At 41.1% G+C, this 257,642-nt stretch overlaps 6 protein-coding genes and 1 long non-coding RNA gene across 7 annotated transcripts; 2 read left to right on the forward strand and 5 right to left on the reverse strand.

Moving 5' to 3' along the window:
* Window positions 1-714: 714 nt before the first annotated feature.
* On the reverse strand, window positions 715-10,682 carry serac1 (serine active site containing 1). The gene is made up of 17 exons (XM_034699222.1): window positions 10,555-10,682; window positions 8,211-8,311; window positions 8,039-8,075; window positions 7,554-7,696; window positions 7,005-7,094; window positions 6,247-6,378; window positions 6,024-6,145; window positions 5,164-5,292; window positions 4,910-5,023; window positions 4,655-4,817; window positions 4,271-4,421; window positions 4,014-4,161; window positions 3,734-3,834; window positions 3,312-3,409; window positions 1,908-2,090; window positions 1,670-1,813; window positions 715-1,523 (listed from the first exon to the last, which is right to left on the reverse strand). The coding sequence occupies exons 2-17, from the start codon at window positions 8,302-8,304 to the stop codon at window positions 1,387-1,389; spliced, it is 1,986 nt and encodes a 661-aa protein (XP_034555113.1). The 5' UTR covers window positions 8,305-8,311; window positions 10,555-10,682; the 3' UTR covers window positions 715-1,386.
* syne1a (spectrin repeat containing, nuclear envelope 1a) lies at window positions 10,677-213,425 on the forward strand. The gene is made up of 147 exons (XM_034699221.1): window positions 10,677-10,747; window positions 24,305-24,871; window positions 40,750-40,811; window positions 49,673-49,768; window positions 50,458-50,541; window positions 53,400-53,492; window positions 56,887-57,068; window positions 57,244-57,440; window positions 57,887-58,002; window positions 59,766-59,873; window positions 60,300-60,437; window positions 61,169-61,333; window positions 61,466-61,578; window positions 61,708-61,876; window positions 62,116-62,212; window positions 64,912-65,117; window positions 65,591-65,755; window positions 66,787-66,939; window positions 68,594-68,737; window positions 68,899-69,072; window positions 72,111-72,269; window positions 72,511-72,675; window positions 73,941-74,075; window positions 74,385-74,546; window positions 74,659-74,867; window positions 74,969-75,077; window positions 75,161-75,325; window positions 75,413-75,580; window positions 77,157-77,321; window positions 78,545-78,685; window positions 78,778-78,938; window positions 79,259-79,415; window positions 79,967-80,194; window positions 80,281-80,379; window positions 81,530-81,717; window positions 82,891-83,014; window positions 83,896-84,062; window positions 84,190-84,343; window positions 84,481-85,136; window positions 85,683-85,862; window positions 86,093-86,246; window positions 87,264-87,422; window positions 88,060-88,242; window positions 88,335-88,436; window positions 90,060-90,263; window positions 90,344-90,551; window positions 92,574-92,686; window positions 92,811-93,016; window positions 93,122-93,283; window positions 93,367-93,646; window positions 93,837-94,009; window positions 95,980-96,289; window positions 96,854-97,018; window positions 98,190-98,549; window positions 101,637-101,773; window positions 105,196-105,373; window positions 107,561-107,743; window positions 109,187-109,330; window positions 110,677-110,832; window positions 111,785-111,949; window positions 113,324-113,496; window positions 113,686-113,839; window positions 114,007-114,150; window positions 114,379-114,543; window positions 114,648-114,965; window positions 115,540-115,695; window positions 119,262-119,432; window positions 123,889-124,215; window positions 124,544-124,696; window positions 124,832-124,999; window positions 126,091-126,267; window positions 127,452-127,598; window positions 128,551-128,676; window positions 128,803-128,979; window positions 129,080-129,345; window positions 129,546-129,702; window positions 129,810-130,208; window positions 130,368-131,972; window positions 133,566-133,903; window positions 134,753-134,897; window positions 135,188-135,406; window positions 143,354-143,637; window positions 143,866-144,031; window positions 144,133-144,288; window positions 144,644-144,796; window positions 145,322-145,504; window positions 145,663-145,800; window positions 146,090-146,275; window positions 146,961-147,083; window positions 147,284-147,466; window positions 149,225-149,368; window positions 152,394-152,624; window positions 155,516-155,656; window positions 165,771-165,884; window positions 166,566-166,727; window positions 167,233-167,427; window positions 167,515-167,688; window positions 173,334-173,525; window positions 175,568-175,699; window positions 175,857-175,954; window positions 176,187-176,337; window positions 176,961-177,089; window positions 177,211-177,372; window positions 177,477-177,692; window positions 177,798-177,899; window positions 178,615-178,734; window positions 178,819-179,019; window positions 179,113-179,286; window positions 179,365-179,496; window positions 179,589-179,785; window positions 180,021-180,153; window positions 181,225-181,407; window positions 181,519-181,668; window positions 182,468-182,644; window positions 182,734-182,889; window positions 182,980-183,135; window positions 183,228-183,398; window positions 183,579-183,712; window positions 183,802-184,006; window positions 184,764-184,946; window positions 188,181-188,327; window positions 188,439-188,593; window positions 188,744-188,891; window positions 188,980-189,074; window positions 189,169-189,403; window positions 190,860-191,054; window positions 192,159-192,284; window positions 194,000-194,155; window positions 194,443-194,601; window positions 195,713-195,879; window positions 199,627-199,789; window positions 200,332-200,519; window positions 200,604-200,754; window positions 201,431-201,613; window positions 201,757-201,894; window positions 203,172-203,363; window positions 203,842-204,163; window positions 205,486-205,554; window positions 205,940-206,073; window positions 206,214-206,340; window positions 206,445-206,656; window positions 207,007-207,213; window positions 207,840-207,968; window positions 209,454-209,732; window positions 209,828-209,917; window positions 210,506-210,564; window positions 212,121-213,425. The coding sequence occupies exons 2-147, from the start codon at window positions 24,805-24,807 to the stop codon at window positions 212,389-212,391; spliced, it is 26,532 nt and encodes an 8,843-aa protein (XP_034555112.1). The 5' UTR covers window positions 10,677-10,747; window positions 24,305-24,804; the 3' UTR covers window positions 212,392-213,425.
* Window positions 13,973-16,613, reverse strand: myct1a (myc target 1a). The gene is made up of 2 exons (XM_034699225.1): window positions 16,252-16,613; window positions 13,973-15,286 (listed from the first exon to the last, which is right to left on the reverse strand). The coding sequence occupies exons 1-2, from the start codon at window positions 16,304-16,306 to the stop codon at window positions 14,739-14,741; spliced, it is 603 nt and encodes a 200-aa protein (XP_034555116.1). The 5' UTR covers window positions 16,307-16,613; the 3' UTR covers window positions 13,973-14,738.
* Window positions 95,841-97,095, reverse strand: LOC117823943. Its single transcript, XR_004633520.1, has 2 exons — window positions 96,840-97,095; window positions 95,841-96,178 (listed from the first exon to the last, which is right to left on the reverse strand). It is a non-coding gene; the product is annotated as an uncharacterized LOC117823943 (long non-coding RNA).
* Window positions 213,426-213,482: 57 nt separating the features above from the next.
* Window positions 213,483-229,757, reverse strand: esr1 (estrogen receptor 1). The gene is made up of 9 exons (XM_034699223.1): window positions 229,151-229,757; window positions 228,000-228,226; window positions 226,854-226,970; window positions 226,098-226,276; window positions 225,637-225,790; window positions 221,442-221,580; window positions 218,815-218,948; window positions 218,069-218,252; window positions 213,483-217,606 (listed from the first exon to the last, which is right to left on the reverse strand). The coding sequence occupies exons 1-9, from the start codon at window positions 229,588-229,590 to the stop codon at window positions 217,297-217,299; spliced, it is 1,884 nt and encodes a 627-aa protein (XP_034555114.1). The 5' UTR covers window positions 229,591-229,757; the 3' UTR covers window positions 213,483-217,296.
* Window positions 229,758-231,623: 1,866 nt separating this feature from the next.
* Window positions 231,624-237,899, reverse strand: armt1 (acidic residue methyltransferase 1). Its single transcript, XM_034699224.1, has 5 exons — window positions 237,627-237,899; window positions 237,148-237,253; window positions 234,716-234,957; window positions 233,382-233,547; window positions 231,624-233,299 (listed from the first exon to the last, which is right to left on the reverse strand). Exons 1-5 carry the CDS (start codon window positions 237,686-237,688, stop codon window positions 232,514-232,516), a joined length of 1,362 nt encoding a protein of 453 aa, XP_034555115.1. The 5' UTR covers window positions 237,689-237,899; the 3' UTR covers window positions 231,624-232,513.
* Window positions 237,900-243,491: 5,592 nt separating this feature from the next.
* Window positions 243,492-255,151, forward strand: zbtb2b (zinc finger and BTB domain containing 2b). Its single transcript, XM_034699383.1, has 3 exons — window positions 243,492-243,865; window positions 248,311-248,491; window positions 250,634-255,151. Exons 2-3 carry the CDS (start codon window positions 248,319-248,321, stop codon window positions 252,039-252,041), a joined length of 1,581 nt encoding a protein of 526 aa, XP_034555274.1. The 5' UTR covers window positions 243,492-243,865; window positions 248,311-248,318; the 3' UTR covers window positions 252,042-255,151.
* The last annotated feature ends 2,491 nt before the right edge of the window (window positions 255,152-257,642 follow it).

The following is a 257,642-nucleotide window of genomic DNA, read 5'->3' on the forward strand; positions in this document are numbered from 1 at the left end:
AATATCAGGTTCATTCCATAATGTCATACCTTGTCAGAAAATATCCAATTTAAAATGTGATATTAAACAAACATAAGCGTGAAAACATAAAATATTTTAAAATCTAACATAAAGAAAGAAAGAAAATTTAGTTACAAAACTTCATTAAAATTCAGTTTGTTAAAAGAAATTAAAAGTTTGTAGTTACAGAAATAAAAACTAAGGTTTAAAAATGGGGTTGCATCCATTATTGAGGAGTGTAAGCAGCAAAAAAAAGAGGAGTGTTTTTAAGTCTGTTTCTTCATATAACATCATTACTAGCCCAATGTTGCCTTTACTGTATACGTTTTCTAAAAGGGAAGGCAGAATAAGCTTTGGCTTCAGCCTACACCTTTTTTGGTCAGCATGTGATTGTCTAAAGTATATGTGGATGTGTAAGCATGTTTATCTGTATGCATGAATGTACTTGTGTATGTAAGCATGTGTATGTGCACATACATATAGATATGTGTGTGTAGTATATGTCTATATATATTTTCTTGGTTGATGAATCCCTCAGTGATAGTTTTTATTTGTGATTTTTACATGGCTCCTATGTTGTGAAGGGAAGTGTTGGTTGTTGATGCAGACCAAAATAAACCCAACCTCATTGAATACATTTGCCACAATAGTCAGATGTAACAAGACATAGCTCCTCTGAGGCTCCGTAATGAATACAATAAAGCGAGTAGACAGTTTAAATAAAGCCTCTACTTCATTCATTTATTCATTGTTGGTATTGCTAGTGGCAATTTGAACAACAAACACATGGAGATTAAAGTTGAATTGTTTGATTAGGCCCCAAAAAATAAATAAATCTGCCCAGATACATATTCATACAGGTCCATTGGAGGTCAAGTTGACAAAGGAATATGTTTTGGCAGACATATGACTGTCATACTGCAGTTATAATAAAAATACATAAATTAAAAATAAAAATTCTTCAACCATTGCTTTGTTCAAAAATACTGAGAAGCAGGTGAGACAATGGCATGTCAGTGCATCTTTACACAGAGTATGAACACAATGGGCCGCATGTTAAGCTCTCAATTTTAAGATGACACTAAAAAGGGCCAGAAAAATAAAATCTAGATTACATTTGTATGATCTATACTGACTTGAAAATGTCATTATGTTCCTTCACTATTCAAATATCCTCTAAAATGTATCTGTGACACACTCCCATAGAAATGGAAGTGTAAAACAAATTTAATTCCCTAGTTATACTATCATAACAAGTGGTCTACATATGAATGTGTAACACAGAGAGGCAGTTATGTTTCTGTTTGGTTTGGAGTTAGAAGTGCTCGTCCCAATTTCAAGTATTAAAGTAGGTCCTATTAGTACGTTTGATATCATGTATGTCAGTCAGTGGCTGATGTAGCTCTGCAGCGCTTCCATGATGAACTTGAGGCTTCGCTTGTACAGAAACGAGTCCTTCTTCTCTGGTTTGCAGATGTTGAGGTGATCTACGTCTACCTCGATGAGCTCCCCAATGCCCAGATCTGAAACCAAACCATGGCAGGTTCAAGGTAAGCGTTGAATAAACAACTTTACAGACAAAAAGCTTTATTTGAAATGTGCTCGTAATGCAATGGTATTTAAGCTGGACAGCACTGTCTCATTTCCAATATGAAGTACTCTTGCATACTTGCTGACTGTTGCGGCACCACCAGTATCTTGACCATGGGACCGATGTTTGTGGGCAGCGTCTCTGCAAAGCTCAGCACCTTGATTTCCTTTTCTTTGGCCATGTTTAGGAAGTTCTCATTCAGGTTGCGCAGTGCTGGTGAGTCTTAATACACATGGATAATTAATCAGTATATTGAAACACCTCTGTGAATGAAACAGTGTCTTCTTGGACCTCAGAATTAGTTCAACTTCCTTACCTTTGCAAAGTTCTCTGACTTCTATAGAGGGAAAGAGGAGATATCTGACACTGACCGAGTACTCTGCCATGAAAGTGCCGTGGTGAGGAACACTATAGAACAAAATGCCCTTGGTGTTCTTTAACAGTGAATGCATGTCTGGGTCCTCCACTGCATCCAGCAGCATTTTCTTCACAAGCAACCCTGATGGAAAAATGAAACACAAGAGCAGTGTTAATTTTGTTAACGAAATTATGACGATAAGTGTTCGTCAACGACTCATTTTTTCATGACGAAAATGAGACTAAGAAGAGCTAAAGGGCATCACTGATAATAAAAACTCTGACAAACATATTTTTTGATTTCGTTGACGAAAACTTTAGTGGCGGACCGTAGAACATTAAGAATCCATGTTTCCCTCGCTGTGCGTCTAATCTTTAAAGATAAAAGTGATGCATTCCTGTGACAGGCTGAGTTATTATATGAGGGGCTCAGTGTTAGCTTGGTCTCTACCTGCAGCAGGTGTGCTTTATGAACCAGCTCTCCTCACCTCCATGCATCTGTCTCATCTTCATTAAGGATTTTTACCCCCGGTGTGCGTTAGTGACAGAGACACAACCGGGGGATGTCTGTTTAATATTTGAGGTTTGACGTTTTTGCCGCCATTACCGTGAAAAGCTCTTCATCTAGAGCTTGATTTATTACAGTTTAGTGATACATCAGACACATTGAGTAAGTTTGATCAACTCCTTGTTGAAAGATGCAGATGCATTTCAGAGTGCCATGAACGGACTGTCTGTCCGGTGCGCCTGTCACTGCAGGTGCATTCAAGGACCGTTGTAAATGTGCAATACAGCCCTTTCATGGCATTTTTCTGTGAGTCAAGAGAATCAAAATACAGTCACAGTGGTCACATCAAGAATGTTTTCTTTTTAATTTTTTGTAGGGACAGACTGAATTATTTAACTTAAGATATTACACAAGCAAAAGTGTTAAAAGAGTGAAATGTTGACGATTTTAACACTTGGTATAACCCTGATACCAATATCTGATCGACTACATGAATTATTTAAAGAGTGAAAATGTTTCGGCACAAATCAAAGACTAAAATGTTTTATGTTTCTGTCGACTAAAACTAGACTAAAACTATAAAGGCCTGAAAAGACTAAAATGTGACTAAAACTAACAGGCATTTTCATCTAAAGACTAAGACAAAGACTAAATCTAAAACAGCCGCCAAAATTATTATTATTATTATTAATTAAGAGGATACAAACACACTGAGCTTAACTTCGGAACCAGACAAATAATATATCATGTGGATGCAGTTTAGGAACAGGAGAAAGCCATTTGTTTTTGTATTGTGTTCACACGATTTAAGTGTAAATCTGGAGTACTTATGGCAGGACAGTTGTGACAAAATACCTCCCATACTGTGGGCCACCCAGACCAGAGGCCTCTCTCCAACACCTGCCTGCTTTAACTTCTTCAGTAGCTCTGCACTTCTGTGGGCCAAAGACTTCCTGAAGAGACAAAAGTAAAGAGTGAATCCCCACTTTACTTAATGAGAGTCAGTTTGAGTTGTTCATAATGACTACTGGAGCATATGGAATAATAAATCATGTTATGTCAAAAAGAAGAGTAAGTAGCTTTAAAGGGTCATTATGTGGGGTAAGTTCTGCAGAGTATTACAGTGATTACAATAACTCAGCAATAAATGAGTTAAGCAAAATAAAATGTATCTCTTAAGTTGCAGAATTAACATAATTTATCCAATAAATGGACAGCCCTGTAATATTCTGTTGTTTAAATCAAGCAGACAGATGCAGAAACTACAGACTCCTTACCTCTGATTCTCAGCAGGACACTTGGCCATCCAGTCACTGAGGTGACTGTCATACTCCACCGACAGTATTCTAAGATTCGGACAGTCAGCAGCCAACCATGACTGAAAAGAAGAAGGACACAGCAAAGAAAAGAAAGTTTACAAAAGATGAATCAAAATCTGCATGAGATGGAGCAAACGAAACATCTTTCCAAATCAAATTATTTCATTATTTTGGGGAACACGCTAAGCAGCATAATGAGATCCATAACATTCAGCAGGGATTATAGGGGATTTTGCACCTTTGGCCAGCACTCTGAGTAATCATCCTCGCTTTCCGCCCCCCTCTCACTCTCGTCCTCTAAAGTATCACGGTCCTTCTGCCTCCATGTCTTAAAAGCTGCTCCCAAGATCCCATGGATGAAGAGCACGTCTGCTTTGATTGGCTGGCTAGAAACATACACATTGTGTAAGGTACTGTAAGTGTTGGTTTACTTGTGAATTTAAATATAATCAAAGACATTATGAAAGCTAAGTAATTCAATAATTATTTTCCTACTTGCCACGCGTTTGTGGGTGCAGGATATAAACACCATCCTGATATTTCTCCTTCACTGCCTCCCTGTCCAGGTTGGCCAGAGCGCGTGCTGCATGAGACGCCTGCATGACATGAGGAGACTGCATCATCTCAGCCAGGACAGACACCCAGCCTGAAGGTGTTAGAAAGGTAGGGGAGAAAAAAGAACAAGACCAGATTGTTTATACTCTCTTTTTTTGATTGATAGATTTTGGAACAACCTTTAAAAGAGAGTTTATATTACTAAATCAATTTGTGTTGGTGAATAAATAATCTGTAGATTTAGCAGGCCCATGGAAGGTTCACCCATTAAAGAATAAACATGACCTTAACCTTCTGGAGGAGTTAAATGAGTTGCAGACTTACCAGACTGAGCTATGGCCTGGTGAACACCCTCATTGAGAGCCAAATTTCCTATAATACGAACAATGTTCCTCTGAATCTTCAGGGAGTCTCTACGGAGCTGATAAACCCTCTGGAGGAGCTGCAGACCCCCGTTGGCAACAATGTGGTCACAGTGACTTTGGACCTGCAGACGAGATGTTCAGAGCCTCATGGGTAAGTCAAATTCATTCACGTTGGTATTCAGGTGTATGCTGATAAGTTAATTGTTATCAATACCTTTGAGTGCTGTACCAGTGCCTGTAAACAGAAGGATTCCACTTTTTCAGAGGGGACAGAAGTGAGGCTCTGGGCATAAGGCAGTCCATTACCTCCAAAACACCATAATCCACCCTACAATGTAGAAGGATAGTTTTATAAATTTCAGGGTTTAGAAGTATAACCCATCACAACATCAACATCAATCATTGTTGAACAACAAAAACAACAAAAACATAGAAATGCTTGTCTACACCTCTTTTCATTCCAATTACCCGTTGTGCTGCTAAGGACTGGGTGCTCTCTCTGAGAGCCAGTGATGTGAAGTACTGAACACATTTGTCCACCTCAGACTGAGGCAGAGACCCCAGGAGCTGCCTTAGTCCGTCTTCTGCAGACAAACCCTGTGAGGAAGTTGACAAATCTTTGTTTAAAACATATTTTTCTGTTAAGGTATTTCAAAGGATCAGTACAGATCGATGCTAGTGTCTCTTTCATATTAACAGCTTTACATGTAAGAGCTTATTCCTTCACTCAGAGCATAAGACATACGATGTTTCAGAGGTAATACAGATGTGGAGATGATCTGGATGAGCTGCCAGTACGTTTTAGAATTGATTTTAAGATTCTATTGGTTACTTTTAAAGCTCTGCTAGGTCTCAGCCCCGGTTTTATCTCTGACCTTTTACCAATCTGTGATCCTCGGGCAAAGAGCTGTTGTCAGTCCCACAAACTCGTCTTAAAACAAGGGGGGACAAGGCGTTTGTAGTCCGGGCCCCACAGCTGTGGAACGAACTGCCGGAGGAAATTAGGTTGGCGGACTCAGTGCTCTCTTTTAAATCATTGCTCAAAACGTTCTTTTATCGGAGAGCATTTCCTGATTTTATTTGATCAAGGTGTCTTGCAGAGGGTCCTGCTTTTATTTTGCTTTTACTTTGTTTTTCTGTTTTTATGACTTCATGTTCTTTCAATAGGGATAACACTTGCACTGTCTGTATGGCTTTTTAAAATGCTCTTTATTTTGCACATGTTCTTGAGGCATTGTTAAGCACTTTGTAACATAGTTTTAGAAAAGTGCTCTATAAATAAAGATAATTATTATATTATTATCTATGTGAGAAGATGTCATACTCACGTCCTCTGGGACCGGCAGTGCAGGTGAGCGTAGAAAGAATCGAAGGTCTACCTGGGGTGTCCGGGCCAGACCCACTGCTGTTCTCTGGTCTATAACCTGGGCTGCAGTCTGGTACTGGTAGTCTGCATTATTGGCAACATTTGTGAAGTAATCCAAACTCACTTGTCATATTTGTATCATACTTCAAACCTGAATTAATATGTATATATCATTTTTAATTTACCGTGCCAGTGGTGATTGTCTGCAAGCTCCTGTACAGCCTGCAATCTGATGGCTTTATTGGCTGATAGTGTCCTCTTCAGTAAGACCCATAATGCCACCTCATGTGGGTCTGCATCCACATGGGTAAAGTGTTCTTCAACAAACAAAGACAAAACAGGTCAACTGGACTGAACAGAGCAAAGTGGACAAAGAGTGCTACAAATGTGCATTTATGCCTCAAAGCACTGCTGTTCAGCTATACTAGTCTCTACTACTGTTTGTCTACAGCACCACTGCAAGTCTGCACATCAGCTAAGTTACAAACCTGGTGGTTTCAAACCACGTGGCACCAACTTGGCAGCTATTATTATTCAAGAATGAAGACATGCATTTGTTAGAGTTGTTATGGGAATTTAAAATCTGTTGCATACTTCTATCATCTTAACACCTTACATTTATATTAAAAAGTTAGCAAAACAAAGTTGAAATAAGATGAAGAAAACAATCATACAGGTCAGTCACTGAACAATATACACAGTTATACCCTGTGTGATGTTCAAAACAGGAAGTGCAACAAAAAGCAGGTGTTTCCTCATCACATGAAAATTACGGCCCAACTGTACTTTTCTAAGAATAAATATTTGTGCTTCTACAAGCAACACAATTTCTGCTCTCTAGTCTCAGAAGCATGAAAAGGAGTATCTCTCTTTCCCTCTGTGCAATGAAGGGGTGAGTTTCAGCTGAACTAGTACTGTTCAGGGGAAGCTTTTGTTTTCTTACCATCTAGTGATTGCAGCAAAAGCCTTGATGACATTTCCAGAAAGCGCCTCGCTGCTTTATGAAGCTCCCTCCTGGCTTTATGTGTGAGCCCTGGAAAATACACAGTGTAAAAAAAATATGAAACAAGCTAGATCATCAACATTTATTTTCTATGAAAACATTACCATGACGACAAGGGCTATTTAGTGATTATGTGGTACCAGCATAGGTCGGGAGGTAATAACTTCCATTTCAGAAATGAACCTTGAACAGTGGAAGTGAGATCAGTCAACAGACCAACCATAACGTGCAGGAAGGAAAGATATGTGAAGGGAAGGGAAGGAAGAACAGGAAGTGAGAATAGCAGATGTCATTGGGCACCTGGACATGACCAACTCAAGGACTGAATAAAACCACTCAGCATGACTGCAGCTGTCATCCTGCTGATTTGGGAGGTGGGGGAATCTCCAAAACTATACATCCAAAACGATTTAGATGGAAAATATCTTTATTTGAGATGTTTTTGGAATGGACACATGATACTTAGTATGAGTAATTGACATTCAGTACCTGCAGTGAGGTTATCCTTTTCATCTGAAGGAGTGGCTCTCAGATAAATGTAAGACTTGTACTTCTCCTGAAGAATAGCGCTGGTGTCAATGGTCACAGCCTTGTCCAAGGCTACGACTTCATAAGTGATAAACAGGCAGCCCCTATGGAAAGTCAATGAATAAGCGGTGGTATATAAGGATACTTTTCACATGAGTCTGCAGTGGTCATGTACGGAAGAGGATTAGGGCCACTGGAAAAAAAAAAAATGTAAGGTCAACATTTTTTTTAAATATTATTATTCTTAGATTGAAGTCCAAATTCTGAGATTAAAGTCCGAATCCTGAGATTAAAGTCAGATTTCTGACTTTTTTCTCAGAATAATAATAATAATAAAAAAAGTTGACCTTAATTTTTTTTATTTTTTTCCAGTGGCCCTAATCCTCTTCCTAAGTCATGGCTGTTACAGACATGACTTAAAATCTTACTGCATTTTTTCAACTCACCCCAAAACAACTGCACCAGTTACTTTGGCAACCTTTCCTAAATAAAGCAAAAAAAGCATCATATTTTTAGATAAAGAGTGGAAGCTGCTCTCATCAAAACAGGAAGGCTGAGCCATGGTTTCAGAATACCTATGTTGTGAGGAAAGACAGCCAATCATGTCACATAACTTACTTAAATCTTTCCACTGGAGCACCTTCTTCACTCCAGATGACCCAGCTGTGCTCAGTCTCCGACAACGGATCCAACGTAGAGCTGCCACAGACATTCTCCGCCTGCATGTAGTATGTAGCAGCTAAGTTAACCAGACCACTATAGAGAGATATACTTTATTTCAGACCCATAGGCCCATATCAGCACAAGAGTAATATAAAAGACTTTAAATAAGTAAAATACATGTCCAGCAAGAAATACAAAGATCATATGACAACAGTTTACACTTTCATTTTGATTAAAGCATAAAAAGGCATTTGTTCCAGTGTTTCCAAAAGCAAGAAAAATACTTTGTGTCACTTAATGTGGGCTGAGTGAGCTCCCTTCAAATTTCATTTTCTGAATCAGCTAAGCGACACATTTATACATGAAATGTCTTAGTACAGCAAGAAATATAGGGGCATTGTTTGATGCAAACATAAAACTTGCACTGGTCTATCTTGGTAGTTTAAGGAAGATTCAATATGCATCATTATATGTTACCTGAAGCTTTTACATTTTAGCTCTACTGTAACTGCACCACAAATGGGCAGAATAAAGAGGAAGCTTTAAAAAGCTCTGTTTTAACATTATCTGTGCACATTGGAAATTTACGTGCCAGCATATTAGCCTGTGCATAAAGTTCACAACACTGTCGCTGCAGATCATCATCATCATCATCATCATCATCACATAAGTCATTTCTGATAATGTGCCACAGATATTTGATCCGAGATACAGAAAAGGAAAGTTTTGCTTCTGATCATCCTTGGCTTTCGCAATCATTATAACACTCTTTTTGCTGTTGAATTTGATATCATGCTGCACATCCAGTGGTGGACAATAACAAAGTAAATTTACTGGAGTACTGTACTTAAGTACATTTTTTGAGTATGTGTACTTTACTTAAGTATTATTTTTTGGGGGAACTTATTACTTTCACTCCACTACATTCAGAAGACAATTATTGTACTCTTTACTCCACTACATTTCTATCAGTGCTCTAGTTACTCACTACTTTAGCTTTTTAGTCAGCTCATGAATTTCCTTCTCTTTTCTGAAATCTGATCCCTAAGACAGTAAAATGTGTTTGGGTAGTTCTGTTCGTCTCAGTTGTTTAGTTATACCTGTATATCGTGCGTCTCCACAGTTGAACATGGAGCAAACACAGAGCAGTTCATTTAGAGGTGGGAATGATGGCCATATCTTCATTTTTGAAATGAAGAATGATACGTATCGTTTGAAATGTTCTCCCTGTTTCCCACTCTGCCCAAACATTCAAACATTCACAGTCCAACCTGAGAAAGTGTGTTGAGCTACGTAACATTTGTTTCATTCCAGATGAACATTTCAAACTAAGTTGTCTGTGCTTGGAGTAACTTAGTTTCTGTTTTTATTCCATGGTATAGTTTTTAGAGATTTCAAGTAATGGTTTCTAGATAAACATAATGTAACAGAATGTACGCCTATATATTCTTGAATACACTTGTGTATTTTAAAAATACAACATTTTAGAGATATTTTAAAAAGTAATTTGAATACTTAAGTATTTTTAAAAGCAAGTACTTCAGTATTTTAACTCAAGTAATAATTTGACAGAACAACTTTCACTTGTGTTGGAGTAATATTTGACATGGAGGATCTATACTTTGACTTAAGTAATGAAGCTGTGTACTTTGTCCACCACTGTGCACATCATAGCTAGAGCATATTCTGAGCAGTTGCTGTAGTCCAGCACTGTAGGGGGACAGGATGACTAGCATACATCAGATGATTAACCAGTTTTACAAGCTTTTAGCTGTTCAGAAAGATTGTCCAAGTACAAGTTAAAAGGGAGAGGTGACAGAATTCCACCTGGTCTGTCCCCATTAGTCACAAATACTAATACTTTGAACTAGCACTTAGGTCTGTCTCGCACATGATGAAGTCAGACGTGCGAGCAGTGCCTTATTTCCCTTCTTTACTGCCAACATTAAACAACTTTTGACATAAACTGTGACATAATGTAACTCAGTGATAAAAAAAACACACATCTGACTTAGCTACTGTTGGCTAACACGGCTGCAGCTAGCTTGTGACAGTCACTTCATCTGCCTGTCACACCAACCCTTTACTCCAGTTTGTTATTGCACATAAACAAGCATTGTGACCCACAAAACGCTGACATTAACATAAACACCTGAGTAATGTTGTCACACCTTCTCCAGCTGAAGTGACCGCTGGCTAACACACACTTAGCTTAGAGCTAACCGCTAGCTTGAAAGTGAACACTAACCCAGCCGTCTGGATGAGCTATCTTCTGAGGTTAACATTTTCTTGACATTACCTTAATAATCGGTTCACTAACTAGAAGACTGCTGAGATGTTCCCCCTGGTGTGACACTGCGGCGCCCCGGTGTCCATAAACATAACACAACCTTGTCCCACAATTAGTACGTCATCAGCCAGAGCTCACGTGCTCAGAGAGAAGGTAAAAACAAAGCACTGTCCTAAAGTGACTGAAGGAATGCTGCAGACAGGTGTGTAAAAAGCAGTCAAATATAATGATTTCTGTTGTTTGGGGTGAATCTTACATGTCTTACTTCAGACATAGACATAGAAATACAAATACAATACTCTGCCTGCTTTTTCTTTGACTTGCATGTAGGGATGACAACTTTCTCAATACTAAATAAGGGACAGGTGCACGGTGCCATGGTGGTGTGGGCATGATGTGTGAGTTCAGTGTATATTCATATTCTGATTCAACTGGAAATGCAGAAAGTGTGTATATTCCCTTTACAGTATTCCCTTACTGTATCATTATGTAACCTCATATGAATAAACCTCAAAGAAACCACAGTTTGGCTCTTTAGATAAAAAAACAGGCAAAATAAGAATTAAATGCAAAAGAGGAGTATGACTCACCAAATTTACTTTTTCCATGGATACTTTTTGCTGCTCTTGACTGACTCAAGCAGTCTTTTGTCCTTTTGCACAGCCATGACAAGTCACAGTTTAAGATATTTGAAGTTCATTTTTGATCAGCTCTGTGCTGCATCTGTTTCTTGAGTCTGACCATTTAATGTCCATCAGAGAGAAAATCATCTCCACACTTTTTTGCAGGTGTGACTGGCACATGATCCACTGTTGTTTTATCTGATGTAGGATCTGTAGAGTTCAGTCTGCTGTATTTACAAGAGTTAATAGTCAATATACAGGACAATTGAGGTCCCGTATGAAACAAACCAATTTAGCCCAATATATGGAATGTCTCTGTTAATATGGGACAGTTGGCAACCCTACTTGCATGTGAACATATATGGCATTTAGCATTTAAAGCACAAAGTAACATATGTACACAAAGTGGGACATCTAAGAAAAATATGAAACACTCAAAGTAAAAAAAACGCATACACAGTAAAATAAAAGGTGATATAATGGAGCTACACTACCAGTCAAAAGTTTGGACACACCTTCTCATTCAATGGTTTTCATTTATTTTCATTATTTTTGACATTGTAGATTAAAACTGAAGACATCAAAACTATGAAATAATATGGTTTTACCATAATATGTATTACAACAGTAGTCAAATAGGGCTATCCATTGTGTACTAACCCTACCTCTGAACAAAACAACTGATGGTCTCAAACACATTAAGAAGGCAAGTCATTCTACAAATGAACTCTTGACAAGGCTCATGTTAATTAGAAACCATTCCAGGAGACCACTTCATGAAGCAGACTGAGAGAATACCAACAGTGTGCAAAGCTGTCATGAAGGAAAAAGGGGGCTACTTTACAGAATCTAAAATATAAAACATATTCTGGTTTGTTTAACACTTTTTTGTTAATTAAATAATTCCACATGTGTTCTTTCATAGTTTCGATGTCTTCAGTATTAATCTACAGTGTTTCAAATAATTAAAATAAATACAAACCCTTGAATGAGAAGGTGTTTCCAAACTTTTGACTGGTAGTGTACATCAAAGTAAGTCACTAGTACTTTGGTGCAGAAGGGTTGTAGGTAGCAGCAGTCCTTCAACTCAAAATCTATTTGCCCATCAGGAGTCACCTGTCATACTACAAACATATGTCTAATGATAATAATAATAATAATAATAATAATAATAATAATAATAATAATAATGATAACTGATAGGATTTGTATAGCGCTTTTCTTGGTACTCAAAGCCGATTTAAAACAGAACAAAGACAGGTGGTGGGAGTAGAGGTCATGTGTTGTATGCTTTTTTTTAAACAGGTAGGTCTTGAGGTGGTTTTTAAATGATTGAAGGGAGTCAGTCCAATTTTGCTCTCATGCCATAAAAACAATTTTTTTTAAATGACAATGTTCACAATAGGGTTTTTGTATTCTTTGGTAATTGATATATAGCAGTAAACCTGTGGTGGTGTAAAATAGAGGATCAATCTACATAAGAACTGTTCAGGGTGCAGTCAGTGCCGACGTATAGGGGGAAAGTTATGATGATTCTAAGGGCCAATGACTGACAGGGGGCCCGAAAATAATAATTTAAATAAAAAAAAAAAAAAATCATAATTAATATTTTATTCAGAATAAGGTCATTTAAAAAAACTCTCCCGCTGTCTTCTTAAAATGTACATCTCTACTTTATTTGGGCAAATTCATATTTATCCCCTCCTGTATTGGCATGAAATGGTACAGCCCAGCCTGAGTCGCGCTAATCAGCTGTGCCGCACAGTCAGACAGAAGTTGCACAGTGCACAGAGTGCGCTAAATGCAGCTAAAATACCTGGAAAGACAAAGTCTGGGTCCCAGCTGGGTCCCAGAAAAGGAGGGAAAGAAAGGAGAGAGAGGAGAGAGAGAAGACAGAGCGATAGTATGTCACCCAGTTTTTTCTCCAGGAAAGGTTGGTATAGTCTTTGAGTGGTTAAAATCAACCTGTTTGCTAGTTTGATGTCCACAATGAGATGAACTACGTTGTAGCTAATTATACTAAATGGGTTTCCCCGCCCTCCCTACCAGACTCAGCAGCTGATATGTCAGCAGGTGCACTGTCTCCCCACAACTCCCCCCAACCCAATGAACAAGAAGGTGAGCAACATAGCATGTCAATTAACATTATTGAAGGGGGTCTGTGGGAATCTCTTTTTTCTCTCTCTATCTTTACTATTCCAAAAGCCTATAAAAACAAAGCTTTAGCTAAGCTACATAAGCTACAGCCTATAGTCTGTTTTGGATGCTGGGCAGGTTGAAGCATTGAGTGATTTAGTCTGTTTTAATGTCACAGAGATTATTCAAATAATACCTTAAAATCAGATATTTTGATGCTGACTGAATTTTGGGCGGTCCCATAAGGGGCAATTTGTTTCAGTAGCTTTAACCTCTTAATAATTGTAATTCATAAACTTGATCCGATAAACTTGAACACAATAAAGTATCAAATCTAGCATTGCTGATACAGAACAGCATTGTAGATCCATTATTCTGCATGATTCAGTGCTGCTCTTTTCTGTTGTGCATTCATTTTTAAAGACTGTTGTAACTTTGATTATGATGTTATTATAAATGGTATATTACAGGACATATATGGGGCCCAATGTGATATTTTCTCATGGGGCCCAAAAGCCCTGGCAGCGCCCCTGGCGGCACCCCTCGGTGCAGTAGTGTAGATGTGTTTGTTATTATATCCTTACCTTCTGTTGCCAGAGGAAAAGTGATGGCCCCAATTTGTTTACGGAAGTCCAACCCTACAAGCCGAGTTAGAAAAAGAGCCATTGCGGTTTGGATTCTTGCTTTTATTGCCTTAAGTTATGAGCAAATATTCAGTAAATTACATTCAAAAATAGAATACAAAAACAATTCAACAAATGCCCAACTTTGGCTCTTTCTCTGACTCATTCATACTGTACATGCAAACACAGACACATACCACACACAAACACACTCATACCACAGTCTTGTAAAAAAAATAGTGAGGCAGCAATTAAAACATCAAGGCTGTCTCTGCCATAGTTTCATCAGTAACACATGTACAATTTTTTTTTTTATTGCAGGCTACTATTAACGCTCGCCTGCCCTCAGAATACACAGACACAATCACTCACTCTTTTGCATAGTTATTTGAGCAGGGGTGAAGAAGAAGTCTTGCCTTGCAGCATAAATTCCCAGTCACTGGTATGTCTTAACTCAACAAAGACGCTGTGCAAGCATACACGAGTGTCAATCACCACTAAACACGGACTGGTCGTAATAAGAGAATGCCATTGTCACATTGCTGAGGGTGTCATATCACTGTTTTCAAATATCTTCATCTGTATTTAATGGTGAAAGGCAGGTATGCTTATGTCATATATATATATATCTTAAGAAACATAAAGACACACAGAACTGATTGTTTTTCAGAGTGTTATTGTTTTGAGTGGGACACACAATTAACCTTGATGTCATTTTTCAATCTCCTGAAGCTTCTTCTGCTTGAATAAATCAATACAGATTTAGTCCATATAATTTGTAAATCCATTTAGCCAGGCAGTCCCATTCCGATCAGGTGCAGGTCTCCTGGTAAGCTCTGATAATGCTCTCATAAGCTGGAGGTGGGGTCTGTGTGGCATTAGATCCTCTCAGGCCATTGTTCCCCCAAAATGACTCCGGTCTACGAGGTGTGGCATCTTGCTGGGCTGCTGTTTGAGCAGATCCAGCTGACGTAGTCAGAGTTGGCGTACGAGGCAGCGTGGTCTGACTACCTTCCTCTGCCTCTCTGGCGATTTGGCTGCACTGAAGGAGCGGGTGGAAGGTGGAGGCCCTGAAGCTAGATTTGTGCCCCAGTGGGTCGAACTGATCTGGGGAAGAAGTCTGGCGATGGAAGCTGAAAGCGGCACTGACCAAACTGTTGTTGCTGCGCCGGTCGTAGCTGCTGTTGCGGTTGAAGCCGGGGCGGTTGCGGGAAGACAAGCGTGACTGACGAGGAGGGCGGCGGGTGATGCTGGCAGAGCCTGCTCTGCGTCGGGACATCCAGGTCAAGATCACGTAAACTAGGGCCCCCAAGAATAGGCCAACCGCCATGGACACACAGAACGCTATGATGAGAGGGACTGTGAAGACAGAAAGGATATTTCATAATCAGGGCTAAATTAAGTCTTTTTCCTAAGTTCCTTACAAACATTGTACATGTCTTTGTTCCCACATGAGTGTTTTTAATATCTTTCACTCATTAAAACTCAGTCTTTAGGTATACTGAGGGACAAAAGTTTAACAGTAGTTCTGTAAACGCACTACATCTTAACTCAATCCTCAATAACTTTTTGCCTTTTTGCTATCCCCTAGGAATGGAGGGAATTCTAATTAGAATATGTGCCCCAAGCAAGACTACAAAAACCATCTGTTTATAACAAATGGAGGATTGCCAGCAGCTTCTTCCAAGATGGTGCCCGATGACAAAATAATAACAGGCTCTCCTCTGTTGTGTTTACCCAAGCAAGTTTTTTCTGGGGACAACAAACTGATAACAGTTTCTCCCCTGAATAAAAAAGGAATGACTTTTTGCTCATTGCATCTTTGCCTTCGGAAGAACGAGTGCCAACATAAGCGTGCTTGAGAGAAGAGAGAGAATGCAGTGGCTAAGACAAATCCTGTTGGACTGCTGCCAGGGAAAACAAATCAATTTCCTTTCAATACAGCTAAGCATTAAAAGACTACTTTGCTACTAGCCTATTATTTCCACCGCTGTTTTCTTCTCTAACTTCTGGAAAAAAGGAAAGAAGACACTGGTCAAAAGTCATCTGGAAATGACATTTGGGGAAACTGGGGGAAAAACACTAAGAAAGCATGTCGGTAGTTTATAGAAGTTTGGAAGGGAGGATTCTTCAAAAATAACAAAAGAGTTCTTAAAATATTCTGATTGTTGGAGAAATAAATCTTCAAAAAGGAACCAGGACCACATACTGAGTCTATACCAGAGAGGATTAAAGCTTGAATTCCTTGGGGAACATCGGTGCCAGTCAGAGAAACCACATGAAAAAGAGCAGCTAGAAGAAAGGGGAAATAAGAAAAAACTCACCAGCATCAAAAGAATGAAGTATTTCCAGGAAGAGATTTGTGTTGTTTTCAGCCATGTCTGTTTCTTTTATAGAAGAAGAGGAAGAAAGACTGATACTTTTATCAGTCTTTTATTCTCTTCTCCTCTCCTTCTGTCAACTCTTGACCGACTCTCTTTTCTTCTGATGGATTTTCCTGTCCACTTTTCCTGCCTTTTTGCCTCCCCTCTTTCCTGTTCTCTTACTTTCTCCCCCTCTCTCTCTCTCTCTCTCACTCTCTCTCTCTCTCTCTCCCTTGCTCACTTTCTCTGTCAGTGCGTCTGTCTCCCTCAAGAGAGAGACTCAGCCCAGAGGCACAGAGTGCTGGTGGCTAACTCTGGCAGTCTTCTTGTTTATGGAAGCGGAAAACTACACTGTCACATTTCCTGCTTTCTGCTTGAAATTAGCAACAGGAGGGGCTTATCTATCCAGGACAGAGATCCTGGAGGTGGGGAGACGGGGTGTTGCTATAATCACTTCCTCTACCATCATTTCCTTCAGGTTGATTAATGTGAAGCAGTGTCACCGTGGCGCAGAAAGACTTAGCACTTCAGCTTCTTCCAAAGGAAAGTCCACCAGTCACCTATATTTTTCTTCCTCTCAGAAATGATAAATACTTCAATCCCTCTTAAATTTTTCCTTCAACCACAGAGACCAACTGGTGACAATCTTGCCATAAAAGTTTCTCCAGTAGTTGAAAGCCTTAGTCAGGGATGGGTGTTGAAGGCAAAACCACTGCTGAAATTCATGAGTGCAATCATAATACTCTGATGCAAAACATTCTACTAGTCTGGCAGATTTTTTAAAACTGCTCTGATTTCCAGTGCTGTTTTTGGTAAGCTCAGTCTTTCCGCAGTGTCTGCCAGTTCATCTGTGCTTGCATTATAGGTCTGCTCCTTTCTCAGATGGAGAGAAGTGTTTTTTTTTTTTACGCTTCACAAATCAGGATGCAGAAAATCTGAATCAACCTCTTCATGTTACTCATTCCTGATCCAACAGTCAGCATTTTTTTAATCCACTCCGAACCAAATCTGCAAGGTCATCAGCACAGTCAGAAGGAAGGATGCAAGTAGTCGAATTGGTATGCACCTAATGTAGACCAGCCCATTTGCCCAATCAGCTGTGGATTTGACTTTCCAGAAATGATTTACACCCTTATACTTAAAACCAAGCTCAGCATTGAACCTGTCAACTTCCTATTTTTTCCCCAATGAGATAAAAATAGTAAGATTTTAAAGCTAAACCTTCCTGAGTTTATTTCACTAAGATGCTATCAACCTTTAGCTTTCTCAGTGGCAAAAAAAAGAGCATGAGAGAGAATAGCTCCACCAAAGCATGAACTTCCCTTCATTGTCGGCCCTGCTGTAAAACCTGTCTGAAATAATCAGCAAACACCCATAACACTAAATACAACAGTACGTGTGGCCATTGTGTTGTGTTATGGAGCCACTGAAGTGTTATGGGCCATTCTGCTCAAAGGTGGACGAGACGTTATTGGAGCCTCATAGTTTGAGTTCATTGCTTTGTCAAAATATTGTAGGACAGAGTGGCGGGAAATTACTTGGGGAATTCTTAGTGCTCTAAGAGGGAATTATGCATTCTGTAAGGACTTCAGCAGATTAAACATTTTCAAACAATATTGCAGGAAATCTCATGAACAGTAGTTTTTCTGTATATATTTTTTTTTAAGTTGTGTTTTTGGGGTTTATTTTTTTGCCTTTATTCGATAGGACAGCTGAAAAGAGACAGGAAATATGGGGAGTATAGAGTGGGGGGTGACATGCAGGAAATGGTCACGGCCGGGAATCGAACTGCGACCCCTGCAACGAGGATTGTAGCCTCTGTATGTGGGGTGCTTGGGCCGATAGGCCATCAGTGCCCCCGTTTTTCTGTGCATTTAATAACAGGACAGCACTTATTTATAAAGTAGGGTATCAAAATTAGCTTATGATGCATTATGATATTTTAAATGAGAAGCCTTGTCAGTGATAATTTCACAAAGAAAGATTGAATTGTTTAGGGGAAAAAACACTGGGACATCCTCTTCCAACATATTTTATTCCCTCTTTGTCCATTAGATGGAGTAATACTCCAGGATAACTTCCCAGCATGTCTCACCACCCCATGCTTTTGAGTGCAGACCCACTTCCACCTGTCCTTAAAATCTGCAGACGAAACGGTTTACACAGTTCAAATGGAAAAAAAACATCCATGTGGTATTTCCCCCCAAAATGATGGAACATTTAACACCTCAGACGTAACTTGAAAACTTATCTGCCCAGCATGTCACACTTTTTATGAATTGCACTGTAAAAATGGACACACTGAGAGCCTGTGTCCACTAATGTTTATTCTGTGCTGGCAGTGCAAAAAAGAGTGTTCAGAGTGCTTCTCACTGGCCCATACTGTTGCAAAGTCACGAAAAAGTGTTCTGTTCTTTTCTTTTTTTTGTATTTTTTGAGGGGCTCTTCTACCTTTATTTAGAGAGGATAGGAAAGTGGATAAATCAGGAAACCAGTAAGAGGGTTGGAAGTGACATACTGGAAAGGGGAGGTTTGGAGTCAAAACTGGGCTGTAAAAATTCACCCCCCTTTAGTGTGAGCCGATCGAGAAATGAGCTATCCAGACTACACTCGTCTTTTGTACCAGGCTGTAAACATGTTTATTTCTGCTGTAAAGATCGCCTTTGTTTGAATTGTTGTGTATGTAGTTTCCTGTACTTCCGGAGCCAGCCTCAAGTGGATCCTCGATGAACTGCAGTTTTTAGCACTTCCGCATTGGACTCATATTTTTAGACCGGAGGTTGCCGCTTGGTTGCACCACTTAGCCACGACAACGAACTGGTGCCCCATGAAAGTTATTCTGCTGCACTTTCTTAAGGAGTGACTGTCATATCTGTTTCTCTGTTTATGTGTGTTTTAAAATACTCTGTGCTCTTCATATTTTATTCAATGGAATTTTTCAACATTACATCAATTGATAGAAATTATGTTACAATATTAGCAGCAACTCTAGTCCTGGGAATTGTACCTTGAGAAAACAAGTTTGGTTAGTTTTTCTTCCATACGAACCTCTAATAATAATAATAATAATGATAATACATTTTATTGATAAAAGAGCTTTCTCTAAGACACTTTACAAGAAAATAAATTATACAATAGAAAAGCAAAGGAAAACAGTGCAAAAAAGGAAAGCAAAGCAAAGCAAAGCAAAGCAACAAAACAAAACAAAACAAAACAAAACAAAACAAAACAAACAAAAATCAATCAATTATAGGTTAAGAGCCTTGAAAGTTGATATCAGAAGTCCTGCCCCTTCTTGATTTAGATTAGCTGGTGATGAAGAAGCAACATTGATGAGTGCTGAGGTGTTCCAAAAAATGGAACTATTCTCAAATGAGAGTGCAGAGATTAAAAAAACGCAGACACCAAGGCTGTTTTTGTGCTGGAGACACTTCAAGTCCTGAACTGAATTGGTTTTGTGTAGAAATGGTTGCCAGTGCAAAAAAAAAAAAGCGCTGGTGGAGACAGGCCCTTGGTTGCATACATTAACTACATTATCCTCTGCAAATTTTAATAAAAACAATAATATCATACACATTGTGCAGCTCAATGATGAACTTTTAGCACTACTTAATGACACTTATTTGACATGATTTATCTTTTCAAAATTAGTGAATTTAAAGGGATTGAGAGCTAAATTCAATTTTTTTTTACCGTTCTTCTCTTATCTACATCATGGAACAACATCAGGTTAACATATTAACATCAATTTTAAGTCCAAGGATTTACTCCATGTTAACGACGCAAAGATACGAGGTAATACTATATTATTTGGGTATTTCTATAGATAGCTTTGCATTAAATTAAATAGACTTGCTAAATAATACTTGGTATTTGGTTGATTTTGACATCCAGGTTGTCGTCTAACTTTCTAAGGAGATTACAGAAAAGTGCTGACTGTGTATAACAGAGATTACCACACTAGTCTGTCTGGTCCCAGCAGCTCTCTGCCTGTGAATGATTAGATAAGAAAATGGATCTTACCACAGAAAGGGCTTTGGTTACTATATAAGATTTCCCATTGACCCCTGTGCTTTGTCTACTTTGTGTGCTCCCCTCTGCTGCAGTAGTGTTTGCTCTCTCTCCATCCCTCTCTCTCTCCCTTTTGCTGAATGTGTTTAGTCCTGCAAGGCTACCGACGGTAGAGGTCACCCCGAGCCGAGCTGGGTATGAACAAAATGTAAGAATCAGCAGTCCATCCCTGCTGCAGAGGCGGCAGCCAATCCAGCTAAATCCCTGCATGTACCGTGTCGAGTAAATTCAAATCGCTTATTCTGACCAGATAAATACAAACCGATAGAGTTCATATGTACATTTAATGGGATAGAGTGCTGATTTAGTTGCTACTGAGTGGGTTGAGGTTAAACTGCAGAGGTAAACTGATTGGCCCTGGCTCTGCTGTGACAGACCTGATTGAGTATTATATTGATCTTGTCATTTGCACATCACATTTTGGCCATATCCTTATTTGACAATATGGAAAAACTTGAATATAGAATGTATTCAGTGGTAGGATTTGTTAATGTAACCCTGTGAGCTCAAATGTCTGTTTTTGGAAAAGAGATATTTACATGTGTACCAATTTTTTTTTTAAATTCTTTATAATATATTTGTATTAGTTTTTTCTGCTGTATACATCAATCAAAAAGTGCATGTTACCCAGTTTTATATTTTTACAGACAAACAAGAACACATCGTACAATGACAACCACTAGAGTCCAGTCCAATGTGTTTGGAAATGTGATCTTAAAAATAAGAAAACAGGAAGGACTCATGAATTAGAAAGAAGATATGATACATCAAAAAATAAATAAAATTAAAATAAATAAATAAAAATAAAAAAATTAAATAAAAAAATTAAATAAAAAATTAAAATACAAAAAAATTAAAATACAAAAAAATTAAATAAAAAATTAAAATACAAAAAAATTAAAATACAAAAAAATTAAAATACAAAAAAATTAAAATACAAAAAAATAAAAAATATATTTCTTACAAACAAAATCTTGAAATGAATCTTTACAACTTGGCCTTTGAAACATATATTACATTAGTCCTCAAGAGAGGGAATATCATTTACAAATGACAGAAAAGGACCCCAGGTCTTTTAGAAATGATCTGAACAACCTCTACAACTATACTTATTTTTTTCTGAATAGAGGAAGGACATCAAGGTCTTGTAGCCAGGAATTTTCAGGTGGCGGTTTATGATCCTTACATTGTAGAAGAATGCATCTGCGGGCCACAAAAGAGGAAAAAATTATGTCAGGGAAATATTTCTTTCCCTGACAGAAAAGCGAGTTAAGTCCTCAGGGACACCGAAGATTGAGATTAAGGGGCTGGGAGGTACAGGGTTACAAAAATGTATCATAAAAACAGGACCAGAATGATCTTAGTTTCAGACAGGAGAAAAACCTATGTGTGTGATTGGTAGGTGAAATAGAGCATCTGTCACACAGTTCACTTGTGTTAAACAATTTGTTGAGCTTAACTATAGAGAGGTGAGTCCTGTATAAAACCTTAAACTGTATCAATGTAAGACTCGCTCAGGGAGATGTAGCATTGACCCTTTCCAGAGCCCTCTGCCACCACTCAGTCCAGAAAGTGGTACCTAGCTCTTTCTCCCAATTATCTCTAACAGTTAATGTGTACCGATTTCTGTGTCTAAATAATACTTCTTCCTTCCTCATCTCTTCGTTTAAAAGTGTTTCCCCCAGTAAGCGTAATGTTGACTTAGCAAGTGTAGACATACAGCATACAGCGGGGCTTCAATGGGAGCCTCTAGAATACAAAGATCTAGAAATATGCTCTCCTAAAACAGATTTTTGAGCGCTCCTCTGTCGTCCTGTTGACCCATTCAACCGCTCTCAGTTTCACAAGCTTATTAATTTACAGTAAACCTCTTCCTTAAATTAATTTCAGAAGCAGATTATCCCAACAGATTGAATTGAATACACACCAAATTTTATTTAATGACATTTATATACCCAAATAGAGCTGAGGGTTTGTGATCAATGGACATTTGTGAGCTTTTTTTATTCTTTGTGCCCACTCTTCTCTCTCTTTATTGAATGAGGCTGTGTCCAGAACGGTGCAGCTCCCCTTTCAGCTCTCCTAAGAGCTCTCCTGAGATGATGATGAAAGGACTCGTCTAATGGGATTACACATCGCGATAAGTGCTCAAAGCCTCGTGGGTCATCACACCTCCCTCCTGCTTTTTCAAAGAGGGCCATTGATCTGCTGTGCAGGAGCATATGTTGGATAGTTTTGAGAAGTGTTTTATTGGCCGGGATGTATTTTGATTCATTGTTTACTTGTGCTACTGGCTGCCTTTGTGGCTTAAAGATATGCAGTTTTCTTTCTTATAATTTTTTTTTAAAGCAAAAACCCCAAAACACACTTTTCTAAAGAGATGTTCAAGGTTTGGATTTGTAAATTCAATCAAATCTCCTCTTAATCCGAGCAGACTGAACCAGGCTGACATCATGATTGCAGTCTGTAGAGCTGACTGAAAAGATGATGTCATGGGATAAATCCTGAACATGCTCAGTAATCTGTGAATAATAGAGCGTAGTAAACTATGAGAGAAAACATGGAAAATATAAGAAGAAAGAAGAAGAGAGGTACTTTAATAATCCCCAGGGGAGAAATTCAATTTTTTCACTCATGCTATTTTTTTGGACATGCTACACATTACATTTTTTTGATATATACATACAAATGCACACAAATGCAGTGAACATGCTTAGGGAGAGATCTCAGAGTGAGGATACTGCCGTCAACCAGCGCACCCCATAAGGACAAATTTTGACCCCCTCATCCAAATAGTGTACTTTTCTCTACTTTATAATTAAATAATTTATTTTCATTAATAAACACATTATTTGGACCTGTTGATTTATGTAAATGTAACAGCACATGCTCCTTCCCTCATATTTCTAGACATGTAGCTCATCTTGTTACATAGCACTCATAATAGAGTTGAGTATTGATTTTTTTCACCCATGCTTTTAATTTAACAATTAGAGTGTTTTTTTTTATCATCAGGAGTATTACGGTCTAAATCAGAAAATCAGAATAAGTTAAATCTCTGTCAAAAAATGGTGTCTGATTAATCTTCAAAGTGGCTCACTTAGGTGCATTAAAATCATAGTCTGTACAAAATATGGACGTAGTATCCGTGACGCCACCCATCTGTTTCTGAAGCGCTGTTTTGAGGCCAATCGTCGGCGGCAGCCATATTGCTGCTGTCGAGCGATTGTGACGTAAAGAGGCGGGCTTTGAGCCTCCTAGCCAACAGCTACAGTGTTCCCGCCTGTCAATCAAGTCAGCTGTGCCTCTCATTGGAAGACTCGTAATCTTAATATCCTCAAATTGCCGCATTAGAAAATAATTCATCCCCCTACAGTGTGTGCCGATCGAGAAATGAGCTATCCAGACTACACTCGTCTTTTGTACCAGGCTGTAAACATGTTTATTTCTGCTGTAAAGATTGTCTTTTTTTAATTGGTGTGTATGTGGTTTCCGGTACTTCCGGAGAACAGCCTCTAGCGGATCCTGGATGAACTTCAGTTTTTAGCACTTCTGCATTGGACTCATATTTTTAGACCAGAGGTTGCCGCTTGATTAAAATACAAATTTTGCTGTAACATACATGAAATCTTTAGATTCTTGAATAAATATACATATGTATTATTATATCAAATTTGAAAAGGCTTGACTGTGAAGTGCCAAACAAGTGTTGGGAGTTAGTTTCCATTATTAGAGTATTAAATTATATATTTACAATCTCATTTGTATCTATGGTGGATTGTTCTTTAAATATAATTTGGATGCCTGTTCTTCTAAATTTACATCAAGTAAGAGGAATGTTTTGCCGTCACAAGTTGTGTTTGCTTCAGCTAATACTGCTCTCTGTTCTTCCCTTGTTGTGTCTCTGCCACTTTCTCCCCTGCTGACAAACATTCTGTCCCAGATTCACACACACACATGCACACGCACACACACCTATCTCTTACAGTGGGACCAGGTGGCGCAAGAAGATACCTGGCACACTATTGGTCCTGATGTCTGAGTGAGAAAGAAGAGCCACCACATTTGATTGGACAGCAGGTGGCAGTGCACGCAGACCAGGAAGATGTCTGGTCTGCAGAAGTAAAAAGGCTCAGGCGATGCAAGCTTACACATTCACTTTACACATACAGTATGCTCTTACATCATCGTCATCATCATCACCACCACCATCAGGGGAGGAGCTTTTTGGATTGTGAGGATTGCAGACTGCTTCTGCAACAGGGATGACTTAAGAGGAGAAACACAGCCACATGGAAATGCTTCAGTGCTGATGGACTGCAGTCAGTGTGACAACTCAAAACTACTGCAGCCCAGCCTGATTCACTGAACACAGCATGGGAGGCTTGCCGGAGTGAGACTGCAGGAGTTAGGACGTGACTTTGGTGACCTCAGGACAGCGGCATGGCATCACCCAGGCACTACGGACACACTGCTCGGGATATTGCCAATGTGATGCAGAAGCTGCAAGGTAGGCTTAAACTGCTTACTCACTCACACTGCTCCTCCGTGGGTTTGCAGCGTTTTTAGAGGTGACCTAGTGCTTGGCATGACACAGCAGAAACAGCACGAGATAAAGAAGACTTACTGTTACTGCGAAAACATCTCACAAGCATCTTTTATTTTTTCGCTTTGGACCTTGTAAGTCTTATCTGAGGGTGGTTTGTCTGGCGTTTTGATATGTGGTATGGCAAGGACAACACAGAATAAAATATGCAATGTCACACTCTGCAGAACTTCAGTACGCCAGAGTAAAAATAACTGATTATAACATAGCTTTCAGATGTTTATCTGCATGCAGCTGTTAGTCTGTGAATGAAGTGGTGCAGCACATAATACCAAAAAATAAACACTTGTTCTTTTTTGGGTAAAGAGACAGCCTTTAAAAAATCAGATAAAAAAAAATGTGAGATTACAGTGCATTGTTCTGATCTGTACTTGCTGTCTGTGTGTATGTGTGCACATGATCCCTGCATGTGTGTGTGTGTCAGAGGACCTGCTTGGAGTGTGCCTTCATACAGCACAGTGAGTGTGTGACTGTATACGTTTCTGCATGTGGACAGGGAACCAGACAATAGCAAAGCTAATCCCTGGAGAAGCTGACAGGATGGACGAAGTCTATTCTTTCCTCTTAACTCTGCTGCAGAATCAGAACTGTCTTGTTGTGGACGGTCATATTCACAGCATGCATGACATATAACTGACTGTGCTTTGATTTAAAGCCATTATCTTTTAACTGCAGCACATTATAATCAACATTTCTAGATTTCTCATAGCTTGCATCTGCTTTCGCTTTTTAAAAATTTGCTGCAGACATCACAGTATATTCATATTTTTCTTACCATCAGTCAAATAATGCAGGTATATCTTTCTCGTGCATTTACAGTTTCCAAAGTCTCCAGAATAAAACAGTGTATCCCCTGTGCGGCAAAGTCACACACACACCCCTTATTGATGGACAAGAGCAGATCAATGATGCTCGCAAAGTAGCAGGAAAGTCAGGTGACACCAGAATCTGAGATCCAATATGGCAGCTCCCTGTGTGGCTTCTGAGGTGGCAGTTTCAGTGAAAGCTGAGAACAGCATCAGCAGCCACGTGGCGCCTCTGCATCACTGGTGTGTGTGTGTGTGTGTGTGTGTGTGTGTGTGTGTGTGTGTGTGTGTGTGTGTAGGTGTGTAGGTGTGTGTGTGTGTGTGTGAGTGTAGGTGTGGGTGCACTCTTTGAATCCCAATTGTACTCCGATTGATCTAATTTTAGCAGCTCCCCCTCTTAAGCCGTCTCCGCATTGCAAAAGACAAATTGATGCATTAATACGTAATCAGTGAGCCTGGAAGAGTTTTAATGCAGTGGTGTAAAACTCTTGTATTATTTATGTCAATGCAAATACCTGTTTTTGGGAAAGCTGTGCAGATTTGATCCACACTAGGAAGTGGTGGTGCTTCTGCATCAGCATATTTAGATGTTTGTGTAGATCTCTGTAAACTCAGAGAAACTCCATGTAGAAAAAATGCCATCTTAAGGGAGTCCACTTTCATTCAGGAGTCTCATTTAACACTTCAAGGCGGTGAGAAGACATGCGGTAAATAATGCAGTTCTGTCCCCATTGTGACTTGTTCCAAAAATAGTGCAGTGACTGGGTCCTGCTGTCAGGGGTGTGTCTAGAAACCTTTATCTCATTACACCATGTAGTCCTTCTACCAACAGTTGCCTTATTGTGTTGAGGCATGTAGACAGATAACGCAGGTCTTGTTGTTGCAGTTATATCACAGATGGATGGTGTGAGTTTTTGTGTAAACATGAAGTCCTTAACATGAGCAGATTTGCTCTAACCACAGGAGCATGTATACAATGTCACTGGTTATTGAATTACATGGCTAATTTCTGCATGTAGCCTTGACACAATGTAAGCTGTAACTCTGTTTTCATTGATTTTCTTGGACATTACCTTTCATATTTATTCATGTTTCTCTCTTAATGCTATCTGTATTATGCTCTTCTCTGAGGGCCTGATCACATTAGTTTATTTACAGAGGTTATGGAGTCTTATTGGACTTGACATCTTATTTGATGTGTTCAGGTTGCCATCCATCTCTTGGGAGACGAGGGCTGACCTGTGAGGGTTTCTTCATTATGTTGAATCAAAGAGGATCACTTATGTTGTCTCTGAACATTAAACATTGTATAACATAAGCAGGTGTTCCTTGTCTTTGGTAGCATGTAGTGTTTCTATAAGCAGTCGCATGTGTGTAGTCCCAAATGACATCTCTTAATGAAATCAAATGTTGCCTTTGTTCTGGGTTTTCACACCTCAGAGTGTGAGTCTAAATGTTCAGAGATGTGTTATATACTGATGTGTTGTGTTCAAATGTTTTCAGGAAAACTTGATCACATCCCTTGAGATTTCCATATATGTAACCTTAACTCATTTGTTTGTCTTTTAAAGCCTGATTCGATTAACATATTTTAGTCTTCATCTCAAGAGAGAACAATGTTCTCAAATTAGCCACATTCTACAAATTGCCAGATACCATGAAATGAGCCATACTCCCTTTAGGCTCAATTTGGGAGCTGTTAGTAACCACTCAATGCGACATCAAAACAATCAAAACTTTCGCCCCAGTTTTGGGTCTGTGTTGATCTCCTTTCAACCATCTCTTTTCGTGTACCTCTCTGTCACAGTGAAAAAACCGCAATTAGTGACACCATATGGCAGAGAACGGCGAGGCCGCTTTGAACACCTCCCAGCCTGAACTCCTCCATATGCTGTGGAATTCGCCTGTTTGTTGTCTCTCGTTAATGAGAAAAGCGATGCACCGTTTTCCCTGCTTCCATCTCTCACCTGTTTTCATCGTCGTGGGCGGCGGAGGCGTACATTCCCCGCCTACGTCTCTGAGTTTTACCGTCTGCGAGCCCGTCAAGCAGGCGAGTTAGCAAAGTCTCATTGTGTTGAGAGGACCTGCTCGAGCTTTACTGTGTGTATAGGCTGAGAGTAATCCTGTGTTGGCAATCTGCTTGTGATATTACAGATGGAGATTGGTGCAAACTGAGCTCCTCATTCAATGCAGGAGACAAAATCTGCAGTATGGTCCAATTTTTTTGCAATAGCCTGCTGATGTTATTTTGGTCTGTGATGATGCTGGACAAAAGAAAAGGTGAAATAAAGGGCAAAGGGCGAGGGCAGCAGCGCCAGAGGTCAGCCCATCTGGACTGAGAGTTTTGGATGGATGGCAGAGCATGAGAGAGGCAGCAGGAAAATCAAGAAAACGACTGGACAAGCAGGGGAGAGAGAGGGAGAGAGGGAGAGAGAGAGAGCGCACACACCACTTTTTAAGCTCCTGATTGCTAGCGGGACTGGCAAAGATCCTCAGGTTGGCACGGAGCCAGGGTGACATCCTGTTGCCAGGGGCGACATTATGGTTCGGCCGCAGCCAAGGAAGGCCCGAGCAGACGGTCACCTTGAGCCATGCCAGCCTCCTGTTTAGTTCTGACACCACCATTTATCGTCTGCGGCTCTGGATACCGCCGCTTCACACATCCATGTGTGCCCACACCCGCGGTCAGACACCGAAACAAACATTTGGTGTTTAAAAATAAACTGCGATGCATCTTTTTTTTTTTACCCCAATCGTACCGCTGGGAGTCAGCAGTTTAGCTGAGTGGTTCAACAGGAGCAGTCATCAAGGCTGCTTACATGAGGCCAGTACTCTGCTGCAGCCTCAGATCTGTGGCCCTGCGTCCAGTGTGGGGCCGAGTTTCAGCATGAGTTGTGATTTATTCTCCTCGTCTTACCAGATTGTGTTTATGACTGGTTGCCATAGCGGCTGTTGCATGACAGCCAGCACAGGGTTTTTTCGCCCTGTGGGCTTATTGGCCTTGTCTGGTTCAGCTTCTGCCTCTTTAATAGAACATTATGTTTGATAAAAAGATGTCTGTCTGTGTGTGTGTGTGACAGTGTGTGTGTCTGAATACTAAGAGGTATTTGTGCTTAGTCCACACTGGTTTCTCAGTGACAGCTCCTATTGCAGATCAGATTATAATCTCTTTTGACCTGACAGTCAGTGAGGGGCTGAGTGACATATCACAAGATTAGGCCACTGAAGGTTCCACCCATACAATATGGGAGGATGGGCTCGGCTGCATCTACTCCAAACCCGCACAGATCACATCTTCATGAAAGTCAAGGTGTTTTCCAATATGAGCTCAGGCAAGCTAAATATGAAGCATCAGTGTGCTTTTAAAGAAGGAGAGAGTAAACGGATGGAAAACCCTAAAAGTATATGACTAAGAAAAAAAACTCCTTCTGGCATTTCTGTGTTGGAGCCGCCGCAAAATTGAGCATCTGTAGCATAAGCAGCCTTTAATGAAAATGACAGAGACTCCGGAGTAAAAGGAGTATTTACAGGAGTTTGTGTTAGAAACTGCTGTTGACTGAATTTATTCTGCATTAGAGTGCAGAAACTGCAGGTGAGGGACAAGAAGTGATGACAGATGCATTCTGGTGTTGATTATGATGTGCTGTTTGAAGCAAACTTTGTCTGTCTGCAGAAATCTGGACATCAAGAGAAACATAATAGGGGCGCTGGTGGCTTAGCGGTCTAAGCGTCCCACGTATAGAGGCTATAGTCCTCGTCGCAGAGGTCGCCGGTTGGACTCCAGGCCGCTCAACTATCTACTGCATGTCTTCCCCTGCTCTCTACTCCCCACATTTCCGGTCTCTCTTCAGCTGTCCTATCCAATAAAGGTGAAAAAGCCCAAAAATATAACTTAAAAAAAAGAGAAACATGATACATTATCCATAAATGTAATCTTTTTTTATAAAGCTCTAAAAATAGATATTTGCGTATGAGTGCAGGTTGCAGCCTTCTATACTCTGCTATTTTAATTGTGCTTCTGAGGCTGCTATTAGACAGTAAACAATGAACAATGCATGCATCATTGTCCGAATATCTGAAGGCTGCACCAGAAGCTTGAAAATGTCTCTCCATCCTCAGACGCTGTAACGTTGTCTGGCCAATCAGTCTTTGTCTCAGTATGGACTCAGTTACATTCAATGTAGAGCAAAATTACAACTTGATGGCTAACTATTTCCACAAGACAGTTCCCCAACATCCCTACAACATCTGTGATTCTGCCTGTCAGATTGGGGTTTCAGGTCATTTTGATGGACGTACCAAACAATGTCCCCACAGATAAAATCCTGACACCAGAGCTAGTGACCCCAGGACACATTCAGCCTCTGTCTGTTTTTACTTTGAGTCTTATGTGAGCTCTTATCTTTCACCCACAGACACCTCTGTCTTTTTTTCTCACCTGTCACAATCGGGGGAATGGGTAGTGAGAAAATTCAGCCTCTGGCGGTCTATTTAGCACTTGAAGGTTTTTAAATAGAGGTCAGATTGTGACGCCCTGACCTCTACAGGGTCAGTCGGACAGATAATGTGACGGTCTGAGCTTCCTGAGGTAGAAGTGGAATGAGGAATTCCCACTTTTCATTTTATTGAGTTTAAAATGAGTTAGTTTTATCACAGAAGTGGACATTTTTGAATTACTCTCTTTTCCACCTGACGACACAACTGTCTCAGCTCGGATCTCATCCTGCCTTGCTGATATTTCTAAATGGATGAGGGAACGTCACCTACAGCTCAACCTGTCCAAGACTGAGCTTATTATCATTCCAGCCAGTCCCACTGTAGACCCACAGATCAATATCCAGTTTGGATCTCAAAACCTCATGCCCACTAAGTCTGCCCGAAATCTGGGTGTCATGATCGATGACCAGCTAACCTTCAGGGTTCATGTGGCCTCGATTGCTCGGTCCTGCCGTTTTGCCCTCTATAGCATCAAGAGGATCAGACCCTACCTGACAGAACACGCAACACAGCTCCTGGTTCAAGCTCTTGTATGTCACACATTGACTACTGCAACTCTCTACTGGCAGGCCTCCCTGCATGCACAGTCAAACCTCTGCAAATGATCCAGAACACAGCAGCATGTCTGGTCTTCAACCAGCCTAAGACAGCTCATGTCCCTCCCCTGCTCATTTCGCTACAATGGCTTCCAGTTGCAGCTCGCATCCGATACAAAACTCTAATCATCACTTACAAAGCAGTAACCAAAACCGCTCCAGTTTACCTGGAACCCCTCATCCAGGTCTACTGCCCTTCTCGCCCACTACACTCAGCCTCAGAAAGGCGCCTAGTGCTTCCAGCACATAAGGCCTCAAAATCACTAGCTCGACTCTTCTCTTCTGTTGCCCCTAAATGGTGGAATGAATTGTCCAACTCCATTCGATCTGCAGAGTCCCTCTCTACTTTCAGAAGACCGCTAAAGAACCAGCTCTTTAGGAAACACTATGCACTTAGCTAGACTGTTCTCCACTGTTGTCCCCAGTGGCAGATCATGTCTTCAGCTACAGTTGACTCGCACTGTCCTGCTCTACTCTGGGAATCTGTGTTCTGCTCTTGAGTGACCCAGCACTTGGTACTTTGGTCATTATTGTGGTGATGACAAGTTAATTGTTGATGAAGATAATGGAAGGTCTTAAATGGTTTGGTTGCTTCACTGTAGATGTTCCTTATTTTACACATTTTTTTTAAAATTTCCTTATTTACTTTGTGCATTGCCTTCACACTGCTTGGCAGTACCTGCATCCAAATGGACATGAAGCCCTTTGTTACCCGTACTGATCTTGTTTCCTCTTGTCTAGATCTTTGCTTGTTTTGTTCTTGTTCTCGTATGTACGTCGCTTTGGATAAAAGCGTCTGCTAAATGACATATTAACATTGTAACATTGTAACATTTGGTACCTTCCATCCATCACTTCATGTAGATAAATGCCTCCCCTCCTGTGTTTAACTGCCATGTTAAATACTCCTAAGCTCCTGGAAAAAGAGCGTCCGCCTCACTATTAAGCTAGGCAAGGGAAGTGCTGTATCGGTGGATGTTATTTCCTGTTGTGTTGCATGCTGACATCTGTCCCCTCGAGCTGTTTCTCGCTCAGAGGCTCCCCGCTCCAGACACAAACACAAGCTGCCACCTGACATAACAAACCCTGTTTTGCTGCTTTTTAATAATTCAGGATTGTTCAGTGAGAAAAAAGGGGAGCACTCAGGTGTTTAGAGAATGTATTATACCTTTTAAAGAATGGCCTTTCTAGAAGACAGATGAATGTAGCCCGAGTGAAATAGAAGGGATATATATCTGCAGGTTGGAGACTCCAGATTCTCTTTCAGTTAGACGGTAAAGGTCCCCAGTGGATAAGCATAAATACACCCGAGCGGAGGCTGACATGGTTTTGTAGCTGATTCTGGCTCTGTTCCAAGCAGTATTTTTATTTCACAGCAGAGATGAGAAATATAACTGAATTTCCCTGCTCCGGCCGCTGTGATTTATTTAGTGTGCTGACGCCAGTCCTTTCACTTTACTCGTCCCCGTAATGTGTGGCAAGCCACTGAACCTGGATAAAGAGCTTAGACTGTCTGACCCACTCCTGCACTCTCCAGCACACACAAAGCATCACACAAACACACTAACACACTCACACACACACACACATTCATAGAGAGCGCTGCAGAGAAACATCAAGCTGATTTTTTTTTTTCAGAGCCAAATTGAGTCTTTCTAATGCTCTTAGTGTGTTTCTGATATGACCTCTGGGCCCTTCTGTGGAATAGATGCTTTGTATTTGCATTGTGTTCAGTGTGTTTGTGAGTGGTGTTAAAATATGGTTTCATTCAGGTGATAGAAAAGAGCCCATGAAATGTGCAGTAGGAAGAATATTGCAGCTCAAACCCGACAGAGCTCAATGTAACAGTGTTATAGCCTCAGGGTGGTTTCTGATTCTCTCCAGTATCTCAGTCAGAAATGAATTGAATTAATAATTGAAATGACATCATTTCTCACTGATTTAATTAACCCTAGGTGAGTTTGACAAATGTATCTGTTTATAATGATTCTTATAAGTCTTATTTTATTAAATCATTGCTGCAAACATTTAGTTTAGTTTCTCTACTGTGTCAATATCGTTACTTTTCCCTTTCAGTCATTGGCATGCTCATGTGCTTCTTTTTGTGTGTGTGTGTGTGTGTGTGTGTGTGTGTGTGTGTGTGTGTGTGTGTGTGTGTGTGTGTGTGTGTGTGTGTGTGTGTCAGTCCTGCAGGTGCAGAAATAGCTGAAATGACTGTATCAGTGGCCTGGCTTTAATGAACACTGTGATATTTGGACATTTTTTGTGCCTCTTGCGCACATCTGCTGCTGCTGAAAAGGGAGTGATGGTGCTTGAAAGAGGAAAGGGGTTGTTTTGATAATCACTTTGACTTGTTCCCCCCCTTCTTACACTCTTTTATGTGGTGTCATTATTACTGAAATGTAATTAGCTATGCTAATGGAGTGGCATTTGGACTTCCGTCTCAGCACTTATGTTGGGACTGGTAAAAATATGCTGCAAATGAGGTGGGACGTCGCACAGAGAGGGTGAATGGGCATGCGAGGGTTGAGTGGCTGTGCTGAGGGTGTGATAGAGGGTGTTATTGAACGTTAGGGCTAAAGTACTCCGGCGGAAGTGCAGAGAAGGGGTTTTTAAATTAGGAATTGTTGGGGTGAAAGGAAAGAGCTGGAACTGGGAAGTTGATAAAGAAGCTTTCGGGTGGAGGAGAGGGGCAGGAAAGCCACCAAAACCTGTTAAATCAATTTGTGTGACGGTGCAGTGGATTACGTATGTGTGTGTGTGTGTGTGCGTGTGTGTGTGTGTGTGTGTGTGTGTGTGTGTGTGTGTGTGTGTGTGTGTGCTTGTGTGTGTTGGTGTGGGTATGCAGCAATCACAGGGTACGTTTCTGGAACATAACAAAGCTGCCCATTAAGCACATGATAGCTTTAACAGGCATGTTCCATTAATGTTGTTCTGCAGACAGAAAACACATTATCGCTACAGAAATCTAAAAGCGAGTGTACAGCAGATAGATATGAACATGGACACTGTGACTCGCATCAGAGCCGCTGGTATGCTGCTGCTCTTTGAATATAAATGTCTGCCAGCTTGAATAAAATTAAGAATATAATTGAATGAATGCATTACTAAATTAATGCGCGACAGCAGAGTGTGTAACCTTGTACTGCATGTGCCGAGTGCCTGTCCGTATCTGCCTGAGCGTAATCACAGCCGGTGAGTTGTGGAGTCATTAATAGATTAAGAGAGATCAGAGATGCTCAGGAGCAGAGCAGGGTCATCTGGGAGGCTGCAGTTTTAAAAGCTGAGCTGGTTCATTTTTCATTTTCTCTTCTCTCTTCTTCAGCTTCACTTAAAGCATCATTTATCCACCAGGTGGCGCTGTGTCTCTTCATCACACTCCCCATACGGCTAAATAAGAAGCCTTGGCTGCTCAGAAAGCAAACCCAAATATCCTTAGGGTGAATAGATTACAGTGTGAGCAGAAGCAGCGTTCCTCCACCCCTCCAGGAGGCCGTTTGTTTTTCCTTTAATGGCTGAAAAGAGGCTGTTCCTCCTCTCCTCAGGATGCCTTGCACCCCGCAGACATACCTGTGTGAGCGCCGAGTGCTGACCCACGTCCAACCTCCACAACCTCAGAGAGAGATCTGGTGTTTTGTAGGGCTGCCAGGGGCTCCATTAGGGATCAAGACCAGCTGAGGTTCAGTCTGTTTAAACCCACCAATCGCCCCCCCACACCCCCCTCTGTCTCCTCTTTCTTTCTCTCTCCCTCTCTCTCTCCCTCTCTCTCTCTGTCTCTGTTGGAAATAGTGGAACACTCTTGAGGTCTGCAGCCTAAAGGAGTCTGTCTGTTTATCCTCGCTCGTACAGTAGCTGTGAAAGTGATTGTGTCTCCGTTCAGCTGAGTTTGTTGTGTGTGTGTGTGTGTGTGTTTGTGTTTGTGTTTGAATGTGTGTGTGTTTGTGTTTGCACCTGCTTGCTTCTTTCAAATCCCAGGGTGAAGTCTAATAAGTCCCATGAATCCTCACCAACTTGTTTTGATTTTGTCCCGGGGTTGTTTTTCTAAACAGTTAGGCTCTCCCGGGAAGTTCAGCTTTCTGCTGTTTAGCAGCTAAACAGGAAGAAGTCTCAAAACCGTTCAGTCAAAAATAGAAATGTTTCAGTGAAATATCTCATCTACCAGCGTCACTTTAATTGTTTTTCATTTGTGTGTCTTCATTGTTGGTTAATTCTATTGAACTTGAATCATTCCCAGGCTAGGATGAGCCCCAGTGATGTGTTCAGCACCATGGATAGTTCCTTTGCTCTTCTGAACTGAAGCGCAGCACCCCTGAAATGATTTATCAGACATTAAACACCTTTGCAGACAGACAGATATTAATAGAAACAAACTTTGCATTGATTTATAAGTCAATACAACCTCTTCTATTATTCACATCACTGATAATGTGTGGGCTGCAGCAACACCAATACTTTTTCACTTTCTTTTTATTGATTTTTAGGCATGGATAAGACAAAAAAACAACACTAACATTAAGGACATAATGAAATAAATAAGCAAATAAGAATAAAAGAAAGATGCTATAATGCTGACAGTAGTTGAGGTGGTGAAATTGACAGCACAAATATAAGAGTCATACATTCATACAATACGAGAAAGAGAAAGAAAAAAAGACAAAGAACAAACAAACAAACAAACAAAACAAAACGTAAGCATCACACAAGTGTCATCTGAGATGCTGTTAGGAGGGGTTCAAGCGCAATGTGAGGTGGCTTGAAAGGGAGGTATGTTGGAAGAGGTCATCCATTTGTCCAAAAGAGGCTTCCATATTTTCATGAAAGTGTTTTCTCTGTTAGCTATTTGTATCGCAGTCTTTCCATATGCAAAACATTCCCCAAATATTTGAGCCATTGCTGAAATGAAGGACTTGCTTCTGACTTCCACATTTGTAAAATAAGGTGTTTAGCCAACAATGTAAATAAGGAAATAGATTGCCCTAAATATTTATCTGTGGAAGGGTTTGTGTCTACTGAACCGAATATAGCAAGAAGTGAGTCTGGAGTAATAGTTTTATTAAAAGCTTTTAATATATAATCAAACACAAGGTTCCCAGAAGGAGAATAATTTAGGGCAAGACGAAAAATGATGGGCAAGTGTTCCAGTATATTGTTTACATTTATCACAAAGTGGGGAAGTGTTAGGATATATGGCATGAAGTCTCAAACACCAATACTTAAAGAACAATAGATTTTTGTCTTTTCATCTGGCTACAGTTCAGTCCAAAGGATTTTCCAGTAGTAATATTATTGAGTAGGAACTCTGAGTGTGTGCAATATGAATGCTTCACTGCATTCTTCTCTCTACTGTTGTTAAATAAAGCCTTTTATGGTCTATAGAGTGCACAAGTGGAGCAATGTATATGTAAATACAAAAAAACAGGACTGCATAAATATTTCTTTGAACTGTAACCCAGTCCATCTATCATGCCCGTACACACTCAGGTATATAAAAAAAGTAATCTCACTACATGTATATATATTTTGGAATTTAAATCAGACACTGAAGGACTCTCTCTTTTTAAAGCCAGGGCTGCAGTAGGCTCATGATAGCACTACCATGACCAGTTTCATGGCTGTTAGAATAAGGAGTGTCAGCAGTGTGATTATCAGCAGACAGATAGCGGATGACAGCTGCCATCGGTTATTGATGACTTTCATAATTAAAATCCCTTATGGGGGGGAACCCAAAGAACAAAAGGGGAAAATCACACAAGTGATGAATGGTCCTTTCATCTTTAAGGCCGATATAAGACTCACCAGGATAGGCTGCATGAATATTGGTTTCCTGGAAAGTCTCTGAATTTGGTTTCAAAGAAGAGCCCAGTGCTTCTATTAGTGCCAGAGCCTGTGTATGTGTGTGTGTGTGTGTGTGTGTGTGTGTGTTAAAAATATGAGGGGCATATTATGAAGAAAAGGGAGACTGGATATGACAGAGCAGAGGTTAGATACAAATCAGACTGTGAGAATAAGAAGGGGTTATAACACTGCAACATAAAGTAATTCTCGCTCATATCACTGCAGCAGAGGAGGAGGAGGGGGTTTGGGTGATTTTGGCTCCATATCACTGTTCTTCTGATTTAGCTCCTGCTCTCAGCTGTAGTAGCCCTTGCTGTTGGTGAGTGTGCCTTTAAATGTTGAATTCCTAGAAGTTGGATGAACACTGCTGCCATTGTGTGTCGTGTTGTTTGTTTTTTGGGCTGGTTTGAAGCCTAAGCTCTGAAAGCAGAATTTCCACTTCAATGGAGATCACACAATTACAGTTAATGAAGGTTAATTACCACTTAACATTGTTTCATTCGCTGTGGACTTTTTAACATTGTCTAAAGGCGCTGTGATCTCTGATCTCGCCGTGAACACAAAGATATTTTATTCACCTCTATTGTATTCTGTTCAGTTCTTACTCCCGGGTAGCAAACAAACAGACCGATGTTCTGTATGTGACTGCAGTTGAGATGAAAGTGAATACCTTTTGAAGGGAATGCAGGCATAGATCAGACAGGATGGCTGTCAGTGATAGTCTGTACCCCTGCAGGCTCTATAGAGAAGAAAGCTGCAAGCCCAAGAGCGCTACATAGTATGTCCGTGGATGAGAGAGACAGAGGAGGGGTGTAAGAGTGCCAGGGACACACTGGGAATTCCTGCACGTCTGTCCTAGCGCCGTATTAGAGCATGTGTGTGTTTGTGTGTGTGTGTGTGTGTGTGTGTGTGTGTGTGTGTGTGTGTGATGCTGTCCCCCCTCCTAACTCGCCAAATGGTCCCCTTCAACCCACCCTCCACCGCTCACTACTCCCTCTCCACATCAGGACGGGGCTGCTGTGACATCACTCATTCCCACGCGCTCTGATTGGCCGGCTGATGGAGGGAAGTAGACTGTTCCCGCAGCCTACAGTGAGAAATTAAGAGTGAGAGAGAGAGAGAGAGAGAGAGGACGTGGGAGGGAAAGATTGAGGTAGAGAGTGTGTGAGAGAGGGAAAGAGAGGGAGAGACGGACTAAGCAAGACAGATTGATGCCGACGCTGCACTGCTCTCACTCACATGCACACGCACACACACACACACGCACACACACACACACACACACACACACAAACATTCTTTACATCACACTCCCCGAGCTGCTTAACAGGCAGGAAAACCACTGAGTCTGACTGAGTCTGCAGCCCGTTGCTGCAGGACAGGACAGAGGACAGCAAAAGCTAAAAAGAAGAGAGGAGAGCAGGAGGGTGACACCTTCTTCCCTGCCCTGCCTCAGAGCAACAGTTTCAGCGCTGTCATCTCAGGAGGTCCTGTGCTTCAGGGAGCTTTTTAAAGACACCTCCCCAAAAAAAAAGAAGGGGGAGAGGCAGCAAGGGCAGGAGCAAGGGCACGTGTTTAAGCATCTCCTGGAGGTTGAATGTCCTCTCAGCGTTCCCATGAAAGCAGGCAGGAATCGAGGCGTAGTCTGGGGTACAAGATGGCACGGCGAGCAGGAGGGGAAGGCTCCCCGAAAAAGAACACATCTCTCAACCTGGTGACGGGGTTCTACCACTACCTCCGCGGTAAGTGGGACAGTGTGTGCATGGAAGAGTGTCTCATATTGACACTGATAGCGTGAGAAACAGCACATAGTGTGTGTTCATTTTTTTGGGAGGTGTGGGTGTGTGAGTGAGATTAAGCATGGCACTGCAGTATGGACTGTAAATGCCTGCTGCATGTGAGAGAGAGCATTTTGCAGTGTAATTTCCTCACTTAGTGTCCCTGCGGGGGAAGATCCTATCTGGGTGTGTGGTGTGTTAAGCAAAATGAGCAGAAATTGGAAGGGGGCGTTTCCACCTTGGCAGAGTGTGTATGTGTTTGTGTGTATGTGGAGATGTACCGCAGGTAAAGAGAGTACACCTAGCAGACAAGTAGCAGCTCAGTGAGTGTGTCACAGCACAGCGGGCAGACTGTCAGAATGTTTGATTGCTTATCTCTCTGTCTGACCCTGTGGCAGCCTTCCCTTCTGCTCCTCTGTGTTTCATACCATGCATTCAGCGTTCCTTCTGACTGTTTGAGAAAATATGTTAGATTAAAGCTTCTTTACCTTGGTGGTTTTTGCATTTGTCTCCTGGAACTTACTGTATCTGTGAACAATTTAGGGAATCATCCGAATCAGTGCTCAGAGTTGGGACTTCTTTTCTGTCCATTTTTGATGCATTATTTTCTCATTTTGTGTGTAAGAAACAGCCTCTGAGACAGCAAACTAGATTGAAATGATTCCTCGTTAAGGTCATCTTCACTGTAGGGGGTCGAAGTGTGAACTTGGGGGGGCTTCAGATGAGACTAATGATGATACAGACCAACGGTAGCTGAGGAGGTAATCAAGTGTTAAAACGCTGCTGCAAGGCTCGGTTACAGAGTACGGCTGTTTCCCTTTGTGATATTGAAAGAATGTGAATGTGTGTGTGTGTGTGTGTGTGTGTGTGTGTGTGTGCGCCTGTATGTGTGTGTGTGACTGTGTGTGTGTGTGGGCTTTAAGTGTGACTGTGTGTGCGCACAGTTCAAAGTCACCTCGTCCCTGAGACAGAGCGCCTGGCACCACGTTGGTGCAGACGTGTTCTCCGTCACACATGTTCCCCGCTCAAGGATGCAGGAGGCTAAATCTCTCTCATTCTCCTCCAATATTACCTCCCATCAATATTTGATCACTCCTGGACCCAATCAAAAGATTAATTCATAGAAAGGGGGACCTGTTCAGTGGCACGTATGACTATGCCTGTATGTATCTGCATTATGTATGAACATCCCCTCCCTCTTTTCCACCTCTGTGGTGGTGCACACTTACACACCTTACTGTGTGCTTCTGCCCGCAGTACCCAGTGACACACTAACCAACTTGAGTGTAATCAAAGCGTCAGCATATTTCATTAAGGTAGAGGAAAGCACTGTGTCAGACGTCCGCTCTCGCTGATAACACGCATGCCTCAAGGATATTGCTGTGCAGCGCAGACAGGACAGGAAAAAACATTGTGCCAGTCACTGTGCATGATTAGATTCTCAGATTCCCAGGTGGACTATATATCTGTTTTGTGCCCATTGTAATGAGATGTATGTGAGTGCTGCACATGAATTTGTAAATTACTGATGTTACAAGTACAGAAGTTACAATTGGTTTTGCAAGGGCAGAAAGCAATAATGAGTTTTCCTCCCATAAATTACTGCAGTGATACACTATTTTTTTCCCTATGTGTGCAAGTGTTTATTTTCTATGTTTCCTCTTTTGCGCCTTTGATTGACGAAGCCTGATTTATGTCTGGTCTTCATTCAAGCTAAGTGGCTTTTTAGGGGACATCGTCAGCAGACATCTATGCTATTGATTGTGCCTTTACTAAATGGGCTTTATCACTACAGCCACCACAAAGAATGCCCTTCCCTATGTCAGGTTGGTTATATGTTGCCTTTCAGAGTATTTAAGCTGCAGATTGCATTCTTAAACTGTGGTCAGCAGTGAATACAATCCTCTTATAGATCATAAGGGGAGACATGTCATCATATAGAAAGAACCACTGCCCTTCTATCAGCTAAAGGGCATCTCTGAGAGCAGGATTTTTCTGTCCACACAAAGACGAGTCCAGCTCCTGAAAATGCCATCTTTAAATGTCAAACTCCTTCTCTTGCCACGTCAGCGTCAGGTATGATATCATGCAACTGTGCACGGACACATGAGACTGAAAGTAATAATATCAAAGTTAATTAAAGTCAGCAGCCAGCTCTGCAAACCAAATCAACCCTCTAAACAATAGACAATGAGAAGATTGTGTTCTAATTCCCTCTTTGTTTATTATTGCATGTGACTGATAGTGATGCTCTGGGCTCTGATTTACAGATGAGCAGGAGGCAGTGCAGAAGAGGACATTCACAAAATGGATCAATTCCCACTTGGCAAAGGTAAGAGAGTCTGGTTTATTCCCACTGCTTATGCCAACATTGTATTTTCCCTTTACGCAAACAATGCTGCTGGTGTTTGTGGATTGAAAACTTCCCTGTTTCATTGTTTTTCACTTTGAATCCCTCTGCTCTTCTATACTCCACACACTATGGTGATTACGCCTTTCATAAACACGCTGTAGAGCTGGTCATGAGACAGACTATGCTTGTTAAGACCACACACACACACACACGCACAGTCATACTTCCTGACTCTCATACTCCCTCCTATTCCTCCAATCCCATATTGCTTGTAGCCAGGATTTTCTCTCCCTCTCATTATGACTGTCACATTACAGTATTAAATACACTGTTTATCTTATTTCCTTCAAGCTACTGTCAGTGTTGAAGCCTTGGTAACATATAAGCCCTCTATCTCAATGTGGACCAATTTAGATTGTTCAGGAGATGAGTTTTTATTCAGAGTCTACCATCCATTTACCACCTCAATAAACCTTCACAGCAGTATATCCCTAACTTAAACTAAACAATTACACTTGATGCAGCTGCATGCTGAGATGCCATCAAATGCATGTAATTGTTGTATTATACTGCATTACATTCCCCAATTTAACCCATTAATGCTTGAATAGTGTGTCAAGAAGGGGTGGACAGGGCAAATATGGCACGGGGTAACACAATTAAGTGTTATTTTAATCTGTAACGCTCCTCTCAAGGTTTCCTATTTGATTGCGACAGCTGTGGAGGCCTTGAACCACGGTGACGTGGAGCAGAAAATTCATTTGAAAAGCACTCAAGAGGGAATAAACCTTGACGTAATATTAAATATCACGTCTCAGGACCGTGCCAGCAGAAAATTACACCCAACCCCAATACTCAAAATCCTTGAATTTTTGACGATGTTCAAGGTAAACACATAGTTTATTTATTGAGTTATTTTGAGGCAGTAGAGACAAGCCGCAGTCTTTCTCATTGTTAATGCTTGAAAAAGCCCCCCAAGGGAACCCCAGAAAAACTGAAGTAGAACGCGCAAGGGAATAAGGGAATATTTCAAAATCAACATTCACATTAAAGCATATGTAAAAACACAAATGTGCTGTTTACTGGAGGATTTTTGCCAAAATAATACTTGCAACCTTATTGAGGTTCTGTGGGTTGCCTGGCGAAGGCTCCAAGCTGAGAAAACATACGCTCAACAACGTACTTGCATAGCTTGGTCAATTTTGCAAATATGTTTTTGAACTTGTAAAAAAAAAAAGGTGTATCATTTTAGTAAATAGGCTGTAAGCATGCTAGCTAGTTTAGTTCACCAAAAACAAAACATTTCTGAATACAGATTTGTTATGTGTCATAGATAATGTGCTTTCAGGCTGAGTTAGTTCCCTTCAGACCTTGTCAAGCCAGCGGTTTCACCCTGTCTGAAGTATTTTTGCAACCACCTGCAATCAATAAGGCGTTTACCTTGCAGATGTTAAAACGGCAAGAATTTTGCAATCAGAATATCTAAAAGAGAGAGAAAAGTAGTCAGTGGGCAATAATTGTGATGTCTGGTTTTGGGATCTTCCAAAACAACAATTTAATCGTAAATTTAATTTCTAGCTGACTGGATTAACAGTAAGAAAACACTCATAAAACAGTCAAAATTTAGGACCTTTCATTTCACACAGCATCACCTTGTAGAGTCTACATGTAAAAAATGACAAACTGGTTTGTCAGAGTAGGCTAAAGTTAGCAGAGCTAGCAACACCAGCCTGCGGTCCACCTTTACATCCACATGCAAGTACTGGGTATGCATTGCTCCGATCAAGTAGTTGATACCAGTTTATTTTTTAGATCTAAATACTGCCAAACCACGCCTTCTTACAATATGCTGTCTGTCACCAGTGCTTGTTTACATCCGCGTAGTAGAGCCAAGCTGCAACCTCTGGTCTAAAGATATGAGTCCATTGCAGAAGTGCTAAAAACTGCAGTTCATCGAGGATCCACTTGAGGCTGGCTCCGGAAGTGCGGGACACCACGTTGACATCAATTAAAAAAAGACGATCTTACAGCAGAAATAAAGTTTAAGTTTTAAAGGTTTACAGCCTGGTACAAAAGATGAGTGTAGTCTGGATAGCTAACTTCTCGATCAGCACACACTGTGAGGGGGGTGAATTTTTTTCTAACGCGTCAATTTTAAAGATATTGATATTAAGAGTCTTCCAATGAGAGGCACAGCTGACTTGATTGACAGGCGGGAACACTGTAGCTGTTGGCTAGGAGGCTCAAAGCCCGCCTCTTTATGTCACAATCACTTGACAGCAGCAATATGGCTGCCGCTGCCGATTGGCATCAAAACAGCGCTTCAGAAACAGATGGGTGACGTCACGGATACTACGTCCATATTTTATATAGTCTATGTGTAGAGAATTATAGCATTATGGCACTAGCCATTAACTGAAGCAACAGCCCCGGCTAGTGGAAGGTGGCTGCACTACAGCTTTGACCATGTGACCTGCATTTTAGGCCTACAATAATAGAAATATTAATATGTCATATAACTGACATATTCTGGTACAGACCAACCAGGGTGACAACGTTCACTCATTTAAGCGCATACATCTCTACTCTGGTTGACCATCAGCCGAATTCTTGTAACAGAAACACAAGTTAATTGTTCAAAGATCCAGGAATGTCATGTGACATCCACTTTAATTAACTGATTCAGCTAATCAATAGATTAGTGATACCATCACAACCTTGTCAGTGAGATAACAGTGTTTGTTCCCCACTCTTGCCTCTACACTGAGTTGATCAAATTAGTTGCTCTCCTCTTCGTCGCCCATCATGAAAAAGGCTTGCCCTTTCACCCGATGCCTGGCGTTGCCATAGTGACACTGATTGGCTGACGATTTGTATTTCAAAAAATGCACCCGGTCTTCATGGCAGCTCGGTTAATGTTAGTAGAGATTTGTGATGAATAAATGCCAAAAGTTGCTTGTGCAGACGATCTGTTTCAATGAGAAAGTCATTCAGTAGACTTTGCAGGATTGAAGTGGTTTCATAAATACTCTACAGAGAGCTTTTCAAAGGGACCCATGAGTCAGAATGAAAAGTGTGAGAGACAGACGTAAAGATAGCGAAAGGGAAAAAGCTTAAACAGTTGGTTTAGCTCTGCTCTCAGAAGGATAGATCATGCCCTTGGCTATGCAGATGATTAGGCCACTCTAGTTATCACAGGTCTTTAATTCAGCGCCTAAAGGTATGTGATTAATCGTTAGGTGAGTGGAGACACAGCGTAAGGGCTTCCTTTCACTATCCCACCCCTCCCCCTCACTTTTCCACTCCACAGGTCTAACAAAAGAAGTCTTATGAGCTCTGACAAAGAGTTTCTACGAGAGGACGTATTGAAGCTGGTAATTTATACAGAAGATTAATGACTCTCATTACTTGGAGTAGTTCACCAGATTAAGTCACCACTTATAGACCTGAGGTATAAACTGTAAGAGAGCAGCAGGTATGTTTCCTTTATTTGTTCAGGCAAAGATATTGTTGAGTCAATATAGTCACATATATGGTGTTAAAACAATATATCTAGTCTGCAAATATTGGCCCAGTTGATGTAATTCTGTTCTCAAGCGAATACAAGGCTTTAAAGTTGTACCCTACGCTGCAGTGGAGTGACAAGGGGGGAGAATTTAGCGAGCAGGGCCCCCAAGTTTCCATTTTGACAAATCCTCTCTGAGAGGGTTAAAGCTTAATTACGGAGTGGCCGGTGTGAGCAGCAGAGGTCTCTTCGTCACTCAGGCGTTTTCCAGGCAAACAGCTTTAGTACAGTAATCACTGAACCAAGTGTTCTTAGAGATTACAGCAGCAGTAAAGCGGAGCTTCCAGTTCCTCCTTCAGTGTTTACTTTCCTTCTCCTACCCCACATCCCTCGTTTTTTTTTCTTCATAGCAGGGATAGCGAAGGACGGACACATTGCATGCACGCTGAATTTAAAACCCAGCACATCATGGTGCGTGAAGTAGGGTTCAGCCAACTTGGCCGTGAGGATGTTCTTCATAATTTTCAATTTTCAACCTGCCAATTGTGCTCTGAATTTTCATTTTCTACCTCCAGTAAAAATAACATTCAGTGACAATGTCTGTTTGTTGGTCGGTAGGCTGGCCCAATGCCAGAGTATTTTTTCTGGGTTGCAGAGGCACTGTATACAGACAGTCATTATCCCCAGTGGATGAATCTATGTCTTTAATATCTCCCTGACTTTCCCTCTCATGTCACCATTCAGACGTTTTTTTTCTAAAATTTCTGTACAACTGTTTGCAGAGGATTGCCAAATAATTCAGTGCAGGTATTTCTTTATTTCTTTATTAGGATCCCCATTAGCTTCCACATTGTGGTTGCTAGTCTTCGTGGGGTCCACACAACAAAACAAAAACAAGAATTATTTTTTTTTAAATCACTCGTCATCCATAAAACAAAGATGCAATAACAGCCATTTATAAAAATCAAGAATGAAAATGAAAAAAAAAAACGATGAGTAGCATTAAACTACAAAATCATGGAAACAAAAACAAAATTGTCACAAACACATGGCACCAAAAATTAATAAAACAAAGACTTTCAAAACAGTGATTACATAATAACATCTATGAGAAAGTCATCAACATTTATTTAAGTGACTTTTTAAAAGAAAATCTGTTTTTGATCATTCTCAGGTATTAATTTTCAAAAACTCAATGAGTTATGGATTTGTTAGGTAAATTGGTCACTATAAGTTGCCTGTGGGTTTGAGTGTGTGTGGTAGTTTGTCTCCATATATTACCCCCGCGCTTCAAAAGTTTCTCTAAGACACTTTACAAGAAAATAAATTATACAATAGAAAAGCAAAGGAAAGCAAAGCAGCTATATAAAACAAAACAAAACAAACAAAAATCAATAAGTTATAGGTTAAAAGCCTTTGTAAATAGGTAGGTTTTGAGTCCGGATTTGAATTTGGACCAGTCCTGATACTTACAGTCCCGACATTTACAGACACGAACATGTTAAGTGCTAATTAGCCAATGCTAGCATGCACAGATTTGTGAATTACAGCTGCTCAACATCACTATGTTACCATTTTTATTGTGAACATGTTAGAACTGCCTTAGTACAGCCTTAAAAAGCTGCTAGCCTTTGTTCTCTATTTGACAACATTACCATCATTCCAAAGATAGCGTGACATATCTGGGCGCCTGTCTTTTTTATACATTTGTATTGTGCAATATTCTATTGATTTGAAACCAAATACTTATGCACTCTCAGCCATTTGAGAGTCCACCATCTGGCTGAATTGGTGTTCAAAGAATCATGGGATATGTTGGGCTGTGAAAGGTAGGTATCATTTGTTGTCCGCATATGAAGCCTTCGATACACTGCTGTGATGCAGTCGGTCTTCAAATGTGCCCCTCAAATGATGCAGCCCCTGAACTGGGACACAACTAAAGAGTGATAGTTTTGTCTATCAAGAGAAAGCATGAAACAACTTTTTGGTCTGATATCCTACCTAAATGTGGGAGGACAAGATTGGTAACAACAATGTGTCCAAAGGGATCACCAAAATCAACACCAACCAGAAACTGCTCACAGTTGCTTTAACATTTGCATTAACGTTTACACCATCATCTTTCAGTGGAGGTAAAGTTTATTTTGGCAGCCTATGCAGTGTTTACCTCCAGTCTTCTCTGTGTGATGCATTTCTTGCTAGCAGTCATGAGACCTTTAAAAAGAACAATCATACCTTTGCATGGCCCAAAGATGGATTTTTTCCAAGAATAGCATTCATTGTTTTCAAAGTTATGGATGTTCACATCATGTAATGAACAAACTATGTCCTTTACCTTCAAAAGATTCAGACAAAAGACTTCTGGTATCAAGTGCTCCTTCAAACTGGATGTATTGCAACTCAAAATGAAACCCATCAGTTCTCTCTTTGTCTCTGCCCCTCCCGTCATGTCTCTCCTGCTGTTGATCTTTTGGAATCCACTGAGTCGAGCGAACCAAGGGAATAACAAGAGAGCATAGACAGACACACATCCTGAAACTCCTCAGCTCACAATCAATTATGACCCAGACACTCATATGTAATTAGCTCATTAAGCCCTTGATTTATTTTTTTTAGCTCATGTGGCTGAGCAGAGGAAATGGATATTACTTTCTTATTTTGTAATTAGTCAGAAATTTCCTCATTAGCTTTTGGATTATAATGAACAAATAGGTAAATTTAACTTCAATTAGCTCATGATATCATTTATCCTTTTGAAGGAGCCTTTGCAAGTGTTTCTTCTGTCACTTTATGATAGGGGCACAAGTGCTGTCTGGATATTCTAATATCCAAAACCATGAAATGACATTAGAAGAGGAATTAGTGAGGAGAGCCACTGTGTTTGGTAATTAATTTTGAAAGACGTGAGGTTAGCGTCCCCTCTCTCTTTGCCTTCTATCATTTCTCTCTCTGCCACTCTTTCCACTCAATTATAGCCCTTTATAGTGTATCTATGATGATGGGGGTGTTGTATGTTTCCCTCTCTCGCCACATACGCACTCCGCTTGCACGTGCACACATAGCCGCTTCCGACTCTCCTCGCGTCTCGTCCCTCACCCCCTTCGCCGCTAATCTCCCTGTGAATGGCTCGCCGTCTGCATCCCCCCACACCACCACCACCCCTTCTTCCCTAACCCTCTCCTCAGCCCCAGCATGTGACTGTGCTTTAAGAGAAATCCTTGATGTGGCGCCGGCGAGAAACTGAGATATGTGGATTTCCCTGATTCTAGAAGCCTGTGTCAGGTCAGGGAGGAAGTCAATGAGAGGGATACAGTTTGAAATCATCAGCATATTTTAGGATTTGAAGACCCCCATTCAGATCCTGCTGAGCCTCCGCTTATGACTGACTCCGGCTGTCAGTAAGACTCGGCACAGCCAAACTCTTTTGGGGCTTCAAGTATTTTTTTTTTTAACAGGATTTTCTTTATCCATGTTTCAGAAGCCGAATTTAAAGTCTCACAGCGTAATAAAGGTTTTGTACTTTGGTTTATTTACTTCCTGTGCCACTCAGAGCAGGATAATGTTTAGAAAATCTACGTCTTGCCTTATAGTTTTATGTAGATTGCGAGAGCTATTAAGACTTTAATCCCATGTTTTTGCATTCTCAGACAACTGTGAAAGCTTTGTTAGAGCTTATAACTTTAATTCAAACACTGAGTTTATTTCACATAATATGCTCGAGAACAAGAAACCTATTTATAAATGCCCTTTATATACACCATATATATTGTTTCTTTTTTTACAGTGATATGCAAATCACTACGGCAAATCAGAAAACACAACAGCAAATCAGAAAACACTACGACATTAACCAAACCAGAGATAGGTACCCTCGACTCGTCACTGGTTGGACTGGTCTATCCTTTGACCTGGAAGGACATGGTTTACATGATTTCCAAATATGAGTGCCATAGTGTTTTCTTTTTTTTTTAAGTTATATTTTTGGCCTTTTTGCCTTTATTTTATAAGACAGCTTAAGAGAGACAGGAAATTTGTGGAGTAGAGAGTGGGGGAAGACATGCAGGAAATGGTCAACCGGAGGAAATCAAACCAGCGACCCCTGCATCGAGGACTGTAGCCTCTGTATGTGGGGCGCTTAGACCGCTAGGCCACCAGTGACCCGCCATAGTGTCTTCTAAATTGCCGTAGGGTTTCCTGATTTGCCGTTGTGATTTGCACTTCAGGGCCACAGTATTTTTTGTTTAATACATATATCTCGAGGATTTTCAGTTATAATATTGAGACGATGACTATTCGAATATTCGTTGAATGGATTATTATTTTTTTAAGTTATATTTTGGGGTCTTTTTGCCTTTATTTTATAGGACAGCTAAAGAGAGACAGGAAATGTGGGAAGTAGAGAGCGGCGGAAGACATGCAGGAAATGGTCGCCCGGCCGGGAATCGAGCCGGCGACCTCTGCGACGAGGCCTGTAGCCTCTGTACGTGGGGCCCTTAGGCCAGGGCCCCGTTGAATAGACTATTGAATAGTATTTTTGCTTGGAATGCCCATCCCTAGTCTTGTTATTTCGTTAATACTGTCAATGACCGACTCCCAGAGGCTCCCAGAGGCTCTTGACTACCTCACACAAGTAGTGAACAAATGTCGCTTATTATTGTTAAACATGACGCATGTGTAAAATACATTATTATGTATGTGACGTAGTGTTTTGATGTTGTTATATGCAGTAGGTTCTTAAATCCATTTGAATTATTGGGATTAACCATAGACTGTATAAATAATGGACGTAGTGGCAGCCATATTGGAAATGCGTAACTCAACCAGGCAGAGTGTGACGTAAAGAGGCGGAGTTTGAGCCTCCTTGTCAACAGCTATGTGTCCCCGTCTGGGAGTCAAGTCAGTCATGTCCTTATTTGGGCAAAAACTCGTAATCTTAATATATTCTGAACCGTTGCGTTCCAAAAAAATTCAGCACCCGTACAGTGTGTGCCGATAGAGAAATTATCTACGTAGAGCCAAGCTGTTTTTTGAACCAGGCTGTAAACATGTTTATTAATGCTGCAAAGATCGTCTTTTTTGAATTGGTGTCTATGTGGTTTCCGGTGTTTCTGCAGCCAGCCTCAAGCGGATTGTCAATGAATTTCAGTTTATAACACTTCCGCATGAGCTTCATAGTTTGAGACTGGAGGTTGCCGCTTGGGATTAACCAAAACAAAAGCTTTCACCATCCCACACATCTTTTCTGTGTGATCTGTTTTTGCACATTGTTTAAAAAGAATAAAGTCAAGACATCTGCACAATAAATGCTCAATGGTGTGTTTGTTTTCTCTCATAGCATGTCCCTCCTCTGATGGTGACTGACCTGTTTGAGGACATCAAGGACGGTGTGATGCTGCTGGCCCTGCTGGAAGTCCTCTCCGGACAGAAACTGGTGAGTCTCATGGTCATTTCTTCCAGCATGTGACTCGGCCGCAGACTTCAAACACTGCATATCCTCTGATCTCACAGGATTAAATATCAACTTGAGCTGATTTCACAAAGATCCAACTAGAGGAATAACAAAGAGAGTCATTCATTTTTTGGTGTTGACGTAATAACAGTCAGAGCTGCTGCTACTTTAAGTGTTATTTTCACATATCTGGAAAAAGCTAAATACCATGCATGTGAAGTGAGCCACGATTAGATGGAAGTTTTCATTGATCGGCTTTTATTTGGATGCTTGAAAGAGCAGATTAGTGAGGACAGATCATAGTGCACAAACACACTCAACAAAGGTGATGACTCACACACACTCATCTTTGGGATTTACTTGACCAATATAGCCTCAAGTCTAAGCTGTCCATGTCCTATTGATCCAAGTGTTTATAGTCAAACAACTCTGATTGGATCTCCATCTTTCTCACCGTACTGATGATTATTTCTTTATCCATTCGAGCTGTATTTGTGTTTGCTGATAGCGTCTATGCTCTATAAGCCTGATCTTCCATCATAACACCAACACCTGTATCATAGCTTTGAAATGCCTTACCTTTGTTTTTCTACTGTTTTATGTTCACTATCCATCATTCCTCCTTTGTTTCTCTGTTCTTTTTCCTCTATTGTTCCCCCTCTTCCTTCCAGCAATGTGAGCAGGGCAAGAAGCTAAAGAGGATCCACTGGGTCGCCAATATCGGCACAGCTCTCACCTTCCTTGAGGGTAGAAAGGTAAGAGTTCAGTGCCTTCTTTTCATGTTTTTTATCTTCCCTCTCTGTTTCCCCCCTCTGCTCTTCTCCCTACTCAGCTGTTGCCTTGTGGGTGCAAACATCCAATCCTGACCTTGCTTGACCCATTTCCCCTTCCTCCCCCGCCTCCTATTCCTACCCTCCATCGTCTCACATCCCCCATATAACCAAAAACCAATACTCTCTGCTTTGGTGTACCTTTTGTTGACTTGTTTACATTGTATCTTTTAAAAAGTGGTATTCATTTGTTTGTTTGTCTACCTATAAATCAGAAAAAGTTACACAAAAACCTTTTCACCAGTTGTTTAAAATTAACTAATCCACCACACTTGTTGGCGTCACTGCAGCCTTTGCACTCTCATAAATCCAGTGTTCCTCAATTTATTATCTCTATAAAAACAAACATACAATAACTTTCTCCAGCTTTATTGAAAGAACTACGTGCATTCATGTTCAATGCATTTTCCACTATATAACCATCTAATTGCATCGAGCATTGATGAGAAAACATTCTCAAAGCCTCTCCCAGCTCGTCCTTGGATATACATAAATAAAAGCCATAAGTATATGAGCTGGCGTCTGCAGGGACATTGATTTGTCTTCCTCCAGTGTGACAGGGTTAACACCATAAATCCTACGCCGTTAATCTGCAGTCTGGAGATGAGATGAGACTGGGCACTATGCTATACATGCCTCTGTGTGTGTGTGTGTGTGTGTGTGTGTGTGTGTGGCTGTGTAAATCTGTGTGTGTAGAAAATTAAATGTAAATAAGCTCTATGTGTAAATTGGATGTATGTCTAGACTGTATTTACATTTAGCTTTAGACTCCCAGCCTATTTGCCCCTGACACATCTTCCTCTCTTTTGAGCTCTGTAAAATATAAACTTCACCATTTAATCTTCATATTTCAAACTGTTGAAACGTACAAAATATATCTTCTTAACACTTAAACCGTAGATGATGATTCCAAAAATGCAGAGAGCCCAATGTGATGTCGCAACAGGGCTTGCTTTGCCTGTCTAATGGCCAAAACCAAAAAAATTTAAACATAGAAACATTTCTTCAACACTGTGAGAGAGAGAAGTTTATTCATCAAAGATAAAATAAACTCAGTAAAAGCAGAATAGATTAAAATTACTAATAAGAGGGTGTGGATTCAGCCTAATGGTTAAGTTACACGCCTATATAGCAAGTAGCCCGGGTTTGATTCCATCTTGTGGCCCTCTTCCTGCATACTATTACCCCACTATCTCTCCTGGTTTCCTGCTCTATCCACTGTATCCTGTCCTCTCCTCTGAAATAAAGGCGTCAAAGCCCAAAAATATGACAGAAAAAACCCTGAATAAACTCTAAAAATAAGCTAGAACAAACTGTGGTTTAAAAAAAACAAATACAACAAACTATGTAATGAGTAGGTAGTAGTAGTTGTTGATGTGTTATTGCGCCATTTGGGAAATTGTGGTTTCATATTGGTACAAAACGAAGAAAAGCTGCCCCCTTTGAGATGCTAAAACTAATTTTACTGTAACCATACATTATTCATACAAACATAACTCCTATCTCATAGCTGTCTGCAGGGTTTATATAGTTATGAAATGCATAGAAAAATCATGGAATCTGAATGTGACATTTCCATGTATGGAGAAGTTTTGGAAAAATAAATTAACCCAGAAAGTTTTGGAAAAGTCCAGAGAATTTGTTTGATAAATACCTGTATAAAAGGCTAACATTTTACCTGTGTGTCAACAAAACTGGATTAAATGTTTACTTCGTATCAAACCCCAAAGCTTGTCATAAATTTGAGTTAAGATACTCTATTGTAAACTTTGTCATGGATATGTAGCTGGTTTTTCATGGACTTGCAGACGTTAAAGATAATTTATGGTGTTGAAAATTTGCCTCAAAGGAAAGGAAAAGTCCTGAACCTCTATCAGCGAAATATCTATGAACGCTGAATCTGTGTTGTCTTTATGTCGATGTAGTCAAAGCTTTAAACACATCCATTAACATTTCCATCTCCACGGCGCTGTGTCGAGCTGCAGGAGTAACCTGCTGTGGTTTCTAATATGAAGCTGATGTATTGCATGCATCCTTATCAGTTATATCCCACTCCGCCCTCGCCTGCCCTCACTCTCCTCCCTCCTTGTTCACATATATAGAGTTACTTGCTTTATTACCATATCATGACCTGTTGTGCTCCAGGGCCTCTGTAATATAACCCTCGGTGTGATAATATAGAATACTTCATCATATCAGTACATACAGCCTTTCCCTTTTCCTGCTCTTCTCCTTGCCTCTCTCGCTCCCTGCACCCCTCTTTCTCTCTCTCTGACCATCTCTGCTGGATATAATCCTCAGTGCCTGTGAAGTAGTGATAGATCTTTCCTCTCAGCCAACCACTCCAAGTTATCTCACCTCTGAGATGTTACAGTGGCTGCTATCTCACACCCAATGAGGCATCCTGCTTCAATCACACACATGTAGAGCACCTCTAAATGCACTCTCTCTCTTCTGCTGCTTTCTTCTTCTTCTTTTTATGCCCTCCAGTCAGCGTACAGAGGATCTCCGGTCAGTATTCATGACGTTACTGCACTTGTTTGTTTAGGAAATGGGATGGAGGGGGTCAGGATTATCTGCATCCTGTAGTCGTGAGGATTACACTCATGCTGTATATTGATCATTTTGTGTAAACACATGTAAGATACAGAGGTAAATTATTTGTACCAATCCTTATGCATGAAGTGTAAACACAGAAACAAGTATTTATTGAAACACAATCTCTGTATTTATGAGGTTCCGCTTTTAGACATTGACGTATGAATGTTGTGTTTTTGTTACAGATCAAACTAGTAAACATCAACTCCACAGACATCGTCGATGGACGGCCTTCAATTGTGTTGGGGTTGGTGTGGACCATCATCCTTTATTTCCAGGTAACTTCCCTCAAGTTAGTTTAATCCCAGAAAATATTTTGCACATTATCCCTGAGTTGAAAAAACCGATTAACCCTCTTGGTATGTTGCGGGTCAAATTGACCCATTTTAATTTCATAAATATTTTTTTAAATTGTTCAAAGTATTTTTTCGGTATGAAACTTCTTCTGCTTGGCTTAATTAGCGTAATCAACATATAAAATATTTCTAACCCCCCCCCCCCCCCTGCATCTTTATATTATGTCGACACTGTTCATGGGTCCATTTGACCCGGCAGTCAAAGTGGAGGCTAAAAGGGGTCAGAAGTTTCCAGTACTAATGGTTTCTTTGCAACTCTGTCCATTTTAGGCATTACAAATCTGGGCAGCATGAGATAGAAGAGGTGTCTCGTGTTAATTTATCAACATCACTTCATAAAAAACTAAATAAAACTCAACATGTAAATAAAATAAACAAAAAACCTATGTCATGTTAAACTATTGTATTAATATTTAGGTCTCTCCAATGTACATTTAAAAAAGTTTTAACATTATTTTCACAAAAAACGAGTGAGTTATCCTCATTGAACCATGATCTGTGAGGATTAAAGAACACCATTGCACTAAATATTGATTTAAATGGTTAGTAATTGAGTTAATAATGACATAAAAAAAAGTGTTTATCAGGTTTCTTTGGGGTTCTGACACTTTTGGATAATTAAATATGCCCCGGGTCAAATTGACCAGGAACATTATTGCTGTTCCAGAGAAACGAACATAACAGGAGGGTTAACATAAGTAATAAGCCCAAAAAGGGAGATCAATCTGATTCCAACTGAATTCTATGCTGTGAACATGGCTGCTAATAGTTCAACAAGAAATCAGCAAATACCAAAATTGGTTTAGAGTTGTAAACTTGCATGACTCCATATTTTTGTGCCTGCTTGCAAAAAGCTTTACAGTGTGTACCAAGGAGGAATTTAAGACTTGAGAAATCCATCTTGGAGAGCATCCTCACAGAAAATGAGAAGTTGCTACCTCAGGCTTTTCAGACATGCACGGATCAACAAAAACTCAATCTCAATCCTGCAGTCTCTTAGCAACATCAGCACATGCAGAAGTCTGCTACTCCAGCAAACATTCTCAAATTAAATAAAGGAAATATACAACAGAGGAAAATTAACTTATCCACTCACTGACATATTGATGTGTTTCATTTCCTGGGATGTTTATGGATTGTTTGGAGTAGATTGTTGGCAGACTCGAGTTAGTGGCAGAAGAAAGGAAACAGAGGAAGATTAAGTCTGCAAAGCAATAAATCTTCAACTACTGACCAAGTGGCCGGGCTGAAGACTGATAATGTATTTTTGATTGATGATATCATCGAGGCTGGAGGGTTTTAAATATGTCATCATTTGTCAACTGAATGGCGATTCGGTAGAATCAGAGCTGCAGACAATGGAGTGTTTAAAGGTGTAACTTTAGCATCTATATACTGTGTCCTTTAGACCTCTGCCTTCTCACCCCAACACTTTCAACTTCACATTGTGGAAATGCAGCTCAGACCACAACTCTGATGAACTCATCTTGAATATTAACATTTAATTTCAATCAGGAGAGACACAATTTGAAGATTAAATGTTATTTATTACAACTTAATGAATATTGAAACTTGACAGAAATCTTTGGTGTAAGGACTCTATGGGGATAATTTTGTGAGCGTAGAATGTGTGAATTTGGCAGCTGAAGAATTTCCCCTAGAGTCCAGACACTGGTGGTGGTGGTTGATGAAGTCCAGGAATTGAAGACCTGCAGAGACCAGGTGGAGATGGGGAGGTGGAGGGTTGCGCACCATCAGTGCAAGAAGGAACTAGCTGAAGTGAGGGACACATTTAAAAAGACAGCAGAAAGTTGATAGGCTGACGATAAGGGCGTGCCACTAAGCTATTGCATGACAGCCACCGCTGATTAACCAATGACAGCTCCGGAGCATGCAACTGGAAGCGGGTGAGCTATTGAACGAGGGAGAGGAGAGTTAAACAACTGCTGTGATTGCTTTTATAGTCTTCCTGTCTGAACTTTCGCTAGAGCTACATTTATATGGACCCATCAAAGTGAAATGATAAATCAAATTTGAAGCCTTTTGCTCAAAAAGTTGCATTTTTATATGTGCAGCATAATGGTGCTGCATCAGCTGTACAAACCAACTAACCAAAAAGACTATTGTTAGAGCCATAATTGTATGCATGCATTGTGTGCAGAATGTTTGATTTGTTGTACCTCCTTGTTGACACAGTAGGTGGCATGTGTACTAGGATGAGGTAATCACTGGCAGGTGAGCTGCTTACAGAGGGGAAGCACACAGGTTTCTTGAACGTTGCTGCGTGGCTTACTATTGAGCCTGTTGATTATCATGTAAGTTATTAATGGATATAAGCGCTGGTAGATTGACAGAGGCTTTATTGTGAAATAGACTGTATGATTGTATATAAACCAGTTTGAGTATGACTGCACAGAGAGTAGGCTGGATCATTCATTAAACCCACAAAGGGAAACAAAGTCAATTAAGTGATTCCCGGTATTGCAGCCCCTCAGTGGTTTATAGGTATGTTTTGTTTTGACAAAATCAAGTCACACAACTATTATAAAGGGTAAGATGTAACAGTAATTTGGCTCATGATTACCCTCTGTCATCAAGGTTTGGTTCTCAAGCAGCTTGTAAGTTTGTCAGTGGGATTATAAAGAAATACTGGCATGGTATATTTATAAAGATGGTAAAAGAGAGAAAGGGCCAAATAGAATGTGGACCAGACCTAATCAGATGAAACATTTTGGGGCTCTCGTCCAAGAAATTCAAAAATCTGCTCCACAGCGCCCCCTAAAGGGTTAAAAAAATGGGTAAAATGCCCCTCCCCATAGAGGTTTTTTTGAGCTACGTGCACCCTTTCGGACATGCTCATTCGGGGTATCAGGACGCACAAAAAAGCCTCTTGCACCCATATCCTAAAACCAACAGGGAGTCTTATTAGGGCCCGAGCACTGAAACACAGTGGCGGCGAGGTCCTATTGTATCCCAAAGGATTGCTAGGATTCTTCAGCCTCTTCAAAGCCACATTTGCATGCTTCAATGTGGACCAAAACTCACCAAAGTGTGTCCCAAAGTCAGTCATGGTGTAAAATTTAGGAATTCATTGCTTTTGTGACAATATTGCTCCATGGCGCCCCCTAATGACTTAAAAGGCCAGCCCCTCAAAGCTACTTTCACCTACATACTTGGAATTCTTTTTGCATACCTACCATCCCAAGACCTACAAAAAGGTCCCTGGGCGTCATTGTGAAATCCCAACAGGTGTTCCCTCCATTGTGGTCAATAAATAAAAAGGGTACATTATTTTCCCGCTCTCTTTTCTTGTTAGATTGAAGAACTTACCAGTAGCCTACCAGCACTTCAGACCTTATCCAGCAGCACTTCTTCACTGGACAGCTCCACCAGCAGCACTGAGACAACCAGCCCACCTGTCAAAAGAAAACCCCTCCCACCTTCACAGGGCGGAGCCAGGAAGGCCTTACTGAGATGGGTCCAGCACACAGCCACCAAGTATGCAGCCTTTTTTTTTTACATGTTAACTGTTTTTCTCTTCAAGTGAAAATATGAGAAACACCTCACAGATTTACAAACCAATTGTAAGAAATAAGGAACTTTTAATCCTCTTAATGCCAGTGTGCTTTCTTCTTCTTCTTCTGCATTCACTATCTTGTTCTGTTGTTTTTAGACGTCTGGGGATTGAGGTGAAAGACTTCGGCCCCAGTTGGCGCACAGGGCTTGCATTCTTTGCAGTCATCAACGCCCTTCGGCCAAATGTAGTAGACATGGAGCGCGTATGGGGGAGGCCCAATCAGGAAAATCTGCAGGAAGCCTTCTTATTGGCTGAGAAAGAGCTCGGCATTCCCCAGCTTCTCGACCCAGAGGGTAAATGATGTGATTTCATAGAAACTTTGTCATTAAGATGAGGAAACCTGATCTGATCTGAACAGGTCTTGGTTGAAATAAGAACCAGCATCAAATCAGCTCTGCAATAGAGCTGTTTTCTATTCAGGATAAGTCTGTAGATATCTATGACAGGATCAGATGTGCACCTCGGTGTCACTTCCAAACACCATCTGTGCCCCTTCACGCCTGCCCTTCACAATGAACCCTGACAAATCATGCTTGACATCAGTATAATTAAGGCCCTTTAAGCCATGCGATGCAGCATGGTGGAACCTCCTAACAAAACTTGGACTCTGATCTGAAGTGCTGAAGGTTGTTCTCACTCAAGGTGCCAATTTGGTGTCTCTGAAAGGATGTTTCTATAGATTCTACTTGCTTTAACTGGATATGACTTCCAATTTACATTAATTTCCCTCTCTCTCTAGATGTCGATGTAGACAAGCCGGATGAGAAATCCATTATGACATACGTAGCCCAGTTCCTGAAGCATCACCCCGACCGAAAGCAGAGTGATTCAGATGGACAGCACGAAGAAGAAGAGGTAACCAGCTGTCAGATGTGTCTCAGTCTAGATTCCCCATTAACACCATCTTCTCTCTTTATGTCTCTTTGTGTGTTTTGTGTCTCTCTGATGTCGCAGTTAATGTTTAACACTTTAATGATATATATTCAGACAGAGTTTAGTCTTGTTTTGTAACTGTTAAAGTGAGGTGTGAACAACTGGGCCTATTTAGATATTATCTGAAGCTTGTTTTAATGTCAGAGCAGTTATTAGACTTAATTTACTCATTTTCCTTTAGGCTTTTAAGTTTGCACTGATGCAGTACCTCCTCCTTATGTGACATTTAAAGTAGGTTAGAACACACAGTACTTTCTTTAGATCTGGTAGAGTCTTGCCTGTGATGTCTTTCCTTGTTGCACATCTCTCTCCTCGTTTCTGTCTTTGTCTCTCTCTCTCTCTCTCTCTTTGGTGTTTTTGTGTGGTGTCTGCTTTCCTGTGGTTGTTGTTGCTGACCTACAGCATGGTCTTGCCCCTCGCGATATAGAGGAAATGTTGGAGGTAGGTTATGTAGTAACTTTAAAGGTCCCAGGGGCAGGTTTTCCATCATTTCCCGCCGCTCAATGCAATAAGCATCCATGCACGTTCATGGTTTCCATATAAATTTGATTAATGCTTATTTGTTCAGCTTCTTCTATTGGATTACAGCATCATGGCCTACTTAACAGTGTACGGATGAGATTAAATATTGTTTTTCCGTGTCAAAATAGAGCCTACATGCTGATATTAGCTCTTTATTGTACCTGATGTGATATTCCTGCCTCAGGGGTTTCTGAGCTGATAACAAAAGGAAGTCCGGCATAATAAGACGTGATATTACCATTTATTAACGTTACCACCTAGCGCTATGGCTCCTGGTTCCATTAGCATGACAATGAAAGCCTCTGGCGTCAGCAGCGTGCATTGATACAGCGTACTTGATGGAAAGCTTGTGAATAGAGGTTTTTAAGGTTAACAGGAGCGGTGTTGTGTTGTTCGGCTGTCTGTGTTTTTGTTGTTTTACACGCTCGATGATGCTTCTGTGGTTGTTGTGTTTCACTCCTGCTTTGTCCTGTGTTGACATTTCCCAAACACTCGCTAATGTTTATCCTGAATATTCAGTTTTACTGAATGGAGTTAAATTGGCTCTTTTGTGTTCACATAAAAAAACAACAAAGTGTGTTTTTCTAAAAAATAACTGATAATGATTGAACACTTCCTGTGAAATGATTTACACAAGCTTTGGTGAGTTTAACATAATGGATGAAAGTCTCCTTCACTTTAATCTGTTTTAATGTCTTCTGCTGTCATAGAGAATAAAGTTTGATATCCCTACAGGAGCTAATGTGAAGTGATAATTCTCAAAGACGGCGGAGTGAACAGCGCTCAAACTGAATAGACCGTCTCACAAGCTTTTCAGCGGCATAATATTGTCGTCATGGTAACTTAAAATCCATGGAAATGTTAGTAGGGGGTCTTAGTCAAAGTACGCTGTTTAAGCTGAGTGTTTTTGGCAGCTGTGGGTTTTTGACGTTTTGTCCTACAGGGAGACCCGGGGAGGATTAGGGAAACACATGTTTAACAGCACATGTCCTCTCTGTCACCCTCCGTCCTGTCACCCACCCCGCCATCATCTCTCCTGGTTTATCACCTTCTTGTATCTGTTTTTCCCTTTCTTGCTTTTTATTTCTCCATTCCTCTTCCTCCTCATCTGTCCATCTCTCCATTTTCACCCTGCCACCCCTTGCACCATCGTGGCCTCCCAGAGAGAGCAGCGAAAGAGCCTGAGGGAGCTCAAAATGTGGCTCGACCAGCTGGAAAGAGACGCAACACAGGCCCAGGAGACGGAGGGCAATCTCGCTCAACAGTACCAGGTTAGTGGGTCTGTGCGTGTGTCTGTGCGTGTGTGTGTGTGTGCACAGCTTAAACTGGGCACACTGGGCACAGACGCTCCTATTATTAGCTTAATCAGTTGCATTACACTGTGGGGATCAGACAGCAGCAGTCATATTTTCAGTCAATCTGGCTTATTCCACCAAGCCTGGGGATACTTTCCATATTCAGCAGCATGTGGGATATCCCCGGTTTTCTCAGCACATTATTCAGACGACTCTGGGAATCATAAATCAGAGGGAGGGACATTATTCAGAGGCAATTGGCAGCCGATCTTATGAATCAAAGGAGTGTGTGACCCCCAGAGATGACTTTATAATGTCTGTATATTAAACCGTCCTCACATTTTTCAGACATGTTATTATACACATGACAGTAAACAGATAGCACTCCTTCTTTTTTTACAGTTGTTCAAGAGCTTTCGTGTCCAGCTGGAGATGAGGCGGAAGCAGGTGGAGGGGGCTTTACAGTCCACACAGAAGGATGGGATACTCACTGTGGATCAGGCTCTGGTCAAACAGGCTTGGGAAAGACTCTCTAAAAGGGTGAGAATAAAAGATAGATTCTCAGGCAAGGCAAGGCAAGGCAAGGCTCCTTTATTTGGAAAGCGCATTTCATACACAAGGGCAACTCAATGTACTTTACATTAAAATATTAAAAGCATTGGAAACATTCAGACAAGCATAAAACAGAAAAGGAAAGGAAAATTAGAAATATATTACAAATACAATTAAAATTTACATTTAAAGTGAGTTAAAATCAGCTAAGATAGGAAGGCTTAATCTTTGATTAAGACTTAACGTGACTGTCAGAGACTCATTTGAGGTTGTAGTTTGATTGCATTTGTCTTCTCTGATCCAATTTTTTTTTTTAATTTAAGACACAGACTGAGGAAGCCAAAGCAATCCATACAAATTAGCTATGCAGCATATTTTGTGATTTTATGATTGCCTGTATTGATTGTAATCGTATCTGAGGTTAATTTGTTTTCTCTATTTCCCCCCCAAAAAAATTGTGCTGGACAATCACAACATCTTCTTCTGTTTCAGATTCAGATTCAGATTCAGACTCAGACAACTTTATTGATCCCAAGAAGCGCAATTCATGTATAGCTTACCATACAACATTTAACATCTACAACACATCCATCATATATACATGCTACAAGTCACAAGTCAAGCACTGTTTCTGTACATGGGACCAGAGGGTCTGTGGAGGACAGCAATAAGTTAATGTAATAAATAATCATAATCATCATCTGTGTTCCTGATTCCAGCTCTTGGACTGGCATCTCCACCTGGACAGGTCTCTGCCTACACCTCTGGATACGGTCGGGGCGTGGCTGCATGAGGCCGAAGATGCCTTACGACATGAGATTGTCGTCCAGCAGGCTCATGATGCCACAGCCAACACGGTCCACAGAGCTCTGGAGCAGCACAAGGTTAGCACAAAATACCACAGCGTGTAATACAAATGCATTTGAAGAAGTTTTGAAAATTTGTCAGTTTCGTCTGGACAAGTTTTTTGTTTGTTTTTCCTGTGTTGACATGCTGTGTGTGTTTGCACTCTTCAGGATGTGTTAAAGAGCTTGGAAAGTCACCAGCAGGTTTTTCAGAGGATCCATAAAGACAGAAGTGTTGATGGAGTCCCTGTTCCCCCGGACCAGCTGCAAGACATGGCTGAGAGGTACAAGGAACTCATCTTATTGTTTGTATCTGAAGTTATATTGTGATGCATACTGATGTTTTTAAAATTACCTCACTTTGCTGTATTTCAAATTCTCTGATGTCCTGTGTAAACTCTTGTCTTTTGTAGGATGAACTTCGTCTCCACCTCTTCAAGCATTCACCTGGCCAGAATGGAATACCTGGAGAACCAACACCACATGCAGGCCTTCCTCACTCTAACTGAGGCCAAGCTCAAATCCTGGATCATTAAATATGGCCGACAGGAGTCTGTGGAAGTGATGCTCCACAACTATGTTGTAAGCTCAGTAGCCAGCTCTGTAATCTGTTGGGCTCCTGCTGAATGCAGATTATAAAAGCCAGGAAAAAATGTTTTCATGGTGGTTCATGCAAAAGTATAGCCGGGTTAAAGCCCCATGGTCATTAAAACAACTGTCTGCTCATTACATAACTAATAGTTTGATTGAAGCATATCTTTGATGATTTTCTTTTCATTGTCACATCACTTGTGCTAATATTTTCATCCTGTCTTCATCAGTCGTTCGTGGAGAAGCAGCATTTCTTTGAAAGATACGAGGCATTGTTCCAGTCGCTGAAACGGGCTGCTGAGGCTTATGTGAATGCCGACAGCTCAGGTGAGAGGTTAAGATGTTCACAGTCAGCTGATGTTATGATATATATATATGAGATAATTTACATTAAAGGTTCAAATATCATCTTGTTGTATTGAAAACATACGATATGGACATTTGCTTTGTTATTGTTGTCAAATAATGGCAGGCTAGGTGTAACTGAAAGAATACTAAAAATCCTTTGATGCATAAAGTAGTGGTTGGCTGTAAGGCTCTTTTAAAGCTGCTTTTATGTTAAATTGAGTGGCACCAAATGTCTTTAAAATGCCCACATATCTCAGCTTTATTCTGGATTGTCACACACTTTAAAAACAAAGGTTTTCTCTCTACCAGTGCAATTTTCCTCTGTCTGGTTTTACAGCCTGGTAGAAGGGGCGAGTCTGCAGGCTACAGCTAAATGAGGTTCCTCCACTCGCTGCTCTCAGTGGGGAATACGACCCCATTTGCGAGTTAGGGGCTGCTCCACTTCTGCAGGTCTCTGGGCGCTATCAGAACTAGCTTGTTGGTTTCATTAAGTTTCAGGGTTGTGCAGCTTTAGGGTATGCAGAGCAGTGTTAGTGAGGTGTGGAGAGAAAATCAGGACATTTGAGGCTTGATTGGTCGACCCAACAATTAAAGAGACCCCCTCCGTCATCATCCCTACATGAGTTTTCTCTGATAGTTAGCACCTTGGTTCTGATTGGCTGGTTGAGAGAAAATTTAGATCTTTGTTTTAAGTCCCTGTGTGGGGTTAAAGCAAACTGAGCGAGACGAGGAGCTCCAGAACTTTGATTTACTTTTTAAAGGCACACTGCCTCCTGATTAATGTGTATCTGAAACTGAATCATTGTTTGTGCTGGACTCATTTATTAACACCACACAGCTGACAGCAGATTGTGGTTCAGGCCTTGTGAGACCAGAGAGTTTTTACTAATAAAATGGAGCACACAAGTGAGGACACTGCATCTCCCTGTAGAGAGAGTTTTTCAGGTCAGAGGCTCGTCCGCAAAGGCATGCATCTCAGTCAGCCCACGTTGAGGACTACAGCCTCTGCACATGGGGTGCTCGACTTACCACTTGGCCAAGGCAGCACCCGATACATAGAGTTTTCTAAAATTAGCTTACATGAGAAAGTTATTCTGCAGCTTCTTAATGCATGCATCATCCATTTGATTATTTATTTGATAGGTGAATTGATTGTTGTGACTTTATTATTGGGCAAAAGTCTGAAATTGATTTTGTATCAAAGTAGCCCCATTTGCAGCAAAACAACTGAAGACAAAATGCAGAGATAGCTACATCTGACATAACATTTAAACATCAAACACAGGATTCTAGGCTCTTAAACAAACCGTACAGGATTAAGTTGTCTATCCTGCTTGATTGTGTGGACTGTATAAAGCGTTGTATGGCAGAGAATTACATTCAGGTCAATTCAGATAAGACTGAAGTTCTTATCTCAGCTCCTAACCATGTTGTTCCAGAGGTGAAGAGAAGCCTTGGGTTTTTGTTCTCTGCTGTTAAACCTGCCCTACGCAATCTAGGGGTCCAAATGGGCCAGGCCCTTAGCCTAGACCAGCTTGTGATTAGTTTGGTTCGTTCTTCTTTTTATCACTTAAGAAATATCGCCAAACTCAGACCTTTTGTGTCCACAGCTGAGCTGGAAATGATTATACATGCTTTTGTGTCATCTCGCCTGGATTATTGTAATTCTCTCTTTACATGTCTTAGCAATGCATCCTTGAACTGCCTACAAGTGATCCAAAATGCTGCTGCTAAACTGTTGACCAAATCATCTAGGAGATCTCATGTTACACCGATCCTCATATCTTTGCACTGGCTTCCAGTTAAATGTAGGATCCAGTTTAAAACTCTTGTTGTTGTGTACAGATCACTCAATGGTCAGGCTTCAGTCTACATTAGGGAGCTGCTGAAGCTTTATAACTCCAGCACGACTCTGAGGTCCTCTGATCAGGGTTTATTGGTTGTGCCTCGTACCAGGTTAAAAACTAAAGGAGACTGTGCTTTCCAGGTTGTTGGTCCTAAACTCTGGTACAGTCTCCCTCTGGAACTGAGAACTGTGGACACTGTTGACAGGTTCAAAAAGCAGTTGAAGGCCTATCTGTTTAGACTTGCCTTTGTTTAATCTGTCTGTTTTTATGTCATGTTTCGTATGTATTTGCAATCTCTGTTTTGCCTTTTAATGTTTTTCTATTGTTGTTGTTGTAAAGCACCATGTAACCTCTGTTCTATAAATAAATCTTACTTACTACTTACATTTTATGTGGGATTAAGCTCCATAGGTAATGTTAGGGATAGACTGGTGTACAAAAAAGTGTTTAAGCCTTACCTTATTAAAAATGGACTCTTACATGGTATCTCAGGTTTGGATGTAATGATTTGCAGTCACTGTTCAAAAAGTGGATGTGTGGTTTGGGCTCGGAGACAGTTTTGTTTTCCCGTCAGTTTTTTATCAGTTCATTGTGTTGATTAAACCCAACAAAATCCTTATAATAAACAAATTGTAAAAACGTTCTGTTAATATCCAAGACAAGTATGTGTGTGATATGACTTATAAACACTTCTTACTGTGAGTGGTCTTGTTATCAGCAGCAGTAAGAAGAGTATTTGAGGTTGTATCAGTGAGTCTTGTTGAGGCATTGCTGCTGTGTCATTGTTGATGTTGTTCATCTCATTAAAGTTGCTCTCTCTCTCTCCTTCAGTGGACGAGGGCGAAATGGGAGTGCGCAGGTTCATGCGTGAGGTGGTGACCCAGTGGAGGAGTCTGTCCATGGAGGTGCGCAGTGTGAGGAGCATGCTGGAGGAGGTGCTGTGTAATTGGGAGAGGTACAGCTCCACTGTGGCCTCCCTGCAGGCCTGGCTGGAGGACGCAGAAGACGCTCTGGGTCAGACAGAAAACACCAAACGGGTGAGAAGACGTGACTCCTGTTATTGTTGAGAACATTTACTCTTATCTCAGAGCGATTAAGAATCCCCTCAGATGTGTTTATTTGATGGGCTGCCTCCAAGTAAGACAAATCAAATCTACGTCAGCCTAATTTCAAGCATTCAGTCTTTTAAGTGGCATCCTATTAGCAGTCTCCACTCGAGTATCAAATGATCTCCTTGACTTACAACAAGCCACTGAGGATACACCGATTGTCACATTACCATGGTTACCCCAGATTCACACCCCACCAAGGATTAGACGGCTAATTACCCTAGTTTTTTTTATTGTCCCCTCTTTGTTTCTATCTTTGAATACCGTTCTTTGTTTCTTTTTGAGCCGCTGTCTTTGTTTCTGAAACTCATTCTTTGAGTATTTCTTTGTTTCTGTTGATTTCTTTGTTTCTTTGTTGTTTTGTTTTATCCGTCTTATCAACGAGTCTGTCTCTCTTTCAGGAGTTTTTCAGGAATCTCAGCCACTGGATGGATCAACATGCAGCCATGAATGACGCAGGGAATTTTCTCATTGAAACATGTGACGAGACCATGTCGCTTGAACTCAAACAGCAGCTTCTTCTGTTGAATGGACGATGGAGAGACCTCTTCCTCAAAGTCAAACAAGTAAAGAAAAACACCTTGAAAATACCCCCAAAATCCATGCAGTATGTGCTAGAGTTGGATTAACCTATATTTCCATTTAGTTGTTGTATTTTTAGCTAATTTAGTCATTAAACCTCCTGTTATGTTGCGGGTCAAATTTACCCTTTTTAAAGTCTATTTTAGCCAAACTAGCTAAATACAGCATAAAAATCTGGGCAGCATGTGACAGAAGAGGTGTCGTGTTAATGTATAAACATCACTTCATTAAAAAATCTAAATATAAAATAAAATAAACAAAAAAATCTTTGTCATGTAAAACTATTGTATTTATATTTAGGGCTTTCCAATGTACATTAAAAGACGTTTTAACATTGATTTTAATGAAAAACGTGTGAGTTATCCTTATTGAACCATTATCTGTGAGAATTGAAGATCATTCTTTAATTCTCTCCAGTAATGGAGTTAAAAATTAGATTTAAAAAAAATGTGTATTGAGATATTTTGGGGTTCTGACACTTTTGGATAATTGAATATATGCCCCGGTATAATTGACCCAGGCACATTATTGCTGTTCCAGAGAAATTAACGTAACAGGAGGGTTGAAAAAGGAAACAGGTGGAATTCATTACAATATTTGATTTATATAGCTGAATATTAAAGTTTACAAAGCAAAAATCAGGATATTTATTTGGCAATAAAACCCTAAACAATAAATCCCCTGAAAATGGTACAGTTGGCATAAAGTTGAAACAAGAAGAAAAAGACAAAACAAATGCAGAAGAAATACTAAAGAGTGAAAGAGAGAAGAGGTAGAGTTAAGAAAAAAATATAAAAAATGTAGCAATTAATACACAAATAAAAAGAATACAAGAAATCAAAATACAACATCACTAAAAAGGAAGATCATAAGTTGTTCCCAGACTAACAGACCATCATTGCAAAAGCATGTTTGAGATTCAAGCCAGGGTTTATGAACAGCCCTCAGTTTCCCTCATTTTACATCTCTAAGTGAAATCAATGCTAATGTTTAAATGATTCCTCCCTTGCTGCAGTATGCCCACGTAGACGAGCTGGAGAAGTGGAGAAAGGATAATTTAAAGGCTGTGACGACACTTAGAGAGCTCCTGGACACGGCGGAGGCCAAGCTCAACGCTCCGGTTCAGGTGTCCTTCCTCAATGCTCGAGTCTTTCTGCAGGACGTGGAGGTGAGAGAAGCTCCAAGTTACAGCAGCTTTCTTTTTTTGTGGTAGTCATCAGTATACAGTAAATCAAGAGTCAGATTAGATAAGTGATTAAGTTTCATCTCTAACCAGCTGATTCAACAGCAAGCTTACACTCCAGAACTGATCAGTGTCCACTACAGTCAATGCTCGTGTTTCCACTGAAAAGCGTCTTAGCTACGTCCCGAAAGTGTCCGTCCATTCTGCCCAGCTAAAGATACATGACTAGTCTATTATCGGAGTCAAGCTGAACAGAGCAAATCAGACAGGAAGTCAGACTTCAGCGTGTAGCCTCTGGTCAATTTCAAAATAAAACATCATGCATGGACCCCTGGCTGTATATCAGATCATATAGATATAAACAACCACAAACCTTTGATCCATGCTGATCACAAGTGAGTTTTAGCTATTCAGTTTGTTAAGTATGCTGTCCTACTTTCCCGTAGCAGGACTTAATTACAAACATCTAGCTTATTTAAACCTGAGAAAAAAAAAATCTTTCTTTTTGTAGGCCACTCATCCAGGGTAGAATAATTAAAATCATGGAATGATATCCAAATAAACGATACATCAACCTAAGAAAGGCAAAGTAATCTGTTGTTAGTATGTTGTTTTTTGTATACGTTATTCATATTGTATGATATTATAGAGTTCTCACAATATTTTGTAATCTCACATGTCTAGCTCCTTTAAACTGCGCCAAACTCAGTTAAATCATGTTAAATCTTGACATTGAGAATACTTGTAGATTTGGCTTTGGGACCATAGACTGTATAAAATATGGACGTAGTATCCGTGGCGTCACCCATCTGTTTCTGAAGCGCTGTTTTGAGGCCAATCGTCGGCAGGAGCCATATTGGTGCTGTCGAGCTATTGTGACGTAAAGAGGCGGGCTTTGAGCCTCCTAGCCAATAGCTACAGTGTTCCCGCCTGTCAATCAAGTCAGCTGTGACTCTCATTGGAAGACTCGTAATCTTAATATCTTCAAAAGTTGCCGCATTAGAAAAAAATTCACCCCCCATACAGTGTGTGCCGATCGAGAAATGAGCTATCCAGACTACACTCGTCTTTTGTACCAGGCTGTAAACATGTTTATTTCTGCTGTAAAGATCGGCTTTTTTGAATTGGTGTGTATGTGGTTTCCCGTACTTCCGGAGCCAGCCTCAAGAGTTTTGTTTGGGCCACATTAAAAAAGGGAGGAATATTATGTGAAAGGAAAAGAAGGCAAGCCCACACACTCACTCAGTACCACAAACATGTTTGTAATCACATCATTTTGAGGCTGTGCTCTTCATCGGGTGATTGTTTTGAAAACTGTTTTATAGTTTCAAATCCATCACCTGATGAGAAGCATTGCCTTAAAATGTTGTGCCTGTGAAACCTTTTGTGGTGTTGAGTGAGTGAGTGAGCGGCCGTGTCTCCTTGTCTCCATTTCTCACCTGCCGTTCTTTAATATACCTGCCTCAGCGTGATGTGTTTAACTACTATTTCTCAAATTTAACTGGCAGAGGATCTGTGTGTTAAATCAGCGTGAGTGCTGCAGACAGCCATGTCACAGACAGTTTTTTTGCAGTTTGGATAAAAGTGTATTCGGTTTAAGATTCTCACGATGACCCTTTGCTTCCACATCTCATCTCAGAATACCAAGCAAAAGGTTGTTGCTATGGAGACACAGTACAAGCTGGCTGCCCGCAGTGCTCAGCTTCTTGCCAAGGATGCGCCACAGGATGAGGCTGCCAGGGTCATGGCAACTATGGCAACAGCTAAAAGTCAGCTGAGTAAGGTAGTCATCATTTACATCTGGAATATAAAAGTGGTGTTAAGTCTCAAGCCTGTCTTTAAGAGTAACAAATTAACTTTGTGCCTGAGTCATTTTTAATGCTCTGGACTCATTGATGTCTCTTTTTTTGTCACTGTTTAATGGCACATATGATTTGTCACCAGGTGAGAGAGCGGTGTCCCTCCCTGGTGAGGGAGTGTCATGTTCTTCTGCCGCTGTTGGAGGAGATGGAGAAACACATCACCGTATTTTACCAAGCCCTGGAGCGGGCCAGTCGCATAACAGCCGCCAGAGACCAGGACACACAGAGCCAGAGCCAACACAAACAGAAGTGGCAGGTTAGATACTGCAATGATCCGCATCACACTACGAGGGGACTGTGTTATTCCACTTAGAAAAAGTGCTTTTAGTGAATCAGCCTTCTCCATCAGAGCATCACGAGAATGGAACAACATACCAACCTCTATCAGAGAGCTCAACACATACCTGTCATTTAGTTTTCATTTGAAGCAGCGGCTCATAAGCAACCAAATCTGTCAGCACTAAACACATCTCCCCCTGCTGCTGCCATCTTGTGTCGGCCATCTGTGAATTTGTCCTGTGTTTTTTTCCTTAACATACTGTTGCCTGTTTTTGTTGTCTATTCGTTGTGCTCACCTGTCGCTCAGTCTATACGTTGCCTCATTTGATCTGCATGCAGCTAGTTTAATGATTGATAGTCACTGCCAGATGCAAATATGTACAGCACTGTTAAATGTTGTCCTGTTTTGTCTGCATGTGTCTTCTTTAACATTTCCTCATTGCTGCTTCCTGATTGTCTTGCTCCATGTATTTTATGTCCATGGACACTGTCTCCAAAACTGTCATATTATGTCCTTATGTAGCTTTTAGTCATTTTTAATCATATGGTGCTATTTGTACTTTTCTTTTCTTCTCTTTTTTGTTTGTTTGTTTGTTTGTTTGTATGTTTGTATTTTGGTTTCTCCTCTACCTTCTTATTTTGATCATATTTTACTCAATTTTATCCTTGTTTAATGATGATCTTTTTATGGAGCCTTTTTAACATCTGGCAAGGGACTACGGATGTAAACTAGCCTTTTGGCTAACTCTGGCATATTTACAGAAATGTTAATTAATATGCATGGTTCTTTTAAATAATAAATAAATGATGTTTTTTTTTAGAGTGATGTCCACATCTTTAACGTTTTAGTCATTGTTTTGCAGTTTTATAGTATAATTTATGTATCCCTTGGAAACTTCAGTTTCAATTAGTAGTTTTCTGTTCTTTTTGTAACAATCTTTTTATTGGGTTTTGCTTTTAACAGAGGGTGGAATCAAAATGAATGTAGAATAATGCAGTACATAGATACAAAAAGACAGCCCCTGAGCAATGAAAAGTAGGCTTGACTTATGTCAGTTGTCAGTTTTTGTGTTTCTATTTGGACAGTGTAGAGGAGTTACAGATTCTGTCTCCAAGAATAATAGAAAATCACTCCAGACTTTTTTTTTAGACTCTCCATGATTGCCCCTGAAGTTGTACATTATCATCTCATTTGGTATACATGATGCTAATTCATTAATCCATCTCTTTGTTGTAGGAGGTTGTTCGTCTTTCCACTGCATGGCTCTACATTTATTGGCTATGATATGGCTGATTTTAATACATTTACTTTTGTATCTACTGATGTTTTTTCCACATGCATCACCCAGGAATCTTAATGCCTGTGATGTTGTTGAGCGGTGCCATTATAAATGTCCAATATGAGCTAAGACATGGGCAGGCCCAGAACATGTGCACCAGTATTCCTATTCTCGTTTTGCACCTCGGGCAGAATGGGGAGTATTCTGGCTTCATCCTGATTAACCTTTCTGGAGTAAGATATACTCTATGAATGAGATTGTACTGAGTAACTTTATGTCTAGTATTAAAGGAGAAGCGTTGACTGCCAGAGCAGATTGCCTCCCATTCATCTTCTTTAAAGTTACTCTTTAAGTCATCTTCCCACTTGAGTTTTAGTCCTAGTCTTTCCCATCCAATGAGTTGCGATAATCCTGAATAAATATTGCTACCTGTTTGCCACGTATAAGTTTGTCTAGAGGTGGGACTTCTAAAGACTGTGGTTGACTTGGTTGTACCATCTTAATGAAATGGTATTTAAAAAAAGTGTGTACTTCATTAGTAGTTGAGATCAGTTTGATTAAACTGGGACTTCTTTAATGTCTGTCTGATCCCTCGTGCAGTTTGTTACTTTAACTTTGAGTGAACTCAGTCAGAATAAAAAGTGGCAATATTTAGAAGAATGAGATTCAGAGAGTTCAAAAGTGACAGTTTCCTTATAAGTCATGTGCCCTCAAATACATCTACATCTGCTATAAACTGTTCTTCATCCTTCACTCATACATAGTCAATGGAATCATCATTTTATCTTACAAGTCTTACAGCCTTTTTTCTAAAAAGTCTTGTTGAATGCAGTGGTGGACAGCAACAAAGAAAATTTACTTGAGTACTGTACTTAGGTACATTTTTTAAGTATCTATACTTTACTTGAGTTTTATTTTTTGAGGACACATTACTTTTACTCCACTTCATTCAGAAGACAATTATTGTACTTTTTACTCAACTACATTTCTATCAATGCTCTAGTTACTCACTACTTTTGCTTTGAGGTCAGCTCATGAATTTCCTTCCCTTATCTGAAATCTGATCCCTAAGACAGTAAAATGTGTTTGTGTAGTTCTGTTTGTCTCAGTGGTTTAGTCATACCTGTATATCGTGCGTCTCCACGGTTGAACGTGGAGCAAACACAGAGCACAACTCAGATCAGGCCGTTCATTTAGAGGTGGTAATGATGGCTATAATTCTCCACCTGAGCACCCATGGCCATATCTTCAGTCTGTGTTAGAGGTTTTTGAAATGAAGAATGATACGCATCGTTTGAAATGTTCTCCCTGTTTCCCACTCTGCCCAAACATACAAACATTCACTGTCCAACCTGAGAAAGTGTGTTGAGCTACGTAAAATTGTATTGGAGTAATATTTGACCTTGAGTATCTATACTTTGGCTTAAGTAATGAAGCTGTGTACTTTGTCCACCACTGGTTAAATGTAAGTGTTAGAGTAGACTATAGAAATGTTCCTTTATCGGCGCTGTTTAAGCGAATGCCCCATAAAAAGAGGCTATAGTACTCGTCCCAGTGGTTGCTGGTTGAGTCCTTGCCATGACTATATGCTGCATGTCTTCACCAGCTCTCTGCTCCCCACAGTTGCTGTCTCTTCAGCTGTCCTATCAATAAAGGTTAAAATGCCCCCATAAACAAAATGTTCCTTCATTACACACTTCCTCATTTTCTGCATTATTTCCATGTTTTTCTTCAGGATTTGTTGAACCAGCAGCAGAGCTGTAAACGCAGTCTGTCAGTGGTGGAGAGGAATCATCACACCCTGCACAGATCGCTCTCCAACAGCAAGGTGCTCCGAAACTTCGACCTAACCTTGCTGCAGAAAAGAGTTGCTGAAATGCAGGCCTCAGCACAGGTAAGTGTTTAACATACATGAACACAAACCATGAATGCCACACAGACTCTGAATTACCCCCAATACTGATTACATTAATGAGCTTACTAGGACGTCAAAACACCCAGGAGGCAACAGCGCAGATTAGACTAACTCAAGTGTCTCACTTTTCATTTGCATAATGTAAGACAAATAATGTAATTAAACCGTATTACCGAGGAGACCGATTGCAATCTAAACCACCTACTGTCCGTCCTCTCAGGCTCTGCTGAAGGAGGTCGGGGAGTGGAGACGGCAGGAAGAGGCGAACAACTGCCTGAGGAGGAGGTTTGAAGAATCAAGACAAGAGCTGGAGAGAGTACTGAAGAGAGCTCAAGGCTGCTTGAGAGAAACTGGAGACGCTGAGGAATTACTGAAGAAACACAGTGTAAGATCAAACGTGTAATTCTGCTGTAAATAGAGGGGATCTGTGAAGGGTACAGATAATGTGTAAAAATGTCTGCTGTAGTTCTAAAAGGCTGCTTTGTCTTCCCTTAATCACAAAGACGAATATTTACAGCTAATAAACAGAACTGAAAGAACGCACAATTCAATTAATTTAGTTATATCAGACGAGGAAGTTCTGCATTTACACCTCTGATATACAAATGTTTATCTTTAAGTCTTACTTAAAGTCTTACTTAAAGGAATGCTGCACCCTAGAGACTATGTGGAGATTAAGGGGGTCTCCAATGGCTCAGTAGACTTACAAACATACCAACAAGACCTCAAATAACTTGTTTTGGTCACACTGCATGTTTATTGCATGGAGAGAAATCTAAAATCATGGGGCCCAGACTCATGGTAACACAGCTTATTGTCCTGGAGGGTAACTCTAGACTGACCATGGTGTGACGGTTGCTAGTCTCTACATTAACTTGAATGTAACATTAATTGTGATGGAATTCATCAAGACATGTCCGAGACCAGAGTGCACCGAGACCAAAACGAGACCAAGACATTTAGGGATCGAGACCGAGTCAAGACCAAGACCAAGGCAGGGCAAGACCGAGTCAAGACCAAGACCATATATAAATGAAAAATCATTATGAGAGTTAACAAAATAAAAGACCTCTGTTTATTTTATTTAAGTTTGCTTTGAATACAATTGACAGCAACAAACAAGGTTTGGTTTTGTCTTTGTTGCCTTTCTTTTGACTCCTTAAGTTTTGTTTTTTCTCCTATCACAGTAATGACAGGGACACAGAGTTCATCAGTGGTGGTCTCGACCGGTCTTGATATAAAATATGGAGTGCGTCCAGTCAGAGACCGAGACAAGACCGAGTAAAAATTATTTCGATTCCGAGACGAGACCAAGACCTGAAATAAGCGGCCTCGAGACCGGTCTAGAATACTACAACATTAGTAATGGGCTACTAAAAGAAAAACCCTCAAATCACTGCAACTTACATCACAGCTTTTGAAAAATCTGGCACCAAATCCAGCATTATAGTTTGCAACTATCACAAAAAACACCCACAGCATCCTGGAGAGACTGACTTACTTATTTTCTGCCAAGTACACTCTGTGCGTAAAAAAGGAATGACCTAATGTGAGTCCAGCTTACTACCAGCTGCTTTAATAGTTTTCAGGGATTCCCACAGCCCCAGATTGCTCTTCACTCTCCGGTTGCTTGTATTTTTTTCTGCACAGGAATTTCTGGGCCATCTGGACCAACGTGTGCTGAGTGTGTTCTTGAAGGCGTGTGATGAGCTGACTGACATCCTACCACAAGAGGAGCAAGAGGGGCTGCAGGAAACTGTCCGCAGGCTGCACAAACACTGGAAGGTCAGGGGTCCACATGCTCTAACACTCTGACTAATTACTGTACATCTCCAGAGGCACATAGCCAATACTTCATTAACTTAACCAGGAGGACCTTTGGCGTTGATAGAGTTCTCTCTACTCTCTTACCAATTAACCTATTCTTGACTGATTCAACCACAACCCTTCTGTGTTTACCCGAAGTCTCTTCAGAGGATATTTGGTCTCTAACAGTTATGTTGACAGCAGAATATGACACTGAGACAAATTAATGTTATACAGAATATCTTCTACCCCGTCTCTTAGGATCTGTTTCCTCTGTCTCTTCCACAGGACATCCAGGGGGAGGTTCCATCTCACCTGCTGCGCCTCAAGGTGGAGGTGGAACGAAGTCGGATTGCTATGATCATACAAGACTGCAGAGTGGAGTTGGACAGAGAAATGCAAGCCCTGTCTGGCACCTGCACGAGCGAGCGAGTGATCAAAGAGCACAGAGTGAGTCTCGGGTTGTGCAGAAAAACTGGAAGCAGATTAATCCAAGAGATTAAATCACTTAATGTCTTCATCACCACCTGAAGCCCAAAATGTCCTCCTCTCTTATCTCCAGACATTTTTCAGGGAACGCAAACCTTTGACTTTGTGTGAGAAGAGGATTAGAAACATGGAGGATCTGTGTCAGAAGTTGCCTGACAACGACCCAGCTTACCGTGCGCTAGACTCCACCAGGAGGGTTGTAGACGAGGTTGCAGAGCACATCAAGAGCACCCACCTGAAGCTGGAGCAGCACCCTGATAAATGGAAAGACTGGAATGAGAGGTATGGCTCATCAAAAACAAAAGGTCCTTGCAGTATCTCCAGTTTCTTAAATGTCTTTTTATTGCTCTCAGGGTGCTCAGAGAAATGTTTCCTTTGTCTAGGTTCTGTGAGCTTTCTGACTGGGTCTCATCTCAAAGGAGGCAGGTCAGGCTCTTGAGAGAGACAGCAAGAAACTCCAGCCATAAAGAGCAGGTTGACGCTGCTGTTCAGGTAAGCGAGTACATTAAGTTTGCACTTGTAGAAGGAGGGATCAAAATACCTGTGATAACATTTTCTGTTCCCACCATTTTCAGGCTATGCAGGAAGCAATCGATGCCCGAGAGGAGAGCCTGTTGTGGCTTAAGAGCCACCTTGCTGGGCTGTCTGAGGTTAGCTCAGAACTGGAGATCCAGAGACAGAGAACAGCTCTGGCCAAACTCTCCACTGACCTGCGGGCTCTGTTTTCCTCACTCTGTCAGGTAAGACAAGGATGTCCAATACCTTAAAATGCGCCTATCTCCTCAGTTTCCTCTATAAAAACCTGTCTGTCTGATCTTTATTCACAGTGGGGGGAGGAGGGCTCCGCTATGTTCCAGTATGAGGAGCTGAGGGAGGAGGTGCACGGGGCACTGGAGGAGGTCCTGAGAGCGAGGAGGGAAGTGGAGGAGCAGACCAGCATGATTCTGGATGCTGAGGGCCTGGAGGAGGCACAGCAGCTTTACCTTTTTCACCAGGTGTGTGGAAAGCAGAGTGTGGTGATGTCAGCTGTTCACTGATACTGGATTTACTCAGTAAATGGAGATCTGATGACACTGAAACTGGCTCATAATTATACAGCATTATTCACAAACCACAGTTTATCAGGAAAAATTCTCACCTCTTCAGTTGCTAAATGACCGACTGTCTCCTTGTTATCTGAATCTCAGGAGTTAGTTTATAACCAAAAAGGAAAATGGAGTTTTGGTTTTGATCATGTCTTATAATGAGCAGGGGAGTTTTCATTTTCCACTTACATCTAAAACATGCTGGTTACTGCATTTTTCAAGCACTTCTCTTGTCTTCTGACCATTCAAAGGGCTTTTACAGTTAATGTCCCATCAACCATGCACAAACACACACGCACGCACGCACGCACGCACGCACGCACGCACGCACGCATGCGCGCACACACTGACTGTAATAATACTATGTGTAGTACCCATCAGTACAAGTAAGTAAGCTTGATTTATGTTTAGCTGTTTCGCAGACTGAAGTCTCAGAATTCTCTACATCAGGGAGGGGGACCGGCTCAACAAACTGGTCAGGAAGTGTGTATCAGTGATGGGGAGGGGGTAGGACTCACCTCAGAATGAGGAGCATGAGGAAGTCCATCCTCTGTAACAGTAGTCACCCCCTGCATAACACTGTGGTCGCTCAGCAAAGCAGCCGTAGTGACTGGCTCCTCTCCATGCGCTGCAGGACTGAGAGGTTCAGGAGGTCTTTTATCCCGGCTGCGATAAGACTTTACAACGGATCTTGCTAATGTGAACTTCATTAATACTACTGATAGTAGCTTGTCTGTCTGTCTGTCTGTCTGTCTGTCTGTCTGTCTGTCTGTCTGTCTGTCTGTCTGTCTGTCTGTCTGTCTGTCTGTCTGTCTGTCTATCTATCTATCTATCTATCTATCTATCTATCTATCTATCTATCTATCTATCTATCTATCTATCTATCAAAGACAGACACTGGAATAACAACATAAATAAAAGACAGACTCACTGAACCACATAATTAAATCCTGCAAGACCAATAATGCAATAAACATGTTCAATATAGGGCACATTAGAGACAGATCATTCACAGAAGTAGACTCTGTGAGTATGATTAGCCGTATATCTGTCGAAATTGTAACCTAAGTCCATTCATGGGCATTCAAATGCCGCTCAGCAGCAATTTGTGACTCGCCCGTGGACATTTGGACTGTGGGAGCTGGGATCGAACTGCCAACCTTTTTTTTGAGAGACGTCCAGTTCTACCACTGAGCCACAAACGCCCCTGATTGTTGCTCCCTTGGATAAACTAAAAGCTCTGCTAAAAGTCCATGTGTTCAAGATAGCTATTGTGTCATACGGGCTGAATAATCAGGTGAAATCCAGGAACATGTGACAGTACTTGAACAAGTCCTACGATGCACTCTTAAGATCGGACATGAAACAGAGATCGCTGAGTGCTAGAGTTGGTTTACTCTTTAAGTATTCACTTGAAGTACTTGCTGCCAAACACAAATATCGTTGTCATCTGACATGTTATCTTCTTTTTATTTGCTTATCCCAGCAACACTTGAAGCGCCTGCATGCAAACAGGAGAGAGGCTGAGCTTCTGGTGTCCCACTGCCGCCAGCTGCAGAGAGGAGAGACGCTCAGTGAGTCTCTACGCGAGCTGGAGGGAGCTTTCAGAGAAGTCGACCGTAAATCGGAGGCAAAGGAGCACAACCTGCAGGTAGACCGAGCCTCCATCATTCTCACTTTTGGAGTGTGCTAATGTTTGCATGTGTGAGCCACGCTTGCCCGCACTGTGATCATTGATTGTTGAAGCTAAACAAGATATTGATTGTTGTGTGGTATGTTAATTTGTTTGTTTCCCCTTGTCTGTGGATTTGTTTATAGCCCTCTATCTGTGTCCTCCAATTGATCAGGAAATCCATGAAGTTTTCTATTGGTGCCAGAAGGGCAAAAGATTATTTTCAAACCAGCAGCAAATAAAAGATTAACATCACAGGACATCAGGAAGTAACATTGTTGCACTAATGTCTGCTCCTATAAATCGAAGAAGTAGAGTTATTTGAAAGAAATAGTTACTCTAATGCTTCAGTCACAAAGAGATTCATGGTAGAATATGCAGTGATCCACTGCGTATTATGACATTTGAAATTTACATATCAACTCAGTTTTACCTTTGATGAGGGGATCTTTAGTTTAAGATTTGTTTCCTTGGTGGTAAAACATGGGACTCATGAACAGAGGCTATTGTCCTCAAACCATGCGACCTGAGTTCAATCCATAGACTGTATAAAATATGGACGTAGTATCCGTGACGTCACCCATCTGTTTCTGAAGCGCTGTTTTGAGGCCAATCGTCGGCGGCAGGCATATTACTGCTGTCGAGCGATTGTGACGTAAAGAGGTGGGCTTTGAGCCTCCTAGCCAACAGCTAAAGGGTTCCCGCCTGCCAATCAAGTCAGCTGTGCCTCTCATTGGAAGACTCGTAATCTCAATATCTTCGAAATTGCTGCTTTAGAAAAAAATTCCCCCCCCTGTTCTGATCGAGAAATGAGCTACCCAGACTACACTCAGCCTTTTTGAATTGGTGTGTATGTGGTTTCTGGTACTTCCAGAGCCAGCGTCAAGCGGATCCTCGATGAACTGCAGTTTCTAACACTTCCGCATTGGACTCATATTTTTAGACCGGAGGTTGCCGCTTGGTTCAATCACAACTTGTAGCCCTTTACACATGTTATTCCCCAATTTCTTTCCCAGTTTCCTGCTGTACCCACTGTCTTACACTCTCAATGAAGGCATAAAAGCCCCCCCAAAAAATCTGTTTCTGTAAAATAATTTTGTACAATGAATGTCAAAGCACATGCCATCACCTCTCTGTGTTCATTTGACATTCTCCTGTCAAAATCACTTGTCATTATTCTGCTTTTTCTTCTTAATCTTCAGGCGACTCTGAGCATCTGGCAGGATTTTGAAGCAGAAAGGGAAACAGTTTGGAGCTTTATCAGCAATACCAACGTCGAGCTCCACAAAGAACTTATTTTCAACAACATTGACAGCCTGAAGACTGAACTGGAGCACAACAAGGTGATAATGCACAGTGCATGTTACGGTTTGGGAAAGTGTGCATGCATATCTGTTTGCACTATACTGAAGATTGGCTTGTATTTTGCCTGCAGGAGCTTCTAGCTGACAGTGAAGAGTTTTCCATACAAGGAGATCTCCTCCTGGAAAAGGCTGCTGATATCCTGCTCAGTCCAAAGAATCAGACTCTTCTTCTGCAGCAGGCCCAGAACACCAGAGAAGCAGTCAGCCAACTTCAAGACCACCTCAACAAGAAGTATGACCCTACCTCATCCTTCTCATTTTGGCTTTGACAGCAAAAGTGCAGATCCGTGCTAGTATGTTGCACAATCTGAGGGCAACAATCAGACTTTTTGCTAATTTGAATAACACAAAGTAGTAGTACTCATACGAGCAGCTAAAAACAATCCAGAAGTAAAGTATAAGATTAAGCTGAGATCACATTTAAGGAAATTTTGGGTGTCTCTGCTGTTTGCGACCTCCAACTGCACATTTCTTTCTGAGCTCTGAAGTACAGTATATCCTCTGACCAACATATTTTCCATTATATTTTTTTCCTAATCTGGTGTCTTCTAGCATTGTCCAGCTGGAGATGATGTGTATACGTTGGGAGCGTTTCAGCAGCGAGTCTGCGGCCTTCTCTCTGTGGATCACTGAGAAAGAGGAGGAGCTGGAGGCAGTCAGCACATCCTCCCCCACAGATCCTGTAATCAAACACATCAGCAAAGTGGAGGTATTTTATACCATTTTATTATTTAGCTTAATCCTTTTAATGCAGCCATAATACTGACTGCACACTGTTTATCCATACGTCACTGTAAAACACACAAACATTATAAGTAGCTCTAAGTTAAATGAGTCAGTCCCAGTATGGCCTGAGGGTTATTAAGATTAGGAGGAAAAAAAATGATGTTTTAATCTAACCCCGAGGGGGAATTGGGTCAGAGCTGCGGCAAAGACTGGGATATAGAAAATAAATTGATCATATTGAAGAAAATGTAATCTCTGCCTTGTCAATCTCGTGTTGGCCACAAGCAATAAATGTTAAAATAAAATCCATCTGAAGCCATTTGATCGGCTGTGATTTTAAATGCATGCCACCAGTCATTTTTTTTCCACCCAGCTTCAGTGCTTGAATTTCCATACACACAACCTTCTTCCAAGGCAGATACAGAAACACATTGAAGATAAAGCACAACAATGTTTAAGTCTTATCATTTCCTGTTTTACTATTTTATATTCTGTCCTGTTTATTCTATTTTTTTCCGCCTCATGGGGAAACAGACAGTGGGAGAGGGTTTAGAAGAGAAAGGGGCAGCCTTGGTCCACATGGAAGCAGACTGCGAGGCCCTGTCGAGCTTCGTGACTCCCGGAGAAGCTGGAAGCGTTCGGGCGCGACTCGCACAGATGAGGCGCTGCTGGGAAGAGATGAAGGTGAGAGTGGAGCAGCTGGGAGGACAGCTCCATCAGAGTGCCACATACAGGCAGAGATACAATGACAATCTCGAACAGGTAAACATTTCTACACATTAATAATTGAAGCCACATTTAGTGAGGGTGTGTTCATTTATGAATGAATATGATTTTGCTTTTGTCAGGTCAAGAAAACAATGAGTGATCTTGAAGGGAAGCTGGACTGTCCAGTCTCACTCTGTACATCATCATGTGAGACCTACAAAATCCTCCAGGATCATATGGTAAAAACAGACACACAGTAAATGCCTTTTTGTCAAATCAGTATATGAAATGAGTCATTAGGCAGCTTTGGCTCAGTGGGGAGAGTCGATCGTCTCTCAATCAGAAGGTTGGCGGTTCGATCCCAGCTCCGGCAGTCATATGCCAAAGTGTCCTTGGGCAAGACACTGAGCCCCGAGTTTCTTCCTCTGTTGTCAGAGATGTGTGAATGTGATGAATGAATGAGATTAGCTAATACTGACAGCAGCCTCTACTAACAGTTAGTGAATGTTGTGTGAATGCAACGAATAGTGTAAAAGCGCTTTGAGAGGTCATATTGACTAGAAAAGCGCTATTGTAAACTTAACTAAATCCAGGGTCGATTTTAGGATGGGATGATTCTAGGATGGGATGTTTAGGGGTGTTGAACCAGGCAAGATACATTTCACTGTTTTGTACATTTTAATGCAATTTAACACTTTTTGGGAGAGTCTGTGACTAAACCATCAAATCTGATAAAGGTTATTTAAATGCTGAGCCACAGCAATAGAGAAATGGATTGGAATCATAAAAGAAACATATGGTAACCCTAATTTCTGGGGAAAGACAACTCATTTTGATACAGCAGCTCCTCAACATATACATAAACAGTATGTATGTTTCTGGAGTAAACCAGCCCCCTATAGTGAGTACCAAAAATACCAAAAATTGACATTGGAGTATATTTTTTCGACTTTCATTTGAAATGTCATTCACACATGTAAAATGCGGTGAAGCTATTGTATTTTTGTTGTTGAAATATTACGTTTCAATCCAGAACTGTATGGTTTTTAAACTTCTCTAGCTTGTTAAAAATGACATACACTAAAAAAATAAATTAAAAATCTCTCAAATTGTAGGGGTGCTGGGATTCAATTTAGAGGGGCTTCAGCACCCCCAAAAATGGTCCAGAAACGCCTATGACTAAATCCACAGGAATCTTTTGATTATTTATTATGTTGTAAATCTAATTCTAAGCCATAGCAATTTCACTTTTAACCAACATGTTTTTGGTGATTGTACACCATTTGGCATAAGTATCTTTTTGTATTATGTTGAAGAGTCAACTTGGTAGCTATTGTGATTTGACTTTGCCTGCAGAGCTGATGACAAGTGTGTCTCTGTGTCCTCCAGGAGGTCTGCCAGGCAGTCGAGCAGCTGAACCCCAGGCTGATGGCTTTGTTTTCAGCCATGAAGAGGCTTGGAGAGGGCAGCCAGTTGGAGGAAGAGGTGGCTAACCTCCAAAAGCGACAAGCAGAGTTTATGGCCAAAGCCGCAGAAAAGCAATCCACATTAGAGAGCCTACTGGCACTCTGGCAAAGGTGAAGTAAACAATACTGTGCATTTTTTTAAAGCTTTTTTTAAAGGATATTTTATCTGCACAGGAAACAAAAGGCCCTGTTGGGCAAAGACATAATACTGCACTAGTATGTTGTCAGGTTTTGTAACCTCATGCACACTGTGTTCCAGCATTCACAGGAATGTGTTGAATGTGTTTCTGCAGAGTCTCTACAGAATCACAAAAGCCTGTTTCTATGTGTGTTATTGTGTAAAAATCCCCCCCTTTAGATGGCGGTAACTTGTATAACTCTACAGTGTTGCTCTGTATTGTTTGAGTGTCACTTCAGTGAGAGGGTATTTGAATATTCCCAGTGTTTGTCACATCGCACTAACACTAGAAATATGGAAATAGAAATGTGAAAACACTTTCAGGCACACGCTTGTTGAGGGAGTTTTTTTACTGATCCATCATTTTTCATTTTTTTCTTCCAGCCTGTATCTACATCTGATTGTATAAACATTGCTATTTCCCTTTTTATTGTGGATGTGCACTTTCTGCTGAATCTTCCTCTCTACACCAATTTCCTCTTTTATTCCCTGAATCATCCCCTCATCTTAGCGTGATGCAGAGCAGCGAGATCTTGTCTCTGACTCAATCTGTCTGTCCCCCAGTCAGCCGTCGCCTTTCAATTCCAATAACATGCTTTTGTTATCGCTTTCTTTGATCGCACAATAGACTTTCACTGCAGCAATTGTTTCTCATTCTTTGTAGTGTTGAAGAGGAAGAAGAAAAAAAACAGAGAGCTAGTCACATAGCAGGTTTTTTAAAGTGCTGGAAATTTTATAAAAGCTTATTTTTTATATTTCTCTAGCCAATACATCAATTACATCTCTGCTGATAAACTTCACCAAGGCTTGTGTGTATGTACGGTGTGTGTGGATGTGTGTTCCTGCACAGTCAACCTCATCTTCTCCCCTGCAGGTGTGTATATGACAGATTACTTAAAGCACAGGATGGTCTGCTGAGATATGGTTGCCCCATTATGACCCTGTCACTGATACTGGGGCATGGTCATATGAAAAAATACCAGACATTCCAGTTTGTGTGTATGTGTTGGTCATTGTGTGCTGTAATATCTGAGCTGTGCTCATTTCAGACTCATGCTGCGTAATATTTGATTACATTTTCTTTTCTTTCGTCTTCATATCAACAGATTTGAAAGGGAGAGCTCATCTATGAAAAGCTGGTTGGACAGATGTGAGTGTGTTTGCTGTCCGGACTCTGACCTGCTGCCTGCAGACAGAGTCAAACTCAAGAATGAACTACTAAACGTACAGGTAAATATTATTCAATCAATCAATCAATCAGACTTTATTTATAAAGCGCTTTTCATACAATGACATTGTAACACAAAGTGCTGTACATAAAAACAACCTAAAATAGAATAAATTAAGAAAAAGATCCCACCCCCAGCCTGACCCCAAACCCACCGCACAATCCTAAGGTTAAGAATACAATATATTGGGGTGCTGGTGGCCTAGCGGTCTAAGCGCCCCACATACAGAGGCTACAGTCCTCGTCGCAGATGTCGCTGCTTCAATTCCCGGCCGGTCGACCATTTCCTGCATGTCCTTCCCCACTCTCTACTCCCCACATTTCCTGTCTCTCTTCAGCTGTCCTATAAAATAAAAGCAAAAAGGCCAAAAATATAACTTTAAAAACAAAAAAGAACACAATATATGCAACAATAGTAATAAAAACAATAAAAAATAAAATAAATAAATGAAAAATAAAAAATAAGTTGCTGAACGAACTGAGGAAATGCTCTCATGATATCTTAATGAGGAAACACTGGAGGTAAAATAAGATGTTAAAACTCAACACAGGAAATTAAAATCACCAAAATGAAATAAATTTCTGAGATAATAAAACACTAAAATATTAAACCATTAAAGAACATAAGATGATATACTTAAATAAAATGAATAAGTACATAAATAAATAAATTAGAATAAAAGTTTGAAAAATTTGAAATAGATAATAAATAGATAAATAAATACAACTATTAAGAATAAAAATTAAACTCAGTTTAAAGTGAGAGTTCTTGTTTTTTGTTTCATTCTAATCTTTCTCTTTTTATTTTACCTCACCATTGAGTCACAATGTTTTTTCTTTATTGTTGTGTTACAAACTGTCAAACATGTATTGACCCATACAGGAAATGCAGAGGGAGACACCATCCTATGAAGTTCTTCTTCATGGTCTTGTGAATCTGGGCCTGTGTGTGTACCCCACAGCACCTGAAGCTCGAGTTCAAGAGCTCAGAGATGATCTCATGCTAATACAAGAGAGATGCACTTCTTTGAAAAACAGCATATCACACAGGTAACACACTGTTCGTACTTTGTTATACGAATCATTTACGCTTGACAGATGTATTTAAGCTTTTCCAGTATTTCCAGTCAGGTGTTTTTTAAGTATATGATATTTTCTCCATCTACACTATCTTCAGACTTGAACTGCTGGAGCCTCAGCTGTCACAGTTGGAGCAGTTTGATCAGGCTCTGCTGACTCTAACTCAAAGGAGTGAACACTTCCTGTCTGGCTTGAGAAGCTCCTCTCAGGTTGATATTGCTGATCTTGATGCTGCAGTTACAAAGCTGAAGGTGAGAAATCAATGACTTGCTGTCAACAAAGATGTCCTTTACAGGCTGGGTTTATTAGAGCAGTTACAGTAAGCAAGTTTATATTGATTGCTGTCGGAGCTCACTCAAACTTACTTAATTACACCATGTTGTTGCAGGAGCAAAAGGTGCAGCTACAGGCCTATGCATCGATGAGAGAGTCCCTGCAGCAGAGAGAGTCCTCCCTGTGTCGCTGCTCCACCTCAGAGGCCCAACAGCAGCTGCAGGGCTGGAGGGAGGACTGCATCCAGCCCCTCATTGAATCCCAGCGTCTCCTTTCCCTTCGCAAAGAATGTGTGACTGACTTAAAGACTTTTCTTGAGAAGCACAGAGCAGCGACTAAGGCTGTACAGCGCCTTCATGAGGCAGTGGAAGGAAGGGGGAGCTGGGACCGCTCCAAAGCTGAAGAGCTGCATCATGGAGTAGGGGAAGTGGCTAAAGAAGTAGCCCACCTCGAGGCTGAGGCAGTGGGGTTAGATGGTCAGTTAGGCAAAGCTCAGTTTCACCTGTGCGGAGCAGAGCGGAGGGGCTCTGTGGATGAAGGTCATCCACATGGAAGAACATCATGCAGAGGACAGGCGGTGGCTCTCACGATGGCTCTGGAGGAGGTTCAGAGGGGAGTCGGGTGGAGACAGAGTGAAGCAGACGCATTAGCAGCGCTATGGAGCTCTTTTAGGGAGAGGAGGGAGGAGGTGATGAAGAATCTGAAGAAACTGGAGGATGAAGTGAAGAAGGAGGTGGCCAGAGAGAGCACAGTGCAGGCTTTTCAGAACAGGTATGCACATCATCACTCCAGCTGTTATCCCTTTTGAGGAACTATAACTCCCCCTCAGCCGAGCCTCTTAGACAGTTGACACTCTTTTTGTTGATAAATTTACAAATGAATGAATAGACTGCATAAGAAGAAAACAATCTTAACTGGCTCTACATCTCCATCATTTGAATGAAAGCCAGATTTTGCAGAATTAATTTACTACAGATAATAGCAGATGTCAAAAGCATTGTTACTGTGTGAAGACATTGAAAGCATTCGGGGAAATGAATGCAGTCAATTTCAGACATTTTTTTTTTTTATTTCTTATGATTTTGTAATTTTATTTGTTAAAAGTATTTGTTTTGTTTTTTTATGTAAGCATTACTTGGATCTAGAATTTAGTAGAAACTGCAAAATAATTATTTTTGCACTACTGTGTCTGGTAAATGAAAGCCAAACTGCAGAAGGACGGATTCATTTCAGTTTGTTCACCTGAAAAATGAGAAACATAAAACTGGAATCAGGCTTGTAATCCTCATTGTTTTCCTCTGCATCTATTTCTCCCAGGCTGCGTTTCTTCATCCAGCTGGAGGATGAGCTCCAGTCGCTGCAGCACTCCCAGCGGTGGTTAGAGGAGAAGGGGAGCCAGCTGGCCCAGAGAGACAGCGAGCTGGCTGGGGAGGCTCTCAGGGAGGTGTCGCTTGTGAAGACAGCCTGGGAGAGCGTCAGGACCGTGATCACCAACGGGTAAGGAGAGCAGACAACAGAGAGGGATTTAAACTTATTCACTACTTGTTGAAATCCTCTTCTGCTTTTGTCTTTGGTCCTTCTCTGCCGAGCTTTTACTCATCAGTATAATTTGAAACACAGAAGTCACACAGCAGTTGCAGAATTGGATGTCTTTGTCTCATTGTGTATCCACAACTCATATCCCCCTAATGAGCTTTGACATTATCCCCCTTATTTCTCCCCTACAGTCAGGAACAAAGTGGAGTTGTAGTCGATCTTCTTCGCCACTTTTACCACCTCAAGTTGATCCTCGCTAATGTCGTGGAGAACGCTCAGGCTGTTACACACAATCTCCCCGACCACAACCATGACGCTCAGGAGGCCAAAAGGACTTTCACACGAGTGAGTACCTCTCATTTCTCCCCAAAGATTACATTTAATTGAAGTGGATGTTTCGAATTTGCTTATATGTGACATATGTTAAACAACATCATTTACTTTGGTACACTGAGTTTTATCATCAAGATGTCCAGATGTTGTATGATTCGTATATAATCCCCTTGATAAATTGGACTTTGTTCAATAATTCTGTCCTTTTGCTAAGACTTACTTACAGCACAATGAGCAATATATATATTTTTAAAACTGTATTTATTAAGTTTTGGGTTTATACAACATATAAACATGAACATATACATATCGACAAACTGAACTCGTACAGGCAATACTCACATTAACCCCACCCACCCCCCGGACCAAGAGCACATCCTAGATACAGAGCAACAAAGGAGATTCAGGAAGAGGAATAAACAGAAATAAACAAAATGACAAGGCAACAGATGGTAATAAAAAAAAGAGATAAACAAACAAACAAATAAATAAATAAATAAAGATCCAACGCATAAGCATCGTTAACAGCAGCAAACAGGCCAACCAAGTGGGCATCAGTCAGCAGACATCAGAGTCAGCTCCTTTACAAACTCAACAAATGGGGACCATACTTTAGTAAATTTGTCTACACCTCTCAGTGTATGTCTCATTTTCTCGAGTTGGAGCAGAGATACCAACTCATGTACCCATCTTCTAAAGGGAGGGGGTTTATTACATTTCCAATTCATCAGAATGAGTCTGCGTGTGATGAGGCTTCTAAATGCTACTGCTTTCTTCTATGCATTTGTGGCATGAGTTTCTATAGGTATCACCCCAAAAATGGCCGTGAGTGGGTTGGGCTTAAGAGGCGTATCACACAGAGCAGAAAGGCAGTCAAAACAATGAGCAATATTTCACCTGCACATCAGTCAGTGACCTAAACTCTCACTCCACAACAAAATTCCCCCTTTGTCTTAAAGTTTGTCCAGAGTATCTCCCTCTAGTGGAGGATTGTGCTCATTGCTTTTTCTCTCTCATCTCTTCCTCCAGCACGAAACCGTCCAGTCTGAGCTGAGAGAGAAACAGGACGACATGGACCGGCTCATCCGCACCGTGGAGGACCTGCAGAGAGAGCTGGAGAAGATTCCCAACTCTGATGCGAGCTCAATCCACAGAGACATGGATACGTTAAGAGACCAGTGGCTGGAGGTGATTTGTACCCTTTAACACATGCCTGCACATGTCTTGACGACTAACATCACTGCGCTGTGATATTTGGGAGAATGCATGTTACATTAGCATCATAACACAGATATAATGAAACCATACTTTACGTTTTTTGAGGCTTTAACGGGTATTTTCACTCTGAAGGAAACAAGGCACTGTTTCTATGGGGCTGAATAGTATGACAACTATAAGAAGAATGCTGAAATTTGTGATGTTGTTTACTTTTAGAAATCCATAATGATGTCCACTGTTTAGCTCTGCCACACACCAACACTGCTCCTCTTTTTTAATGATATTTATTTCTGCCTGTCTTCCCTTTTTTTCTATTTTCTCCTCTTGTGGGATTTAGTTGGCCGCTCAGCTGTCACAAATGAGACAGAAATATAAACAAGTCTAGACACGTTATCTACCTTCCTGTCTCTCTCTCTCTCTCACTTCTCATCCTCACATCTGTCAAACCAATTAATTCCTGCTCTCCCTCAATCTCCCGTTAAAGCATACCGCCCCTTACAGAGAGAGGAGGAGAAGACTAAACACAAAGAGGGGGAGAGATCCTACTTTTCCTGTTGATTGAGATGTTTGTTATACTCTTAAAGACTGCTGCTTTCTCTTCTTAAAGGTCTCAGAGAGAATCCAGACCAACACAGAGAGACTAGGCTACTGTGTGAGCCTGTGGGAGGACCTCAAGTCCATGGAGCAGGACATTAACCAGTGGACCTCCAACTCCATCGCTGATCTCACCGACAGTGTCACCAATCTCAGCGATAAAGAGAAAACTGAAGCTCATCTCACCACTTTTCAGGTCAGAGCACGCAGGATGGTCTGCACTTTTAGGGTGTTTGATGATGATGGTGCCACTGATGTAATTGAAATGTTCTGCACTTTGATCTGAAGGCGGAGGTTGAGAAGAGAGAGCAGACACTGGATGCGCTGCAGGAGAGAGTGACAGAGCTAAAGGAGAGAGCCAAACTGCAGGAAACGCCGTTACAAATGCAGGTGGGGAAGATAAAGTTTGTCATTTAAGTAAGAGGTGATGTACCACTGAGGATCTGATATGTCCAGACAGTGATCGTTCTTGTAAAGGTCAAGCACTGAATTTTGTGCTGAATGGTGTTATTGATGATACTACAGCTACATGTTCATGATCTTTGATTGTACCATCTTTGATGATTTTTTTTGGCAATATTGTTTTTGACAGACATTTAATTTAGGGCCTCTGTCCAGCAGCAAATTACTGTACAGACCAATGCAGTTCATTGTTTTCAGCATCCAAGGCAGTGAGCTGTTTTTTTTTTTGGGGGGGGTTGTATTTATTTATTTCTTTATTATTTAAAAGGACCATGCATATTAATTAACACTTCTGTAAATATGCCAGAATTAGCCAAAAGGCTAGTTTACATCTGCAGTCCCTTGCCAGATGTTAAAAAGGCTCCTGAAAAAAGATCAAGATTAAACAAAGATAAAATAGAGTAAATAAAAATAAAAATAAGAAGTTAGAGGAGAAACCAAAACACAAACAAACAAACAAACAAACAAACAAAAGAGAGAAGAAAAGAAAAGTACAAATTGCACCATATGATTAAAAATGACTAAAAGCTACATAAGGACATGATATGACCGTCTTTGAGAAAGTGTCCTTGGACATAACATACATGGAGCAAGACAATCATGAAGAAGCAATGAGGAATTGTTAAAGAAGACACATGCAGACACAACAGGACAACATTTAACAGTGCTGTACACATTTGCATCAGGCAGTGACAATCAATCATTGAACTAGCTGCATGCAATTCAAATGAGGCAACATATAGACTGAGCAACAGATGAGCACAGCGACAAGTGAGCAACAGCAAGTTAAAAAACACAGGACAAATTCACAGATGGCCGACACAGGGTGGCAGCAGCAGGGGGAGAAGGCTTTAGTGCTGACAGATTTGGTTGCTTATGAGCCACTGCTTCAAATGAAAAACTAACTGACTGGTATGTGTTGAGCTCTCTGATAGAAGTTGGTAAGCTGTTTATTTGTCCCTGCACTCATAGCACTCACAATTAAAAAATACTTCAGCCTTTCGAACACTGCTTTCAATTGGTCAGTGTCACTTCTCGGTCACCTACCAATCAAAATCAAATTGGTTGGGACTTTGTCATCAACAATAGCAGAGGTCTTTTACCAAGGAGAAAGTAACTACACTCTTTTAGCAGGGTATAAACTCAAGGTCTGAGCTGCTGCAAGCACCAGAACACAGTTTCTTTCCATTATTGTAAAGTTCTCTTTGAAATAGGAAACAGTTTTGAAGCATAAAGGACAATATATAACGGACTAAATGTTCAAGAAGCAGAAGTGCCATGTGACAGTTTTCGTAACCTAGCAGCAGTAAGTGCTAAATTGTTATTTGTTCCCACTGATAACATTGTGACAAATAGGTGTTTCTAATCTTATTATTTTAAATTATGAAAGAAAACCCTTTTTCCTCTGTGTTTGCTCTTAGAAAACATATTGTGCTGAAATCTAGATACAGCATGCCCTCTACTATTTGTATAGATTTCACTGTCACTTATCATATTTGTTCATATGGGAGTTTGGTTGGATTTCTTTTTTTGATTACTTTTTTAAACTAGGTCCTGGAGTCAGACCTGAGGAAGAAAATGGCCCACGCCCAGGAGGTCTACAACCAGGCCAAACACACTCTGACCTACTTCAGTTTCCAGAAGCAGCGACTTGAGGACCTCATGTCCCAGATGACTGAACGGCTGAGGGAGGTTGAGGGTTCCTTATCTGACCTCACTGAAGCTTCTTCTGCTGAGGACATCAGCACAGTCAAGGTATGACTCTGCTAACTAAAAAACTTAAACAACCACCATCAGGTGCATGAACTTAACTAGGTCGCACATTATTTACACAGGACCTGCAGGGCGTTGTGCAGCAGCAGAGGGCAGACATGGACTCAGCCAGAGATGCCCTGAGTGCCCTGTGCAGGTCTCACCCCTCGCAGGAGCTGTCATGCCTCTCCTCTGAGCTCACCTCTATTGCAAAACGGACGGAAGCTGTCGCCCAGCGCTGTGCCAAGACCAGGGGCAGCCTGCAGGATGGGTTACAGCTCCACTTCAACGGTAAGAAATTTAATTGTGTACTTAAAACTGTTTGTATTTGTTGAAATTCCCTTTATATCATAACATAAATCCATAAATAATAGACCTATAATAAGCTTATCTTAATATTAAGAGCCTACCTGCATGCACTCAGCCCATGCACTCATTGCACTCAGGTGGACTGCAGGGTAGTTGCATAAGAATTGCAGTGAGAAGTAGTTTGACTTTGTCAGCATTGACCGTAACTTGGTGTGCTCCTATATCCAGTGCTCTGTAGTGGACTTTTTAGTGAGGCAATGTGCTCTCATGTTTTAGCAGAGGGTCTTCGGGCATGTCTTCAGTCAAATAGATCTTTGAAGCCTTACCCTGGCTTGTTTCCCTATAAAGCTCCAGTTAGCATCTCTGTTGGCGCCCCCTATGGATGAAGTGGTGCTTCCAATTCTTTGCTGACTTTTTTTGTTTTTTTAGATGACTTTTCTTTGTCCACATTGTTGAAAATTGCCTTCGGCTTCACAGACAAACAGACAATACAACATTTTTAGACAAGAACAGAGAGAGCGCTTGGGATTCTTTCTGGTGTTTGCCAACAGAGTTCCTTTAAGGAGCTAGTATAAAATATGGAGTATAAAAATATAAAACATATCCATATGTACAAACACATACACATACACAAGAACACATATGTATACACATATATACATATACATATATGTGCATATACATACGCATGCACATAGACACATGTGCATACGTACATACATACATAAATCCTACAATTGAGGTCATAAAATTACGCAGGCCCCTGTAAACCCTGGACAGGGGACAGGCGGATGCTACAGTTTGCTATTTATTTGTTTGAGTTTGCTAAAATTGAAATTTAAAAGTTAGGTTTGATTTTGCAATCTAAGAATTGAATAATTTAATTGCTCTTGGAACAAAAGAGTTCTTGTAAGTATTCTATTGTGGCTCATGGCAGTCTAAAACGCCGACCTGAAGGGAGCAGTTCAAAATGGCAGTGCAAAGCATGGGACGTTTCACCTGTGATGTTAAGGGCCTTCCTTTTACTTATCTGGGCATATCTCTCACTTAGTGGAACCTGTGGTTGCCCTATAATTTTGCTGGCTGTGTTAACCACTCTTGTCAATTTACCTTTACATTTGTCATGTAAAGTGTTTTTAACAATCTCATCCTGCTGTCCTTTAACAGGCACATGTAGCCCTCACTGAGAATTTTTGCTGTGGATTATGTTAAAAGAAGTCTGTGTCTGCTGCATGTTTTTATCACTTTGTCTGACACCTACCCTCAGGCAGCAGCCTGAGGCATTAAAAAATTAGCATAATGAAATGGTCTACCTTAATGCTGATGGTCTCATTTGCTTTTGTTGGTTATATTGAGGCTTCAGTATTAATATCAGTCCATTTCATAACCAGCTACAATGTCTTTACAGGAGGTTTAACTGTGTTTTGCTGATATATAGTGTAAATACCCTTTATTAAAAGTTTCCTTATTGTTCTTCACGTGCATTAAAATCATCACTTCACTGTGACACTGACCCATGAAGTCTCTAACGGACTCCCATGGAGAAATAAACATTTTAATATCACTTAAAAACTCATGATCACCAATAAAAGGAGGCACAGCTACACGATGCAGAGTCATTTGTTCATGTTAGTGTTGCAACAGATTTACTGTTGATTATCCTACATTTTCCCCAGAGCACAGTCAACCCGCCCACTACAACCCACACTCCATTGACACACACTGTCTGGTACACCGGTGCGCTCTCAATCCTCAGACACACACCTGTGCCTCGGAGAGTAATGCTGCTCTCGTCACATCTGCTCTCCGGGGAGTCATTTTGAGCTTGTTGGCAAGGCAACCCAGTGCTGCACAACGCAGACACGCCCACTCTTCCCATCTGCTCCAACACATCAGCTCCCCTCCCTCTTCTCCTGCAGGCTTTTTAAACCTCTTTAGCCTTAATTTTTACTTCACATCAGGTGCATTTTAAGTGAACCGCTTCCTTTCTGTTCCTCAAAACAGAGCTCGTCCAAGACTTCCACTCCTGGCTCGCAGATCTGAAGGTGGAGCTGAAAGATTGTTCTAATCAATCGGGAGATGTCGCCATCCTTGGGGCAAAGTTGCAAAGGCTAAAGGTAAAAGTTAGATGCCATAGTTTCTATTGTTTTTTTTTACTATGCAGACATTGTGCTGGTTAGAATTATATTCACAACATCACTTCTTGATTTTTGCTACATTCTTGTCCTCCTTCTTCCACAGGTGTCAGCCGAGCGTTCATCAGAGAGTGAAGAGCGGCTCTCTCAGGTTTGTGAGGAAGCCAAGAAGCTTCTGGTCCACCTGCCCAAAGCTGGAGCAGCACAGGTCCAAGAGCATCTCTCCTCCTGTCAGAGAGAATGGAGGATCTACCTGGACGGCTGCTCTCAGAACCAACAAGACTTGGAAGAGAGTATTGAACTTCTGAGGAAGTATGTCTTCTCTCTTGTTGTATCTTGTATTTTTGCAAAGGAATTTGAATGAAAATGGTGACATTCCTCTCCTCTTTCTCCTCCCCTTCTCTCTCTCCTCTCAAGTTTTAATGGCTGTGTGGAGGTTATGAGAGATTGGCTGAAGCAGATGGATCTCAGCCTCAAGAGCAAGCCTGTTTTGGGGGCAGAGAGCCAGCAAGGAGTCTCCGACAGCACAGAAGAGCTGGAGAGGATGGAGAACCTCCACAGAGAACTGCTTGAAAGAAGGTACATGTGAGACCTTATGTTGAAGAGACCATAGCATGGGCTGTTAGATTTTCTGAACAATAACATATTTATTACTTCCTAAGGGACTCCATCGAGCATCTTTGCCAAGAGGCCCAGTCTCTGTCTGAAGCAGGCCGGGGGTCAGGAGGAGAGGTCAGAGCGACAGGACAGCTCCAGATGGAGCACCAGGCCCTGCTGAAGGCCGCCAGGGAGAGGCTGCGGGGCTGCCAGGAGAGCCAGGCCTTTGGGGAGACCCTCCAAGGGGTCTGGGCCTGGCTGGAAGAGATCCAGGAGAGACTGGGTACTGTAGACAGCACCATGGGGACCAAAGAGCAGCTAGAGCAGAGACTGGAGACTGTACAGGTTTGTTAAGTTGTAATCCCATGAAATAATTTTAAAGATTACTCCTACATTGAACCTGCTAAATCAGCTTTACATTACCCTGAACAGGTCTTTTAATAAACACTAGAGGGAGCTGTTTGACTGAACAAATCTTCAACTGAAACTCTGCTGTCTAACTCCAGTTTACTCTGACCCCGCTCTGTTTGTACAGGACATCCTGCTTTTGAAGGGGGAGGGAGAGGTCAAGCTGAACATGGCGATGGGTAAGGGTGAGTTGGCCCTGCGGAGCTACGGAGCCGCCGGACAGGATGTTGTGCGCTCACAGCTACAGGAAGTGGAGGATGCTTGGGCGACGCTGCTTGTGACTGCAATGAGCTGCCACAGGTAAACTGTTGGCCTCTTTCCCTCACCTGAAGTACACACTGTGATGGTTCAGTCCACATTTAATAACTTTCTTTCACAATTATTTTTATTGATTTTGTGATACAGTGCATGTAAGCATTGACAGTTTAAAAAAAAGTAGATATAAAGAATGTGTGCACCAATAGCAGTACTTAAATACAACACAATACAACAATTTTACTTGCCTTTTCATGACCATGACCCCAAGCCCCTCCCACCCAAACCTCAAATAACTTACATAAGGCAAAAAACAAAACACACAGACCAAATTAGGTAAAAGAAATAAAAAAATAAAAATAAAAACAAAAAAATTAAATAAACATTAAGGCATTAAATATAGATAGAAGGAAGAGGGGGACAGACGGGGAAAGAGAGAGGGGAAGGAGGGCAACTAAGCTTCATCTGGGTGAACAGTTGTTTTGTTTAAGTATTCGGTGAAGGGCTTCCAGGTCTTGTCAAAAGAATTTCTTGGTCTCGCAAGTGAGAATCGGATCTTCTCAAGTTGAATATGACCAAGGATCTCCCTGAGCCAGCTGTTATGGGAACGAGGGAGCTTGTGCCTTCACCCGAACAGGATGAGGCATCAAGCTCACAGAGTCTTAAAGGCTAAGACATGCCGTTTGGTCCCTGAAAGGTTGGGCACTCCAGAAGGTGGGACTCCAAATAGGACAGTGAGTGGGTCAGGGAGAAGGACTGTATCAAATACTGTTCCCAGTGCGTCGAAAATTTGACTCTAAAAACCTTGTAGTTGCAGACAGGACGAGAACATATGGGAGTGATTAGCAGGTGAATTCTTGCATCTGTTACAGCGTCCGGGTAGATTTTAGCCAGTGGGGCATTTGTGTTGTGTGCTCTGAAAATAACATTACATTTGATAACTGAAAGCAGTTCATGAGTCTTAGTTCTGTTCAAGCGGTCTTGACTTTAGCTTTTTTTTTATTCTACATATTTTATTGGACAATTCCAATCTGCAGAAAACTGTTCACCGCTGGACATTCAGTAGACACTCTGCCCCTGTGCCAGAAACCTCCTCTCTTAGGAACAGGTTATCCTCATCTTGATAGATTCACGTCTCAATGCCATTAATTACCATTAGGTTAAATACATAATGAGGAGTATTTTGTCCTATTATAACTCTGATTGATGCATCTGATTTAATGTGTGTGTGCGTGCAGTACAGCGTGCACATGCATTATTTTGTGTGAATATGTGTGCGTGTGTGCCTGTGTGTGTTTAATTGAGCAATTATGGCCCCTCCCTAGAAAAAAATTGATCTCATTAGGGACTAAGTGGTGGATGGCAAACAGTGGGTCACACATGGGGTGTGTTTGCATTTTCGGGGGAATGGGATAACAGTAGGCGAGGGGTAGCAGGTGAAAGAAGGATTTGTGTGTGTTTCTTCATGTGTGTAAGTGTGTGTTAGCAGACATTGGCGTTGTTTGTGCAGGCAGGGGTAACAGATGGCAGGGGAAATTGTAGGTGTGTATCCGTGCCGTGTGCACTTGAACCTCCCAATAAAAGGGGATAAAGGCACTAAGCCAGTATTACAGACAATTTATATTACTTAGCCATGTCATGAGTGTGAAATATATACTCTGCCACTGTATTTGAATTACAGATTATCTGAGTTTAAAGTGACCAGATTACCTATGCACTTGTGTGAACTGTGTCACACCTGTTGGATTACTCACAACAGGGAAACATGTCTACACTTCAACCCATACTTTAACATTTTTGAACTATCTATGCTTTACAAGTGTTTATATCCAACATGAGTTAAACAGACCCTAAATAATTTTCTTGTTCATTAAGAATAACGTTTATTTCAAGTTTTAAAACACATCTGAAACATTTTTGATACTCAACACCATTTGGTTTAAAATTTGTATTCATTTAAAATGTCTCAATGTTGTAATGACAGATTTAACACAGATCTTCTCTCCTCCCTCCAGTCGTTTGGAGTGGACGGTGTCACAGTGGGGAGGATACCTGGAGAGTGCTGCCCAGCTGCGGTGTTGGATGGAGGTTGTAGAGCGAGAGGTGTGTGCCCCTCTCACCCCTCAGCCAGGCCCCAGAGAAAAGGCTTCCCAGCTGGAGAGACTCAGAGCTCTGCTGGCCGACCTGGAGGACCACCAGGTGGCACTGTCCAGTCTGGAAGAAAAAGCCAGGGAACTGTTCAAAAAGACAGGTGACGCCAGCTTCAACCACGGGGCCCGCACACAGCTGCAGGTGCAGTTTGATGATCTCACAGCCTTGGTAGAGGTACAGTGCTTTGTTATCTTTCAGATTATTATTAAAGAGAACATGGAAGTTTCTGTTTACCTGATAATCATATCTGTATTCTAAATCAGGGGTTCCCAAAGTGGGGGCCGGGACCCCCTGGGGGGTCGCTTAACACAAATGGGGGGTCGTGAGATGTCTTCCAGAATGTTTTTTTTTTTAATTGTCTGAAAATAGTATATTTTACCCATTAACGACAAAAATAGTAGCTAAACTTGAAATAAAACCTTGAAAGTAGAAAATGTAATGAGTTTTCTGCCTTTCTTTTTGCCAGATGACTCCTAAGTTTAGAGTTAGTAGAGTTAGTATCAAAGCATCAGTAGCAGCAGGTTAATTCATAAAGGCACAGGAAACACAGCCACATGCTCATATAGGTAGGCTAATTTTCTGCAGACCAGCTAAAAGAATCCACATTTAATCACTTTGAGGGACAGTAGGGGTAGCAAGACTTTGGCGCCAATATTTTGGGGGTCGCAGGCTGAAAAGTTTGGGGAACCCCTGGTCTAAGTGATGTTTACTAATGTATTCTTACTTTTGTGTCTTCAGGAGAGAGTACGTCTTGCACAGGCTGTAGTGCTGGAGCATCAAGAATACCTGGAGGCTGTCAGGGAGCTCACTGATTGGCTGATGACTGCCGGGGAGGAGCTCCAGCACTGGTCGGATACATCAGGAGACTCTGCCTCCATCAAGAAGAAGCTGTCAGAAGTGAGGGTAAGGCAGGGTGTCAGCAACAACATAAAACAATGATGCTCGTTGACGTTGGCTGACACTTCTTTTGTATTTTCTGAAAATGCATTTTGTCAAGATTTGACGATTTAAAAAAAAAAAAAAAAAAAAACCCAGATCAGCTTTTGGTCCATTCATTGACAGATTATAGTGCAGCACATGTGACAGGTGACAGGTCTATTGTGCTGCAGTGCGAACATGCTGTATGTGTGCCTTATAATTTATCGCCTCTTTATTTTAGACAAAGCTTAATATTTAGTATTTGTTTGGACTTCATTTAGAGTCTCCACTTTCACATTGTTTGTACATCTTAATGTTTACCACAAAGATGTTTATATGCTTTACTTCTATTATGTTGCTAAGGTAACTGATGGCTGAATTATCTGAACCTATCTCATCTTGATGGACCCCTGGCATAAAGTAGGGCAAGCTAGGAAGGGAATGGAAATTGTTTCTCATATCAAAGCCAAATATCTCCGTCTCTCCTGGGTTATTTTACCGCCAATAAGTCGGTCTATTAGCTCGCAAAAAAAGGTAAAAGAGAGCATCAGTGGAATTAAAGCTTAAGCTTTCCCTGCTTGATATTAACTCTGCAGTTACAGGAGAAAGGAAATATGTGTGGAGAAATTGATTTGCATTTAAATCTCACACATGGGTCCTAATTATCACATTATAAATGTGTGTTTGCAGAGCCACGGTGTGAAGCACTTACGAGGAAACATGATTTGATGTTTACTCAAGCTAGTTTTCATTTCTCATTCATGGACTCAAGGTTAATGTTCGTATCTTTCTACTCTCACGCACATGATCTGATGGTTTTTAATACAGCTATCAGCTGACTGCTATAAAATGCCCTTCGAGTGTTTGTTCTGCATACCTCTTGACTGTCAAGTGCTACCTTTAGCACAGAATGAGAGATGGTGGCAGAGAGAGAAAGAGATGTCAGTGTTAGAATACTAGCAGATTAAAACACAGTTATCATAACTGATGTTGCTGGTTCAGAATCAAAGAGACCAAAAATAAAGAAGGATGGACCAGGAGAAGGAAATCTATGTAAGCAGCTTTAAATAGAATCCACTGCATGGCTAGATATGGTTTCCGTAGCCACAGTTTCCGTAGCAACTTTGTCGTTTATCTCCCCTCCCCATCTCTTCAGGAGCGCGTGGAGTGTCGGCTGCTGGAGGGCCGGGAGCGCTTGACCCGAGTGCGTCGCAGTGCCGCATCAACGGCAGAGCACACGGCGGCGGGCGGCTGCGAGGCTATGGACCGACAGCTGGGGGCGCTGTCACAGGCTCTGGAGCAGTGGGAGGGGGCTGCTCTGAGGGCCAGGGACGGTCTGGAGGGGGCTCTCGCTGCTGCTGCTGCATCAGAGGAGGAGTACAATCGCCTCACCGTCTGCCTTGAAGACGAGCTGAAAGATTTTGATGGACGGCTGAGGGGGTGGAGCCAGGAGCTGATTAAAGCTGAGGGGCGGAGCAACGGGGATGAAGCGGTGGAGGGATGGCAGCTGGCGAAGGTATTGCTCTGTTTGTTTGTCTCTTTCTTCTTCTGTCTCAATTTCGCTCACAGTTTTGTTCCTGTCAGTAGAACGTTATTAAATGTTTTGCTCATCATTGTGGACTCTTGTCTGTAAATAATACATGAAGATGTTCGGTCTAGATCGGCTGTTTTTGTGTCCTGAGGTAACTTTTGTTTGGTTTTTTTTTGCTTTACAAATTAAAATTGACTGATTGATAAATAGCAGCATAAGGGCCTATGTCCACTAACAGTTCTCTTCACAGATGCAGCGCCCACGACCTCTATTTAAGCGTGTTTATCACTAGTGCTTACTGTTGCTTGGTTACATGTTGTCTTGCAATGCCTCCCCCCACTCTTTGTAGTAACTGATGAGTCTGTTTTGAGGTGCTCTGAATGGGGAGCTGATTTGGCTTGGAGGATAGAGTACAGATCATATATACTGATGCTATAGTCCTTGTTGCAGTAGTTGCTGGTTCGATTCCTACCCACAATCCTTTGCTGTGTCATCGCCCACTCTCTTCTCCCCATGTGTTCTTTCTTTTTTCAGCTGTTCTGTTAAAAAAAAGGAAAAAACAGACCAAAAATATATCTTTTTAAAAAACACAAAAAAGCGTCATATTTGCTTCTATTCAAGGAATTTTAACAAAGAAAACTTAAAAAAAATGCTGGAAGAAGAAAGAAGCACCTACTCTCAAATTGTGGTTAACAGAGATGACGGAAATACTTCATTTAGAGAGAATTAGATTTATTCTTAAAAACAGACTTAAGAAATTTGAAAAAAAGTGGAACCCACTTATCTCCTTTTTGCAGAGCTGAAATGATCGACTTTTTGTTTACATTGTCAGGTAGCACTCCTTGGGAGGGTTGAGGGAGGGGTGAGGATGGGATAAGTTATTGTTCTACTGTTAACTTAACTCTCTGATGAAGACAGTTTTGCCTGATGATAAGGAATGAATAATCCAAATCAGTGATAATGTAGTTTGTAAGATCAGGCCTTTGAATTGTGCTGTTATATGGATGCTTTGTGGAGATCTTGTTTTCCTTAATAAAACATATTGAAACCCAGAAAACTTAAAAAAAAAAAAAAAAAAAAAAAAAAGCTCTAGACCTGGAAAATCTTCCCCTTGAAAGAATAGAATGATTAGCTTTTCCTCCTCCTTTGCCGTTGACCAAGTTGATATCAGAAGCCCCGCCTTTTCAGAAATTAGCTACGTAGAGCCAAGCCGTATTTTGAACCAGGCTGTAAACATGTTTATTAATGCTGCAAAGATCATCTTTTTTGAATTGGTGTGTATGTGGTTTCCTGTGTTTCTGCAGCCAGCCTCAAGCGGATTCTCGATGAATTGCAGTTTATAACACTTCCGCATGGGCTTCATAGTTTGAGACCAGAGGTTGCCGCTTGGTTGTTAAGAAAGAAGTGATATTGAGAAGTGTGGGGGTGTTCCAAAAGTTGAACTACTTTGGTGTGGATGCAGTGACAAAAAAACAAAACGCTGACACTGAGGGTGTTTTGTGCGTTAAGGACCCTAAGAGCTGAAAACCTGAACTGCATTGGTTTTGTGCATAAAATAGCCACTGCCTCTGCAAAGGCTACTGTGTGTGAACACAGGCCCTCATGTCTAAATAAATCTGTTTGTCTAAAATCAGCTCATTGAAAAAAATGATGGATACTTGAATACAAAAAACTGCATTCAGCTGGGATTTGTGTTGGCAAACTGTCTCCTGTAAAAAGCTATGAGCAGTACTGTACTTTTTAATTCTAGAGAAAGTGATTAGCATTGTTTAATACCCACACACGCACACACAAACACACACAGTGTGCAGACATACATTGTCTGCATTCAGCTATGCTTCCTCCGACAGTAATTATCCATTCTATTTGTTAATCCTAAAAAAAGATTAGTTAGTAAATCAGCTTTACTGGAATGATGGAGGAGTGACAGCTACAATCCCATCAGCTTCCCTTGTTTTCTCCTTCCGTCCTCTAAACCCCTCCCCCTGTAATTTTGTTGGCCATTATTTTCCACTATCTCTCCCGCCCAAACATTCTCCTTTTCAGTTCCCTTCCCTTTTACCCTTTCTGTACTCTGACATGTTTGAACTCAATTGTACAGTGATGTCTGTCTGGACTGCAGGGGATGTTTCTCAGATGCTCCCGCTCTTCACCTCCCCTGCTGCTCTGTTTCTAACCTCCACAGGATGTATACATTGTGACAATTTCTCTGTATTGTCAAAGCCATGACAGCATGTCCACCCTCTAACTCCTATCCCGGGCTTCTTCGGCCATGCCTTTCTCCGGTTTTCCTCAATTTGGTGCTGTCAAAGATCAGAGGAGGAGTCTTTTCCCCTCCTCCGCTTCTCTCTCTCTTCTCTCTCCTCCTCCTCCTCCTCCTCCAGCCCTCTTCCTGTATCCAGCCTTGTTTTTCGTTACGCGCTCGTTTGTGTGCATTTCGAACCAGTCCTGCATCTGCGAGGGCTGACAGCTGAATTCCACAGGGAGAGAGTGTGAGAGAGCGAGAGAGAGGGAGGAAAAAATGTGTGAGAGGGAATGAGTGCAAGGCGCGGGGAGGAGGGACGGAGAAAGAGGAAGGAGGAGGAAAGAGAAAGTAGTGGAAGGACAGGAGGAGGGAATGAGAAGAGGCAGAGGCAGAGGAGAGCAACGAGTGCGGGAGAACAGGCAGAGAGGGACGGTTGTTTATTGGTCATACGTCAGAACGAGAGTGAGCAAGGGAGCGTGTGAGAGTCAGAGAGAGAGAGAGGGAGAGCTTGTACATATTTCATGGGACAGGATTTCATGACTGTGTGAGTGCAGAATGTGAGGCTGGCTGACGAGAGCAGGAGAACGTTATCCACAGCTCCTTCCTGCCACACTCCGCCAAGAACAGAAATGCTTTTGTACAGACAGCACTGTGAGTATGTGTTAGAGTGTGCGTGTGAGTGTGTGTGTGTGAGAAGAACCAAGCCAGGGTGTGAATAAGAATACGAGTGCACTTATTGAAGGGTGTCATGCAGATCTGTTGGGTGCTTGTCTTTCCTTGACACAAACACACACACTGAGGCAGCGTATCTGTTTTGCGTTGTTTAGGATTTACTGGAGGGCTTGCAGAGCGCCGAGCCGATGGCAGAGAAGTTGAAGGGCCAGCTGAACGACCTGGTACGATACTCCAGAGACCTGGGCTCACAATCAGACCGGGTCACTGCGCTGATCAAACAGCACAACAGGTGAGAGGAGTCTTTCTGCTTTGCTTGAGGGTGTGTGGGAGGAGACACTTCACTGTACTTTGATTATTTGAAATCAGGCTGAGATTTATGGTCTTAGGCTGGGTGATAACTCAAAGCTAGTTGAAAGTTTAATTTATTCATCCCATAATGTGTTGCCATGCTATGCTAAACATTGAAGATATTACACATTAGATCTTTGTTATGATCTTTCTCATAAATGTTGCATGTATTTGCTGCATTGTGATACCGATGCATACTGAGCTATAGATTTTAAACCATGTAGCTGAGTCTTGTTTGTAAGTCCAGTGGGCAAGGTTTTTTCACAGCAGACCATGCATGAACAAACAAGTAATTCATTCCTTCCATAAAACAGCAAATGTATCCAAGAATACAGTCAGAGTTTTTCCCTTTGAGATGCCTGGGTGTGATTACAGCTCCGTTTTTACAACCTTATTTGTGTTAGAGGAGTGGGTGTACGTATGTGTGGCCACCTCTCACACTGAGCATGTGGGTGTGCATGCGTGTGTGTGTGTTACAGTCAGACGAAAGTGAAAGATGACAGAGAGCACCAGAGCCACCAGTTGCTACGCGACATTTAACTACCTTCCCTTCACCCGGGCTTGTTCTTCATGCTTGTTTTGGTTTGCATCCTTCCTTAATTTTATGCAAGGCTAAGATTCGAAGGACAGCAGTTACATTAAATTGGTCTTTTTTCCATGCTGGTATATATTGTATGCCGTATAGCCTGTATACTGAGAAACAACGGCCTGTTTTTGAGCTCATTCAGCATTTGTTTTTGAGCACACCATGTGTTCTCAAAAGAACAGCAGTGCATAGAAGAGAACATTCATGCACACAGCCAAACATATTTAGCACATGCTTGCACAAGTGTGAGCACAAATATCTACTTAATTTGCATGGAAGCAATATCAACTAAGACGTTTTGAGAAACTGCCAGGTAGTGCGACTAGCATTCATTGGCAGACAATCTGAGTGAGGTCAACTTGTTGGAGATGCTTTGGCGGGAAAATGTGTTTGGCTGCTGATTGGCATGAAAACAGCAACCGGCCTCCCTTCTCTTGGCTTTCAGTCTCTAATCGACTTGGCCTGTGTACTTTTTGCACCTGTCCTGCATTAGGCACTGCAGAAGGAGAGGCAAGTGGAAGAGAGAGAGAGAGAGAGAGAGAGAGAGAGAGAGAGAGAGAGAGAGAGAGAGAGAGAGAGAAAAAAAGATTGAGAGAAGTGGAGATGGAGGAAGAAAGAGCAGGATCTCACCTTTTCATAGCGCAGGCCAGATTCTGTCAGTCACAGCAGAAAAAAGTGCTTCTTCCACACTCATGTTATCCCCTCTGTGCAAGCCTTTTATGCCCTCATCGCATCATTAAAAACTCTAGGGTGTTTGTGTGTATTCTGCATGTGTTTGTGTGTATTCTGCGTGTGTGTGTGTGTGTGTGTGTGTGTGTTATTTTTTTTGCCTTATTTTTCAAGCCTCCCTTTGGACATCACTCCCTGCATAAACAGCTGCACACCTTGTTTCCCTGCTGTCATCCCTTCCATTCCTTCTCCCTCTCTACTCCCCCTCAATTTAACCTTCACCCACTGCCCGATATTTCTGAAGCCCAGTGACCCTTTTCTTTTGTTGTCCAACCTTTTTTTCAGTCCTGATTAATTCAGCGTTATGCAAATTAGAGGTTGGCATGTTAGTTACTGTGCGTGTCTGTTTAAAAGTTTCCTTTTTTTCCCCTGAATTAATAAGAATAATTTGATAGCTTGTGTCCTGTGAAATGAAGAATCTATTAATGCGTTATAAGAGCCAGAATCCTCAGACATTACATGTTCTGAACACAGAGTAAAGCATGAAGAAGGAGTCTTGTTGTCTAGGTGGATGGGCTGAAACCATTTTTAAACAGGAGACAGAACTGAATAACTCATCACAGATTTAGAATGCTTTACATATATACATATACTATATATATTTCATGTCATATCACATATATCAAATCAGATGTATCATATGATATATGCAAAAATATGATAATATACAATATGATGTATGATCCATTTGATACTCAAGATAAATCATGTCATTTTCTTCCTTTTTGTCTTTCATTGTGGCATCACTATGAGACCGTTCTAATCAAGATGTTGGAATACTTTTACAAACCAATCACTGTTTACTTTGCTTTAATCTGCTGTTGTTATCAGTCCTCATCCTTACAGCTCTTCATGATAGGGGATAGTACAGTTTTTTGAAGGGGGGTTGTATGAAGTAGTGATCAATGGTAAGTGTATTACCGAATGGGAGTCTAGGCCCTCATCCATGACACAAAATTCACAGTATAACTATCAGCAAGTTGACTCACAACTTAACAGCTGATCAGTGTGCTGCAGGCAGAGGACCCTGCATGTGTCCCATCCACGATCAGTGCAAAAAAAAGGGCTTTCTGTAATTCTGAAATCTGCAATTTTGAAGATATTGAGATTACGAGTCTTCCAATGAGAGGCACAGCTGACTTGATGGACAGGCGGGAACACTGTAGCTGTTGGCTAGGAGGCTCAAAGCCCGTCTCTTTACTCTTTACGTCACAATCACTCGACAGCAGCAATATGGCTGCCGCCGACGATTGGCCTCAAAACAGCGCTTCAGAAACCGATGGGTGACGTCACGGATACTACGTCCATATTTTATACAGTGTATGTTTCTGACTTCAGAGTAAAGTGCTGAAAGAAATCTAAATGTAGCAAACACTCTGACCCTCATTAATGTTTGTGTCTGACCTGGTAAAATTGACCCTGTCTGTAGGGATAAATATCCTACCTCCTGTTCTCACTTCAAAACACTGAACTGTCCCTTTATGAATATATAAGGAAGGTAAAAAAGTCTAATTGTATAATAAGTTCTTCCTAAATGTCAACTTATCCCTTTGAAAAATCTCCCCCTTCTGCTCTAACCTCACCCTCACATGCTGTTTCCCAGCCATATTCTTCCCGTCTCACCCTTTTTCTTACAGCATCAATCTGTCATCCCTCACTGTCTCCATCTTGTCACCCCCATGAACTCTTGCCCCACTCATATGTTGCCTCTCAACCCCCCACCAGCGCATTGCCCCTTCACCACCATCCCCCACTCTCCCTCTTTTGCCCCAACGCTCATTGCTTCCACTTCACCCGTTTTGCCATTTCTCCACCTGGCCCTTTCTCACCCCTGCTCCTCTCCCAGGCTCCCCATTCTCGTCCTCCGTAGTGTGAGGGACAGTATGTACAGTTTCTGAGCATCTGCATGTGCATCTCTTTGTTTTGATGAGCAGCAGACAGCACACACTGGGATGCTTTTCTTTCTTTGTTTATTTTGTGGTGGTAAATTTCAACCTGTGATCCATCTTGACACAAATCTGAAGGTTACTTTTTTTTTCCCTTCACAGCCTCAGCCTGCGTGCCTCCAGGGAGTGTCAAAATAAAGAGCGCTTGTTGGAGCAGAGGTTCCGTGCAGCCCTGAGAGACTTCCAGCAGTGGTTGGTCAACGCCAAAATCAGCACAGCCAAATGCTTTGATGTGCCACAAAGTGTCGCAGAGGCCTCAACTGCTCTGCAGAGGATCCAAGTAAGATATACCTTTCTTCAGCTGCGATGGACGTCTGTTAAATCATCAGTTATCCTTGACATAAATCTGCGGTATTCTGCAGTGCCCATTATTTGTGTTTTTGTCTCTGCACATTGCTGATATCACTTGAAAATCCCTCTTTTGTTCAGCCTGTGCTGCAATTACTGTGATTCAGTTTATTGCCTCTGGAAATATGAAGTGCCTCACCTTCTGTGAACCAGCGGCTTCTCCCAGGACACCAGACACAGATCAGCAAATACACAGGCTGAATCAAATTTTGTGATATTATTCAGGGATAGAATGGAGTTGAATTTATATTATTTGACCATCACTGAATATTACTTTAATCCAGCCTTTCGAGAAAGACCTACATTTGTAATAACTTACTGTTGTAACAGGATGCTTGTTCATACTCTCATGTCTGAGGGCTTTCCATCCAAAATACAGCAGCTCACTATTAACCATTAACTAGCTTCACTGTAGCTGCATTGATTACAGAGCCAGTAGCTGTTGATTGTGGAGTTAAGGGAGTTTAATTGAATGACTGGCATGAACCAGAGTATTTTAAGGAATAAATCAACAATCTTCCTGTCATGAAACTCCTTTTTATGTTCTTTGTTTTGGGTACACTTTAAATCTACTGCCACTAATTACCAGCTCCTGATTGCTTTAATTTCATGCATGCATTTAGCAGGGTAAGAAATTAGAGGGAATTGCTTAAAACAAAATGATGCAATAGATAAAGAATCAATCCACTTTCAATGGGAGACTGCTCGAGGGGATGTCTGTGTTGACATGCCCATTGTCGTGTGTCCTCTGGTGGGCTTGTTGGAGCAGTGGGACCCACCATTGGCCTGGATAAGCTGAAAGTGGGCACATGGCCAAGAGCGGGATGAGAGAAAGCTCCACAGCGGGGTCTCTGTGACATTCTCTTCAAAATGATTCTGTGTTTCTACTTCTGAGAAGTCTCTGTGTCTCCTTCTGAGAAGCTGGCAGGTGTAACAGTCTCTTAAAAGCACCCCAGGGCCCTGGCTAAGATGTGTCGGGTGCTTGGCGGTTAAGGTAGACGTGCCCACATCCCCATACCAGACGGTTAATTACCTCTCAGGCACTTGACCATATCCACCGCTACATAACCACCAAGGAATTGAATTTATTGCTCTCAGCTGAGCTTAAATAGTAAGACAATTATTCCTCACTAATACGCCACAGAACTTGATTTTATGCCAGTGTTTGAGGTTTTTTAAGTTTGGGGTGCTTAAATTATTCAAACAGTCACATGAAGAGGCGGGTCAGAGTGTCAACAAAACAATGAAGAGATCATTCTCAGTCCTCCTTCAGAAGTTTCTGGTGCAGCTTTTGAGCGTTAGAGGAGATGTCACAGAGAGTATGGCAGTGAAGGAGAGAGGGGGCGGTCATATTTTATTTATTATTGACTTGGGGAGGAATGTGGAACAATGTTTCCACATGGCTGACCTCCAGGAGGGCCTGAGTGGGAGGGGCAGAGGGGGCGTTCATTGTGTCACGCTTAATTGGTGGTATACAGTTACACTGGCAGGAGGAGAATGGTGGTAAGTGAGGAAAAGAGAAGACAGTGAATGAATTGAGCAGAGCGAGAAAATAAACAGAGACAGACTCTCTGTGCTTGTGTGTGGCTCTACTGTACCAGTTTGTGTGTGTGTGTGTGTGTGTGTAAGTGATGTGCTGACTGCACAGATGGTGGAGTGGTCCCTGCTGCGCTACTGTCATCGGCTCAGCTCTGAGAAAGGAGGGGTGTGTGCATGAGTGTGTGTGTGTGTGTGTACATTTACTGCAAGTAGGCATGGAGGAGCTACGTAAAAACCCACACATTTCAGGCGTGCTGACTTTCCTTATCTATGGTTGCCTCCCCAGGTCAGACGCTTCCTTCCGCCCACACATATGAAACAAGTACAGTCTGTCTAATTACTGCTGTTGACTTTGTAAAGTGAGATGTAGAAGAAACAAATCTGTCGGCCACGTAGAGAAGAGCTGTATTGATTTAAATCGCTGAATCTTAAGTAGAAGACAAAAAAAGTCAGAGAATGTAATTTCGTCTTTTTCCTTTTCTCCCCCTTTCACTTCTACTCCCTCCCTCCTCCCTTTGTGTGTGCGTGTTTAGTGTTAAATAGTCACAGTTCCTTTGTCTTCGTCTGTGTATCCCTGCAGGAGTTCTTGAGTGACAGGGAGCATGGCCAGGCCAGGCTGAGTACAGTAGGAGCCAGTGGGGAGCTGCTGATGGCTGTGGTGTCCAAAGACAGAGTGGAGGGGATCAAGGCCAAAGTGGCAAACGCCAGAGAGGACTGGAAGAGCCTGATGAATAACCTGCAGACGAGGGAGGATGCACTCAAGGTTGGTTTACATTTTCTTTTGTTAGGAGGCTGTTTTCTTGTCCAGAGACCCCCCCCCCCCCCAAAAAAAAAAAAAAAAATGCAGAGCTGGACTACAGAGGGACTGTGTGGTTGAACAATGGTTGACTGGGTTTTGGTATGCATATGGTTTGATTCATTGATTGAAATCTTTATTTCAACAGGCTGATAACAGAAAAGTAGATTCATAACTTACCAAGAAAAGTATTAAAAACACGAGACATTAAATACAAAGCAAATAGTACATGTTATTAAAGGAGAAGGGAGAAGTTTTTACTTCTTTTCTCAGCTCTTACAACTGTACCCCAGCATCATAAGTGTCACAAGCAGAGAAAATAAACAATATAGCACATTATACCGTTTTTTATAAATTTTTTAAATGTCAAGTTACGATTCGTTTCACGGTACGTTTGTGTCTGTGTTTCTTCTTGTTTCCCACCTCTTTAAAAAAGTCAAAGTCAAAGTCTTCTTTATTGTCAAAAACTGCAGTATGCACCAGACATACAGAGGATTTGATATTAAGTTTCTCTCTCTCAGACCCTAGCAATGACAACAACAGATAAACATAGGAAAAGGCTAGAAAAAGATAAGCTAAAATGAAAAAGAAGTAAGCTAATAAAAATAATAAGATACAGTTTTGAAACAGTGCAAAAACTTTGCTATGGTGCAATTTAAAATCAAAGTGAGTGTGTGCGTGTTCAAGGCTAAGGATGACAGACCTCAGCGATGATTTGGGGGGGGGGGGGGGTCAGTGACCGGGTTAAGTCTGTGAAGGGGGCACTATGGGAAGAGGGGGCAAAACAGGGAGAGAGTTCAGCATCCTGACTGCCTGGTGGATAAAACTGTACCTCAGTCTGCTGGTTCTGGCCCGGAGACACTTCTTTTACTGTTATGCAAATGTTTCTGTAGTTTATAAACTATTAGGTTTAATTTGGTTTATTTTCATATTCATATATCTTCTCAGGATAAACATATAGAGATACTGAAGTGGATCTGATAACCATCTTTAATCGCCGTTTTAGGATGAATCGGTCGTTTCATGCTAGTTCTTTACTTGATGGAAAATGATTTACATCAGTTAGTGCAAAATCACTGTATTAGTGAGAATTGTATTAACAACATTTTATAAGTAAATTAATAGGTATGGCACCCAACCATCAACCCTGAAACAGATAGATGAAATAAAAATAATTAGATTATAAAATGTCATTGTTTCCTCATAAAACATACACATCATGAGCAAATTAAATAATACACATTAACAGATGGACAATAGCAGGAATGAAAATAAAAGGTTGCGCGTGTCAATTACAATAAGTACTTTACATGGCACATATTGACAGAATCCCTAACTTCCAGCTGATCAAGCAAATATATAAGAACATTTGAGCGCTTTATCTGATAAGTGTATCATCTTACTTTGCAGAGCCTGCAGTCCCAGATGACGGAGTTTGAGGCCAGTGCTGAGCCTCTGCAGGACTGGCTGAACAGCACAGAGGTCAGAGTTCAGGAGAGCAGTGCTCGGCTGCACGACCTCCCAGCCAAGAAACAGGAGCTCAGCAAACTACAGGTATTGTGAAACACAGTGTTTCTATCCCAGGGGCACCACACTCTTCTTTGTTTGTGGGTCTTTCTGTTTCCTCTCAGCTCAACATCACGCCTCGTTTAATTAACTGTATTCCTCAAAGTATTGCGGCTATTCGAGGATCTGTGTCCTACGTTTCTGCTGTTTTATAGCCACTCCTTAATCAATACATTCTGCAGAACCTCAGCAATGTAACCTACACTGATAATCCATTTTCTGTTAAATTGCATTAAATCATACCAAGAGTGCTCCTTTTATGTCCCTCTGTAGCTGCTGCGACTGAGTCAAGTAAGGCCCATCATTTCACCATAAATTGAATATTAAGTAGATTTTCCAAGGACACTAAATAGTTGTAGCTCTACATCAGATATGCATCCCTAAAGTGCAATCTCAAATCAGCTGGGAAAAGAGAAAGACCTAATTACATTTGTCGAGCACCGCTGGATCAAAATAGAGCAGCGTCTTGACACAATAGTCAGAGGAATGGTCCAGAAATCTAATTAATTCTCCTTCTGTCACAGCTGAAGCGCTGCGTGGCTAAAAGGCCCTTTTCAGGATGTGATAACAGCCTCTGCCATGTCTGCCTGAGACAAAAAAGGAGGAGAGGCACAAAGCGTTGAAAGATAAAACTGACAAAAGAGAGAAAAATATATCAAGCCCATCTCAAAGCTCTGCCCTTATCGTTGTTGCTATTTTTGTATTTACTCTGTCGACCACTGTAGCACTTCTCCTCGCTGCCTTTTGTCTGGCCCCTGCAAGCAATTACATTTCTTCCCCAAGCACCTCCTGTACAATACAGAACGTGCAGGCTTTGGAGTCTGAACCTGTGCTGGCAAAATCCTCTTTACCTTTTTTTCACATCAACCCTCCCGCCTTTGCAGAATTTTATCAGGCTTGTCTTCTTTCCCATTCTGTGCTGTGATGCCCGACCAAATAACTGATTTCTATTAAAAAGAAGCATCAAGAGAAATACTGCTGATGCTGTTTCTTTATGATATTCCTTTCCCGTGTCCTTCTCCATGTATTTTGATGTCTTCCTGTTTCCCCGTCTGCTCTTGTAACTTGTAAAACAACCTTGTTCCCCTCCTCTGTGCCTCACCTCCTCCTTTTTCTGTCATTCTTTCATTTTTTTTTTACCATTCTATTTTCCCCTACACTCAAAATCTCATGCCGCTTACACACGACATGTCCAATGCGCTCCATTTCATCTTCTGTTTCTTTGAACCCTGCTCTCCCAACCGTGCTTACCCACATCTTGCTGCGCCTTCATCTTCATTTCTCCACTTCCAATCTCCATCTTCTCATCCTCCTCCTGCTTCATCCTGGCCCAGTCTGTGCTGGAGGAGATGGCCAGTCGTGAGGCGGAGCTGGGCAGGCTCAGGGAACAGGCTCATCGTCTCTGGGAGGGACAAGCAGCCGGCAAGGGCTTCGTCCATCGTGTATCTCAGCTGTCTGCACAGTACCTCGCCCTCAGCAATTTAACAAAGGTAATACTTCTCCCACATACGTGCAGTTACCCCTCCTTTTTTGTTCTCTAACTGTTTGTGCAAAAGCTGCTGTGAGCTGAAATGCGCCTTGCTTGAATCATGCACTGTGGGAGCTGAAAACCATGAAGCCATGTTGTTTACTGTTGTACTCTGTGATTTGCTGCGTCATGTATTATTCCCCTGTCGCGCATCAGTCACAGTCCCTGCAATCAGCTTGTCACAAGCTAAAGGTATTGCACCTCAAGTAAGCCTCAGCACCTGTAGTCTTTTCTCTGAGCACAGTAATCTATCTCTTCACTCCAAAAGGTCCTTGTGGTTGCAGCTTCATCAACATAAAAAGACCGGGCTGCAGAGCTCACCTTTTATTCTCTGAAGCACTTCTGTAATGCAAGAGCTGAAATGTGTCAGTGCTTGAGATTCTGACCTTTTTGAAGCTCTCAAAAGATTGGTCACACTCTTATGATTAATTTAAAACAGCATAGAACAAAACCTTACGCTGACAGGAAAGCACCATTTCCCTACCTCAGGACAATGATAGTGCCTCAACGGTGATGAATGGATTTATTTTCTCTGTCGGCTGGCTAGTGGAGCGCTATTTTTAGGTCCTCTTCCCTGCTAGACATGGAAACAGGAATGTAATCATTTAAAATTGCCACTTGTAACTTGTTCTTGAAGCTCTCTCTCTTTCTCCACTCTACAGTGAGACAGATGTTTATGATGTTCAAGTGATGACTGCAAACGAAATACTTTGTGTTTGTGCTCTAATGTGTGGGTGGGAAAGTCCCTGGAGGTGTATGAGTGGGAAAACAAGCCTCTCAAATCAAACATAAACAGAGTTTTATTAAAACACTGCTGTTGCACACTGAAAAACACTGAGTTCTTATATTTCTCCTCAGTCCTGATCTGTTCCTCAGAACCTTTGTAAGATTGTGCTGTGATCTGATCCTTAAAGGACAAGGCCTCCAGGATTGAGCGCATTGTGGGGGAGCACCGCCTCTTCTCTCAAGGTCTCAAAGAGCTCCAGGATTGGGCGTGTGAAGCTCAGAGGGTCCTCAGCACCTGCATCTCCACCACCACGGACAAGAGCGTGTTGGAGGACCGGATGTTACAACTAGAAGTAAGAAGGGAGAGGACGGCTGTGTGGCACCCAAAAGGAATTCATACAGTTTTAACTGACTGCACTTTTGAGCAACATGATGTTTCTATTTCAAGTTATAGTAACAGCTTCAGGTTATTTTGATGGTAGACTGACTTGTATTATAGAGAAAATTGCCTTTCTGGTATTAAGGCTTGAATGCAAACTTTACCGCTGCCTGTTACAGTCATGTTGAGAGGTGAAGCAAAGCAGATAAAAGGATGTAAATGGATGTACTCAAGCGGCAACCTCTGGTCTAAAAATATGAGTCCAATGCAGAAGTGCTAAAAACTGCAGTTAATCAAGGATCCGCTTGAGGCTTGCTCTGGAAGTCACATACACATTAATGGGAAAAAGCTGCTCTTTACAGCAGAAATAAACATGTTTACAGCCTGGTACAAAAGGCGAGTGTAGTCTGGATAGCTCATTTCTCGATCGGCTCACACTGTAGGGGGGTGAATTCTTTTCTAACGCAGCAATTTCGAAGATATTGAGATTACGAGTCTTCCAATGAGAGGCACAGCTGACTGTGGGAACACTGTAGCTGTTGGTTAGGAGGCTCAAAGCCCGCCTCTTTACGTCACAATCGCTCGACAGCTACAGTCTTATGACCACTCACTGTGCTTTTACACCTCATTTCACATTAAACCATTCATTCATACACACAATACGGCATAGGGAGATGTGTTAAGTTCCTATACGTACTAACAAAGGCCTTGTTTAGACAAAAATGGAAAAGTCTTTCCTTTGCATTTAAAGAAAAACTGAACTGCCAATCTTGAAAGTTGAGAGACGACCCACTCTGCCACTTCGCCACAGTCGGCACAAGTCAACTAGGTGATGTCAAACTAGCATCTAAGTTGTTGGCAAGAGAGTGTTTTGCACTGTAGGGACACCAAGTCAAACCAAATAAAATAGCATACTTTAGCATTAATTGCAGACATGTAAAATATCTGTTTTCCTATGAATATATTTTCCTACAGTGTATCATGCAGCATGCATGTCATGACTGTATATAACTTTCTCAGTGATGTCACCTGTTGGTTTCTGAAGTGGAGTTTTAAAGCCCCATTAATGTTGAAAATGCTGTCTCAACCCAACTTTCTGTTGACCTTGCAAGAGGCAAAGAGGTTGATTTCAGGGGGTCTTTTAGCCATTTGACTTAAACTAAGATGTTCACTATGGAAGCATCTCAATACAAAGGATAAAACATGCAACAGTGGAAATTATGTCATATGAACCAGAGGTGGAATACTTACATTTTGTGACCATCTGGAAAACATGTTGCATTCCTTTCATGCATTAGAAAGAAAAAGAAAGATTTTTAGATTTATGCTGATCTGTTTCTGTCTGTAGGCTTTGTTGGCGGCTCGTCAGGAGAGAGAGATCCAGCTAAAGATGCTTCTGACGCGAGGAGAAGCAGTCCAGAGAAACACCTCCGCTGAGGGAGTCCCAGTCATCCGCAAACAGATCCAGGACCTCAAAGACTCATGGGACTCGTTGCTTTCTGCCTCCATTCAGTGTAAAAGGTTGGGATCATGAACCAATTAGTCTGTCAGTCAACTGATGAATGGGACTGGGGACTGTCTGCTTTCACTTGATGGATTTCTGTTAGTTGAAAGGTTACGGGGGCAATTAGATTTAGATGCATGTGTACTCTTTACTTGTGTCTATGTGTTTTGGGTCTGTGTGTTTACGTCGTTGTTTCGTTTCAACAGCCAGCTGGAAGGCGCTCTGTCTCAGTGGACTAGCTATAAGGAGGACGTGGGTCAGTTTGTGTTGTGGATGGACCGGGTGGAGGAGACACTCAGCTGCTCTGACAGACAGTACTCTGAGATGAGAGACAAGACAGCTAACCTTGGAAAGACCAAGGTATCACATCACTCTATCATTTTCTTGTGTTTCTTTTCAGCATTGATGTTTACATGTTGACACTTTTTTCTGTCATGATGTATTTTAGCTTTATATGGTTACACGCAGGGATACCCCAGACCCTTACCATGAAGTGCTACACTCACTGTGTTTTTATTTAATTCCAGCTTCTATATGAAGAAGTCCTGAGTCACAGCAGCCCTTTAGAGACCATTGCCACAAAGAGCTCCAATATGTCTGAGCACTCCACCACGCAGCAGGAGGTGCAGCAGCTGCAGAGTAGATACAACGCCCTCAAAGAAAAGGCCAAGGTACATTACTTTTTTTAATGTACTGTTTTTATGTATTTTACTGACATTCACTTTATGCTATTTAATAAAACTCAATTATATTACTATGTCCTGTATGTTAAACAGCGTAATAACCGCCTGATTATGTTATGAACCGTTATAATTACTTTAATTTTCTGATGATAATGGAATTTCCTCTTTTACGTATCTAAGCTTACTTTTGATCTCTCTACCTCGTTGTTTTTGCAGAATGCAGTGGGTAAAGCAAAAGGTCTGGTGCTGGTCCACCAGGAATATCAAAGGGGGTTGCATGTGTTTGAAGACTGGCTGGAGCAGGAGCAGGCCACACTGGCCTCATTGTCCCATCCAGAGGGAAGCGTAGACACACTAGAGAAGACCCTGGAACAACTACAGGTACTAGCGTGTGCACTCCTTTACTCCCTAGTTTCTCACACTTTCTTCAAGGCTCAAACGGAATTTCCACTTTAAACCCTTCCACCTTTTTTATTTCATTATAGCTCCTGCAGGAACGCTGCTCAAATGGCCAGTCTCTGCTCTCGTCCGTGCTGAGCAGCAGAGAAAGAGTCATCCCCTGGGGTATACCTCAGATTGAGGACCGAGCGCTGGACACAGCACAGAGAGAGTGGGGGGCCTACCAGGGCCGTTTGGAGGAGACTCAGACCCAGCTCAGCTCCACACTGAGCAGACTGAGGCAGATGGGCCAGAGGTTCCTGAGCCTGGCTCAGTGGCTGGAGGAGATGGAGAAGGTGGTGAACATCAGACGTCATCGGCGGTCAGACAGAATAACAAAAGGGACTCAGCTGAAGAAACTCCAGGTCAGAGAAAGACTGGCAAGCAGAATGAACCAATTAGTTACACAGTATTACCACATGCAAATGTTTAGCTCAATATCAATACTTCATTCTTTTAAAAGCAATCAGCATTTATATATTGGGACAGCCTTAGTAAGCCTTATTGAAAGTGAAAGTTACAAAACATTCCAGGTCCTTTCACTATAATACCCAATATTTTTCTCACTTCCTCCCCCCCCACACACACCGTGCATTTCAAAGAAAACAACAGGGGACAAAATATGTTCCTGCAGGGCCTCCTCCCTTAGGAGGACACTTCCTGCCAGTTTAAGAATGTCAGACAGCTTCTGTATTTTCCTTCCCTGCATTCAGAGAACACAAACACACATATACACACCCACACACCCACACACCCACATACAGATACAGACCCCCTGACCCCATACCTGGTTTATAGTATGATTGTTTTTTCTTGTGTTCATTCTAACAAACGTGCACCTCTTTTATTGAGAAACAAAATCTACCGTACATTAAGATCATACCTTTTTTAAACAAGACTCTACAACAACGACTCTCTCTTTGTATCCTTTCTAAACAGGGGTGTCTTGAAGCAGTGCTTGCACGGCAGGGAGAAGTAGACGGCCTTTCTTCTCTGGCCCAGCAGGTTCTGGAGGAGACCTACATCAGTAGTCGTGTCAGCGTCACTGCCACCCAGCTCACAGCCCGCTACCATTCACTGCTACTCAACATACAGGTGAGGGCGCTCTCTGTTGTTGTCTACTCTTCAATGATTTATTTATCACAGATTAGTATAATGTACACTACCGGTCAAAAGATGGAAACACCTTCTCATTCAAGGGTTTGTATTTATTTTAATTATTTGAAACACTATAGATTTATACCAAAGAGATCAAAACTATGAAAGAACAGGAGGTAGGGTTAGTACACAATGGATAGCCTTATTTGACTACTGTTGTAATCCAGATTATGGTAAACCCCTATTATTTCATAGTTTTGATGTCTTCAGTATTAATCTACAATGTTGAAAATAAATAAAAATCATTGAATGAGAAGGCGTGTCCAAACTTTTGACCGGTAGTGTGTTTTTGGTCTTTTGAGTATCACAAACAACTTCCTCAAACACAAAAGTGTACTCTGTCCCTGCTTTCTTTATCTAAAAACATAAACAGCTGCTCTTCCATCAGTGCAGCTAAATAAAGACAGATTTAAAAGTATGGCTTTGTGTGGATGACAGTGTTTGCATTATCTGTTCAGCCATCCTTTCTCAGCTTCAAAATCCAACATTCATTTCCTTGCAAAATTGTTTAATCTATCGGATCCCGTCCCTTGACATGGAAGCATAGGACTCACAACGTGTAAACCAACAGCGACAGCTTCACACACTTAAATGTGCACACTTTCATAAAGCTGACTGCTCAGCTGAGGAACCACTTTGTCCAAACATCACACCCCTGTGACATTTACATTGACAGTTGGGCTTTTGTCTGGTCTTCCTTTGTTGAAAGTTCAGACAAATACAATACTTTATTTTCTGTCCAGTAGAAAATGTAACATATATCTGCAATGGTGTTGGTAATGGTTTTATCACTTTGTGTTATACTTGATCATTGAGACACAAAGAACATGTGAGGGAGTCTCTACCCACACAGTGGGCTCTTTACACAGCTCATGCTCTCTCATTGGACTTTGTCCCACTGAGAGTTTGGACTTTGTTTCTCTAATGCACCATTGAAGTAGCTTTGGGAGTTAGTCCTGTGTACCCCCTTTACTCAGATCTTGCCTCTCCATTTGTCTGCTCCTCTGGGGGGGACTAAAGGAAAATCAATGGTACCCCTCTGGTCTGGGGCTAAAGCTGTAATTAAACGCTACAGAAGGCAATCTCACACCGCACACCAGGAGTGGAAAAGCTTTGCCCGCACTACATTGATTTTTACACCTTTGGTAACACATCTGAGTTTGTGTGTGCGTGTGTGTGTGTGCCCCCCCTCCCCAACTCCCTTTGTCTCTCCCCATTCCTTCCCCTCCCAAAATTGACTCAAGTATGCATATACTTACAGTCATACCAAGGCAGACACATAGCATCCCTCTCATGCCATGGATTCCTGTAATTATATTGTGTGAAGTGGGGGCCATATGTGTGTGAGGTGGGAAGCTGTTACCTCTGTCTAGTCAGAAAAGGTGTGCACTCAGCACTATCAGCTAATTGGAGCTTCTCACCGCAGGATTTGCAAGTTGAGTGAATAATGTGTCAAGGCTGCAAGAAAGCCTCTCCATCCTTGTGCTGTTATTGACTCAAAATCTCAGTCAAGTGGATAATACACCAAAAAAACACCTGGCAGTGAAGATATTGATATTCTGCAGATGAATGAGGAGGGGAGAAGAGGATATTTTCTGTTTTGATGGTTGATCAGAGAGCTTTTGGTCCTTGGTGGCCAGATGAGAGCTGCAGAGAAATATCAAACCCTGAAAGAAACCGATCCACTTCATGTTTCTTGAATTGTCCCCGGGTCCAAATACAGTAAAAGTCTGTTCAGTAGTTTGAACCTGAGAAACAAAGGGCATACATTCTTGAACCAAGGTTAGCCTTCTTAATGTTAAAACTCTTGCACATAATATAAAAAATATGTGATGCACAATATGAAATGTTCTGAGTCGATACAGAAAACTAATGATAACCTTCTCCTGATGCTGGATATTGATTCGATTACCAATCTTTTTTTTACATTCTTATAAAATGTGTGGTTTATTCACACCTGAAGGTAAGAAAGGCAAAGACTAGTTGAGTAAAGATGCATATATTTTGATATTCTGTATTTACCAATTCTAACTGAAATGACATCTGTTACACAAAGAAGGTTTTTATGTTGAAGTGTTCATCCAGCCACTGGGCCGTCACACTAAGCATACTAAACTAGCATCAGAAGTCCATCTGTCTTTGGTCAAACTTATGTCACTGAAGTTGTTGTGGATCAGACTTTGAATGTGTGTAGAGATCACGTATTGCAGGGCAGGTAGGGATACGGCTTCAGAGTAGCAGTATGATATTGTTCTAAATACAACATTAGCTGATGAAATCTTCGATCTTCTACCTCCAGAAGGAATGGGGGTCATCAACTTCTGTAAATTCATTGACTTTTTCATGAGGTGTTTCAGCTTTGGGTTGTCTCTGGTAAAGTTTCTGTAGTTCTCAAAGGCCTGTTGAGTCAACACTGTGGCACTCACCGTTGTTTTTGATGTTGAGGCTGAACACATCTTTGTTATGATGACAACTTTTCAGGTGACTTCAAAGATACGCTGTGTTAAAACTTCAGGACTTTTTTCCTCCTCTCAGATTACTTGCTGCACAAGATGCCATTTTTCTATTGTGAAAAACATCCACACCAGTGATGCCATTTTTAATCCCTCGTTAGCTTGTTGCGCTTGTTCTTCTTCGCTGTATGTGATATTACCCTTTGATACACACATTCACATACTTGCAGAGGCTGCAATGGGCAGTGCCCAACTGGTCATCAGTGCTAAACACATTCACACACCATTGGCTAGCATTTAGGAATAACTTGGGGTTCAGTGTCTTTCCTAAGAATACTTTGACATAGAGCTGGGCGATAATGAAAATGATATCACGATAGAATATTTCATATTAGTCTACCAGTAATTATCACGATTAATATCAAGTTAGTATTTCATTTAAATTTAAAGGCAGATTTTTGGACCAGAGTGAAAGTTGAAGAAACCAGATGGTTTGTTAGCTTGTATCTGGATTTAGTTTTCTGATAAGCTTCATGAATCCATCATTTCTGACGGTGCTAAGTAAGATGTGTAAGTTTTCTTCTGTCACTCTTCTCAGCTGTGTTTACATTCCGCTCTAAACGTCTTTAAGCCCCGCCTACCTCTTACCCTGCGATATGATTGGCTGTTCAATACCGTCTTCTTCTTCTGTCTAATGTTGGGTGGCAAGTAGTGTTCGAGGCTCATTAGCGCCCCTCCCTTTTCAGTGGTTGGGGGGTGTAATAAAAGATTTAAATATATCAAATTTTTATTGAACATTAGTTATATCTATATTGAGAAAAATTATATAATGGTAATTATCGTTATTGAATTATTGCCCAGCCCTTCTTTAACATGTTGACAGCAGGAGCTGAGTCAACAGTTTAAAAGATCTAACAAATGTTCATCACAGTTTCCTAGAGCACAAAGAGAATTCTTCTGAATGTTCAGAACTCAAAAACCTTGTATTCACAAAATGATCAAAAAGCAGAAAATCCTGTCATAAAATGTACTCCTCCTTCTTTTTCCCAGGACACCATCAAGCAGCTACAGGAGGAGCTGAAGAGCATCGAGGAGGCTGAGAACCTCTGTGTGTCTTACACTGACTGGCTCAGCTCCACTCAGAAAAGCTTCACAGCATTAACTGACTGCTCTGAACCTCTGGACCGAGTCGCCATGGAGAGGAAGATGAAAAGATTAGAGGTAATGATCTTTGGTTTTGAATTTACAGTCACTGTTATGCTTCTTCAGTTGGATACAGGGTGCATCGTGATGCTTGATACACCTCCCTGAACAGGTTGCAATAAATCAGCGCAGCAGTTGGTATTAGTTTGGCAAACTGATGAGTTAGCAAGACTTCAGTTCGAGTACAGAATTTGAGCCCAAACTAATATGATTCTGATATCAAAGCCAGCAAAAATGTCCTTGTGCAATCTCATTTCCTGCCAAGCAACATACGGTACCTGCTCGTGACATCAAGGGGACACACTTCTTTGGCAGCTACAATATGCTTGGCCAATAAAATATGCATGAAACTACCTGTAAAGCTTGCAGAACATTCAGTGGACTTGTAATATTTGACTCAAAGGAATCCACTGTAGCAGCACATTTGTTACGTTTTCTTTTTGTGCTGTTTTCATCCACTGAGTAATGGAGAGTAGTAGCCCTTTTCAGACATGCATACACTGCAATAAATAGAAAATCACCACTATAGTTAGCTTGGTAGTAGAGTTCATACTAAGTGTACGTGGAGGATAGTTTGAGTAAATGTGTGTATCGATCGGCTCTTTATGAAGACAAAGCTTGTTCTGCTTTAGAGGAAGCGCAGTAGCAGGGAGAGACCTCCCACTGTGAAGCAGAGGATGAAGAAGCGCCGGTGTCAGGAGCCTGCTGGCACAGACACTGTAATTGATGCAGTGCCCTTACCGCTCCATATCACACACACACATACACGCATCCACACACACACACGCACTTTTCTCCTCTAACAATCGTTTCATACCAGAAAACACGTCCAAAGTACTAACTAACAAGCTTCAGCAACCTTTCAGGCTCATGAATCCTCTGTGATTTCACACATTTTTTCTGCTTCTTTCCTTCATGTAACGCTTCATCTCATTCCTCTTTGTCTTCCCTCTCACACATATCCAGGAACACACACACGTTTACAGTACATCATCTGGTGTGGGCTTTGCAGTAATCCCTGTCTGGGATCGATGTTCTGTCTCTGCATAGGGACTGAAGACATTCTGTCACCACATGTGTCCTTCCAGCACCGCAGATAACACGCGAGTGCTCCATCACTTACTCATTCTCCTGTAGTGAGAGCCACAGGGCCTTTCAGTGAGGTGGGATCATTATACATTGACACAAAGACTTGTAGTCAATAATAATGTCAGGGGCCATTAGTTGGATACAGACTTCATTTGATGTGAGTTGTGACAGTCAAGTTATATAGCAGTGTCGACCCCTGTTTTCCAAAAATGTGCAGCAAGTTCTGAAATTCAAAGTCCTATAATATTGTTAGAGACTCAAATGTCTTTTCTCCCCATGTAGTATGCAGCTCGGGGTGTTTGTATATTCTTCTTTTGTGCCTAATTTCTGCATAACAGCGCCCCAAAAAGCATCTTCCATTCACCACTAGACATGACAAAATGCAAAATAAAGGGAAACAATGGTTGCTCCTTCCCCTAATAAAGCCCCTCTCCCCCTACTACCTACCTTTGAGTTTTTGCATTTCAGTGGTGCTTCATTTAAGTTTAAGGGTTTATTTTAACAACAGTCAATGTTGTTTTCTTATTCAGAGTCAGAGTTTCGTTTCATATGGTTGACGTAAGAGGATTCAAATTGAAATGTGTCGTTCATTCAGGACCACTCTCGTCAAAAGAATGAGTTATTAGCAGGCAGTAAGTCATATTTGGCAATATGGTTCTTTTCTTGGAGCTCTCTGCCCTTCCACATGCTTACCTGGAATTCCAAAGCCTGAGGTAGGGAGAGCACACCTCCCCTCTCTTTCATTTGCATACATGAAAAGCCAAGGCAGGGAGAGCAGCAGCAAAGACCCTTAGGGTACAGAACGGAGCGAGCAGAAGTGACAATACATATGTCACTGGTAAAATCAGACACAGTATAAAAGAGGAGTTGGGATGGAGGTGGGTTGTAAAGCAGTTTGCAGGGGAAGCAGTAAGAGAAGGCAGGCTGAAGCACTTTAAATAGAGCACCCATTTTTCCATTTGAAAATTGGATGTGTAGATAATAATAAATAATAATTCATAGGATTTATATAGCGCTTTTCTGAATACTCAAAGTCGCTTTACATAGAATAAAAGTAAAAAATAAAACAGGTAAATAAAATAAAACAGGGACAGAGGTGGGGCGGGGGTAGAGGTCATGTGTTGTATGCTTTTTTGAACAGGTAGGTCTTGGGGTGGTTTTTGAATTGGAGTGAGTCAGAGTTGCGGATGTGTGGAGGGAGAGAGTTTCCAGAGAGTCCGGGCAGCGATGGCAAAGGCTCTGTCCCCCCCAAGGTGCTGTGCTTGGACTTGGTGATAGGGGACAGGAGATTGGCATCTGATGATCTGAGGTGGCGAGATGGGGAGTGATGTTTGAGGAGGTCGGTCAGGTATGAGGGGACGAGGTTATTGAGGGCTTATGAGCAGGATCTTGAAGTGGATTCGGTGCTGTATGGGCAGCCAGTGGAGGTGCTGAAGGATGGGTGTGATGTTGGCTCTGGAGCAGGAGTGGGTGAGTAACCGGGCAGCAGAGTTCTGGTCATATTGGAGTTTTTTGAGGTCGGTGGAGGGGAGGCCGTAAAGAATGCTGCTGCAATAGTCAAGTGGGGAGGTTATGAAGGCGTGGAAGAGGGAAGCTATGTTGCAGAGGTGAAAAAAGGATATTTTGGTGATATATATTTGGGGTCGAGGATGATGCCAAGGTTACGGACTACTAGGGAGGGTGTGCCTGCGTGGTTGTCGATGCTTAGTGATCCAGTTTTTGAGGTCAGTAAGGCAGTTTGTGAGGGTGGAGACTATGTAGATGTAATCAGCTGAGCTGTCAGCTGATAGGGGCTGGTGTTAAGAGCAGCTGATGTACTGTGGGCTGCCTGAACTAACGCTTTACTCAATTTGTGATCAAAAATAGTTCCGATTTATTTAAATGGTTATAGAACAAATAATTATCATATTTTACAGTTCTATCTTAACTGATTTGACACATTTGTTCCCATGCAGAATCAGTTTTGAGTCTTACTCAGTGCAGACATATAATATCAGCAGAGCTATCTGCTGCTCACAGAGTGACCTTAGCTATGTCCTACCTCTGTCAGTAAATGATGTAACTGATGAACATGGTTGTCAGTGCCGCAGTAGATGTATTGCAGTAGGAGAGATGGGGAGCCTGGAGACTAATACATTACAGGGGAGAGAGATGCTAGTGCTCATCATTTACACCGAGTGCAAAAGATGCTTGACATGGATAATTGGGGTTGACATGCTTCATGACAGTTAACTGCATAAAGGGCACACTGTGTTCAGGACCTCATATATAATGTTCAGCAGACTGTACGCTCTGCCACTGTGTCATAGAGTCAGCTGAATTCAGTGGTATGAGACTAAACAGGTTTTCAGCTAAAGACAGATTTGGAGACTTTGTATTTACTGCAACAATATATAACCTGAGTGTTTTTTCATGTAAAACTCCTTCTTGAGGTTTGAATGGTTCTTCATGTAGTTGCCAGTCTTGAATGGATAACCAGAAGTGTTGCTACGATGGATACCCAATGTCAGGAGTAAGATGAGAGCAGATGTTTTGCTGTAAAGCTGATATAATGAGTTATCCTGAACTAAATCTACTCCAAATGGCAATTTCCACAAACACCCTGGTTCGGCACACACATTCACCACACAGAGTCACATAATCTGAGATGTATTGAGTGTTTTTATTGAGGTCATTCAGCAGGGGCACCAGCATTGAAAGTGAAGGATGAACTCGCCCTGAGCTTCACATTAAGCAGGAAACATGGACGTGTGCTAACAGACACAGCTCTCGTTATATTATATTATCAACAGCAGTAGTTGGGGGTCTGGGGTTGCTGCAGTGTGAAGCCACTCTCAACTCAAGCAATAATAGACTGATGATGAAAGCTGGATGACGTCCCATGGAGTGGAGGCTGTGTGTGTGTGTGTGCGTGGTGTGTTGTGGTTGCCCTGGAAACCCCTGCAGCTATTGCTGCCCGTTAAGGGTCCTTATAATTGGGTCCTCCTTTCATATTATTCGCCATGGTCTCTCCACACCATGACCTCCAAGTCTTCTCCACATCTCACCGTGCAGGTGTCAGCCTACCTGATGGGTTCAAAGCCTTTCAAACACACAGCCGGGCTGGGCCGTGTTGCTGGAGTAGCTCTGGAGGTGAAGGACAAAGAAACGAGTGATATTGTGTTTGAACCTCAAAGTCATGGAAACTGTTGTAGTAATATTTTCTCCTCCTAAAGTGTATACAGGTTTGAGTACAAAGAAGCAGTTTTACTTGTATGACACCTGTTTTACTTACACTCAGCGGTGTGTGGAAGCCCTGGTTGAGAGTTATTCATTTAAGTAATGTTGAAAACACTGTTGCAGCAGCCATGCTGAGATGTATTTCTGCTCTCTCTCTCTCACTCAGGCTCTGCAGTCTGAGCTCCAACACGGTCATAGTTTCCTGAAATCATTGAGAGAGCGGGCAGAGCAGGCGGCAGGCTTCCTGAACGAGGCTGGAGCTGAGAGTTTAGGAGGGGAGGTGGAGGCCCGTCTCAGCCAGCTCGAGGAGCTCGCAGGTGGGCTGAGGCAGGAGCACAGCTTTCTACAGCGGGCGTTACTGCTCGCTAAGGAGTTCCAGGACCGGTATAAGGCTCAGGCTCTGTGGCTGGTGGAGACAAGGGCTTTGCTCAGCACCCCAGTGGAGCCCAAGGCTGAACTGTACCAACGGAGAGCTCTGCTAGCTAAGTATAAGGTACAGCAGCCTCTGTGTAATCTTATAAAATCACTGATTTGAATTTAGATTAAAACATGGGTAAAAAGCTCTGCAGAGCATTACAGCTCCCTGTAATGTTGCACTTCGGTGGGTCCAAACGGCCGCTGGACTATACTGAGTATTATTAGCTTAATGGACCACATGAATGTCCTTGCAGGTCTTAGCCCATTAGCCCCAAAATTCAATTTACTTCACATAACTGCTGTTTATTTTCCGGAGTAATGCTTTTTATACTGATGTGCTCAGTGAAACTGGTTGGTCATATATTCACTAAAAGGAACACTGTTGTGTCTGTGTGTGTCTGCAGGCTCTGCTGCAGATGGTTCAGTCCCATGACGGATCCATCAGGTCAGTGGTGGAGAAAGGAGACGCTCTGCTCTCCTCCGTCCACTATCCCTCCATCAGAGACAAAGTGACCCGACTAAAAAGAGACTACACTGAACTCTGTAAAACTGCCATGGTGAGAACCTTACATCCACCTTATGAAATACAGAGTGTGAAAAGTGGAGAGCTACTGCAGCAGATGAGTTAAGGCAATAGGATATGGTGTCATTTGTCTGTGAGTGTGCTGATTTTTGGAAATGGTGTTTTCCAGGCTCATGTGGAGAACCTGGAAGGACAGGTGAAGGAACAGGAAATTTACCACAACGAGCTCCAGGAAGTGGAGCGCTGGCTGCTCCAGATGTCCAGCAGGATGGTGACTCCTGAACCCACTGTGGGCAGGAGCCTGGAGGCAGCAACTCAACAGCTGGCCCAGCACAAGGTGACCAAACATGGTTTATTATTTTGAGGATTTTTATCCAAGAGCTGGATTATGAAGATTATTTGCAATAGTCATACTGTAGGTTGATTTCGGTCGGTTGTTGCTCCAGAGGGACCTTTTTATTAACTCACTTTGGTGAACATCAAATTAATTTCTTTCTTTCGCAATTCTTTTTATTGATTTTGTAATTACAGTGCACATAAGCATTGACAGTGTAAAAAAGTAGATATAAAGAGTGTGTGCACCAATGGCAGTACTTCAATACAACACACTACAACAATTTTACTGGCCTTTTCATGACAATGACCCCAAGCCCCTCCCCTCCCATCCAAACCTCACATAACTTAAATAAGGCAAAACAAAAAACAAAACACACAGACCAAATTAGGTAAAATAAATAAATAAATAAAAAACTAGAAACAAAAAAAATTGATAAACATTAAGGCATTAAAGATAGATAGGAGGAAGAGGGGGAGAGAGGGGAAGGGGGGCAACTAAGCTTCATCTGGGTAAACAGTTGTTTTGTTTAAGTATTCGGTGAAGGGCTTCCAGGTCTTGTCAAAAGAATTTCTTGATCCCGCAAGTGAGAATCGGATCTTCTCAAGTTGAATATGATTAAGGATCTCCCTGAGCCAGCTGATATAGGAAGGAGGGAGTGTGTGCTTCCACCTGAACAGGATGAGGTGTCTAGCTAGCAGAGTCGTAAAGGCTAAGACATGCCGTTTGGTCGCTGAGAGGTTGGGCACTCCAGAAGGTGGGACTCCAAATAGGACAGTGAGTGGGTCAGGGAGAGATCAAATTAATTTCAGTGTTTTTATTTATCTGTTTACCTGCCATATTGCCTTGAACTGTCAGCTATAAAAAACAATGACATGTTTTAATATATAGAAATCAATAGCAATTATGTGTTAGCCTACCAAAAAGCTTTATTGCCATAACTATTACAATACTTTTCTCTTTTCTCTCAAGTTTAAGCCTACTCAGGCCTGTTGTAAACCAAAATCCCTTCTGTACTTCCTATGTAACAGATGTGTGCTTTCTCCCAGAGACACCTTCTAATATGATTCTACCTGTTACCTTGTCCTCCACAGGCCATCATGGAGGAAATAGCGGGCTTTGAAGATCGTTTGGTCGGTCTGAAGGAGCGAGGGGCCCACCTGGTGCAAGGCTGCAGTGACCGTGTGCAGAGCAGGCTGAGACAGCAGGTCCAGGCTCACCAGCAAGGCACCAGAGACAGCTACTCTGCCATCTGTAGCACAGCGCAGAGAGTGAGTGAGGAGGAGGAGGAGATGGAAAGAAGGCGGGAGGGGGATGTAAAGTGGGAGGAGGAGGAAGGAGGGAATAATTCAGTATTTGAAGTTGTAGAATGATTAATACACATCTATTATGTATTTATAAAGTGTTTTTGATCCACGCACAGCAGCACTCACTGTCATAAATGTGACCACACAAGCGCAGACACACACACTCTGCACATTAGTGCTGTTAATATTCCAACAGCCGAGGCATCCTCTTAATCCTAACCCATTCTGACACTTAAACCCTCCTCTCAAGACAGCCCTTCAGCGCCAGTGTAGAGGGCACGACCAATTAAGGCTGCCAAAGTGGAGCTCAACAGCAGTCATACTCAGGCGGACCCCACCAGCCAAAATCACTAACTCAATCTCACCATATTAATCTCTGCATATCCCTTGTCAACTCCACTTTTTCATGCCCGAGCCAAAAAATGGTCACACGCCACTATTCAGTAGATCTGGCGAGCCCTCTAATCCAGCCCCGCTCTGTCATTTTGGCAACCTCCATTCTGTCATCATAGCTCACCTCCCAAGACACCACCTCCACCAGAACCCGCACATCCAATCTGGCATTGTGTGATCCAGCCACGCTTTACCACTACGCTGCTGGCTTCTCTACAACTGCGCCTCCAGTGTTACCCCGGCTGCCAAATGCGTCCCAGCACAACACAGCTCTAATATCCTGCCTGCCACTTGCCACCATGCCAACCTTCTAGCCTTTGCCAAATACACTGGGCGGTTTGCCAATACATGTCCCCCCTTTCTTTGCCACTTTCGGGCGTTCATATTAACACTGTCAATCAGACCTTGCTGTTTTTTTCTCCCCTGGAGGGCATGGACGCCTCCACATTCAACACCTGTCAAATACAACACTGTATTACTGCCGAGTTGATTCGGCTTTATCATTGAACCTGGCTTTGAGTTTGGTCATGCTAGTGATGCTTCACAGCTATACATTCTAGCAGTATGCAGCTATAGAGCTAATCTTATCTTTCATGTTAGATTTGTATAGTTGCAGGCGTGGAATCATAAACCACAATGTTCACAGTCTTTTCAATTACATTGTTGGTTCGTTTTGATTAAAGCTTTACTACAGAAGCACCCATGTGTTTAATCCTACCCTAAACCACTGAAGTGTACCCGTCTGTGTCTAACAGGTTTATCAGAGTCTGGACCATGAGTTACAGAGACATGTGAGTCTCCAAGACACTCTGCAGCAGTGCCAGACCTGGTTGACCTCTGTCTCAGATGAACCAGAGCCTCCTGCACATCCTCCTTTAAGCCTGGAGGAAGCACTACATCAGGTCAGCAATCCTTCCTTTCCTTAACTAAGGCTACGTTCACACTGCAAGGCTTAATGCTCAATTCAGATTTTTTGCTCAGATACGATTTTTTGTTTTCCTGTTCACATTACCATCTATAATGCTTCCAGTGTGAACTGTTTGCGACTCCGAACTGCCCCGCATGCGCAAAAGAACAGTAACAGTGACGTCACATGCAGCTGTTTCACAAACGTAAACATGGAGGAAGTCAGTATGTTCACCTTTGTTTCAAAGTTTTTGTGCAGTGGGAGCCAGAGAATGAATGACCAGGTGGGGAGGAAGTGTCACCCCATATATTTATAAGGTCCAAGACCTCGCTGTCCCTCCATTGACTTGCTCCATCGTTGCTATCCTCCATTTTTGCAAGGCTACCGCCTCGCAGAATTGTGACGTGTGTCGCTATAAAGTGAAAGTATCAAATGTGCATCGAATCTGCCTTGGCCGTTCACACTGAGGTCGCATTGAAAAGAATCAGATCTGTATCTGATTCAGGACCACATATGGAAGTGGTCTAAATCTAATTTGAAAAAATCTGATTTTGGCCAGATTTGAGTGTTCACACTACCTCTAAAAAATCTGACCTGGTCACTTGACCCCCCAAAAAATTGGATTTGGGCCACTTTTGCCTGCAGTGTGAACATAGCCTAAGAGTCTGCAATGTGTTAATAGACTTTTCAAATTAACTTCCTGCCTTGGTTTCATTATTAAAATACATTTTGAAACAGCTGCAAATGTGAGCAGATGTCTGAGTTAACTATATTCATGTCCGTGCTGTCATATAGCACTCTCATGGACGTTTGGTTTAATTTCATGTCTTTGGACGTGGGCCGTAATGTGTTCAAATGTAAATTAATTTTGTACATTCTCCCAAAGAGATGATTTCATCAGCTAATAAAATGGCATGACAATTAACAGTGGGGGGTTTTTTTGGCAGGTGAAGCAGGAGCGGGCTCTCCAGGAACAGGCAAGCACTTACCTCCAGCTTGTGTGCTCAACATGTGACCTGTCAGAGACGAGGGTCAGGGAGACCGCGGCAGCTATTCAGCATGTCAAACTACAGGTCAGTGAGCTCAAACACGCCTTCAGATAATTCCATTGAGTGTTTGCATCTGTTACAAACATGAATACTTGTTTTTCCTTTAACATAACTGATCATGAATGGATTCAATTTTGTTTCTGTATCTAGACTGAGGAGCGCATGCTGCTTTGTGAGGAGGTAGCAGACAGCTGGAGAGACATGGAGGAACAGAGGGCAGATATGGAGGTCCAGCTGAGAGAGACAGAGCAGCAACTTCAGACCCTCATCAGGAGACCTGCAGAGCTGGAGCCCAAGATAGCACAGAACCAGCTGGACAAAGCGCAGGTCTGTGTTGGGTTTGAAGGAACATGATAAAGTATTTTGGACTGAGGAAAACCCACTGAATCTCATGTGGAGTGTCATACATCCTCTATCTTTCCTGCAGGAGTTCCTTCAGCAGATTAAGGAGAGACAGTCTGAGGTGACTCATTTGAATGAAGCTGTCGGTCGGCTGACAGATGGACAGGTCTCTCCTGCCCTGGAGGAGATAAGGAGACTGAGGAGAAGCTGGATGGACCTGGGCCAGCGGGCAGAAGAACTGGAGGCCCAGCGTGGGGAGGACATGCAGAGAAGTGGGGAGTACCAGGAGATTGTTGTTGCTGTGGAGGAACTTTTTCACCAAGTATCCAGGGAATGGGATTATCTTGCCAGGTACAGAGCTTTTCTGACTCTTCTGTGTCGATTTTTAAACATTTATAGAAAATGTTATTTATACATTTTATACCTCACGTTCTGGTGTCACAATCATTGCTTTCTCTCTACCCCAGCAGAAACTGTTCTATGATACATTTATTAAAATGTACCGTAATAACAAGTAAATAACAAGTCCCTTATCTTGTGTGTGTGCATAGGGCCGACACAGAGAGTACAAGTGAACATCTAGAGGCTCTAAGAAAGCTTTCCAGTGATCTCGAAGAGCAGAGAGCAACTCTAGAAGACCTCAGAGACCAGAAACATGCTATTCTACCTCGACTTAGCCTGCTGGACAAGGAGCTGGTCAAACAACAGGTTGAGCTTCATTCTTAAAGTCCTTCAGCTGCTTTTAAAGATAGTTGAATTGAGTTTTAGTCATTTTAAACATACTGTCAGGTTTAAAGTGTCATTCCTTTTTTTAGGTGAGTCATCTGGAGCAGCGCTGGGCCCAGCTTGAATCCCTGATTCAACAGAAGATCCAGGACTCCGCACAGACACTTGATGATCTTGCCCGTGTTGAAAGCCAGCTGAGGGATGCCCGGGAGTGGGTGGAGGAGCAGCGACCCGCTCTGACCTCAGCTCTGAAAACCAGCCCACCCCCTGATCTGGCCCAGAGTTTCCTGTTTGATCACTTGAGTGTGTGTGTCGAACTGGAGGCTCGCCAGCAGTTGTTGGGTCAGGCAGTGAGCGAGGCCCAGGTTGTGGCTAACAGACTGGGGCTGAGTGAGAAGAGACGCATGCAGGAGCTGGTGGAGCAGGCCCATACTGAGGTGGAGGCTCTGGGGGCTCGAGTGGCTCAGAGGAGGAAGTACCTCAGTAAGGTAAACAGCTGGTTTAAGTTCTGGATGCAACTCAAAATTTGATCTTGTCCTGAAGGAGTACATTTTCTGATCTGTTGAAATCGTTTGGTGTGTTTGCTGAGTCTTGTCTGGCTTTTAAAACTTTGGACTATAAGTAATATTAGAATTCTTCCTCACCAGGCTTTCACAGAGAGGACACAGTTCCTTCAAGGCCTGGGGAGAGCCCTGTCTTGGGTACAGCAACAGGAGAGGAAAGCTCTGATAGATGACCACATAGCACTCCTTCCTGAGGACCTAACCAAGCAGGTTACGGCTTGTCGCAGCATCCAGAGTGGTTTACGAGCATACCAAAGGGAGCTGGCATCTCTCTGGGTGCAGGGCCGAGAGCTAGAGAGAGATGCCACAGATAAAGAGAGAGCTGAAACCCTGTCCAGACTTGAAAAGCTACAGGCAGCGTTTGAAGCTGCCCTTCAGAGGACCACCCAGCGTCTCACAGATTTAGAAAAAGCTTTGACCTCCAGGAAGTACTTCCAGGTTGACCTGGATAAGACTTGCCACTGGCTGAGACGAGCAGATGCCATCACCTTCCCTGAAATCAATTCAAGCAGCACTGAGGACAACTCGGAGTTGCAAACTCAACTGTCCTACTTTCAGACCGTCTTAGAACAAGCTTCAGAGTACGAGAACCTTCTTCTTATAGTCCAGAGAATAGGCCAGGAGATCCTCCCTACTCTGAATGAGATTGATCATTGCTACCTGGACGAGAGGCTGAACGCCCTGCCTCAGCAGTACAACGCTATCCTAGCTCTTGCCAAAGAGAAAAAAGACAGAGTCCAACAGATAATCTTAGAGCGAAAAGAGTTCAGCACTTTCTTTGATATTACTCGAAATGCACTGGAGGAGCTTCAGGAGCAGTTTGACAATCTGGAGAAACAGACTATCAGTATTAGAGAGGAGGAGTTTATTCAAATTATTAATGAGTACAGAAATATAAATGAAAGTTTATTTCATATCAGCCCTGCTGTGAGAGAGCTGCACGGAAAGAATGAGGGCTTTCTCAGTCGGGGTCAGCAGTACAGAGCTGAGGAGACACAGCAGCTGGTGGGTCTCTATAACACACTTAAAAGGAGAAATGATGAGAAAATAAAACACTTGAATGAGTGCTTGACGACTCTTGTGGAGCACAGCAGGGTATCCAGCAGGTTGGACTCAGAGTTCAAGTCTGTAAAAGAGAAGCTGGTCCGACTGAAGTCAGAAACAGAGTTAGGTGCTATAGATAAAATCACTAATCTTTACTCGCTGCTTCAAAGTCTGGACAATGTGAGCTCTCAGGTCGAAGAATGTAACAAACAAACCAAAGGCCTTGGTCTGAAGTTTGATCCCGCTGCCTTGAAAGAAACGACCCTGCAGCTTGAATCACTGCAGTCTCTAAGGACCGAAGTCAAATACTTTGTTGAAGAAAGCGAAACGAAAATCAGAAAGAATGAGGATTTTATGAAAGAGAGTGAGAAAATGTTGGAACAGCTGAGGACTATCAAGGAAAAACTGGGAGAACCTTTGACCTTTTCAGAGCTCAAAAGTGAGAGTGTGAAAGAGGAGAAGTGCAAACTAAAGAACGTGGAAGAGGAAGTGAAGAGTAGGCTGAGGATAGGAGATGTGTTGGGAAGCAGAGAAAAGCAAAGGTATTGTAGTAAGAGAGAGACGGTACCTGTTCACGTAGAAGAGAAGATACAGGAGCTGGAAAAGCTGGGAGCTGAAGTTCACCAAGGAATCAGCAAAAAACAGGTGAGTGTGTGTTTTACAATGAGAGTAGGGATGCTCGATAATGGCTTTTCTGCCGATATCCGATATTCCGATATTGTCCAACTATTAATTTCCGATACCGATATCACCCAATACCGATATATTCAGGCTTTTTACACCAAAACTGTTTGGTAACAACATAACATATCTCCTATTGTGGAATTAACACATTATGCCTAATTGTATTGTTATGCCCCACTGGATGCATACATAAATGCAACATGGCTTTCCAAATGTACATACTGTTTGTGCAACATAAGAGAACAACTTCAACTTAAGTTATGGAAAAAAGTGCCAGTATGGCACTGCCATATTTATTAGATTTTAGAGATTTTAGAGAGAAACATTTTGCCTCAAACAACATAAAAGACAATATCAAAACAAGGAAGATGCATATCTTCAGTCCAGAGTAGTGAATAAACATAGTCCTCTTTTATTCCTATTTCAATGAATGAGGAAATGGCCATAACTTGGCAAATAATACAATCATTAAATTATAAACTGGGCTCCATCGCCCTGCTCTCTCAGAATAGTGCAAATAAAAACAAGAAAGATTCTTCTTGAGATGGGAGATCAAATTTGATGTATTAAAGGAAGACGCCTTGTTTCCACGTCGCATAACCAACGCTTTGCAGTCATTGCAAATTGCAAATTCCCGATTAGTAGGTGACACTTTGAAATAGTTCCAAACCAGGGACATCTCTTGCACCGGACAGGGAAGCTTGTTAGCCATGGTTAGCAACCCACGAGTCCAGCGTGCTGTTGTTGTTGTTACACGTCATCAAGCGCGCACCTGTAAACGTCCCATGCTGCGTTCATGTAGGCTCGGAATTGCTAAAGCCTACCTAACAAACATCGTTTTTAGAAACACGGAACCGATAATTCCCGATATTACATTTTTAAGTCAATATCGGCCGATAATATCGGAGGGCTGATAATATCGCCCATCCCTAAATGTCAGAGTTGTTTTCTATATATATATTTTCCTTGAATAAAACTAAAAATAACTAAAGGATACGACTGATTCAGCCGATCAGGGGTCTGATCAATCATTCATCACTCGAGCACACTGGATTTTATTTTCCATCCTCTTTCCTCCCTCAGTATAAATATTAAAAGGCCAAGAGAAGCTGAAACATTAAAACACAGCTCCAGAGTATTCTCAAGTTTGAATAAGAACTCTTTTTATTAGTAATTTATTACTGAATTTAATGTGTTGAAGTGCTGAATCCTTAAGGTTCTGTCAAGTCTTATAAAGTTACAAAGCTAACAGAGCCTTTTTTTAAATCAGAAACAGAGAAACATAGTACAAACAACTTACTATATTCCTCCTTAGGGATCATTTTGAGCTGTAAAAAAAAGAATCTCAAATTTCCAGCATGTACGTTTATTCCTGTACATATTATAGGAGTTAAAGTGTAAGGTCTTGAGCAGGGCATGTTTACACTTCTAGCTAATGAGAGCATGCTTGGTGTAATGATCAAGGCGTGCATTCCCATCTTAATTTCCTTGCAGTATTTCATGTTGAAGATATCAAAAGCTGCAGCTAATTAAATCACCTTCTTCATATTCTAGCTGGCTGTGGATCAAGCCCTTTCCTTGGTCCAGAGGCACCACTTATCTCTGCAGCGCGTGCAGACATGGCTGGACTCCACCGCGGCTGTGCTCCAGAGAGCCAGCTCAGGGGTGGAGCTCGAGAACCAGACAGATTGCGTGCAGGACCTGGAAAAGATTTCAGCCCAGGAAAAGAACTTCACAGCCGGTTTGGAGGAGTTGAGGGCTTTGGATCCTCTGGTGGAGGAATTTATGCAAACAGGAGCAATGGGTGAAATTAGAGAAAAAGTTGAGGCGATGCACCTGAGACAGACGAAAGTCAAACAGCAACTGGAAGCTCATGGAAAGGTGCTTCAAAGGTGTGTATCAGACTGAAGCCAAGTCACATATGCATACACCGCAGACATACAACACCACGTCACCCAGCTCACTAAAACAGCCTTCTTCCCCCTCCGAAACATAGCCCACCTCCGTCCATTCCTCTCTTTCTCTGCAGCAGAAACCCTTATCCACGCATTCATCACATCACGTTTAGATTACTGCAACAGCATCTTGTACGGCACATCATCCAAGGTCCTCTATAAAATGCAATACATTCAGAACTCTGCTGCACGCCTCCTCACCTGCACCCCACCCCCGTCTTCCAACATCTTCACTGGCTCCCCGTTCCCTACCTACCGCATACAGTTTAAAATCCTGCTCCTCACCCACAAAGCCCTCCACCACCAGGACCCCTTCCTACCTCACTGACCTCACAGAACCAAGCACCATACCTGGGGGGGCAGAGCCTTCTCCATAGCCGCACCCACCCTCTGGAACTCTCTCCCCTCTCATATCCAAAACTGCTCTGACCCTTCAACATTCAAGTCTCTTCTAAAAACTCTTTAAGTTAGCTTTTAATTTGTGATTGTAGTGTTGTTTTGTTTGATTTGTGTTCCTTGTTCCTTGCTTGTATTGATTTTAACAGTTGAACAGTATCTTTGAGTTTCTGAAAAGCGCTACATAAACAAAAATGTATTATTATTATTATTATTATTATTATTATTATTATTATTATTATTATTATTATTATTATTATTATTATCATCATTTATTATTATTATTATTATTATTATTATTATTATTATTATTATATGCCGTCTACATACTATATACTTCATATATTAATCATCCTTAAAAATAATCATTATTTTGTTTAATCTCCTCAGTTGTGCCACTCTGTGGACCTCTTTCCAACATGAGAAGGAGACACTAGTTGAGCAGATGAATGACAAAGAGAGCAAAATGTCCATGTTTACAACCGCTAAAGCCGTCAGTGTCCAGCAGGCTGAAGAGAAATGTCAAAGATACAAGGTGGGAAACTATCTCACACCTTTGAACTGAGAAACTGCTGAAAATCGTCTAACTTGCATGTGCTGTGTCCCTTGTGGCCGTTATGGTAAATCCCAACATTTGTTCTTGTCATGGAAACAGATGCACATTAATATTTAATCAGTGGAATGTTAATGCATTATTCCTTGTTTATTTGTGGGTCTGCACAGTTGTGGGGTTTTATTTCAGAGGACAGTTTAATAATCCGGTGGTATAAATGATTCAGGAGTCTGCAGTTCTGAAAAATGACTGTTGTCTTCTTTTCGCTGCAGTCTCTGGTGGCTCACATCGACCTGCTGGAGTTGCCTCTGAATGCTTTGAAAGAGAATGCAACAGAGTTAGAGCAGGTCATCTCCGAGTCCAGTAAAGCTGTCATCAGCCACTCAGTGTCGTCTCTTTGGCATCGATGGACCAGACTCCGCAGTGTGGCCCGAGCCCAGGAGAGGGCACTGGAGGACACAGTGAGGGAGTGGAGGAACTTTACTGAGAAGGTAGGAGCATTACTGAATAAATGAACACCATGCATGATCTATTTTTACAGAAAAAATATACGTAGTTCCTGTGTGAGTGTGAGTGCTCTTCATTCTTAAGTGCACACTGTGTATAATGCTAAACTTAGTACCAGCAGCCCACAGACACTTCTGTACTCACATGACACCCACTGCCCCCATAAACTCACAAGTCTAAAAAAGTATTTCTGCTCCTGGAGATTTGGGTCAAACAGAGTACAACTGAACACTACTCTGTGATGTAACTTCAGGCCTCGGGCCAGTTGTTTCTCTCTTGCCAAAACACTGTATCATGAAGCGTTTACTCGCCTTTTTCAACCGATTTCAAGCATAACGCCCCCAACAATTCCCACAATCCCCTGCTCCTTAATAGGAAATTAGGTCAAACTGTAAGGAATGGTGGTCACTTCCTCATATGTGGCATGTTTCCTGTTGTCCACTTTTTCTATGGCCCCTTTGTTCTTCTGGATATGACGTCATTCTCTGCACCGGCATCTGTAGGCCCTTGTTTCTGCCTGTGACTGTCATAGTGAACGCTTTTTACTGCGGTTAAGATTTTAAGATTATTCATTAAAAATTGGGCTCTTATGTGAGGCATCAAGGGAGGTCATTATTCCAGTATTTTCACATAAAAAAAACATTAGAGACAAGTTTTACAAAAAACAGTTATGTGTATTTTCTCTTTCTCATGACTTTAATCATCGAGGGAATTTTGAGATGTTTTGGGAAATGTACACACAGTAATGAGAGCTTCAAAAGGATTAAAGAGATGTGTCAAAGCAATTGAAATAATCATGTTTTTGTGTCCCTTCACACTGAAGATGACTTGTAGTTGTCCTTTTCTCTAATGAACTCCATCTCAATTAGCTCATTTACCATTTAATGAAACTTATTTTGCACCTTGTTTATTTTTCTATTATAAGCAAAAACAGTTTATTTGTATTTTAGTTGGTTCAGCTTTAGGATTAAAGTTATACATTTTGTTTAACGTCTGAGGGATGATTACTCTAACTGTCAAGAGAGCTTGTACAAAAAGAACTACAAGATAAGTTGTTGGTTTTATAGCTGGATAGATGTAACGATCAAAAGATAGATGTTAAAAAACTCTTAAATTGACTTTACCATCTGTGATATTTAATGTTAATCAAATATGTGACGTAAAGAGGCGGAGTTTGAGCCTCCTAGCCAACAGCTATGTGTTCCCGTCCAGGGGTCAAGTCAGTCATGTCCTTATTTGGGCAAAAAGTTGTAATCTTAATATCTTCTGAAACGTTGTGTTAGAAAAAAATTCACCCCCCGTACAGTGTGTGCCGATAGAGTTTTAACTTAGAATACATTTTTTTTAACCGCTGTTTCAGCATATGGAATGACTTGAGTAAAGCGAGACAGGAAAATTCTTACCATTTCTCAGCAAGAAAATGAAAACAGTCAACAAGAGTGTCATTTGCATGTAAAGCTGGCTGCCATAGTTAGTCTAAACCTAGAAAAGTTGTATTTTTTCCAAAGCTGTTTTCTATAATTCTTCTCGCCTCCCTCCACAGAATTAATTTTAAGATTTTAATGTTTGTTTTTAAGTCACTAAATGGTCTGGCACCTCAGTACAGCTCTGACCTCATTCACATCTACGCCCCCTCCAGAGTACTGAGGTCTGCTGATCAGATGCGTCTCGTCGTGCCCAAAAGCCGACAAAAGACGAGTGTTGACTGAGCTTTTTCAGTGGTAGCTCCTAAACGGTGGAATGAGCTACCCACCCAAGTCAAAATGCCCCTCACCCTGGATACTTTTAAATCACATCTTAAAACTAATTTTTACTCCTTGGCTTTTAATACAGCATGAGAGTTTGTGTTGGTCTCTGTTTGTCTTTTAATTTACTGTATTTTAAATGTTACTTTTATTTATTTCTACTCTTTGTATTTGTCGTGCAGCACTTTGGTAACCTTGTTGTTTTTAAAATGTGCTATATAAATAAAATGGATTGGATTGGAATGGCTAAATCCCTTAGGATAAAAAATACTGTACATCTTCTTATTTCATGTAAACAAAATGAGTAGTCGTACAAATCAGTTAAAATGGAGCACAAAGCTAAAAAGCTTATTGGAGTGTAAATTTAAAGTACTGTAATTAAACATGCAACATGATAACAAACCAATGACAGATAGACTGTGCATCTGTGAACACATTTTAACCACTCAATGAGAATTTAATTTCAACATTTTAAATTTTTTTTTTTTTTTTTTGCAATGCTGACATACAGAATAAAGAAGAACATTCACATCCTGCACTTCTGAATGATCTTGTTCAAGGCACAACAGATGCTGGTGACAAAGATTTCATTTCCCTTCTCTGTGAAGTTCACTCCGTCTTCAACAAATATCTTCCTGTAGTGCTTCAGGCGGGGATGGTTGATAACATAACCGCTTATCTGGGCCACAGCCTTTTTCATGCAGTTGTTGACGGTCTTTCTGTCTTTATCGATCCCACATGGTATTCCATGTCCCCAAGTTCTCTGCTCGTTGATGCAGGAGTATGCAATGATTATTGAAGGAAAGTTTTCATGGAGTGTCATTAAGTCATTCTTCATCATGGATGCCTGTTCCATGGCAGTCTTCAGTCCGAGATCATTGCCACCGGCGTGGATGACCAGAATGTCTGGGGGACTTTGTTTGGACATCTCTCTATAGAAGCGGGCAAGAACACCACTCCAGCCTAGGCTTTCTTTCCCAAACCACTTAACTTTGGCATGAAGACCAAAATTCTCACCAAATTTTTGGTATGCTGCTTCTTCTGCTCTGCAAATGTAACTACCCCCAATGATCCAGATCTTTAAGTCCTGTTTCCTCTTTTTCTTTCTTGCTGTACTGCCCAAGGTGCTGTTGTCCCTCTGGGATCTTGTCTGTGTATTAGCAGAAAGACCTTTAGAGGTGCTTGGTTGCTCTTGGTCATTGTCTTCTGTTACTGGAGTGATCCTTCTTCTCTTACTTTCTAGAGAAGGGATCTCTTGGATTTTTGTGCTGCTCTCCAAAGTTTCACTGTAAGGCCTTTTTACCCGAAGGCTACCTCCGCTGATCTTGCTCTTTTTTCTTGAGGGGAAGGTGCTGTCTGGGTTTCTGCCTGATTTCTGTGACACTTCATCAAAGGCCCTCTTTTTGGATCCCAGAGGCTTCATGTGGATGAAGCTGAATTTGTCATCCTTGGTCAGTGCCAATGGGTTTTGTGGACTTTGAGCCCCACAGTTGGATTCAGGGAATGACTGGTCGTACAAGTGGGACTGGTAGCCCTCAGAGCTCGTCATTTGAGGACTAATAAAGTCCACTAGATTGATCCTTGTCATAAAAGGATGATACCACACCTGGCTAGGTGTTATTCTGTGGGCAGGATCAAACTGCAGCATCTGCTTGACCAGCTCCACAAAGGTCTCCAGATCAGCCTTTTCTTCCACTATTTCCTCTTCTGACAGATTTCTGTCCGGGGTCTGCTTGACTTCCTTCAAGTCATCCAGGGATGCGACTGGAGGGTTGATGTGTGGAATTAATGGGTACTCATCTGGTGTCTTGAGTTTCCACATATCGGGCCAAATGCTCCTGCAAAAAATGCCTGTATTGATTCCAGCTTTGAGCAAGTACTGTGGCAGCTCACCCTGAGTCTGTGCTATGAGCCACAGCATCTGATATTCACAGCATCCGGGATACAGCGTGTGGCCCAGGAAAAGTTCGGCAGCAATGCAGCCCAGGGACCACATATCCATTGCTTCGTTAGAAGGCAGGCCTAGAATGATCTCTGGAGCCCGGTACCACCTGGTCTGAACGTATGAGCCCTGCTCTGCCTCTGAGACAACATAGGCAGAGCCAAAGTCTATGATTTTTACCCTCAACGGCTGTCTCACATGATCAACCAGCATTATATTCTCTGGTTTAAGATCACTATGAGCGATCCCCAAACTCCTCAAAACTTCTAGAGCTGTTGCCACCTGATATAAGATTGGCCGGATCTCTGTCTGGTGAAGAGAGCGGGTTGGTCTCATACCAACAAATTCTAGGAGACTCATGTCAAGTAGCTCAAATTCCTGGCACAGATGTCCTCTGTAAACGAAGGAGCCGCCCCACCTCACGAAGCTCCATAAGTCAGGATCGAAAGCCTTCAGCATTAGCAGGATGTTCTCATCTTCTTCTGCCTCAGACATGGACTCTATCTTTGTGATCCTCACAGCCACCATCTCTTTGGTGGATAACTTAGTACATTTTGCGACGTTCGCAAAGGCACCATTTCCAACTAAGTCTCTCACAATGTAGTGAGAAGACAGCTGAGTGCCTCTGGTAACTTGGAGGTCATTGTTGTTATTCTCAGCCATTTTGCAATTTGAAATCTCCTGCCTGTAGCTCAAAGCTTAGGTTCAGTATGAAGTTTTCCAACAGTATTAGGTTATAAGCCAACAAGTGTCTCTTCTCTGGGTATCCAATGTCAAGATGAAGATCAACTGCTCTGGCTCTTAACAAGAGGTGAACTGACTGGATGAAAAGTACCCTCTGTGAGGTGTTTGTTCTAAAGTAACTTAAATTATTGCATCACTGTATGCTGTAGAACTCTCATGTTGTCATGACTCCTGTTGCTAAAATAAACCGTAAAAAGGCAGCTTTTTATGAAACCACCAACATGTCTTCTTCTTTTGGTGCTTGAAGTAAAAGTATTTGTTCAGCTTGTATAAATACACATTATCAGTGCACAAGACATTAAAAACACAGGGCCTAGGATACTGATACAGCTTAGTTTGCGGAGCAGGTGCCCCATCTAAAGAGGCTTCAGTCCCCTTTACACTGACTGTAGGACTGATCCTCAGTCCTGCATGACTTGGTGCATGTCATTCCCCCTGCATTTCCCCATATTCCCTGTCCCTCTCAAGCTGTCTTATCAAAATAAAGACAAAAAGCCCAAAACTAAGCTTAAAAGACCCAGACCGTCTTGTTCAAACTTCCAAGTTTTTAGTAGTGTTGGTATTATTTAAGTCACTTTTATGAGAGATGACTTAGAGGTGATTTAGCTTGTATTTTGAAGCCCTTACATTAAAATGATTCTTTGGGATTACACACTTGATGAGTTAACATCACCACAAAACTGCATCTTTCACAAAATAGCGGTTTATCCACTGGAAAAATAGTAGTAAGTGTAGGGTTACTTCCTGTTTCTGCTTAGATGCTGTAACACTGTGGCACCATCCTTTAGTTTGTCTAGACTATTATTTGATTTGCCATTTTTTTGCTTTAGCAAGAAGTAGCCAAAGTTTGGCAATTGTAGCTTGAAAGGAGCAAGATTACATCAATTAGCACTATCATTTGCTTTTTCTTTTCATATGAGCCCCCTGCCTTGGCCTCTAAACAATACGTTCTCTTAACCTCCAACTTAACCAAACAGATAATGATTTCTGTGTAAGAAAAGTTCCTCTTCCCTGTCTTGTTTTTGGTTAATGACATGATTCAACTTAAAGAACCATTTATCAGCTTGCAGATGTTTTAAACACTGACATTCCTGAGGTGCTTCATGTTAAATGAAATGAATCCGGCCCACTACAGGGCAGAATAAGTGTCTCATTTGCTTACAAACAATTTCTGGAGGACTCTAACTCTAAGAGAAGACATTACTCTCCCTGCCTCATCCGAAAAGCCCTGCGCATAGCAGGCGACCCCTCCCACCCGTTTCACAGCCTCTTCAGCCTGTTGCCATCAGGAAGGAGATTACGCAGTCTCCGGGCCAGAACCAGCAGACTGAGGGACAGTTTTATCCACCAGGCAGTCAGGATGCTGAACTCTCTCCTTGTTTTCCCCTTCTTCACATAGTGCCCCCTTCACAGACTGAACCAGAGATAATTCTGTATACATATCTGATGCAGTCAGTGTTCTCTGTATCACAGTCCAGTCGGAAACTTTTCTTCCACATATTAGAAATGTGCCAAAATATTCAAGAAAAGTCTATGTTACTGTCAAAATTTGGCATTGATTAAAATTGATTTAGAGTGCTTGTGAAGTCTGCAAGGCATTTTGATGAATTCATTAACAGGTGTGACGAAACAGACAGTGAGGATGTGATTCCTTTGTGTTTTGTATGACAAATGCTAGCTCAATGCAACACTCAATAAAACTGTTTTTCTCATCACTTGAACCTTCCCATCATGTCCTTATTTGGGCAAAAAGTCGTAATCTTAATATCTTCTGAAACGTTGCGTTAGAAAAAAATTCACCCCCCGTACAGTGTGTGCCGATAGAGTTTTAACTTAGAATACATTTTTTTTAACCGCTGTTTCAGCTTATGGAATGACTTGAGTAAAGCGAGACAGGAAAATTCTTACCATTTCTCAGCAAGAAAATGAAAACAGTCAACAAGAGTGTCACTTGCATGTAAAGCTGGCTGCCATAGTTAGTCTAAACCTAGAAAAGTTGTATTTTTTCCAAAGCTGTTTTCTATAATTCTTCTCGCCTCCCTCCACAGAATTAATTTTAAGATTTTAATGTTTGTTTTTAAGTCACTAAATGGTCTGGCACCTCAGTACAGCTCTGACCTCATTCACATCTACGCCCCCTCCAGAGTACTGAGGTCTGCTGATCAGATGCGTCTCGTCGTGCCCAAAAGCCGACAAAAGACGAGTGTTGACTGAGCTTTTTCAGTGGTAGCTCCTAAACGGTGGAATGAGCTACCCACCCAAGTCAAAATGCCCCCCACCCTGGATACTTTTAAATCACATCTTAAAACAAATTTTTTACTCCTTGGCTTTTAATACAGCATGAGAGTTTGTGTTGGTCTCTGTTTGTCTTTTAATTTACTGTATTTTAAATGTTACTTTTATTTATTTCTACTCTTTGTATTTGTCGTGCAGCACTTTGGTAACCTTGTTGTTTTTAAAATGTGCTATATAAATAAAATGGATTGGATTGGAATGGCTAAATCCCTTATGATAAAAAAGTACTGTACATCTTCTTATTTCATGTAAACAAAATGAGTAGTCGTACAAATCAGTTAAAATGGAGCACAAAGCTAAAAAGCTTATTGGAGTGTAAATTTAAAGTACTGTAATTAAACATGCAACATGATAACAAACCAATGACAGATAGACTGTACATCTGTGAACACATTTTAACCACTCAATGAGAATTTAATTTCAACATTTTTAATTTTTTTTTTTTTTTTTTGCAATGCTGACATACAGAATAAAGAAGAACATTCACATCCTGCACTTCTGAATGATCTTGTTCAAGGCACAACCGATGCTGGTGACAAAGATTTCATTTCCCTTCTCTGTGAAGTTCACTCCGTCTTCAACAAATATCTTCCTGTAGTGCTTCAGGCGGGGATGGTTGATAACATAACCGCTTATCTGGGCCACAGCCTTTTTCATGCAGTTGTTGACGGTCTTTCTGTCTTTATCGATCCCACATGGTATTCCATGTCCCCAAGTTCTCTGCTCGTTGATGCAGGAGTATGCAATGATTATTGAAGGAAAGTTTTCATGGAGTGTCATTAAGTCATTCTTCATCATGGATGCCTGTTCCATGGCAGTCTTCAGTCCGAGATCATTGCCACCGGCGTGGATGACCAAAATGTCTGGGGGACTTTGTTTGGACATCTCTCTATAGAAGCGGGCAAGAACACCACTCCAGCCCAGGCTTTCTTTCCCAAACCACTTAACTTTGGCATGAAGACCAAAATTCTCTGTATCACAGTCCTGTGGTACTGTCAAAATTTGGCATTGATTAAAATTGATTTAGAGTGCTTGTGAAGTCTGCAAGGCAATTTGATGAATTCATTAACAGGTGTGACGAAACAGACAGTGAGGATGTGATTCCTTTGTGTTTTGTATGACAAATGCTAGCTCAATGCAACACTCAATAAAACTGTTTTTCTCATCACTTGAACCTTTTATCTTTGTACACAAATCTCCCTCAGATGGAAAAGGTGCGCTCTGTGTCCCAAGACCTCCACCGCCGCGTCCCTGACGGCACAGTTGAGAAAGCAGCAAACAGGGCGGCGCTTCAGAGCCTCCAGGAGTACCATGACTCCTTCATGCAGGAGGTGGAGAGGGAGCAGTCCATCCTTGCTCTACTGGGGCAGCACACTCGCAGCCTCAGAGGAGAGGGGGAGGAGGAGGCATCAGAGAAGAAGACTGAAAATGGACATGCAGAGACACCGTGCTTACAAGAGATCAGGAGCATGCAGGAGCAATATGATAGGTGAGATAAGGATGAACCTGCATATATACTGCATTTTATAACTACTTTATTTATTCAAGAAAAAAATGACTATCAGAAAACATGCACTTCACAGCTCCCTTATTCTCTCTTATTTGTACTCTTATGCAACTTATATGTCATATTCTAAGAACACGGAGAATAAAAGGACAATCTGATTTCTAATAAAATCATTTTTGCATGACATATTCTCGGCTCTGTTCTGCCCAGCCTTGTGCTGCGAGTACGATCCAGCAGGGCTCAGGTCCACCAGGAGCTGAGAGAAAGAGAGGAGGTAGAGAAGGAGCTGGGCTTGGTCAAAGGCTGGATCCAAGATACTCGTGGTTTACTGCTGAGTCCCACTGCCGACCTTGACTCACTGCTGCACGAGCTAGAGGTAGATCTCTATATGTACTGTATACAAACTACAAACAAAAAATGTAGTGTCATCTAGAAACGCTGTGATTTGCAATCTGTCATGTGATGTTTGTATTATAGACGGCACATGGTGAGGTCATCAGCCGGCGCCAGAGTGTGGAGCGTATGACAGAGCTGCAGCAGTCCAAGTACCAGGACCTCCAGGCCGGTCTGCCCTCCGAGCTCAGCATGCAGCTGGCTGAGGTGGCTCTGGCTCTAGGCTCAGCTGAAGACCAGGTGACCCCACTTGGCTACATTTCCTTGTATTGTGTCCAAAGGTTGATAATAGGTTTCTAATCCAATGTTGGCCTGATAACTAGTTTGACTATTTGGAGCATTTGTAATAGTATGAGCTCAATTGCAAAACAAAAAGAAAAAATTTGGCCGCACTTTTAAAGAATCCAACATTTTTCTCCTGTTTTGCAAATGTCCTCTATAAAGAATACCTTTACGAGTTCTTCCGTTCCTTTTGACATTACTGTCCTGCTCTTTGTGTTCCCAGAGAGGTCATGCCAAAGTATCTGTAGCTTTCTTAAAGGGCTTTACAATCTGTACTGTGTAGTAACATGTCTTTATCTTCTGTCCACTTCAGGTCCAGGCGAGGGAAAGGGAGGTGCAGCAGACCAGAGACGTGAAAGAGGACTTCAGCTCCAGACTTCAGGACATCGAGGCAAAGCTGAAGACCATCGCTCTGAAATTGGAAGACAAGAGTGGCGACCTGGAGGAGGCCAAAGAAGAGACCAAAGTAATCAACCAGACAGATTGACTAATTAGCAAGCAATTAACCCCTGTTAAATTGGCTATTCATTTTGCAGATGTTGAGGTTAATGAGAGTTGGAATGGCATGAACTGAATTGAGCCTTCAAGAGTGACCCACTTCTGAGAGAGAGTATTCCAGATGGGAGCCTGAGCCCCTTCCCTCCTGTTCTTCCTCTTGTTGCTCCAACTTATTGTTTTTCTTCCCTCGCTCTTCTGGTCATCTGAAGACATACAAAGCCTGGGGCATGCATAGTTAAAGGGGTAGTTTGTCATTTGTTGAACTGTTCTATAAAACAGCGACGATGCAAGGCTTGCTGTTTGCCAGGGTTTATGCTCCACTAAGTTTCTGCTGGTTGTAACTTCAAATGTGTTGCACCCTCTTGTTTGCGGTTTTCAGCCTTCTTGTCTGACTCTTTGGAAGTAAGCGAAAACATCTTGTACCTTAGAATTAAGTCTTAAGTCTTAACAAATCTTCTCCATACTGTCCGCCCTCCCCTCTCTTTTCTAACAGGTTCTGTGTGAGGAGTGTGAATGCTGCGGTCGCTCTCTGGTGGAGTTAGGTGTTGCGGTGCAGGAGTTTGGGGAGCAGAACCCCCTCCTCTGTAAGCAGCTGGGCGACGCTGTGGCAAAGCTGACGGAGGTGCAGCGCCAAACTGCACAGCAGGTTCAGGACAGAGCTAACAGACTAAAGAAGGTGAGATGTGTGGTTGGTTCAACGCGACAAATACATAATATTGGTGCCGTACTGAACAGACTTGGTCTTTTGTTGAATGATCAAAATTCCACAATTATTGTGTGGATTAATTTTCATTTGCATCCTTCTTCTGCTCTTGATGTTTCTCTTGTGAGCAGGCGGAGAGACAGGCAGAGGAATATCAGGGTATGAAGGCGTTCATTTTGGGCTGGGCAGAAAAGGCAGAGACTTTAGTCAGCGGGAGTATCCTATGGGGCTCTGCATCCCAGCTGCAGGAGCAAATTCGAGCACATCAGGTGAGACTTAATGAATCACACAGCATGGAGTGGCCTAAAATGTCTGAAAATTGCTGCAGGATGTCGGATTCTGGTTGATTTTGAATGTATCTTCTTTAGAAATCCTGTATTAACCCACTGAATCTATAGACAGACACAAAGTGTACTGCTAATTAGATTCACACACTTGTTAGTCTCTCAGTGATATATCACAAACTGTACAGTATGTTGCCTTGGGTCAATTAGGGTAACTACAAAAATCTTGAAAACTCCTCTCTTTGACTTGTAATTTATGTTCCTGTGGTGACAGGCTTTGCTGCGGGAGTGTCGGGGTCTCCATGGGGACTTGGAGGCCATGGGGGAGAGGGAGGGGCAGCTAGGGGAAGTATTGCAGACGGAGGGGTGGACCCAGCAGGTTAAACACCTCAGCAGGCGCACAGAGGAGCTGCAGCAAAATGCCAAGACTCGCCTCCAGAGCCTGCAGGATGCAGCAAAGGTAAACGACAAGCACGTACAGAGACTGTCAAGAATGTGACTTCAGTAAAACGTCTCTTTAATTGTATAAGGTACCCTAAAGCCGAATTCACTCATCCAGACTTATTTAGTTTCTTTAGTCCAAACATTTTGATGCACTAGAGATCCACAATGAGTCAAATAAACCACAACGACGATCCAACAGTGCCCCCCTGTGGTCATTCATGCAGTATTACACCATCATAATGGAATGCACTGTTTTAGCTTGTTCTGCAGTAATCTGTCACGCTAATCTGATTGCTATGCAGCTGGTACCCAGATGACAGTCTGTTGCTCATTGTTGCTAATGACATTGTGTGTTTGGAAATCTGTTTACACTCCTCCTGTGAGTTCTGACTTCTCCTCTATCCGAAATGTGGACATAGATCAACGTTTATTTGGAGTGACTGATAATTAAATTTTCACTAGAAATACAAAAGGATTGTCACAGAATGCAAATGAACATTCTTTGTTATGGAAAGACAGACCTGCCTTGTAGCTTAAACCAATAAAACACTTTGCTGCAGACTTACATAATTTAAATATTTATTAAAGCAAATAAGCATGTGTCAGTGTTAACAGTTTTTGATCATCAGCTAAGCTTGCAGTACTTACAGTATTAGCTGCTCAAACTCTTGTATTTGTTTTCTTTCTGCATCATTTCTCAGGATATGCTGCGTTTGGAGGCTGAGGTGAAGAACCTACATGCTGCTGTAGACCAGATCCAGGTCACACTGGCCTCCCCAGATCTCAACAGACTCAGCCTTAGAGAGCAGCTTACACATAGACAGGTAATTACACACATTTAAATAAGGGTTTCTATCATTTTATGCTTCAAAGAGCATCATAGAGATAAAAATCAAGAACATACAAACTGCATTCCTACAGTAGAAATGTAACACTGTAAACTTGAAGATCGCTATGAACACAGGACTGTTTGATTCTTCACAAAACAACCTCTCCTTCCTCCCCGTCTTCATTCCTTCATAAGCGTCTTCTGGTGGAAATGGAGGGCTTCAAGCAGCAGGTGGCGGCAGTACAGCGGTGTCAGAGCGCCCTCCGGCTGCCAGAGGAGGTAGTGGCCAGCCTGCCAATCTGCCGCACAGCTCAGACTCTGCAGCAAGAGGCCAGCCAACTGCAGCATACTACAATCCAGCAGTGCAACATCCTGCAGGTAGAGGGCACTCCTACAATTACAAATGCTGATAACACGGCTAAAGCTTGTATCTTTTTAATGAATTGGATTAGCTGTCAATGCACCATATGTGAGCATGTGCTTGTTGATCTTTTTTTCTTTTACTAAAAACTGTTTTGTAAGGCCTTCTCAGAAGTGTTTTTTTTTTCTCTATGTCCTATCATAGCAGTCTAACCCTGCTTCTAAGCTCATTTCAGTAAAGATTTTTCTCAAAGAAGGGATAAAATAATCTTCTGAGATAGACTAGAGCAGGTGTTCCCAAACTTTTCAGCCCGCGACCCCAAAAATATAGTTACCAAAGACTCACGACCCCCTGCTGTCCCTCAAAGTGATTTCATGTGGCTTCATTTAGCTGGTCTGCAGAAAATTAGCCTACCTATATGAGCATGTGGCTGTGCTTTCTGTGCCTTTATGATTTAATCTACTGCTACTGATGCTTTTGATAATTAACTGTTCACTAACCCTAAACTTAGGAGTCATCTGGAGAAAAGAAAGGCAGAAAACTCATTACATTTTCTATTTTCAAGGTTTTATTTCAAGTGTAGCTACTATTTTTGTAGATATTTTTTACTATAAATGGGTAAAATTGCTATTTTTAGATAAGATTTGTCATTCAACTTTTTTATTACATTTTATTCAGTATTTCTTTGTTCACCACAAGTGAAAAAATTATAAATACGTAACACAAAACCAACAAAGAGAAGAAAAAATACATAAATACAAAAAAATAAAGAAATAATAATAATTAACAGTACAAACAAAAAGGAAGATAAACATAAGAAAACAAGGTAAATAAAAACAAATGTAATAATAATAAATATTTGTAGATAACTTAAAAAAAAAAAAAGAAAATCAGGAAGACATCTCACAAACCCCCACTAGTGTCTGGCGACCCTCCAAGGGGTCCCGACCAACACTTTGGGAAACCCTGGTCTAGAGGACAAACATATTATGAAATATATTTTAAAAATAAAAACATTGCATCTGTTGGTCTAGACTTGCTCGGGGTCACACATGAGGTTGTCTGCTAATGTGCATATTCATGGTTCCTGTTGAACCAGTCCAATACATGATATTCAAGTGATGTTATATATATATATATTGTTTTGCCTTCTTATCCTTTCAGCTTACTATATATTCATAATGTTTTTACACTGATATACAGATTTAATAACCCCATTCATTTCCATTTAATATTAAGCTCTACATGATTTTTTGTCATGTTTGCCATGTCTGTGTGTTGTGTTTGTTTTCACTGAACATCAAGTTGCGTGATGTTTTGCTTTTGCATTATTGCCCTGGCCAATTTTTCCCCCAGAGACAACAAAGTATATCTAATCTACTTTGACCTAATCTCATATATAAACCCAATAACTGTGATATTCTGAATGTTATAATGAAAATTGAACTTATACAAAGTTTAGAAGTTCCAAACTGACATAATAAATGCTCAATTGTCATCAGAGGATAATATATGACAATACTTTCAGTGTAACATATTTTATCAAATGCCTACATAGAACTGCATGCTAGCAACACTATAAAAACTCTATACATATATAAATGAATGACATAGTGCATTTGTGACGAAAAGTGTGGACAAAATAACTCAATAACTCATTTGACATGAGTGAAAGGGTCACACATGCTGAAGTGATCACTTCTCCTTCAGAGATCAATCATTAGAGAAATATGTAATGTTTTTTGTGCTAACTTGTTGTGTTTTTTCTTTCCCAGGAGGCAGTGGTGCAGTATGAGCAGTATGAACTGGAAGTGAAGAACCTCCAGAGACTAATCGAAGAGGCTCACCGCATCATTCAGGATCGGCCTGTTTCCACCAATAACATTCAGGAGCTTCAGGCTCAAATACACCACCATGAGGTGAGAAAAGGCACTCACTTAATCAGGCTCTTTATATAAGAATGACATGTGAGCATCACACTCCTATGTGAATTTAAAGATTCCAAAGCTGGCGTCATTTGCTGCTGTAACATCCACCACTACTCTTAAAGGATCTTTTTTTACTGAGATTATGGAATCTGGCTTCAGGGATTTTCTCTCCCTCATCCATGAATAGTATTTATGAATTCTGGCTCTTGTGTTTGACCATAAGGTTAGGATCACTGCAGTTCAACCTAAGGTTGGTGGGTGGTGGGTTTGAGATCAGGTCAGAGCTTTATGCAGGGCAGTCTAATGACACAACAGGAATGTATAAATGAAACCTTCGCTGCCCCTAGGGGACTTTTGGCTTGCAACAATAGCACAAACACTTCAATGGAAAGAGGAATCAATAGACATACAGGACGGCACATCTAAAACACAAAATCACAAAGAAGTATGTCTTTAACCCTCCTGTCATTTTCGTTTCTCAGGAACAGCAATAATATTCCTGGGTCAACTTGACCCAGGCATATTTAATTATCCAAAAGTGTCAGAACCCAAAAAAAACCATACATTTTTTTTTAAATCTCATTATAAACTCCATTACTAACAATTTACATCAGTGGTGTTCTCTAATTCTCACAAATCACAGTTCAATGAGGATAACTCACCCACTTTTCATGTGTGTGTTTGTGATTGGGGTGAAATATGTCACACAGTTGCAAAAAAACAATTAGTATTTGACACTTCTGACCCCTTTTAGCCACCACTTTGACTGCCGGGTCAATTTGACCCACAAACAGTATCTATTTAATATAAACATAAAGGGGGATTGCAAATTTGTTAAATGAACCATTTTTATTTTATATGTTGATTATGCTCATTAAGCCAAGCAGAAGAAGTTTCATACAAAAAAAACTTTTAACAATTTAAAAAAAATGTAACTTTGAAATGGGTCAATCTGACCCGGAACATAACAGGAGAGTTAAAGAATAACATTGTTATCTTTCCTGGATACTCACTACCAGTCCAATACAATACTCAGTGTTTAGTTTATACTGTATTATCAGACCTTGTAGAGCAGCTGAAAACATGTGGTCCACATCCTGGAAACTCTCTGTTGACAAATATTTTTCAGTAGTTGTTTCAAAACAGGGACACCACCTTTCCAGTTCTGTGGTCACATAGTTACAAACATGCTAATGTCTTGAACTGTCTGCAAGTTTTGAAAAACAATGTTGCAAAAGTAATTTTTTCATCCAATTGTACAAAAGACCAGCAACATGAAACACAGCTTTGACACAGTCATTGTATGCCTGAACCTGAACTCAAAGAGAGGGGGTCTAGTCTGATCCATAAAAACAGCCTCAAATCAGGAGCCAGTTTAGGCCATATAAAGCATTTCAGGATCCTCTTTATTCACTGCTTTTAAAAGCTATCCTTAAAAATAGTCTATGAAATAACTGTAGATTTAAATCTTTACAGGACATTGATAACAGGATGAAAGTTCCTCTTTGGTTGACACTTGCCTTAAAGGGAAGTTAATTTTCTTTCAGAAGACGCTAGCATCTAAAAATGGCTTTCCTAATGAGGTCAGCTTCCTCAACATTAAAGTGCCAAAAGAAAGACAGGAGACATGTTAGACTTTATATATTTCCTCTTCTTTGTAGCATTGTACCACAGCATGTATAGAGAAGTTACCAACTGAACTGTTTTGTGCATCAGCAGGCTTCAAGTTATTGTTATCAGAGCAGAGCCACTACATACTTCACTGCAGCTCTGGGAGACTATAATTTTGTTGTGTCTCCACACTTCTATCTCCTACGCATTCCTCCTTTATCTGATAGTGCATGTAAATATGATATACTCCTGTTTGATGCAGTGGAGATGGTGAGTAGGTTTTTACCTGCATTTTTGAAGCCCTGCGCTCTAGATTTTATTTGCACTTTGCTGAGTAAGTGTGTTTGAACTCCCATGCAGAGGGAGAGATCCAACGAGGCCGGGAGGGGTTTTGGCAGACAGAGCGAGGCAAAGACTTGCAGAGAAACAGATCAGATCTCCTCAGAGGCAGCACTTTTTTAAACCACACTCTAACTTCTCTGTGCGGTTTGAGTAGATTTTTATCTACTTCTAAACACATGACAGAGACTACATCATACCCAGCTGTTTGTAGATATCTTCTTGTTACTGCAGTCTCTCCGCTGCTGCAGGGTGGCTTGGCATGCTGCTGTGTTTATGTCTGAGTTTGATCTCTAAGCTAAGCAGATAGCTGCAACTCCACCGGCCCGTTTAGTCACATGACCTGATTATCAGTGCAATGACCATCTGCGGGACAGAGGGAGTAGAAAGAGGAGGAGGAGGAGGAGCTGGACCCCGGCCTGTAGGCTCATACCAGCCGTGTAATTTGACACCGTCTATGTCATTCTCTCTCACTAAACACTCCCTCTCTTCTTACGAGTCTCTTTTGTTGAAAGGAATCCACCCTGAGGATTGGTGGAAGAGAGAAGCGTCAAGCAGAGGAAGGGGGGGTAGCAGGCAGTGAGATCACTTCCTGTTTTTTTCTTGCCAATTGTGTATGTGTACGAGAGGGAGTGTCTGAGGGATTTTGAACTATTTCTGCGAGGGTCTCTGTCTCAACCATACATCCTGTGTGTTGGCTTCACCGCTGCTCTTAGTCACCCGCCTCTGTGCTGCTCTGATTGGCTTAGAGATACAGAAGAGAGAGCCAGAGAGAGAAAAAGAGAGAGAGAGAGTGAGGCACAGCTATTCTCTTTCTATGCTTACACACTGTGGAGCCAAAAGCGAGAGACCGGCACGGCAGAGAGAAGAGAATGCGTCCACTCCACTTACTCCTCTCGCACCAGCGCCTTATTCAGAGTTGAACCAGCTCAGCACACCCCCTTCCTTTTTTCTCTCAGGACCTTTCTTAACCAGGAACTATTGATCTTCCATTGTGGACTGAACCACACTCTCCTGACCCTGGGGGTGGTGGTGTTGTGTGTGTTTTGGGGGGATGTTTTGACAGGAGTTGGCCCAGAAGATCCGTGGCTACCAGGAGCAGATCGCCTCACTCCACTCCAAATGTAAGATGCTGACTGTGAAGGCCAAACATGCCACCATGCTGCTGACAGTCAGCGAGGTGGAGGGCCTTTCAGACGGCATGGACGAGCTGAGTGATGAGGAGCTGCCCAGCACCATGGCTACCAATGACACTTCCTCTGACAAGCAGCTTCCAGCACACCCCTCTGTTGTCATGGTGAGTGGCTAAGCCTGTTTTATACACATGTACAATCACCCAGGGACTCTCACATGTACATACTGCATGGTTGTATGTCTGTCTGGGCTATGTTTGAGCATGTATGCATGTGTGTCACCTGTTTCTTCCTAACTCTAGTTGTCAAAGGATGCAACAAACCCAGGGGTCTCTTTCTGGTCTCTTGAGACTGTTTGGAGCTCATTTAAGAATAATGCAATTACCTTAAGCTACACCAAATTAAAGGATGTCTGAGCATGATACCTATGATTAGAGGTTTAACTTAAGTACTTGTTATTTCCCTGAAAGAGTTTGCAAAGTTAAATGAGTACAATTCAGATTCAAGTCTCCCAAAATGTGAGCCCCTCGTTTGACATTAGACTTAAACTAGGCTCTAGGGCCTCATTTGCATCCATTCAGCGGTCCATAACGGGTATAAAAATAAAGCCTTCCAGATTTAGAATCCACTTTTTCTCTCTATTATTATTCAGCAGCTCTGCAGCTTTTCCTTTCTGTGTCACTTTTCTTTATCTTGCTCAGAAATAAGTCTAGCTTCTTTTTTCCCTTTACACCTCTAGTGTTACTATCCTGGCTGTCTCCTCGTACTGTGCTGTGTCACTTCACTGTGCTTCATATTAGCCTAAATCTGTCTGCCTGCTACTACAGTATTACCATCCTTGGCTTGATCTGGGTTTTTTTCTCTTCCTCTGTGACTCTCGATCTGATTCAGATTTCGCCGCTTCCTTGCTCTGTTACCGCTGTTTGTGTTGTCTTTGGTTTGAGCAGGACAGGAAACAGGATATTACAGTGTAATTGTGTGACAGTGTGTGAGCAGAGCATGATATATTTCTGTATGGAACGAATTGCTAGGACTGCTGCTTGGTTTGTTACTGTTTGGCATATTTAGCTGAATGTCAGTGTTACCACAGCACTGTAAAGTCCTGTCTAGTTTCTAACCAGTGGTGGACAAAGTACACAGCTTCATTACTTAAGTCAAAGTATAGATACTCCAGGTCAAATATTACTCCAATACAAGACAGTTGCTCTGTCAGATTATTACTTGAGTTAAAATACTGAAGTACTTGCTTTTAAAAATACTTAAGTATTCAAAGTACTTCTTAAATTTATCTCTAAAATGTTGTATTTTCAAAATACATAAGTGCAGTCAAGAATACATAGGTGTACATTCTGTTACATTATGTTTATATAGAAACCATTCATTGAAATCTCTAAAAACTATACCATGGAATAAAAACAGACACTAAGTTACTCCAAGCACAGACAACTTAGTTTGAAATGTTCATCTGGAATGAAACAAATGTTAAGTAGCTCAACACGCTTTCTTAGGTTGGACAGTGAATGTTTGTGTGTTTGGGAAGAGTGGGAAACAGGGAGAAAATTTCAAATTATACATTTCATTCTTCATTTTAAAAACCTCTAACACGGGCTGAAGATATGACCATGGGTGCTCAGGTGGAGAATTATAGACATCATTACCACCTCTAAATGAATGGCCTGATCTGAGTGAAATGTGCTCTGTGTTTGCTCCACGTTCAACCATGGAGACGCACGATATACAGGTACGACTAAACCACTGAGACAAACAGAACTACACCAACACATTTTACTGTCTTTGGGATCAGATTTCAGAAAAAAAAGAAGGACATTCCTGAGCTGACTTCAAAGCTAAAGTAGTGAGTAACTAGAGCATTGATAGAAATGTAGTGGAGTAAAAAGTACAATAATTGTCTTCTGAATGTAGTGGAGTAAAAGTAATAAGTATCCCCAAAAAATAAAACTCAAGTAAAGTACAGATACTCAAAAATGTACTGAAGTACTGTACTCAAGTCATTTTACTCTGTTACTGTCCACCACTGTTTCTAACTAATCTCATTATGTAGACCTCCTGGTTTTCCCACACATGCCGGCTGTCCTGATGCTTTCTCTTGCGTTGCATTGCATCATAAAGCCCGGGAAAAGTCCTCGAAATATAAAAAGGTCCTCAGTTAGTCAGCCAAACCCTGCATTTAACTGCCAAAAAAGCAGCCCACTAGGGTTTGGCTCACATTTCAGCTCTGCCTGTCTGCTGAAGCATGCAGACACACACACAGCTGTGCTACTTCTGGGACAACTGCTGCTGCCGTCTCACTAATTCAGTTTATGTGAGCTATGTCATATTTTAGCCATGCTTCATTGGAGAATTGGCCTTGATATCCTGTGGATCTCTCCAACGTGATCCCCTCTCTCCCATGGACATTTGAAAGACAGTGCAAGAAATGCAACATTAAACCTTGTTTGTGTGGTAGATGTCTAGATGCCACTATAAAGGGTAGCGTGTCTGTGATGGAAAGGAAATGACTGTGGTTCTGAAACTGCGACTCTTCAGTGTGTCTTAGTCTGTATGTGGTGGGAGAAGTTTTAGAGTGTGTACTTACGTGTAACTTTTTAACTTCCTGGTGATGGCCATTCCTTTCCCCTGATGCATCCTGTAAAAAAATCAGTGTGGCTCATTCATTGGCAGAAGAATTCGGTGTTTGTCTATTAGCTAGCACTAGCAGAGCAATGGTACAGTGAATGAACCCTCTTTAATTCTGTGCTAGGTCAAAAGTGTTGCAGAGTTAGATGTCAGAAGTAGTAATATGATCTAACTAGTCTCCTCTCAGTGTTATTTGATTACTTACTGTCTAATGAATCAGCAATGTGCTCACTGCAATCTGCCTAACCTGCTCTCCCACATTAATTTTAATGCTCCCTCTTCTCTCTCTTCATTTTTGTCTCTCTTTGCCTCCTTGCCTCTTTGATCTGGGCCTATTTCTTTTTGGTCCCCACCCTTTTCCCTCCACCTGCTTCTTCTGATGTGTGTGTTTGATGTGCGGGGATGTATGCGTGGTCAGATGACAGCGGGCCGCTGCCACACGCTCCTCTCCCCTGTGACGGAGGAGTCAGGGGAGGAGGGCACGAACAGCGAGGTTTCCTCTCCCCCTGCCTGCCGCTCCCCTTCCCCAGGGGCTAACGCTGACGCTCCTCTTAGCCAGGTACTGCAAACCCCCCGCCCCTGGTTACCTCCAAAGCTCGCCAGCCTTACCCAAACCCACCAAGCTTGCACATTAACATTGATCGATTTACATTTAACACCTCAAATTTTCAGTCTAACAAAAGATAACAACTTTAACCTGTGCAGAAGATGTTCATCTTAAGGACATCATGACCTGAAAAGTGCCTCTAATATTTTTTTACTGTTTCCAGAAATATAGATATCTCAAAGACGTTAAAATATGCAGTTATATAAGAAGTAAAACATGCATTAAATATTAAAGGATTTTTGCCACATTAGCTTACATCAGAATAACAGCATCTTATTATAGTGTTATATCAGCTAGTTATAGGAGTGGGGTAGACTCTGCATCCCTGCCCAACGCCACCACTCCCACCACCAAACAATGACTTTTCCATCATCACCATGAACACAATGGTTGTTTGAAACAGCTGGTGAGTTGCTATGCTGCCCCTGCTTTTCTTTTGTAATCGGCATTAAGTTTGCACATTTACTTTGCTGAAGAATATTTTTTTGCCTCTTGCTTTTATTTGCTAAGGGCAAAAATGAGAAGTTGTTTTTGTGTAAACAGCTAATTTAGCAAAAAGTAGAAAATGTGTCATCTAATGCAGGGGTTCCGAAAGTGTTGGTTGGGACCCACTGGGGGGTTGCAAGGCACAAATGGGGGGTCCTTAGATGTCTTTTAGAATGTTTTTTTTTTTTAAGTTATCTAAAAATAGTAGATTTTACCCATTACAGTAAAAATTATAGACAAAAACAGTTGCTAAACTTGAAACAAAAATTTGAAAATAGAAAATGTAATGAGTTTTCTGTCTTTCTTTTTGCCAGATGACTCCTAAGTTTAGAGTTAGTGAGCAGTTAATTATCAAAAGCATCGGTAGCAGTAAGTTAATTCATAACGGCACAGGAAACACAGACACATGCTCATATAGGTTGGCTAACTTCCTGCAGACCAGCTAAATGAAGCAACATTAAATCACTTTGAGGGACAGTGGGGGTCTCGAGTCTTTGGCACCTATATTTTTGGGGTCGCGGGCTGAAAAGTTTGGGAACCCCTGATCTAATGTATTACTTAGAGAGCTGCTGCAGTGAAACATCTGTGCTTTGTTATTCTTGGAGAAACAGCAGAAATCACGATCATTCTTTAGCTACTGATTTAAATCTTATGAATGCAGTATTTAAGTCTCATGTTATTGAAAGCAACTAAAACCAATACGATGATAGTCATGTGGAAAGACAATGAAAGAATGTCTCATAACAGAGAGTGGGAAATTATTACATTGAATCCCAACCAGATACTGACCCAAACAAAACAAAACTCTCAACTTCTTACAATATCCTTTCTTTGGAGGTACACAGCCTCATCTGTTGTTATAGAAAAACACAACAGTCTTCATTCTAAGCTTAGTTTTTATCTGGGTTAAAAAAATGCAAAGAAATGTAAGAATTTTCCATTAATCGATGTAGCTGGTAATTTATATTATGTGAATAATACATTTCTATAATGTTATTTTTCCTTCTTACAGTCAAAGTAAATCATTTGTGCTCAGTTTTTTATTTCATTTTATTTTTCATATATTGTATGCAAATAAAGGAAATAAAGACACAAAAAATAATATCAATTATAATGAAATTGGAATTCACAGTATGAAAATAAATAAGTAGAAAATCTAATAATAATAAAAATAATAAGAATGTTAAATGATGGGGATAAGAGCAAAGAAAATGTGTAGTCTAACTTCACAGGGAAAATAAAGAGAAAACAACAGCAACAACAATAAAATACAAAACAAAAGAAAACAGAAACAACTACATATTCTTCCCCACCCCAACCCTTGGTTTGCTTTGGTTCTCATTACATACATTTCATACATATTTATTTTGTTGTCAAAAAGTACAATATAATCGACAGAACAGTATTGTAGGGGCCATAATGTTGATTTTCTATGTTATTCGTTAACCATGATTATTTCCTTTTTTTATTGCTTACTTCATTTCCGGTTTGGGGTTCATGGGTGTGGTTTACCTTTTATCTACCTGTTCAGTTGGGGGTGGGGCACACACATAGAGGGTGAGTGGGGGTTGAGTATTTTTTGTTGACCGCCACGCCACGCCATCGCCACCGCCACCGTCATCGTCATTTTCATTGTTTGTTTCGAACCTTTTTTGATATTGATTTGTTTTGAGTGTTTGATAATAAATAGTAAACATACTTTGAACTTTGATTTTGATTTAATGGCAAGACGCGTCGCAAACACAACCCCATTTAGTCTCTGCGGCACCGTACAAACTGAGCCGCTTCATTTAGTCAACAAAAAATAACCCGGATCACTGGATGGACACTCTTGGAACACTGGACCACTCTTCCTTCAGCATGGATTGGAACGCGGACACTTTGGAAAGGATGGACGCTGAAGTGAGAGGACACGTTTGACTGCAGCCGCAGCGGAAAACTCGCTGATTGACAGCAGAGCCACAGAGCCTTCTGAAGCGGTAGGCCCGCCGTATTCCTTTGTGTATGTTGTGAAAAGTTTGTACGCAGTTTGGAACGGCTGCCGCTTGTCCATTGGGGACGTGTTTTGGCTTTTGTGTGTGGATGCTCTGTTTGCCGTGATCGGCGGAGTTTTTGTGCTGTTTTGTTGTGGAACACGCTGTGGATTGTGTGTTTTGTGGAGCGCAGACGCTGCTGTGCTGATCAGCTGGAGAGCGCGTTGTTGGTGCGCTATTGTGGATGCAGTTTACCTGTGCTTTGATGTCATCTGCTGCAATGTGTTTTCAACGGAATGTGAATGTTGGAAAATGACAAAATGAGTGGAAAAAGTGACGTGTGTGATGGTATGGAGGAGAGGAGAACGGTGAAGCTCACAGCCAAAGCGCTGTCTTGCAAAATCATTACACTCCAAAAGGAACGTCAATCAAACGTGAAAAAAATTAAAGGACTCACACATGAAATCAAAGACTTGATGCAAAAGGATGAAAATGCAAAGGATGTGCAAACAAAACTTGGAAAAATTATTCAGAATTATGAAAATGCAAGAATTGCACATGAATCAGTTTTTGTATTGCTTCCAACGGAGGAACAAGAAACTCAAAATGACTGGTTTAAACGGGTAACTAAAACCAAAACGAACTTTGTTGAGGATGTGAAACAATGGCTTTTGGATACTGGACACCCCTGGCTAGAAACAGAATATGTAGCCACAGTTTTACCCATGGCTGGAAAAGCAGACAGTTCACTCATCTCACCTGAGGAGGCACTTGCCGAAATAAAAGAAATGATTCCTCAACATGACACCCCCTTTTCTCAACCAAACATTAAAGCAACATCAGACCTGGAACAACAGGATGAAATTCAACCATGTGACAGTGTTTCAAATATTGGCAGCAGAAAAAGCAAATGTTCTTCTGGTTCAAGCTCAAAAGTTTCAAGCACTTCATCAGCACGCATAATGGCCGAAGCAGAAATGGCTGCACTCATGGTTCGACAAAAACACCTTCAAGACAAACACAACCTCGAAGAGCAGGAGGAGCAGCTGAGGAGGAAAAAAGAACAGTTAGAGATGGATGCTAACATCGCTGCTACAATGGCAAGAATGAAAATACTTGGAGCATCAAAAGGATCTGGCGTTCACAGTAAAATATCCAAACTTTCAGATGGAATGACTTCTTATTTCGAAAAAGGACAACAGGACAAGAAAATAACTCTCATTGAAATGGATCACAATGGACTACAAGCAACGGCTAACAAACCAAATGGACAACTTCAACAAAACCACAGTGATAACAATTTACGGACTTCAGTAACAACCACAAACAAAGCCATAACACAAATTCAGACACTTACCTCTGTACCCTTGACCCACCAACAAAGCATCAGAAATCCAGAAGCTCAAGCCGCAACACCACCAACTACAATACCTGCTGCAGGAAACAATGAACAAAACAGTATATTCACAGTTATGGAAAAACAAAATGAAATCACCGCTTTATTGATCCAGCAACAGTGTCTTTCTTCCATGCCCAAGAAAGAAATTCAAGTTTATGATGGTGACCCACTTCAATATCAGACCTTCATTAAATCGTTTGAATACAGCATTGAAAGCAAGAACCCTAACCCTCGAGACTGTCTTTATTATTTGGAACAATACACAAGAGGACAGCCAAGGGATCTTGTAAGGAGTTGCATACACATGACTTCGGAGAGAGGATACAGCAAGGCTAAGTCTTTACTCCAGGAGCACTTTGGAAATGAGCACAAGATAGCTTCAGCACAAATTGAGAAAGCTCTTTTATGGACATCGATTAAACCTGACGACACAAAGGCTCTTCAAGCGTATACATTGTTTATGAGAGGATGCTGCAATGCTATGGAGGAACTTGAATATATGTCTGAACTTGATCTTCCTTCCAACATGCTACATGTGATTAGGAAGCTGCCGTACCGGCTCAGAGATAAATGGAGAACAGTGGCCTGTGACTTACAAGAGAAACGGAAGCACAGAGCCACCTTTAGGGACTTGGTGGATTTCCTTGAAAGACAAATAAAGATTCTGACAGATCCAGTATTTGGAGACATAAAAGACACTCTTACATCAAGCAAGGATATAAGAAAGACAAGATCACAACCTCAGTATAAGTCAAAGGGAAGTATCTTTGCCACCACTGTGTCAGTTGCCGAAAGGAAAACCGAAAAAGAAGGTACAGAAAAGGAGAGTTTGCCCGCTTTGAAAGGATGTTTGTTTTGCAAAAGGGGACACGATTTGGATGTGTGTTTTTCATTGGAAAGGAAGGCACACAACGAGAAGATCGCTTTCCTTCGAGAGAATGGTGTTTGTTTCGGCTGTCTGTGCAGAGGGCACATCAGCAGAGACTGCAGGAAGCGACTGAGCTGCAAAGAATGTGGCTTAAAGCACCCCAGCATGTTGCATATACACAACCGTAAAATGGAAATGCAAACAGGAAGGAAGACAGCTACCGAGGACGGTGCCGTACCATCAGTACAGACTAGTGGAGTCACTGGGGCCGGTGAGGACAGCTGCAAGCTCTCGATAGTGCCTGTGCAAGTCAAGGCCAGAAAGGGAAACACAATTGTGCATACCTATGCTTTTCTTGACCCAGGAAGTACTGCATCATTCTGCACAGTGGGGCTGATGAATAAGCTTCATCTTCAAGGCCGAAGATCAAAGATTCTTCTGAGAACCATGGGTCAGAAGAAAGTCGTTGATACCTGCATTGTTTCAGGTTTGGATGTTGCTGAGCTTGGCAACAATGAGTTTTGTGAAATCCCATGTATTTACAGTCAGAAATCCATGCCTGTGCATAAAGGAAATATTCCATGTCAAAAGGACATTGACCAATGGCCTTATCTGAGAAATGTTGACTTACCTGAAATTGACTCTGAAATTGAGATGTTGATTGGCTCGGATGTTCCAAAGGCCCTGGAACCACTTGAGGTCATCAGGAGTGTGGGTAATGGACCTTATGCTGTAAAAACAATTCTTGGATGGACAGTTAATGGACCATTGGGAGGACAACCTGATAATGGTTGTGAGCTTCCAACCATTACTGTAAACAGGATATCGTTGTTGAAACTGGATGAGCTGTGGGAACAGCAGTTTAAGACTGATTTTCCAGAATGTGTTAAAGATGAACATGAACCTTCATAAGAAGACCAGCAGTTCATGGATTCGGTTTCGAAATCTGCAAAGCTTGTGGATGGTCATTTTTGCATTGGACTTCCTTTAAAGGACAAAACCATACACATGCCAGACAATAGACATGTGGCTGAACAGAGGACACTGAACCTGAAGAAACGTTTCAAAAAGGATCCATCTTTTCTTCTGGAATACAAAAGCTTCATGTCAGACATGCTATCCAAGGGATATGCAGAGAAAGTACCAGACAACATCTTGGAACGAATCGATGGCAAGAAATGGTATCTACCACACCATGGGGTTTACCATCCTCAAAAGCTAAAGCTTCGTGTTGTATTTGACTGTGGAGCTTCATTTCAGGGAGTGTCTCTGAACTCTCAGCTTCTACAGGGACCAGACCTGACTAGCTCACTGATTGGAGTCTTGGCTAGATTTCGAAAAGAACCTGTTGTCATCACAGCTGACATTGAAGCTATGTTCCATCAGGTGAAGGTACCAACTGAAGATCGGGATTTGTTGAGATTCTTCTGGTGGCCTGATGGTGACTATACAAAGAACATGGAAGAGTACAGGATGACAGTGCATCTATTTGGAGCAACTTCATCCCCAAGTGTGGCTAACTTTGCCCTGAGGAAATGTGCTGAGGACAATGTGGAGAAGTTCAGCCCTCATGCTGTAAAAACCATCATGAACAACTTTTACGTTGATGACTGCTTGACCTCAGCAGCTTCAGAGCAAGAAGCAATCGCTCTGTACACTGAACTTCGAGCAATCTGCTCCAAGGGAGGCTTTGTACTGACCAAGTGGGTCAGCAACAGTCGTTACGTGTTGATTGCCATACCAGAAACAGAGAGAGCTAAGGAGATTAAAAATCTTGATTTGGATTGTGACAATCTTCCTGTGGAGAGGGTACTGGGTGTACAATGGTGTGTACAATCGGATGTCTTCAAGTTTAGAATCACTTTGAAAGACCGACCTATCACCAGAAGAGGAATTCTGTCTACAGTCAGTTCTGTGTATGATCCTCTTGGAATGCTTGCCCCTGTTGTGTTAAATGCCAAAAGGATCCTGCAAACTTTGTGTAGGAAAAGGATTGGTTGGGATGATGTTGTACCAGATGTCATTGCACAAGATTGGACAAACTGGATTCAGGACCTTCAAAACCTGGAAAATTTCACAGTACACAGATGCTTTAAACCATCAGACTACGGAACCATCACCTCTGCTCAGCTTCACCACTTTGCAGATGCATGTGAGGATGGATACGGGACTGTAAGTTACCTGTTGCAGCACGACAATCATGGCCAGGTACATTGTGGATTTGTGATGGGAAAAGCAAGAGTGGCTCCATTAAAGCCAGTTACCATTCCCCGTATGGAATTGACTGCTGCTACCATGGCGAGCAGAATGGACAGAATGTTGAGAAAAGAACTGCAGATGGAACTCGCTAACTCTGTATTTTGGACTGACAGCACCTCTGTTCTCAAATACATCAACAACAACACAACAAGGTTCAGAACTTTTGTGGCAAACAGGATTGCACAAATCACTGAGGTTTCACGTGCACAACAATGGAGATATATTGAAACAGCTATAAATCCAGCAGACATGGCTTCTCGTGGTTTGTCAGTCAAGGCTTTCCTGAAGAAAGAAACCTGGACATCTGGGCCTCAGTTTCTTCTTCGACCTGTGGAGGAATGGCCTCAACATCCAGACAGACTGGGAGAAATTTCACCAGAGGATTCAGAAATCAGAAACACAACAGTAAACGCTATTCGGATCATTTCAGAACATACAGACCCAACGACTCACTTCATCCACTACTACTCATCATGGACTCACCTGAAAAGGGCAGTGGCTTGGATGTTGAGACTCAAAAGACTTCTGTTGTACCGCTCTAGGAAAAGGAAACAAGCTCAACTTAATCAACATAGCAAACAGGGAGATTTGCTACTGAAGGACGGAAGAGGATCAAAGGCTAAAGAAAGCGTTGGTCTAACAGTCGAAGAATTAGCAGAGGCTGAAATGGACATCATCTGCTTCTGTCAGAAGAAGTTTGCAGATGAGATTTCAAACTTGGAAAAAGGAATGAATGTAAAGAAGACAAGTCCCATTCATAAACTTAACCCAGTGCTGGAGAATGGTGTTCTAAGAGTTGGTGGCAGACTCAGCAGAGCAGCAATGCCAGAAGAGATGAAACACCCCGTCATTCTGGCCAAAGATTTACATGTCTCGGATCTCATTCTGCGACATGTCCATGAACAAGTTGGTCATGGCGGCCGCAACCACATGTTGTCCAGGTTGCGACAGAAGTATTGGATTCCTGGTGCCACTGTGTCCATAAGAAGAATCCTTTCTAAATGTGTTGTTTGTCGGCGTTTGAATGCTACCCCAGGTCAACAGCAGATGGCAGACTTGCCCCTGGATAGAGTGTCACCAGATGAACCCCCCTTTACGTATGTTGGAGTGGATTATTTTGGACCTTTTGGAGTGAAACGTGGACGGACTGTTGTTAAACGCTACGGCGTCATTTTCACTTGTTTGGCCATAAGAGCTGTTCACATCGAAGTGGCATCATCTCTGGACACTGACTCGTTTATCAATGCTCTGAGACGTTTTAAAGCAAGACGTGGACAGGTGAAAGAACTACGGTCAGACAATGGCACCAATTTTGTGGGAGCTCAGCGCGAGTTGAAGGAAGCAATTGAAAGCTGGAATCATGGGAAAATCCATGATACACTCCTTCAAAAGGGGATAAAATGGATCTTCCACCCCCCTGCTGGCTCACACCATGGAGGTGTGTGGGAAAGACTGATAAGATCAGTGAGAAAGGTACTAAATTCTACTCTGTCTGTGCAAAGCCTCGACGAGGAGGGACTCCAGACAGTGTTTTGTGAAGTTGAAGCTATCCTCAACAGTCGCCCCATCACCAAGGCTTCCACAGATCCTAACGACCTTGAGGCACTCACCCCCAACCACCTTCTGCTTCTTAAATCAGCGCCATCTCTACCACCAGGAATCTTTGCAAAGGAGGACGTCTATGCTCGACGCAGATGGAGACAAGTACAATACATGTCGGACTTATTCTGGAAAAGATGGACAAAGGAATATCTTCCTCAACTCCAGGAAAGACAAAAGTGGACAAACATCAGACGCAACTTCACTCCAGGAGACATTGTGATCATTGTGGATGATATGGCGCCTAGGAACTCCTGGATTACTGGAAAAGTTGTGGAGGTCATCATGGACAGAAGAGGACTTGTACGTCAGCTTCGGATCAGGACTAAGACTGGGTTCCTGAACAGACCTATCACCAAAGTCTGTCTTCTACTGGAAGCCGAGGATTTTTGAGAGTCAACCTGACTTATCTTTGTTTTTTGACTTTGACTTTGCCCCTTGCCCAAAGCACACACCTTCCCAGACTGAACATTCTTACTGATTTCCGAAAGGCGAAAGAATGGACTGTTGAATAACGAACTTTCGAACTTTAAAAAAGCGAAAGAAAGGACTGTTGAATAACGAACTTTCGAACTTTAAAAAAAAAAAAACAATGCAGTAAGAAGATTGTAATTATGTTCGATTTAAAATGTTATAATGCATGATGTCATCTCGTATGATGTAATTATTATTTTGTGGCATAATAATTAGGGGCCGGTATTGTAGGGGCCATAATGTTGATTTTCTATGTTATTCGTTAACCATGATTATTTCCTTTTTTTATTGCTTACTTCATTTCCGGTTTGGGGTTCATGGGTGTGGTTTACCTTTTATCTACCTGTTCAGTTGGGGGTGGGGCACACACATAGAGGGTGAGTGGGGGTTGAGTATTTTTTGTTGACCGCCACGCCACGCCATCGCCACCGCCACCGTCATCGTCATTTTCATTGTTTGTTTCGAACCTTTTTTGATATTGATTTGTTTTGAGTGTTTGATAATAAATAGTAAACATACTTTGAACTTTGATTTTGATTTAATGGCAAGACGCGTCGCAAACACAACCCCATTTAGTCTCTGCGGCACCGTACAAACTGAGCCGCTTCAAGTATGATACAAAATAACATAATGTTCAAGTCCAGAAATTAAAAGGAAAAAAATAAAATAAAAGCAGAATCCAGCATCAGTCCTCACATTTTATTCAGGGTAGAGCATCCATAAATGCTCCCCAAATCAGCCTGAACATTAAGGGTCTTCTCCTCACATTATAAAGAATCTTCTCTGGAGTACAGTATGACGTCAGTTCATTAAGCCATGATACATTTCTAAGTAGAACCTGTGTTCAGTGCTGTATGTGCAACTCATTCTAATTGTTGACTATATGTTTGAAGACATAACTTATCAGTACCTACACATCATCTTCAAGAAGCCTCAGAAGTAAGCATAGAGTTCATCCTCCTCATATTTTGCTGTTAGCTAGCATTAAGTGTGTTTCCTTTGCCACAGGGTCGAGGTTCCCTCAGCCGAGCACCCCTCCAGGAGCTGTATGACCCGTCCATGGAGAGCAGTGCTGCTAACCTGGATGACCTGCAGAGATCCTGGGAGACGCTTAAAAATGTGGTATGTCTCAACATGACAACAATGATCTCAATGTTAGATAAAATCTTTACAATGTTTTATTTTTTTTGATTCAAGCTAGAAAATGCCTTGGATTAAATCTCAACCAGAGAAAAACTTCTCAAGACATACATTTTATTTTATTTATTTATTTTTTAAACAGAGTTGTATTGTTTTTTGTTTTTCCACAAACAGAAGAGAATTAAATCAGATCATACATCTTGCCTTCAAACCACATTACACATTTAAAATGAAATATTAAGAGTGGATTATATAAAGACATTTACATTAGAAAGAAAAGAAAAGGAAGAAGAAGAAAAAAAAGAAGAAGAAAGTAGATTACATTAATAAATAAAACAAAATATAAATTTGATTTTAGAAATCCTCATTTTCAACATTTTAACAGGGGCACAGTTTTAGGATCTAGGACAAGACTTGTCAGTTATGAAAGTTATCACAAAATCCAGCAGTTATATATCTCTAAAAGAGTTACACAAATACCAAAGTTTAGATATGATCTCTACAAATATTAAGTTCATTCTGAAACACACCTCCATTCACTTCTTTTAATGCAAAACTCAAGACAGTGACGGTTACGGTCAAGTTTCCCCTCACCCTCGCCTTCCAGCTTTGATCTTGACTCCGCCATCTTTTATTTATTTCCTTCTTTCCTTTCTTCCACAGATCAGCGAGAAGCAGAAGAGTTTATACGAGGCTCTGGAGCGACAGCAGCACTATCAGGAGTCTCTCCAGTCTATTTCCACAAAGATGGAGTCCATTGAGGGATCGCTCAACGAAAGCCTGGAGCCCAGCAAGAGCCCCGAGAGCCAGATGGCTGCACACCAGGTAAAAGAGAGGAGGGGGAGGGGGGGTAAGGTAGCAAGGTCTGGAGCTGTTGGGGAAATAGTGATAGCATGTAATGGGGAAAGAGAGAGAAGTGGAGTGAAGAACACATACAGTGATATTAAATGAAGGAGTACGTTTGAATAATGAAATTTAGACAGAAGACGTCTGTTGAGGAAACAGACAGAGCTGACGAAAGACAAGCCAGCTCAGAGAAAACAGAGAATGATTGAGGGGTTTGATATTGCACTAACCCTAGCAATGGTTGCACAGACAGCATGGCACTGATCTCCGTTACCATGCCAACGGCACAGTGACAGCTCCCTTTTTGTAATGTAATGTCAGGCAGTTTGGACTAGCCCTCTGTTACTGCTGTCGCCTGCCAGCTCCTTTTGAGCGTCATCCTTTTTTTCCTAACAATGTCCTCTTCTTCAAATATCTGTCTTTTTCTTTCAACACTTTACTCTGCCTTGACTTCTCACATTTGTATTCTGTCTGACTCATCTAGGCTTTGATGGATGAAATCATGATGCTACAGGAAGAGATCGGTGAGTTACAGACGTGTTTCTCCGAGGAGCTGGCAGACAGCGACAGTGACGGGGAGCCGGGCGATCAGCTGGCTCTCCAGTCCACTCTCACTGTGCTGGGGGAGAGGATGGCAACTATCCGAATGAAGGCTTCAGGAAAACGGCAGCTGCTAGAGGTAAGCAGCCGGTGATACTTGAGATGATTTAACCGTTTCCCTCGTCTTCTTGTAGTAAATCAAACGTGTTTCTTTGACTTGCTACAGGAGAAACTCAGTGAGCAGCTAGAAGAGCAGCGGCAGGAACAGGCGCTGCAGCGTTACCACAGCGAGGCCGCAGAGCTCGACCACTGGTTGCTCAGCACTCGTGCCACTCTGACCTCTGCTCTTCAGCCCCTTAATGAAGACTTGGACATGGAGGAGCAGCTCACTGACTGTCAGGTGAGACTGACATTTCTGCTCTTATCAAAGCCTGGACTGACTTAGTGATGGGTGATTTCAAACTCAGGTTAATTAGGACTCCTGGAGAAAAGTGATAGTCTACATCTTGCTACTCTCGGGATTTTTGAAGTGTGCCTGTGTTGCATTGGATAGCTGAGAAGACAGGTAACAAGGATAAGAAAGAAATAGAGGCTCTCCATACTGAATTCTGTAGAAATTCTACATGTTAAAAAAAACCTCCTAATAGCGCCTGCTGAGCAGAACTGGGATGTTTCCCATTACTGTTAAACATTCAGAAACTGGCAATCAAATTTTGGACACATCTAAATTTAAGCCCAAAAGACTTACTTCAATATAAAGCACTAAAAACCCAATAGCTGAACCCTGAAAACTGTCCCCTTAGTCAGCTGGTGAGGAAGCTAATCAGCCAGACTCCCATCAGCACTGATCCAAAACACAACCAAATTAAACTCATCATGAAGCACTCCAAAGATCTGTATTTAGAACACTGGAGAAACCAAACAAAGACCCAAAGTAGAATGAATTGTTATTTGACCCTAAACCGTGATTATAAATTATCTGAATATCTGTACTGTGTCAGAGATACAAAACAAAGACGTATCCTGACCAAATACAGGCTGAGTGACCACCATCTAGCTGTAGAGACAGGGAGACACAGGCAGACATGGCTGCCCAGAGAGGAGCGTCTATGTTCTCACTGCTCTACAGGGGACATAGAGACAGAGATGCACTTCCTCCTCCACTGCAGCAAGTTCTCTTTACTAAGAGATTCCCACGACAGGGAAATTACTAAAATAGTAACAAACTTCCCAACAAGAGAAACTGTCAGTTCTCCTGGGGGAAGGGTCGGCAGCTCCTCTGGCTGCTAAATATGTGCCTGCCTGTCACAGCCTGAGGGACGCACCATCCCATAATATCTGATTTTAGGTGAAGGTTTTATGAGCATACCGCTTCAAGTGAGATATACTGTATGGGTGACACCATCGTTCATAAATGCGTATAAAATATGTAATACATATAATATGTAATGAATATATATGTAATGTATGTGTATGAATCGTATGTGCTTTGGCAACAACATGCCTTAGTTCATACCAATAAAGCAAATTAAATTGAATTGAATTGAATTGGGAGACAAGCACCAAATGGTTACAAGTCTGATTCCAAAGGTACTTTTTGACTGCAGGAACTTTCCTCAGGATCTAGGGACCAGTGCATTATAGGATACAGGACTTTGCCTCTTTTTATGCAGCACTTGATCTTTATACTAAGCCAAACAAGCACCCCAGATACACACAGACTTTCAAAGTTTCCTGAAATGATTCAGTTGCTTCAGGCACAGCAGGAAAGTCTGCTATAGTTTCATAAAAAGAGAGCTCTCTGAGGCTGAAGTGAAGAATCTGGCTGCGTCACTGTTCCAGAAATAGAGCTTTATCAGTGCATTCATGCCTCTTATAATTGAGTATTGTTAATATTCAAGTAACATAGAAACTGAAGGAAACAGAAGAAGTTTAATACAAACACTAGTTTTAAACAGAAGACAGGAGCCCACAGGAGTCCAGTAAGCTGAATCTTATTAGGGATCAGGACAATGGGAATGGGATTAAGGTCGGACCCTGTATCGCTCTGTAATAACCGTCCTTGTTAGTCCTGAAATAGTGTTGTTCCCTCACTCATCCTATTTCTATGGTAACATCATCCTTATCTTAAGAGTAATTGTTATCCATGGCTAAGTGGTCAGTCTCTTATCCACAGTCATGGGTCCTTATTGAGATTAAATTCTTGTCTTTAAGTAGGAAATTATATTAAGATTTTAGTGCACTGCTAAAGGTAACTTTAGTACTGAGGTATTAGCTTTAACCAAGTTAGTAAACACATTTAGAGTACCTAGAAATATACTGTTTTGCAGCTTTTTGAAGAAACACATCATCTCATCTCCTTTTTTTCTTCAGCTGATGTAAATGCTTGTCAGAACATTCATTCTCTGATGCAGCATAATTGGCTTCTCAGTAGTAATGTTGTTTCTCAAGGAAGGAAATCTGTGTGTGTTTGTATCAGCCAAGAGACAGTAAGCTGATTAAAGCTCACATATGGCCTCTGTTGAGCTGAAGTCTAAAGATCCGGATCTTAAGACTTACGGATCCTCATCTCCGGGGGGGGGAAAACTGTCTGCAAGTGTAGATTATTCATTATGATATAGTAGAAAAGGCACAAGATGAAAAAAGAATATGAGGGAAGAGAGACAAAGTGAGAATGAGTGGTGAGAAAAGAGGAGGAAATGGTCTGCTGAGGCAGGGACAAGGCAGTCCTGACCTATAGGATAAAACATGTAATATAGATTTATCATTTGGTTGATCAGTTTGCAGGATTTGCATAGTTAACCCTTGTATTATGTTGCGGGTCAAATTGATCCCTTTAAAAGTGTATTTTAGACAATATATTCCTTCCAAACCAGCTAAATGCAGCATAAAAATCTGGGCAGCATGTGACAGAAGAGGCGTCATGTTAATTTATCAACATCACAAAAAAAAAAAGAAAAATCAAAATGTAAAATAAAATAATCAAAAATCTATGTCATGTAAAACTATTGTATTCATATTCAGGTCTTTCAAATGTACATTAAAAAAGTTTTAACATTAATTTTAATGTAAAATTAGGGAGTTATCTTCATTGAACCATGATCTGTGAGGATTAAAGAATACCAACGGACTAAATCTTGATTTAAATGGTTAATTATGGAGTTAAAAATTAATGTGTATGGAATTTTTGGGGGTTCTGACACTTATGGATAATTGAATATGCCCCGGGTCAAATTAACCCAGGAACATTATTGCTGTTCCAGAGAAAAGAACATAACAGGAGGGTTAAGTAGTTTTGGGTTGGGTTTTTTTTCTACTTAATTTGACAAACCTTTCACTTAATAACCACAGTCTGCTTATTGTAACACTTTTACATAAGAAATTAAAAACATTTGAAGCGGCTCAAAAATCAATTAAGATTATCCTCTCATAAATCAGATGTTTTGTAACATTAACCATTGTATTGCCCTTTGAACACACTCCTCAGAATAAGATCTGTAAATGCAGTTTGATCCTACGCTAACAGAAAGATTGTGCCATTGTGAATATTCAGTTAGACTACACTAAGCTTTACAAGCTTTTTGTGGGAAAGGAAGTATAGAAAGAGCTGAGATTCTCTACCTTCCCAGCTAAGAGTGATTACACTGAATAGAGGGGAAAGAGATCCAAAGCAGCACACTGCATTGTGGAGGGAAAAAATTCCCTGTGCACAATTACGTCCCCATCTTGGCCAAGAGCCCTTGTATCCTGGTGTGAAAAGAGGGGATACAACCTTAATCCCCCTCTTAAACCACCTCCATACAATTGTAGGGCTCCTCACACACAGGCCGGACGTTGAAGGGGAGGGTCTCTTTTCTGTTGCTTCTCTTGTTGAGAAACGAGAGAGGAGAGTCGGTGGGATGTGTCGAAAAGAACTCTGAAGGGAAACAGAGAAAGCTTTGAATAGAGACAGAGAGTTTAAGGAATAATATTTGGACCTTAACAAAATTGGGAACTAGAAAAGCCCCTGAATGGAAAAAAAGAAAAAAAATTAAATATACAATAATAATTTTGATACTTAAACTAAACATGATTTAATATCATATGCATATTTTTAAAGATGAAAACAAAGAGGAAAATTTTACTTTTTCTACATTAATAACTCTTCAAGCTAAATTTAAACAGTCAAAATCACAGAAGGTAGTTTGGTTATCATCACCTCTATTTTTCCTATTGGTGTGTTAATATTAAAAAAAGAGATATTACTGTTTAAATTAAATTGTATTGACTTTGTCTTAAAAATTTTAAAGAGAGAGCTGGAAAATTCTACCTTTGTTATGATTAGTCATAAAACTTGATAATTTCCTCTCTCAGATCTCTGTATCTGTAAGAGCCCTCCAGTTTATCTCATTTTAGCTTATTTCAAAGAGTTAGACTACATAATCCTGTCTTATGTTTGGAACTACAAAAACCACAGGATCTCTAAGGTGCACCGACAGTAACACAGACCAGAATGGGGGCTTTCCAGTATTCAGGCACTACTACTGGACTGGCAGTCAAAGCCAGGGCTCTAATGTTTTGGATACAGTGGGCTCCGGGCAGCTTGACTCCAGGGCCCCTCCTGTGGCTTAACATGGAGGCTAACTCTGCCCTCAACTAGTTCCTGCCAGCCATGCTATTTTCCAAGCTGGATAAGCCTGAGACCTCTAAGACCTTAAGTTTGTCTTTCAAGCATCCTGTTAGAACTTAGAATCGTTTTGGAAGATTTTTTTTTCTGCCTGAGTCCTCTCAACATCATTAAACATTTCGTTTTAAACTCGCGTTAAAACAAATCTTAACATGTCAGGAGAGAGATGGTTTCATCTCCAATGAGAATCCATATCTAAACACACTGTTCATGCTGTTTGGGCAGATTCATTGCCTATAAATTAGACATTATGTCTTTATCCAGTGAAACATTGTTTTTTTTTTTCTAAAGAACTCTCCTGACTCCATTCATCTTATTCCTAAATGTGTGTCTTCATTCACAGTTGTACTTCAGCTCAAACTGTCAAGATCAGGGATGAGTCTGTGTGTTCATACTATTCCGAATTTAGGTTGCATAAATTTTACTTTCCTGTCTCACTGCTGTGATGATGCAAGGTGTCCTCTTACACCTTTTAGTTCTGCCCTGAAATTAATTGTTCTCTGGTCCAAAATATTTTACTGGTATCGTAAAGCCTATCAAAGACTTTTTTAAGACAGAACGCTGACTGGCCATCTCTGGCTGCTTACAGTGAAATAAAGGTCTCTCTACTTCAGTGCAATGATCGGTGGGGATAGTAGTTGCCAGCAGGGGCGTGTCCAGAACTTTTTGACCGGGGTGGCCCAACTGAGGCTCTCACATAGGCAGGGTTGGCCAGTGCATTTACAAATAAATAACATTTACCCTTTCTGTCTTCAAAACCTACTTTCAGTATTAAACAGTTGTTATATTTCTTTTGACTTGAAAAAAAAACATGAAAAAGTGGCATACATCTTCTAAGCTTAATTCTTTAAGGACTTAAAGAAAGTCACATTTGAGGGCACTAATAAAGAAATCTACTGTCAGCCTTTTAACTCATCCCAAATTATAGATTTTAACAGAAACCCCACCTCTGATAAGGCAAACAGCCAATTATAGTCTAGGATTTTGGGGTGGCCAATTGGATTTCAAGGGGTGCCAGTGCCACCCTTGGCCGCCCTTCTGGACACGCCACTGGTTACCAGGAGACATTTTCTTGCTTTCTTGGATGACGCTGTTGTGAGATAAAAAGAGACATTATGTTTATTTACAATCTTAGAAGACTTGATGCACAGCATCCTTAAGAGCACTGCAAGATGGACGGCTCCGTATAGTCAATTATATTTTGATATCCTTCCAATTTATCCTTTAGTTACCTGTTTTATTTTTTATTTTTCTCAGACGTTTGTCTTTTCATTTGGTTACACATGTGTGAGTTTGTCTGTCTTCATTGTATTTTTAGTATTATGTTTGAAAATGTATGAATTGTTATAAAAAAAAAACTATATATTTTGTCCTTTCAGAATATGCTGTTTGAGATCGAGCAGAAGGTGTCATATCTGTCAGAGCTCTCCATCCACAGTGAGAGCCTGCTGCTGGAGGGTCGTGCAGAGACCAAAGGAGAGGCGGAGCAGCTCACCTTTAAATTACGCTCCCTCAAAGACAGCCTGATGGAGCTGCAACAGATGCTTCAAGACAAACAGGTTGACATCCAGGTGAGGCCATCTATGTTCTTGTCTTTACTTGTTTCATGCCTTTAGTTCCCTCCTTCTCCATGTTTGCACATATATTTCATGCCCAGGCTGTCCTGCCTCCCTGTCTCTGTGCAGTGTCTGTTGTACTATCCAGCATGATGTGACTCTTAGTAAAAGTATCAATGGTAGTATTGTCTAAAATACTGAAGGTCGTGTCATGCCCCTGAATGAAAGTCCACTGTTTTCCACAATGGAACAACAAGTGGCTGTGTGTCTCACACAATGGGACTCTTAACAACTGACAAAAGGATGCTACCTCATCACATGCTAACACTAAACATACTGCACCAGGTGTGTTTCTGTTGGCGTGACTGTTTTCCTATTTTCTTTGGGACATTTGAAAAATGTTTTTTATTTAAAGCTGCTGTGAGGAACTTTTGTTTTGTATCGGTTCTGGCGCCCCCTTGTGGACAAAGTGATACCTCTTATCTCTTGTCCTTTATATGCAAAAGTAGTGTTTTCAACCAAAACCTCATCCTGTTGTCTTTTAACAGTCAACTTTATCAGGCAATGTGATTATTTTCCATGAAAATAGTCGGATAAAGGCTGTTTCTGAAGCGAGATGTCATCATCTGGTCTGAAACCTACCCCCTCAGGGCGGTTTCAGGCATTAAAAATGACAACAGAGAAGGTGTCAGTGTTGTTGCTGATGTCCTTGTTTGCTATTGAAGGTCATAAAGAGGCATCAGTATCATTTTCAGTCTGTTTCTCAGCCAGTTCAAAACTCCTCACAGGGCCTTTAAATCTTTAAACTTCAATGAACATTATTTATCTTAAAGGAAATCCCTTGTCTCTCTCCCACCCACAGTGAGCTCTCTTGGTAACAATGACATTAATTCTCAAATAATCAACAACATTTAGGAACCACAGCTGCTCTATTCATGTAAATATGTACAAATTGAAAAAAAAAAAACAATTATACAATATGGACTTATTTTTGGTTATCTTCTCAGCTCCATTCTTTTTAATTGAAATTTTTTTTTTAAATTTTTTTTAAATTTAATTTAAATTTTATTTTATTTTTAAACAGAGTTTTATTTTTTTTTGTTTTTCCACAAACAGAAGATAATTAAATAAAACCATACATCTTGCCTTCAAACCACATTACACATTTAAAATAAAACATTAAGAGTAGATTATATAAAGACATTTACATTAGAAAGAGAAGAGAAGAAAAAATAAAATAAAATAAAATAGAATAAAATAAAATAAAATAAAATAAACAAATAAAACAAAATATAATAAAATAAAATACATAAATAAATAAAACAAAATAACATACTGCCACCATATCATACCGTACATTCCAAACAAGGAAAACCCAGCCGCCAGACTACTCCCCCCTACAGGTCGATGCATATTGCCATTATAATACGTTTTTTCATACCAAGTACAAGCAAATATAATACCTGATAACAAAAGGCAAAGCTAGCTAAGCTATACTGACAATAGAGACTCAATAAAAAAAAGAAAAAGAAAGAAAAAGGAGGATGCTTATTGATTAGCTCTCTGCAGGTTTGGCCATTTTATTTTATTCCCTTTTGTCCCCTCATCAGAATGTGAGTCAGTTCTTTAGGTAAATAACTGAACACAGGAGACCACATGTCAATGACGTGCCTCTCATTACCCCTCAGAACCGCACTGATCCTTTCATGAGGGAGGACCCTAAATAACTCTTGATACCACAGGGTAACAGTTGGCGGTTTATCTTTAATCCAGTTAATCAAAATATATTTTCTAACAGCAGTTTGTCACACAGTTTGAAATGTGGTCGTGTTAAGGCAATAGATTTTGAGGGGAGGCTGAGAATGAATAGGCCTGAGTCCCTCTTAATGCAGGTCCGGAAAATGCCACTCAGTCTATCTATCTATTAAATCGATGTCACCTCTATAGTGTATTTATGTTCCAGCCTTAATCTGACTTATTGTGTCTTTTTTTCTCCTGCATACATTTTTCATCTGTGGTCAAAAATAATGTTAATAATCTTTCTCTTTTTCTCCCAGGGTTCATTGCAGGAGCAGGAGGACAGCGAGACAGATACTTCACTATCCCAGAGTCCCAATGTTCAGGAGTGGCTGTCTCAGGCTAGATCCACACGCACACTGCAGCACCATGACAACCTGCTGCGACAGAGGGTAAGAGGAAATCAACTTTAAGTAGTTCTCAGATTTAATAGGTCAGCCTTCCTCTCTTTGACACCCTGTAGAGCCAAATACATAATTGCACCTCTTTTAGAAAGAATGTTGATACTTTTTTTTAAAATGACCTCATTTCTGTACGGTGACTTCCCAGGAGCTGCAGGAGCAAGTGGCGAAACAGAGGCAGCTGCTGCAGTCTGTAGCCAGTGTTGGAGAAGAGCTGCTGAGCCATACCACACCCAATGGAGACAGGTACTTTCTTTTCACTCTCTATTCTTCCTACATTTACTTAGTTTTTCTTACCACAGAATAAGCACACATTTCTCTGTCACTCATTGATCTCTCTGTGATTGAAATGGTGTGAGATGTAGTTTTTTTTAAGATATTCATTTAAAAAAGGCTAGGTGAACATCTGGTCACATTCATCATGCTGGTTAAACAACACTCAGATAACAGAAGAAACAACCCTCTCTCCCTCCCACAGTGAGATGTCCATCCCCGGAGGAGTGTTGCTGGAGCCTGAGACGTTGTCTCCTTTGGACCAGCTGAGACAGCGCTGGGAAAACCTGAATAAAGATCAGAGCACAAAGCTGCAGCTCTCCCTCAACTCTCTGGAACAGGACCAGCTTAGTCCGGTACACTATTATTACTTAATGTTGATATGTATTCTGTTTTATTCTTGCTCAATCAATCAATTAATCAGACTTTATTTATAAAGCGCTTTTCATACAATGACATTTTAACAAAGTGCTGTACATAAAAACAACCTAAAATAGAATAAATTAAGAAAAAGATCCCACCCCCATATTTTTAAATAAATAAATCAATAAATAAGTAAATAAATAAATAAAACTATTAAGAATAAAAATAAAACTCAGTTAAAAGCAAGACTAAAAAGGTCGGTCTTGAGTTTGCTTTTAAAAATGTTTATGGTCTGTGCAGCCCTCAGATCTTCAGGTAGGGTGATCCACAGGCGTGGGCTGTGATAATAAAAAGCTGCCTCACCGTGGGTCTTAGTTCTTACTTTTGGTACAATTAAAAGTCCACTATGACCTGAGGGCTGTCACCAGCTCATATGATAAAAGCTAATCCGATAAATAAGAAAGGCCAAGACCATTAAGAGATTCAAAAACCAATAGAATAATCTTAAAATCTATTCTAAAAGATGTTTTCATCTCATATAATTTCACAGCTTCATCTTCATGTTTACAGCCTATCTGACTTTCATATGTTTCTTATTTGTCCCTCCTGTGTGTAGGTCCTCCATCGATCCCGCCTGTCCAGTCCCAGTATGGTGTTTAGAGGCGAGTCTGTGAGCCAGGACTATCGCTCCCCCAGAGCTTTGTTTGAATCCTGCAGCCAGAATCTGGAAAGACTTGCCCAGGAGGTTAATTTCCCATTTCTTACAGTTTAATTTGCTTTATTTTTATTTAAAAGACAACCAATAGAGTCACGTTGACAATATCTAATGCACAGGGGAAATATTCTTTGTTCTTGTTCTGGTTCAGGCGGCAAATGGTGACAGTAAACTAGGAGGGACAACAGTGCAACAGGACCTGTATGCTGCAGTTTCAGCAGCCTCCTCCTGGTTGGATGCTGCAGAGAATCAGCTGCTCTCTGGCCCTGTTCTGCTGTCTGAAGATGCAGAGACACAGCTTTCAAACCTAGAGGTAGTAGAGTTACTGTTTATAGGCCTTCTATGCCAACATAAACAGACTACACGTTTAAAAATGAAGTGATCAAGTATGTGACTGACCTGAGCTCCTCTGTGCAGGCTCTTTATAAACAGCTGAAGGCGATGAGCAGTGAAGTAAACCTCTGCAGAGACCTACTGGGTGGAGGAGCAGGGCGGCTGTGTGGAGGAGAGGAACGAGTACTGATGGAGGACACACTGGAGGGCCTGCAGGAGAGGATGGGGCTGCTCAACTCAACCCTGGAACAGCACTGTGACGGCATGAGGGACAGGCTGCAGGAGCACTCCAATTTCCAGGTACAGTGGCAAGACCTCTAGACTGATTTTAATCAAACTTTGAGTACTTTGCATTTGCATTTCCTCTGCTCCCTCTTTTTATCTTGTGTCTGTTGTCCTTGCCAGAATGAACTGCGGATGTTGTTCACGGCTCTGAGTGAAAGTAAACACCACTTGCTGCAGAAGATGGCTGGAACTGTGGACAGACCTGCATCCAAACAGATCGAGGTTTGACACCAATCAAGAGCAGACACAAATATATAAAAGTAGGGATGCTCGATATTGGCTTTTCTGCCGATAGCCGATATTCCGATATTCCGATAGGACATAGTCCTCTTCTATTCCAAGTTCAATGAATAAGGAAATGGCCATAACTTGGCAAATAATACAATCATTAAATTATAAACTGGGCTCCATCGCCCTGCTCTCTCAAAATAGTGAAAATAAAAACAAGAAAGGTTCTTCTTGAGATAGGAGATTTTAAAATTTGATGTATTAAAGGAAGACGCCTTGTTTCCTCGTCGCATAACCAATGCTTTGCAGTCGTTGCAAATAGCAAATTTACGATTCTTAAGTGACACTTGGAAATAGTTCCAAACCACGGACATCTCATGCACCGGGCGAGCAAGCTTGTTAGCCACGGTTAGCAACCCACGAGTCTAGCGTGTTGTTGTTGTTGTTACACGTCATCAAGCGCGCCTGTAAACGTCCCATGCTGCGTTCATGCAGGCTCAGAATTGCTTAAGTCTACTGAACAAACATCGGTTATAAAAACCTGATAACGATGATTCCTGATATTCCATTTTTAAGTCAATATCGGCCAATAATATCGGAGCACCGATAATATCGCCCATCCCTATATTAAACATATACATTCCAATACATGGAGTGAATCAGAAGTAGATTGTTGGAACACATTTTCAATATGCTGCTTCTTTTGTAGACTTTATCAGAGGTGGAGGAGAGTCTGAGAGAGTTTGAGCAGAGGGTGGTGGAGCTGAGGACCAGAGCAGAGGGACTCCAATCGGACCAAATCTCCCATCAGGAGTTCCTCAAACTACAGGTAATATTCAACCCTCTGTTTCCCAGGAATCCAAACCTCCCAAGACTACAACTCTGCCTCACCAACTGTTGATGTTTTGTTCAGGATGCATACGAGGAGCTGGTGCTGATGGTGGGATCCAGACGCAGCAGTTTAAACCACGGCTTGTCTCTCAAGGCTCAGTATGAAGCTGCTCTCCATGACCTCACAGATCTGGTGGACACGGCACAGGACAAGATGGCTGCTGATCAGAAGATGACGGTGGCTTCTGTCATAGAGGTCCAAATGTTATTAGACAAACACAAGGTAAGGAGGGTTGTTAAAGGGGGTAGCATTTTACTCAAATGCAGAAAACAGTCTCTGTTTTCTCTGACTGTTCTCCTTCTTCCTTAAATACAGGAGTTCTTCCAGGGTTTGGAGTGTCATATGATCCTCACCAAGACGTTTTACAGTAAAGTGTCTGGTCTGGTGGCGCAGAGGGAAAGTCAGGCCTTGGAGGAGACGATGGCCTTAGCCCATAGTGTGCTTAAACAGGCCCACAGGAGGGGGGTGGAGCTGGAGGGCATACTGGAGGTGAATGAGTGATTCATATTTTTATAGCATGTCATACAAGTTCAGTTCAGTTTCATTTAACACCATTTTCTTTGACAGTCGTGGAGCAGGCTTGTGGAGGAGTACCAGGCTCTGTGCAGGCAGCTGGAGGCCGTGGAGTGTAGCATCCCCACTGTTGGTTTGGTTGAAGAGACGGAGGAAAGACTGGTAGAAAGGATCAGTCTCTACCAGGTAAGGAACAAAGTAAGATGCAGGAGTATTTATACAGAGTCAAGATGGCCCTTCTTCATTTTTTATCCTTCATTTTTCAATCTGTCCTCTAGCGTCTGAAGGCCAGTCTGACAGAGCATCAGCCTCAGCTGTATCAGGTCCTGGAGGAGGGCAAGAGGCTTCTTTTGTCAGTTGGCTGCTCAGACCTGGAGAACCAGTTGACCCAGTTGGGAGAACACTGGCTGTCCTCCACCACTAAGGTCAACAAGGAGCTGCACCGCCTCGACTCCACGCTCAAACACTGGAGCAGGTCAGGCTCCAATTATAAGCAGTTTGTTTACTTTGACAATGTGTCAGACTTCAAATGTCAAATCAATCTTGTTGCTATGTGAGTCAGACAAAGTGTTTTCGTCTCTTATCCTGAATGTGGAAGAGAGAGTGTGAGAGAGAGAGAGAGAGAGAGAGAGAGAGAGAGAGAGATATTGTCTGTTAGAAGCCAACAGAGCTACATTTGATTCATATTCTGTCCTGTGATTTAATTCTAGGTACCAGAGTGAGTCAGCAGAGTTGAGCCACTGGTTGCAGTCAGCACTAGACCGGCTTGAGTTCTGGACGACACAGTCTGTGACAGTGCCTCAGGAGCTGGAGACCGTCAGAGATCACCTCTATGCCTTCTTGGTTAGTTTGTTAGGGGCGCCGTTTGTAAAGTTGTGCACACCGAAAAAAAATAACAGCAACATTTCTCCACATTTAGCACATTTCAAAAACGTCATAAAAATGTGGAGTGAACTTTTAAAAGTCACTTCTTTTTTATCACATTTAGAGGAATATTTGTGATCTTCTTCACATTTAATTTTGTTGTGTAAAATATATTAAGTAGAATTTATATTTATATTTAACATTTATATTTATATTTAACATTTATATTTATATTTAACATTTATATTTATATTTAACATTTAGATTTAGATTTAACATTTAGATTTAAATGTAATATTTATATTTAACATTTAACATTTATATTTATATTTATATTTAACATTTAGATTTAGATTTAACATTTAGATTTAAATGTAATATTTATATTTAACATTTAACATTTATATTTATATTTATATTTAACATTTAGATTTAAATTTAATATTTAGATTTACATTTAATATTTAGATTTATATTTAACATTTAGATTTATATTTAACATTTAGATTTATATTTAACATTTAGATTCAAATTTAATATTTAGATTTATATTTAACATTTAGATTTAAATTTAATATTTATATTTACATTTACTATTTAGATTTACATTTTACATTTAGATTTATATTAAACATTTAGATTTAGATTTAATATTTAGATTTACATTTAATATTTAGATTTACATTTTACATTTAGATTTATATTTAACATTTAGATTTAGATTTAGCATTGGGATTTAACAAATATTTTTAACTTAATATATTTTTCACAACCAAATTAAATGTGAAGAACATCACAAATATTCCTCTAAATATGATAAAAAAAAGTGACTTTTAAAAATTCATTCTACATGTTTCTGATGTTTTGGAGCTAAATGTGGAGAAATGTTGCTGTTATTTTCGGTTTACACAAGTTTACAAATGGCGCCCCATAGTTTGTTTATCACATGAGCAGAAAGAAAATCACTGCACTCCTAATAAAAACATCAATGTTTATTTAAATGCATGGTTTGGATCCAACTTCTCACGCCAACATTTTTGTCTTTGATAGGAGTTTTCCAAAGAGGTGGATGCTAAGTCATCTCTCCGTTCATCTGTGCTGAGCACAGGCAACCAGCTTCTGCGTCTGAAAAGAGTAGACACGGCTGGTCTCAGAACAGCTCTCGGTCAGATTGACACCCAATGGGCTGAGCTGTTGACGCGCATTCCTGTGGTACAAGAGAAGCTACACCAGGTCTGACAACAGCAGCTGTTAACCTTTAGTATTAATGTAGCTTATTATACAGTAATACACTTCTTTGGGGGTTTCTGTAACATCAATAAACCCTCTGATCTCATCCTCCAGTTACAGATGGAGAAACTGGCATCACGACACGCCATCACAGAGCTGATGAGCTGGATTTCTCTCATGGAGAACATCATAGAGGAGGACCAGGACAAAATCATGGGAGCTGTAGGCTCAGAGGTGGTCCAGAACTTCTTGCAGAAGTATAAGGTACAAAACAGTGCATGCACCATTATCATCACACTACAAAATACTTCACACTGGAAAAAATGCCCCTCCAAAAACAAGAAACAAAAAGTTGTTTGAAGGTACTTTTACCTTGAAATAAGCAAAAGAATCTGCCAATAGAACAAGTGAAAATTTGCTTGGTAAGACTTCTTAAAATAAGACGGAATATTTAGAAACTGTGATCTTAAAATAAGCAGGGAAAACTTATTTTAAGTAATATTTTACCAGTATTTTAAAGCTTAGTTTCTAAGAATAAGCCAGGTATGATAACAATTAGTGCTTTTTAACTCAAAAATAGATTTTTGGACTAATACATTTCATGTCAACTTCTTCCTTTTGAGATATATTCACCTTAATTTGAGTTGTATTATAGCGGTACTTCTCTAGGTTTAAGACCATCTTGTACTTGAAATAAGATTACAAAGTTTAATTTGAGCATTTTAGATATAATGTCTTTTCGTAGTCAGCTGGATATGCTAATATTCAGTCGTGTTTTTTAGGATAAGCCAGCTAAGCTCAAAAGTAGGTGTTTCATTGTGTGCATGTAGTTTGAGGATGTATGTTTTTATCTGATTTAGAAGAAGCAGTGCCTGAAAACTGTAACCCACCCTTAAAAACAACTTTTCTTTCTTTCTTTCTTTCTTTCTTTCTTTCTTTCTTTCTTTCTTTCTTTTATCAATGGAGCTGTTTTCTGACAGATTCTCCAATAAAATGCATTTACTTAAATCAAGTAAAGTGTTTGTCTTAAATCAAGATTATCCGTCTCATTTATGTTTCACAGGGTTTCCGCATAGATCTCACATGCAAGCAGCTGACTGTGGACTTTGTGAATCAGTCGGTGCTGCAGATCAGCAGTCAGGATGTTGAAGGAAAGCGCAGCGACAAAACAGACTTTGCTGAGAAGCTTGGAGCCATGAACAGACGATGGCAGATACTACAAGGGCTTATTGCTGAAAAGGTGAAGACTCAAAGATGAAATGTTAGACTGTACTTTATGTCTTTCTAGTTTCCTGTTTCTCTAACTGTCTGAATTATTGTTGTCTTTAGATTCAGGTTTTGGAAGGACTTCTGGAAGGTTGGTTAGAGCATGAAAATGGAGTTCAGGCCTTGAAAACCTGGCTCACTCTGCAGGAGGAGAAACTGAAGAAGAGACACAGGATAGAGGATGTAGCATCAGTGCAGAATGCACTTAAAGACTGTCAGGTACAGAAGATGCAGCGCTGCTTTGTTGGCTCAACAGAGTTCACCTTATAATGCCTGTATTCCTTAAAATAATACATGTCTTTGTTGCAGGAGTTGGAGGAATCAGTGAAGGAAAAGGAGAAAGATCTAGAGAAAGCAGAGGAAAGAGGAAATGCTCTCATCCAGGACAAGAAAGGAGTAGCATGCTCAGCAGTAAAGGATACTCTTAAAGGACTGAACCAATCCTGGGCTCATTTGGACCACATGGTGTGCTTCTTGGACCCCCTCTCATGACTGATGGTTAAATTTTCCCAGCGTGCTTAAAAACACTCACATATTCTGTTTCCTATCCTCCTCAGATAAGTCAGATGAAGGTGAGCCTGCGGTCGGTGCTGGAGCAGTGGACGCTGTATCGTCGGGCTTCTGAGGAGATTAATGGTTACCTGATGGAGGGGAGGTACTCTGTGTCCAGGCTGCGCCTCCTCAATGGGTCTCTAGAGGCTGTGCAGCAGCAGGTGGAGAGTCTTGAGGTGAGGGATGCAAGGAAAAAAAACCTGATCTAATTTTGTAAAGTTAGAAATCAGTGTAGTAGTTCTGTTGGTATTTTACTTTTTCCCAGAGTTCACAGTGCATCATTAAAAGTCCAAAGAGTGTAACTCAAACTTAAACACAGAGGATGAAGTTAACTTTGAGTGGTGATCTTTTTTAAGAACCTGCAGGAGGAGATGGATAAGCAAGAGAGCAGTTTGAGGAAGTTCGGCTCTGTTACACATCAGCTTCTTACGGAGTGCCATCCATCCGTGGCCGAAACACTCAACAGAGCCCTGCAGGACGTCAACATTAGGTATATCATGCAACAACACATCTTTTTCCTTCTGAAGGGCTGAGCTGAGGTTTGTCAACATGTACAGTAACATGCTTCTCTTATTGTAGGTGGAACTGTCTGTTAGAGCAGATCTCAGAGCAGCTGAGGAGCAGTAAAGCCTTGCTGGGGTTGTGGCAGCGCTACAGGTCGTCGTATGGCCAGTGTGTGACAGCGGTTCAGAAACAGGAGGAACGTGCTGACCGCCTGCTGAAGAGCGCAACTGACAGGGAGATCACAGAGGAGGAGAGCAGCGCCTGGATAACGGACTGCAATGTAAGTACAGACGGGGGACAAACACAAAAGCCTGCATAACAATAATGCCACCATAATCATCCACATCGTGCATGAGTCGGAATATACCAGGAGACTTTTTTATCTTCCCCTCCAGTGTCCCTTTGGTTTCTGAGATCTCGTGAATGAGCTCTGAAACGGCCTGTCAGCTCACTTTGAGGACTCACAAAAGCCTCTGTCCCTTCTGCAGAATACCAAACTGCAGTCTGCCCTTTTGTCTGTTTGAATGTGGATTCACAGCACAATCCAACAAAAGGCTTTTGAAAAAGAGTCCGCAGAGGGAAAGACAGGCCCCTGATTTACACTACAGGGGTGCCCCGGTGTCACGCTGAGCTTGTAGGGCCCAGCTGGGTGATATCTAGAGACATGCTGTCCTACAACTGTGGGCTTACCGTTATTTTGAAAGAGGATAACTGAAGTTAACGGTTAGACCGACATTCAGTAGAGGGCTGTCTTGAAAAGTCTCACAGGAGCTTTGCATGAAATGTTTAAAGTACATTTCGCTTTCTTGACATCAGCAAAATGATCACATGGTATTTTTTGGGGGTTAAAAAATCTCATATAATGCCTGAAAGACCCCAACTTATAGAAATAATATATAGATTGTTTTTATGACAGTTCAGTCCTGTTGTCCCGTGGGATTAGGGGTTAATGCAAATGTAATGACATTCACTAACCCCTTTCAGAGTCACTTATCGTGTCTCTAACTCGCCTCCATCTGATGGAATTGTTGTTGCAGGCGTGCCTTAGTGACCAGGCCTCTGTGCAGCAGTCCCTCCAGCAGCTGCAGGCTTTAGGGGAGCAGCTGAAGAGCCAAGTCGACGCCTCCTCCTCGGCGGCCCTCCAGTCCGACCACCTGTCACTCACACATCGCCTAGCAACACTGGAGCACAGCCTTCACAGGCAGCAGGAAATACTGCAGGTATGATATCAGGGACTTAATGTTTCTGAAATAGAGATTTGCATCATGGGATTTGATTGATAGATTATGATTCAGCCAGCAAAATCCACTCACTACGCAGTTCAAATTAGATCAGATAAAGGGAAAACAAGGGCCCTGTTATCTATGATCAACAACACACTCAGTCAATCAATCAATCAATCAAGCTTTATTTATATAGCACCTTTCATACAAATCAAATGCAACCAAAAGTGCTTAACAGCGATTGAAAAATAAGAAAGAAGCAGAAATAAAACAACGGCAAGACATATTAGGGGAAAATATTAATAATGATAATAATAAAAATAGTACTAATAAAAATAAAATAAGAATATAATAAAATTAAATAAAATACAGACTAATGCACACCAACAATAAAATCTGTGTAAGTAAAATAAGTTAAATCATCAAAATTAAAAATTAAAATAGTTGAAATAGATTTTAAAAGGGTAATGATAAGAGCTGAAAATAAAACTAAGGCTAAAAATATCAATAAAAATTAAGTAGATAAATAAATAAAAATAAATAAATGAGTGAATAGATAGATAGATAAATAAAAAATGAATAAGATAACAGTTAAAATTAAAGCCGCAAGCGGCGATGTGCGGGCCCTCGTTCAAGCACCGCCTGATGTGCTCGAGTCCCAGATGTGCACCACCGCCTGATTTAAGCCACAGCCTGATGTGCTGCAGGTGTTGCTGTGCTGCCTAGGCTGAAACTGTGAGCTTACCTGTGCAGTTATCAGCATAGTGTACATTTCAGTACTGCCTGTCACCAGTAGGTGCTGCTGTGTGTTTAATTATGTTCTGAAGGATTGTTCATCACAGATCATTATAGAAAGAGTTGGGATCACAAGCATGTTAAAAACATGTTCTGAGAGTAAATACTCATTGTGTCCAATAGGTGGCGCTATTCATATGACAAACATGTGTATATAGATGAGTTCAGGCTGGGTCCATGATGAAACATGTCAAATTTGGAAGAGATCGGAGATTGTATGTAAATGTCAGTACCATGTATTTTCTGTGGGTGGCGCTATGGCTGTAGTAGATAAATGAGTCCATAGGTGTGTTGAGGGATGGACCCTGATCATGTGTATGTAACTTCAAACAGATTGAACACTGTATGAAGGAGCTATAAGTACTTCCTGTTTCATGGCGAGACATCAGAGTTTGAGGCGTGGCCACGCCCACATCCATTGACTTAGGAAGAGTCCTTTGACAAATGTTCATCTCCAGTGTGACAACTACATTGGGTGCGAAGCAGGAGTTGATTGGACATAAACTGTAGGACATGGTATTTTCTGCTGCCAGTAGGGGGCGCTATATGATATTGGTGAATATTTGCCTATAGAGGTGTTCAGGCTGGGGCACTTATCATGCATGACCGGTCTGGGCCTGATCCATTATTGCATATGAGAGATATAACTTTTTAGAGTTTTTCAAAATGTCCTCCAGATGTAGCGAGGTGCCACGCCCACACCGATTGACTTAGAGAAATTCTGTCTGATGACTTTTGATCGTCAATGTGTCTGCTTCAAAATGTGCGTGGTTGGGAGTTGATCGGAGCAAAATTGTAGGAGTTATTCACATAAATACATACTTTAGCGGTTGAAAAAATGTCCTCCCAGTTTAGCGAAGTGCCACGCCCACAAAAATTGACGTAGAGAAATTCTGTCTGATATCGTTTGATCGTTAATCTGTCCACTCCAAAATGTGCGTGGTTGGGAGTTGGTGGGACCAAAATTGTAGGAGGAGTTTACACAAATACATACCCAAAATTATGGGGTCAAAAACAGAAAAATCAAAATGGCCGACTTCCTGTTGGGATTTCACCACGACGTTAAGAGGCTTTTTTGTAGATCTTGGCATGACACCTTACCAAAAAAAATTTCATGCATGTATGTTGAACCGTCGTGAGGGGCTGGCCCCCCAAAATTTTCAAATTCAAGGGGGCGCCGTTTAGCCATTTTGGGGAATTTTTTTTCGGGACCACAAAAATGTCGAAATTTTCACCAGGCCTGGTGCATGTGCAACGGTTGGGGACTTTTGCACCGCGTTAAGGCAAGCACATTTGGGTTTGAAAAGTCAGACGAAACAATCCTTAGGGTTACAAGAGGGCCTTCGCCGACATTGTCGGTGCTCGGGCCCTAATTACTAAAAGAATAAAGCAGCATTTAAATCAATATTATAGTAAAAGTTAAGTAATACAATTTTGTTAAACTATGACCTCTTGCTCCTTACCTCTACTCATCTACTTATTCTTACTCCTGTCTTTTTTTAATGCCAAAGTAGACAAGATTCTCCAGCAACTCACTCCTAACACCTCCTACAGCAGGTCTTTACCTTCTCTCTCACCCTCTCTCTCTCTGGTTCACTTTCGAGTTTCAAACTTCCCTCTGTTGTTGAATTATCTGATCACCCATTTGTCTGTTAGACTCTCTTCCTACTGTCTTAAGGTGAATTTAGACCAAGAGTTCCGGGGTCTTTTAGCCCCCAGAACTACTTTACCCTGAACTAAAAGGTTCCTGTGCCCCCATTGTTGTCTGCGTTTCAACCGCGGGCTGAAGTCCCGGGTAGATTGTGCAAATCAGGCCAGTGACGTATGGAGAAAAAAATTATATTTAAATAATATTTTGAAATCTTAATAAAAAACTAAACTAGTATGCATTCCCAGGAACTCCCTCTGTGTTTCAACAACTGTGTAAACTCCACAAACACTGTTACTTTCAACCAAAAGTCCCAGGACATTTGAAAAGTACTACCCCCCCAAGCAGGGGCTTTTCAGCGGCGAGATTATCTACCCCTGAACTAAATCTAGACCCTGGTTCCTCTGGTCGAAACGCACGTAGTTCAGGGGTAAAGTTCCTGCGGTCAAAAAACGCCTTTAGTAAAAGCCTTCCTCCCCTCTCTGTCTTCCCTAATACCTGTCATTGTACAATCCTCCCTTACCTCTGGTCTTGTTCCCTAAACTTTCAGATCAGTGGCAATCACTCCTGTACTTCAGAAATCTGGTGCTGAACACAACGATTTCAATAGCTTTCGTCCTTTCTCTAACCAACGTTTTCTATCTTTAGTCCTTGGAAAAGAAAGCAGCTGCATCTCACGTTTATGCTTACTTGTCCGAAAATAACCTTTATGAACAGTTCAAGTCAGGTTTCCGCCCCGTCCAGAGCATAACTTTTTATTCTCTGTGCTCCTCTCTGGCTGTTTGCAGACTGGATCTCAGGCCTGTGAGGGATTCAGAGAACAGTTGGACACATTGATCTGTAAGGCTGAGGAGGCTGAGGAGGTCCTGAAGGAGTCTGACTCAGTTGGGTCTCCAGAGCTCATCGTTGTCCAGTCACGTATGGAAAAACTGAAGGTATGAAAAATGCTGCTGTTTTTATTCCTTATTCATCACATTTACAAGTTTCATTCTGCTTTTTGCTGCTTTCACTGTCCAGTTAAAAACTGTGTAATCTTTTAACTCCAGGTTCACCTGTTGAAGCTGAGCAGTCTGTCTCCAGACCTGGAGCGTGTTAACGAGTTGGTGTACCGGCTCCCAGTCAGTGACAAAGATGTGAAACGACTGCAAAGCCTGAACAGATCCTGGGCAGCTCACACTGCTCACCTCACTGAGAGATTCAGGTACAACAGACACTTTAACTGTCGTAGCAGCACCGTGCAATCACTGATAAGCCAATGAAAAATGATAGATGAATAAAGAAACAACACTTCCTCAGTTAATATCAAATTTGAGAGAACTTGCATCCTGGTTGACCTCTTCTTCTCCTCCAGTAAACTCCAGGCGGTGTTGCTCCAGCAGCAGAGTTTCCTCCAGAAGTGCGAGGCGTGGATGGACTTCCTGTCTCAGACTGAACAGAAGCTGGCTGCTGAGATCTCAGGGAACTACCAGAGTCTACTGGAGCAGCAGAGAGACCATGAGGTCAGAGAGTTATTTAAGCTTTAGAGCACTTGTTCTTGTCTTTGTATGTACAGGATTATAATTAATGCTTTTTTACCTTTCCTTGCAGTTGTTCCAGGCAGAGATGTTCAGCAGGCAGCAGATTCTCTACTCCATCATCAGTGACGGGCATCATATGTTAGATCAGGGACAAGTGGATGACAGGTACACACAATCCTACTTCTCCAGTTTCACCTCTATGTGAAAACAATTCTCAGGAGCATGCACATTGTAACTCTAACTCTTATTCCTTCAACAGAGATGACTTCAGTGTGAAGCTGGCTCTGTTAAGCAATCAGTGGCAGTGTGTGGTCAGGCGAGCCCAGCAGCGAAGGGGCATCATTGACAGTTTAGTTCGCCAGTGGCAGAACTACAGGGAGATGGCGGAGAAGCTCCTGCAGTGGCTGCAAGAAGTGACCAGAGATCCAGATGTTCATCAGCAGGGAGAACCGGTTGCTCTTCAGCAGGCCAGAAACCTGTTAGATCAGATACAGGTAGATCAAAACACAAAGTCCTTTACTTCTCGCTACAGTTTGTGCAAGTTTTAATCATTGATTAAATTGGTTTATGGGGTAAAAAAGCTGCTTTATTATTCTCGCACATCACGGTCTTGATCAAATTTGAATACAATATATTGTCACCCTTTTCAAATAATGGCCTAAGTCATTTTTTTTCAAGTTTTTTTATTAATCATTTCTATCAAAAAGGCCTTGACAGTGGATGACTCTTGACATACATAGAACTTTGTGTGTCCATTATGTAACATTAAAGAATAAAGTGACTTAGGCCAATTTTCGAACATTCTAGTGTGACTTAGGTAACTTTTAACCTGGCTTAAACTGCCCTTTCATTCCATAATGCAAACTCAAAACTGAAATTACCCTGCGTTAAATTAAACAAATGTCAGGTAAATCAAATTGGTCAGGAGGCAGTCCCTTTCCTCACTTCACCAGGTCTTCTTTGCTGTGTTTTTATTGAACTTAACCCATTTCCAACATCCAGTTTTGACAACTTTTTGAAACCTGACAATTAACTGTCCTTTAATTCCATAAAGCAAACTCAAAATGATAATAACTCTAACCTAAATTAAACAAATGTCAGGTCAATAAAAAAATTAGGAGGCATGTCCGTCTCCTCACTTGTCCAGCTCTTCTTTGCTGGGTTTTTGTACTTATCCCAGTACTATTCAGTTTATCCCCTGAATCTTCATTCTCGGTCATCTTGATTTACCTAACTATGTGGCAAATTGTCAAAGACGTGATGACACTCGACGGGCATCACATGTTTCATGGACTGAAGGTCCTGGAACTTCCTCTCTTTGATTGGCAGAGCAAGAATCATGTTTAGAATTTCTTCTGCACTATAGATTCTGTTGCTTCTTGAAGCAGCTGCCATCATGAAAGCTTGTTAAATTGCCAAAGTCAGACATTTTATCCTATAGAATCAAAAATGTTGACTTAGGACAAGAATAAAATGGCCTAAGTCACCCTCTTGACATAGGCCATTGTCCTATAGGGCATAAAGAGCATAATCCTTTCAACTAAGGATTAAGGCGATTTTATCAGAACTAATTCTCATCAAATAATGACATAGGCCATTATTTTAATAGGGTGACGATATGGAAGATGGATGACCTGCCAAACATTTAGGTTGTTTCAGTCAGTCACATGTCTTTTTTTATCACAATTTGTTTCCTCTGAAGCTTGATTAAAAAGTTTGCATTATCAATGAAGTGTGAAAAAATGACATTGAGCTAAGCAGAGGTTCTTTCTTATTTATCATCACATTAAAAGTTTGTTTTCCACTTCTTTTCTCTCTTCAAACTTGTATTTCAAATGTGAAAAATCTAAACCTCCCACAAATAATTCCTCACTCCTCCACCAACCCTAGACTCCTTTAGTTAACTTCTTTTTCCCCGTCTGCCCTCTGTCCCTCGCTCTGCTTCTCCAGCTGAAGGAGCGGGTTCTCCATAGGCAGCAGGGAGGCTATATCCTGACGGTGGAGGCCGGCAGGAGCTTGCTGCTGTCAGCCGATGCCAGAGCGGAGTCCACCCTGCAGACCGAGCTGATGGAGATTCAGGAGAGGTGGAGGCACGCCCACCACCGCCTCGACCAGCAGAGGAGGGAGCTGCATGGCTTGCTCAAGGTCGGACAATCATCAGGGTTGTGCTGTTGGGACATGCCGTACTGATGTAGACATATGAAGGCTTACTCAAGCATTCTCTCACAGGCTAAGTCAGACTGTATTCACATCATGCTTCAGCACAGAGGTGCACTGAAGGTTGCTGCAGGGTTTCTGAACCCCTAATGAGCCTGTCCATCTGCACACACGCAGGACAGTGAAACCAGGTTATCACATGAATTATGCAGCGCTTTCACCCTCAACACCTTCAAAGAAGCAAAGGACAGAGACGGAGCACACTCACTTTCCTTCCTCAGATACATTTAGAAGCATGCGCACACACTCTTTCACACGCAAGCATTAAAAAAACTTCAAGCCCAGGGCACACAGCCATTCAAACACACACACATTGCGACACTGTGCAGTGAGCTGCAATGATTTGAACCCTAGGTGGTAGATGTTGCAGGCTGCGCTAGTGCCCTGTTTTGAATGGGACAGAGTGATGCAGTTTCTAAGAAGCATCCGGGAAATTTTTTCGGAACATTTCTCCCTCCTCTCTTGTTCTTAATCTTGTTCTCCAGAGATCTTAGTTACCCTCTCTCTCTCTGCTGTCCTTGGTTTATGCTGAGAGAGCAGCTATTCTAGTCTCACCCTGGCTTTTCCATGACTCTTGCTTCAGGTATGCCACTTTGCTGCAGCACTCCTAACCAAATATTACCCTGTTTTATCCCAAACTTGGACCTTTATCCAGGCTCTAAGAATAGCTGTAATCTGCCCCCTTTGGAGCATAACCACCCTCTGTTGTCGTTAGCTGCGTTAATTCTCTTCTTTCACTGTTGGATTTTTGCTGTCTCGTGGTGTTACTCGGGCGGTTCGAAGCTGAAGGGGGCTAAATGCTGCATGGTCACTTATGAGTGGTCTGACTTCAGCCTTATGTTGATAAGTGTGTTTGTGTATAAATGCCTGTCAGAGTGTGATTTTGTATGCTGCAGCTTACTGATGAGGCTGCTGCAGGAAGAATTTATAGCAAGTGTGAGAAGTTCTGCAGTGTGTGCTGTGCTGCTGTGTGTGTTTTATGCTCTAATTCCCTCTGTGTGTGTGTGTGTTTGTTTGTGTGTTTTTATGTAGAACTGGGAGAGATGTGAGAAAGGCATAACTGCGTCACTGGAGAAGCTGAGGGCCTTCAAAAGAAAGCTGTCTGTGCCACTGCCTGACCACCACGAGGAGCTGCACTCAGAACAAATCAGGTGCAAGGTGGGTAAAATCCAATGCACACCTGCACACACACTAATGCATCACTTGTTCTGTTATATGTTTCTTTACCTTACCGAACAATTTTATGTATCTCTTTATTTACCTTCAAGAGTTTTGGGCTTCATCTTTGCATGACAGGAGGTTTTTTTTTGCACACATAAATTCAAATTACAGCCTTCTGGGTAAATTGTTTGGAACTGTGCAATGTCCCATTGCATTTGTCTGAGAAATGCATGATACTGTATATGCAAGGTTATTTTCCTGCGTCCCTTAGACTGTCTCTTTCTCTCTCTCCCTCTGTTATTCATTCACCCACACCAACATATACAGACGTGTCCTCCCTCTGCCCCTTTAATCTGTCTGTGGGGACAAACACATCAAGAGACAGACAACTAGCAGAAAAAAATGCAGCAGCTGTTGTCTCCTTTTGTGACCTTGTTTGGTCGCTTTTTGTACTGTCGGTATAACTTTTGTTTATTCACCTGGAAAAAATGTAACTCACATCATTAAATACTTAAAAAATATTAAAGCGGGGCGCTGGTGGCCTAGCGGTCTAAGCGCCCCACATACAGAGGCCAGAGTCCTCGTTGCAGGGGTCGCCAGTTCGATTCCTGGCCGGTCGACCATTTCCTGCATGTCTTCCCCCACTCTCTACTCCCCACATTTCCTGTCTCTCTTCAGCTGTCCTATACAATAAAGGCAAAAAGGCCAAAAATATAACTACTATATATATATATATATATATATTAAAGCCTTTTAAGCTGTCTAAATTATTTAATTTAATTATAAAAATCCATTTTTAAGGACCTTTATAAGTTCCATGTCATCAAAAAAGAACCAGTCTTCATTTAAAGACTCAAGCATGGTTCATGCTGACATGATGTCAGGATCATGATTGATAATTACAGATTAGCTCTTACAGGATATTTCAAATCACAGTGTGAAATTCACATAATAATTATTTGCAGTTTGTGTTAACCACTGGACAGTTTGTGCATTCATGTTTCATGCATGACATGTTCCTCAGGGGAGGAGATGGGGGGTTGCAAGAGTAGCTGCACACAGCGAGCATCAGCTGAAGAGAGAGAGAGAGGGGGTGGGGAGAGAGGGATGGAGACAGAACGAGAGGGTGCGTGCGCATGAGAGTGAGCAAGAGAGAGACGGAAGGAGAGTGAGCGTCCGTGTTTGCAGTGGGGGTGTATGAATATATGTGTGTGTGTGCTTCCTATTGTGTGTGTGTTGCGTAATGGAGACGTTCACTGGGTCCACGAATGATCACGCTGCAGCAGCATCGTCACAGTGACGGAGGAGGAGGAGATGTGAGGTTGGATGAGTCTGTTACCTTGTTTTGCCTTTAACCTTGACTGTAGATGTTTTATTTTCACAGGCTGAGACATTTCAGTCACTTTGATGCTTTTATCAGAAAGTCTCACATTTAGAAGGAATTTGATTTTTATTTGGGGACATGCCTTGCTGTGACATTTACTGTCTGTGAGCTCTTCTGGTTTTTCTTCCTCTCTCTTTGGCAGCAGCAGCTGTGGAGTGATAACTGTCCTGCTCTGTGGTTTTCCTGCTCTCTGTTTGACTTTGGCTGCTGTCTTATAAGGGATGACAGAAGATCTCCTTTGGTCTCTCTGAGAGTATCTTATCATTCAAGGCTGTGGATCACTTCTCTTGTGTGATGCATCTTTTTGCGTCATGTCATGTGGATGCAGGAGTTGGAGAGCAGCGTGAATGGCTGGACTGATGACCTCACTTCCTTGTTCGTGCTGAGGGACTCCTTGGAAGGCGTGGTCAGTGCTGATGACATCACGGTCCTACAGGAGCGTCTCCAGCTGCTTCAGCGACAGTGGGAGGAGGTCTGCCACCAGGTACAGACACTTAGACATTTTATCCATGGTGTTTATAAAATCTTTAAATTGTGAAAGTTAAATTTCTAACAAATGATCAGATGATTTTAAAGGGCAGGTAGTAATATCCTGGCGTTTGCATTTTTGGGTTATTAATTCTTGTGATTTTTCCGATTATTCACCACCAGACCTTTAACTGTTTTATGACTTTGAGTTGATCTTCCATTGATTCTTTTATCTCAGTGTTTCTAAATGAAAAAGTAAAACTCAAACTCCTCCTCCTCCATCCTCCCCTTTGTCACCCTCAGCTTTCCCTGCGCAGGCAGCAGGTGAGCGAGAAGTTGAATGAGTGGGCCGTGTTCAATGAGAAGAACAAGGAGCTGTGTGAATGGCTCACACAGATGGAGAGCAAAGTCTCTCAGAATGGAGACATCAGCATTGAAGAGATGATCGAAAAGCTGCGCAAGGTGAGTTCAGCTCACATCTCTCTTCTGCAGACACACCTCAAATTAAAATACAGATATGAATGAATGAATGCAACATCCATGTAGGCAGAAATGCACCTAGTAAAAACCTAATTCATATCTTAAAGTTGAGTCATAATTGACTTGACTAAAGCATTTCTAGATCAAACACCTCTTGTGACTGATTTATTTATTCATTATGTACAAAATTAGTTCCAACTTTCCCTTAAAGTGCAGATTTTAAATCACTTCTTCTCTTGACACAGGAAGTATCATGTAAAAGCAGCAGTATGTGCATTGGTCTGGAAATTATTCTAGACTTGGTTTTGATGAACTAGAGCAAGGGTTCCAAAAGTGTGGGTCGGGACCCCCTGGGGGGTCATGAGATGTCTTCCAGGATGTTTTTTTTTTTTTTTGAAGTTATCTTAAAATATATATTTTTTTGTTTTCATTTTTGTTTATTTACCTTGTTTTCTTATGTATATTTTCCTTTTTGTTTGTAATGTTAAATATTATTATTTGTTTATTATTATCATTATTATTTTTGTATTTTTCTGCATTTATTATTTTTTTCTTCCTTACTTATATATAATTTGTTAACTTTTGGTGAACAAAGAAATACAAAAAAATGCACAAAAAAAAAGTTAAATGACAAAAATTACCTAAAAATAGTCAATTTGACCCATTATAGTAAAAATATTGACAAAATAATAGCTAACCTTGAAATAAAACCTTGAAAATAGAAAATGTCACGACTTATCTGCCTTTCTTTGTTTCCAGATGACTCCTAAGTTTAGGGTTAGTGAACAGTTAATCATTAAAGCATCAGAAGCAGTAGGTTCATTCATAACAGCACAGGAAACAGCCACATGCTCATATAGTAGGCTAACTTTCTGCAGACCAGCTAAATTAAGCCACATTAAGTCACTTTGAGGGACAGTGGGGGTCAGGAGTCTTTGGCATCTATATTTTGGGGCTCACCGGCTGAAAAGTTTTGGAACCCCTGTACCGTAGCTCTTATGCACCTTTGCCTAGACACTTAACTTCTTTATAAACTCATCACCACAAACACATCTCTCTTTGTTGACATGTGAAGTGTCCCTCTGTGTTTCAGGACTACCAGGAGGAGATCAGTGTCGCTCAGGAGAACAAGCAGCAGCTGCAGGTGATGGGTGATCGCCTAGCGAGGGCCAGCCAAGACAGCAAGGCGGCCGAGATCCAACACAAGCTCAGCAAAGTGAGCGAGCGCTGGCAACACCTGCTGGACCTCATCGCTGCCAGGTTGGTGCACTCAGGAGAACAGGTGGAGAGTTGTGGACTCTGTGAAGACCACCCTAAAAAGCTGAGGATAAAAGTTTATTATTTTTACACCGTCTAGTTTGGCTTTGATGAAGAGAGAGAGGTACCTATGCATTCTTTCACCTCACACACTGCTTGCTGGTAGTTGTAGGTTTGTATTCGTGAAGGCTTCGTCTTCAGCCTTGGATTGTTACCATGGTTTCCCTCTTGACACTTTGGCACACGTGATGGGGAATTCATTTTCCCACAATCCTGCTGAGGCATTTCCTGAGTTCCTTGCTGGTGTCAGTGGGACACCCACTTAGCAGACTTGCAAGCCAAGCAGGAAGAGTTCACATTCCTCTTCATCCCCCCTCCACTCTCTTGTTTGGTCTTTATCTACCACTCTGGCGCTCTGGACTCCCCTCGTTACGACAGTCCAGTCAATCCAGGCTCGTGCTGGAGCCAAAGCACACATTAAAGTTTGTTTAGATCAGCTGTGAAAGTTTTGTTTTTCACACTTTAAGTTGATTTTGAAGAGAAAGCAAACACAGGAACAAAAGCATAGACTCTTACTTCTGTGTGTTGTTTAATGAAAGTTTCCTGACCCAAACTTTGACTCTTACATACCTCAGCTGCCCCGTCCTCCCCCCCTCGGTTGACTGTCGCCTTCTGGGACTGTACTGGACGAGGGAAGGAGGGAAGGACTGTTTCTGACCTCACACAGACAGCTGCACTCTCTTTGTCTTCTATATCCGTCCTTTAGTCAAAACAACAGGAGCCATGGTTCATTTCTCTCACAGGGAGCAGAATAAGTAGCGGTGTGTTTATTTTCTTCCAGACTCATTTATTTACTGGAATTGTATTGCCCAAAGGAGTAAGGAATAATTACTCTGAACTTATTATTCTCCTCTGAACTTGTTTTTTTTGGAAAACTTTTCTTCCTACAACGCACCGTGCTTCAGTTTACTCAGATACGTGGAGCTTCCAGCCTTTGCCTCTGCTCGCACTCCCTTTGTGTGTGTGTGTGTGTGTGTGTGTGTGTGGAGTGTGACACTCCAACACAGGCCAGCTCTACAGCACATGCCTCTGACTGTAAGTCCCTTTTTAGAAACAGCAGCACTTGTCACTCTCAGGCACTCACTCAAACACACACACACAAGCGAGCACACACACACACACACACACACACACACTCATGCCTGTTTGGGGTTCTCTTTTTTTTTAACCTTGGACAGCAACAGTTGATAAGTCACAGTTGTGCCTCCCCTCCTCTACCTGCTCCCCCCCTCTGCACAGACCGTTTAGAGAAAGTCCCATGTGGAGCTCTCAGACGGAGTGAAGGAGTGCTTGGATCAACATCTTGATTCTTCCTGATATTAGCTTTGTCTTTGGGAATTCCGCTCCCCCATGGTTTTGGATTTGGGGACAGACAATATGGCAGGATGCCCGAGCGAGGATCTGCCGGAGTGTGACTGCGATGTGACCAGGCAGGACAAACTTATGAATGAATGTTCAAGCTCTTTTTTTACATCTGATCTGTACATAACAACTATAGACAGCACTTCACCTCACGTGCTTCAGATTGTTTATGTTGTGTTTCAAAGCAGCCCCTGTGATGGAGAATGACACATAATGCTACTCTGTGTCAGATGATAATAACATAAAGAAGCAAATCTAATATTTAGAGTGCTCTGTGCAGGTTTCTGTAACATGTTCTTCCTTCATGGTGCAGATCTGGTTGAACTTGTGTGTCAAATTAAAACCTTGATTGTTGTTTTAACTCCAGTTTAGGGTGGAGATGAAACTCTCCACATAACAATGAGTCTAATACAGTTAAGACAATAGCTGTAGTGTGACTGCCTCTGTCAGTTTGATTGTTGCATCATTGTGTGATAGACAGAGTAATAGCGTGAGCTTATGCAGTGAAGCTGTGCAGCCAGTCAGAGCAGATGTCAACACAATTTAATCATTTGCTGTTTGTTTTTCTGATCTGGTGTGTGCAGTAGAATTTTGCAATTTGTTGCCCTAATATTTAAAAGTTGAATAGTTTTTTTATTCACCAATTAGTGTATAAACATGTAGTCGATACAGACATACTAACAAGTACAAACATTACAAAACATGGAAGGACACATTTATACACTTGTGAAGAGAAAGACGACAGAAGAGAAGAGAAGAGAGGGGGAAAAAGGAACCCCAAATTAAAAATGAAAAAATAAAAATAAAAACCGTTGAACAAAAAAAATAAAAAAAATAATAATAATATTAGAAATCAACAAGGCTAGTAATGTTGCAATATATTATGATAAGAGTAATCAATAAGTATAATAACTCTAAGACCAAAGGGGATGAAAAAAAGGAATAATGATAACTCAATTGAAAAGAAGAAGAGGAAAAAGAGAGATTGAGTGAGGGAGAAGCAAAAATGGAATACATAGAGGATGGAGTCTGTTTGGGTGCATTTCAGGAAATTCCTACAGAATGGGTTTGGTGATATATAGTTTGGTTTTTATCTGGACTTGTTTTGTGGCATTATTTCACCTGCAACAAGACAGATTTGAGAACTATAGAGTATGTTTTATAGAATTCTTTGAGTTGATTGTTTTGTTGAGCTGATTGTTGCTCCATTGATATATATTGTGTTAGGAGGTCCAACCATTGTGAGATATTGATTTTTTTTTTCTGCTTTTCCAGTTTAGTAATATTGTTTTCTTGGCGATAGTTAAGGGTTGTTGTGATTTGTGTTGAGTCTGTTCTGAGTATATCCAAATTGCTGAGTATGCATACAGAAGGGGATAGTGGGATGCTACAGCCAAGGAATTGAGTTAATGTAGTGGTTACTTCTCTCCAGAAATGTTGTATGGGTGGACAGAGCCAGAGTGCACGGAGGTAGTCATCGGGTTTATTGAGTGTGCATTCAGTGCATATGTCTGATCCGGTATGTCCCATTATGTGCATTTTGTGCTGTGTGATAGGTGTTCTGTGGATGATCTTGTATTGTATTAGTCTTCGGTTAGTACTGGTGGACATGCTGAATATTTAAAAGTTTAAAACTGGTGGTCTTCGTCGCAGTGGTTGCTGGTTTGCCTCCCAGCCACATGTCTCTTTCCTGCATTTCTTCAGCTGTTCTATCAATAAAGGCAAGAAATGCCTCCTTAAAATAAAATCATTGAATTATCAACACGTTAATGCGGAACATACTGACCGCATTACCTCTGCACTTAATATCTGCAGTGAAGCATACCCCCTGTGTGTATTTGTAAACAGTGTATGTTATATGGTTTGTTTATGTTGCATGAAATAAACACCTCCTCCACTCCTCTCAGGTCTGTGGTGAGACTGTGACAGTGACATTGCTCTGCAGGGTGGAAAGCTAAATGTGTAGCTTGGTATCAGAGTTGTCTTTCGCCTGATTTAAACATGCTTCACATATCAATGATTGCATTGGAGAAGGGTTTGGAGATGTCAGGCATGTTGCAGCTCTGAAACAGTTCCCAGTTGTTGTGATGGGTGAAATGAGGGCTCATCACTTCCTTACAAAAATATCTAAAATATTACTCCTCGGCTCCATCTAGTAGAACATAGTTACTCTTTGTTATTTAGACTCTCAATTGTAGGTTCGAGAAGTCAGAAATCTGGACCACGTCTCTCCCTCACTATACTGTTTATTTACTTGAGTGTTTACATCTGTTCCATGTGCTGACTCAGTCTCCTACTCTCTGACTCTGCTCTTCTCACTTCTCACAGGGTGAAGAAGTTGAGGGAGACCCTGGTGGCGGTGCAGCAGTTAGATAAAAACATGAGCAGCCTCCGTTCGTGGCTGGCTCACATCGAGACAGACCTGTCCAGACCAATCGTCTACGACACCTGTGACGATCAGGAGATTCAGAGGAAACTCAACCAGCAGCAGGTGAGTGGGACCACACGTACAAAGTCCTGTGGAACAAAAATGCTCATTTGTTTACAAGCTTCTTCCTCTGTTTCCAAGTTGAGAAATGTTGCACTGTTTGACATTCAAGTGCTGGTAAAATAACATGCATCCTCACAGACACAGTACGAGGTGGAACAACCTGACTCAGACTTAGCGGGTGGAAAATGAGTGACACTCACCCGTATGAGGAAATCACAGCATGACTCATACATTCATCTCCAGCAGTTTGTTAAAGCTACAGTCAGTATCTGTGTCCATCCTGCTGCCAGGGTTAGGGTGCCGCTCTAAATGTGGACTAGACTGTAAGACCCCACTGACCTCCTTCCCACCAGAGCTAGCCAACACATGCACTTACATTAGATAAGCATGCTAATTTTATTCCCCCGACACATTTGCTCTGATTTAATTGCCGTCTGCTTCATCACAAAGACATGAAAGGAAAGCACATATTAGCAAAATCAGGGACTTCATACAGACTTAAAGTGCAGCAAAGTCTTATGTCAATGTTGACTGGTTTGTAGGCGCTGCAGAGGGACATAGAGAAACACAGCACAGGTGTGGCGTCAGTGTTGAACCTGTGTGAAGTCCTGCTGCACGACTGTGATGCCTGTTCCACGGAGACAGAATGCGACTCCATCCAGCAGGCTACCCGAGGGCTGGACAGACGCTGGAGGAACATCTGCGCTATGTCCATGGAGAGGAGGCTCAAGTCAGTGCCTCAGACTTGTAACACTGCAGATAACACAATAATCGTACACTCTTTGCGGCTTTGCTGACTGATTTCTCCATGCAGGATTGAGGAGACGTGGAGGTTGTGGCAGAAGTTTCTGGATGATTACTCCAGGTTTGAGGATTGGTTGAAGACCTCAGAAAGAACAGCAGCTCTGCCTAACTCCTCTGGAGTTCTTTACACTGTTGCCAAAGAGGAGCTTAAGAAGTTTGAGGTAAGTCTGTTGCATGTGTAATAAACTAAAGCTGCTCTGCACAGTGTGTGTGCATCTTTAAGCTACAAAGTTCAAAAACACGGAGCCAGGTTTTTTCATGTGTGCATGCGCTGATGTTTTTAAAGTTTCCTGTCAGACATTCCTTCACTCTTAGACAGGGAGCATCACTGCAGAGTAGAGGAAACACAGAGGACAGAATGAAGAGTGTCGTGTTGCTAAAACTCGTCTGCACTGGTCTGCTCAGCTGCTCAGCTGCTGCTGTCTATCACTGTGCACGTGCACATTCCTGCAAGCTTACTGACTGACTGAGCCACAGAGATGTGCTGAGTTGGTGCCTGCTGGGAGAGTTGATTTAAGTTAAACATAGAGTAGTCCGATTTTATTTATGTCTGTCACATAATCTGCAGATACATACATTGAAACTTCAATGAGAGGAGTTATATTGCTGGTAATACGATCACATGACCATCCTCAGATCATTTTCACTATCAGTATGTGTACTCAGAACCTCAGGAGGTTTTTGTAAAATAAACAGACTCCCTTGCTGCACCAAGTTTTCAGAGAATCCATACATGTGCATTTTTTTAATCTCAGAATTTATTTTATTGCATACATGTTTCAAACTACCTGTCCCTCATTTGTGCAGCTAATTTATGCACGTGTGTTTTTGTCACAGGCCTTCCAGCGGCAGGTTCAGGAGTGCCTGACCCAGCTAGAGCTCATCAACAAACAGTACCGTCGTCTGGCCCGAGAGAACCGCACCGACTCCTCCTGCAGACTCAGAGAAATGGTGCATGATGGGAACAGGCGGTGGGATAACTTGCAGAAAAGGGTGGCAGCTATCCTTCGCCGACTCAAGGTAACACAGTCAGAGATTGTTGACTTAATAATGATGTTGCTACATCATGATTTAACAAATGAAGAAACAGTGCTATTTGGTTTAAAACCATGAACAAAGACAGTAAAGCATGGTCGTGCAAACGCCTCTGTCTGTTCCCGCAGCACTTCATCGGTCAGAGAGAGGAGTTTGAGACGGCTCGAGACAGCATCCTGGTGTGGCTGACAGAGATGGACCTCCAGCTGACAAACATCGAGCACTTCTCTGAGTGTGACGTTCAGGCCAAGATTAAACAGCTCAAGGTGAGACAGGCACCATACATGTATCCCATCAAATCTCATAGTTTAAAATCAAGACTGCAGATTATTTTTGGATTGTATTTACTATCTACTGTAGTATGAGTTCACTAAATTTCTCCGGAGCATTTTTTTATTTGTATTAAATATTTCATTATTTATTTTTATTCTAATAAGTGGAAAGTATATCAGCGCATTTTCCTTGCTCCAGTGCTAAAACAAAGAGCTGATAATATTTTAACAATAAAAAATCTGATCATTACTTATGTCGCATTTGTAAAGTAACATCAACAAACATTTGCAGGTTAAAGTTCCTCAAATACAAAGTTAGTTTGCTTTATCTAAGACCTTCTCTCACTTCAAGGTCAGCAAAAGCCTATATGCATGCAATGATATTTTCTCATATCACCTATTGTTTTACAACTTGGTCACACAAAACAGCCAACACTTTACAACCTATCAAGTCTCTCTTTAAGAAGACCATCAAAATTTTACACAGGAAACCTCTCAACTTCCTTTATTGCAATAAAGTCAGGAAGTGTAATATTTTAAACATTGACAAGTTTCAAACCTACACTGACATCTGTCTGTTTTTTAAAGTTTTAAATGGGCTTTCCCATCCACCATTGCTCAAATTTATAATAAAAAAAAAACACTATGATAAATACTAGAGCACAAACTAGAGGGGACTGTGATGTACCGAGACGTAAAAACCAAATTCAGCCAAATGGTAGTGTCTGTCAGAGGCACACAGTCCAGGAACAAACTACCAGCTCACATTAGGGAGCTTGAGAACTACTGTACCTTTATAAAAAATAAAAACACTTCAACATTAAAAACAAACCAGTCATGTACTCATGAACAATCTGTTTTCTCACTTGATGCCCGTTCCCGGGGGCTTTGGCCTCCCCTTCCATTCTGTTTTTATAATGCCACAAACATTTTGTATGTAAAATCTGTTTGTTAGTCAGTTCGTGTAGTGTCCTGTTAACATCCTGTAGTTTTAAATCATGTTGTTTTATGTTTTATGTGAGTACCTGCTTTAGGACTACGGATTAAATTTAGCTATTGTACTAACTCTGGCATATTTACATTGAGGCACACTGTTGAAATGTTGATTAATGTGCATTGTCCTTATCAAATAAACTCAAATTAAATTAAATTAAGTTTCTGACCATTTTTAGTGTCACCTTGAGCTCAGCTTGTGACAGGAATTTCCTGTAGTTAAAAAAACTTGCATTATGGTCGCTCTCCTTAACCTCTTCTGTGTGTATGTCTCTCAGGCGTTCCAGCAGGAGATCTATCTGAACACGGGGAAGATCGAGCTGGTGTTCAGACAGGGTGATGCTCTGATTGAGAAGAGTGAACCTCTGGATGCGGCTGTCATCGAGGAGGAGCTGGAGGAGCTGCAGAGATACTGCCAAGAGGTGTTCGGACGAGTTGACAGATACTACAAGAAACTCACGCGACTGCCTGTGAGTGACAATAAACAGAAACAATACATGCAGAGTATAGGATGGAAAATGCCTCGGACACTGTGGGGGGGGTAATATTAAACATGAACACCTGATGCATTTAAACAAGCAACAGGATCTTGTTCCAAGGTTAGCATAATATGTTTTTGCTGTCACTTGAGGCGTTGTGGGAAAAGAAGTGAAGTGCCTGCAGAGACAAGTTGACCCTGTGGAGTCAAAGTGTGTTTAGTAAACCCATTACAAAACTTCCAGCTGTCCTCTTTCACCCCCCTCGACATGGTGCAAACATGTGTCCAGCATACTTTCCTCCTGACAACTGTTAGTGAACAGGATCAATAACAGTATTATATTTTAACACATGCTCACCTCATACCACCTCACGAGCAGCATTTCACATTTCATAGCTTCATGTGATTTTTCTACTATGTACTGTAGTCTTTCTTCCTCCACTAACTCCCCTCTCTCCTTCCCCCTTCAGCTGGCTGACGACGAGTTTGACGGTTCGGACAGAGAGCTAGACATGGAGGAAGGCGGCGACCTCTCCGAGCTGCAGTGGGGCGACTCTGCTCTGCCTCGCCCTTCCAGCCGTCCAGCTTCGGGTACGACCGCTCTCGCCCGGGCCGACCGTTCAGGACGAGACACCCCGGCCAGTGTGGACTCCATTCCTTTGGAGTGGGACCACGACTACGACCTGAGCAGAGACCTGGAGAGCCCCGGAGGACGAGGTCACAGGGAGAGGAGACGAGGACAAGAGGAGGAGGAGGATGAGTATCTGAGGACGGCTGCTACGGTGCTATCAGGTTAGTCCAGCTTCAGTGCTTCACTGTGAAAGGGATGATTGGCTGCTTACATGTGTACTGATTACTTTTTTATACCTGACTTTGATACATGCCGATTGACAGGTAAACAAATAACTCAAAGTTTCCAGGAAAGATTTTATTTTTTGTGCTTACCACTGAGAAAACAACAAGAGCGTTGAGCACAGTAGATCAACATTTTAAGATCTGAAACAGTATTGTTTACAAAATTAAAATCTTAAATTTCTTAATTCAGATTAGACTGGCTTAAAACCTAGCTGTTCTATTGAGAATTTTTCTTAAATATTTAGAATCAGGTTGCATCTTTTCCAGAAAAACTAGATCTGAATATCCAGATCTTGCATTAGAACAGAGGTTCCAGACTATTAGAATAAATGAATTATAAATCAAAGAGGAGAAGGAATACAATATGATTTCTATATTTCATGATGCATACCAACAAAAACACAATGAAAAGTTGGTCTCAAGAATATATGAAAGTATACAAGCCTCTAAAATCACTCTACAACATACTTTAAACAAAAATGGGAGAGGGAGTCAGAAATAAGAATATCAGAAGAGATCTGGATGGAAATATGTGAGACACAAGCAACCACTGCAAACTCAAGGTCGTTGAGAGAGTTCGGCTGGAAGAATGTGGTGAGATTTTTTATAACCCCTAAAATAACAGCTCTGCAAACAGGCACACAGAGTCGAGGCTTCTGTTGGAGACAATGTGGTACATCTATGGCTAATCACTTTCATGTTTTCTGGACCTGCCTGAAAATCCAGCCTTACTGGAGAGAGGTGGCTACCAAGATAAATAAAATAATAGGGGTGGATTTAGATTTTTCTTTTGTTACTTTATATCTCGGTAAAATACCAGAAACAGTCCTACAGAAAGATAAATACCTATTGAAAATACTTTTGGCGAGTAGCAGGAAAGCAATAACTAGAAAATGGTTGCAACTAGGTCCCCCAACAGTGGACCAGTGGTGCAGGATCGTTAAAGAAATGTACTGTATGGAGAGACTTACTTTTGTTTTAAGACTTCAGTTGGAGAAATGTATTGAAAGCTGGGAAAAATGGATTGTGTATGCACCTTGAATAGTATGGCATATGATGTAAGTGTAAAATAATGTTATGTTCTTGACTGTAACACATGATGATCCCATGTTATTTGTTCATGCAAATAAAAAAAAAAATAAAAAAAAGTAAAAAAAAAAAAAAGAACAGAGGTTCCATCTCCCTGTAAACCAGCACAGATGTCACGTTCAATCATACCCACATAAAAAGACGTGTATACTGTATGTGTCTCTTTCCAGATGTAGTTATCCCAGAGAGTCCAGAGGCCTATATAAAACTGACTGAGAAAACACTGAAATCGTCCTCTGGTAGGAAAAGAACAGTGTTACAGCATGAGACAGGAGAGCATGTCATAAACTAAAATGCTTACTTTAACTGTCATACAAGGAAGAACCTTTAAATCTGCATGTTCCATCCTTCAGAAAAATCCTTGCATATTCAAATGCAAAGATGTCATCTCTGCATGTCCCAAAACACATTTCTTTTTTTTAATCATTTCACAGCTAATACCATTAAAACCAGACATTTGGTTTCCCCTCTCACAAGATCTGTGCTTTCATTTTGCATCTCAGACTAATGCATGCCACCACAGTGTGGGTTTAGCAGCAACCGCATGCTAACTAAAGCACAAACTGTCATCATGACAATCATTACCCTCCTACCTTTCCTCAAAGTGTTGATGCCTTTGTGCAGGTGAGCCGGGCCAGCTGGAGGCGAGTCTCAGACAGCTGGATCAGGCGCTGGACGCAGGACGATTCCACCTTCAGCAGAGAGAGGCCGCCGCCAGCAGCTCCAGCCCTGACATTGACTCCACCTACATGGGCTACGTGAGTCATTTGTAGAAACATTTGCTAGATCTTGATTCTTACTCCTGACTTTTTTTTTGCTCAACATTTTTAGTTAATATCATACAGAGAGCACATATTTAAATATTTCTAAACACATGTCACTCATATTTTCCTTCCAGATGCGTCTAATGGGAGAGTGTCGAGGCAGTATAGATGCAGTGAAGAGAGCAGAAGGAGAGCTGACTGATGATGAGAGCGACATGCCAGGCCTCATCAACCCCGCCAGCACTGACGCTCAGAGTGCAGGTCAGTCAAACACATACGCTTATTATACCTCCTCCTCCTCTTCCTCCTCTTCTTTCACGTCAGACTGATCTGTCCGTCTCCCTGATCTGTCTGTCTCCCTGCAGGTGTGATCGAGCGCTGGGAGCTGATCCAAGCTCAGTCTCTGAGCGAGAAGCACAAGCGCAAACAGAACCTGCAGCAGTGGCAGCAGCTGATCTCAGACCTGCAGACCATGAGGGCCTGGTTGGGTCAGTCTGAGGCTGAACTGAGCCAGCTGAGAGGGCTGGAGGTCAGCACCGACATACACACCATCCAGCAGAGAATCAAGAAGCTCAAGGTTTGTTGACTTTGTTGCAGATTCAAAGATTTAAAAACTGAAAAAGAATTCTGTCCTACAGTGGTTTGATTTTCTTACATTTAGAATTTATGTCTGAGTTTGTGTTGTTATGTTATGTTTGGTCACTTGTTTGTGGTCCAGCTGTTGCTGCCTGTAAAACATTTGGCAAGATATCAGCCTTCTATAAATACCCCTCTCTGAACCTGATAACCAGCATCTAACATGTCACACACACATAGCATCCAGATACAGTCTGGCTCTCCTCACGGTTAAGTGTCTCTATAAATAATCTCTCGCCCCACATGAAGTCACTGTTTTTAATTTGCTTCCCCTTTTTGATTCTTCCCCAGGAGCTGCTGAAGGGGATGGATGCCCACAAGTCCGAGGTGTTGTCCATCAACCTGAGCAGTTCAGACTTCCTCCAATCAGAGCCAGACTCTGAGGAGGCTTGGGAGCTCAGGGACGGACTGAAAGAGATGAACGCTCGCTGGGATCGACTCGGTGCCTCTCTGGAGGACTGGAGGGAGGAGCTGCAGAGGGCGCTGATGCAGTGCCAGGTACTAACACACACACACACACACACACACACACATACACACACACACACACACAGATACAGTAATAGGCATCCTTTTACTGCTTATGGACTTTTGTAGACAATAGAAATAAACCTTCCTTTATTTGAGAGAGGCTTCAAATAGAGGCCTCCTCCTCAAATTCTCAGCTTATATCTGAAGCCAAACAACTATTTGAATTCCCATTTATTCATCTTACTTTCCTTGGACCTCATTCTGTCTGGATTCATATCAATTTGTTTTGTTGAATAACCCCCTTTTAAGACAGAAAACAGAAATTAGTCAGCATTGTTAAAACAAAAGTTTGAGACGATAGCTATGGTAACAGATGGTCTTTGTTTTACTGTTCTTTTTTATTCACAGCTCTGAAAAGAACCATGTTCTTATCAGTGTTTATGTAGCCATGTTTGTGGCAAGTGAATTCAAAACACTGCAGTGACAAAAAAAAGACCATAAATAAGAAACTAACAAAAGTGTTTGATTTTGTTATGTCACACTTTATCCATACTCTCAGTTTAATTTGATCCTTAGCAATGAATTTGAAGGAAGAGATAAAGAAATCAGTTACATTTTACCACTGAGGTCAAATATAGGATCTTTCCTCTCAGGAGTTCCACGAGATGAGCCACGGTCTGCTGCTGTGGTTGGAGAACATCGACCGCAGGAGGAACCAAGTGGTGCCGATTCCTCCCAGACTGGATCGAGAAACATTACGAGCTCATCACAAAACTCTGACAGTACGTCTCTCTTTTACTCATCCTCTACGGTTCTTCCTGTAGTACTTCTCTTTATACAGGAATCAGGAGAAAAATAAGAACTTTAATGTGTTATTTTTAATATGTTACACTAAAAAAACTGCCCATCCAAAAAAAAGGAAAAAAAAACTTATTTCAAGGTATTTTTACCTTGAAATAAGCACAACAATCTGGAAAACCAGGAATGCTAACAATTAGTATGTTTTCACTCAAAAAAATATTCTTGCACTAATACATTTCATATCAACTTCTTCATTTGAGATATATTCACCTTAATTTGAGTTGTATTAAAGCGGTACTTCTCTAGGTTTAAGACCATCTTGTACTTGAAATAAGATTACAAAGTTTAATTTGAGCATGTTGAGATATAATGTCTTCTCATAGTGAGCTAGATATACTAATATTCAGTCATGGTTTTTTTTAGGATAAGCCAGCTATGCTCTAAAGTAGGTGTTTCGTTGTGTGCATGTAGTTTGAGGATGTAAATTTTTATCTGATTTAGAAGAAACAGTGCCTGAAAAAACTGTAACCCACCCTTAAAAAACAACTTTGCTTTCTTTCTTTCTTTCTTTCTTTCTTTTATCAATGGAGCGGTTTTCTGATAGATTATCCAATAAAATGCATTTACTTAAATCAAGTAAAGGGTTTGTCTTAAATCAACATTATCCGTCTTCGACAAATAAGATCTCCGCTTGAAAAATGCATGAAATGTAAAATAAACCTTGTTTCTTCTAAATTACAACTCAAAACAAGATCATTTCAAGATTGTTTGACTTAACAAGATATTTAAGATGTCTTAAAACAAGTCCCTCCATCTTGCTCAAATGTTACTTGTTAAGTAAATTTATCATAGATCAAGTGGGATCAGACATTTTGACTAAAAATTAGACAATTTCACTTGGTAAGATTTTGAGTGTTTGCAGTGTATAATGGTGCACTTCTCCACCTAACACTGAATAAGAATAAAGACTGTCATATGACTTTATTTTAAGTCAGCTTAGTAAACAGGACGTTTAAGAGATGGCGTTATTTTGTAAATTATGAGTGCCAATGTCCTTATTGTTCAACAGAGGGACCACCAAAGCTCTCGAAGTACTGTAAGCAGTTTAGAACAGCTCTGCTCTAAAGATAGGAAATGTTTACATTCTGTTTATTTGATAAGAAATGAGACTCAAAAAACAGAATAGTTCAAACAGGAAACTGTAACACAGATTAAGAGTAACCATAAATCAAGCTTCTAATGACATCTTAAAGTAATCTTCACAATAAATCATTACATCATTAAAGGATTTTAAAGAATGTAGGTATAAACAGAGTACAAACACATGATAGTAGAGACAGATAAACGTGCTTTCTCTCTCACAAATACAAAATTTGATTCAACATTTGGAGATGAAGAGAAAAATACTCTGCATTATAAAAACATTGAACATGTTTCTGACTCCCTGTTGGGTGTTTTTTTTTCAGCAAATCAAGCGTGAGCTGCTGGACTCGCAGCACAAAGTGTCATCTCTTCAGGAGCTCTCCGCTCAGCTGCTGGTCAACACCAAACCACAGACTGTGACGCTGCAGCAGCAGCAGCAGCAGAAGCAGGTCTCAGAGCAGACCTGGGATCAGGGCAGCGAGTGCCTGGAGGCTCAGGAGAAGGTGCACGTGATCCTGAACAGGCTGAGGCTGCTCCTAAGGGAGGTCAGCTCAGACCTGGAGGGATTGGAGAGGAGACTGGAGGCTGCAGACACACAGCAGGTCAGAGGAGGCTGAATAATGAGCGAATGACTCAGAGCAGTTTGATTCAGATCTCAGTGTTTTACTGACTGCTGCTGCTCTGATTTGTTTTTCAGGATTGTTTACCTCTGCCTGTTGGTAAAGTAGAAACCTGCGGATCAGCTGCTCCTGTGACAGAGGCGACCGTCCAGAGCCGCAAACGAGTGGTAATGTTCTTTCTCTTAACGTCCAGCAGGCGGGCCAGACCCTCTGCCTTACTTCAGGCTGAACATACCATCACAGTTGATCTACTGTCTTGTTCTTATAAGTAGTCGCACTGTGCCCCTCTTTATTTTGAAGTTTTGATAGAAATGTGTCCCGTTATTGATCGCTCTGCTAATATGTACACAGATATGTTGCTGCCCCTGCCCCTCCCTTTTTACAATGTTTTTGCTGCCCACATCATGTTGACCTGCCCAAAAATGTACAAGAAAACCTGGCTTTTCATTTCACATAATACAAGTTCACATTTGTTTACATTTAAACTGTAACAATCCATGTAATCATGTAGTCTTTTTTAACAGAGCTCTCCAGTCTGAGTTTTGAGAAGCCAGATTTCTTGGTTCTGAAAGTCGATCACTCGTCATCGATTATGTTGCTGCTCTCTGTTTGACAATGATTCCTTCTCTTAGCGATGTTATGGCTCTTTATTTATTTGGGTTTTTTTTCTCTCATCTGAAGCTTGGTCTTTGTTTGCCCTTGACTGAAACATTCTTTTCTTTCTTTTACCCCTCCCTGCTCATTGCGTGGTTCAGCCCCGAGGCAAAAGTAGTCAGGCCCACCCAGGACACCCTGAGAGCGGCCCGCGCCACAGGTACCTCAACGCTGGACTCTAGAATCATGGGATGATGATGGAACTGGAGAAACGCCTGAATGCAAACATGACTTTAACTAGCTAGCCCATCAGAAAATCAAATGAACCACAGTCTGTTTTACTCAGCGTAAAACAAATGTTAAACATCTTAAATATTTCAGCCTCTTTGAGTAATTTGGTTTCCAGGCTTTAACCCTGCGTTCCATGATCGTCCCTCCCTCTAGAGACCTTGTTGCCAGCTCTTAAACGAGGGGGGAATCGCCTTCATCAGGCTGCTCCCTTCCTCCTTTAAATGTTTTGTTTCACTGCTTCTCTTTGCCCTGCTGCTTTTTGAATGGCATCATGAAATACGTCCCTGTCATACCTTTTTTTGCCTCTCCTTCCTCAGAGTGACTGTAGTACTGTCCTCGCCCACTAGATGGCCCTTTCTTAATCGCCCTCCTGTTTCCTTCTCATGTTTCCCCTGTTTTTTTTTCTCTTCATAGTTAAAAGCAGGATGTGATACAATAACTCCTGCACATTTCTCCTCTTATCTTAACTCCCTTTTCTTCCCTTGTTTTTTTTCCCTAGACCTCTAAATCTCTGTCATCTCTGATTTCACCTTCTATGATTTCCACGTGATGCCAACACATAGCTAGTGTTTCCATGAGTGTTGGAGCAGAAATAATGTCTCTGTTTTCCCCTGATAGCATCCTTTAAATGAGGAGCAGGGACCCTCTGACATACTAATGACCTCCAGCGAGGCCGTGTAGTAGAGAGGCCCTGTGGAGGAGGTTTAGATGAAGTTGGCTGCAGAGTGAGCGGCTGGAGGAGTGTCAGCGTGTCTGACCCTCCTGCAGCCTCTGCGAGGATGAGTCTCAGTGAGAACTCTCCGTTTCCTCCTCTTCACTCTTGGCTCTGGGAGTGGAAACCTCCAGAGAGGCGCTTGGCTCCTGCGTGTGTTTGGAATGAGACATGACATTGAACTCTCACACACTCGGCTCTAAAGCCAGAACGTTTTCCCCACAAAGAGATACAGCCTGCTATCTATGAATGCCTGTGGTTGATTCGTCCTTTCTTAAACGTGTTTGTGTTTGTGTTTGTGTGTGTGTGTGTGTGTGTATATATGTTTAACGTACATGTCTCTGTCAGTGTCAGTATGTGCTCAACTCTCCTAACCTTTTACCTGTTTGGATGTTTCTGCTGCAGTTTTCTAATTTCTGCTTTTCTGTTGTTGGAGTGAAGTTTTTCTTCTTTTGCAAGACGTTTTGAAATCAGTATTTGCAAACACTTTTGTAACCAAACCCACATTATTGTCAGAAATGAGTATCTGCTGCACCCGATGAAGACTGAGCAGGGTTCTGCTGCCCCCCAAAATTTGAAGCATGAACTAAAATCAGCCTGATTATCATGACTTTTTGATTTAAGTCTATTTGATAACAAGATTTTTCAGCACAAAGAGCTCCAGTTTGAATAAAACGTGCTCACGTGGGTTTAATAAAACAGAAGTGAATGCAAATCCTGTTTCACTCAGGTCTTTTCTCTACCAGCTTTAACCCGTGTCTGTGTTCCTGCAGCCGCAGATCCCCAGGCGTCGCTGGCTGCGTTTCCTCCCATTCTGACCTTCCGGACAGCGTCTCCTCCTCCTCCTCTTCCTCTAAAGGTCCGTCCTTCCTGCTACGTGTCCTTCGAGCCGCACTCCCCGTCCAGCTGCTCCTCCTGCTCCTCATCGGCCTGGCCTGCCTGGTGCCCATGACAGAGGAGGACTACAGCTGCCACCACGCCAACAACTTCGCCCGCTCCTTCCATCCCATGCTGCGCTACACCAACGGACCTCCGCCCATATGAGACGCAGCGAAGAATATCTACTTTCTGCTTTGCCAAGGATGCCACTGACTCCTGTGAATGTCTCCTCCTCACCCTGTGCCCTAAAAACGATGAACTCCAGCATGATGATGATGATGATGAGGGGATATGAAGACTTCTCTCACTAACATTGCACACACACACCTTCACCCTTTAAACACACACTCCAGGACAAATGGACTTCATCTGGAGACGCCCCCCTTGCCACCCAATCCAAATATTTCATGTTGTTTTAACTTAAATGTGTATTTTATTTTTGAAGGTTTCTGTAGAAACCTGTAAAAATCAATGAAAAGAAAGCACTATTTATATACTGTATGTTGGGAGCCAAAGTCGACTGTGCTTTTTGTCCATGATATCCAGTGCTGCTACTATTTATTTAGTATTCAATCAGTTGATAGATTGGTAGTGTGATGAAGCTAAAGCACCACCTTAAGTGTGGGATGTTGTACCTTAAAGCTGTACGGAGGACGTGCAGTTTGCGTGCTGAATATCCGAGAATCAAAGTGAAGCTCGGAGCACTGACGTGAGCACTATTGAAGGTACCGCACTGAAGCCGTCCCGCCAAAATGGCCGACTTCTTTCCCTGAAGCTTGTATTCCTGTTTTTATTTCAGTATTTAATCACACAGGGGAATATATTTACAGAAAGATGAGCGCTCCCTTTGTTTCAAGAACTCCAGCTGGTTTGTATATGATGTTAAAACTCTTTGAATACAGGCTGTTATTTTTTTATCTTTCAGTTTGAGCATGCACTTAAAAGTCTCCTGCTTTTAAAAAAGCGAAACAATCACTCGTAGTGTTTTAGTAGACAGCCGTGACCTGAAATATTGTGCTTTGTAATATCTGCGATAATTATTCTGCGGTGATGAGACACCTGAATCACCGCTCTGTTAAAACAGAATCTGTAAAAAAAATGATGAAATATGAAAAATGGTTATTTATGTATGTACAGTTTGCTAATGCCAACTTCATGAAGAATACTCTCTTTGCGAATAATAAAACATGAAATATTTACCTCTGAGTGTTATCTTGTTTGTGTTTGCTAAGTGAGAGTAACAGTGCTGAGAAATATTTACCAATTAAAGCTTTTATTTTCAGGCACAGTAAACAAACACCAGTCAGGTTTGACTGGAGTTACACTGAACAAACCCAGTCTCTACAGACATGACAGGGATAAGAGTTTACATCTTCAGACGACACTAACTGCTCATCTTTGTTCACTCATTCACTCAAACTGTAAGAATGCTTCCTCTGCTCGTCTCACATTGATCAGCTGACAGCTGTATCCTTGTGTTTCAGACCACAGAACAGTGGTCAGTTCTTACATACACATCATCAAACAAGGAACAAATTGTATTGAATAACAGCACACTCTCATCACTTATTGATATCAGTGTTCAATCTTTAAAAACATATAAGCCATGAAATATTTTTGATTGGCATTGATTAAGTTTTGAAATTGTTTAACAGAAATGATCAGTGTCCCCTAAAGCAGCTTCTTAACCCTCCTGTTATGTTGCGGGTCAAATTGACCCTTTTTAAAGTCTATTTTAGACAATATATGCCTTCCAAACCAGCTTAATGCAGCATAAAAATCTGGGCAACATGTGACAGAAGAGGTGTCGTGTCAATTTATCAACATCACTTCATAAAAAATTCAAAATGTAAAATAAAATAAACAAAAATCAATGTCATGTAAAACTATTATATTTATATTTAGGGCTTTCCAATGTATATTAAAAAAAGTTTTAACATTAATTTTAATGAAAAACAAGTGAGTTATCCTCAATGAACCGTGATCTGAGAATTAAAGAACACCAATGGACCAAATCTTGATTTAAATGGTTAGTAATGGAGTTAAAAATTAGATTTAAAAAAATGTGTATTGGGATTTTTTGGGGTTCTGACACTTTTGGATAATTGAATATGTCCCAGGTCAAATTGACCCAGGAACATTATTGCTGTTCCAGAGAAACGAACATAACAGGAGGGTTAATGCTGACTGTCAGACCATTGAGTCTATATCAATGTAGCCTCCATCTCCTCAGTGTGAGAAGTGAAGCCAAAACACCTCCTCGATAGGCGCTGGTGGAGCCAAGACATGGGCAGAAGTGATCTGGCTAAGACTGACTAACTGAAGCACACATTTAACTGATCCATAAACAGCAAAGACCCCTCAGGTTTGTAAAGTTCACAGTGGGACAGATTCTTGTGTCGGTTTATGAAAAGTTCACTGACTCATGTTTGTGTTTTTACATTCCTCCTCTACTCTGCTAAACCTGTATAGAACACTGCGGGAGCCCGCATTTATCAACAGGGCTGTCAATAACTTCTCTGAAAATGATCACTTCCCTATAAATCAGCATAAGAACTAACCATGTTTGAGGAAAATTTGTATTTGTATTTTATAGTTTAATCAAGTGGCAACCTCCAGCTTTGAGAATGGAAGCCAATGCAGAAGGGTTAAAAACTGCAGTTCCTTGAGTGTCCACTTGAGGCTGGCTCCGGAAGTACCGGAAACCACATATACACAGATTCAAAACAGCTGATCTTAACAGCAGAAATAAACATGTTTACAGCCTGGTTCATAAAGGATTTTGTGATTTTTTTCATAACGCATAATTAGAGGCAGAGCTGAATTGATTGATAGGCGGGTACACTGAAGCTGTTGGCGAGGAGGCTCAAAGCCCGCCTCTTTACCTCTCACTAGCTCGACAGAGGTTAGGTTGAGTTCAGCATTTCCAATATGGCCGACGATCGGCTTCAAAAACAGCGCTTCAAAAACAGATGGGTGACGTCACAGATACTGCGTCAATTTATTATACAGTCTGAATTTGATCCATGTTCTGTCCACTTTGATCCATCTGTTTACACTTAAGGCTGATTTATACCTCTGCGTTGCCCCTATGCAGCAGGGGCTGACGCTGACATGAGCACCACATACGTGCGTCAATGTGTCCGTGTCGCGCAGCAATTCTCCGCCGAAATGCTTGGGAGCAGTGTGGTCTCTCTGATAGCTGGTCGCCTGCTTCCGGCCCCGCTACGATCTCTGTTTACTTTTCCACAGAGATTCAGAGCGTGTTATGTTAATCTACAGCTGATACATGTTGCTGTTTATCATACAGCTATGATTACAGGGAAATACAAGCCACCGAGCGGACCAATCACAGGGCTTGTGGTCCGCGTTGATTCTACGGGTAGTTACATTTTGGAGGAGGTGCACATCAGCTACGTGCGTTAGCCTCAGCGTAGGTACGGGAGCTACGCGGACCCCAGCGTAGGCTACGCCGTCGATTGGACACAGAAGTATAAATCAGCCTTAAGGAGACAGGTTTTATGACCTGTACTGCAGCCAGTCTCCAGGAGGAGCTCTAACAGTTTGGGCTTCACATGGGGGAGCTGTTGTGCTGTCAAGACAAGCACAAAGCATGTTTCAGTGCTGTCACAAAGACAGACGAGTGAGTGGAGGGAGCACCATTTCTTTTCTTATTTAGAAAACTCTCTCTGGTACTTTGCAGTAAAAAGTATCTTAAAGCTGGGGTTGGTAGTCAGATTTAGATACACCTTTTATTATACTGATTAAAATGGTCTTTATGTCCTGATGGCAATCAATACATAATGTGTTCTTAAAAAAGAGCGGAAAAAAAGCTGCTATCTACAGCCAGAGTAAACCTGGGAAAACACCGACCAATCCCTGCCATCAGGAGCCAAATTATGAAACCAATCAAATCCCGTCCTGCCGTTCTGTCCGCCTCCTGCACGTACATTACATGTTTGTTTGTGTTTGTAACTTTCACTATGATAATGTTTTGGTGATTTCACTGCTGAGTGAGACATGAATTGACGTAATGCAAAACACAAACGATGTGCTGAGGACCGGTTTTGAATCAGTCGCGATCATATTGTCACGAATCAGCGGCGCTTGAGCATGTGAGCGGGGGAGTCGTTTTGGAGGAGCTCCAGGTGAGGGGGGGAGGGGTTAGACAGAGTCCTGAAGAAATGCTACATTCAAATTCATGCTAGTTTTCTGTGACTACCAACCCTAGCTTTAAGAGGAAAGCATATGAATGTTTCTGTATCAGTAATCTTGGATCTAATTGAATCCCTTCGGGAGCATGTAGGTACATAAGAGGCGTTTAAATCCAGCCAAACTCTGTCTGTTTTCACTGAATGAGAGGATGAAGAGTAACAGGTTTTAGCTTTGAACATGCTTAGTGCGACTCACAAAACATGGCCTCACATTTCTCTAACGCACACACAAATTAACACAAAACTTTAAGAAAGCGTAAATGAAACATACTACACACAAAGAGCATTCCATAGGGTATAAAGAAAAAAGCTGTCTTCCTGAACCGTGTCATCGATACAGTTTGATCGTGTTACTTTCAGCTGGTCGAGATTCACTTCATTTTTATATCAAATTTTTAAAACTGTGTGCATAAAACCTACATCAATAAATTACACTTTGATTTGAGTTTACCATACGTAGCATGAAATGATGCTACATGTACAAGTAAAATAATGCCATCATATTTAGCATGTCATCATGTTCAAGTACAGTAATGCCCAACAGCCCCTTAAACCCAAGAGGAAGTGCACTTTGGTTGAGGCGAGTAAAAGGAAAAATTAGCTGCTTGAGAGTCACGATATGACCGAACACCAGGAAACAATAAGCTGTAGAAGATAGAAGATTAACTGCGTCAAAGCTCACATTGTCATGAAGTAGAGTAGTGCAGAGGAAAAATTACTCCCTTCATCAGCTGTAAAGAAAACAATTACTTCATTCATAAATAATTATCTCATGAAATCAATTTAAATCTACTTCATCTGTCTTCCTTAAAATCATTTCACTCCATACATCATCTAAAAAAACCACATCAGACCTTCATAGGATGTGAGTGCAGTCAGAGCGGGACCCTCCATACTGCAGGACCCCTTGACTTGTGGGGGTTTTGTTGGGGCTGTCTTGGCTGACTCTGGGCCCAGCTGAGGTGGAGCTGCTGCTGCTACTGCTGCTGTTGTTGGTGTTGTTGGTGTTGCTGATGTATGCGGGCTCTCCGTCAGTCTGGGACCAGGATTCTGCGGGTCTGTCCGGGCGGTGGAGGCGGTGAGCGTCCAGCATCTCGAGCAGCAGGTCGTACAGAGGAACCTTGTTCTTACACTTCATGCTGTAGAGGTGCTCCATGCCTTTGTTGCTGCAGGGAGCATCAACAGACGAGAGGGGAGAAGAGAGAGCGAGTTTAATGAGTCATTCTATTAGTGAGGGAAGCTTCACGCTGTTTTAAATCTCACAAAGGACTCGGATACATTTTTATTTCATAAAACACATCCTGGAAACAATATTCTAACCCTTCTAGTGATTGTTTTAATTTTTCCCTGCAGTTGTTTTTCTTTTGTAATTACTAATCAGGTTTTTACACACTACATTCTTCTGTATTTTCTTATCTCACAGTCACAAACACCTCTAGCTAGCAGCTCTGAATAAATATCATGATGTGTATGATGTTACAAAAAGTAAACTATCACTGTTTCAAATCATTAACCTACAAAACAAAAGAGTCACTGTGGATCCCCCGAGGCTTCACTCTGCAGAACATGTTGATACTGAAGAGCTTTTAACCTGACAACAAAAGTGACCTTTAGTGATTTAATTTCACCTCATGTGCCTGATGTGGGAGAGCAGGAGGAGCAGCTGGGCCTGTCGCCTTGACTGCTGGTGAACCGAGCAACCTGATTGGCTGATGTGATGGATGAGGGCGTCTGTGATAATGTCGAGCATATTCTGCACGGCCGCGCTGTCGTGGAGCGGCTCCATTGTGCCGGTGCAGAAAGAAAAGGCACCTGAGGGAGAGAAAAAAAATCAAATGTGACAAACTCCTGCTAATTTCAGATCATCTAGTTAACAGGAAGCTTAATGATGCTCAAACATCTGACTCACTACATAATACAACAGCATTAACTACAGGAGCCCACACAGCAATCAAGGGTCTATCTTCCTCCTACAGCTGTGCCTGTAGGGTCATCTCGTCTGTATTTCAGGTTCTCATATAGAAAGCTCAAACGCAGCCCTCGGTGCTGTCTCATGTTGTCATAGGAACGGTTATCAGGTTAATTGACGGTACAGGCTTTTCCAGGACACTCTGTTATGATCCTTGGAATCACTCAGAGCTACACCTCTGCAGGTGTAGTCTGACTCTGTTCAGTGTTTACTCTGGAAACAGAAACCTGCAATATGAAAGTGCTGTGCAGACAAGAACTGTAAGGAATGAAAGTTTGACACCAACAAAGAAACTAGAGAGGTTTGTTTTATGAAGAAGTGTTTCTGATGCACAGTGTTTGCTTAATGTTTCACAGGGTGTTAGCTAATGGTGAAACACACACTCTCACACATGTGCAGTCTCACCAGAGTTGAGCAGGATGATCGCTTTGAGACAGACGAACTCCTCAGGTTTGAGTTTAAGCATGCGGAAGCGGGAAGCGGTGGACAAAAGCATGTCGAAGATCTCTGCCATGCCCTCCACGCAGTCGCCTTCACTTCTAGGAACAAAGTGACAGTCAATATGAGGACTTCATTATTGTTTAGTGGTTATTTTTTTCATTTATTTTTGTATTTTTTATTGGAGCCACAGAAGACTGAATCATGCTAAGAAAAAAAAACACCCAATTTGATTCATTTGCAGCAGGTCAGCAACATGACTGGTTATACAAAAGGCACTCCAGAATCAGTCTCTCAGAAGTAAAGATGTGAGGAGGTTCACCACACAGTGAGAGACTGCATGAGCAAATAGTTCAGCACTTTCAGAATAATGTTCCACAAAGTAAAATGACAAAGAGTCATCTACCATACACAATATTATTCAAAGATCAAGATAATCTGGAGAAACCTCTGCAGAAAAGGGACCAGACTGATAACCAGTGGTGGACAGTAACAAAGTACATTTACTTGAGTACTGTACTTAAGTACATTTTTTGAGTATCTGTACTTTACTTGAGTTTTATTTTGGGGGGAAACGTATTACTTGTACTCCACTACATTCAGAAGACAATTATTGTACTTTTGACTCCATTACATTTCTATCAATGCTCTAGTTACTCACTACTTTTGCTCTGAAGTCAGCTCATGAATTTCCTACTCTTTTCTGAAATCTGATCCCAAAGACAGTATAATGTGTTTGTGTAGTTCTGTTTGTCTCAGTGGTTTAGTCATACCTGTATATTGTGCGTCTCCATGGTTGAACATGGAGAAAAACACAGAGCAAATTTCACTCAGATCAGGCCGTTCATTTAGAGGTGGTAATGATGTCTATAATTCTCCACCTGAGCACCCATGGCCATATCTTCAGCCCATGTTAGAAGTTTTTGAAATGAAGAATGATATGTATTGTTTGAAATGTTCTCCCTGTTTCCCACTCTGCCCAAACATACAAACATTCACTGTCCAACCTAAGAAAGCGTGTTGAGCTACGTAACATTTGTTTCATTCCAGATGAACATTTCAAACTAAGTTGTCTGTGCTTGGAGTAACTTAGTTTCTGTTTTTATTCCATGGTATAGTTTTTAGAGATTTCAAGTAATGGTTTCTAAATAAACATGATGTAACAGAATGTACTCCTATGTATTCTTGACTGCAATCATGCTTTGTGAAAATACAAAGTTTTGAGACATTTTAAAAAGTTCTTTGAATACTTAAGTATTTCTAAAAGTCAGAACTTCAGTACTTTAACTCAAGTAATAATCTGACTGAACATCTTTCACTTGTATTGGAGTAATATTTGACCAGGAGTATCTATACTTTGACTTAAGTAATGAAGCAGTTTACTTTGTTCACCACTGTTGATACCTAATACTTGAGGGCTGTGATCATGTAGCCCTAAAGCAGCACTGCTTTAAAAACAGACATGACTCTGTAGTGGAAGCCACTGCATGGGCTCAAAATCACATTCTAAAACCACTGTCTGTGAACACAGTTTGTTGCTGCTTCCGCAAATGCATGGAATTTGATAAAAAAATGTTTTCGCCTTTTCCAATCAAATGTTGGCTTTAAATTATTTGCAAAATGTCCAATTTGTTTTAATGAACATTTTACGCAGAGTCTGAACTCTTATGGAATTGGGGTTATAGTTTTATTCAACTCTTCCAGATAGAGTTACAACAACATAAAAAAAGACCCTAAATTCTGAGCTGCAGTGAACCTGACTTTATCTGTGGCCGTGAAACCATCCAAAGAGCGGTCAGGTAAACATCTAATGGACTGAATCTCTGCTACGCTCCATTTGTCAGAACTGTTGGAGAATGATGGAAAGATGGATAATATCAGTGGTTGGAGTGCAAGATAAACTTGGACAGCACAGAGCCAAGGGAATTTGTCAACCCTGACCCACAGCGTTTTACTCATCATGTCCAATTGGGGGGGACACTCACTGGAGAAGCAGGCTTTAGAGATAATACTCTGTAATACACTTTTGAATCAAATGGGTCCATCAGACACATCAGAGGGTAAAAGCTCTGTCTGTCTGTCTTCCTCTCTCTATCTCTCTCCCTCTCCTCTCCTCTCTGATGTAGATGCTGCAGTTTGGTGAGCTTGTTTACTTTGAAAAGGGGGGAGAGGAGGGAACAGACTGTGCCTGCAAAAGCAGAAAACAAGCATGCCTCCCTGCATTTCTATTTTCCCCTCTCTGCTTGTCATGTAGCTCTCTCTCTCTCTTCTTCCTCACTCCCTTGTCCTTCCTCCTTTTCCATCATTCCTTGCATTGAGACTCTGATTAAATCTGTGTCCTGGTTGTTAGCTCAGCCCTGTAATGATGGAGGGGGTGCTTCAGGTTGCTCTTCTCGCCATGGGGAGCAGATAATTAGTCTTTCACTCTCTGATGGCCGTGTTGGGATGGCACAAAAGCTGGCAAGGTGTAAAATGGAAAATCTATAATGCTTATGTATCACTCTTAAAATCTGTGTGAAAGTGAGAGGAAGGTGGAAAAGTGGGGAGAGCAAGGGCTGTAAAAAGGTAGAGAAGTCAGAAGTAAGCCTGAGTACCGGTCCAGTATGAGGTCCTGAGCAAAGATGAGTTTCCCAGGGCAGTGGATGGACCTCCAGATGAGGCCGATCATCAGAACCTCAAGCCAGGAGCTCTCCAGCAGCTGCACCTGGTCATGGAGGGTCAGCTGCAGAAAACCTGGAAAGTTAAATAAAAAAGTTAATTTTAAAAGATTTTTAGGGAGGTGTATTTCATGGGCAGATATTTTTTAAGACACCCAGTTTAATACAATGTAAAAAATAGCTTCTTTTATTCTGAAAATCCCAGCATGCCCTGAGCTGAAATCAAACTAGTTTGCTGAAAGATGACCTCAAGTGATAAAGGCACTGCCACAGCTCATTCCTACTATTTTCCCCCTCGTATTTTAACTCATATTGTGGATTTACTTTATTGTAATTTTACTCAAAATTATGTTTTCTGTGTCTTTAATTTGAAGTAAACCAATAAGTATGTACGCCTGTAATGTCAAGTCAGTACTGGTGGGGCGCTGGTGGCCTGGCAGTCTAGGCGTCCCACGTATGGAGGCTATAGTCCTCGTCGCAGAAGTCGCCGGTTTGACTCCCGGCCAGTCAACCATTTACTGCATGTCTTCCCCCACTCTCTGCTCCCTACATTTCCTGTCTCTCTTCAGCTGTCCTATCCAATAACAGTGAAAAAAAAAAGTCAGTACTGGTTGTGGAGGGTACGTATTTAACAAGTGATGCTTGTTGGTATGTATGAAAAAAAACATTAGCATGGAGATTGTTTACCTTAACAATAATAAAAAAAAGTCATAAAAAGACACTCAGTAGTTAGTATATATGTGTCTCCTACATGTTGGACATTCCTTTTACAATGTGTTGATAAAAAATAAGTTTAAAACAGTACTCTGATGTCTGATGAACTATAGAAAGTGGGGAGTATGACATAAGGTTTATCTTTGGGTGGTCTACTTTGTACTTGTTGTGTTCCTGGGGGCTTTGGCCTCACCTTCCATCCTGTTTTTATAATGTCACAAACGTTTTGTATGTAAAATCTGTTTGTAAGTCAGTTTGTGTAGTATCCTGTTAACTGTTTTGTGACACCCTGTAATTTTAAAACTTGTTGTTTTATGTTTTATGTGAGTACCTGCCGTAGGACTACGGATGAAATGTAGCTATTGTGCTAACTCCGGCATATTTACATTGAGGCATACTGTTGAAATGTTGATTAATGTGCATTGTCCTAATCAAATAAACTCAAATTAAATTAAATTAACTTATGTCAATTAAATGATGTCACACTTGGAAAAATAAAGTACAAACAAATGTTTTGAATATCCACCAACATGTATAAAATAAATTGATATAAACCAAAAAATACATAACTATTTTTTGTTATTAAAGATACTCTGCAAGCAGACCAGGTAAGGATTCATTCTATAGTTTCACTCTTCATCCTATTTTAGCTCTCAGTTAACCATCATTAAAAACTGCTTATCATAAACCATGGATCACATTTTTAATCCTTACCAAATAAGTCATTTTGACTCAAGACAAAATCCAAACATGGTAAAAATCGGAGGCGTTAAGCTTTTGTTATATCAGTGCTAATTATTTCCAGCGATGGGTGTTAATCGCTGTGTGGTGTGGAATACTAACGCTCCCAGAGATAAGTGTTTCCTGTGCACCTTTAATCCCACTCATAAAAACAAAAATATGCCTTTCCTTGTTTTCTGGCACTGAGTAACTACCCCAATGAAACAATCTGCAATCTCTGCGCCCTCATAAGAAGCCTTATCGCTGGCACTCAGCTGTCTTAATTCATATGTAATTACGGCCAATTCATTCCCATTGTGCCCCTGCTGCTCTCTGTTTGGGACCCCTCACAATTAAAACTGTGTGCCTTTGAGCTTTTAGTGACGCACAGGGTTGTAACACCCCCAAATCAGGATTTACTCAATTAGAGAACCTGTCGTTGGTGTGTGTGTGTGTGTGTGCGCGTGTGTGTGTGTGTGTGTGTGTGTGTGTGTGTGTGTGTGTGTGTGTGTGTGTGTGTGTGTGTGTGTGTATGCATGCAAAAGGGTGATGTGTCCTATACTGCAGTTAGGCTCTATGGGGGTGCCAGCAGATTGGTCAAACAATCCTCTCAAAGGTGATGACTGTAATTACCATCACTGTAATGGCTCTGCGGCTGTGTGTTGGTGTGTGTGTGTTTGGGTCTTCACTTTCCATCACTTTGCTGTTTCCTTAGCACTCAAACTGACAACAAGCCTCTGCCCCCAGGTAAGTTATGCATTACATATTTAAGAGCCTAAATGTTTATAGTTACAATTATTTCAGGTTTACGAGTTGTGTATCTCCTTATCTTAAAACATGTGCTATACTAAACTGATAAAGTAATACATCTGTGATCCTGAAAGTTTTTCCTCTAGGAACTAATTATGTTGGTAAAAAGATAATAATTAGTGTAACTGATTTAAGTTGAAACAGTCTTGAAATATAACTCTTTATCAATCTGTTAATCCGATTGTATCCTCATGAAGGAGATCTCACAGTTAAGCGTGTTAAACAAAAACCTGAAACTTGTTTTTCCCCTAGATGACTAAATCAGTTAAAAAACAATCAGAAAGATTTAATTAATTTCAGATAACAACATTAAAAGAAAAAATTCAACTGAACTTTTAGCCTCTGTATTACAGAAAAGAAAGATTGTTGAGCTTTCGAAAATATGTCCTTATTTGGCGTAGCAGTGCGATGGATGTCACGGTGCTCCAGCAGGTCTGACTCACATGTTTTGCACCTGATCTCACTGAGGTACCTCTGAGTGTCTACCCAGAGATAAGGCCATGAGCTGGAGGCCAAATGTTTGGACAACTGTCAGTGGGGATCCATCCAATGATAAGCCAAGAGCACTGAGTGCAAGAATTATGTGTAAGTATTTGCATCTGTTGAAAGAGTTTGATTAAAACAGAAGGTCTGGAACTCAAAACTTTATAATTTATTAATCCCAACTGTTTTTTAGTTGTATGTTTTTTAACATTTCTTTAATATTTTTCCCTATCTTTAATCATGCATTAATAAGTAGCTACAGCTTAAAAAAAATAGAGTTATATGATCATTGTTTTCAAAAAAATTCTTGATGCAAATGAGTCTCACAATCTTCAACAGAGCTATTTGCTATTAAGACCAGAGCCTCATTACATTAGATCATTAAAGCTAGCCTGACATTGAAAAGTCAGACTCCGTGAAACCATATTTCTAAAAACTGTTCTAACACTCAGAGCTGGAGGGAAGTTGCGTCTGATTGATTCATTCACACATGCAAAATCTGTTAGCAACAATGCTAAGAATACATTTTCACACAAACTTGTTAAAACACACAAAGACAGGATAGCGGGTTCATTTTATACAAAGATAAAGGTTAATAGTTATTTAACTACAGTCTCTGCAGACTCTGAACAAAGCGTTCAGGATAGAAGTGGATATACAATTTTACCATGTTGCAATTTCATGAAGCAGATGCTTTTGTCTAAAGATCTGTTAGTAGGCACAACTATAGCAAGGATCCAGTCAGGAGGGATCAACATTAAAAATGTGCTACTAAGTGCATTATTATTATTTTTATCATTTGTATTATTTGTATTATTTATTTAATCATTATTATTTTAATCATTGCTTTAACATTAATTCATCTTATTTGTAAAAAATAATTATTTATTTATAAAAAGTTTTTATTTATCTATTTATTTCTTGTGTTCATCTGATCTTGTTAACTCTACCTTACTTTTAACTTTTCTTTCCACTCTTACTTATTATATTAATTTTATTGTATTGATTTTATTTTATTTTTAAGTATTTTATTTATAATCATGCCTTTTTAATTTTACTATTGCTGTTGTTTTCTGTCTCTCTGTTATTCTGTGAAGCACTTTGGGCTGCATGTTTTTATGTATGAAAGGTGATATATAAATAAAGTTGACTTGAGTTGAGTTGAGCTCTACCTGCTTCAAGTCCAATCTGACACAAGGCCTGACATGAAGTGCTAGAGGTAATGCACCAGGTTTGGAGAAGCAGTTTTGTTTGTTTATTTTAACATGAAAGCTAAATTTTAACCTCTGGTAAAGCCACCTGTCATTCAACAGGTTTTAAATCTATAACCAAAACTGATTTCACAAATCAATATAGTTCATAAACCGAATCTTTGATGAGGCCTCTGTGCCATCGATAGCACTACCTGGAAGCTTCTTGGCCCAGGCGATCATGTGGACCAGCTCCTTATCGGCCATGCTGGTGAGCAGGGTCATCATGGTGACCTCGGTGTAAGGTCTGCTCAGCTTCTGACGAGAGCACAGAATGGGTGGCTCCGCACCCTGGAGCAGGAGGAGCACCTGGAGGAACAACAGATAAATGTTAACACCATAAATAATATTTCTTATATAGCTCTCAGAGATCCAGTTTTCCTTCTGCTGAACAGTTGGCACCACAACAATTGCTTTTAAAAATCAATTTGTCATGTAAACACTGCTTGGCAGTACCTGCACCCAAATTGACTTGAAGCACTTTGTTACTCTTACTGATCTTGTTTCCTCTTGTCTAGATCTTTGCTTGTGTTGTTCTTGTTCTCGTATGTACGTCGCTTTGGATAAAAGCGTCTGCTAAATGACATTGTAACATTGTAACATTGTTAACAAGCACCTGGTCAGGAGGCATGCTTATGACTGCTGATTTTCCTCCTCCAGCATTGCTGCTGAGTTTCCTCCGGTCCTGAGGGGGCCCTGTTCTCTGCTCCCGGTCCTTCAAGCCCTTGTCCTTTTCGCTGGTACCAGTCCGCCGTTTGTCACGCCGCAAAACTCGCCCCCGGTCCTTACGCACACCTGAACCACAAATCAAGGATTTAATACAAAACACAATCTGCACGCAAAAAACTCATCAGGCTTTTTCCCAAACTCACACATGGCTTCATACCAAAAGTTCAGCGGAGCAGATTGTATGGATGCCCGACTGACTCAAGAAGTATGAAAACAAAAACTTGGGTGTGTTTTAATCAGTAGTTGTACTCCTTAAAAAGGAAATCACTCCAAGGTCACGTTAGAGTTAGTCTCTAGCTTATCTGCATCCAGCAGCATTCTCACATTTGTGCCAATCGTCTCTACAACAAACCCTGATTGTAGGATGACAATTAGTCTGTACATTTGTCAGAAGAGAGGAATCAAACAAGCTTGTTTGGCATACTTCAAAAAATTGACATAAAATAAGAATTTGTAAAGAGGAAACAAAAACCACACAAGGCTTTTTAAACAGTTTAACCAAAAAAAACAGGATGAAATAATGACAGAATGAGAAGTACTAATGCAACTGTTTGTATATAACTGATTTATAATGCAAATAATACAAAATAAAAAAACATAAAGAAGAGATCAGAATGTGCTCCTTGTTGCTGTTTCTACCCACCTCCCTTCATCATGCCCACTTCGTAACACTTCCTGAGGCGACAAGCCTGGCAGCTCTTTCTGCGATTCCTGTCAATAGTGCACTGATTGGTTGCTGGGCACATATAGTCATTGTGACCTGAAAAGGAAGAAAACCTATTACTTCAAGCCGCCCCATACTCCAGTGTTCACTTCATATTTAGGTTATTTAGTAGCCAGGAACACTCTATTCCCGATTTTAAATGGATCCGAGAAGGAGAAAATTAAAAAATGGCATCTTGGTTTTGTCATCTCCATGGAGACTATTGGTTCCTTTAAGACCGGGCTTCCTGTGAGGACTTATCAATATGCTGAAGCATCAAACCAAAAAACATGACTAAGCCAGCTCCAGCAGATGAGGCTTTTATCTGCACAGAGGCAGCAGCATGGAGAAGTTGTACACTATTTTTTATGATGGGTAAACTTACAAATGACTATTTTAATACATCTTTTAATCCCTTCATTTTAAACAGTTTCATAAGATTACAATTGAAGACACATTTTAGCTCTTTTTTCAGAAATTATTGACACTTCTTGTCTCTTTTGGTTCCAGAAAATTCACTATGTAAAGGCAGACTAGATTGCCATCATTTCAAATCAAAACTTTGTTTTTCCAGTTTGCTTTTGTTCTTCAGATTCAAAGTTTTTCGAGATTAAATCAAAATAAATATCCTTCTGTTCACTGCTCATATTCATAAGACATAAGACTGTTTTATGGTGTTGCAGGTTTCATTTTCCTAAATAGAAACAGTGAAAGACCTTGTTAAAATTTGAGCATTTCCCAATGTGGGGGGTGGGTGGGGTGGTGCTGGTGGTGGTGGTGGTGGGGGGTGTATAAAAACTGATCACTTATGTTGACATTTTGTTCTCTCATGCATTGTCATCATCACAACTGTGACTGTGTGAATTGTACTGACAGAATATTGTACAATGCATACCTGTGAAATCAGTCAAAAATGAATAAAAACAAAGACATTTTTTTTTAGCATTTCTGTACATTATAAGCTGCATTCAATGTGCACAAATATTCTTGATACTTCTCACATTCAGTCTGCACTCTAAACTTTAATAAATTATATCTCACAATCTGGTAAAGTTGGGGGACAACATCACAAATTTAGAGACCTACCCTGGATGCTCCTCTTAAAGAAGGCCTTGCAGCCCTCACAGGACCACACCCCGTAGTGGTACCCAGAGGCATAGTCACTGCACACTGCACAGTAACGCATCTCTTTTGCCATCTCGAAGCACCCGACTGCAGCTCCGGCCCCGGACTCCCCCACGCTGAATGACTCGTCGCTGGTGCCACAGTGGTCCTCTCTGGAAATACTCTGCTGGCCGGACGAGACGCTGGACCTGCCACACGTTCAATTAATCTCACACATCTTAAATATACTGACAATAAACTGTGATGCAGATAAAATAACATCAAAATCTGCTGCACTGCCATAAAACATACGCAGACTTGTTGTTTGAAAGCAGTTCAAACAGGCTTTCAGACATCAAAATTAAAGTCGACCTTCTCATTTGAATATCAGTTCCTAAGTAACTCCTTCGTTTTGTGGCAGAGACAAAAGCAGAGCACTATTTTCCACCTGAGCAAGGAAACAATCTGTACTTCTCTTGTTTTTACATATTGTTCCTTTCTCAAGGTCCTTGACAAAGTCCTTAATCTCTGGAATTAGAAACCAGGGCAAAGCTTGATCCTTTCTATACAGATAATGGACATGTTTTGTATAAAGCAACAGATTAAAAAAAAAACATTGTTATAATTATGTTTTGTTTAGAACTGCATGAAATGGAATGAACAAATAGCAATGCTATAGTGAAAGTCAGGTGGTAATATCTTCCCTACAGACATAAAACTTCAAGTCAAGGTCTAATTAGGGATCATATAAATTAAAGGGATAAAGTGAGAATTGATTTCCTTTCCTTATATTTCTTTTTTTATTTTGCAATTAAGTTCGGAGAGCTGAAGAAGCACGGTGAAGAAACTAATCTTTCAGGTGTATTGATCTTTTGATAGCACAGCTGTTATCAGTTAAATAATGACCAGAGTACAAACAAAACTGACCAAATAATCAGATTCAAAACTTGGAGCTGGGATCTCTCACAAATTACTTAACCCCCAATGAGACAGTACTTTATAGTATTAACACCAAAATATGTTTCAGAATCAGAGACTGACAGCTGTGAAGTCTATAACAATAACTCCACTCCCCCCCCCACAATAAAAACTTGATGCCACTCTGGTGATGTAGCCAAGCTTGTCTTCCTCACCTGTAGACGGGCGTAGAGGTGGTTTCCAGATAGTGGTGGCTGGGCAGGTGCATGAAGGGGCTGAGTCGGGGGCTCGAGGGCACAAACACCAGAGGACTGGAAGGCCCACTGCCCAGAGACTGAATGCTGCTATCAGAGGGTTGTCCGTGTGTGTCCAGAGAAGCAGAGTAGTAGCCGGGGGTGGAGTGGCCGTACAGAGGAGTCGGGGCCGGGGTGGGGGCGGCGTAGTCATAGGTCCCTTCCAGGAAGTCCACAGTGGCCACCCCGCCGGACCCTCGGCTCTCTTCGGGGTACATGTCACCGCCGAGGGAGGCGCGCCGAGGAGGCGAGGGATGTTGCGGGGACAGGGTCTCCAGCTCTGACAGGGCTGGGCTGATCCTGGGTCTGAGTGCCGGTCCACAAGGCTGCCTGCTCTGCGCCGGGCTCTGCCTGAGCAACATCACAGCACAACAGCACTGATATGCAACATGGTTTAGACTTGCTCTCTCATTTGCTGGGAGGGGGGAGTGGAGAAGAGTGCTGCTCCTCTCTTCTCTCTCTCTTCTCTCTCTCTCTCTAGTCTTTTTTCCAATAGAGCCTGGTCCACTATTATCCAGTCCCTTTGCCCTGGTCTGCCTCAAGCTTCCACCCACCAAGCAGAAAACATCCAAATAGACTCCTCCCAATCTCCTTAACATATTTTTTTTATCCAGCAGAGCATTTCTCCTACTAACTACTCAACTAATGTGTAGGAGAACAGGAAGGCTGGCTTGCTGGCTAAAGACTGAGACATAGTGATTCTCAAATAACTTCCCTGTACTTCACAATAAAATGCTCCCTTCTTATGTTACAATTTATTTCACTGAAAGCTTTTACCAGCTGCAGCTGGTACCCACAGACAAAAACACAAGTGTAAACTATCAGAGCTGTTTCACTTAGCTGATACACAGCGTGATGTACGAGTGGTCTATTTGTAGCCAGATTATTGAATACACCTGAGACACTTTGGTAAATCAAATCAGTGTGGAAATGAGAAACAGTAAACAGGACAATAGAGACAGAAAGAAAACCAAAATACAGCACTGATCACCTCCTACATGTGGATCTCCCTTGTGTCTGCAGGGTAACACCAGGTCTTCTCTCTCTACCTCCCACTACTCTCCTTACTCGACATCCTGACTCTGGATGGGCTCATTGATGCAATGGGAGATGTGGAAAGGTTAAAAAAAAAAAAAAAAGAAAGGATAAACAAATTTAAGATGCAGCCAAATCAATAGCCATGTGTTTTAGTGCCAGGTCACCATAACACAGCAAACAGAGCAGGTCAAATCTCATTCCAATGGCCAGTAATTACACAGTCCTGAATGAGGGTGTAGCTGGTTATTCTCATTATTGGCCCAAATTCTAAGTTTTGTTCACCCCTGATTATGAATTTGAAATACACCTTTAATCCTTTTTCATAAAAATCACAGTTTTCTAGTTATATGTAATCAAAAGAGAGAGAGAGATACATTAACGAAAAACATCTCTACCTGTTAATTATTACTTTTCCAGAGTATTGATGCAAATAAAGTTAAAGAGAATCAGAGATAGTGTTTGTGGTGTCAAGGGTCCGTTTATGTCGTGATCAAATGTTAAAGTCCAGACGACAGTTAAAAAAAACAACCCTAATAAGCAATAAAGCTCATAAACTATAAATGAGGGTTATTCCCAAACATTCTTAGCAGCTGTAAAATAAAAGGTTAAGACAGAAGTTAAATGTAGAAATGATCGAGGGCCCATGTTTGTAAGGAGTCAGGATGTTGGTGATAAAAACTCTAAATAGGTTGGGATTATTTCAAATTGATAACATCAAATTTGAGACATTAAGAAAGCTCAAATTGATCACAGGCGACCACATACCTCCTCTACTGAGAAAAATCTGATCATGCAGCGCTGAGGGTTCATTTTCTCTCCTCTGAGCAGCACCCTTCTCCAGTAAACAGCCCAATTTTCAGGACATTTCAGGTCAAGTAGAAAACAAGTAGCCCTGATGCTGACATATGTATTTAGCATTTCTCCTGAAATAAAATAAAGACATTGTCACATTAGAAAGCAGGTGAAAGAAAGGTGAGAGGGAATATTAACGGACATTTTCAGTATTTATAGAAACCATTTGCTTTTTCTAAAAATACTTTTTTCCGGACCCTCAGGCTTCAAAAAAACAACAGGAAACAACACATTTATAAATAACAGACATTTAGGCCTACAGGTGGAGAGTTATAATGATGGAATATTTGCAGTGCAACATCTCACAGTTATAGGAGATCAGTTTTATTATCATTTGGCCACATAAACTACTAATGCTGCACTTGACCAGTATTAAGACCAACTAACTGTCTGAATATGTAAAATTGATACAGATGCACATTGCAAGTAAATATACACCCATAAGAAAGCTAAAAGTGTACATGTCTCATGTTGTGAATCACAGCAGTCCAATCAAGGAGAAAAGAGCAGTCAATGCAATTCTTTATTAATTGAAACCAATGAATGAAAACCATATGTATCTTATAGCAGCAATAACAATAATCCAGTGAACATCCCCTCAAAGATACTGACACCAACATTAGTAATTCAGTAAAATAACAGAGTAATAATAACAGAGTGCCAAAAGACATCCATCTTTACCATTAAAGATACAAAAAGGTCTGGCTTCCCACTTGAAACCAGACAAGCATCACTGTTTTTGTTACATGGCCCAACTAACAGTCCACCATCTTTCAAACAGTCTTATCGTATGATTTGCCAAAGGTTAATTTTGTCTGCATGTTTTCATGCATGCAAATCATTGGCAGAGTTCATAAGCAAAAACAACCTGAGCTGAGCTGAATTAAAATAACTTAATATGACATTAATCGTCCCCCTCTGCATGCAAAAATACAAGTGATTGTACTCTAACATTAGAATTTGTGAGCCCATATCCCGCTTGATCAGTCCTTACAGTATGTGCATTAAACTGTAAACATTTAACTGTCACTTAATACATTGTGCATAACACATGAGCTATTTGAAATTTAAAAAAAACAACACCCTTGATTTAATACGTCTGAATATAAAACTGTCAGTGTAAACAACAGCAGCATTCAAACCATGAGGGGACAACTCAGGTAAATAGTGCCACCATTGCAGACATGTTGAAATCAGTGGTGAAAAAACTCCTCTAATATATATGTGACTACTTCTGTATGAAATGTGACTAAGTGCTAACTAATGTTAAAGAACAGCTTCAACAACTGTGTGCAACATGTGAGGGTTAGTTTTTGTTTTGTTTTTATGGCTTAAATAGAACTCCTGCTATGATACTTCTTACTCTAATGTCCTTATGATCCATCACTGAAGTCCTTAGGTCTGTTCAGACTTTGGGCTGTGGAACTGTATGACAGCATACTTGCCGCATGTCATCCAGTCTGGATCTTGGGAGGTGAGCTTCTCCCCTTGACCCGGCTGCAGACCGACCTGAACATTGGCTTTAAGAGTCCTCAGGCTGCACAGTGGTGCAGGCCCAAACCCTCGTAGCGCAGTATCAAAGCTCACTGCGTGATCCCAGTCTCTGTCTCCAGTTAGCTTCCTGTAATTGAGATCACCTTTGAACAGCAGCAGGTCTGCCTCCTGCAGGGTGGCGTACAGGTCAGGAGCATCACCTGCCATGTCACAGAACTCATGAGGCAGTGTCCAGAAAGGATGGTCATGATAGGACCACACGCCCTCCTTCATGTACCTCTGCCACTGGGCGCCACTCTTGGACATCCACCTGTGATTTGCTCCCATGGTCTGCCGAATGGTCCACTTAAAATCCTGAGCTGTGACATCAGAGACGAACCACGGGAGGGATTTGCCGTGGAAATGGACTTCACGGACGAGGCCGGAGGAAACCAGGAAATCTGCTAAAACCAAGTCAGTGACCAACTCAAAGCCAGCGTTGTCTAGAACAATGTCTACTCTGCCTGCTTTGGTTTTCTCCAGCTGACCTGGTCTCTCCAGGGAGGTAAGAGTGGACCATACCATGTTGGAGTCATCCACCAAGATGAAGGGCTGCAGGCTGTCAAGGGAATCTATTGGACTGGTCTTCTGGGAGTTTTCTTTGCCAGCTGAGATGGACAGATCACATTTGTTCCCCCAAAGAGAAACCTATGGAAAGTTTTTGTTATAAAAAGTATATATAGAAAAATAACAATGACTGATGTAAGGAGAATATATAGAGGACACTGACCTTCAGCAGTTTGTTAAAATGCTCAAACAGCTGATTCTTTGAGATGTCCTCCATGTTCTTGTGGAATTCCTCCAAGTATGTACACAAAGCCATCACAGCCTGCTGAGACTCAAAATAGCTCTGAGTCTTTCCCTCATTGAAGACGTCGTACTCGTTGATGGGAGGACTACAATTTAAAAAAAAAAAGAACTAGAATTGATGGAGAAGTACAACACAAGAAAAATACCCTTCTCTAAATGATAAGAACAGGGATGACACCAACAGAATAGTAGAACTTGTGGGCTGTTAATGTCATTATTTCAATAATAATAATAATAAGAAGAAGAAGAAGAAGAAGAAGAAGAAGAAGAATTTTCAAGAGCACTTTTCAGAAACCAGGTTACAAAGTGCTCTACATGGGAAGCAAAATAAAGCAACTTGGTCATAAAATCAGAAAAGGCAAAATCAAGAAATTAAACATATTTTAAAAGACATAAAATTCCTAAAATAACTATTGTATCCATCTAAATTGCACTGTTCTTTATACTGTGTATGTTTTTTTTAAATGGTGCAATTTTATCTGTGCAATAACTTACCTTATCTATTTATCAGATAGAATTGTACACTGTGTATACATCTGTAATAGTTGCCAAATTTATTCTATTTTATTTTATTTTATTCTATTTTACCCTTATCATTGCTATTATTATTGTTGTTATATTTTTAACTATGTAAGTACATTGTTGTATTCCCCTGTCCCATGTTGTAAGCTGCTGTAACAAAAGAATTTTCCCCAATGGGGGACCAATAAAGTATATCTAATCTTATCTTATCTTATCTCTTAAAATTTAAATTAAGACGATTAAACTCGATTTAACTCTAAGTGTGTGGACTTCCTGGATAATGCAGACAGGAGTTAGTTTGCTTAGATCATTTAAATCCATCAATTCATCCTTGTCTCTCAGGCCCTTGATCTGAACTATCTGCAGACTTTCAGAGAGACTGCTTTGAATTTAGATATCACCACACTACACTGTTTGTTTACTAATGATGCATTGCCATTTGGACATTCTGTTACTTTTTACAAAACATTACTTGAATCTTGTAGGCCTGAACTGATAGTCAAGCACATAACGATGCAGTAATTAATAAACATATAGTTTATAGACAGTCAAAATGAATATGTTATTGAAGTTTCCAGCTTAAAAGCCATGTAGACTTAGAACATTGTAGGCTTGATGTGATGACAGGGAACAAGTCTCAGTATGTATGACATAAATCTGAATACTCTGATTAAGCCATATACTTCAAGTGGCTACACAAAGCTCCCATTAAATCATGTAAATGCTACTCACTTCAGCCATATAGCCTCTTGTATCCTGCGGTACATGTAGCACTCAACATAAAGCCATGGAGACTTGAACCAGCTGACAGGCTCCTGGTCCTCCATCAGTGTCTGTTGTCTCTGCAAGTACTGGTTCCAGGGTTCTCTGTCCTGCAGACCGTCTGTTAGGTCTATCACCGGTTTATCAGTTTGCATCTCATTCCTCATCTTAGACAGCAGAGATATTGCTTGCTTCTCTGCCCGGATACCCTCCTGTATGCAAAGAAAAAGAGAAGTGAAATGTTTGTCAATAAGCTTCGTAACACCGGATAGAAACTTCTCGAATTCAGCTAATGAATGAATATTCTTCTTCTTCTTCTTCTTTGTGGTTAATGGCGGATCGCAAACAGCTTTTAGGTGCATACCGCCACCTACTGTACAATAGTGTGTATCATCATATCCTCATTAAATTCTTCCCATCAGTCTTGTGTCTGATGGGAAAATATAGAGCGCCCTCCTGACTGCTCTTATACCATCTGCCCCTCTTTTCCTAATGTATAAAAAGTGTCATTTAGTCCTGTATGCCCCACTCTGAGTCTCATTATGATAATTTCCTCCCTTCTTTTCCTTTCCTTATAGTTTTTTGTTATTACGGATTTTTGTATTTTGTAAAAGCTCCTTCCTTTCTGGTCTTCTTCCCACCTTTTCTGCCATATTTCCATTCCTTTCTTCTTAATTGGTTGCTTTCCCTTCTCCTGTCCCAAGAGGTATTTGGACTGTTATGTTCTTCCCCAGTGCCCCTTTTGCTAATTTGTCTGCATCCTCTTTTCCTTTCACCCCCTCATTTGCTGGCACCCAACAGAACTGTACATCTACACCACACCTGTGAAGTCATCACCTCAAGACTCGATTATTGCAATAGCATCCTCTACGGTTCACCCAACACCCTCCTCAACAAATTACAACACATTCAAAACTCAGCTGCACGACTTCTCACTCACTCCTGCTCCAGAGACCACATCACCCTCCTCAAGATCCTCCTCATCACCTACAAAGCCCTCCATAATCTAGCTCCCTCCTGCCCCCACCCTCTGGAACTCTCTCCCCCAACCCCTCAGATTCTCTCCCTCACTCACCAAATTCAAATCCGGACTCAAAACCCACCTATTTAGAAAGGCTTTTAACCTATAAGTGATTGATTTTTGTTTGTTTTGTTTTGTTGCTTTGCTTTCCTTTGCTTTTCTATTGTATAATTTATTTTCTTGTAAAGTGTCTTAGAGAAACTTTTAAAGCGCTTTTACAAATAAAATGTATTATTTTTTATGACTTTACCCAAATAATCATAAGTTTACTAAAAATGACCAGATAATGATAGATATGCATCTTTTGCACGCCAAAAAATACATCGCAATATTATGGAAAAAACATAAACAGACCAACTATATCACACTGGGTTAGGCAAATGCTTACAACACTTCCTTTGGAAAAGTGACATATATTATAAAAGGAAAAAGGGACGTGTTTGAAAAAATATAGGGACCCTTTTCTACCTTTGTGAAAAGTATTGAGCTGTCAGATGATGAGGAGAAGGAATGAGTTTTCTCTGATAGAAACCTCAATACATATCGACTGAATCGTGTGGAGATAATATATCTTTATTTTTGAATGTGTATTACCCTTTCATGTTATTTTATTTTATATATATATTTGCATAAAATATGACTTTTGGTCTGAGAAGAAGTTTGTTTTAATGTTTAATATTGGTGGGTGCTTTGGTTGTGAGGTGAGGCACACATCAATGTGTTGTTTTGTCACTAAAATGTAGGGACAGACCGATTATCGACCGGGCACCGATATTCGGCATTTTGACGCATTTCGGCATCGGCTTTTAAAAAAAAAATCCAACGGCCGATAAGAGATCAATTTAAAACTGGGTTATTTTGGCTAATTTCTCCCTGCAGTTTCTCATGCCTGGGACAAGCTGAGCAGCATCCATTGTGGCCCCTACAACTACTAGTGATTAAAAACTCATACAACCCACTTTTGCACTTTTTGTTAGAGTTTTAAAACAAAGATATCTATTGTCTAAGATTAAAAAAAAACCTTAACATGTTGCAAATCTGAAAAGCTGTTTAATAAACATATGCTTAAAGGCATTTAAATGTAGTTAAGTGTTGGAGTTTGTATTATTCAAACAATATTTTCCCTTTTAATGCAAATGAATATCGGCTCCAAATATCGGTTATTGGCCTCCTTGACTACTAATAATCGGTATCGTTATCGGCCCTGAAAAAAAACATATCGGTCTATCTCTACTAAAATGTGTATGAAACTCAATAAATATATTTATTGAATTTTTGTATTATTACTATTATTATTAAGCAAACTGTGTTGTAAATCAATGAGTAAATCTTGTGTACTTCTTGTGTTTGATGTGTGAATGCTTACTGAATATTCTCTTACCTCTCCATATTCTTCAAAGAACTTGTTCTTGTTGCGATGTATCGTATCAATGACTCTAGTGAGGATGGTCGGCAGTCTGTCTCTCACTGTCAAATAAGCAAATGACCTGCAGAAAGACAATACAGCTAATCAGGCTTCATCAATAATACCTCATGTTATTGTAGCAGGTGCACTGGTAAGCTAGTCGGCTAATTTACCTAGCACAATATGAAGTACATATTATGACTGCAGAAGGATATGAGCAAATGTACCATTACAGTCATATAAAAACGTGTCTAGTTCACTGAATCAACGTTGTATGATTTAATTTGTGCTTCTAGTCAATGAAAACTTATGACTGTCTATATTAGCACTTAGCTAATGCTGTTGCTTGTATTAAAATGACAGCCCTGTCGTTTACTTTACATCATGTGAGACAGCAGTATATATATCTGTTAATGAGCATAGTGACAAAGTTTTAAAATCAGCTGTCAACGTACCCGACCACTTTAGCAGACAAGGAAGGAGGAACTCCGTGCACGATTTCATCAGCCGCCATCATTACTGCCACAGGAGACCATTCAAATCCAAACTTTATCAATACAAAATCTCAGGACAGGAACAAAAATGTAGGTTTCTGCAGATTGAGGCTTGAACGGCTTGAATACAGATTACGGAACAGAGCAGAGAAGTGGTTTCTACCTTACTTCCTCTATTTCTGGAACAAAATATTTTAATTTTTGTTTCCTCCTTCCTCCTGAGACTTTGGGTTTATAATGAAGGGTACGGTGCTGCCATCTAGCGGTGAATGTATGAACTGCACTGATGGCAAAGTGTGGTCAATGCATGATGCTTCACCTAGTCCATAGTCTGAGAGTACAAATAAAGGAATAAATAAAATATAAAGCAACATTAAAAATGAGTAAATACATATATACGAAATAATAATAATAATTGATAATAAGTAAAAAAGTTAAATTAACAAATCAAAATAATTTTGTAAATATTAATTAGAATAACAAGAGAACTGAACAGTAAACTTTAAAGAAAAATAAATAAATACAATAAAATAATCACAAATCAGCCCATCAGAAAGTCAACGGACGCTCAGTGTTTTAAACCTGCAATATCCTTTTGTTTTCTTTTGCCACTTAAAGCTGTTGTTGGTAGGAATGGTGTCAAAAAAGTTACTTTTTTCTGCTGGGTTTGGAGAACAGGTCATAATACCCATCGGTACTCATTGGTAAGTGGAGTAATTTGAGACTATTGCAAAATCTCTGCGCTTCCCAATGCCTTTGTATCAAGCAATTTTATTATTCCCCTCGTTCCCGTTATGACGGACCAATCATAGCTAATCTCCAATCCTCCGTCCTGATTGGTTAAGGACGGCCCCACTACATCGCCCTGATTAGCTGGGAGGCCACTACTTCCTCATAGAATGAAGCGGCAAACTCAGGTCTAAAAGTATGAGTCTGATGCGGAAGTGCTAAAAACTGCAGTTCATCAAGGATCTGCTTGAGGCTGGCTCCAGAAGTACGAAAAACCACATACACAACAATTAAAAATGCCGATCTTTACAGCAGAAATAAACATGTTTACAGCCTGGTACAAAAGACGAATGTAGTCTGGACAGCTCATTTCTCGATCGGCACACACTGTACGGGGGTGAATTTTTTTCTAATGTGGTCATTTAAAAGATATTTGGATTACAAGTCTTCCATTATCAGAGGCACAGCTGACTTGATTGGCAGGCGGATCACTGTAGCTGTTGGCTAGGAGGCTCAAAGCCCGCCTCTTTACGTCACAATCGCTCGACAGCAACAATATGGCTGCCGCCGACGATTGGCCTCAAAACAGCACTTTAGAAACAGATGGGTGACGTCACGGAGACTACGTCCATATTTTATACAGTTGATAGTTTTCAGTTGCTCTTGAATCAAGCAATGTTATTATTCCCCTCTTTCCCGTTATCACAAACCAATCAGAGCTACTCCCCGACCCTCTGTCGCCCTGATTGGCTGGGAACCCACTTCTTCCGCATAGAACACGCACAACCATCTTTTGTGGGCGGGGTTACAGGAGCAGAGAGGGGAGGTGGAGGTGAGTGAGAGGAAATCTGGTGGGAAGGGGGAGTTGACATTCGAAGTCTCTCTCTGAACCGATGTTTATATCATGACTACCAACAGCAGCTTTAATGTTTCTTTCACAAACATCTTCATGTCTCATCCTTTGTAACTGTCCAGCCCTGCAGTGTGTGAGCCTGTGGAGTTCACATTTGAGTAATGTGTCCTCGTAGTGTTGGATCGAGGAGTAGTTATAATGTTGCCGCATTGCGCATGGCATTCTGCTGCTGCTGCTGCATCACCTCGAGCATCTCTTGTTGTCCAGAGCAACGGTTGTCATGGAAACATCGACTCGCCCTATCAGAAGGGGGGCAGGATTCGAACCCCTGAGGCTTTTTGGCGGGAAAAAGAAGGGGGGTGGCGTGATCTGGCAAGAAAAGGCATTTCTGTAATCTTTGCGATTAATCACATAAAAAATAAATAAATCTGTATTTATTTAGTGTTAGTGCTGTGGATGACACCATTAATTAATTTAAATGAACCACCATTATACAAATATTGAATGATTTTATTTCATTATAGACAATCCTGACAACCAGGATGACCCCTGGAAATTCAAACTTTATCAATGAACCTTTGCAAAAGAGCCAGTGAGTAGGTTGATTATTCTGCCTGTACGTTTTCCCTTTGTTTATAGTATCAAAGACACATAGGACGAAATACCCCCCCCCCCCCCCCCCAAAAAAAATGTTGGAGTTGCTTGTCAGTATCCAGTCAAATATCAAACCTTATGAAGTATTTATGGGTCTAAACCTATATAACCTTTATACAGTCTATGGTCTAAACCCACTAACTCCTTATAATATCGAGAGGCCACACAGCAGCCTACTTATGGGGAACCAGGATGGTCTCTATTCTTGATCCTCTTTTAGGAAAACGTGTCAAATGGATTGGATCCACCGATGACTACACCTTCTAAGCAAGAGAAACACGCATTTACTCTATTCTGTCGCTTTTTTCCCCCCTCTTAGATCAGCCCGGTCTCTAAGGGAACACGGTGGGCTGTTGTCAGGATGTAGGGTCTTGGGAGTGGGAGTCCAGCTGCGTCCACCTCCGGTGTTCATCACCGCCGGCCTCCCATCCCCCCGCCGGGCCCCAGCCTAGCCGGATCTGTTTTTCTAAACCGAGAGAGGAGTGACTCACCACTCCGGTTTCAAAACAGGCCACAAACGGGGGGGAGGGCGCAGTTAACGTTAAAGGGCCTGTTTAAACAGGTGTTTCAGCTCACCACGGAGCCGTGTCCTGCAAAAGTAGGCTCGGGAAGCATTTCATGTCCTGCAGCCTGCGTGGAGTCGCTCCAATGAACTAGTGCACTGACGTCAGGATTGTCCCATTCAGCCCCAAACCTCACTGTGGCGTGTCTTTCTCCACTTTTTAAGCAATTCCGTACAGACTGTGCTGTTGCATTTTGAAAATTGATTATTGCTGGAATAATCCATTTTGTGGAAACAAGAGGAAGCACAGTCACATGGAAGTCCAGTCTGCATCGCTTTTCAATGAGCTATCCTGAGAAAAAGAAAGAAAAGATAGATTAAGCAGGCAGAAAGCTAGTTACTGAAGAAGACCTGAGTCCTTTTAAAAAAAAAAATATACTGTATTTTTGTAAAGAGGCATAGGTAGACCACACAGCTCAGTGAAACAGAAACAGTAGGCCATCTATACATCAATAACAGTGGAAATACAGTCAGTGCATGCAGTAATGGCTTATTAATCCTTAAATGCTAATGTTCTTTTATATTTATAGCTGATGTTATTGTTATTATTTTTATTTGTAGGTCTTATTCTTATGCCTTGTACAAAGAGAGCACAGTTTACCAAAGTCAAATTACTTGTGTGTTCGATAAAGCTGATTCTGATTCTGCACACACAGTCCATTTTTCCAAGTAATGCAAAAAAAATTATGTTCCTAGGTTTAGTGAGTAAGTCATTCTCTCCATATTTTCAATAGTAGACACAATGTCTATCTCAGTCTCTGTTGGGGGATTGGGTTGCAACCATTTTCGTGTCACAGCCTTCTTGCTGGCTGCTAATAAAATCTTTAACAAGTGTTTATCCTTAGCTGGGAGGTGGGCTGCAGTGTTACCCAGATAAATAGTTGAGAATGAGCAGTCAATCCCTGCTCCAAAAATGTTTTGTAATGCCTTAATTAATCCCCCCCAAATACAACTTGATTTTTGGGCAGTTCCAAAATATGTGAAAATGGTCTGCCTCTGTTCTCCACACTTCCTCCAACACAGACCAAGACCCGAGTGCTTTATTTTCAAGTAAAGTATCATTATACAAATCTATTAAGTTAAATGTATTGTTTTGAATGATTACAATCATCAGTGAGTTTATCTATTTATTTGCATCTGTCAATAAGCCCCTGCTGTGAGCCTTTAAGCTATGTAAATATGCTTTTGTTCTGTTGTCATTACCTCCTTCTACTGCTCCCGGTCTATGTTAATGTATTTATTTCGCGCTCCCACAAGTCAGAGATTTCATTGGCTGTTGAGTTTCAGTGTAGATGTGGACAGGATCAGAAATAGGTCGGTTGTTTGTTGGCAGGACAGTCGTGGGACTCTGCTCTCTCTGTCCCCTCTCATGTCTCCCATCACCCGTCTCCTTTTACAAAGTCTCTACACCCATTATCTGCATGCCCAGCAAGCATTTTCTCAGTCTGGTCCAAGGGTGGACTCTGTCCTCAGGCTGAAGTGCAACTCTATAATGACTGGTCTGGAAAAATTTGGTGCTTAAACTGGGACAACATCCACCATATCACTGATGACAAAAATGTTGATTTGGCTCCAGATGATATGTTGAAAGGTCCTCCGACACTTCAGCCTAAAGTTAGTCAGGAAATGTCTGGGTCAGTTATAAGCTATACCTTCACTACTCCCATTTGGTTGTTGCCATTTCCATTTAAAACAAACAGAAATGTATTAATTTACAACCTTTTTGTTTAATGAAAAGCTTAGTCGGATCACAAATAAGAGTAAGGCTGTGGCAACAAGCACATGGAGTGCGTTGCTTCTGTGGGTGTATTTGGGGTATTCAGCTTATAGTGGGTCCATAAGAATTTTAACTGGGGATTTAGGTCTGAACTCAAGTTACTTTTCACACTGTGCTCCTGCTCATCACAGCAGCCTATTAATGAAATATCTACTTAATGAAATACCAGTTCATATATGTCCCTTCTTTATTTTTCATCATTTGTGCAGGCACTTCAAATTTGTGCAAAAAAAAATTAGATGTGCAGTACGAAAGATGAAAACACCATTATGTAATAATATAAATAAAATGACAAGGACAAACTGCAAACTACTATTTATCAGATCAATGCAACTGGAACATAAACTGTGGGTTATTTATCATTTTAATCTTAAATAGTCCTAAAAAAAAACAACTGTTATGTAAGTATGAATTTTAATGCCTACAATTTTACTTTACACATTTGTTCAACAGATCAACATATGTATGATCTCTTAACATTTAAAATACCTGGATTCATTGTAGGCTACTACAGTAGCTGATCAAAGTAAAATAAAAATGCTTAAAGCCAAATGTAAAACACCTTTCAAAGTGTTAAAATGTCTTACATCCTGAAGTATTTCAGTTGAGGTGCTTTTGGTTTGGCAAATGTTATTCATCCATATGTTTATTTATCTTAGTTAATGAAGTGTAACTTTAAAAACACAATATATCTGTAATAAGTCATTGAGTTTCTAAACTATGTAAATATTTTGAGTATCTACCAACCGAGATTATTTTTCACTAAAAATGTAGGTATTAATAAGGAGGAGGATTAGGGTCACTGAAAGAAAAATTAAGGTCCAATATATTTTTTTACCTTTTTATTTTGAGAAAAAAAAGTCAGAATTCTGACTTTTTTCTAAACCCATAATAAAATATATTGGACCTTAATCTTTTTTTTTTTCAGTGGATTCAAGTGAGAATTCTTTAAAAAATCTCAGAATTCAGAATTCTGACTTTTTTTTCTGACAGAACAAAACCATAAAAAATATATTGGACCTTAATATATATATATTTTTTCATTTGCCCTTATCCTCTTCCGTAATTTAATATTTTATACTTCCTTTAAAGTTGCTTCAGCCTGGTGTCGATTTCATTTAACCCGAAAATTCAAAGTGTGAGTCAACTGTGTGAACACTGATGTTATTCCTGTGTTAAAGTGATAGAGTGTGAGGGACAAACACTAAAATAAATCACATTTGAATCTTGTGTTGAATGTGTCGAGGCAGGGCGGTGATCTGCTCCACGGAGAGTCCACGTCGCTGTTTATGTTCACGGCTGTCAGAGAGAGAAAACTGTCTCGCGGGGGTTGATCTGTCGGCAGTTACACAGTGCGGGAAATTAACGTTAACCCAACCGCCCACTTACTCAACGGTTTTTACAACGGCCGTGTTTTGGCTGTTTTTTCACCCTCAGTCATGTGATGTAACGTAAAACCCCTAACCGGAAAACAACGACGGACGACCCTCTCCGCCGCCAACGAATGCTGCGTTTGCGAGGAACCAGTACAAGCCGCTGCGAGCCCAGAGAGAGGACGGACGAGTCCCCGGTAACAAACAAACAACGGCGACACGGCAAACTCGACCGAATAACCGGGAGTGCAGGTACGGCTGTTTGTTAGCTGCTCGTTTACCGGTTGTGTGTTACGTTTATTGGCTGCTTGCGTGCTATTTGGCGTTCAGTAATTGTCACGGGAAGTTAAAAGAAACGCATTCGTGACCAACCCGACCAACCCCCCCATCCCCCTGCGTCTCTCATTCCCCGCGTGTCTGTGTGTGTTGTGTGCTCGCGCTCGCGTGCCCGCATGTCCGTTTTCTTCTCGCGCTAGCAGTAGCAACTGAGCGCGAGCAGAACCAGGCAGAAGAGTCAGTGTAGGCGCGCTGGTTTTCTGCCTCCTGAATTAATGCTTTAAATGTACTTCTGCTGTTTGTTCTTAACAGTGTGTTTCCACAGACTGTCTGTCTTCTTCATACCTCTTCCTCACTTCTAGTTCAAACGGTGTATTCTCAGAATAACAGAAATTCTCACCACGGAAGTAACTGTTCCACGTGTCTACATCATCCCGTTAGGGGCGGTGCTTTATTGTTGCAAAGTAGAAGTATTGATCCACTCATGAGGATATCTCACTGGATCAAACAGTTATGTGGCTGTACAATAGTAAAGTCGTGGCAAACTGGTACACTTTGTCCAAAAACTACCGTGTCCGTAGTTCTGTAGTTGACCTGAGGGCAGCGGTGGACAGTAACAAAGTACATTTACTTGAGTACTGTACTAAAGTCCCTCTCTACTTTCAAAAGACAGCTAAAGACCCAGCTCTTTAGGAAGCACTATGCACTTAGCTATACTGTTCTCCACTGTTGTCCCCAGTGGCAGATCATGTCTTCCAGCTACAGTTGACTCGCACTGTCCTGCTCTACTCTGGGAATCTGTGTTCAGCTCTTGAGTGACCCAGCACTTGGTACTTTGGTCATTATTGTGGTGAGGTTAATTGTTGATGAAGATAATGGAAGGTCTTAAATGGTTTGGTTGCTTCATTGTAGATGTTCCTTATTTTATTATAAAAATAAATAAAGTTAAAAAAATCCATACTTACTTTTCTGCATTGCCTTTACACTGCTTGGCAGTACCTGCACCCAAATGGACTTGAAGCACTTTGTTACTCTTACTGATCTTGTTTCCTCTTGTCTAGATCTTTGCTTGTGTTGTTCTTGTTCTCGTATGTACGTCACTTTGGATAAAAGCATCTGCTAAATGACATTGTAACATTGTAAGTACAGTTTTTGGGTATCTGTACTTTACTTGGGTTTTTTTTTTTCAGAGGATAGCCTACTTATTACTTTTACTCCACTATATTTGAAAGACAAATATCATACTTTCGACTCCACTAAATTTCTATCAATGCTCTAGTTACTCACTACTTTTGCTTTGAAGTCAGCTGATGAATTTTCTTTTCTGATATCAGATTTCAAAGACTGTAAACTGTTTGTGTACTTGTGTTTGGTTTGTCTCAATGGTGTAGCTTTACCTCGGTTGAGCGTAGAGCAAATGTTATTCAGATCAGTCCGTTCGTTTAGTTGTGGTAATGATTACTATGGTTGAGAAGGATGATGATTCTCTACCTGAGCACCACGGCCATATTTTAAACCCATGTATGAGGTTTTTAAAATAAAGTATGATCGTATAGTTGTAAATCTCTGATCTGTTTACCACACAAACTTCATCACAGCCAACAAAACATCACCATCTAACCTGAGAAAGCACATCGAGGTCTGTAGCTAAAACACTTGTTTTATTCCAGATCAACATTTTAAACTTGTCTGTGCTTGTAGTAACTTAGTTTTTATTTCATGGTGTACTTTTTAGATATGAAGTAATTTTTTCTAGATAAACATAACATAGCAGATTGTACACCCATTCATTCTTTACTGCACTCATACTTTGTGAATATTATGTTTTGAGATATTTTTAAAGTGCTTTGAATACTTAAGTATTTTTAAAAGCAAGTACTCCAGTACTTTAACTCAAGTAGTAGTTGAACAACTTTCACTTGTATTGGAGTAACATTTGACCAGGAGGATCTATACTTTGACTTAAGTAATTAAGACTTCTACCTTGTTCACCACTGCATGAGGGAGACCAAACCCATCATGAGATCCAGGAATCATGAAAATAATAGCAGGACACAAGGCAAGGGGGTCGACCAATACTTGCAAGATGCACAGACAAGAATTTGGTGTAATCTGGGTCTCCAGGCATTTAGGCAATAACTTGATTGTGGTAATTTAATCAATTACAAGATCCATTATTTATTTATTTTTGAACATTTATTTTCACATTTTCTTTTATAACAAGAACAATAGTATTGCCAACAACTGGAATTAATAAAGTGGTCAAGACTTTAAATAAATTACACAGGGCAAAAAATAACCAAAATTAAATAGATTAGACAAAGTAATTGTGTATATACATGAATTACTTGTATTAGATTTAAAGGAGATCAAAACACAGGTCAGTTGGGAAACAGGAACATTTACATTCTACCACATGATCAGGTCTGAATACCACCTCACAGACATCTGTTGCTTTAAGTTGCTGGGAATGACAATTTCTCAGCATGTTCAATGAATGGCATCCACGTCCGGTTATATATTCCAAGTGTAACAAGATCTATTTTTAAGTTAAAATGTTAACAATCTGAAATGACATATCTTATGAATAATATATTTTTGAAGTTTGTTGCTATAAGTGGCATAACTGACAAGAATGATGTGTGTTGTTTGCTTTTGTCACACATGTTTTATTCAGAACTGAAAACAACAATTGAAGCAAAGTAAAAGCTGGATGTCATGTAAACAGGATGATTAGTCTTTAAGAAGGAGGTAGACATTGTGACACATGAGTAGAACCGCAGTAAAGGGTCAATGGGTCTATTTTTATTTGTAATATTCACCCAATCGTCACAGACACAAATGGCATTATGATTGGAGGTGTGTAGTCATCAAATGTAGGAATACTTTGAAAGCAATCTACTTTAATTTCCAGAGACCATGGAAGACATTTTTGAAATTTGTCCATAAATATTACCTCTTTTCCCTGAGACCATTGGTCCAGAAGCGTCTTGTATGACTTGAGATTACAGCGCCTGGAACCAGAGTGTTTTTGGATTTTGGACTTTTCAGTTCACTGACCAATCAATTAAGATAATTGATCTTATCAGCTCTCATAGTCTTGCTCACGGACACAAACAAGGTGGATAAAGAGAACACATGTTTTAACAGCACCGCAGACTAAAGCCTTGAACCCACACAGAATTTAAAAGCAGCCTTAATAACATGACAAGAGGATGGCTGACGGGTATTTTACGCTTCTCTGTAAGCCCCCCTTGCACAAGACACGGAAACCCAGCCTTTTCCTGGAGCGTCACAGTGCCAACTCCCGTGCACTCTGACCTCTCTGATGAAATACACATGTGTTAGAGGGAGACTGTTTTTGAAACCAACAGAGTATACGCAGGATTATTTGATGTTGACGAGGTCTCCATCTTTCACCGTCTCTCATTCTGTGTGCTGAGGAGAAAGTGGAGAAAGAGGACTCACCCAGTTTTCATTTCCCTCTGAAAGGAGGTAGAACCAGTTTTTTCTTTAGGAATTTGTGACACCACCCGCCGCAACCCTGGTCATGTGACGGCCTGGAGCTCTTGTAGTCCTTCAGTGACCTTAAGGGTCAGCTACACTCATCGTCATTGGTCAGAGGTAGCAGGAGATATCCCTGGAGAACGGGTTTGGACGGCTGGGGCTGTGCAGAAGGATGTTAATTTATAGATTCCTGAACCCTCACAGAAACAGAAAAAGAGTTTGATGTTTGGTTTCTATTAGAGACTCAAATATTGTTTTTGTTAGTGAATCATCTGAAAATTATCTTTATGATAAAGCGATAAGTGTTTTAGCTGGACATCTTGAAAAAAGGAGTTAAAAAGAGCTTATTACAGTTGATTCTGTATATTGTTTCAAATCCTTTCATTAGCGACGCTTTAATCAACAAATGATCTCAATTTCTGCTTAGAATAACTTTAAGGGTTTATTGATGATTAGCTGAAGGGGTTATGTATGTAGAATAGGTGTTATATAACTTGTCATAAGAGGCTACTAGAAAGCCCTCTCTGTCTGAGGAAAGTTAATTTAGAACAAGAACATTTTCTATGTCATGGAAGAAGTCTCCATTCACAAATGTCTTGTGTTTTCTTCGAGTAACCATCGCAAAGAATATCCAAATATCCACTTGCACAAAAAATAAACAAATTCGAACAAGTTGCTTTTTGTTTGCTAAGACATAACATTAATAGGCATAATCTTCTGTGACAGTAGTGCTAGACAAATAGTCTCCAGTGTCACAAAATTATTCTCCACTGTTGTGTTAAAGTAGCCTTTACAAGGTCGTTAGATCACCACAGTCAGCCTGACTCTTTGTGGTCACAATAAACTCTGGTCTCCTTCCAGACAGGAAACTCATTGCTGCTTGTGTGTGAGTGTCCTTGTGCCTTTTGTTGCAGGTTGAAGAATGGAGTTGGCCAACCATGGTCTTATCCTGCTGCAGCAGCTCAATGCTCAGAGGGAGTTTGGCTTCCTGTGCGACTGCACGGTGGCTATAGGAGACGTCTTCTTCAAAGCACACAAAGCCGTCCTCGCCGCCTTCTCCAACTACTTCAGGATGCTCTTCATCCACCAGGACAGGTACAGGAGGAGGGTGTTCGCATCTGACATAAGCCTGAAAAACACACTAAGATACTTTTTGTTGTCACATCAAAGAATTGACCCAACTCTGCATTCTGCTGCCAAAACCTACAGGCTTCATGTCGGAGTAACACTGAATAGTTCCCATGTTGTCAAACAGTGAAGGCCTGTTTACTTTGTAACCAAGCATTGGACTGAATCCACAACTAACATTTTTGTGCAATTAGTGGATTTGACAAATTGGAGGGTTCTTTAGGTCAGTAGGATTAAACGTGATGTTTGTGCTGCCCTGGAAATGTCCTACAGAGAAGTTCCTTCAGTGAAGGAAATGCTGCATATTTACAGAAATTTTCAAGTTTTAGAAACATGTAAACATTTTTGAAGCTGATTTCTGCAAATAAATGCAGAATCCAAAGTAAGGTACAAGATTTACTGCTTCAGAGTCACATCAGTTTCAGCCTGTGGTTAAAGATGTTATATTTCAGTGGGTTTTGCTAGAAAATAATAGAAGCAAAAATGCAATCTGGGATAATGAAATCCCACAGCCATTAGATATCAAATATATTTTATAGATGCAGATCACACAATATGCCGTCACACAAGCAGAGTTGGCCCTAACCGACCTGGTGCCCTAGGCAAGATTTCAACTGGTGCCCCTTGTATTATAACCAACTCCAACAATCACATCACATATACACTGAAAGACAACTGACATCCAGCTTTATGTTTTACAGGTTTCCTTTGTTTTAAAATAAAAATGACCTAAGAGAGTTAACAGTTATAAAACGGTAATAACACTGATATTTAGCAGGAAATTGCACTATTTCAAAATACATAATGTAATAGTTGTAGAATTTATTCAGTCATTATATTACACAATCATTTTCACAGTAGACACTTTCAACAAAGCAACAGTCATGTATTAAGTGATGACTGAAAAGGCAGAAGCAAAATGCTCATTTAAGCCTAGCCTACATTTTCTATCTAATCAAGCTAACAGCTTCCAAAGTGTAAAGAAAAAAACAACAACAACAAAACAAAACCAGGTAAATAATGAACACTTAAAGACTTCAAATACTGATTTGCATACCATTATTTTTAAAACAAAAGTGAATCACAAGCTTTTAAATGTATACTGGCATCAGTCCACAATTTAATCAAAAATTTTATTCAATAAAATAATATTTTTCTTTGTTTTATCTTCAAATTTTCTTCCTCACTCATTTAGGGTGCAAGCAGCACCCCTAGCATTTGCCTATACTGTCATATCAATGCTTCAACTCCATTTCTGTGACTTAAATTGCCTTTGAAACTAAAGTTATCAACAGGAAATTTTAACCTGGAACCAAAAGGCGCAAAAAAACTTCCCAATATGATTCTGTAACCTCTTTCTGTTGTCTAGAACAGGGGTTCCCAAACTTTTCAGCCCACGACCCCCAAAACATAGGTGCCAAAGACCCGTGACCCCCACTGTCCCTCAAAGTGATTTAATGTAGCTTCATTTAGCTGGTCTGGAGAAAATTAGCCTACCCATATGAGCCTTTGGCTTCCAGTCCTGTGCCTTTATGAATTAACCTACTACTGATGCTTTTGATAATTAACTGCTCACTAACCCTAAACTTAGGAGTCAGGCAAAAAGAAAGAGCAGAAAACTTATTACATTTTCTATTTTCAAGGTTTTATTTCAAGTTTAGCGTCTATTTTTGTCGGTATTCTTTACTATGATGGGTAAAATGTACTATTTTTAGATAACTTTTGCCATTCAACTTTTTAGTGTATTATTTCAGTATTTCTTTGTTCACCACAAGTTAACAAATTATATATAGTAAGTAACACAAAACCAACAAAGAGAATACAAAATACATAAATACAAAAAAATCAAAGAAATAATATTATTTAACATTACAAACAAAAAGGAAGATAAACATAAGAAAACAAGGTAAATAAACAAAGATAATAATAATAAATATTTTTAGATAACTTAAAAAAAAAAAACGTTCAGGAAGACATCTCACGACCCCCCACTAGTGTCTGGAGACCCTCTAGGGGGTCCCGACCCACACTTTGGGATCCCCTGGTCTAGAATGTAAAACATGATCTCCCTTCTCCTCTTTATTTAACCTTCATGTCTTTGTGTTTCAGTGACTGTGTGCGGCTGAAGGCTGCAGACATCCAGCCAGACATCTTCAGCTATCTCCTCAACCTGATGTACACCGGCAAGCTCGCCCCCCAGCTCATAGACCCGGCACGCCTGGAGCAGGGGGTCCGATTCCTTCACGCATATCCGCTCCTGCAGGAGGCCAGCCAGTCAGTGTACTCCCACCCCGAGCAGAGCCTCAACCTCTCCACCTCGCTCTACGGCATCCAGATCTCCGACCAACAGGGGGGGCTTTCAGCTCGGCTACCTGCTCGTCGGCAGGTCTCCTCGCCTTTCGACATGGACCAGTTTAACTCGGAGGGGAAGTTTCCGTCCACAGCTTCATACGCTCACTCCTTAACGTCCAAGCTAGCGTCCTCGCCCCAGGACACAGAAGCCTCAACTAGCGGGGCTAAACCAACAGCGGAGGAGGGTGTGGCAGACTTGCTAGGTGCGGATGGCTCCTCAGCGAGTGCTTCCATCCTCCACGTGAAGCCGAGCATCATGAAGAGGACTTCTTCTTTCAGGAAGCATTACTCCTGTCACATGTGCAGGAGCAGATTCACACAGAGAAGCCTGCTGCGAGAGCATCTCCTGCAGCACACACAGACTCGGCAGCAAGTGCCAGCTGAGCCCAGCAACCTCTCGCCTGTTTTGACTGCAGAGCAAAGCATGCTGGAAGTAGAGGGGATCCTTAAGGGGCTCAAGGCAGGGTCCGGCGCCTCTGCTTCCCATACAGCAGTAGAGATAATCAGTGACAGCGAGCAGACGCCAGTTTCAGGGACTAATTCAGACTCTCCCAGAGCTGAGGTGTCCACATCCAGCTGGGGGTTGGGAGGATTACACTCTCAGGCGGACACACCTCCTCCGTCAGACATCGCCGACATAGACAACCTTGAGACCGCCGACTTGGACCGAGAGGTGAAGCGGAGGAAATACGAGTGCTCGACGTGCGGGCGGAAGTTTATTCAGAAGAGCCACTGGAGAGAGCACATGTACATCCACACGGGGAAACCCTTCAAATGCAGCGCCTGCGGAAAGAGCTTCTGCCGGGCCAACCAGGCGGCCCGCCACGTGTGCCTGAACCAGGGTGCCGACACCTACACCATGGTGGACCGACAGAGCATGGAGCTGTGCACGGCAGGCGACGACAGCAGCCAGATGGAAGCCATGTTCTTGGGTTCCGCAAAGCCTTACAAGTGTAACATTTGTGCAACCACCTTCTCCAGTCCCAACGAGGTGATCAAACATTTGTGCTTCACCCAGGGGGGGCTCGCGGGGCTGCAGGCTAACAGCATGGGCACGGGGATGGTGCTCCAACGTGAAGAGTTCTCCAAAGACGAAGGCTCTGATTTGTCTAATTCCGGCACCCCGCTGGAGCCCATAAAGACAGAGGAGATCCTCGTAGAGTAGTACCAAAACTGTGTACGTCCTTTTTAACACATTTATTTTCTAAATTATGGTTAATAGGTGAGCTAAAGGTGGAATTAGTCAGGGTATGCTTGTTGGAGGTTTTTAATCTAGAAGTTATTTTTGGGGTCTCTTTCATGGGAACAGTATTTTTATTTTTTTTTGTCCCTAAGTCTGAAAAAAAGATGTATTTCAAAGTGAATATTTTAAAGCTCCCTGGAGTTCAGCTGACGACATCATCATAACCTGCTAATAAAACAGTTGGCATGCGTTGTTGTTAGACTCTCACTCAGGCTGTGCTGCATTATTTCTCTTGAGACCTACCGTTGTGGTGAAGCTGCACAGGCTGACTTTCAGAATAAGAGGAAGAGGAAGAGGAAGCAGAGATACTTCCGGAGTAGACAGCTTGTTGTGAGATGAGAGGAGAGCCACTAACTGCTAACAGTCTCTTTTCGGAGCCGCACAGAAGACTTGAGATGATAAAAGCACACATTTTATTCCGACCTGAGACAATCTGTGCTCTTTTTTTGAGTCGATACTCATTATATAGGAAAAGAACTTTGTCTTCCATTCATGTTTGGGCAATTTTTTAAATCCCTTCCAGAAATAGCTGAGTTTTTATGTTGTCTGTTTCATCATCACCCCATAATAAAGCACAATCTCTCTTTATATGAAGAGTTCAGCCTCTAGAGGTTTTGTCACAACAGGTGAGAGTAGTCGTATTTACTGTGGAGTCTCTTCTACATGTCCATGTCGACACAAACCTCAATAAGAATCTGTCCAATGCTGTTGTTAATTTGCTTTAACCCTCCTGTTATGTTCGTTTCTCTGGAACAGCAATAATGTTCCTGTCATATTCAATTATCCAAAAGTGTCAGAACCCCAAAAATCCCAAAACATTTTTTTGAAAATCTAATTTTTAACTCCTTTACTAACCATTCAAATCAAGACTTAGACCATTGGTGTTCTTTAATTCTCACAGATCATGGTGCAATGAGGATAACTCACTCGTTTTTCATTCAAATTCATGTTAAAACTTTTTTTTAATGTACATTGGAAAGCCCTTAATATAAATACAATAGTTTTACATGACATAGATTTTTGTTTATTTTATTTCAATTGTTGAATATTTTTATTTTTATTAAGTGATGCTGATAAATTAACACGAAACCTCCTCTGTCACAAGCATTTTTATGCTGCATTTAGCTGGTTTGGAAGGCATATATTGCCTTAAATAGACTTTAAAAAGGGTCAATTTGACCCGAAACATAACAGGAGGGTTAAAGTATATCTAAGAGCCCTTCATTTTTGTTTGACATACTTTTTCAATTTTATAAACGATGCTATATTTACAAAAATAACGTATATGAATATAACAAGACAAAAAAACTTCTTAGATACATTTGTTTTAGTAAAGTATTACATATTAAGGATGGGCAAGATACATGTATCTTTAATTTTCTCACAGAAATTGACTCACAGTTAAAAAAGCAGGGGTTTAAAGTGACTCTCCCCAGTGCTGTCCTCCTTATTCATTTGGTGCAAAGGGAAACATTTTCTTTGTTTATACCTTTAAATATTTAATCTTTAACTTTGTCAAAGTCAGAAAAAAGAAGTAGCAGTTGTAGCTGTAGTCATTTATTGAACACTTAAAGGTTAACATTATGACATCGGAGAGCTGAAGATGTAGAAGTTAAATGTTTTCCTGGCAGTGAGAGGTCACACGGGCGAGGTTATAAGACACATTTGACTCTTTCTCTCTACAGCTTGAGTTAACAGAACATTTTCTATGTACTACTGATGACTGAAACTCTCTACATACATGTCCAGTTAATGTGAAGTGTTATATGATTTCTCATGATGAAACTTGTCAAGTTGAACAGTATCAGAAGAAGCAAATTGCAGGTTTCCTAATTAGACTGAATTCTGCATCTCTCCTCCAGACATGGGGTGTTTTTTTTCCTTCACCTATTTGAATCCTAAAATACTTATGGACGCCTTATAACACTGTTATTTTGTCAAAGGTCATTAGAGTTTGAAATCAATTCTATTTTGTATGATATTGCTGCGACATCACATTTTTGGCCTGAAGTTGCTCAGAGAAAAAGCGATCTTTCCAATCCCTCTAACTTTGCAAATACCAAAAAAATGATTTGTCATAGTCTGACATTTGTCTTCCAAATCTCTTTGATGCAAAAGTTTAACACTTCTCAAGTGAGTACCTGACAGAGCAGACACCTGACCATCCTGGAGAGCAGTTTGAAAGAGTTGAAATATAATTAACAAGTTTATTTTAAAGCAGATTAAACTAAACAAGAACTTATAATGTGTATTGTAGAAAATAAAAGTGTCTTTTTTTTATTTTTGACTTCCCTCCATTTTTAATTTTGTAGTTATATGAATGCCAATCCCCTGTATGTTCCAGATGCATTATCGGTGCCTTTAGCACACACACCAGTGACAGGAGGCCCAGTGCAGTAATGATTGATTGACTGGGATTCCTGGACTTAAAATATGTCTTTGCTTTGTTGCAATGATGTGAGTGTTTGACTAGATGGAGCTGTTTCACAGGTCAGGGAAGGCTTTCAGATTTGAAGTATCTCTACTTCTTTATTTTGCCAATAATGTGATGCCATAAATAAAACCTGAATTTGAATCATATAAAGCTCAAATATCTGTGAATTTAATTTAAGAGTGTTACGTGTTGACTAACGGAAGGATTTTTTATGTGTCTTGATTCAAGAGTTACAAATGCTGTACTACTGATGTTCATGTCTCAAAGCTTCACAGACATCTGCACAGCTTTATGAAAAGATTAAATATAATCTTGCTCAGCTCAAGTTGTAATTGTTCTTCTCGGCACTAGTCTCATAACTTTAAAGTTGTGTATGTGAGTGTTTTCAACATCTCAGTATCTCAGGAAGATGAGATGTCTGACTTTCTCTTCTGTTCTGTTTTGAAACATTTTATTTGCAGTCCATGAAACTACCTTTAAATGTCCATCTGAAGTCTACTGTGATCAACCTTGTTCTCAGGAATGTGAGTGATATTCTGTATGAACATTTTTTCCTTTTTCAGTGAAGAATGAACAATAAAACGTCGTTTTTTTTCCATATTGTGGTCACTGTTTTTGTCATTTTATAACTTTATAACTAGCTTGCAGTGTTTTGTAATTTCCCAATACTAAAATAGTTAGAACACTGTTTGCAAATCATTTTAACTGATAAAGTTCAAAGACAACATGTCAAATGAAAATAAGAGGACTTTGTTGTTATATAAATATCTGCTCATTTTAAAGTCATGCCAGCAGTGCCTTTCAAAAGGTTGGGATAGGGACTACAAAACACTGAAAAAGAACATAGAACATGAACATCTCCCAACTCATGTGGTTAATGAGCAGTGGTGGACAGTATCACAGTACATTTACTTGAGTACTGTACTCAAGTACATTTTTTGAGTATCTGTACTTTACTTGAGTATTATTTTTTGAGGAAACATATTACTTTTACTCCTCTACATTCAGAAGACAATTATTGTACTCTTTACTCCACTACATTTCTATCAATGCTCTAGTTACTCACTACTTTAGCTTTGAAGTCAGCTCATGAATTTCCTACTCTTTTCTAAAATCTGATCCCTAAGACAGTAAAATGTGTTTGAGTAGTTCTGTTTGTCTCAGTGGTTTAGTCATACCTGTAGCGTCTCCACGGTTGAACGTGGAGCAAACACAGAGCAAATTTCATTCAGATCAGGCAGTTCATGTAGAGGTGGTAATGATGGCTATAATTCTCCACCTGAGCATCCATGGTCATATCTACAGCCCGTGTTAGAGGTTTTTGAAATGAAGAATGATACGTACCGTTTCAAATGTTCTCCCTGTTTCCCACTCTGCCCAAACATACAAACATTCACTGTCCAACCTGAGAAAGTGTGTTCAGCTTCGTAACATTTGTTTCATTCCAGATGAACATTTTAAACTAAGTTGTCTGTGCTTGGAGTAACTTAGTGTCTGTTTTTATTCAATGGTATAGTTTTTAGAGATTTCAAGTAATGGTTTCTAAATAAACATAATGTAACTTAATGTACTCCTATGTATTCTTGACTGCCATCATGCTTTGTGAAAATACAACGTTTTGAGATATTTTAAGAACTACTTTGAATACTTAAGTATTTTTAAAAAAAAATTTAAAGTAATGAAGCGGTGTCCTTTGTCCACCACTGTTAATGATCAACAGGTTAGTAACATGACTGGGTTTAAAAAGGACACTACAGAGTGGCCGAGTGTCTTGGAAGGGAAGATGGGAAGAGGTTCACCAATCTGTGAGAGACTGCATGAGCAAATAGTTCAACAGTTTCAGAATAATGTTCCTCGGAGTGAAATGATAGATAATCAGTGGATTTCATCATCTACAGCAGTGATTCTCAAATGGGGGTACGCGTATCCCTAGGGGTACGTGGGAGTACTGTAAGGGGTACGTGACAAATGTAAAAAATAAAATAAAAAAATAATTGCATCAGAATAAATTTAAAAAAAATCTGATTAAAGACAACTTTATCAAGAGCATTTAACTTCTATTTCAATGCAGCATCAAACAGGGCACTAACTATTGCAAATTGAGCATCTTCATTCATAAAAAGTATTATTTGCAAAACCGCTTAGACCACACAGCCTCCCCTCCCCAGGGTGGGGTTGGTTGGAAATGGGAAGACATAAGGAGGAAAAGAAATGTACTAAAAAAAGAAAATGTGTTTTAACTCTTGTAACTGTGATACATGTTGATGCTTCTTGTTTGACAGAAATAAATCGGTGTGCTCCTTGGGCCATCAAAGGTACTAGCTGCCTCAATCTCTAATTAATTCAGAAAAATATTGCCCTACAAAAGTAAAGATTTTGTGTCATCTTTCATTTCAATGTTATTATGACACTGTAAAACCAAATGCATACATGTATTCATGTCATTTTCCCATATCCTGATTTTTTTTCTCAGCCCTAAAAGGGGGTACTTGTCTGAAATTGTTTTGAAAGGAGGTACACAAGCCAAAAAAGTTTGAGAACCCCTGATCTACAGTACGTATTATCTTTGAAAGATTCAGAGAATCTGGAGAAATCTCTGTACAAAAGGGACAAAGACCAAAACCAAGAATGGAGCAGCACTACATTGAAAACAAATTTGACTCTAGTGGTGTCCAAACTTTTTTCAAGAGGGCCACATTTGACGTTGTCAGAATACCTCAGGGCCAGTAGCTCCTACTGAGACTTAGGAATCATAAAAGTTATATGTGAAATATCTATTTAATAACATTTTTCTCAATAAATCAGTAACTAGGTACTCCTCAGTTCCCCACAAGCCACGTAAACATTAGAAAACTTTATCTTCTTCTAGAGATAAATGTTTTTCATTGGGGTCTGGCAATGTGGGAAAATAGTGTCTCTTTATTTTTCTATGGCAGGATCACAATCAATTTGATCACACTTCTTTTTTATGTTGTTTTTAAGACTTGTCTGACCAGCAGACAACATTTTTAGAACAAAATAATTATTTTCCTACGTTCTGGACATGTTTTATGCACCAAATTTTGCTTTTTCAGCACAATTTCATAATT

The sequence above is a fragment of the Notolabrus celidotus genome, chromosome 13 (assembly GCF_009762535.1).
Source record: "Notolabrus celidotus isolate fNotCel1 chromosome 13, fNotCel1.pri, whole genome shotgun sequence".
Lineage (NCBI taxonomy): Eukaryota > Metazoa > Chordata > Actinopteri > Labriformes > Labridae > Notolabrus > Notolabrus celidotus.

Excerpts from the sequence above, each read along its gene's own strand:
- serac1 (XM_034699222.1), bottom strand. The coding sequence starts at position 8,304 with ATGTCTGTGGCAGCTCTACGTTGGATCCGTTGTCGGAGACTGAGCACA. Across the intron at positions 6,146-6,246 it reads AGACAATCACCACTGGCACG|ACTACCAGTACCAGACTGCA; the intron begins GTAAATTAAAAA and ends CCAATAATGCAG. Across the intron at positions 3,410-3,733 it reads TGTCCTGCTGAGAATCAGAG|GAAGTCTTTGGCCCACAGAA; the intron begins GTAAGGAGTCTG and ends TTGTCTCTTCAG.
- myct1a (XM_034699225.1), bottom strand. The coding sequence starts at position 16,306 with ATGGCTGAAAACAACACAAATCTCTTCCTGGAAATACTTCATTCTTTT. Across the intron at positions 15,287-16,251 it reads ACTTCATTCTTTTGATGCTG|TCCCTCTCATCATAGCGTTC; the intron begins GTGAGTTTTTTC and ends CTGTCTTCACAG.
- syne1a (XM_034699221.1), top strand. The coding sequence starts at position 24,805 with ATGGCATCACCCAGGCACTACGGACACACTGCTCGGGATATTGCCAAT. Across the intron at positions 135,407-143,353 it reads GGAGGAACTTTACTGAGAAG|ATGGAAAAGGTGCGCTCTGT; the intron begins GTAGGAGCATTA and ends AATCTCCCTCAG. Across the intron at positions 179,287-179,364 it reads AGCTGGAGGGCATACTGGAG|TCGTGGAGCAGGCTTGTGGA; the intron begins GTGAATGAGTGA and ends TTTCTTTGACAG.
- esr1 (XM_034699223.1), bottom strand. The coding sequence starts at position 229,590 with ATGTTGCTCAGGCAGAGCCCGGCGCAGAGCAGGCAGCCTTGTGGACCG. Across the intron at positions 226,971-227,999 it reads CTTTAAGAGGAGCATCCAGG|GTCACAATGACTATATGTGC; the intron begins GTAGGTCTCTAA and ends CTTCCTTTTCAG. Across the intron at positions 226,277-226,853 it reads AGTGGGCATGATGAAGGGAG|GTGTGCGTAAGGACCGGGGG; the intron begins GTGGGTAGAAAC and ends TTTGTGGTTCAG.
- armt1 (XM_034699224.1), bottom strand. The coding sequence starts at position 237,688 with ATGATGGCGGCTGATGAAATCGTGCACGGAGTTCCTCCTTCCTTGTCT. Across the intron at positions 237,254-237,626 it reads TTGTCTGCTAAAGTGGTCGG|GTCATTTGCTTATTTGACAG; the intron begins GTACGTTGACAG and ends GTCTTTCTGCAG. Across the intron at positions 233,548-234,715 it reads CAAGAGGCTATATGGCTGAA|TCCTCCCATCAACGAGTACG; the intron begins GTGAGTAGCATT and ends TTTAAATTGTAG.
- zbtb2b (XM_034699383.1), top strand. The coding sequence starts at position 248,319 with ATGGAGTTGGCCAACCATGGTCTTATCCTGCTGCAGCAGCTCAATGCT. Across the intron at positions 248,492-250,633 it reads CTCTTCATCCACCAGGACAG|TGACTGTGTGCGGCTGAAGG; the intron begins GTACAGGAGGAG and ends TTTGTGTTTCAG.